Source organism: Crinia signifera, chromosome 19 (assembly GCF_055691185.1).
Source record: "Crinia signifera chromosome 19, ASM5569118v1, whole genome shotgun sequence".
NCBI lineage: Eukaryota > Metazoa > Chordata > Amphibia > Anura > Myobatrachidae > Crinia > Crinia signifera.
The window spans coordinates 2,587,366-2,875,723 of record NC_139226.1 but is presented as its reverse complement, the minus strand read 5'-3'; the positions used below and the strand labels follow the sequence as shown (position 1 = coordinate 2,875,723).

The 288,358-nt window shown below is 52.4% G+C and overlaps 2 protein-coding genes across 10 annotated transcripts; one reads left to right on the top strand and one right to left on the bottom strand.

Annotated features, from left to right (window-relative positions):
• Positions 1 to 67,327: 67,327 nt before the first annotated feature.
• RAP1GAP (RAP1 GTPase activating protein) lies at positions 67,328 to 270,159 on the top strand. 9 transcript variants are annotated; one of them, XM_083161789.1, is made up of 25 exons: positions 67,329 to 67,654; positions 79,565 to 79,600; positions 160,743 to 160,833; positions 188,583 to 188,618; positions 188,857 to 188,904; positions 197,711 to 197,749; positions 198,256 to 198,441; positions 202,934 to 203,037; positions 203,293 to 203,371; positions 204,470 to 204,523; positions 205,050 to 205,133; positions 207,745 to 207,845; positions 207,947 to 208,076; positions 214,097 to 214,252; positions 223,270 to 223,341; positions 241,160 to 241,246; positions 244,513 to 244,653; positions 246,896 to 247,024; positions 252,994 to 253,071; positions 254,225 to 254,334; positions 255,003 to 255,185; positions 255,258 to 255,378; positions 255,997 to 256,108; positions 261,433 to 261,539; positions 268,267 to 270,159. In XM_083161789.1, coding segments are annotated over exons 1-25 (2,358 nt in total). In that variant the 5' UTR covers positions 67,329 to 67,652; the 3' UTR covers positions 268,339 to 270,159. The 9 variants fall into 9 exon arrangements, with proteins under 9 accessions (XP_083017920.1, XP_083017915.1, XP_083017916.1 ...); XM_083161790.1 differs by lacking the exon at positions 67,329 to 67,654 and adding an exon at positions 261,648 to 261,694; XM_083161794.1 differs by lacking the exon at positions 160,743 to 160,833 and having other exon boundaries at positions 67,328 to 67,654.
• Positions 270,160 to 277,578: 7,419 nt separating this feature from the next.
• Positions 277,579 to 285,787, bottom strand: LOC146041926 (chymotrypsin-like elastase family member 3B). The gene is made up of 8 exons (XM_083161787.1): positions 285,080 to 285,787; positions 284,908 to 284,993; positions 284,630 to 284,727; positions 282,152 to 282,286; positions 279,405 to 279,541; positions 279,170 to 279,312; positions 277,992 to 278,144; positions 277,579 to 277,678 (listed from the first exon to the last, which is right to left on the bottom strand). Exons 1-8 carry the CDS (start codon positions 285,117 to 285,119, stop codon positions 277,661 to 277,663), a joined length of 810 nt encoding a protein of 269 aa, XP_083017913.1. The 5' UTR covers positions 285,120 to 285,787; the 3' UTR covers positions 277,579 to 277,660.
• Positions 285,788 to 288,358: the final 2,571 nt, after the last annotated feature.

Genomic DNA, 288,358 nt, shown 5'->3' with positions numbered 1-288,358 from the left:
GCACATGGTTTTGTCCATCCAAGAAGAAATTTGCCTGAAGAAATAAACCAGAATAACCCCCACAGTAACGAGGAATACTTACTCCTCCGAGTATGGTCATGCAATCTGGGGAAATAAGCCGCTGCGGCACCTGTTACATCTGTACTGCCGGGGTAATAAGCCGCTGCGGCACCTGTTACATCTGTACTGCTTCGGTAATAAACCGCTGCGGCACCTGTTACATCTGTGCTGCTGGGGTAATAAGCCCTGCCGCTCCTGTTACATCTGTACTGCCGGGGTAATAAGCCGCTGCGGCACCTGTTACATCTGTACTGCTTCGGTAATAAGCCGCTGCGGCACCTGTTACATCTGTACTGCTTCAGTAATAAGCCGCTGCGGCACCTGTTACATCTGTACTGCCGGGGTAATAAGCCGCTGCGGCACCTGTTACATCTGTACTGCTTCGGTAATAAGCCGCTGCGGCACCTGTTACATCTGTACTGCTTCAGTAATAAGCCGCTGCGGCACCTGTTACATCTGTACTGCTTCAGTAATAAGCCGCTGCGGCACCTGTTACATCTGTACTGCCGGGGTAATAATCCGCTACCACTCCTGTTACATCTGTACTGCCGGGGTAATAATCCACTGCCACTCCTGTTACATCTGTACTGCTGGGGTAATAATCCGCTGCCACTCCTGTTACATCTGTACTGCCGGGGTAATAATCCGCTACCACTCCTGTTACATCTGTACTGCCGGGGTAATAAGCCGCTGCCGCTCCTGTTACATCTGTACTGCCGGGGTAATAATCCACTGCCGCTCCTGTTACATCTGTACTGCTGGGGTAATAAGCCGCTGCCACTCCTGTTACATCTGTACTGCAGGGGTAATAAGCCGCTGCCACTCCTGTTACATCTGTAATGCTGGGGTAATAAACTGCTGCCGCTCCTGTTACATCTGTAACGCCGGGGTAATAAACCGCTGCCGCTCCTGTTACATCTGTACTGCCGGGGTAATAATCCGCTGCCGCTCCTTTTACATCTGTACTGCCTGGGTAATAATCCGCTGCCGCTCCTGTTACATCTGTACTGCCGTGGTAATAAACCGCTCCCGACAAGGCCCACGCACTAATTTATTCTCCCTCTATGGGCAGGGGCGGATTTAAGGATGAGGGCGCCCCTAGGCACAACAATAATGTTTACTAAGTAGGACAGTTTATAGGGGCAGTATCTGCCTGTCCTATCCATTTACACTCTATTTAAGATGGAATATAGTACAGTACAGTGGATATTTTGCAGTTATTGGTACATTTTGGGCTGACAGTACTATCACAGGCATCCAAGAGCCGTCCCCCAAATATGTGCCGCCCCTAGGCACGTGCCTCACGTGCCTAATGGAAATTTGGCTCTGTCTATGGGTGTCGTGGAGGGAGAAAGTGTCCGGATTCCGGCGTCGGGATTATAACTGCATCCCCCTGTTACATCTGTACTGCCGGGGTAATAATCCGCTGCCGCTCCTGTTACATCTGTACTGCCGGGGTAATAATCCGCTGCCGCTCCTGTTACATACATCTGTACTGCTGGGGTAAAAAGCCACTGCTGCTCAACAATGCTTATGTATAAGGAGGCACTGAGGTACTGAGGCACTGTTATGCAATGTTAAATATAGGAGGAGATAAATCTTTATGTTAATTGACTGGAAATTGCGTCTCTATAGAAACCGGCATCTCTCCCGTCTCCGGCTCTCGGAGTTGATGTAATAATTATACAGAGCTGGCACGATTAGCGATACATTAATTGGCCCGGGCCAAGAACCCCAACCTATGATTAGTCTGTGGGTCTGACCTCTGCTGACCTTGGATATGGTGGTCACTGACCCGTATATGTAATACACAGAGTACGATATCGAGGATGGTTACACTGGGAAACGTATCAGCCGTTATAGAGAATGCTGTGGAAAATTATACAGCATAATAATACAGAGACGTATCCGACGCACTGCCGGGGGCCAGACATAGGGGGAGATTCTCTAAGAATCTCCGCCCCCTTCGCCGCCCATCGCATTTATAATTATCGCATATGTAGTAACATATGCGATAATTATAGCAAAGGACAGCTCTTGCGTTAAGAGCTGTCCTTTGCGGTGAGAGTCGCCGGGTCCCAGCAGGTCCCGGCGGCTCCCCCCTCCCTCACACACCCGGCGCTGCTGCTGCTGCTGCGCCGGGCTCTCCTCCTCCCTGCACCCGGAAGAGGATCAGTGCAGGGAGGAGGTCACAGGTCCGGGCAGCACTGCGCTGTGCTGCCCGGACACAGGTGAGGGGGCGATGCGGGGTGGCGGAGGTCCGTGCGGGGCGGCGGTGGGATGCGGTAGAAGCCCATTGGCTTCTATGGGGCATCGCCAGATCTTTCTGTCGATGCCCCCCGCCGCTGTAACCCGGTGAGGGATGCTTACAGCATCCCAAAATGCGGTAAAAACCCGATAACGGGGTTTTTACCGCATTTTTAGCTTAGAGAATCTCCCCCATACAGAGACGTATCCAACACACAGCCGGGGGCCAGACATACAGAGACGTATCCAACGCACAGCCGGGGACCAGACATACAGAGACGTATCCGACGCACTGCCGGGGGCCAGATATACAGAGACGTATCCAACGCACGGCCGGGGGCCAGACATACAGAGATGAATCCAACGCACTGCCGGGGGCCAGATATACAGAGACGTATCCGACACACAGCCGGGGGCCAGACATACAGAGACGTATCCGACGCACTGCCGGGGACCAGACATACAGAGAAGTATCCGACGCACAGCCGGGGGCCAGATATACAGAGACGTATCCAACGCACGGCCGGGGGACAGACATACAGAGATGAATCCAACGCACTGCCGGGGGCCAGACATACAGAGACGTATCCGACACACTGCCGGGGGCCAGATATACAGAGACGTATCCAACGCACTGCCGGGGGCCAGACATACAGAGATGTATCCGACACACTGCCGGGGGCCAGATATACAGAGACGTATCCGACACACTGCCGGGGGCCAGACATACAGAGACGTATCCGACGCACGGCCGGGGGCCAGACATACAGGGACGTATCCAACGCACGGCCGGGGGCCAGACATACAGAGACGTATCCGACGCACGGCCGGGGGCCAGACATACAGAGACGAATCCAACGCACGGCCGGGGGCCAGACATACAGAGAAGTATCCGACGCACTGCCGGGGGCCAGACATACAGAGACGTATCCAACACACAGATGGGGGCCAGACATACAGAGACGTATCCAACACACTGCCGGGGGCCAGACATACAGAGAAGTATCCGACGCACTGCCGGGGGCCAGACATACAGAGACGTATCCAACGCACAGCCGGGGGCCAGACATACAGAGAAGTATCCGACAAACAGCCGGGGGCCAGACATACAGAGACGTATCCGACACACTGCCGGGGACCAGACATACAGAGACGTATCCGATGCACGGCCGGGGACCAGACATACAGAGAAGTATCCGACACACAGCCGGGGGCCAGACATACAGAGACGTATCCGACACACTGCCGGGGACCAGACATACAGAGACGTATCCGACACACTGCCGGGGGCCAGACATACAGAGACTTATCCGACGCACTGCGGGGGGCCAGATATACAGAGATGTATCCGACGCACAGCCGGGGGCCAGACATACAGAGACGTATCTGACACGATGCCGGGGCCAGACATACAGAGATGTATCCGACACACTGCCGGGGGCCAGACATACAGAGACGTATCCAACGCACTGCCGGGGGCCAGACATACAGAGACGAATCCAACGCACTGCGGGGGGCCAGATATACAGAGATGTATCCGACGCACAGCCGGGGGCCAGACATACAGAGACGTATCTGACACGATGCCGGGGCCAGACATACAGAGATGTATCCGACACACTGCCGGGGGCCAGACATACAGAGACGTATCCAACGCACTGCCGGGGGCCAGACATACAGAGACGAATCCAACGCACTGCCGGAGGCCAGACATACAGAGACGAATCCAACGCACTGCCGGGGGCCAGACATACAGAGACGAATCCAACGCACTGCTGGGGGCCAGACATACAGAGATGTATCCGACACACTGCCGGGGGCCAGACATACAGAGATGTATCCAACGCACGGCCGGGGGCCAGACATACAAAGACGTATCCGACACACAGCCGGGGGCCAGACATACAGAGACGTATCCGACGCACTGCCGGCGGGCCAGACATACAGAGACGTATCCGACGCACTGCCGGGGGCCAGACATACAGAGACGTATCCAACGCACTGCCGGGGGCCAGACATACAGAGACGTATTCGACGCACTGCCGGGGGGCCAGACATACAGAGACGTATCCGACGCACTGCCGGGGGCCAGACATACAGAGACGTATCCAACGCACTGCCGGGGGCCAGACATACAGAGACGAATCCAACGCACTGCCGGGGGCCAGACATACAGAGATGTATCCGACGCACTGCCGGGGGCCAGACATACAGAGACGTATCCAACGCACGGCCGGGGGCCAGATATACAAAGACGTATCCGACACACAGCCGGGGGACAGACATACAGAGATGTATCCGACACACTGCCGGGGGCCAGATATACAGAGACGTATCCGACACACTGCCGGGGGCCAGACATACAGAGACGAATCCAACGCACTGCCGGGGGCCAGACATACAGAGATGTATCCGACACACTGCCGGGGGCCAGACATACAGAGACGTATCCAACGCACAGCCGGGGGCCAGACATACAGAGACGTATCCGACGCACTGCCGGGGGCCAGACATACAGAGAAGTATCCGACACACAGCCGGGGGCCAGACATACAGAGAAGTATCCGACGCACTGCCGGGGGCCAGACATACAGAGACGTATCCAACACACAGCCGGGGACCAGACATACAGAGACGTATCCGACACACAGCCGGGGGCCAGACATACAGAGATGTATCCGACGCACTGCCGGGGGCCAGACATACAGAGACGTATCCAATGCACTGCCGGGGGCCAGACATACAGAGACGTATCCAATGCACTGCCGGGGGCCAGACATACAGAGATGTATCCGACGCACTGCCGGGGGCCAGACATACAGAGAAGTATCCAACACACTGCCGGGGGCCAGACATACAGAGACGTATCCAACGCACTGCCGGGGGCCAGACATACAGAGACGTATCCAACGCACTGCCGGGGGCCAGACATACAGAAACGTATCCGACACACAGCCGGGGGCCAGACATACAGAGACGAATCCGACGCACTGCCGGGGGCCAGACATACAGAGACGTATCTGACACGATGCCGGGGGCCAGATATACAGAGACGAATCCAACGCACTGCCGGGGGCCAGACATACAGAGATGTATCTGACACACAGCCGGGGGCCAGACATACAGAGACGAATCCAACGCACTGCCGGGGGCCAGACATACAGAGATGTATCCGACACACTGCCGGTGGCCAGACATACAGAGACGAATCCAACGCACTGCCGGGGGCCAGACATACAGAGATGTATCCGACACACTGCCAGGGGCCAGATATACAGAGACGTATCCGACACACTGCCGGGGGCCAGACATACAGAGACGTATCCGACGCACTGCCGGGGGCCAGACATACAGAGACGTATCCAACACACAGCCGGGGGACAGACATACAGAGACGTATCCGACACACAGCCGGGGGCCAGACATACAGAGACGTATCCGACGCACTGCCGGGGGCCAGACATACAGAGACGTATCCGACACACAGCCGGGGGCCAGACATACAGAGACGTATCCGACGCACTGCCGGGGGCCAGACATACAGAGACGTATCCAACGCACAGCCGGGGGCCAGACATACAGAGACGTATCCGACGCACTGCCGGGGGCCAGACATACAGAGACGTATCCGACGCACTGCCGGGGGCCAGACATACAGAGACGTATCCAACGCACTGCCGGGGGCCAGACATACAGAGACGTATCCAACGCACTGCCGGGGGCCAGACATACAGGGACGTATCCAACGCACGGCCGGGGGCCAGACATACAGAGACGTATCCGACGCACTGCCGGGGGCCAGACATACAGAGACGTATCCAACACACAGCCGGGGGACAGACATACAGAGATGTATCCGACACACAGCCGGGGGCCAGACATACAGAGACGTATCCAACGCACAGCCGGGGGCCAGACATACAGAGACGTATCCGACGCACTGCCGGGGGCCAGACATACAGAGACGTATCCAACGCACTGCCGGGGGCCAGACATACAGAGACGTATCCAACACACTGCCGGGGGCCAGACATACAGAGACGTATCCAACGCACTGCCGGGGGCCAGACATACAGGGACGTATCCAACGCACGGCCGGGGGCCAGACATACAGAGACGTATCCGACGCACTGCCGGGGACCAGACATACAGAGACGTATCCGACACACAGCCGGGGGCCAGACATACAGAGACGTATCCGACGCACTGCCGGGGGCCAGACATACAGAGACGTATCCGACGCACGGCCGGGGGCCAGACATACAGAGACGTATCCAACGCACTGCCGGGGGCCAGACATACAGAGATGTATCCGACACACTGCCGGGGGCCAGACATACAGAGACGTATCCGACACACAGCCGGGGGCCAGACATACAGAGACGTATCCGACGCACTGCCGGGGGCCAGACATACAGAGACGTATCCGACGCACGGCCGGGGGCCAGACATACAGAGACGTATCCAACGCACTGCCGGGGGCCAGACATACAGAGATGTATCCGACACACTGCCGGGGGCCAGACATACAAAGACGTATCCGCTGCACAGCCGGGGACCAGACATACAGAGAAGTATCCAACGCACTGCGGGGGGCCAGACATACAGAGACGTATACGACACACAGCCGGGGACCAGACATACAGAGAAGTATCCAACGCACTGCCGGGGGCCAGATATACAGAGACGTATCCAACGCACTGCCAGGGACCAGACATACAGAGAAGTATCCGACGCACTGCCGGGGGCCAGACATACAGAGACGTATCCAACGCACTGCCGGGGGCCAGACATACAGAGATGTACCCGACGTGATCCGCAGTTGTCATTGCAGACTCGGAGCAGTCAGAGACTTACCCAGGGGTGAAATGGATACAGGCATATCCGGCCTGGAGCTGCAGTCACACACCCTACTGTAATATTCACAGACACGCCTACTTATTTCTGGACACTCCCAGCATTTTCCTAGGCGCGCCCACAAAAACGGCCGGTTCCAGGTGCCTACATCCTGTCAATCACCTTGCGAATGGCATGCGTATACAAATAGAGGCAGGACTTCATCATTGGTCGCACTGTGGCCCATACACAGTCTATCGATAATTGGTGCTGTGCGAATTGAAATGACAGGAACCCTCGTTAACAACCGGCAGGGCCAAAATGAAGGATATTGTTGGTGTGTACGCACCCTAAGCTACAACCTGTTCTATGGCGTTATGTAATATATTTACAGATGATGCACAGAGCAGCGTCCAGATCTTATCATGATCAGCAGCCCCCATTGTAATCACTCTCCCTCTGTGATTGGTTGCTTGCATGGACTATTTATACTTTGTTGGTGATCTACCCACTGGAAATGCTGTACGAATACTGCCGGTGATCTACCCACTGGAAGTGCTGTACGAATACTGCCGGTGATCTACCCACTGGAAGGGCTGTACGAATATTGCCGGTGATCTACCCACTGGAAGTTCTGTAGGAATATTGCTGGTGATCTACCCACTGGAAGTGCTGTAGGAATACTGCTGGTGATCTACCCACTGGAAGTGCTGTAGGAATACTGCTGGTGATCTACCCACTGGAAGTGCTGTACGAATACTGCTGGTGATCTACACACTGGAAGTGCTGTAGGAATATTGCCGGTGATCTACCCACTGGAACTGCTGTAGGAATATTGCCGGTGATCTACCCACTGGAAATGCTGTACTAATAATGCTGGTGATCTACCTACTGCAAGTGGTATAGGAATATTGCCGGTGATCTACCCACTGGAAGTGCTGTACTAATAATGCTGGTGATCTACCTACTGCAAGTGCTGTAGGAATATTGCCGGTGATCTACCCACTGGAAGTGCTGTACGAATACTGCTGGTGATCTACACACTGGAAGTGCTGTAGGAATATTGCCGGTGATCTACCCACTGGAACTGCTGTAGGAATATTGCCGGTGATCTACCCACTGGAAATGCTGTACTAATAATGCTGGTGATCTACCTACTGCAAGTGGTATAGGAATATTGCCGGTGATCTACCCACTGGAAGTGGTATAGGAATATTGCCGGTGATCTACCCACTGGAAGTGCTGTAGGAATACTGCTGGTGTTCTACCTACTGCAAGTGCTGTAGGAATATTGCTGGTGATCTACCCACTGGAAATGCTGTAGGAATATTGCCGGTGATCTACCCACTGGAAATGCTGTACTAATAATGCTGGTGATCTACCTACTGGAAGTGCTGTAGAAATATTGCCGGTGATCTACCCACTGGAAGCTCTGTAGGAATATTGCCGGTGAACTATCCACAAGAAGTGGTGTAGGAATATTGCTGGTGATCTACCCACTGGAAGTGCTGTAGGAATATTGCCGGTGATCTATCCTCAAGAAGTGCTGTAAGAATACTGCTGGAGATCTACCCACTGGAAGTGCTGTATGAATACTGCTGGTGATCTACCCACTGGAAGTGCTGTACGAATACTGCTGGTGATCTACCCACTGGAAGTGCTGTAGGAATATTGCTGGTGATCTACCCACTGGAAGTGCTGTACAAATACTGCTGGTGATCTACCCACTGGAAGTGCGGTAGGAATACTGCCGGTGATCTACCCACTGGAAGTGCTGTAGGAATATTGCTGGTGATCTACCCACTGGAAGTGCTGTTGGAATACTGTTGGTGATCTACCCACTGGAAGTGCTGTAGGAATATTGCCGGTGATCTACCCTCTGGAAGTGCTGTATGAATACTGCTGTGGTCTACCCACTGGAAGTGCTGTACGAATACTGCCGGTGATCTACCCACTGGAAATGCTGTACTAATACTGCTGGTGAGCTACACACTGGAAGTGCTGTAGAAATATTGCCTGTGATCTACCCACTGGAAGCTCTGTAGGAATATTGCTAGTGATCTACCCACTGGAAGTGCTGTAGGAATGCTGCTGGTGATCTACCCACTGGAAGTGCTGTACGAATACTGCTGGTGATCTACCCACTGGAAGTGCTGTAGGAATACTGCTGGTGATCTACCCACTGGAAGTGCTGTAGGAATATTGCTGGTGATCTACCCACTGGAAGTGCTGTAGGAATATTGCTGGTGATCTACACACTGGAAGTGCTGTACGAATACTGCTGGTGATCTACCCACTGGAAGTTCGGTAGGAATACTGCTGGTGATCTACCCACTGGAAGTGCTGTAGGAATATTGCCGGTGATCTTCCCACTGGAAGTGCTGTAGAAATACTGCCGGTGATCTACCCACTGGAAGTGCTGTAGGAATATTGCCGGTGATCTACCCACTGGAAGTGCTGTAGGAATACTGCTGGTGATCTACCCACTGGAAGTACTGTAGGAATATTGCTGGTGATCTACCCACTGGAAGTGCTGTAGGAATATTGCCGGTGATCTACGTACTGGAAGTGCTGTAGGAATATGGCCAGTGATCTACGTACTGGAAGTGCTGTAGGAATATGGCCGGTGATCTACCCACTGGAAGTGCTGTAGGAATATTGCCGGTGATCTACGTACTGGAAGTGCTGTAGGAATATGGCCGGTGATCTACGTACTGGAAGTGCTGTAGGAATATGGCCGGTGATCTATCCACTGGAAGCTCTGTAGGAATATTGCTAGTGATCTGCCCACTGGAAGTGCTGTAGGAATACTGCCGTTGATCTACCCACTGGAAGTGCTGTAGGAATACTGCTGGTGATCTACCCACTGGAAGTGCTGTACGAATACTGCCGGTGATCTACCCACTGGAAGTGCTGTAGGAATATTGCCGGTAATCTATTCACGGGAAGTGCTGTAGGAATACTGCTGGTGATCTACCCACTGGAAGTGCTGTAGGAATATTGTCGGTGATCTACCCACTGGAAGTTCTGCATGGATACTGCTGGTGATCTACCCACTGGAAGTGCTGTAGGAATATTGCTGGTGATCTACCCACTGGAAGTGCTGTACGAATACTGCTGGTGATCTACCCAATGGAAGTGCGGTAGGAATACTGCCGGTGATCTACCCACTGGAAGTGCTGTAGGAATATTGCCGGTGATCTACCCACTGGAAGTGCTGTAGAAATACTGCCGGTGATCTACCCACTGGAAATGCTGTTGGAATATTGCTGGTGATCTACCCACTGGAAGTGCTGTAGGAATACTGCTGGTGATCTACCCACTGGAAGTGCGGTAGGAATACTGCCGGTGATCTACCCACTGGAAGTGCTGTTGGAATATTGCCGGTGATCTACCCACTGGAAGTGCTGTACGAATACTGCTGGTGATCTACCCACTGGAAGTGCGGTAGGAATACTGCCGGTGATCTACCCACTGGAAGTGCTGTAGGAATATTGCCGGTGATCTACCCACTGGAAGTGCTGTAGAAATACTGCCGGTGATCTACCCACTGGAAATGCTGTTGGAATATTGCCGGTGATCTACCCACTGGAAGTGCTGTAGGAATACTGCTGGTGATCTACCCACTGGAAGTGCGGTAGGAATACTGCCGGTGATCTACCCACTGGAAGTGCTGTTGGAATATTGCCGGTGATCTACCCACTGGAAGTGCTGTAGGAATACTGCTGGTGATCTACCCACTGGAAGTGCTGTTGGAATATTGCCGGTGATCTACCCACTGGAAGTGCTGTAGGAATACTGCTGGTGATCTACCCACTGGAAGTGCGGTAGGAATACTGCCGGTGATCTACCCACTGGAAGTGCTGTTGGAATATTGCCGGTGATCTACCCACTGGAAGTGCTGTAGGAATACTGCTGGTGATCTACCCACTGGAAGTGCTGTTGGAATATTGCTGGTGATCTACCCACTGGAAGTGCTGTAGGAATACTGCTGGTGATCTACCCACTGGAAGTGCGGTAGGAATACTGCCGGTGATCTACCCACTGGAAGTGCTGTAGGAATATTGCCGGTGATCTACCCGCTGGAAGTGCTGTAGGAATATTGCTGGTGATTTACCCACTGGAAGTGCTGTAGGAATAGCTGGTGATCTACCCACTGGAAGTGCTGTAGGAATATTTCTGGTGATCTACCCACTGGAAGTGCTGTAGGAATATTGCCGGTGATCTACCCGCTGGAAGTGCTGTAGGAATATTGCTGGTGATTTACCCACTGGAAGTGCTGTAGGAATAGCTGGTGATCTACCCACTGGATCTACCCACTGGAAGGTGGAAGGAAATTCGGGTCTGATTCTGGTTTATTTGCTAAGCAGCGCAAAATTGCTGCTTAGCGAGCCGGTTAATGCAGCCTGCCAGGCGATCGAATGCCGCCACATGTACATTCTCGGTGCATTGCAACTTCACTACCTATATTAGCGCCATCCCGTCTGAGAACGGGGCAGCGGCCTGACAATGTTTTCCAGCATTGTCGTGGGTCTGCCCGGGAGTTGTTGGCTGTCCCCATGTTAACGCCCCCTACGCGCCTCGATCCTGCCTGAGCGAGCAGAAACATTGGTCCCCAGGGCGGATACTCTGCTGACCGAACAGATCAGAATGACCCCCTGTGGTCCTGATTCAGACGTTCTCGGAAGGCTGCACATATTCAGAGCCTAACGAGCAGGTTAATGGCGCCATGGTGAACGCACGCGTTTCCCCGCCGCTGCACTGCGAGTGGATATGTACTTTTACACCCGTGCAGACGAAAGATGGTTACTCATCATCGAATGATTTTTTCCCTCTGATCACAGGACTTATTTTTGTTGTACGAATTGGGGCAGACGCTGACATCATGTGACATCATCCAAACGCCCTGAGCAGGCCGGGAAACACCTGCGTTCTATGTGGCCCATCCAGCGTTGCTATGGGTGCGTCCACAATTTTTGTGGGCACACCCTGGAACTCCCCCTGCCTGCCAGTCACTGTGCGAGCACCTCAGTGAGTGGATATCTGGCTGAAGGTGCTCGCTGCAGGGGTCTGCACATCAGATGAATATATAACTATGTGCCACCTCTGGTGGTTCTGTGTAACTGCAGCCTGACTTCTGTATGTGTTCTGTGTGCAGTGCCAGCTGCTACATAATTATGTGTCTGGCTGTCCAGCTGCAGTTAATCTGGGTATCATAGCACCTACATACTGCCCTAACCTCATAGCACCTACACTCTACCCTACATACTGCCCTCACCACCTACATCCTACCAGTGCCGGTGCGAGGCACCGGAGCGCCCCAGGCGGGGGGGGACACGCTCCGGTGCCCACCCGCCCCCCGGCCGCTGTACAGGAGGGGGGGAGCTGGTGATTGCGGCGGCAGGCCGCCGCGACGCTGGGGGGGGGGAATGCTGTGATGCTCACCCGGCCGCTGTACAGGTGGGGTGCCGGTGATTGCGCCGGCAGCCCGCCGCTGCGTTTTGGGGCGGGGGGTGATGCCCGGCATCATTTCCCGGGGGTGGCGGGGGGTATAGGAGGTGACACTCACCTTGCTGGTGCCACTCACCGCTGCACAGGTCAGGACCCGTGCAGCGGTTCCTTTTTCTGCGACTGGCGGGGAGATCCGTCCCTAGTCCCTGCTGCAGCCGCTGACTGCGTAGCGCTGCTGCCACAGAGGCACTGTTCCCCACTGACGCCAATGGTGAGGGGCAGGCGGCATCTTCTGGGACCAGTGTCTCACCACCAGCGCTAGGCAGCCATCGCCAGCAGCAGGGACCAGGGACAGTTTTTAGAATGGTGCTGCTGATTTAATTGTTGGGCTGAAGAGGCGCCCTCCAGTGGCCGGCGCCCTAGGCAGCTACCTAAAGCTGCCTAGTGGTAGCGCCGGCCCTGCATCCTACCCTACATATTGCACTCACATCACAGCACCTACCCTACAAATTTCCCTCACCTCATAGCACCTACCCTACAAATTTCCCTACACCCTACCCTACATACTGCTCTTACCTCATAGCACTTACTTCCTACCCTACATACTGCCCTTACCTCATAGCACCTACCCTACAAACTGCCCTCACCTCATAGTACCTACCCTAGCCTACATACTGCCCTCACCTCATAGCACATATACCCTACCATACATACTGCCCTACCCTCATAGCACCTACACACTACCCTACATACTGCACTCACATCATAGCACCTACCCTACATATTGCCCTCACCTCATAGCACATATCCTACATACTACCCTCACCTCAATAGCACCTATACCCTACCCTACATACTGCCCTCACCACCTAGCTCCTATACCCTAACCTACATACTGCACTCACCTCATAGCACCTACCCTACATACTGCCCTCACCTCATAGCACCTACCCTACATACTATCGTCACCATACTGCACTCACCACCTAGCACCAACATCCTACCCTACATACTGCACTGACATCATTCCGCCTACACCCTACCTGCCCTCACCTCATAGCACTTACATCCTACCCTACATACTGCACTCACCACCTACACACTACCCTACATACTGCACTCACCTCATAGCACCTACACACTACCCTACATACTGCACTCACCTCATAGCACCTACACACTACCCTACATACTGCACTCACCTCATAGCACGTACATCCTACCCTACGTACTGCTATCACCGCCTAGCTCCTATACCCTACCCTACATACTTCCCTTACCTCATAGCTCCTACCCTACATACTGCCCTCACCTCATAGCACCTACCCTACATACTGCCCTTACCTCGTAGCACCTACCCTACATACTGCCCTTACCTCATAGCACCTATACGCTACATACTTCCCTCACCTTATAGCACCTACATCCTACCCTACATACTGCCCTTACCTCATAGCACCTACCCCACATAATGCCCTCACCTCCTACCACTTACACCCTACCCTACATACTGCCCTTACCTCATAGCACCTATACCCTACCCTACATACTGCCCTCCCCTCATAGCACCTATACCCTACCCTACATACTGCCCTCAAGTCATAGCACCTATACCCTACCCTACATACTGTCCTAATCCCACAGCACATACACCCTACCCTACATACTGCCCTCACCTCATAGCACCTACCCTACATTCTGCCCTCACCTCATAGCACCTATACCCTACCCTACATACTGCCCTTCACCTCATAGCACCTATACCCTACCCTACATACTGCCCTCACCTCATAGCACCTACCCTACATTCTGCCCTCACCTCATAGCACCTATACCCTACCCTACATACTGCCCTTCACCTCATAGGACATATACCCTACCCTACATACTGCCCTCCTCGTACTTACATCCTACCCTGCATACTGCCCTCACCTCATAGCTCCTATACCCTACCCTACATACTGCACTCACCACCTAGCACCTATACCCTACCCTACATACTGCCCTTACCTCATAGCACCTATACCCTGCCCTACATACTGCCCTCACCTCATAGCACCTATAACCTACCCTTCATACTGCCCTCACCTCATAGCACCTATACCCTACCCTACATACTGCACTCACCTCATAGCACCTATACCCTACCCTACATACTGCCCTCACCTCATAGCACCTATACCCTACCCTACATACTGCACTCACCTCATAGCACCTATACCCTACCCTACATACTGCCCTCACCTCATAGCACCTACACCCTACCCTACATACTGCCCTCACCTCATAGCACCTACCCTACATTCTGCCCTCACCTCATAGCACCTATACCCTACCCTACATACTGCCCTTCACCTCATAGGACATATACCCTACCCTACATACTGCCCTCCTCGTACTTACATCCTACCCTGCATACTGCCCTCACCTCATAGCTCCTATACCCTACCCTACATACTGCACTCACCACCTAGCACCTATACCCTACCCTACATACTGCCCTTACCTCATAGCACCTATACCCTGCCCTACATACTGCCCTCACCTCATAGCACCTATAACCTACCCTTCATACTGCCCTCACCTCATAGCACCTATACCCTACCCTACATACTGCACTCACCTCATAGCACCTATACCCTACCCTACATACTGCCCTCACCTCATAGCACCTATACCCTACCCTACATACTGAACTCACCACCTAGCACCTATACCCTACCCTACATACTGCCCTCACCTCATAGCACCTATACCCTACCCTACATGCTGCCCTCACCTCATAGCACCTATACCCTACCCTACATACTGCCCTCACCTCATAACAACTATACCCTACCCTACATACTGCCCTCACCTCATAGCACCTATACCCTACCCCACATACTGCCCTCACCTCATAGCACCTATACCCTACCCTACATACTGCCCTCACCTCATAGCACCTATACCCTACCCTACATACTGCCCTCACCTCATAGCACCTATACCCTACCCCAGGGGTGCCGATTTGTGTTTTTGCTGGAGGGTGCTCAGGAAGGTGTGGCCTCATGAGGGGGGAGTGTAATTTGGGGAGGGGGGAGATGTAGCAGTACACACCCACACAGGGCTGCCAATAGGGGGGTGCTGTGGGTACATCTGTCCCAGGCCCCGGCCTCTGGAAGGGTCAGGGCAGCTTGGTGCACTGAACAAAGCACAGGCTTTGTACCGGCAGCCAATCAGAGTGGCTGCCGGTACACAAACTCTGATTGGCTCACCAGCCAGTGCCGCATTTTAATTGGCCGCAGGCATCATACATTTATGAAGCCTGTGCTTCGGGACCTGCTGAATTCAGCAGGAGGGGATGAGGGAGCAGGAATCGGGCGGTAAGTGAAGGGAGGGGGGGGGGCTGGAGGGCCCTGGACTGGAAATCAGTCCCGGGTCCCAAAATTCCTAGTGGCAGCCCTGCCCCCACTCTTCTAGGTGCCACGTTCACAATCTCTTTTCACAATATCTCCATATATGGAACTAGACACACCCCTTGGGAGGAGCCTGATACACCCCTGAATGGGGCACTGTGCAAAATTCTATTACCAACTATAATCTCACTTAAACTAGTTTTCAAAAGGAGGCAAGTATGCTACATACTGCACTCACCACCTAGCACCTACACACTGCACCTACACCCTACCATACATACTGCCCTCACCTCATAGCACCTACACCCTACCCTACATACTGCACCCACCACATAGCACCTACACCCTACCATACATACTGCCCTCACCTTATAGCACCTACACCCTACCCTACATACTGCACCCACCACATAGCACCTACACCCTACCCTACATACTGCACCCCCCACATAGCACTTACACCCTAGCCTACATACTGCACCCACCACATAGCACCTACACACTGCACCTACACCCTACCATACATACTGCCCTCACCTTATAGCACCTACACCCTACCCTACATACTGCACTCACCACATAGCACCTACACACTGCACCTACCATACATACTGCCCTCACCTCATAGCACCTACACCCTACCCTACACACTGCACCCACCACATAGCACCTACACACTGCACATACACCCTACCATACATACTGCCCTCACCTCATAGCACCTACACCCTACCCTACATACTGCACCCACCACATAGCACCTACACCCTACCCTACATACTGCACCCACCACATAGCACCTACACCCTACCCTACATACTGCACCCACCACATAGCACCTACACACTGCACCTACACCCTACCATACATACTGCCCTCACCTCATAGCACCTACACCCTACCCTACATACTGCACCCATCACATAGCACCTACACACTGCACCTACCCTACATACTGCCCTCACCTCATAGCACCTACACCCTACTCTACATACTGCACCCACCACCTAGCACCTACACACTGCACCTACCATACATACTGCCCTCACCTCATAGCACCTACACCCTACCCTACATACTGCACCCACCACATATCACCTACACCCTACCCTACATACTGCACCCACCACATAGCACCTACACACTGCACCTACACCCTACCATACATACTGCCCTCACCTCATAGCACCTACACCCTACCCTACATACTGCACCCACCACATAGCACCTACACCCTACCCTACATACTGCACCCACCACATAGCACCTACACCCTACCCTACATACTGCACCCACCACATAGCACCTACACCCTACCCTACATACTGCACCCACCACATAGCACTTACACCCTACCCTACATACTGCACCCACCACATAGCACCTACACACTGCACCTACACCCTACCCTACATACTGCACCCACCACATAGCACCTACACACTGCACCTACCATACATACTGCCCTCACCTCATAGCACCTACACCCTACCCTACATACTGCACCCACCACATAGCACCTACACCCTACCATACATACTGCCCTCACCTCATAGCACCTACACCCTACCCTACATACTGCACCCATCACATAGCACTTACACACTGCACCTACCATACATACTGCCCTCACCTCATAGCACCTACACCCTACCCTACATACTGCACCCACCACATAGCACTTACACACTGCACCTACCCTACATACTGCCCTCACCTCATAGCACCTACACACTGCACCTACCATACATACTGCCCTCACCTCATAGCACCTACACCCTACCCTACATACTGCACCCACCACATAGCACCTACACACTGCACCTACCCTACATACTGCACCCACCACATAGCACCTACACACTGCACCTACCATACATACTGCCCTCACCTCATAGCACCTACACCCTACCCTACATACTGCACCCACCACATAGCACCTACACACTGCACCTACACCCTACCCTACATACTGCCCTCACCACATAGCACCTACACCCTACCCTACATACTGCACTCACCACATAGCACCTACACCCTACCCTACATACTGCACCCACCACATAGCACCTACACACTGCACCTACCATACATACTGCCCTCACCTCATAGCACCTACACCCTACCCTACATACTGCACCCACCACATAGCACCTACACACTGCACCTACCATACATACTGCCCTCACCTCATAGCACCTACACCCTACCCTACATACTGCACCCACCACATAGCACCTACACCCTACCCTACATACTGCCCTCACCTCATAGCACCTACACCCTACCCTACATACTGCACCCATCACATAGCACTTACACACTGCACCTACCATACATACTGCCCTCACCTCATAGCACCTACACCCTACCCTACATACTGCACTCACCACATAGCACCTACACCCTACCCTACATACTGCCCTCACCTCATAGCACCTACACCCTACCCTACATACTGCACCCATCACATAGCACTTACACACTGCACCTACCATACATACTGCCCTCACCTCATAGCACCTACACCCTACCCTACATACTGCACTCACCACATAGCACCTACACACTGCACCTACCATACATACTGCCCTCACCTCATAGCACCTACACCCTACCCTACATACTGCACCCACCACATAGCACCTACACACTGCACCTACCCTACATACTGCACCCACCACATAGCACCTACACCCTACCCTACATACTGCACCCACCACATAGCACCTACACACTGCACCTACACCCTACCATACATACTGCCCTCACCTCATAGCACCTACACCCTACCCTACATACTGCACCCATCACATAGCACCTACACACTGCACCTACCCTACATACTGCCCTCACCTCATAGCACCTACACCCTACTCTACATACTGCACCCACCACATAGCACCTACACACTGCACCTACCATACATACTGCCCTCACCTCATAGACTGCACCCACCACATAGCACCTACACACTGCACCTACCCTACATACTGCACCCACCACATAGCACCTACACACTGCACCTACACCCTACCATACATACTGCCCTCACCTCATAGCACCTACACCCTACCCTACATACTGCACCCACCACATAGCACCTACACACTGCACATACCATACATACTGCCCTCACCTCATAGCACCTACACCCTACCCTACATACTGCACCCACCACATAGCACCTACAAACTGCACCTACCCTACATACTGCACCCACCACATAGCACCTACACCCTACCCTACATACTGCACCCACCACATAGCACCTACACACTGCACCTACACCCTACCATACATACTGCCCTCACCTCATAGCACCTACACCCTACCCTACATACTGCACCCACCACATAGCACCTACACACTGCACCTACCATACATACTGCCCTCACCTCATAGCACCTACACCCTACCCTACATACTGCACCCACCACATAGCACCTACACACTGCACCTCCCATACATACTGCCCTCACCTCATAGCACCTACACCCTACCCTACATACTGCACCCACCACATAGCACCTACACACTGCACCTACCATACATACTGCACGTGTTGGCCCTACATAGTACAGGAACATCTCTCGGATGCCTCCAATCACTACTGTCTGCATAGTGTATATAACGAGGCGGGTGATGTACTGACATCCCATAGATGCGTTACCATATCTGCACATCTGGCACGTCACAGTATAAGCCCACACGCGTGTGCTAAAAGAGCAGCCATTGCGTGTGTATAGTTATGGTACAGATGTAGCCGACCATACTGTCACCATGGCGCTGTCACATGATCTGTATGATAATTCCGTGTGCGGAAGAGCGTATGAATCTTGCATTTGCAAACCAAGCACAATTGATTCCATTAATGGTAGCTAAGAGCCCACTTATTAACAGCCAGTGACCTAATTAGCGAATGTTCAGGCTGCTGCAGACAGCAGGAAGGAGTATTGTGACCTGGTGCATTGTGAGGGAGAGCTCCGTCCTGCCATATACTGGGTGCATTGTGAGGGAGAGCTCAGTCCCCGACACCTGCTGGGTGCATTGTGAGGGAGAGCTCAGTCCTGCCACCTGCTGGGTGCATTGTGAGGAAGAGCTCAGTCCTGCCACCTGCTGGGTGCATTGTGAGGGAGAGCTCAGTCCTGCCACATACTGGGTGCATTGTGAGGGAGAGCTCAGTCCCGCCACCTGCTGGGTGCATTGTGAGGGAGAGCTCAGTCCCGCCACCTGCTGGGTGCATTGTGAGGGAGAGCTCAGTCCTGCCACCTGCTGGGTGCATTGTGAGGGAGAGCTCAGTCCTGCCACATACTGGGTGCATTGTGAGGGAGAGCTCAGTCCCGCCACCTGCGGGTGCATTGTGAGGGAGAGCTCAGTCCCGCCATCTGCTGGGTGCATTGTGAGGGAGAGCTCAGTCCTGCCACCTGCTGGGTGCATTGTGAGGGAGAGCTCAGTCCCCGACACCTGCTGGGTGCATTGTGAGGGAGAGCTCAGTCCTGCCACCTGCTGGGTGCATTGTGAGGGAGAGCTCAGTCCTGCCACCTGCTGGGTGCATTGTGAGGGGGGAGCTCGGTCCTGCAACCTGCTGGGTGCATTGTGAGGGAGAGCTCAGTCCCCGACACCTGCTGGGTACATTGTGAGGGAGAGCTCAGTCCTGCCACCTGCTGGGTGCATTGTGAGGGAGAGCTCAGTCCTGCCACCTGCTGGATGTATTGTGAGGGAGAGCTTAGTCCTGCCATATACTGGGTGCATTGTGAGGGAGAGCCCAGTCCTGCCACCTGCTGGGTGCATTGTGAGGGAGAGCTCAGTCCTGCCATATACTGGGTGCATTGTGAGGGAGAGCCCAGTCCTGCCACCTGCTGGGTGCATTGTGAGGGAGAGCTCAGTCCCCACCACCTGCTGGGTGCATTGTGAGGGAGAGCTCAGTCCCCGCCACCTGCTGGGTGCATTGTGAGGGAGAGCTCAGTCCTGCCACCTGCTGGGTGCATTGTGAGGGAGAGCTCAGTCCCCACCACCTGCTGGGTGCATTGTGAGGGAGACCTCAGTCCCTGCCACCTGCTGGGTACATTGTGAGGGAGAGCTCAGTCCTGCCATATACTGGGTGCATTGTGAGGGAGAGCTCAGTCCCGCCACCTGCTGGGTGCATTATGAGGGAGAGCTCAGTCCCCACCACCTGCTGGGTGCATTGTGAGGGAGAGCTCAGTCCCGTCACCTGCTGGGTGCATTATGAGGGAGAGCTCAGTCCTGCCACCTGCTGGGTGCATTGTGAGGGAGAGCTCAGTCCCTGCCACCTGCTCCATGCATTGTGAGGGAGATCTCAGTCCCCGCCATCTGCTGGGTGCATTGTGAGGGAGAGCTCAGTCCTGCCATATATTGGGTGCATTGGGAAGGAGATCTCAATCCCGCCACCTGCTGGGTGCATTGTGAGGGAGAGCTCAGTCCTGCCACCTGCTGGGTGCATTGTGAGGGAGAGCTCAGTCCTGCCACCTGTGGGTACATTGGGAGGGAGAGCTCAGTCCTGCCACCTGCTGGGTGCATTGTGAGGGAGAGCTCAGTCCTGCCACCTGCTGGATACAATGTGAGGGAGAGCTCAGTCCTGCCACCTGCTGGGTGCATTGTGAGGGGGAGCTCAGTCCTGCCACCTGCTGGGTGCATTATGAGGGAGAGCTCAGTCCCGCCACCTGCTGGGTGCATTGTGAGGGAGAGCTCAGTCCTGCCACCTGCTGGGTACATTGTGAGGGAGAACTCAGTCCTGCCACCTGCTGGGTGCATTGTGAGGGATAGCTCAGTCCTGCCACCTGCTGGGTGCATTGTGAGGGAGAGCTCAGTCCTGCCACCTGCTGGGTGCATTGTGAGGGGGAGCTCAGTCCCGCCACCTGCTGGGTGCATTGTGAGGGAGAACTCAGTCCTGACACCTGCTGGGTACATTGTGAGGGAGATCTCAGTCCTGCCACCTGCTGGGTGCAATGTGAGGGAGAGCTCAGTCCCGCCACCTGCTGGGTGCATTGTGAGGGAGAGCTCAGTCCCGTCACCTGCTGGGTGCATTGTGAATGAGAGCTCAGTCCTGCCACCTGCTGGGTGCATTGTGAATGAGAGCTCAGTCCCGTCACCTGCTGGGTGCATTGTGAATGAGAGCTCAGTCCTGTCACCTGCTGGGTGCATTGTGAATGAGAGCTCAGTCCCATCACCTGCGGGTGCATTGTGAGGGAGAGCTCAGTCCTGCCACCTGCTGGGTGCATTGTGAGGGAGAGCTCAGTCCCGTCACCTGTGGGTGCATTGTGAGGGAGAGCTCAGTCCCGCCACCTGCTGGGTGCATTGTGAGGGAGAGCTCAGTCCCGTCACCTGCGGGTGCATTGTGAGGGAGAGCTTAGTCCCGCCACCTGCTGGGTGCATTGTGATTGAGAGCTCAGTCCCGTCATCTGCTGGGTGCATTGTGAGGGAGAGCTCAGTCCTGCCACCTGCTGGGTGCATTGTGAGGGAGAGCTCAGTCCCGCCACCTGCTGGGTGCATTGTGAGGGAGAGCTCAGTCCCGCCACCTGCTGGGTGCATTGTGAGGGAGAGCTCAGTCCTGCCATATACTGGGTACATTGTGAGGGAGAGCTCAGTACTGCCACCTGCTGGGTGCATTGTGAGGGGGAGCCCAGTCCTGCCACCTGCTGGTTGCATTGTGAGGGGGAGCCCAGTCCTGCCACCTGCTGGGTGCATTGTGAGGGAGAGCTCAGTCCTGCCATATACTGGGTGCATTGGGAGGGAGATCTCAGTCTCCGCCACCTGCTGGGTACATTGTGAGGGAAAGCTCAGTCCTGCCACCTTCTGGGTGCATTGTGAGGGAGAGCTCAGTCCCACCACCTGCTGGGTGCATTGTGAGGGAGAGCTCAGTCCTGCCACCTGTGGGTGCATTGTGAGGGAGAGCTCAGTCCCGTCACCTGCTGGGTGCATTGTGAATGAGAGCTCAGTCCTGACACCTGCTGGGTGCTTTGTGAGGGAGAGCTCAGTCCTGCCATATACTGGGTACATTGTGAGGGGGAGCTCAGTCCTGCCACCTGCTGGTTGCATTGTGTGGGGGAGCTCAGTCCCGTCACCTGCTGGGTGCATTATGAATGAGAGCTCAGTCCCACCACCTGCTGGGTGCATTGTGAATGAGAGCTCAGTCCTGACACCTGCTGGGTGCATTGTGAGGGAGAGCTCAGTCCCGCCACCTGCTGGATACAATGTGAGGGAGAGCTCAGTCCTGCCACCTGCTGGGTACATTGTGAATGAGAGCTCAGTCCTGCCACCTGCTGGGTGCTTTGTGAGGGAGAGCTCAGTCCCGCCACCTGCTGGGTGCATTGTGAGGGAGAGCTCAGTCCCGTCACCTGCTGGGTGCATTGTGAATGAGAGCTCAGTCCCGCCACCTGCTGGGTACATTGTGAGGGAGAGCTCAGTCCTGCCACCTGCTGGGTACATTGTGAGGGAGAGCTCAGTCCCGCCACCTGTGGGTGCATTGTGAGGGAGAGCTCAGTCCTGTCACCTGCTGGGTGCATTGTGAGGGAGAGCTCAGTCCCCGCCACCTGCTGGGTGCATTGTGAGGGAGAGCTCAGTCCCGCCACCTGCTGGGTGCATTGTGAGGGAGAGCTCAGTCCTGCCACCTGCTGGGTACATTGTGAGGGAGAGCTCCGTCCTGCCACCTGCTGGGTGCTTTGTGAGGGAGAGCTCAGTCCTGCCACCTGCTGGGTGCATTGTGAGGGAGAGCTCAGTCCTGCCACCTGCTGGGTGCTTTGTGAGGGAGAGCTCAGTCCTGCCACCTGCTGGGTGCATTGTGAGGGGGAGCTCAGTCCCGTCACCTGCTGGGTGCATTGTGAATGAGAGCTCAGTCCCCGCCACCTGTTAGGTGCATTGTGAGGGAGAGCTCAGTCCCGCCACCTGCTGGGTGCATTGTGAGGGAGAGCTCAGTCCCCGCCACCTGCTGGGTGCATTGTGAATGAAAGCTCAGTCCCGCCACCTGTGGGTGCATTGTGAGGGAGAGCTCAGTCCTGTCACCTGCTGGGTGCATTGTGAGGGAGAGCTCATTCCCCGCCACCTGCTGGGTGCATTGTGAGGGAGAGCTTAGTCCTGCCACCTGCTGGGTGTATTGTGAGGGAGAGCTCAGTCCTGCCACCTGTGGGTGCATTGTGAGGGAGAGCTCAGTTCTGCCACCTGCTGGGTACATTGTGAGGGAGAGCTCAGTCCCGCCACCTTCTGGGTACATTGGGAGGGAGAGCTCAGTCCTGCCACCTGCTGGATACAATGTGAGGGAGAGCTCAGTCCTGCCACCTGCTGGATACAATGTGAGGGAGAGCTCAGTCCTGCCACCTGTGGGTGCATTGTGAGGGAGAGCTCAGTCCCGCCACCTTCTGGGTACATTGGGAGGGAGAGCTCAGTCCCGCCACCTGCTTGGTACATTGTGAGGGAGAGCTCAGTCCCCGCCACCTGCTAGGTGCATTGTGAGGGAGAGCTCAGTCCTGCCACCTTCTGGGTACATTGTGAGGGAGAGCTCAGTCCTGCCACCTGCTGGATACAATGTGAGGGAGAGCTCAGTCCTGCCACCTGCTGGATACAATGTGAGGGAGAGCTCAGTACCACCACCTGCTGGGTGCATTGTGAGGGAGAGCTCAGTCCTGCCACCTGTGGGTGCATTGTGAGGGAGAGCTCAGTCCCGCCACCTGCTCTATGCATTGTGAGGGAGAGCTCAGTCCCTGTCACCTGCTGTGTGCATTATGAGGTAGAGCTCAGTCCCTGTCACCTGCTCCATGCATTGTGAGGGAGAGCTCAGTCCTGCCACATACTGGGTGCATTGGGAGGGAGATCTCAGTCCCCGTCACCTGCGGGTGCATTGTGAGGGAGATCTCAGTCCCCGCCATCTGCTGGGTGCATTGTGAGGGAGAGCTCAGTCCTGCCACATACTGGGTGCATTGGGAGGGAGATCTCAGTCCCCGCCACCTTCTGGGTACATCGTGAGGGAGAGCTCAGTCCTGCCACCTGCTGGATACAATGTGAGGGAGAGCTAAGTCCCGCCACCTGCTGGGTGCATTGTGAGGGAGAGCTCAGTCCCGCCACCTGCTGGGTGCATTGTGAATGAGAGCTCAGTCCCGCCACCTGCTGGGTGCATTGTGAATGAGAGCTCAGTCCTGCCACCTGCTCTATGCATTGTGAGGGAGAGCTCAGTCCTGCCACCTGCTGGGTGCATTATGAGGGAGAGCTCAGTCCCGCCACCTGCTGGGTGAATTGTGAATGAGACCTCAGTCCTGACACCTGCTGGGTGCATTATGAGGGAGAGCTCAGTCCCTGCCACCGGTGGGTGCATTGTGAGGGAGAGCTCAGTCTCGCCACCTGCTGGGTGCATTGTGAGGGAGAGCTCAGTCCCGCCACCTGCTGGGTGCATTGTGAATGAGAGCTCAGTCCTGCCACCTGCTGGATACAATGTGAGGGAGAGCTAAGTCCCGCCACCTGCTGGGTGCATTGTGAGGGAGAGCTCAGTCCTGCCACCTGCTGGTTGCATTATGAGGGAGAGCTCAGTCCCGCCACCTGCTGGGTGCATTGTGAGGGAGAGCTCAGTCCCCACCACCTGCTGGGTGCATTGTGAGGGAGAGCTCAGTCCTGCCACCTGCTGGGTGCATTGTGAGGGAGAGCTCAGTCCCGCCACCTGCTGGGTGCATTGTGAATGAGAGCTCAGTCCCGTCACCTGCTGGATGTATTGTGAGGGAGAGCTCAGTCCTGCCACCTGCTGAGTGCATTGTGAGGGAGAGCTCAGTCCTGCCACCTGCTGGGTGCATTGTGAATGAGAGCTCAGTCCCGTCACCTGCTGGATGCATTGTGACAGAGAGCTCAGTCCTGCCACCTGCTGGGTGCATTGTGAGGGAGAGCTCAGTCCTGCCACCTGCTGGGTGCATTGTGAATGAGAGCTCAGTCCCGTCACCTGCTGGATGCATTGTGACAGAGAGCTCAGTCCTGCCACCTGCTGGGTGCATTGTGAATGAGAGCTCAGTCCCGTCACCTGCTGGATGTATTGTGAGGGAGAGCTCAGTCCCGTCACCTGCTGGGTGCATTGTGAGGGAGAGCTCAGTCCTGCCACTTGCTCCATGCATTGTGAGGGAGAGCTCAGTCCCGCCACCTGCTGGGCACATTGGGGGTTATTCTAGTTCATTCTTTCTGACAAATTCCTTCTTAGATGGGCAAAACCATGTGCACTGCAGGTGGGGCAGATGTAACATGTGCAGAGAGAGTTAGATTTGGGTGGGGTTTTACTTCAAAGTGAGATCTATATTGCAGTGTAAAAATAAAGCAGTCAGTATTTGCCCTGCACAGAAACAAAATAACTCACCCAAATCTAATTCTCTCTGCACATTTTACATATGCCCCCCTGCAGTGCACATGGTTTTGTCCATCTAAGAAGGAATTTGTCAGAAAGAATGAACTAGAATAAGGGCCATTGTGAGGGAGAGCTCAGTCCTGCCACCTGCTGGATACAATGTGAGGGAGAGGTCAGTCCTGCCATATACTGGGTGCATTGTGAGGGAGAGCTCAGTCCCCACCACCTGCTGGGTGCATTGTGAGGGAGAGCTCAGTCCTGCCATATACTGGGTGCATTGTGAGGGAGAGCTCAGTCCCGCCACCTGCTGGATACAATGTGAGGGAGAGGTCAGTCCTGCCATATACTGGGTGCATTGTGAGGGAGAGCTCAGTCCCCACCACCTGCTGGGTGCATTGTGAGGGAGAGCTCAGTCCTGCCACCTGCTGGGTGCATTGTGAGGGAGAGCTCAGTCCCCACCACCTGCTGGGTGCATTGTGAGGGAGAGCTCAGTCCTGCCACCTGCTGGGTGCATTGTGAGGGAGAGCTCAGTCCCGCCACCTGCGGGTGCATTGTGAGGGAGAGCTCAGTCCTGCCACCTGCTGGATGCATTGTGAGGGAGAGCTCAGTCCTGCCACCTGTGGGTACATTGGGAGGGAGAGCTCAGTCCTGCCACCTGCTGGGTGCATTGTGAGGGAGAGCTCAGTCCTGCCACCTGCTGGGTGCATTGTGAGGAAGAGCTCAGTCCCGCCACCTGCTGGGTGCATTGTGAGGAAGAGCTCAGTCCTGCCACCTGCTGGGTGCATTGTGAGGGAGAGCTCAGTCCTGCCACCTGTGGGTACATTGGGAGGGAGAGCTCAGTCCTGCCACCTGCTGGGTGCATTGTGAGGGAGAGCTCAGTCCCGCCACCTGCTGGGTGCATTGTGAGGGAGAGCTCAGTCCCCACCACCTGCTGGGTGCATTGTGAGGGAGAGCTCAGTCCTGCCACCTGCTGGATGCATTGTGAGGGAGAGCTCAGTCCTGCCACCTGCTGGGTACATTGTGAGGGGGAGCTCAGTCCCCGCCACCTGTGGGTGCATTGTGAGGGAGAGCTCAGTCCTGCCATATACTGGGTGCATTGTGAGGGAGAGCTCAGTCCCCACCACCTGCTGGGTGCATTGTGAGGGAGAGCTCAGTCCTGCCATATACTGGGTGCATTGTGAGGGAGAGCTCAGTCCCCACCACCTGCTGGGTGCATTGTGAGGGAGAGCTCAGTCCCGCCACCTGCTGGGTGCATTGTGAGGGAGAGCTCAGTCCTGCCACCTGCTGGATGCATTGTGAGGGAGAGCTCAGTCCTGCCACCTGCTGGGTACATTGTGAGGGGGAGCTCAGTCCCTGCCACCTGCTGGGTACATTGTGAGGGAGAGCTCAGTCCTGCCACCTGCTGGGTGCATTGTGAGGGAGAGCTCAGTCCTGCCACCTGCTCCATGCATTGTGAGGGAGAGCTCAGTCCTGTCAACTGCGGGTGCATTGTGAGGGAGAGCTCAGTCCCCGCCACCTGCTGGGTGCATTGTGAGGGAGAGCTCAGTCCTGCCACCTGCTGGGTGCATTGTGAGGGAGAGCTCAGTCCCGTCACCTGCGGGTGCATTGTGAATGAGAGCTCAGTCCCCGCCACCTGCTGGGTGCATTGTGAGGGAGAGCTCAGTCCTGCCACCTGCTGGGTGCATTGTGAGGGAGAGCTCAGTCCCTACCACCTGCTGGGTGCATTGTGAGGGAGAGCTCAGTCCTGCCATATACTGGGTGCATTGTGAGGGAGAGCTCAGTCCCCACCACCTGCTGGGTGCATTGTGAGGGAGAGCTCAGTCCCGCCACCTGCTGGGTGCATTGTGAGGGAGAGCTCAGTCCTGCCATATACTGGGTACATTGTGAGGGAGAGCTCAGTACTGCCATATACTGGGTGCATTGTGAGGGAGAGCTCAGTCCCCACCACCTGCTGGGTGCATTGTGAGGGAGAGCTCAGTCCCCACCACCTGCTGGGTGCATTGTGAGGGAGAGCTCAGTCCCTGCCACCTGCTGGGTGCATTGTGAGGGAGAGCTCAGTCCTGCCATATACTGGGTGCATTGTGAGGGAGAGCTCAGTCCCGCCACCTGCTGGGTGCATTGTGAGGGAGAGCTCAGTCCTGCCATATACTGGGTACATTGTGAGGGAGAGCTCAGTACTGCCACCTGCTGGGTGCATTGTGAGGGAGAGCTCAGTCCCGCCACCTGCTGGGTGCATTATGAGGGAGAGCTCAGTCCTGCCACCTGCTGGGTGCATTGTGAGGGAGAGCTCAGTCCTGCCACCTGCTGGGTGCATTGTGAGGGAGAGCTCAGTCCTGCCACCTGCTGGGTGCATTGTGAATGAGAGCTCAGTCCCCGCCACCTGCTGGGTGCATTGTGAGGGAGAGCTCAGTCCCGCCACCTGCTGGGTGCATTGTGAGGAAGAGCTCAGTCCTGCCACCTGCTGGGTGCATTGTGAGGGAGAGCTCAGTCCCGCCACCTTCTGGGTACATTGTGAGGGAGAGCTCAGTCCTGCCACCTGCTGGATACAATGTGAGGGAGAGCTCAGTCCTGCCACCTGCTGGGTGCATTGTGAGGGGGAGCCCAGTCCTGCCACCTGCTCCATGCATTGTGAGGGAGAGCTCAGTCCTGCCACCTGCTGGGTACATTGTGAGGGAGAGCTCAGTCCCGTCACCTGCTAGGTGTATTATGAGGGAGAGCTCAGTCCTGCCACCTGCTGGGTGCATTGTGAGGGAGAACTCAGTCCCGTCACCTGCTGGGTGTATTATGAGGGAGACCTCAGTCCTGCCACCTGCTGGGTGCATTGTGAGGGAGAACTCAGTCCCGCCACCTGCTCCATGCATTGTGAGGGAGAGCTCAGTCCTGTCACCTGCTGGGTACATTGTGAGGGAGAGCTCAGTCCCGCCACCTGCTGGGTGCATTGTGAATGAGAACTTAGTCCCCACCACCTGCTGGGTACATTGTGAGGGAGAGCTCAGTCCCTGCCACCTGTGGGTGCATTGTGAGGGAGAGTTCAGTCCCTGCCACCTGCTGGGTACATTGTGAGGGAGAGTTCAGTCCTGCCACCTGCTGGGTGCATTGTGAGGGAGAGCTCAGTCCCCACCACCTGCTGGGTGCATTGTGAGGGAGAGCTCAGTCCTGCCACCTGCTGGGTACATTGTGAGGGAGAGCTCAGTCCTGCCACCTGCTGGGTGCATTGTGAGGGAGAGCTCAGTCCCGCCACCTGCTGGGTACATTGTGAGGGAGAGCTCAGTCCCTGCCACCTGTGGGTGCATTGTGAGGGAGAGTTCAGTCCCTGCCACCTGCTGGGTGCATTGTGAGGGAGAGCTCAGTCCCGTCACCTGCTAGGTGTATTATGAGGGAGAGCTCAGTCCTGCCACCTGCTGGGTGCATTGTGAGGGAGAACTCAGTCCCGCCACCTGCTGGGTGTATTATGAGGGAGAGCTCAGTCCCGCCACCTGCTGGGTGTATTATGAGGGAGACCTCAGTCCTGCCACCTGCTGGGTGCATTGTGAGGGAGAACTCAGTCCCGCCACCTGCTCCATGCATTGTGAGGGAGAGCTCAGTCCTGTCACCTGCTGGGTGCATTGTGAGGGAGAGCTCAGTCCCGTCACCTGCTGGGTGTATTGTGAGGGAGAGCTCAGTCCCGCCACCTGCTGGGTGCATTGTGAGGGAGAGCTCAGTCCCGCCACCTGCTGGGTGCATTGTGAGGGAGAGCTCAGTCCTGCCACCTGTGGGTGCATTGTGAGGAAGAGCTCAGTCCCCGCCACCTGCTGGATACAATGTGAGGGAGAGCTCAGTCCCGTCACCTGCTGGGTGTATTGTGAGGGAGAGCTCAGTCCTGCCACCTGCTGGGTGCATTGTGAGGGAGAACTCAGTCCCGTCACCTGCTGGGTGTATTATGAGGGAGACCTCAGTCCTGCCACCTGCTGGGTGCATTGTGAGGGAGAACTCAGTCCCGCCACCTGCTCCATGCATTGTGAGGGAGAGCTCAGTCCTGTCACCTGCTGGGTGCATTGTGAGGGAGAGCTCAGTCCCGCCACCTGCTGGGTACATTGTGAGGGAGAGCTCAGTCCCTGCCACCTGTGGGTGCATTGTGAGGGAGAGTTCAGTCCCTGCCACCTGCTGGGTACATTGTGAGGGAGAGTTCAGTCCTGCCACCTGCTGGGTGCATTGTGAGGGAGAGCTCAGTCCCCACCACCTGCTGGGTGCATTGTGAGGGAGAGCTCAGTCCTGCCACCTGCTGGGTACATTGTGAGGGAGAGCTCAGTCCTGCCACCTGCTGGGTGCATTGTGAGGGAGAGCTCAGTCCCGCCACCTGCTGGGTACATTGTGAGGGAGAGCTCAGTCCCTGCCACCTTTGGGTGCATTGTGAGGGAGAGTTCAGTCCCTGCCACCTGCTGGGTGCATTGTGAGGGAGAGCTCAGTCCCGTCACCTGCTAGGTGTATTATGAGGGAGAGCTCAGTCCTGCCACCTGCTGGGTGCATTGTGAGGGAGAACTCAGTCCCGCCACCTGCTGGGTGTATTATGAGGGAGAGCTCAGTCCCGCCACCTGCTGGGTGTATTATGAGGGAGACCTCAGTCCTGCCACCTGCTGGGTGCATTGTGAGGGAGAACTCAGTCCCGCCACCTGCTCCATGCATTGTGAGGGAGAGCTCAGTCCTGTCACCTGCTGGGTGCATTGTGAGGGAGAGCTCAGTCCCGTCACCTGCTGGGTGTATTGTGAGGGAGAGCTCAGTCCCGCCACCTGCTGGGTGCATTGTGAGGGAGAGCTCAGTCCCGCCACCTGCTGGGTGCATTGTGAGGGAGAGCTCAGTCCTGCCACCTGTGGGTGCATTGTGAGGAAGAGCTCAGTCCCCGCCACCTGCTGGATACAATGTGAGGGAGAGCTCAGTCCCGTCACCTGCTGGGTGTATTGTGAGGGAGAGCTCAGTCCTGCCACCTGTGGGTGCATTGTGAGGAAGAGCTCAGTCCCCGCCACCTGCTGGGTGTACTGTGAGGGAGAGCTCAGTCCCGCCACCTGCTGGGTGCATTGTGAGGAAGAGCTCAGTCCCCGCCACCTGCTGGGTGCATTGTGCGGGAGAGCTCAGTCCCGCCACCTGCTGGGTGCATTGTGAGGGAGAGCTCAGTCCTGCCACCTGTGGGTGCATTGTGAGGAAGAGCTCAGTCCCCGCCACCTGCTGGGTGTATTGTGAGGGAGAGCTCAGTCCCGCCACCTGCTGGGTGCATTGTGAGGAAGAGCTCAGTCCCCGCCACCTGCTGGGTGCATTGTGAGGGAGAGCTCAGTCCCGCCACCTTCTGGGTACATTGTGAGGGAGAGCTCAGTCCTGCCACCTGCTGGGTGCATTGTGAGGGAGAGCTCAGTCCTGCCACCTTCTGGATACAATGTGAGGGAGAGCTCAGTCCTGCCACCTTCTGGATACAATGTGAGGGAGAGCTCAGTCCCGCCACCTGCTGGGTGCATTGTGAGGGGGAGCCCAGTCCTGCCACCTGCTGGATACAATGTGAGGGAGAGGTCAGTCCCGCCACCTGCTGGGTGCATTGTGAGGGAGAGCTCAGTCCCGCCACCTGCTGGGTGCATTGTGAGGGAGAGCACAGTCCTGCCACTACAGTCCTGGGACTGTATTCAGGGTCCCAGGATAGATTAGGGCGCTGGCCCGCCCTCCACTCATTTTGGTGACTGTAGTCGGAATCCCAGGGTGGTATAGGGCACTGGCTTGCCCTCCACTCCTTCCGAGGACTGTTTTCGGAGTCCCAGGACTATATAGGGCGCTGGCCCACCCTCCACTCCTTTTGGGGACTGTAGACGAAGTCCCAGGACTGGCCCGCCCTCCACTCCTTCCGGGGACTGTAGTCAAAATCACAGGATGGTATAGGGCTCTGGGCCGCCCTCCACTTCTGGGTACTGTAGTCGGAGTCCCAGGATGGTATAGGGTGCTGGCCCGCCCTCCACTCCTTCCAGGGACTGTAGTCAGAGTCACAGGATGGTTTAGGGCACTGGCCCGCCCTCCACTCCTTCCAGGGACTGTAGTCAGAGTCGCAGGATGGTATAGGGCACTGGCCCGTCTTCCACTCCTTCCGAAGACTGTAGTCAGAGTCCCAGGACGGTTTAGGGCACTGGCCCGCCCTCCACTCCTCCCGGGGACTGTAGTCAGAGTCCCAGGATGGTATAGGGTGCTGGCCCACCCTCCACTCCTTCCGGGGACTGTAGTCAGAGTCCCAGGACGGTTTAGGGCTCTGGGCCGTCCTCCACTTCATGGTACTGTAGTCGGAGTCCCAGGACGGTTTAGGGTGCTGGCCCGCCCTCCACTTCTGGGTACTGTAGTCAGACTCCCAGGACTGTATAGGGCACTGGGCCGCCCTCCACTTCTGGGTACTGTAGTCGGAGTCCCAGGACGGTTTAGGGTGCTGGCCCGCCCTCCACTCCTTCCAGGGACTGTAGTCAGACTCCCAGGACTGTATAGGGCACTGGGCCGCCCTCCACTTCTGGGTACTGTAGTCGGAGTCCCAGGACGGTTTAGGGTGCTGGCCCGCCCTCCACTTCTGGGTACTGTAGTCAGACTCCCAGGACTGTATAGGGCACTGGGCCGCCCTCCACTTCTGGGTACTGTAGTCGGAGTCCCAGGACGGTTTAGGGCGCTGGCCCGCCCTCCACTCCTCCCGGGGACTGTAGTCAGAGTCGCAGGATGGTATAGGGCACTGGCCCGTGTCCTACTGTAAATTAATGCAGTGCTCCACTGTCAGCAACGTGAAGACACAAAGAACCAATATAAATATCCTTATCCCCCCATGAATGTCACCTTCCTGCCCACTCAGGGCTTTATTTACTAAAATGTGAGTTCTATTTCAGAAGACAACTTAGACAACCAATCAGATTCTGTCATCCAGAAGGTGCTAAATAAATGTAGAATCTGGTTGGTTGCCCATGGAAACATCCCACCTGAAATAGAACCCATCTTAGTAAATAAGACAAGGGTCTGCTCTGAGACCTCAATGTCTCCCCTAATGTGTGTCTCTGCGGAAATGACCATACACTGAAGACTGATGGTACCTATATAAATATGCTGCGCACCGCACACACAGACCCCCGGTGCAGGTGATTCCGGTGTGCTCCCGCGGGGGCGCCAGTGATGCATGTGCCAGTGTATACAGCTGTGACTGGCGCTGCCATGGGGGATGGGAATCTGCTAAACATGAGATTATGTCTGTATTATTAGAGTAAGATGGGCGCCGCGCCCTCCCCAGCCCCATGTACCAGGAGATTACATTATCAGCAGATGGACGGATGGAAATGATGGATTTGTGCTCGTCTCAGTGTCTGGAATTGGCCAAAGTCGGTGAACAAATGGTTCTGGTTCCACCGTGTATCAGCCAGAACCCCCGGCAATGTCACAGGGACCATGGTATGGGGCTAGAACAATGTTACACGGGTAGTGATGGTGGAGACAGGGGTATTGTACATATATATATATAAACCTGCCAGACTGTAATAATATCGGTATGTAGAAGAAGCGGGTATAGGCCCTAGGCTCATCTGGAACCGGACTGGGGAGCAGAGTGTTGTGCACCAGCTAGGGGGTCTGGGGAATGTGACAGATGGCAGTGACTGCACCTGTGCACCAGCTAGGGGGTCTGGGGAATGTGACTGTTAGTAATGACTGCACCTATACACCAGCTAGGGGGTCTGGGGAATGTGACCGTTAGTAATGACTGCACCTGTGCACCAGCTAGGGGGTCTGGGGAATGTGACCATTAGTAATGACTGCACCTGTGCACCAGCTAGGGGGTCTGGGGAATGTGACCGTTAGTAATGACTGCACCTGTGCACCAGCTAGGGGGTCTGGGGATTGTGACCGTTAGTAATGACTACACCTGTGCACCAGCTAGGGGGTCTGGGAAATGGGACAGCTAGTAATGACTACACCTGTGCACCAGCTAGGGGGTCTGGGAAAAGTGACTGTTAGTAATGACGACACATGTGCACCAGCTAGGGGGTCTGGGGAATGTGACCGTTAGTAATGACTAGGGTTAATCTGCGGAGGTCCTGTATTACCTCTGTGTCCTCACCCGCTCGGGCAGCGGAGGGTTAATCTGCGGAGGTCCTGTATTACCTCTGTGTCCTCACCCGCTCGGGCAGCGGAGGGTTAATCTGCGGAGGTCCTGTATTTCCTACGTCTCCTCACCTGCTCGGGCAGCGTAGGGTTAATCTGCGGAGGTCCTGTCCTATGTCTCCTTGCCCGCTCGGGCAGCGGAGGGTTAATCTGCGGAGGTCCTGTATCTCCTATGTCTCCTCGCCCGCTTGGGCAGCAGAGGGTTAATCTGCGGAGGTCCTGTATTTCCTATGTCTCCTCGTCCGCTTGGGCAGCGGAGGGTTAATCTGCGGAGGTTCTGTATTTCCTATGTCTCCTCGCCCGCTCGGGCAGCGGAGGGTTAATCTGCGGAGGTCCTGTATCTCCTATGTCTCCTCACCAGCTCGGGCAGCGGAGGGTTAATCTGCGGAGGTCCTGTATTACCTATGTCTCCTCACCCGCTCGGGCAGCGGAGGGTTAATCTGCGGAGGTCCTGTATCTCCTATGTGTCCTCACCCGCTCGGGCAGCGGAGGGTTAATCTGTGGAGGTCCTGTATCTCCTATGTCTCCTCACCAGCTCGGGCAGCGGAGGGTTAATCTGCGGAGGTCCTGTGTTACCTATGTCTCCTCACCCGCTCGGGCAGCGGAGGGTTAATCTGCGGAGGTCCTGTTTTTCCTATGTCTCCTCGCCCGCTCGGGCAGCGGAGGGTTGATCTGCGGAGGTCCTGTGTTACCTATGTCTCCTCACCCGCTCGGGCAGCGGAGGGTTAATCTGCGGAGGTCCTGTTTTTCCTATGTCTCCTCGCCCGCTCGGGCAGCGGAGGGTTAATCTGCGGAGGTACAGAGTGGCAGATGTTGTTTACCCACATTAAGAGAAGTGCCATGCGGTGAGTGTGGTTTTTATTCTCTGTGCCCAGGGAGGGTGCCAGCTGTACCCAGTATGTGTGTGAGGCAGGAATGCAGATCAGATGGCAGAGCCCACACTCCGCCAACATTCCATCTACGCTGACAGACTGCCGCAGAATCTCCGGTGTGCACCGCCAGACGCCAACTGGGTCACTCCGCAGAACATCAGCTATATCTGCTCCTGCGCTCTCCTCTGCTCACACAGTGATCTCCTTACGCCCTGTCCTGTAGGTGCCAACACATGCATGTATAGTATGAGCGGACGCAGCCATACCAGGGGGCACCTTACAATAATTGGGGGGCCATGTGCTCAGGTGTTGACATTGACACCGAAAAACGTGAAAAGCACATGTCAACCACTTCATGTGTCATCATATCCTGTGTCGTCATTTTACGGTGTTAACTTTTTGCATGTTGACCTCGTACACCACCCCCACATTCCATGCCCCTGTGTGGCAGCCGATGTACTGTCTGTCCCCTGTCCTTGGTGCTGAATGCCAGCTGTCAGTCAGAGGGCACCAGACCACCCATGCCATCTGAGCTCTGCTGTACGAGTGCCAGCAATGTGAAGCACACCGATACTGCCAGACAACGGGGGGCCAAGGGGATGCGGTCATTGGGTCACCACCAAGTAGGTCAACAGGGTCATTAGGTCGACATGAGTTTAGGTCCACATGCAGTAAGGTCAACAAGACTTTAGGTCAACAGGGTCATTAGGTCGACATGTTGATTTTTTTTTACTGTTTTTGAGCCGACATGTGCCGACAGGTGGTATTTCATGCCCTAGCATCCACTAGGGTGTGGCGGGAGAATATAATAGTGTGCCGCGCGCAGCGAGCCATGCGAGGGGATGCGGTGGTACGTGTTAGTGTTGACTGTGTCGACATAAGGGTGAAATAAAAAACATGTCGATTTTTTCACTGTCAACCGTACCCATGTTGACCTAATGACCCTGTCGACCTTATCCATGTCGACCTAATGACCCAGTCGACGTTATGACCCTGTAGACCTAACAAATGTCGACCTAGACTCATGTCGACCTAATTGTGTCGACCTAATGACTGACTAATTACTTGCTGGTGACCAACTGATCCACACCCGGGCAAAGAGGGGCGACTACAAACCAAGTGTGGTCCAGAGACGGGTCCTTCAGGGACAGAAGACGAGATGCTGAACAGATCAGACATGTCAATGGCGTAAAACTGCTGAGCGCGAGCGCCGCGTCCAAGTGACGCACATTCACTGAGCATCACTCATCCCTGACTCAGCCCTTGTCTGTTTCCACTTTGGTCAATTAGAGCTGGAGAGAGAAAAGGGCTGAATGTATATGTGGTGTCTGTGTGTATGTGGTGTATGTGTGTATGTGGTGTCTGTGTGTATGTGGTGTATGTGTGTATGTGGTGTATGTATATGTGGTGTCTGTGTGTATGTGGTGTATGTGTGTATGTGGTGTCTGTGTGTATGTGGTGTATGTGTGTATGTGGTGTATGTATATGTGGTGTCTGTGTGTATGTGGTGTATGTATATGTGGTGTCTGTGTGTATGTGGTGTATGTGTGTATGTGGTGTATGTATATGTGGTGTATGTGTGTATGTGGTGTATGTATATGTGGTGTATGTATATGTGGTGTATGTATATGTGGTGTCTGTGTATATGTGGTGTATGTATATGTGGTGTCTGTGTATATGTGGTGTATGTGTGTATGTGGTGTATGTATATGTGGTGTATGTGTATATGTGGTGTATGTATATGTGGTGTATGTAAATGTGGTGTATGTATATGTGGTGTCTGTGTATATGTGGTGTCTGTATATGTGGTGTCTGTGTATATGTGGTGTCTGTGTATATGTGGTGTCTGTGTGTATGTGGTGTATGTGTGTATGTGGTGTCTGTGTATATGTGGTGTATGTATATGTGGTGTCTGTGTGTATGTGGTGTATGTATATGTGGTGTCTGTGTGTATGTGGTGTATGTGTGTATGTGGTGTCTGTGTATATGTGGTGTATGTAAATGTGGTGTCTATGTGTATGTGGTGTATGTATATGTGGTGTCTGTGTGTATGTGGTGTATGTGTGTATGTGGTGTATGTATATGTGGTGTATGTGTGTATGTGGTGTATGTATATGTGGTGTATGTATATGTGGTGTATGTATATGTGGTGTCTGTGTATATGTGGTGTATGTATATGTGGTGTATGTATATGTGGTGTCTGTGTATATGTGGTGTATGTGTGTATGTGGTGTATGTATACAGTATGTGGTGTATGTGTATATGTGGTGTATGTATATGTGGTGTATGTATATGTGGTGTATGTATATGTGGTGTCTGTGTATATGTGGTGTCTGTATATGTGGTGTCTGTGTATATGTGGTGTCTGTGTATATGTGGTGTATGTATATGTGGTGTATGTATATGTGGTGTATGTATATGTGGTGTATGTATATGTGGTGTATGTGTATATGTGGTGTATGTATATGTGGTGTCTGTGTATATGTGGTGTATGTATATGTGGTGTCTGTGTATATGTGGTGTATGTGTGTATGTGGTGTATGTATATGTGGTGTCTGTGTATATGTGGTGTATGTATATGTGGTGTATGTATATGTGGTGTATGTATATGTGGTGTCTGTGTATATGTGGTGTCTGTATATGTGGTGTCTGTGTATATGTGGTGTATGTATATGTGGTGTCTGTGTATATGTGGTGTATGTATATGTGGTGTATGTATATGTGGTGTATGTATATGTGGTGTCTGTGTATATGTGGTGTCTGTATATGTGGTGTCTGTGTATATGTGGTGTATGTATATGTGGTGTATGTATATGTGGTGTATGTATATGTGGTGTATGTATATGTGGTGTCTGTGTATATGTGGTGTCTGTGTATATGTGGTGTCTGTGTGTATACTGAGAACAGGGACAGACCAGGGGGATGCTGGCTGGGTCAGGACACACGGGGGAAGGTCAATAAGTTGGGAGATGGGATGTTGCCATGGACAAGCTAACACTAACCTGAAGCCAACCCTAGCCATAGCCTAACACTAACCCTGACCACAGCCTAACACTAACCCTGACCACAGCCCTGACCACAGTCTAGCACTAACCCTGACCACAGCCTAACACTAACCCTGACCACAGCCTAGCACTAACCCTGACCATAGCCTAACACTAACCCTGACCACAGCCTAGCACTAACCCTGACCAAAGCCTAACACTAACCCTGACCACAGCCTAACACTAACCCTGACCACAGCCCTGACCACAGCCTAGCACTAACCCTGACCACAGCCTAACACTAACCCTGACCACAGCTTAGCACTAACCCTGACCACAGCCTAACACTAACCCTGACCACAGCCTAGCACTAACCCTGACCACAGCCTAACACTAACCCTGACCACAGCCTAACACTAACCCTGACCACAACCCTGACCACAGCCTAGCACTAACCCTGACCACAGCCTAACACTAACCCTGACCACAACCCTGACCACAGCCTAGCACTAACCCTGACCACAGCCCTGACCACAGCCTAGCACTAACCCTTACCACAGCCTAGCACTAACCCTGACCACAGCCTAGCACTAACCCTGACCACAGCCTAACACTAACCTGAAGCCAACCCTAGCCACAGCCGAACACTAACACTGACCACAGCCTAGCACTAACCCTGACCACAGCCTAGCACTAACCCTGACCGCAGCCTAACACTAACCTTGACCGCAGCCTAATTCTAGCCCTGACCACAGCCTAGCACTAACCCTGACCACAGCCCTGACCACAGCCTAGCACTAACCCTGACCACAGCCTAACACTAACCCTGACCACAGCCTAGCACTAACCCTGACCACAGCCATGACCACAGTCTAGCACTAACCCTGACCACAGCCTAGCACTAACCCTGACCGCAGCCTAACACTAACCTTGACCGCAGCCTAATTCTAGCCCTGACCACAGCCTAGCACTAACCCTGACCACAGCCCTGACCACAGCCTAGCACTAACCCTGACCACAGCCTAACACTAACCCTGACCACAGCCTAACACTAACCCTGACCACAGCCCTGACCACAGTCTAGCACTAACCCTGACCACAGCCTAACACTAACCCTGACCACAGCCTAGCACTAACCCTGACCATAGCCTAACACTAACCCTGACCAAAGCCTAACACTAACCCTGACCACAGCCTAACACTAACCCTGACCACAGCCCTGACCACAGCCTAGCACTAACCCTGACCACAGCCTAACACTAACCCTGACCACAGCTTAGCACTAACCCTGACCACAGCCTAACACTAACCCTGACCACAGCCTAGCACTAACCCTGACCACAGCCTAACACTAACCCTGACCACAGCCTAACACTAACCCTGACCACAACCCTGACCACAGCCTAGCACTAACCCTGACCACAGCCTAACACTAACCCTGACCACAACCCTGACCACAGCCTAGCACTAACCCTGACCACAGCCCTGACCACAGCCTAGCACTAACCCTTACCACAGCCTAGCACTAACCCTGACCACAGCCTAGCACTAACCCTGACCACAGCCTAACACTAACCTGAAGCCAACCCTAGCCACAGCCGAACACTAACACTGACCACAGCCTAGCACTAACCCTGACCACAGCCTAGCACTAACCCTGACCGCAGCCTAACACTAACCTTGACCGCAGCCTAATTCTAGCCCTGACCACAGCCTAGCACTAACCCTGACCACAGCCCTGACCACAGCCTAGCACTAACCCTGACCACAGCCTAACACTAACCCTGACCACAGCCTAGCACTAACCCTGACCACAGCCATGACCACAGCCTAACACTAACCCTGACCACAGCCTAACACTAACCTGAAGCCAACCCTAGCCACAGCCTAGCACTAACCCTGACCATAGCCTAGCACTAACCCTGACCACAGCCTAACACTAGCCCTGACCACAGCCCTGACCACAGCCTAGCACTAACCCTGACCACAGCCTAGCACTAACCCTGACCACAGCCCTGACCACAGCCTTGCACTAACCCTGACCACAGCCTAACACTAACCCTGACCACAGCCTAGCACTAACCCTGACCACAACCTAACACTAAACTGAAGCCAACCCTAGCCACAGCCTAACACTAACCCTGACAACAGCCTAACACTAACCCTGACCACAGCCTAGCACTAACCCTGACCACAGCCTAACACTAACCCTGACCACAGCCTAGCACTAACCCTGACCACAGCCTAACACTAACCTGAAGCCAACCCTAGCCACAGCCTAACACTAACACTGACCACAGCCTAGCACTAACCCCGACCACAGCCTAGCACTAACCCCGACCACAGCCTAACACTAACCCTGACCACAGCCTAGCACTAACCTGAAGCCAACCCTAGCCACAGCCTAACACTAACCTGAAGCCAACCCTAGCCACAGCCTAACACTAACCTGAAGCCAACCCTAGCCACAGCCTAACACTAACCCTGACCACAGCCTAACACTAACCCTGACCACAGCCCTGACCACAGCCTAGCACTAACCCTGACCACAGCCAAGCACTAACCTTGACCATAGCCTAACACTAGCCCTGACCACAGCCTAACACTAACCCTGACCACAACCCTGACCACAGCCTAGCACTAACCCTGACCACAGCCTAGCACTAACCCTGACCACAGCCTAACTCTAACCCTGACCACAACCCTGACCACAGCCTAGCACTAACCCTGACCACAGCCTAGCACTGACCCTGACCACAGCCTAACACTAGCCCCGACCACAGCCTAGCACTAACCCTGACCACAGCCCTGACCACAGCCTAACACTAACCCTGACCACAGCCTAGCACTAACCCTGACCACAGCCTAACACTAACCCTGACCACAGCCTAGCACTAACCCTGACCACAGCCTAGCACTAACCATGACCACAGCCTAATACTAGCCCTGACCACAGCCTAGCACCAACCCTGACCACAGCCTAGCACTATCCCTGACCACAGCCTAGCACTATCCCTGACCACAGCCTAGCACTAACCCTGACCACAGCCTAGCACTATCCCTGACCACAGCCTAGCACTATCCCTGACCACAGCCTAACACTAACTGCAGCTGAAACATAACCATAGCATAACCCTAACTACCCATAGCCGAATCCAGACCTAATACCAGCCCTGACCACAGCCTAGCACTAGCCCTGACCACAGACTAGCACTAACCCTGACCACAGACTAGCACTAACCCTGACCACAGCCTAGCACTAATCCTGACCACAGCCTAATACTAGCCCTGACCAGAGCCTAGCACCAACCCTGACCACAGCCTAATACTAGCCCTGACCACAGCCTAGCACTGACCCTGACCACAGCCTAACACTAACCCTGACCACAGCCTAATACTATCCCTGACCACAGTCTAACACTAACCCTGACCACAGCCTAGCACTAACCCCGACCACAGCCTAATACTAGCCCTGACCACAGCCTAGCACTAGCCCTGACCACAGCCTAGCACTAACCCTGACCACAGACTAGCACTAACCCTGACCACAGCCTAGCACTAACCCTGACCACAGCCTAATACTAGCCCTGACCACAGCCTAGCACCAACCCTGACCACAGCCTAATACTAGCCCTGACCACAGCCTAGCACTGACCCTGACCACAGCCTAGCACTAACCCTGACCACAGCCTAGCACTAACCCTGACCACAGCCTAATACTAGCCCTGACCACAGCCTAGCACTAACCCTGACCACAGCCTAGCACTAACCCTGACCACAGCCTAGCACTAACCCTGACCACAGTCTAACACTAACCCTGACCACAGTCTAACACTAACCCTGACCACAGCCTAACACTAACCCTGACCACAGCCTAGCACTAACCCTGACCACAACCTAGCACTAACCTTGACCACAGCCTAGCACTAACCCTGACCACAGCCTAGCACTAACCCTGACCACAGCTTAATACTAGCCCTGACCACAGCCTAGCACGAACCCTGACCACAGCTTAATACTAGCCCTGACCACAGCCTAGCACTAACCCTGACCACAGCCTAACACTAACCCTGACCACAGCCTAGCACTATCCCTGACCACAGCCTAATACTAGCCCTGACCACAGCCTAGCACTAGCCCTGACCACAGCCTAGCACTAACCCTGACCACAGCCTAGCACTAACCCTGACCACAGCCTAGCACTAACCCTGACCACAGCCTAATACTAGCCCTGACCACAGCCTAGCACTAACCCTGACCACAGCCTAGCACTAACCCTGCCCACAGCCTAGCACTTACCCTGACCACAGCTTAGCACTAACCCTGACCACAGCCTAATAATAGCCCTGACCACAGCCTAGCACTAACCCTGACCACAGCCTAGCACTAACCCTGACCACAGCCTAATACTAGCCCTGACCACACCTAAGCACTAACCCTGACCACAGCCTAGCACTAACCCTGACCACAGCCTAGCACTAACCCTGACCACAGCCTGGCACTAACCCTGACCACAGCCTAGCACTAACCCTGACCACAGTCTAACACTAACCCTGACCACAGTCTAACACTAACCCTGACCACAGCCTAACACTAACCCTGACCACAGCCTAGCACTAACCCTGACCACAGCCTAGCACTAACCCTGACCACAGCCTAGCACTAACCCTGACCACAGCCTAGCACTAACCCTGACAACAGCCTAATACTAGCCCTGGCCACAGCCTAGCACTAACCCTGACCACAGCCTAATACTAGCCCTGACCACAGCCTAGCACTAACCCTGACCACAGCCTAACACTAACCCTGACCACAGCCTAGCACTAACCCCGACCACAGCCTAATACTAGCCCTGACCACAGCCTAGCACTAGCCCTGACCACAGCCTAGCACTAACCCTGACCACAGACTAGCACTAACCCTGACCACAGCCTAGCACTAACCCTGACCACAGCTTAGCACTAACCCTGACCACAGCCTAATACTAGCCCTGACCACAGCCTAGCACCAATTCTGACCACAGCCTAATACTAGCCCTGACCACAGCCTAGCACTGACCCTGACCACAGCCTAACACTAACCCTGACCACAGCCTAATACTAGCCCTGACCACAGTCTAACACTAACCCTGACCACAGCCTAACACTAACACTGACCACAGCCTAGCACTATCCCTGACCACAGCCTAGCACTATCCCTGACCACAGCCTAGCACTAACCCTGACCACAGCCTAGCACTAACCCTGACCACAGACTAGCACTAACCCTGACCACAGCCTAGCACTAACCCTGACCACAGCCTAGCACTAACCCTGACCACAGCCTAATACTAGCCCTGACCACAGCCTAGCACCAACCCTGACCACAGCCTAATACTAGCCCTGACCACAGCCTAGCACTGACCCTGACCACAGCCTAACACTAACCCTGACCACAGCCTAGCACTATCCCTGACCACAGCCTAGCACTATCCCTGACCACAGCCTAGCACTATCCCTGACCACAGCCTAGCACTATCCCTGACCACAGCCTAGCACTATCCCTGACCACAGCCTAGCACCAACCCTGACCACAGCCTAATACTAGCCCTGACCACAGCCTAGCACTATCCCTGACCACAGCCTAGCACTATCCCTGACCACAGCCTAACACTAACTGCAGCTGAAATATAACCATAGCATAACCCTAACTACCCATAGCCGAATCCAGACCCAATGTGTGATGCCCGGGAGGATTACCTGGCACCAACGCCATCCTACAGATGGCTTCTGCAGCCAGTGCCAGTCTAAGGCATAATATCAGCATATTGTCACTACCCGTTGATTGCTGCGAATGCGCATCCTTGTGAGTCCACCAAACCCCGCCCACCCCTTTCGCAGTGGGTGTTCCCATGCGCAGGCTACGAATATATTTTTTAACATAAACATCCATTGGCATGCTGCGGGGACCATCGGATGGTGTGGTAGGCCCACGCATATGTACGGTTGCTCTGAGGCATATGGATTACATCCTTATATATGCCCGCACCCTCGGGAGGAAATGGGCGGGGCTGACATCGGGTGGCACCAGCTGACACCCGTGTCACAGCCTCATTAGTATGAAACACTGGGCGTTCCCATATGGTAATGAGGCTGCCCGCCACGCCACGCCCCTCTTCGCCCCCCACCCGCGATCCCACTATTCGCACCCAGTGCACGCACATGCGCAGAAATACGCACAGCAACCAGAATACCCTCCTAAATTCTATTGGAGATGGGATGTTGCTAGGGGCAACTAATTGAATTCTATCTTCTAGAAGGTGCTAAATAAGAAGTAGAATCTGGTTGCTAGGGGCAACAGCTCATCTTCAGTAGAGCTCCCATCTTAGTACATTTACCATAGTGTCACAGGAATGGGCGGACAGAGGCCGAGGCGCTTGTGGGGCTAACAATGGGGTCATTCAGTGGTGTGCGAGGCACAGTGACTGCAGTGATACGTCGCACACTGCCCCCTCTGTGTCCCCACTACACAATGTCACATTGTAGCTGCATGGGTTATCTGCCTCACACATGGGGAGGAGGGGGGTGGGGGGCGAGGAAGGGGTTAATGACCAGCACGCTGGGGGGGGGTAAATGTGCTGCGCAGTGGTGGCCCTGTGTCCTGCATACAATAATTGGCCGCTCAGTGGGCGTGGTATGGGAGAGGTGTGGGTGTGCTGTGCAGGTGGCTGCATTAGGCCCAAAACTTCAACCCACTGCCCCCCCCCCCTCGAGCCCAAACTGCCACCAATACCACTCTCCAGCCACGGTGACAGTGTGGAGGTGGCAGAAGTTCCGCAGCCACAACCTGCACTGAGTACAATGAGGAACTTCCTCATCCTTATGTCTGTGATAGGCAGACTCGGTGAGGCCCCCCAGATCCCGGGGCTATAGGCAGCTGCCTATTGGTAGAGCCATCCTTGCACGCACACACACACACAACACATACACAGTCACACACAGGGAGGGAGCAGGCAGCTGCGGAGGGTGAGAGCTGGGAAGTGGCCGCAGTCACAGTCACAGTGGTACTGAGTATAACCATGAACCACAGGAAGAGGAGTTTCACGTTTGGGGCTTACGGAGGGTATGTACCGGGGTCCCCTGCTTCCCTGTCCCCCTGTCACTAGGGCAGCCGCACAGCTACTGGCTGCAGAGTATGGGATAATCCCTCTATGGTGGGGGATTATAGGCACAATGGTGGGGGATTACCTACCCCCCCCCCCCCCCCTCACCATCTACTCTACACACATTGGGGTTTATTCTGGTTCACTCGCAAATGCACAATCACTCTCTAAAGGACAAAACCATGCTGCACTGCAGGTGGGCTGGTGTACAATACAGTATATACCATACCCTCCAACATGACCCATTCCATTAGGTAGAAAATCCTCTGTTCCAGGACTTCCCTCTTACTTATATGATTGCCGTCACCTGTGTTGACACCTTTCTTGTAAATGAAGAAGTTCAACACAGGTGACGGCAATCATATAAGTAAGAGGAAGTCCTGGAACAGAGGATTTTCTACCTAATGGTATGGGTCATGTTGGAGGGTATAATACAGCTGTGCCACATCTGTCCCATCTACCCCCTGACAGGTACATAGTGATATATCCTGCAGATTATTACATTACTGACCTCTCTAGTGATCTGCAGAACATCGCTCTGTCCCATCTACCCCCTGACAGGTACATAGTGATATATCCTGCAGATTATTACATTACTGACCTCTCTAGTGACCTGCAGAACATCGCTCTGTCCCATCTACCACCTGACAGGTACATAGTGATATATCCTGCAGACTATTACATTACTGACCTCTCTAGTGACCTGCAGAACATCGCTCTGTCCCATCTACCCCCTGACAGGTACATAGTGATATATCCTGCAGATTATTACATTACTTACCACACTAGTGCCCAGCAGAACATCGCTCTGTCCCATCTACCCCCTGACAGGTACATAGTGATATATCCTGCAGACTATTACATTACTGACCTCCCTAGTGACCTGCAGAACATCGCCCTGTCCCATCTACCACCTGACAGGTAAGTAGTGATATATCCTGCAGACTATTACATTACTGATCTCTCTAGTGACCTGCAGAACATTGCTCTATCCCATATACCCCCTGACAGGTACATAGTGATATATCCTGCAGATTATTACATTACTGACCTCTCTAGTGACCTGCAGAACATTGCTCTATCCCATCTACCCCCTGACAGGTACATAGTGATATATCCTGCAGATTATTACATTACTGACCTCTCTAGTGACCTGCAGAACATTGCTCTATCCCATCTACCCCCTGACAGGTACATAGTGATATATCCTGCAGATTATTACATTACTTACCACACTAGTGCCCAGCAGAACATCGCTCTGTCCCATCTACCCCCTGACAGGTACATAGTGATATATCCTGCAGATTATTACATTACTGACCTCTCTAGTGACCTGCAGAACATCGCGCTGTCCCATCTACCCCCTGACAGGTACATAGTGATATATCCTGCAGATTATTACATTACTGACCTCTCTAGTGACCTGCAGAACATTGCTCTATCCCATCTACCCCCTGACAGGTACATAGTGATATATCCTGCAGACTATTACATTACTGACCTCTCTAGTGACCTGCAGAACATCGCTCTGTCCCATCTACCCGCTGACAGGTACATAGTTATATATCCTGCAGACTATTACCTTACTGACCTCTCCAGTGATCTGCAGAACATCGCTCTGTCCCATCTACCCGCTGACAGGTACATAGTGATATATCCTGCAGATTATTACATTACTGACCTCTCTAGTGACCTGCAGAACATTGCTCTGTCCCATCTACCCCCTGACAGGTACATAGTGATATATCCTGCAGACTATTACATTACTGACCTCTCTAGTGACCTGCAGAACATTGCTCTATCCCATCTACCCCCTGACAGGTACATAGTGATATATCCTGCAGACTATTACATTACTGACCTCCCTAGTGACCTGCAGAACATCGCGCTGTCCCATCTACCCGCTGACAGGTACATAGTGATATATCCTGCAGATTATTACATTATTCTCTAGTGACCTGCAGAACATCGCTCTGTCCCATCTACCCCCTGACAGGTACATAGTGATATATCCTGCAGATTATTACATTACTGACCTCCCTAGGGACCTGCAGAACATCGCTCTGTCCCATCTACCACCTGACAGGTACATAGTGATATATCCTGCAGACTATTACATTACTGACCTCTCTAGTGACCTGCAGAACATTGCTCTGTCCCATCTACCCCCTGACAGGTACATAGTGATATATCCTGCAGATTATTACATTACTGGCCTCTCTAGTGACCTGCAGAACATCGCTCTGTCCCATCTACCCCCTGACAGGTACATAGTGATATACCCTGCAGATTAATACATCACTGACCTCTCTAGTGACCTGCAGAACATTTCTCTGTCCCATCTACCCCCTGACAGGTACATAGTGATATATCCTGCAGACTATTACATTACTAGCCTCTCTAGTGATCTGCAGAACATTTCTCTGTCCCATCTACCCCCTGACAGGTACATAGTGATATATCCTGCAGATTATTACACTACTGACCTTTCTAGTGATCTGCAGAACATCGCTCTGTCCCATCTACCCCCTGACAGGTACATAGTGATATATCCTGCAGATTATTACATTACTGACCTCCCTAGTGACCTGCAGAACATCGCTCTGTCCCATCTACCACCTGACAGGTACATAGTGATATATCCTGCAGATTATTACACTACTGACCTTTCTAGTGATCTGCAGAACATCGCTCTGTCCCATCTACCCCCTGACAGGTACATAGTGATATATCCTGCAGATTATTACATTACTGACCTCCCTAGTGACCTGCAGAACATCGCTCTGTCCCATCTACCCCCTGACAGGTACATAGTGATATACCCTGCAGATTATTACATTACTGACCTCCCTAGTGACCTGCAGAACATTGCTCTGTCCCATCTACCCCCTGACAGGTACATAGTGATATACCCTGCAGATTATTACATCACTGACCTCTCTAGTGACCTGCAGAACATTTCTCTGTCCCATCTACCCCCTGACAGGTACATAATGATATATCCTGCAGACTATTACATTACTGGCCTCTCTAGTGACCTGCAGAACATCGCTCTGTCCCATCTACCCCCTGACAGGTACATAGTGATATATCCTGCAGACTATTACATTACTGACCTCTCTAGTGATCTGCAGAACATCGCTCTGTCCCATCTACCCCCTGACAGGTACATAGTGATATATCCTGTAGACTATTACATCACTGACCTTTCTAGTGATCTGCAGAACATCGCTCTGTCCCATCTACCCCCTGACAGGTACATAGTGATATATCCTGCAGATTATTACATTACTGACCTTTCTTGTGATCTGCAGAACATCGCTCTGTCCCATCTACCCCCTGACAGGTACATAGTGATATATCCTGCAGACTATTACATTACTGGCCTCTCTAGTGACCTGCAGAACATTTCTCTGTCTCATCTACCCTCTGACAGGTACATAGTGATATATCCTGCAGACTATTACATTACTGACCTCCCTAGTGACCTGCAGAACATCGCTCTGTCCCATCTACCACCTGATAGGTACATAGTGATATATACTGCAGACTATTACATTACTGACCTCTCTAGTGACCTGCAGAACATCGCTCTGTCCCATCTACCACCTGACAGGTACATAGTGATATATCCTGCAGATTATTACATTACTTTCTAGTGACCTGCAGAACATCGCTCTGTCCCATCTACCCCCTGACAGTTACATAGTGATATATCTTGCAGATTATTACATTACTGACCTGCCTAGTGACCTGCAGAACATCGCACTGTCCCATCTACCCCCTGACAGGTACATAGTGATATATCCTGCAGACTATTGCATTACTGACCTCTCTAGTGATCTGCAGAACATCGCTCTGTCCCATCTACCCCCTGCCAGGTACATAGTGATATATCCTGCAGATTATTACATTACTGACCTCCCTAGTGACCTGCAGAACATCGCTCTGTCCCATCTACCCCGACAGGTACATAGTGATATATCCTGCAGATTATTACATTACTGACCTCTCTAGTGACCTGCAGAACATCGCTCTGTCCCATCTACCCCTGACAGGTACACAGTGATATATCCTGCAGATTATTACATTACTGACCTCTCTAGTGATCTGCAGAACATCGCTCTGTCCCATCTACCCCCTGACAGGTACATAGTGATATATCCTGCAGATTATTACATTACTGACCTCCCTAGTGACCTGCAGAACATCGCTCTGTCCCATCTACCATACCTCCCAACTGTCACAATTACAGCGGGACAGTCCCGATTTTCTGGTCCTGTCCCGCTGTCCCACCCGCGGCAGGCATTGTCCCACTGCGGTGGGGGGGGGGTGGCAGTTGGGAGACCCCCCGAATCTAATAGAATAGAAACTGTGCGCATGCGCACAGCGTCTATTCTTGTATGAAAATGAGGTTGCGGCTAATTAACATAAGCCATGCCCTCATTTGCATACGCCCCGCCCCTTTCCGGACGCTCGTGCGGCTTCGGCGCGCGAGTGTCCCTATTTCATCAGCACAGAAGTTGGGAGGTATGATCTACCCCCTGACAGGTACATAGCATACCTTCCAACTTTACAGCCACGGAAGGAGGGACACTCATTTGAATGCGCACAGTGTCTATTCCTGGTGGAGGGGCTCGGCCAGAAACTTACAGAGCCGCTGGTCATGCTCCCACAGAGGCAAAATACTCACAGGTGCCTACGGTGCGCGCAGAGGTCCAACTTCCAGAGTTTTCAAAGTTGGGAGGTATGACTATGCAATAATTCCCCCGCCATGTGCAGTGTGTGCGTAGCCCAGGACTTACTCAGCGGCTGTGATAGAATCAGGCTGATCGGGGGCGGAGCTGACGTCACATGACTTCCCCTCACACACCTGGCCACACCTGCGTATTACCTGACACTCCCAGATAACAGCCGCTCACCATGTAATGATTCCCCAGTGTGTGCAGTCTGTGCGTAGCCCAGGACTTACTCAGCGGCTGTGATAGAATCAGGCTGATCGGGGGCGGAGCTGACGTCACATGACTTCCCCTCACACACCTGGCCATGCCTGCGTATTACCTGACACTCCCAGATAACAGCTGCTCACCATGTAATGATTCCCCAGTGTGTGCAGTCTGTGCTTAGCCCAGGACTTACTCAGCGGCTGTGATAGAATCAGGCTGATCGGGGGCGGAGCTGACGTCACATGACTTCCCCTCACACACCTGGGCACGCCTGCATTATCCCTGACACTCCAAGAAAACAGCCACTCACCATGTAATGATATCTCCACGCATGCAGACAGTGGTATCAGTTATCTGCGGGCATGCAGACAGTGGTATCCGTTATCTCCGTGCATGCAGACAGTGGTATCCGTTATCTCCGGGCATGCAGACAGTGGTATCCGTTATCTCCGGGCATGCAGACAGTGGTATCCGTTATCTCTGCGCATGCAGACAGTGGTATCAGTTATCTCCGGGCATGCAGATAGTGGTATCCGTTAACTCCAGGCATGCAGACAGTGGTAGCCGTTATCTCCGGGCATGCAGACAGTGGTATCAGTTATCTCCGGGCATGCAGATAGTGGTATCCGTTAACTCCAGGCATGCAGACAGTGGTAGCCGTTATCTCCGGGCATGCAGACAGTGGTATCAGTTATCTCCGGGCATGCAGACAGTGGTATCCGTTAACTCCAGGCATGCAGACAGTGGTAGCCGTTATGTCCGGGCATGCAGACAGTGGTATCAGTTACCTCCGGGCATGCAGATAGTGGTATCCGTTAACTCCAGGCATGCAGACAATGGTATCCGTTATCTCCGTGCATGCAGACAGTGGTATCTGTTATCTCCGTGCATGCAGACAGTGGTATCTGTTATCTCCGTGCATGCAGACAGTGGTATCCGTTATATCCGTGCATGCAGACAGTGGTATCCGTTATCTCCGGGCATGCAGACAGCGGTATCCGTTATCTTTGTGCATGCAGACAGCGGTATCCGTTATCTCCGGGCATGCAGACAGTGGTATCCGTTATCTCCGTGCATGCAGACAGTGGTATCCGTTATCTCTGTGCATGCAGACAGCGGTATCCGTTATCTCCGGGCATGCAGACAGCGGTATCCGTTATCTCCGTGCATGCAGACAGTGGTATCCGTTATCTCCGTGCATGCAGACAGTGGTATCCGTTATCTCTGCGCATGCAGACAGTGGTATCCGTTATCTCCGGGCATGCAGACAGTGGTATCCGTTATCTCCGGGCATGCAGACAGCGGTATCCGTTATCTCCGTGCATGCAGACAGTGGTAGCCGTTATCTCCGTGCATGCAGACAGTGGTATCTGTTATCTCCGGGCATGCTGACAGTGGTATCCGTTATCTCCGTGCATGCAGACAGTGGTATCCGTTATCTCAGTGCATGCAGACAGTGGTATCCGTTATATCCGTGCATGTAGACAGTGGTATCCGTTATCTCCGGGCATGCAGACAGTGGTATCCGTTATCTCCGGGCATGCAGACAGTGGTATCCGTTATCTCCGGGCATGCAGACAGTGGTATCTGTTATCTCCGGGCATGCAGACAGTGGTATCCGTTATCTCCGTGCATGCAGACAGTGGTATCTGTTATCTCCGGGCATGCAGACAGTGGTATCAGTTATCTCCGGGCATGCAGACAGTGGTATCCGTTATCTCCGGGCATGCAGACAGTGGTATCCGTTATCTCAGTGCATGCAGACAGTGGTATCCGTTATCTCAGTGCATGCAGACAGCGGTATCCATTATCTCCGGGCATGCAGACAGTGTTATCTGTTATCTCCGGGCATGCAGACAGTGGTATCCGTTATCTCCGTGCATGCAGACAGCGGTATCCGTTATCTCTGTGCATGCGACAGCGGTATCCGTTATCTCCAGGCATGCAGACAGTGGTATCCGTTATCTCCGGGCATGCAGACAGTGGTATCCGTTATCTCCGGGCATGCAGACAGTGGTATCCGTTATCTCCGGGCATGCAGACAGTGGTATCCGTTATCTCCGGGCATGCAGACAGTGTTATCTGTTATCTCCGGGCATGCAGACAGTGGTATACGTTATCTCCGTGCATGCAGACAGTGGTATCCGTTATCTCCGGGCATGCAGACAGTGGTATACGTTATCTCCGTGCATGCAGACAGTGGTATCCGTTATCTGCGGGCATGCATACAGTGGTATCCGTTATCTCCAGGCATGCAGACAGTGGTATCAGTTATCTCCGGGCATGCAGACAGTGGTATCCGTTATCTGCGGGCATGCATACAGCGGTATCTGTTATCTCTGTGCATGCAGACAGTGGTATCCGTTATCTGCGGGCATGCATACAGCGGTATCTGTTATCTCTGTGCATGCAGACAGTGGTATGCATTTGCCGTACGAGTTTCCAGACATGTTCAGTAGCAATTAACAGCTCAACTCCATGATAATTGGCAGGTCTGTACATATTCCCACAGTCGCTTCAGTATCGCAAAGGCACCATATTATCACTCTGCCGCCCCGCCCATACCTTACTATTACTCTGCTGCCCCGCCCATACCTTACTATTACTCTGCTGCCCCGCCCATACATTACTATTACTCTGCTGCCCTGCACATACCTTACTATTACTCTGCGGCCCTACCCATACCTTACTATTACTCTGCCGCCCCGCCCATACCTTACTATTACGCTGCGGCCCTGCCCATACCTTACTATTACTCTGCCGCCCCGCCCATACCTTACTATTACGCTGCGGCCCTGCCCATACCTTACTATTACTCTGCCGCCCCGCCCATACCTTACTATTACTCTGCTGCCCCGCCCATACCTTACTATTACTCTGCTGCCCCGCCCGTACCTTACTATTACTCTGCTGCCCTGCCCATACCTTACTATTACCCTGCGGCCCCGCCCATACCTTACTATTACTCTGCCGCCCTGCCCATACCTTACTTTTACCCTGCTGCTCCGCCCATACCTTACTCTTACTCTGCTTCCCTGCCCATACCTTACTATTACTCTGCTGCTCCGCCCATACCTTACTATTACCCTGCTGCCCTGCCCATACCTTACTATTACCCTGCGGCCCTGCCCATACCTTACTATTACTCTGCGGCCCCGCCCATACCTTACTATTACTCTGCCGCCCCGCCCATACCTTACTATTACTCTGCCGCCCTGCCCATACCTTACTATTACTCTGCTGCCCCTCCCATACATTACTATTACTCTGCTGCCCCGCCCATACCTTACTATTACTCTGCTGCCCGCTCATACCTTACTATTACTCTGCCGCCCCTCCCATACATTACTATTACTCTGCTGCCCCGCCCATACCTTACTATTACTCTGCTGCCCGCTCATACCTTACTATTACTCTGCTGCCCATACCTTACTATTACTCTGCTGCCCCGCCCATACCTTACTATTACTCTGCAGGCCCGACCATACCTTACTATTACTCTGCTGCCCCTCCCATACATTACTATTACTCTGCTGCCCCTCCCATACATTACTATTACTCTGCCGCCCCGCCCATACCTTACTATTACTCTGCTGCTCCACCCATACCTTACTATTACTCTGCTTCCCCGCCCATACCTTACTATTACTCTGCTGCTCCGCCCATACCTTACTATTACTCTGATGCCCTGCCTATACCTTACTATTACTTTGCCGCCCCGCCCGTACCTTACTATTGCTCTGCTGCCCCGCCCATTCCTTAACTATTACTCTGCTGCCCTGCCCATACCTTACTATTACTCTGCTGCCCCGCCCATACCTTACTATTACTCTGCTGCCCTGCCCATACCTTACTATTACCCTGCGGCCCCGCCCATACCTTACTATTACTCTGCCGCCCTGCCCATACCTTACTTTTACCCTGCTGCTCCGCCCATACCTTACTCTTACTCTGCTTCCCCGCCCATACCTTACTATTACTCTGCTGCTCCGCCCATACCTTACTATTACCCTGCTGCCCTGCCCATACCTTACTATTACCCTGCGGCCCTGCCCATACCTTACTATTACTCTGCGGCCCCGCCCATACCTTACTATTACTCTGCCGCCCCGCCCATACCTTACTATTACTCTGCCGCCCTGCCCATACCTTACTATTACTCTGCTGCCCCTCCCATACATTACTATTACTCTGCTGCCCCGCCCATACCTTACTATTACTCTGCTGCCCGCTCATACCTTACTATTACTCTGCCGCCCCTCCCATACATTACTATTACTCTGCTGCCCCGCCCATACCTTACTATTACTCTGCTGCCCGCTCATACCTTACTATTACTCTGCTGCCCATACCTTACTATTACTCTGCTGCCCCGCCCATACCTTACTATTACTCTGCAGGCCCGACCATACCTTACTATTACTCTGCTGCCCCTCCCATACATTACTATTACTCTGCTGCCCCTCCCATACATTACTATTACTCTGCCGCCCCGCCCATACCTTACTATTACTCTGCTGCTCCACCCATACCTTACTATTACTCTGCTTCCCCGCCCATACCTTACTATTACTCTGCTGCTCCGCCCATACCTTACTATTACTCTGATGCCCTGCTATACCTTACTATTACTTTGCCGCCCCGCCCGTACCTTACTATTGCTCTGCTGCCCCGCCCATTCCTTAACTATTACTCTGCTGCCCTGCCCATACCTTACTATTGCTCTGCTGCTCCGCCCCCTTCCTGACTATTACTTTGCCTCCCCGCCCATAACTCTCTATTACTCTGCTGCTCCGCCCATACCTTACTATTACTCTGCAGCCCCGCCCATACCTTACTATTACTCTGCAGCCCCGCCCATACCCTACTATTACTCTGCTTCCCCGCCGATACCTTACTATTACTCTGCAGCCCTGCCCGTACCTTACTATTACTCTGCTGCCCCTCCCATACATTACTATTACTCTGCTGCCCCTCCCATACCTTACTATTACTCTGCAGCCCCGCCCATACCTTACTATTACTCTGCTGCCCCGCCCATACCTTACTATTAATCTGCTGCCCCGCCCATACCTTACTATTACTCTGCTGCCCCTCCCATACATTACTATTACTCTGTCGCCCCGCCCATACCTTACTATTACTCTGCCGCCCCGCCCATACCTTACTATTACTCTGCTGCCCCGCCCATACCTTACTATTACTCTGCTGCCCCTCCCATACATTACTATTACTCTGCTGCCCCTCCCATACCTTACTATTACTCTGCAGCCCCGCCCATACCTTACTATTACTCTGCTGCCCCGCCCATACCTTACTATTAATCTGCTGCCCCGCCCATACCTTACTATTACTCTGCTGCCCGGCCCATACCTTACTATTACTCTGCAGCCCCGCCCATACCTTACTATTACTCTGCTGCCCCTCCCATACATTACTATTACTCTGCCGCCCCGCCTGTACCTTACTATTACTCCAGGGTTGCCGACCCTCCCGGAATTACCGTGAGGATCCCGAAAATCGGGTCCTCCTCCCGGCCCCCCGGAAAGGTGGGCAACCCTCCCGGATTCCGGGGGACCCGTACGCCACCCCCCGATTGTGGCGTCTTCCCCATACCTTTGAATTGAAAACCATCAATCCGCGGGTCTCAGGGGGAGGGGGCGGAGCTAAAATCGCGTCATTTTAGCCCCGCCCCCTCCATGGAGATCAGTGAATTGGGGTTTTTACCATCCTGGGGGCGGGGCGTGATGATGTAAAGCTCAAGCCCCGCCCCCCGAACTGCAGCTGGAAGTCTCCTCTCCGGGCTTCTCCCGGAGAGGAGACAGAAAAAGTCGGCAACCCTGTATTACTCTGCAGCCCCGCCCATACCTTACTATTACTCTGCGGCCCCGCCCATACCCTACTATTACTCTGCTTCCCCGCCCGTACCTTACTATTACTCTGCAGCCCCGCCCGTACCTTACTATTACTCTGCTGCCCCTCCCATACATTACTATTACTCTGCTGCCCCTCCCATACCTTACTATTACTCTGCAGCCCGCCCATACCTTACTATTACTCTGCTGCCCCGCCCATACCTTACTATTAATCTGCCGCCCCGCCCATACCTTACTATTACTCTGCTGCCCCGCCCATACCTTACTATTACTCTGCTGCCCCTCCCATACATTACTATTACTCTGCTGCCCCTCCCATACCTTACTATTACTCTGCAGCCCCGCCCATACCTTACTATTACTCTGCTGCCCCTCCCATACATTACTATTACTCTGCTGCCCCTCCCATACCTTACTATTACTCTGCAGCCCCGCCCATACCTTACTATTACTCTGCTGCCCCGCCCATACCTTACTATTAATCTGCTGCCCCGCCCATACCTTACTATTACTCTGCTGCCCGGCCCATACCTTACTATTACTCTGCAGCCCCGCCCATACCCTACTATTACTCTGCAGCCCCGCCCATACATTACTATTACTCTGCAGCCCCGCCCATACCTTACTATTACTCTGCTGCCCCTCCCATACATTACTATTACTCTGCTGCCCCTCCCATACCTTACTATTACTCTGCAGCCCGCCCATACCTTACTATTACTCTGCTGCCCCGCCCATACCTTACTATTAATCTGCTGCCCCGGCCATACCTTACTATTACTCTGCTGCCCCTCCCATACATTACTATTACTCTGCCGCCCCGCCCATACCTTACTATTACTCTGCCGCCCCGCCCATACCTTACTATTACTCTGCTGCCCCGCCCATACCTTACTATTACTCTGCTGCCCCTCCCATACATTACTATTACTCTGCTGCCCCTCCCATACCTTACTATTACTCTGCAGCCCCGCCCATACCTTACTATTACTCTGCTGCCCCGCCCATACCTTACTATTAATCTGCTGCCCCGCCCATACCTTACTATTACTCTGCTGCCCCGCCCATACCTTACTATTACTCTGCAGCCCCGCCCATACCTTACTATTACTCTGCTGCCCCTCCCATACATTACTATTACTCTGCCGCCCCGCCCGTACCTTACTATTACTCTGCAGCCCCGCCCATACCTTACTATTACTCTGCAGCCCCGCCCATACCCTACTATTACTCTGCTTCCCCGCCCATACCTTACTATTACTCTGCAGCCCCGCCCGTACCTTACTATTACTCTGCTGCGCCGCCCATACCTTACTTTTACTCTGCAGCCCCGCCTATACCTTACTATTTCTCTGCCGCCCCGCCCATACCTTACTATTACTCTGCTGCCCCGCCCATACCTTACTATTACTCTGCAGCCCCACCCATACCTTACTTTTACTCTGCAGCCCCGCCTATACCTTACTATTTCTCTGCCGCCCCGCCTATACCTTACTATTACTCTGCAGCCCCACCCATACCTTACTTTTACTCTGCAGCCCCGCCTATACCTTACTATTTCTCTGCCGCCCCGCCCATACCTTACTATTACTCTGCAGCCCCGCCCATACCCTACTATTACTCTGCAGCCCCGCCCATACCCTACTATTACTCTGCAGCCCCGCCCATACCTTACTATTACTCTGCAGCCCCGCCCATACCTTACTATTACTCTGCGGCCCCGCCCATACCTTACTATTACTCTGCCTCCCCGCCTATACATTACTATTACTCTGCAGCCCCGCCCATACCCTACTATTACTCTGCCGCTCCGCCCATACCTTACTATTACTCTGCAGCCCCGCCCATACATTACTATTACTCTGCGGCCCCGCCCGTACCTTACTATTACTCTGCGGCCCCGCCCATACCTTACTATTACTCTGCTGCCCCGCCCATACCTTACTATTAATCTGCTGCCCCGCCCATACATTACTATTACTCTGCAGCCCCGCCCATACCTTACTATTACTCTGCTGCCCCTCCCATACATTACTATTACTCTGCTGCCCCTCCCATACCTTACTATTACTCTGCAGCCCCGCCCATACCTTACTATTACTCTGCTGCCCCTCCCATACATTACTATTACTCTGCTGCCCCTCCCATACCTTACTATTACTCTGCAGCCCCGCCCATACCTTACTATTACTCTGCTGCCCCGCCCATACCTTACTATTAATCTGCTGCCCCGCCCATACCTTACTATTACTCTGCTGCCCGGCCCATACCTTACTATTACTCTGCAGCCCCGCCCATACCCTACTATTACTCTGCAGCCCCGCCCATACATTACTATTACTCTGCAGCCCCGCCCATACCTTACTATTACTCTGCTGCCCCTCCCATACATTACTATTACTCTGCTGCCCCTCCCATACCTTACTATTACTCTGCAGCCCGCCCATACCTTACTATTACTCTGCTGCCCCGCCCATACCTTACTATTAATCTGCTGCCCCGGCCATACCTTACTATTACTCTGCTGCCCCTCCCATACATTACTATTACTCTGCCGCCCCGCCCATACCTTACTATTACTCTGCCGCCCCGCCCATACCTTACTATTACTCTGCTGCCCCGCCCATACCTTACTATTACTCTGCTGCCCCTCCCATACATTACTATTACTCTGCTGCCCCTCCCATACCTTACTATTACTCTGCAGCCCCGCCCATACCTTACTATTACTCTGCTGCCCCGCCCATACCTTACTATTAATCTGCTGCCCCGCCCATACCTTACTATTACTCTGCTGCCCCGCCCATACCTTACTATTACTCTGCAGCCCCGCCCATACCTTACTATTACTCTGCTGCCCCTCCCATACATTACTATTACTCTGCCGCCCCGCCCGTACCTTACTATTACTCTGCAGCCCCGCCCATACCTTACTATTACTCTGCAGCCCCGCCCATACCCTACTATTACTCTGCTTCCCCGCCCATACCTTACTATTACTCTGCAGCCCCGCCCGTACATTACTATTACTCTGCTGCGCCGCCCATACCTTACTTTTACTCTGCAGCCCCGCCTATACCTTACTATTTCTCTGCCGCCCCGCCCATACCTTACTATTACTCTGCTGCCCCGCCCATACCTTACTATTACTCTGCAGCCCCACCCATACCTTACTTTTACTCTGCAGCCCCGCCTATACCTTACTATTTCTCTGCCGCCCCGCCTATACCTTACTATTACTCTGCAGCCCCACCCATACCTTACTTTTACTCTGCAGCCCCGCCTATACCTTACTATTTCTCTGCCGCCCCGCCCATACCTTACTATTACTCTGCTGCCCCGCCCATACCTTACTATTACTCTGCTGCCCCGCCCATACCTTACTATTACTCTGCAGCCCCGCCCATACCTTACTATTACTCTGCAGCCCCGCCCATACCTTACTATTACTCTGCTGCCCCTCCCATACATTACTATTACTCTGCTGCCCCTCCCATACCTTACTATTACTCTGCAGCCCGCCCATACCTTACTATTACTCTGCTGCCCCGCCCATACCTTACTATTAATCTGCTGCCCCGGCCATACCTTACTATTACTCTGCTGCCCCTCCCATACATTACTATTACTCTGCCGCCCCGCCCATACCTTACTATTACTCTGCCGCCCCGCCCATACCTTACTATTACTCTGCTGCCCCGCCCATACCTTACTATTACTCTGCTGCCCCTCCCATACATTACTATTACTCTGCTGCCCCTCCCATACCTTACTATTACTCTGCAGCCCCGCCCATACCTTACTATTACTCTGCTGCCCCGCCCATACCTTACTATTAATCTGCTGCCCCGCCCATACCTTACTATTACTCTGCTGCCCCGCCCATACCTTACTATTACTCTGCAGCCCCGCCCATACCTTACTATTACTCTGCTGCCCCTCCCATACATTACTATTACTCTGCCGCCCCGCCCGTACCTTACTATTACTCTGCAGCCCCGCCCATACCTTACTATTACTCTGCAGCCCCGCCCATACCCTACTATTACTCTGCTTCCCCGCCCATACCTTACTATTACTCTGCAGCCCCGCCCGTACCTTACTATTACTCTGCTGCGCCGCCCATACCTTACTTTTACTCTGCAGCCCCGCCTATACCTTACTATTTCTCTGCCGCCCCGCCCATACCTTACTATTACTCTGCTGCCCCGCCCATACCTTACTATTACTCTGCAGCCCCACCCATACCTTACTTTTACTCTGCAGCCCCGCCTATACCTTACTATTTCTCTGCCGCCCCGCCTATACCTTACTATTACTCTGCAGCCCCACCCATACCTTACTTTTACTCTGCAGCCCCGCCTATACCTTACTATTTCTCTGCCGCCCCGCCCATACCTTACTATTACTCTGCAGCCCCGCCCATACCCTACTATTACTCTGCAGCCCCGCCCATACCCTACTATTACTCTGCAGCCCCGCCCATACCTTACTATTACTCTGCAGCCCCGCCCATACCTTACTATTACTCTGCGGCCCCGCCCATACCTTACTATTACTCTGCCTCCCCGCCTATACATTACTATTACTCTGCAGCCCCGCCCATACCCTACTATTACTCTGCCGCTCCGCCCATACCTTACTATTACTCTGCAGCCCCGCCCATACATTACTATTACTCTGCGGCCCCGCCCGTACCTTACTATTACTCTGCGGCCCCGCCCATACCTTACTATTACTCTGCTGCCCCGCCCATACCTTACTATTAATCTGCTGCCCCGCCCATACATTACTATTACTCTGCAGCCCCGCCCATACCTTACTATTACTCTGCTGCCCCTCCCATACATTACTATTACTCTGCTGCCCCTCCCATACCTTACTATTACTCTGCAGCCCGCCCATACCTTACTATTACTCTGCTGCCCCGCCCATACCTTACTATTAATCTGCTGCCCCGGCCATACCTTACTATTACTCTGCTGCCCCTCCCATACATTACTATTACTCTGCCGCCCCGCCCATACCTTACTATTACTCTGCCGCCCCGCCCATACCTTACTATTACTCTGCTGCCCCGCCCATACCTTACTATTACTCTGCTGCCCCTCCCATACATTACTATTACTCTGCTGCCCCTCCCATACCTTACTATTACTCTGCAGCCCCGCCCATACCTTACTATTACTCTGCTGCCCCGCCCATACCTTACTATTAATCTGCTGCCCCGCCCATACCTTACTATTACTCTGCTGCCCCGCCCATACCTTACTATTACTCTGCAGCCCCGCCCATACCTTACTATTACTCTGCTGCCCCGCCCATACCTTACTATTACTCTGCTGCCCCGCCCATACCTTACTTTTACTCTGCAGCCCCGCCTATACCTTACTATTTCTCTGCCGCCCCGCCCATACCTTACTATTACTCTGCTGCCCCGCCCATACCTTACTATTACTCTGCAGCCCCACCCATACCTTACTTTTACTCTGCAGCCCCGCCTATACCTTACTATTTCTCTGCCGCCCCGCCCATACCTTACTATTACTCTGCAGCCCCACCCATACCTTACTTTTACTCTGCAGCCCCGCCTATACCTTACTATTTCTCTGCCGCCCCGCCCATACCTTACTATTACTCTGCAGCCCCGCCCATACCCTACTATTACTCTGCAGCCCCGCCCATACCCTACTATTACTCTGCAGCCCCGCCCATACCTTACTATTACTCTGCAGCCCCGCCCATACATTACTATTACTCTGCGGCCCCGCCCATACCTTACTATTACTCTGCCTCCCCGCCCATACATTACTATTACTCTGCTGCCCCGCCCATACCTTACTATTACTCTGCTGCCCCGCCCATACCTTACTATTACTCTGCAGCCCCGCCCATACCTTACTATTACTCTGCAGCCCCGCCCATACCTTACTATTACTCTGCTGCCCCGCCCATACCTTACTATTACTCTGCTGCCCCTCCCATACCTTACTTTTACTCTGCAGCCCCGCCCATACCTTACTATTTCTCTGCCGCCCCGCCCATACCTTACTATTACTCTGCAGCCCCGCCCATACCCTACTATTACTCTGCAGCCCCGCCCATACCCTACTATTACTCTGCAGCCCCGCCCATACCTTACTATTACTCTGCAGCCCCGCCCATACCTTACTATTACTCTGCTGCCCCTCCCATACCTTACTATTACTCTGCAGCCCCGCCCATACCTTACTATTACTCTGCGGCCCCGCCCATACCTTACTATTACTCTGCCTCCCCGCCCATACCTTACTATTACTCTGCAGCCCCGCCCATACCTTACTATTACTCTGCAGCCCCGCCCCCTTCCTTACTATTACTCTGCTATCGCCGCAGACCTGCTGCGTACATTGACGTAGTCACCATTAGCATCCAAAGGCCTCCTAAAGCACCATCCCGAACACCCCCATTGTAACACACACACACCAGACCTGCCAATGGCAATGTAATATATTAATCTCTCAGCATAGAACATTTCTGCAGCTGCTCATTAACAAGAAATACTTGTAGTTAAATGCTGATAATTAGATGCCTCTTCATTAGTCTGACATTGAGTGAGAATAGGATTAGTGGTCTGGAAATTCTCTCTGTAGCCAGGAGTGACCCAGGAGCGGCACGGGGACAGAGCTTTCCCTGCTGCTGGCCGGGCTCTGGTGTCTACATCCTCGTGCTATGGACAGAAATGCATCCAGCTCATCTCAGCAATGAGTGGGTCGTCTGTCTGCTGTTCACCCAAATGCAAGCAGATGTCTGCAGCCAGGTAGTTCCTACCTGTCCCCTTCTTGTCCATACTCCAACAAACACTCCCTGTCCTACGTCCAACTGTCGCCCTCTGTCCTACATCCAACCGTGCCCACTGTCCCATGTTCAACCATCGCTCCCGTGCCACCATCGCCCCCCCCAGTTCCAACCGTCGCCCCCTGTCCCATGTTCAACCATCGCTCCCGTACCACGTCCCACCATCGCCCCCTGTCCCAGGTCCAACCGTCGCCCCCTGTCCCATGTTCAACCATCGCTCCCGTACCACGTCCCACCATCGCCCCCTGTCCCACGTCCAACCGTCACCCCCTGTCCCATGTTCAACCGTCGCTCCCGTCCCACGTCCAACCATTGCCCCCTGTCCCACGTCCAACCGTCACCCCCTGTCCCATGTTCAACCGTCGCTCCCGTCCCACGTCCAACCATCGCCCCCTGTCCCACGTTCAACCCTCGTCCAACCACCGCCCCCTGTCCCACGTCCAACCGTTGCCCCCTGTCCCACGTCCCACTGTCGCCCCCTGTCCCACGTCCAACCATCAGCCACCGGCCCCTGTCCCACATCCAACCCTTGGAGGAGGGACATGGATGAGGGTTGGATGAGTGAGAGGCAGCAAGGTTTGGATGAGGGACAGGGGCCGAGATGTGGGACAGGGGGTCCCACATCTCGGCCCCTGTCCCTCATCCAAAACCTTGCTACCTCTCACTCATCCAACCCTCATCCATGTCCCTCCTCCAACCCTTGCCCCCTGCTTCTCCTCCAATTTTCTGACCCTGACTCTTACCCATCCCTCGCCCCGTTCCTCATCCAATCCTCACCTCCTGTCCCTCATCCAATCATTGTCCCATCTCTAATCCATCCCTCCTCTGACCCAGGTGCAGGTGAGGGGTTGTAGTGCACTGTATGAGGCACTGGTGAGGGGGCTTTATTATGGTGTGAGGCGCAGGTGAGGGAGCTTTAGTGCAGTATGAGGTGCAGGTGATTTGATGTAGTGCAGTACGGGGCACAGGTGAGGGGATGTAGTGCTGTATGAGGCGCAGATGAGGGGATGTATGAGGCACAGGTGAGGAGATGTAGTGCTGTATGAGGCACAGGTGAGGGGATGAAGTGCTGTAGGAGGCGCAGGTGAGGGGATGTAGGGCAGTATGAGGCGCAGGTGAAGGGATGTAGTGCAGTATGAGGCGCAGGTGAGGGGATGTAGTGTAGTATGAGGCGCAGGTGAAGGGATGTAGTGCAGTATGAGGCGCAGGTGAGGGGATGTAGGGCAGTATTAGGCGCAGGTGAAGGGATGTAGTGCAGGATGAGGCGCAGGTGAGGGGATGTAGGGCAGTATTAGGCGCAGGTGAAGGGATGTAGTGCAGGATGAGGCGCAGGTGAGGGGATGTAGTGCAGGATGAGGTGCAGGTGAGGGGCTGTAGTGCAGTAAGAGGTGCAGGTGAGGGGGATGTAGTGCAGTATGAGGCACAGGTGAGGGGATGTAATGCAGTATGAGGCGCAGGTGAGGGGATGTAGTGCAGTATGAGGCACAGGTGAAGGGATGTAGTGCAGTATGAGGCGCAGGTGAAGGGATTTAGGGCAGTATGAGGTGCAGGTGAAGGGATGTAGTGCAGGATGAGGCACAGGTGAGGGGATGTAGTGCAGGATGAGGTGCAGGTGAGGGGCTGTAGTGCAGTAAGAGGTGCAGGTGAGGGGAATGTAGTGCAGTATGAGGCGCAGGTGAGTGGGTGTAGTGCAGTATGAGGTGCAGGTGAGGGGATGTAGTGCAGTATGAGTAGGGGAGGGGGATGTAGTGCAGTATGAGGCGCAGGTGAGTGGGTGTAGTGCTGTATGAGTCACAGGTGAGAGGATGTAGTGCAGTATGAGGAGCAGGTGAGGGGATGATGTAGTGCAGTATGAGGCGCAGGTGAGAGAATGTAGTGCAGTATGAGGCGCAGGTGAGGGGATGATGTAGTGCAGTATGAGGTGCAGGTGAGGGGCTGTAGTGCAGTATAAGGTGCAGGTGAGAGGATGTAGTGCAGTATGAGGCGCAGGTGAGGGGATGTAGTGCAGTATGAGGCGCAGGTGAGGGGGTGTAGTGCTGTATGAGGCGCAGGTGAGGGGATGTAGTGCAGTATGAGGCGCAGGTAAGGGGCTGTAGTGCAGTAAGAGGTGCAGGTGAAGGGATGTAGTGCAGTATGAGGTGCAGGGGAGGGGCATGTAGTGCAGTATGAGGCGCAGGTGAGGGATGTAATGCAGTATGAGGCGCAGGTGAGGGGATGTAGTGCAGTATGAGGTGCAGGTGAGGGGATGTAGTGCAGTATGAGGCGCAGGTGAGGGTATGTAGTGCTGTATGAGGCGCAGGTGAGTGGGTGTAGTGCTGTATGAGGCGCAGGTGAGGGGATGTAGTGCAGTATGAGGCGCAGGTGAAGGGATTTAGGGCAGTATGAGGTGCAGGTGAAGGGATGTAGTGCAGGATGAGGCACAGGTGAGGGGATGTAGTGCAGGATGAGGTGCAGGTGAGGGGCTGTAGTGCAGTAAGAGGTGCAGGTGAGGGGAATGTAGTGCAGTATGAGGCGCAGGTGAGTGGGTGTAGTGCTGTATGAGGCGCAGGTGAGGGGATGTAGTGCAGTATGAGGCGCAGGTAAGGGGCTGTAGTGCAGTAAGAGGTGCAGGTGAAGGGATGTAGTGCAGTATGAGGTGCAGGGGAGGGGGATGTAGTGCAGTAATAGGCGCAGGTGAGGGAGGTAATGCAGTATGAGGCGCAGGTGAGGGGATGTAGTGCAGTATGAGGTGCAGGTGAGGGGATGTAGTGCAGTATGAGGCGCAGGTGAGGGTATGTAGTGCTGTATGAGGCACTGGTGAGGGGATGTAGTGCAGTATGAGGTGCCGGGGAGGGGATGTAGTGCAGTAGGAGGCGCCGGTGAGGGGATGATGTAGTGCAGTATGAGTCACAGGTGAGAGGATGTAGTGCAGTATGAGGAGCAGGTGAGGGGATGATGTAGTGCAGTATGAGTCACAGGTGAGAGGATGTAGTGCAGTATGAGTCACAGGTGAGAGGATGTAGTGCAGTATGAGGAGCAGGTGAGGGGATGATGTAGTGCAGTATGAGGTGCAGGTGAGGGGATGTAGTGCAGTATGAGGTGCAGGTGAGGGGATGATGTAGTGCAGTATGAGGCGCAGGTGAGGGGCTGTAGTGCAGTATAAGGTGCAGGTGAGAGGATGTAGTGCAGTATGAGGCGCAGGTGAGGGGATGTAGTGCAGTATGAGGCGCAGGTGAGAGGATGTAGTGCAGTATGAGGAGCAAGTGAGGGGATGATGTAGTGCAGTATGAGGCGCAGGTGAGGGGATGTAGTGCAGTATGAGGCGCAGGTGAGGGGATGATGTAGTGCAGTATGAGGCGCAGGTGAGGGGATGTAGTGCAGTATGAGGCGCAGGTGAGGGGATGATGTAGTGCAGTATGAGGCGCAGGTGAGGGGATGTAGTGCAGTATGAGGCGCAGGTGAGGGGATGTAGTGCAGTATGAGGTGCAGGTGAGGGGGATGTAGTGCAGTATGAGGCGCAGGTGAGGGGGCTGTAGTGCAGTTTGAGGCACAGGTGAGAGGATGTCATGCAGTATGAGGCGCAGGTGAGCGGATGTAGTGCAGTATGAGGCGCAGGTGAGGGGATGTAGTGCAGTATGAGGCACCGGTGAGGGTATGTAGTGCTGTATGAGGCACTGGTGAGGGGATGGAGTGCAGTATGAGGTGCCGGTGAGGGGATGTAGTGCAGTATGAGGCGCAGGTGAGGGGATGTAGTGCAGTATGAGGTGCAGGTGAGGGGGATGTAGTGCAGTATGAGGCGCAGGTGAGGGGGCTGTAGTGCAGTTTGAGGCACAGGTGAGAAGATGTCATGCAGTATGAGGCGCAGGTGAGCGGATGTAGTGCAGTATGAGGCGCAGGTGAGGGGATGTAGTGCAGTATGAGGCACCGGTGAGGGTATGTAGTGCTGTATGAGGCACTGATGAGGGGATGAAGTGCAGTATGAGGTGCCGGTGAGGGGATGTAGTGCAGTATGAGGCACAGGTGAGGGGATGTAGTGCTGTATGAGGCACTGGTGAGGGGATGTAGTGCAGTATGAGGCACCGGTGAGGGTATGTAGTGCTGTATGAGGCACTGATGAGGGGATGTAGTGCAGTATGAGGTGACGGTGAGGGGATGTAGTGCAGTATGAGGCACAGGTGAGGGGGCTGTAGTGCTGTGCGGAGCTCTCAGCTCTGTGTCAGATCACTGTCTCTCAGCTCAGGAGGAGATGCCGTAGCTGTACTAAGCAGGGAGGCGGATGCAGCCATTGTACAGCCTGTGGAGATTAGCTGTGAGCCCGTGTTGTGGCGGAGGCCATCATACATGTGTACAGCGTGTAATGAGGACCCTGCAGCGGGCAGCTTAGCTCTCTCCTCACATCAGGGCAGTGCTTAGTAAAGTAGGACAGGAGCAGTGTGGGCACCGAGGGGCACTCATTCCTTCATTCTGTGCCCGGGGCGGCTGGAGCTGACTGAGCCATTACAGAGCCTGCTTCATCATCGCTGCAGCCCATTCAGGAGCCATGCCAGGCTGGCGGATCAGCAGAGATGTGAGTCTGGGGTCTGGTAGGAGGGGAGCCTGGAATACATGCTCTCATATGTCTCTGGTAGACGGGGAGCTGTGCTGTGGTAACAGTGCTTTATCCCCAGCACAACATTCATCTGTTGCTCCTGGCACGTTGTCATATCTTCCAGAAAGTCTGTCTCTCACTCCAGATCACTCATTTGATATCGGATGTAGGAGGGGTGAACATTGCAACCAATGAGCTTCTAGCTGTCATTTACTATGCACAGTCTATAAACTGATAGGTAGATGTTGATGCAGCATTGGGTCTCTTCTCTGGGCTTCCCTCAGAGAGGCAATTGTAAAAGTCGGCAAGTATGGCCATCAGGGATGGCCATCGACTATCGATGTTCCCAAAACATCGATGGTCGGGACCTAGTGCTCGATGTTTTGGACATCAATAGGCGAGGGTCGAATAGTTTGATGCCATCGATGGATGCCATCCAATGTCGATAATTTTTTCTACCCTGCTGGCCAGCTGCCTGGCTATATACCCTCTCCGAGTCCTAGTGAGAACGGGGCCGGGCAGGGCGGCGGCGGCTGCCGGGAGGTGCACGCATGCGCGATAGAACGACCTAACCAGACGAGCTGGATAATAAGGTTTCTACTGCGTGTGCGCGGCGCCGCATGCGCAGAAGAAACCTTATTATCCAGCGCGTCAGGTATAGTTCTATTGCGCATGCGCGCACCTCCCGGCGGCAGCCACTCCGTTCCTCCTTTGCACATGCGCAAGTAGACGATGGGGGGGACCATCGGTGGCTGCCGTTCGAATGGTTTATAGCCATCGATGGTTCCTGGATAAACTGCCATCGATGGAAGATGGGTTGATGGCCATCCCTAAACATAACCCCACATCACCATCACTGTGTGGGTGTGGCCAGTGCCTATGTGGGTGTTATCAGTATTGTGTGGGTGTGGCCAGGGCCTATGTGGGTGTGGTCAGCGCTCTATAGGTGTGACCAGTGTCTATGTGGGTGTAATCGATTCAGTGTGGGTGTAGCCAGGGCCTATGTGGGTGTGGTCAGTGCTCTGTAGGTGTGACCATTGCCTATGTGGGTGTGGTCAGTGCTCTGTAGGTGTGACCAGGGCCTATGTGGGTGTGATCAGTACAGTGTGGGTGTGGACAGTGCCTATGTGGGTGTGATCGGTACAGTGTGGGTGTAGTCAGGGCCTATGTGGGTGTGGTCAGCGCTCTATAGGTGTGACCAGTGCTTATGTGGGTGGGATCAATACAGTGTGGGTGTGGCCAGTGCCTATGTGGGTGTGATCAGTACAGTGTGGGTGTAGCCAGGGCCTATGTGGGTGTGATCGGTAGAGTGTGGGTGTAGCCAGGGCCTATGTGGGTGTGGTCAGCTCTCTGTGGGTGTGGCCAGTGCTTATGTGGGGGTGATCAGTACAGTGTGGGTGTGGCTAGTGCCTATGTTGGTGTGATCAGTACAGTGTAGGTGTGGCCAGTGCCTATGTGGGTGTGATCGGTACAGTGTGGGTGTAGTCAGGGCCTATGTGGGTGTGGTCAGCGCTCTGTAGGTGTGACCAGTGCTTATGTGGGTGTGATCAGTACAGTGTTGGTGTAGCCAGTGCCTATGTGGGTGTGGTCAGCGCTCTGTAGGTGTGACCAGTGCTTATGTGGGTGTGATCAGTACAGTGTGGGTGTGGCCAGTGCCTATGTGGGTGTGATCGGTACAGTGTGGGTGTAGCCAGTGCCTATGTGGGTGTGATCGGTACAGTGTGGGTGTAGCCAGTGCCTATGTGGGTGTGATCGGTACAGTGTTGGTGTAGCCAGGGCCTATGTGGATGTGATCGGTAGAGTGTGGGTGTAGCCAGGGCCTATGTGGGTGTGGTCAGCACTCTGTAGGTGTGACCAGTGCCACTCTAGCTCCAGCGGCATCACACAGGTGGGCTCACGGCTTCCAGCAATATTACTCATTGTGTGTGCTGTAGTCCGCTGCAACAATTCTGTTCTTCTATTTAATCTGGGGAATTATCCTGCAATCCTGGGGACTGGAAGGAGTAATGAGGGACTTGGAATAGGACTGGTGAGGTTGACTGCAACTCAGAATAGGACCGGCCTTGTTCCCTGTGACTCGGAATGGGACCGGCCTGGTTCCCTGTGATTCGGAATAGGATCGGCCTGGTTCCCTCTGACTCAGAATGGGACCGGCCTTGTTCCCTGTGATTCGGAATGGGACCGGCCTGGTTCCCTGCAACTCGGAATAGGATCGGCCTGGTTCCCTCTGACTCAGAATGGGACCGGCCTTGTTCCCTGTGATTCGGAATGGGACCGGCCTGGTTCCCTGCAACTCGGAATTGGGCCGGCCTGGTTCCCTGTCACTCGGAATAGGGCTGGCCTGGTTCCCTGTGACTCGGAATAGGACCGGCCTGGTTCCCTGTGACTCGGAATGGGGCCGGCCAGGTTCCCTGTGACTCGGAATAGGACTGACCAGGTTCCTTGTGACTCGGAATGGGAACGGCCTGGTTCCCTGTGACTCAGAATGGGACTGGCTTGGTTCCCTGTGACTCGGAATAGGACCGGCCTGGTTCCCTGTGACTCAGAAAGGGACCGGCCAGGTTTCCTGTGACTCGGAATGGGACTGGCCAGGTTGGCTGTGACTGGGAATGAGACCGGCAAGGTTCCCTGTGACTCGGAATGGGGCCGGCCAGGTTCCCTGTGACTCGGAATAGGACTGACCAGGTTCCCTGTGACTCGGAATGGGAACGGCCTGGTTCCCTGTGACTCGGAATAGGACCGGCCTGGTTTCCTGTGACTCAGAAAGGGACCGGCCAGGTTTCCTGTGACTCGGAATGGGACTGGCCAGGTTGGCTGTGACTGGGAATGGGACCGGCCAGGTTCCCTGTGACTCGGAATGGGGCCGGCCAGGTTCCCTGTGACTCGAAATGGGGCAGGCCAGGTTCCCTGTGACTCGGAATGGGACCGGCCTGGCTCCCTGTGACTCGGATGGAGAACTCAGAATGGGGCCTGCCAGGTTCCCTGTGACTCGGAATGAGGCTGGCCAGGTTGGCTGTGACTGGGAACGGGGCCGGCCAGGTTCCCTGTGACTCGGAATAGGACCGGCCTGGTTCCCTGTGACTCGGAATGGGGCCGGCCAGGTTTCCTGTGACTCGAAATGGGACTGGCCAGGTTGGCTGTGACTGGGAATGGGGCCGGCCAGGTTCCCTGTGACTCGGAATAGGACCGGCCTGGTTCCCTGTGACTCGGAATGGGGCCGGCCAGGTTCCCTGTGACTCGGAATAGGACTGACCAGGTTCCCTGTGACTCGGAATGGGAACGGCCTGGTTCCCTGTGACTCGGAATGGGAACGGCCTGGTTCCCTGTGACTCGGAATGGGAACGGCTTGGTTCCCTGTGACTCTGAATAGGACCGGCCTGGTTCCCTGTGACTCAGAAAGGGACCGGCCAGGTTCCCTGTGACTCGGAATGGGACTGGCCAGGTTGGCTGTGACTGGGAATGGGACCGGCCAGGTTCCCTGTGACTCGAAATGGGGCAGGCCAGGTTCCCTGTGACTCAGAATGGGGCCTGCCAGGTTCCCTGTGACTCGGAATGAGGCCGGCCAGGTTGGCTGTGACTGGGAACGGGACCGGCCAGGTTTCCTGTGACTCGAAATGGGACTGGCCAGGTTGGCTGTGACTGGGAATGGGGCCGGCCAGGTTCCCTGTGACTCGGAATGGGGCCGGCCAGGTTCCCTGTGACTCGAAATGAGGCTGGCCTGGTTCCCTGTGACTCGGAATAGGACCGGCCTGGTTCCCTGTGACTCGAAATGGGACCGGCCTGGTTCCCTGTGACTTTGAATGGGACTGGCCAGGTTCCCTGTGACTCGGAATGGGACTGGCCAGGTTGGCTGTGACAGGGAACGGGACCGGCCAGGTTCCCTGTGACTCGGAATGGGACTGGCCAGGTTGGCTGTGACTGGGAATGGGACTGGCCAGGTTCCCTGTGACTCGGAATGGGACCGGCCTTGTTCCCTGTGACTGGGAATGGGACTGGCCAGGTTGGCTGTGACTGGGAATGGGACTGGCCAGGTTCCCTGTGACTCGGAATGGGACCGGCCAGGTTCCCTGTGACTCGGAATGGGACTGGCCAGGTTGGCTGTGACTGGGAATGGGACTGGCCAGGTTCCCTGTGACTCGGAATGGGACCGGCCTTGTTCCCTGTGACTCGGAATGGGACTGGCCAGGTTGGCTGTGACTGGGAATGGGACTGGCCAGGTTCCCTGTGACTCGGAATGGGACTGGCCAGGTTCCCTGTGACTTGGAATAGGACCGGCCTGGTTCCCTGTGACTCGGAATGGGAACGGCCTGGTTCCCTGTGACTCAGAATGGGACTGGCTTGGTTCCCTGTGACTCAGAAAGGGACCGGCCAGGTTCCCTGTGACTCGGAATGGGGCCGGCCAGGTTCCCTGTGACTCGGAATGAGGCTGGCCTGGTTCCCTGTGACTCGGAATAGGACCGGCCTGGTTAGCTGTGACTCGGAATGGGACCGGCCTGGTTCCCTGTGACTCGGAATGGGACCGACCTGGTTCCCTGTGACTTGGAATGGGACTGGCCAGGTTCCCTGTGACTCGGAATGGGATTGGCCAGGTTGGCTGTGACTGGGAATGGGACTGGCCAGGTTCCCTGTGACTCGGAATGGGGCCGGCCAGGTTCCCTGTGACTCGGAATGGGGCCGGCCAGGTTCCCTGTGACTCGGAATGGGGCCGGGCAGGTGCCCTGTGACTCGGATGGAGGACTCAGAATGGGGGCCGACCAGGTGCCCTGTGACTCGGAATGGGGCCAGCCAGGTTCCCTGTGACTCGGAATGGGGCCGGGCAGGTTCCCTGTGACTCGGAATGGGGCCGGCCAGGTTCCCTGTGACTCGGATGGAGGACTCAGAATGGGGGCCGACCAGGTGCCCTGTGACTCGGAATGGGGCCAGCCAGGTTCCCTGTGACTCGGAATGGGGCCGGGCAGGTTCCCTGTGATGCAGAATAGAGGCTGAGATATACTGTGTCCCTACATATAGAATTAGCCTAAATGTCACAGCACATAACAGATCATTGGTGTCGTACAGATGTAAGCTGCTGCAAACACTATGTATTATGGTAAGTAACTGGCCAGGAGCGCAGATTGCTCTGGTTTAGCCTGGGTAATAGATAGAGGCATATTCAGGGAACGCAGCTGAAAGCTCTGCTGGGAACAGACTTTAATGTATATTTTATTGGTGTTTCTGAGCCCCAGGATAGAATTGCGCGCGCTGTGTTCCTGATTCATACCCGCCATGGTGTGACAGGGACCCAGCTCTGCCAGTAATGTGCTAAACACTGGCATCCATGAGTGATGTGCACCCTGCCGACGGTCTGCCAGCCCTTCTGTCCCCACGGGCGGCGCTGTAAGGGCTACACTTACTAATACCTCCAACTGAAAGGGAAAAGTGGTCAGATTCTGTCATTTCTCTATTGCATCCTAGGTTGCTATGGGTAACCTCACCTCTTAGTATAATTACCCCTAAGACGCAGGTCTGCCAGGAACGTGGAGGGCATCTGTATAGGGGCATTGTGGGGGGATGTTTGGTGAATATTAGACCCATGTCCTGGGCGGCAACCTCAATTTCACTAGCCGGATTTTCCGGATATCCGAGTACCCTGAGGATTACTAAAATGTCCAACTACTTTGGCAGCTTAGACACGACTATAAACATGTTATGTATATATATATATATATATATATATATATATATGTGATTTGTTCTGTATCTGCTCCCCTGTTCTGCCCCTCTATGGTCAGAGACACCCGTGGGTGAGAAATACCCATACAGGGGCCGGACAGGGGAGCAGGGATGCCCGGGGGTGAGAAATGCCCATACAGGGGAGCAGAGATGCCCGGGGGTGAGAAATGCCCACACAATTTCTCACCCCCAGGCTTCTCTGCTCCCCTGTCCTGCCCCTGTATGGGCATTTCTCACCCGGGCATCCCTGCTCCCCTGTCGTGCCCCTGTATGGGCATTTCTTACCCGGGCATCCCTTCTCCCCGTTCCTGCCCCTGTATGGGCATTTCTCACCCCCGGGCATCCCTTCTCCCCGTTCCTGCCCCTGTATGGGCATTTCTCACCCCCGGGCATCCCTGCTCCCCTGTCCTGCCCCTGTATGGGCATTTCTCATCCGCGGGCATCCCTGCTCCCCTGTCCTGCCCCTGTATGGGCATTTCTCACCCCCAGGCGTCCCTGCTCCCCGTTCCTGCCCCTGTAGGAGAAACCCTTATTAGGTTATAGAGATGAGGGTCCGCAGAGCGCTCTCCTTGTTATAGCTGCGATCTCCACCAATTTATACTGATCTGTTCATTGCATCAAATATCATAATGGAGGGAAAACTAAGATCCCATGTACATTAGTTGCCTGGATACTCATCTCATTATGCAAATCCCCAATCGGCTGCAGAGCACTGACGGCATGTACAGATAATAAACAGCGCAGGTGCGCCGGGGGATGCAGTGCTGAGACCGTACAAATAAAGGAGGATGTGATACAGCTGTGATACAATACAGCCAGCAGAGACTATACAGTCCTGTACGAGAAAGGGGATATTGTACTGTACAGTGACCAGTGTGTTATACTGTACAGTGACCAGTGTGTTATACTGTACAGTGACCAGTGTGTTATACTGTACAGAGACCAGTGTGTTATACTGTACAGTGACCAGGATAATATAGCGTACAGTGACCAGTGTGTTATAGTGTACAGAGACCAGTGTGTTATACTGTACAGAGACCAGTGTGTTATACTGTACAGTGACCAGTGTGTTATACTGTACAGAGACCAGTGTATTATACTGTACAGAGACCAGTGTGTTATACTGTACAGTGACCAGTGTGTTATACTGTACAGTGACCAGTGTGTTATACTGTACAGAGACCAGTGTGTTATACTGTACAGTGACCAGTGTGTTATACTGTACAGTGACCAGTGTGTTATACTGTACAGAGACCACTGTGTTATACTGTACAGAGACCACTGTGTTATACTGTACAGTGACCAGCGTGTTATACTGTACAGAGACCAGCGTGTTATACTGTACAGTGACCAGCGTGTTATACTGTACAGTGACCAGCGTGTTATACTGTACAGTGACCAGTGTGTTATACTGTACAGTGACCAGCGTGTTATACTGTACAGTGACCAGTGTGTTATACTGTACAGTGACCAGCGTGTTATACTGTACAGTGACCAGTGTGTTATAGTGTACAGAGACCAGTGTGTTATACTGTACAGAGACCAGCGTGTTATACTGTACAGTGACCAGAGTGTTATACTGTACAGAGAACAGCGTGTTATACTGTACAGTGACCAGCGTGTTATACTGTACAGTGACCAGCGTGTTATACTGTACAGAGACCAGTGTGTTATACTGTACAGAGACCAGTGTGTTATACTGTACAGAGACCAGTGTGTTATACTGTACAGAGACCAGTGTGTTATACTGTACAGTGACCAGTGTGTTATACTGCACAGAGACCAGTGTGTTATACTGCACAGAGACCAGTGTGTTATACTGCACAGAGACCAGTGTGTTATACTGCACAGTGACCAGTGTGTTATACTGCACAGAGACCAGTGTGTTATACTGTACAGAGACCAGTGTGTTATACTGTACAGTGACCAGTGTGTTATACTGTACAGTGACCAGTGTGTTATACTGCACAGTGACCAGTGTGTTATACTGCACAGAGACCAGTGTGTTATACTGTACAGAGACCAGTGTGTTATACTGCACAGTGACCAGTGTGTTATACTGCACAGTGACCAGTGTGTTATACTGCACAGAGACCAGTGTGTTATACTGTACAGAGACCAGTGTGTTATATTGTACAGAGACCAGTGTGTTATACTGTACAGAGACCAGTGTGTTATACTGTACAGAGACCAGTGTGTTATACTGTACAGAGACCAGTGTGTTATACTGTACAGAGACCACTGTGTTATACTGTACAGAGACCACTATGTTATACGGTACAGAGACCACTGTGTTATACGGTCCAGAGACCGGTGTGTTATACGGTACAGAGACCGGTGTGTTATACGGTACAGAGACCGGTGTGTTATACGGTACAGAGACCGGTGTGTTATAAGGTACAGAGACCACTGTGTTATACGGTACAGAGACCACTGTGTTATACTGTACAGAGACCACTGTGTTATACGGTACAGAGACCGGTGTGTTATACGGTACAGAGACTGGTGTGTTATACTGTACAGAGACCGGTGCGTTATACTGTACAGAGACCAGTGCGTTATACTGTACAGAGACCAGGATATTGTACTGTACAAAGACCAGTGTGTTATACTGTACAGAGACCAGTGTGTTATACTGTACAGAGACCAGTGTGTTATACTGTACAGAGACCAGTGTGTTATAGTGTACAGTGACCAGTGTGTTATACTGTACAGTGACCAGTGTGTTATACTGTACAGAGAACAGTGTGTTATACTGTACAGAGACCAGTGTGTTGTACAGAGACCAGGGTGTTATACTGTACAGAGACCAGGGTGTTATACTGTACAGAGACCATGATATTGTACTGTACAAAGACCAGTGTGTTACACTGCACAGTGACCAGGGTGTTACACTGCACAGAGACCAGGGTTTTACACTGTACAGAGACCAGTGTGTTATACTGTACAGTGACCAGTGTGTTATACTGTACAGTGACCAGTGTGTTATAATGTACAGTGACCAGGGTTTTATACTGTACAGTGATTAGTGTGTTATACTGTACAGTGACCAGGGTGTTATAGTGAACAGTGACCAGGGTGTTGTACTGTACAGGAACCAGAGTGTTGTACTGTACAGGAACCAGGGTGTTATACTGTACAGAGACCAGTGTGTTATACTGTACAGTTACAAGGATATTATACGGTACAGTGACCAGGGTGTTGTACTGTACAGGAAACAGAGTGTTGTACTGTACAGGAACCAGGGTGTTGTACTGTACAGGAACCAGGGTGTTGTGCTGTACAGGAACCAGGGAACCAGGGTGTTGTGCTGTAAAGTGACCAGGGTGTTGTACTGTACTGGAACCAGGGGACCAGGGTGTTGTGCTGTAAAGTCACCAGGGTGATGTACTGTACAGGAACCAGGGTGTTGTGCTGTAAAGTGACCAGGGTGTTGTACTGTACAGGAACCAGGGTGTTGTGCTGTAAAGTGACCAGGGTGTTGTACTGTACAGGAATCAGGGGACCAGGGTGTTGTGCTGTAAAGTGACCAGGGTGTTGTACTGTACATTAACCAAGGTGTTGTACTGTATAGTGACCAATTTGTTATACTGTACAGGAACCAGTGTGTTATACTGTACAGTGACCAGGGTGTTATACTGTACAGTGACCAGTGTGTTATACTGTACAGAGACCAGTGTGTTATACTGTACAGGGACCAGGATATTGTACTGTACAAAGACCAGTGTGTTATACTGTACAGTGACCAGGATAATATAGTGTACAGTGACCAGTGTGTTATAGTGTACAGAGACCAGTGTGTTATAGTGTACAGTGACCAGTGTGTTATACTGTACAGAGACCAGAGTTTTGTACTGTACAGGAACCAGATTGTTGTACTGTACAGGAACCAGAGGTTTGTACTGTACAGAGACCAGTGTGTTATACTGTACAGTGACCAGTGTGTTATAGTGTACAGAGACCAGTGTATTGTACTGTACAGAGACCAGTGTGTTATACTGTACAGAGACCATGATATTGTACTGTACAGAGACCAGTGTGTTATACTGTACAGAGACCAGTGTGTTATAGTGTACAGTGACCAGTGTGCTATACTGTACAGAGACCAGTGTGTTATATTGTACAGAGACCAGGGTGTTATACTGTACAATGACCAGGGTGTTATAGTGTACAGAGACCAGTGTATTGTACTGTACAGAGACCAGTGTGTTATACTGTACAGAGACTATGATATTGTACTGTACAGAGACCATGATATTGTACTGTACAGAGACCAGTGTGTTATACTGTACAGAGACCAGTGTGTTATAGTGTACAGTGACCAGTGTGTTATACTGTACAGAGACCAGTGTGTTATACTGTACAGGAACCAGTGTGTTATATTGTACAGAGACCAGGGTGTTATACTGTACAGTGACCAGGGTGTTATAGTGTACAGCAGAGGCAGAACTCTGGGAGGCAATGGAGTCATCTGCCGCCGGGCTCCTGCTCCCAAGGGGGCACCTCTCCTCCCCATGCAAGTATAAATCAGTTATTTAAAAGCCAACAATATTGCTTTTGTGGCTGAGTTCTAAGAAATATATGTGTTATCTATCTATATTTCTTAACAGATATATACAGTATATTTTATATAAGTTTTTATTGTGTTGTGTATATGTGTGTGTGTGTGTGTGTGTGTGTGTGTGGGGGGGGGGGGGGGGGGGGGGGGCACCAATATATATCTTGCCTCCGGGCATCTGGAACGAACTTACGCCACTGGTGTACAGAGACCAGTGTGTTGTACTGTACAGAGACCAGTGTGTTATACTGTACAGAGACCATGATATTGTACTGTACAGAGACCATGATATTGTACTGTACAGAGACCAGTGTGTTATACTGTACAGAGACCAGGGTGTTATAGTGTACAGAGACCAGTGTATTATACTGTACAGAGACCAGTGTGTTATACTGTACAGAGACCATGATATTGTACTGTACAAAGACCAGTATGTTACACTGCACAGTGACCAGTGTGTTACACTGCACAGTGACCAGTGTGTTACACTGCACAGTGACCATTGTGTTACACTGCACAGTGACCAGTGTGTAACACTGCACAGTGACCAGTGTGTTACACTGCACAGAGACCAGGGTTTTACACTGTACAGTGACCAGGGTTTTATACTGTACAGTGACCAGTGTGTTATAATGTACAGTGACCAGTGTGTTATACTGTACAGTGACCAGGGTGTTATAGTGTACAGTGACCAGGGTGTTATAGTGTACAGGAACCAGAGTGTTGTACTGTACACGAACCAGAGTGTTGTACTGTACAGAGACCAGTGTGTTATACTGTACAGTTACAAGGATATTATACGGTACAGTGAACAGGGTGTTGTACTGTACAGGAACCAGAGTGTTGTACTGTACAGGAACCAGGGAACCAGGGTGTTGTACTGTACAGGAACCAGGGGACCAGGGTGTTGTACTGTACAGGAACCAGGGGACCAGGGTGTTGTGCTGTAAAGTGACCAGGGTGTTGTACTGTACTGGAACCAGGGGACCAGGGTGTTGTGCTGTAAAGTGACCTGCGTGATGTACTGTACAGGAACCAGGGTGTTGTGCTGTAAAGTGACCAGGGTGTTGTACTGTACAGTAACCAGGGTGTTGTACTGTACAGGAACCAGGGTGTTGTGCTGTAAAGTGACCAGGGTGTTGTACTGTACAGTAACCAGGGTGTTGTACTGTACAGTGACCAGGGTGTTGTACTGTACAGTGACCAGGGTATTGTACTGTACAGGAACCAGGTGTTGTACTGTACAGGAACCAGGGTGTTGTGCTGTAAAGTGACCAGGGTGTTGTACTGTACAGTAACCAGGGTGTTGTACTGTACAGTGACCAGGGTGTTGTACTGTACAGTGACCAGGGTATTGTACTGTACAGTAACAAGGGTTTTGTACTGTACAGAGATCAGGTTGTTATAATACTTGTATAATGACCAGCAGTTATGACGATACAATACTGTACAAGGACCGGGACAAAAACAAACCATATTTTACTTTTCCTTAACCTTCTGTGTGGGGTCACCGCCCATTAGTAAACTGAGCCATTGCTCCCCTGTGTCCAATATAAGTGCTGCTGGGATACCGGTCTATGTACCCCCTCACTCATCCACCCTTTTCCTCTTCCTCACAGGGTGGATCAGACCATCGCCTCCCACAGACGGGTTCGGTAAGTTGTATATTGTCTTATTGGTGCTGGGGATTGTTATTATACGTGGAAGCGTTATTCTGCTGCTGGCCGATGAGTTATTATACATGGAAGTGTTAGGCTGCTGCTGGCCGATGAGTTGTTATTATACATACATACAGCAGGGTTGCCGACTTTCAAAATATCCTCTCCAGGGAGAAGCCCGGAGAGGAATCTTGCATTACGCGTTTTGGGGGCGGGGCTTAACTGTGACGTCATTAATCCCCGCCCCTATTACAACAAATAGCCGAAATAAGTTATCCATGGAGGGGGCGGGGCTAAAACGTCACGATTGTGCCGTTTTAGCTCCGCCCCCTCCCCTGAGACCCGCGGATTGTGGCATATAAATGCCGCGATCGGGGGGCTCAGTGGGGGTCCCCCTGATTCCGGGAGGGTTACCCACCCTTCTGGGGGCCGGGAGGAAGGACCCGATTTTCGGGAGACTCCCGCGAATTCCGGGAGGGTCGGCAACCCTGACATACAGATAGTGGTAGATGCTCAAATTAGTTCAGTAATACTATTCAGGTGCATGAGGGAGGGGTTAATACTTAGTAAGTAACAATACCTGGTTCCCCCGGCACACTGAATAGTATTAGTAACCAATCTTGAACACTACATGATAATAGAATTCAGAGATATTGGTTACATATACCTGCGCAGGTGTATGATATGCCCCCAAGCCGCGTCAAGGCTTCTCTGTATATTGGGGGTCCCTAGCGCTATATATAGGTGCAGGGTGTGGCACCCCAAAAACTATCATAAACTAGGAAGCCAGCCAGTGAAATACTATAGTGGTAACAATTAGTGACAGGAAGCCAAAGCTATATATAAAGAGAGAGATAAAATAAAAATGGAATGCAATTAAAATAAGAGAAAGATAGTGTTAGTGAGGGAAAAGTGTTAATAGAATGTAAGGGCATGCCGCACTAAAGCCACCCAGCCCATCCAGTCCAGGAGCACCGCACCCCACACCACTGTTACCCTAAATTGGGTCTACAATTAGTCAGCAAGGAGCCACATGATAATGGCTCCTTACTTGGTATATCTGAACTAAGAGCTACCTACCTTGGAGCAACCCCAGACTACTCCATGTGGCATATCAGGACCTGCATCTCCGCCTAATATGGGCTCCTCTCTGCCTCTAACAATATACATACAGATAGTGGTAGCGCTAGGGACCCCCAATATACAGAGAAGCCTTGACGCGGCTTGGGGGCATATCATACACCTGCGCAGGTATATGTAACCAATATCTCTGAATTCTATTATCATGTAGTGTTCAAGATTGGTTACTAATACCACTCAGTGAGCTGGGGGAACCAATGTCATGTTATTATACATGGAAGCGTTATTGTGCTGCTGGCCGATGAGTTGTTATTATACATGGAAGCTTTATTGTGCTACTGGCCGATGAGTTGTTATTATACATGGAAGTGTTATTGTGCTGCTGGCTGATGAGTTGTTATTATACATGGAAGTGTTATTGTGCTGCTGGCCGATGAGTTGTTATTCTACATGGAAGCGTTATTGTGCTGCTGGCCGATGAGTTGTTATTATACATGGAAGCGTTATTGTGCTGCTGGCTGATGAGTTGTTATTATACATGGAAGTGTTATTGTGCTGCTGGCCGATGAGTTGTTATTATACATGGAAGCGTTATTTTAATCTGCTGTTGGCTGATGAGTTGTTATTATACGTGGAAGCGTTATTCTGCTGCTGGCCGATGAGTTGTTATTATACGTGGAAGCGTTATTCTGCTGCTGGCCAATGAGTTGTTATTATACGTGGAAGCGTTATTCTGCTGCTGGCCAATGAGTTGTTATTATACATGGAAGCGTTATTGTGCTGCTGGCCGATGAGTTGTTATTATACATGGAAGCGTTATTGTGCTGCTGGCCAATGAGTTGTTGTTATACATGGAAGCGTTATTGTGCTGCTGGCCGATGAGTTGTTATTATACATGGAAGCGTTATTGTGCTGCTGGCTGATGAGTTGTTATTATACTTGGAAGGCTACTTGTTTCCTAGCACGGCGCCCATCGCATCGCATACCATAAGGCATACGATGGTATGCAATGCGATGTTAGCCGATGTTATACAATTTTAAATTGTATAAGCACCCTAATGGGTGTTTTTAATGTTAAATGTGCCCCCTATAAGATAAATAATTGTATAAGCACCGTAATATGTGCTTACAATGTTAAATGCACCCCAACGCCACCTGTACTATCAACGTTAACCCGAAACGTGGCGAGGGGCGGCGGTACGCATCCTCCGACCTTTTCATACCCCCACTATCCACTTCAGCGTGAAGTTGATTTTATATAGTGTGGCGAGCGCAGTGAGCCCAGCGATGGGACGCGGAATACATGCTGTTAGTAAATGATCATTAATGGAGAAGTGACCTCATGTAATATGATACCTAATGGCCAAGACTCCATCACATAGTACAGCACTGAATTCCCAGAGGTTCTGCAGCCCCGGAGGCCAGACTGAGAGATCCCCCCCCCCCATCCATATTGTCACAGGAACAATGGGCGTTATTCAGAGCTGATTGCACAACTGGACAATTATCTATAGACCGCATGCGCTAGACTGTCCCGTGATAACATTGTGCTACATCGATGGCCATATGCAAGTTGATTGACAGGAAGCTGGCGGTTGGGGTGGTATCCAGCCATTTTCAGCTGAGAAGACATTAGATTGGTCACCACTGTGGTTTATGGGTCGGTCTTGTTGTGCTTGGAATATTGCTGCAGTAGGAGGGACCATGCCAGGATATGATGTTACCCAGGAGCCTAGGTTATGTTGGGTTCTGGAGCCCCCCACCCCTGTAAGGAACTTTGGGGAAGATTTATTAAGCTTGGTGAAGTGATAAAGCGGCTGGTACTTTATCACCGGCCAATCAGCTCCTACCTGTCATTTTTCAAACCAAGCCTGTAACTTCACAGTTGAGAGCTGATTGGCCGGTGAGAAAGTATCAGCCACATTATCACTTCAAAAAAGGGGGGGAAGAAAAAAAGGTCAGTTGTTTGTGGATACACTCCTGATCCTCATGGATCTATAATAAGTTATAGTAAGTTATACTGTTCAGATAAAACCGTGGGGGTTCCTATTGTCTTTATTTAGTCGGTTCTTTGACAAGGAATTAACCCACAAATTTGCGAAAATAAGAGGTTAAAATATCCCAACATACAAACATACATAAAGTGAGGAAAAATAAAGATTGGTGTTGGAAAGGATTTTTAAAACGTGTAGGCAGAGTCTAATAGGATGATGTTATTTTAGTACTTTTTGGGTGGTATTCCCTTACAGTATATGTGTTATTTTATTTTATGTCACACCGTTACAATAGATGGGGTCGCTTGGTAGTTTACCCTGGATTTAATTTAGGATGTATGTTTTTATTCTTATTCATACAGCTTACATGAGTTTGTAGTTCGTGTATATTGGCCAAAGTTGTTATGGCTTTTATATCACTTTCTATTGTGGATATATGCTCTCTCTTATCAGTTGTGCGATTTGACCGAAAATTCGGCTATATGTCACACTTATAATTTGTTCCCCGCAGGGGGCTGTTGACAGTTTTATGTGTGATTTGGCCACATTTGGCTCTATTTGATCAGTTGATAGGTAGGTTCTGTCACGTGTACCTGTTTTATATTGATAAATCAAGTGTGTGATGTGGCCTAGATTCGGCTCTATGTCACAGAGAATTTTTTTTTATATATATAATGATTTTGGCCTCACGTGCAGTTCTATTTTGTGTGATTTGGCCACGAATTTGGCACTATGTCACATTTACTTTTTAGAGGAGTTTTATCATATATATAATTTGTTCCCCACAGGGGGGCTGTTGACAGTCTGATATGTGATTTGGCCACAGATTGGGCTCTATGTCACAGTTATTTATCAAATAGGTAGATTCTGTCACGCGTACCTGTTTTATGATGGTAAATCAGGTGTGTGATATGGCCTTAAATTCGGCTCTATGTCACACTTAGTTTTTTAATTTATGTAGTGATTTTGGCCTCACGTACAGCTCTATTTTGTGTGATTTGGCCACGAATTTGGCACTATGTCACACTTATTTTTTAGAGAGGTTTCATATATGAGTATTTAACTATTTTATCAGTTTTAAACAATAGATTTTAGATATGTGATATGGCCTTAAGGTTGGCTCTGTATCACTGTGTGATTTGGCCTTCTATTGGCTCTATGTCACACGTTTATTTGAATATATGTTTCGCTGTATGAATGTGTTTTTATCATTTATCACATATTTTTATCCTTTTCACAGTACATGGGTTAGGGCGACACACATTTCTTTTAAAGACCTTGAAGTGTTTGGGATGCGGCACATCCAACTGGGAATTAGAGGGGGTGATTTGGATGCCGAACTTCTTAAAACTGAAACAAAGATGATTTTCCTCATGGATTGTTTACAACCAAAGGGACTGAACGAATACAATAGCTATCTACCTTTCCTTTAAATAATATATATCTCCCTCCCAATCAATGATCACAAGTACAACTTGTCATCTCAAAACCAGTGGTCATTCTCAATATACCTCCTCCAATCTTTTATTGATCTCCCTGCATTCCATATAGAAATTAATATACCCAAACTACCTCCACCCCTTTTCATCATATTCCCCTATCCATTAACATCTCCCTAGAAGATTCCCAACAGATAGATGATGTGGAATTCAAATGACTAAGTCAACCCGCTCAGTGAGCATAATTCATATGCAACCAATATAGAAAATCCAAATGAGATAAATACCCAAACGAGGGGAAAAATTTCTAAAAAATTCCAGAACTGTGAAACCATATTCAAACCAAGCACCACCCTCAACAAACCAACCTTGGTGCAAAAACACGAATAGTGTTCAGCACACTTCCAACCATAAGAAGGCACCAATAGCCTGTTACAGAGCATCATCATTTGTGGGGTATCACCACGAACATTCTTCATCTCACTTCCATCTATTCACAGGAGCCAATCTACCCCCTTCACCTGTGGATTCCAGTTAATACTGGACCACACACTAAATATTTTTCTTCATCCCCATCACTGGGCACACATACTTTGTAATCTAAATATTTCTTCACTTGACAATAGTCATCTCAAAACAATGACTATTTAACACATGTTTCTCAAATCACAACAATTATATCACATACAATATGAGCAATCAACATGAGATTCCCCATCACCCTTGTTTTTATTTCACGTTTATTTGCAACCACTATATTTGCCCTCTCCTTTTTACAGCACAATACTCACGTTTTCATCCTTTCTCACATCTTGAAGTCCAATCACATTCTAAAGCAAGATCAACCCTAAATGAAAGAATAGTACAAAAATAATAAATAAAAAACAGAAAATTAAAAATCAATAATTAGAGATCACCTCAAATGAAATATACTTACCAGTAAAATTTATAAAATTTACAAATACCACGATATAACATCGTAAATACTGAAACGAAGACTCTATTGGTATTAAACATACAGAATGCGGGGTAAACAAATACACAGCATAAGGTATAACAGGCCATTATAAACCAGTGTCTGAAACCTAATACATTGATAAAACGACCTTAGCAGTGAATAAATGGAATAGGGAGGACCCAACAATAAATGCGCACGAAGGGATATAAACACCATATATGTATTTAAATTATCTAAGCATGAACGCACAACCCCATATACATGTTCCAGGGCACTGGAGTATAACTTACAGATGCACGGGCTGAGCCTGATATGAGTATCATTGGTACAAAACAAACACGTGACGTGCATTGAATATACAGATTGCGGGGACATATGAATATGGAGTATAATGTATAACGGGTAATAACAAACTAGTATTAGATCTCCAATATCACTACTGAATGCTTGAAGAAATATATCGATAGAACAGGGAAGACATAACCAAGACTACTCAATAAAAGACGCCAACACTGTGCATGTATGTAAAGTAATATTACACGTACCAACAATTGCATATACAGATTCCGGGGCATCACAGTAAACTATACAGAGGCAAGGGCGGAGTTAGAAGCGATGACCATTGGCACAAATCTCACACGTGATCAATCACGTGATACCGGCAGCGGCAGCAGCAATACGCTGCATAGACACGGCGAATACAGAGAAAGCCGCATCAGTGGCTGAACCAATACCACGTGACCCGCACAATCAAAGATGATTGGCGGGACTTATAAATAAAGCCTGAATGGCGGTAGCGATCGTTTGGCTAGCTTGAAGAAGCACCTAATGCGAAACACGTGTCCTAGACCCGTGGAAGGCAGACTAATATGATGAAATAATGTGTTTAAATAATATGTCATACTCACCGTTTGATAGACTATAATTGTACTGCTAAGACCTAGCGCTGGGAGGTTGAGAAAGCATCATGTACCTCCGCAATCCATGTGTATAGACTAGAATACAGGGATTGTCTTATAGGTTGGATGCAAACAAAGCAGAATACCCTGCGACAATAGCAACCACCATCTCCAACATTAGCCTATATTGGCACTGTAAAAACAAAGGTGGATGCAATCTGGAATCCAACAGTGTGTATGCAATCTAAAAAACACTGAATTCCATACTATATATCTCTAACATAGAACCTTACTGGCTATTTATGACCAGAGACAGGTTATCAAAATATAAAAAAAACCACCAGCAGAGGTCAGCAGTAACAAGTGGTAGCCCAAAAACTGTATCACTAAATACAACAAATGTACCAAATGGCAACATAAGATATAAAAGAATGTATCAGTGAATACAATTGTATCTATCTGAAGTTCCTGGCAGAATAGCCAAAAAGGAACAAGATAGTAACAGACAGTAGCTACTCACAATTTATACAATTAGCTGAACCAACTTGTCTTTTCTCATCTTTAAAAGAAATGTGTGTCGCCCTAACCCATGTACTGTGAAAAGGATAAAAATATGTGATAAATGATAAAAACACATTCATACAGCGAAACATATATTCAAATAAACGTGTGACATAGAGCCAATAGAAGGCCAAATCACACAGTGATACAGAGCCAACCTTAAGGCCATATCACATATCTAAAATCTATTGTTTAAAACTGATAAAATAGTTAAATACTCATATATGAAACCTCTCTAAAAAATAAGTGTGACATAGTGCCAAATTCGTGGCCAAATCACACAAAATAGAGCTGTACGTGAGGCCAAAATCACTACATAAATTAAAAAACTAAGTGTGACATAGAGCCGAATTTAAGGCCATATCACACACCTGATTTACCATCATAAAACAGGTACGCGTGACAGAATCTACCTATTTGATAAATAACTGTGACATAGAGCCCAATCTGTGGCCAAATCACATATCAGACTGTCAACAGCCCCCCTGTGGGGAACAAATTATATATATGATAAAACTCCTCTAAAAAGTAAATGTGACATAGTGCCAAATTCGTGGCCAAATCACACAAAATAGAACTGCACGTGAGGCCAAAATCATTATATATATAAAAAAAATTTCTCTGTGACATAGAGCCGAATCTAAGGCCACATCACACACTTGATTTATCAATATAAAACAGGTACACGTGACAGAACCTACCTATCAACTGATCAAATAGAGCCAAATGTGGCCAAATCACACATAAAACTGTCAACAGCCCCCTGCGGGGAACAAATTATAAGTGTGACATATAGCCGAATTTTCGGTCAAATCGCACAACTGATAAGAGAGAGCATATATCCACAATAGAAAGTGATATAAAAGCCATAACAACTTTGGCCAATATACACGAACTACAAACTCATGTAAGCTGTATGAATAAGAATAAAAACATACATCCTAAATTAAATCCAGGGTAAACTACCAAGCGACCCCATCTATTGTAACGGTGTGACATAAAATAAAATAACACATATACTGTAAGGGAATACCACCCAAAAAGTACTAAAATAACATCATCCTATTAGACTCTGCCTACACGTTTTAAAAATCCTTTCCAACACCAATCTTTATTTTTCCTCACTTTATGTATGTTTGTATGTTGGGATATTTTAACCTCTTATTTTCGCAAATTTGTGGGTTAATTCCTTGTCAAAGAACCGACTAAATAAAGACAATAGGAACCCCCACGGTTTTATCTGAACAGTATAACTTACTATAACTTATTATAGATCCATGAGGATCAGGAGTGTATCCACAAACAACTGACCTTTTTTTCTTCCCCCCCCTTTTTTGATCTCTGACCCTCAGTTGGTCAGGATAGCACCCCCGCTACAAAACAATTGAAATAGCGGTTAGAGCCCGACAATATAGGGCAGAAAACGAACGAATTGAGTGCAGAACCCCCAAAACCCTTTCTGTACATTATCACTTCACCAAGCTTAATAAATCTGCCCCTCTGTTTTCTGAAGACCTCCAGAGAGGAACCTTGTATTCAGGAGACTCCCTGAGAGAAACCTTGGGCTCTGGATACAATGGTAAGGAACCTTGGGTTCTGGAGACCTCCTGTAAGGAACTTTGTTTTCTGGAGACCTCCAGTGAGGAACGTTCTATTCAGGAGACTCCCTATGAGGAACCTTGGGCTTTGGAGGACCCTGTGAGGAACCTTGGTATACTTGTACAGTTTACTCTTTGTCGACAAAATGCCTGGTATCTCCTTCTTACATGAATGAAGAAGACATGGAATTTGGAAGTTAGGGGTGTGTTGGGGTGCACTGGCCAATTTTTTTAATTATTGTATATTTATTTAATTGTAACCTTTTGTATGAGGTGTTTTTCTTAAGCAGACCAGATGGGCCAAGTGGTTCTTATCTGCCGTCAAATTCGATGTTTCTATGTTTAAGTGTATGGGAAGCATTTCTCAGCCTTCAAAGCGAAATGTGATGAGTGCCCGCTGTAACGTACCGTTACACCCATTATAATGACGGCTCCATATCTCTGTGGGATTCTTCATTCTGCCCAGCATCTCCTCACTGTCTTTGCAATTACCCTACAGGCAGCGACAATGTAGGTGCACGTATTACGGTTGTATCTGTGCCTAGATACACGGACCCTGTGGTAGCCAACGTGACACCTGTGTCTCTTGTTCTGGGCCATGTGGTGGCCAATACTAGTCATTGTGCAGGATTAAGGTTATTCCATTACAGTTGATAATCCCTGTCTTTATTTCCCAGGAGTCCCCACGTTATGCTGTTGTGCAGATTACTGTCTGTGATGATGGACAGTCAGACCTGTCTCCATCGTATCTGTTCGCTCCTGTCCCCCACAACACGGCGCAGGAACCTGACATTTTATAATCCAGATTAGTAGCGGAGTATGATCATGTTATACTGGGATTACATCCTGTGTAAGGGCTCCGATTATCTGCAGGGGAAAGTTATATCCGGCACAATTGTCCTTGTACGCCCATAGAGTGTGACATCACTCTGCTAGTGCAATGTCCCCTCCTTCTGTGCTGTCCTCCATGTTGGAGGCAGTGGGGGCTATTGATACCTGGTCTCCTGATCTCAGCCGTTATATCTGCGGCTCTGGGTCTTCTCAATAGAACAAGGCTTTCTGTCAGCTGGTAGCTGGGCGGAGTTATCCTCCAGGTGGGGCTTACCTGTGCACCTGCTCCGGCCACTCTGTGATCCTGCGTCCCAACACCACTGGACTGGGCGTGGTCTATCTCAGGGGGGGTGTTATAACACACCGACAGTCATTAGCCCGACGTCGGAATCCTGACTGCACAGTGGGGGGAGCGCAATGAAGCCCCTTGCGGGCTCGCTGAGCTCGCCACCTATTTTATTCTCCCTCTATGGGGGTCGTGGACCCCCACGAGGGAACAGTCGGGATTCCGACGTCGGACTAATGACTGTCGGAATCGCGACTGTTGGAGAGACATCCGGCACCGTCTCAGGGCAGTGACCTAGATATGGTGTATCCTTGCATACCCCTGGAGGGAGCCCTGTGCCGCTACTAGTGGGCTGGGGGCCATGTGATGGCCTATTTATCATATGATTTCTGCGCCTTATACACATTTTGGGGGTTAGCCACAAATATTAAGCATCACCAGAATGTGTGTAGGAGGGTCCCAGGGCTATTCTGAGATGGCGGTAGGTCATTGTAGCCTATGGGCCACAGAACGCACTCCCGGTGGGGCAGATGTAACATGTGCAGAGAGAGTGAATGTACACATTGGTCTTCTTATACACTGGATACTGTATGGAATAGAGCATTAACCCCGTGCATGCCACTGATTCCTAGGTGTGTGCCAGTGGTTCCTCCAGTGGTGTACCATCTCCCAGCGCCACCCGCGCAGGGGGTATTATCAAAGTTGTGATCAAGGGGTCTGGACAGTAACTCGCATCCTTCGGCACTAATAGGATCGACCCCCAAAAGTCTAATTCAGACCTGATCACGCAGCTGCGAGTTGGCAGGCCGGGCGACTATCGATAGACTGCGCGATACATCAGGCTGATCGGGGGGCGGAGCTCATGTCACATGACTTCCCCCTCACACACCTGTGCTTTCCCTGACACTCCCAGAAAATGGTCAGGTGACACCTACACCCGCTGGCTTCCTGTCAGTCACATTGCGTACGGCCAGTGACATGCGCACTACGGACCGTACACCTGTGCAGTCTATCCATCATCACCGTGCCTGCTAATTTGTAATGCGATCAGGTTTGAATTAGGCCCTCATGACGACTCCTGATTGGCCGGCTAATAGTAGGTGTGTTCTCTGTACTATGTCAGGAAAGTTTCATTATAGTGCGCACTGTTAATACGATGACATACGTGACACATGTCTGCGTATGGCATGTAGCAAGCTATATAATGTTACGGAGAAAGCGGTCTCTGGTCACCATGGAAACCAGGAGAATGGCGGGAGCTCACTGACCCCTATACCTATAGACCTCTGTAACGTCCCTGTATCCAAGACTCACAGCGATCTACCTGGCGTTACCTGATCATCCCTCACAGCTGAAACACTCTGTGCTCCAGATATCAGAAACTACCTTTAGGAATCCATTGTAATAATACTTAGCATAGATGGAGGCCAGGAACAATAAGACGCAACTTAAACATGTTTGGGCAGTTCTGAAAATGACATAATATATACCAGGGCCACAAAGCCCGGAGGCTTGGACCCATTTACCCCACAGACTTTCTGCTGTGACACAGGGGGCCTGAGGGGACACTAATGTCTGTGACACAGGGGGCCGAGGGGACACTACTGTCTGTGACACAGGGGGCCGAGGGGACACTACTGTCTGTGACGCAGGGGGCCGAGGGGACACTAATGTCTGTGACACAGGGGGCCGAGGGGACACTACTGTCTGTGACACAGGGGGCCGAGGGGACACTACTGTCTGTGAAGCAGGGGGCCGAGGGGACACTACTGTCTGTGAAGCAGGGGGCCGAGGGGACACTACTGTCTGTGACACAGGGGGCCGAGGGGACACTACTGTCTGTGAAGCAGGGGGCCGAGGGGACACTAATGTCTGTGACGCAGGGGACACTAATGTCTGTGACACAGGGGGCAGAGGGAACACTAATGTCTGTGACACAGGGGGCCGAGGGGACACTACTGTCTGTGACACAGGGGGCCGAGGGGACACTAATGTCTGTGACACAGGGGGCCGAGGGGACACTACTGTCTGTGACACAGGGGGCCGAGGGGACACTAATGTCTGTGACACAGGGGGCCGAGGGAACACTAATGTATGTGACACAGGGGACCGAGGGGACACTAATGTCTATGACACAGGGGGACTGAGGGACACTAATGTCTGTGACGCAGGGGGCCGAGGGGACACTAATGTCTGTGACGCAGGGGCCGAGGGGACACTAATGTCTGTGACATAGGGGGCCCAGGCGACACTAATGTCTGTGACACAGGGGGCCGAGGGGACACTAATGTCTGTGACACAGGGGGGCTGAGGGACACTAATGTCTGTGACACACACAGAGCTGAGGGGACACTAATAACTGTGACACACACAGAGCTGAGGGGACACTAATGTCTGTAACACAGGGGGCCGAGGGGACACAAATGTATGTGACACAGGGGGCCGAGGGGACACTAATGTCTGTGACACAGGGGGCCGTGGGGACACTAATGTCTGTGACACAGGGGGCCGAGGGGACACTAATGTCTGTGACACAGGGGGCCGTGGGGACACTAATGTCTGTGACACAGGAGGCCGAGGCGACACTAATGTCTGTGACACAGGGGGCCGAGGGACACTAATGTCTGTGACACAGGGGGCCGAGGGGACACAAATGTATGTGACACAGGGGGCCGAGGGGACACTAATGTCTGTGACACAGGGGGCCGTGGGGACACTAATGTCTGTGACACAGGGGGCCGAGGCGACACTAATGTCTGTGACACAGGGGGCCGAGGGGACTCTAATGTCTGTGACACAGGGGGCCGAGGGACACTAATGTCTGTGACACAGGGGGCAGCGGGGACACTAATGTCTGTGACACAGGGGGCTGAGGGGACACTAATGTCTGTGACACAGGGGGCCGAGGGGACACTAATGTCTGTGACACAGGGGGCCGAGGGGACACTAATGTCTGTGACACAGGGGGCCGAGGGGACACTAATGTCTGTGACACAGGGGGCCGAGGGGACACTTATGTCTGTGACACAGAGGGCCGAGGCGACACTAATGTCTGTGACACAGGGGACCGAGGGGACACTAATAACTGTGACACACACAGAGCTGAGGGGACACTAATGTCTGTGACACAGGGGGGCTCAGGGACACTAATGTCTGTGACACAGGGAGGGCTGAGGGAGACTAATGTCTATGATGCAGGGGGCCGAGGGGACACTAATGTCTGTGACACAGGGGCCAAGGGGACACTAATGTCTGTGACACAGGGGGCCGAGGTGACACTAATGTCTGTGACACAGGGGGCCGAGGGGACACTAATGTCTGTGACACAGGGGGGCTAAGGGACACTAATGTCTGTGACACAGGGGGCCGAGGGGACACTAATGTCTGTGACACAGGGGGCCGTAGGGACACTAATGTCTATGACAAAGGGGGGCTGAGGGACACTAATGTCTGTGACACAGGGGGCCGAAAGGACACTAATGTCTGTGACACAGGGGACCGAGGGGTCACAAATGTCTGTGACACAGGGGGCCGAGGGGACACTAATGTCTGTGACACAGGGGGCCGAGGGGACACTAATGTCTGTGACACAGGGGGCCGTAGGGACACTAATGTCTATGACACAGGGGGACTGAGGGACACTAATGTCTGTGACACAGGGGGCCGAAAGGACACTAATGTCTGTGACGCAGGGGGCCGAGGGGACACTAATGTCTGTGACGCAGGGGCCGAGGGGACACTAATGTCTGTGACACAGGGGGCCCAGGCGACACTAATGTCTGTGACACAGGGGGCCGAGGGACACTAATGTCTGTGACACAGGGGGCAGAGGGGACACTAATGTCTGTGACACAGGGGGCAGAGGGGACACTAATGTCTGTGACACAGGGGGCCGAGGGGATACAAATGTATGTGACACAGGGGGCCGAGGGGATACAAATGTATGTGACACAAGGGGCCGAGGGGACACTAATGTCTGTGACACAGGGGGCCGAGGCGACACTAATGTCTGTGACACAGGGGGCCGAGGGGACACTAATGTCTGTGACACAGGGGGCCGAGGGGACACTAATGTCTGTGAAGCAGGGGGCCGAGGGGACACTAATGTCTGTGACACAGGGGCCGAGGGGACACTAATGTCTGTGACACAGGGGGCCGAGGGGACACTAATGTCTGTGACACAGAGGGCCGAGGCAACACTAATGTCTGTGACACAGGGGACACTAATAACTGTGACACACACGGAGCTGAGGGGACACTAATAACTGTGACACACACGGAGCTGAGGGGACACTAATAACTGTGACACACACGGATCTGAGGGGACACTAATAACGGTGACACACACGGATCTGAGGGGACACTAATAACTGTGACACACACGGATCTGAGGGGACACTAATAACTGTGACACACACGGATCTGAGGGGACACTAATAACTGTGACACACACGGATCTGAGGGGACACTAATAACTGTGACACAGTGTCAATGTACCTATTTTACCATTCGATAGCAGCATCCGGTATTGCTGCCGTTGAATGGTAAACATTCGATGTTCCAATATTTGCACTGAGTCTCCTCCCCGGTCCCGTCTGCGGCCGCCAAGCTACGGAAGATTTGCACATAAGCAAAACAAACAAATAGCTTTTTCTGTTGAATTCTTTTGATGTGATGGTTGGTTACTACTGCATCGATGGCGGAAGCCCAGGCACCATGTGATGGTTGGTTACTCCTGCACCGATGGCGGAAGCCCAGGCACCATGTGATGGTTGGTTACTCCTGCACCGATGGCGGAAGCCCAGGCACCATGTGATGGTTGGTTACTCCTGCACCGATGGCGGAAGCCCAGGCACCATGTGATGGTTGGTTACTCCTGCACCGATGGCGGAAGCCCAGGCACCATGTGATGGTTGGTTACTCCTGCACCGATGGCGGAAGCCCAGGCACCATGTGATGGTTGGTTACTCCTGCACCGATGGCGGAAGCCCAGGCACCATGTGATGGTTGGTTACTCCTGCACCGATGGCGGAAGCCCAGGCACCATGTGATGGTTGGTTACTCCTGCACCGATGGCGGAAGCCCAGGCACCATGTGATGGTTGGTTACTCCTGCACCGATGGCGGAAGCCCAGGCACCATGTGATGGTTGGTTACTCCTGCACCGATGGCGGAAGCCCAGGCACCATGTGATGGTTGGTTACTCCTGCACCGATGGCGGAAGCCCAGGCACCATGTGATGGTTGGTTACTCCTGCACCGATGGCGGAAGCCCAGGCACCATGTGATGGTTGGTTACTCCTGCACCGATGGCGGAAGCCCAGGCACCATGTGATGGTTGGTTACTCCTGCACCGATGGCGGAAGCCCAGGCACCATGTGATGGTTGGTTACTCCTGCACCGATGGCGGAAGCCCAGGCACCATGTGATGGTTGGTTACTCCTGCACCGATGGCGGAAGCCCAGGCACCATGTGATGGTTGGTTACTCCTGCACCGATGGCGGAAGCCAGGCACCATGTGATGGTTGGTTACTCCTGCACCGATGGCGGAAGCCCAGGCACCATGTGATGGTTGGTTACTCCTGCACCGATGGCGGAAGCCCAGGCACCATGTGATGGTTGGTTACTCCTGCACCGATGGCGGAAGCCCAGGCACCATGTGATGGTTGGTTACTCCTGCACCGATGGCGGAAGCCCAGGCACCATGTGATGGTTGGTTACTCCTGCACCGATGGCGGAAGCCCAGGCACCATGTGATGGTTGGTTACTCCTGCACCGATGGCGGAAGCCCAGGCACCATGTGATGGTTGGTTACTCCTGCACCGATGGCGGAAGCCCAGGCACCATGTGATGGTTGGTTACTCCTGCACCGATGGCGGAAGCCCAGGCACCATGTGATGGTTGGTTACTCCTGCACCGATGGCGGAAGCCCAGGCACCATGTGATGGTTGGTTACTCCTGCACCGATGGCGGAAGCCAGGCACCATGTGATGGTTGGTTACTCCTGCACCGATGGCGGAAGCCCAGGCACCATGTGATGGTTGGTTACTCCTGCACCGATGGCGGAAGCCCAGGCACCATGTGATGGTTGGTTACTCCTGCACCGATGGCGGAAGCCCAGGCACCATGTGATGGTGAACTTCCAATGGTCATCCCTAGGGCAATAGGGTCAGTGCAGCACACATCATAGGCCTCTGTAATACCACCCCCCCCCCCCCCCACAGGATGCTGACAGGTGCACTGTACGTCTGAGGGCTGCTTATGTCATCCGTCACTACTACAACTATAACTGTATATACCCGGCCTGCACACATAGCTATAGAGCATTGTCATTATCCCGCATGACGGAGGCAGTAGCGGTGACTCAGTGCGCTGTATTTATAGACTCTATCATCGGAATATATCCCTGAACGTGGAAGAGCTGACGCCATCCTGGATGTCACACAAAGATGCTTTGTTTTTGGGGAGCAAACTCATGAATTACTTATTTATCTCACAGATCCCAGAATGCATCACTTCTATTCACCGCACAAGGTGGGCGCTGAGTGTGGAATGGAAATGTGATGCTAACAACCCACAACAGCATGGCAGGTGCCCATGCATAGGGGTCATAATGATGTTACATGTTGTGTGAGCAGCAGTAGAGAGGCAGTGGGTGTCAGAGAGAGGCAGAGGTGACACTAATAGGAGGCAGTGGGTGTCGGAGAGAGGCAGAGGGTGACACTAATGAGAGGCTGAGAGGCAATGGGTGTTGGAGAAAGGCAGAGGGTGACACTAATGTGAGGCTGAGAGGCAATGGATGTCAGAGAAAGGCAGTGGGTGACACTAATAAGAGGCAGTGGGTGTCGGAGAGAGGCAGAGGGTGACACTAATGTGAGGCTGAGAGGCAATGGGTGTCAGAGAAAGGCAGTGGGTGACACTTATAAGAGGCAGTGGGTGTCGGAGAGAGGCAGAGGGTGACACTAATGTGAGGCTGAGAGGCAATGGGTGTCGGAGACAGGCAGTGGGTTTCACTAATGAGAGGCAGTGGGTGTCGGAAAGAGGCAGAGGGTGACACTAATGTGAGGCTGAGAGCCAACGGGTGTCGGAGAAAGGCAGTGGGTGACACTAATGAGAGGCTGAGAGGCAATGGGTGTCGGAAAGAGGCAGAGGTTGACACTATAAAGAGGCTGAGAGGCAGTGGATGTTGCAAAGAGGCAGTGGGTGACAATAATGAGAGGCTGAGAGGCAGTGGGTGTCAAGGAGAGAGGCAGAGAGTGACACTAATGTGAGGCTGAGAGGCAATGGGTGTCAGAGAAAGGCAGTTGGTGACACTAATGAGAGGCAGTGGGTGTCGGAAAGAGGCAGAGAGTGACACTAATGTGAGGCTGAGAGCCAACGGGTGTCGGAGAAAGGCAGTGGGTGACACTAATGAGAGGCTGAGAGGCAATGGGTGTCGGAAAGAGGCAGAGGTTGTGTCATGAACCATCATTTGGGCACCCCCGCACCTGGATCATGAGGGGGTAGACACCCCAAAATTCCTAAATACAGCCCAGAGACACAGACACCCTCTTAGCTGAATTCATAGACTGCAACCTCCTGGGAGCTGTGCCTCTCACACTAATGGAGCCATCCACAGGACTGTGTGTTCTATAGTAATAGAATGTGACTTTATTAGATACCAGATGTTTCGGGAAGTAGTCCCTTGTTCTTATAAGTGTTGTGCCTATCAGGGCATATACCCCTGAGCCTGATAGATGTCTGTCTCCGTAATGTACTGTTTATTGCATGTGTGCAATTTCCTGCCATCCAGTGTGTGAGTGATACATGGGACAGCCAGGACTGACCCCCCTCTCCCCCTGTGCTCACAACCCCCCTGCACAGGAAGCAGCAATCAGCTGAGGGGGCTGTGACATCACAAATGACTACAAGGGGTTAACATGGCTCATTATACAATCCCAAAGTGGACATTTTCCTTATCAGCATAATTACCTGGCCTTTGTTCTAAGGGGAATCATTGCAGACTACATGTCTCCAAAACCACAGGGGGTCTCCACATAGCTCTGAGACACCTTCTAAAGAGCAGGATTGAAATCCCTCCAATCAGGACACTCCGTGAGGTCACCAGGGGAGCGGAGCATTCTGGGAGGATGGAAGTTTTGAAGAGGGCACGCACCAGGGGTGGGGGTTGTTGTTGAGTTTGAGAGACTGCAGAGAGAGGCGGCTGCCAGGAACCAAGCCTGTCCGCCTGGTGCTGGTAGATGGGGACACAGCCAAGCGTACTGCCCCCACCAGAGCATCACAGGTGCCGGGCTTAAGTGTGCCAGCAGGAGCTGGGTGACTTTTCCAGGGTGCCCTACTCCCAGGAGTAGTGATTGGCGCAGGCCAAGATCAGCAGGACACCATCATCGCCCTCCCAGCAACCAACATCCAGCAGACGCAAGTATTCCCTGAGGTGGATATTCCCGGTATTGGGGGAGGGGTTCTTGCTTTGTGTGGTTCTAGTCATATTGGTCTATTCATAACTGTGTTTAATGTTAATGCTACCTGTATATATATGTACATAGTGTGGTTACGGTTTACATGTTTATTTAGTCTCTATGTAATAAAGGTTCCGTTGGACCTTGCTATTGCGTGCTTTCTGTGTGATCGCAGAATCGTGTGTGGCCCCAGGACCCGTGCAAAGCTCTAAACGCTGCCTTTCTCAAGGCGGAAATTACATGAGGCAAAAGTAATGCACATTATGAGCCTGGGGTCGTCACAATTGGTGGCAAGCAGTGGGGATCACACAGGCCCGACGTCCGGGCAGAGCCAGGGGTCCGTATCGGTATGCGGCCAAGCTCTAAAGGCGCAATAGTCCGTAACCCAGTAGTATAGAACCACACAGAGCAGAGCTCTTATAAACCTAGCTGGAACACCGGGGAGGAAGAAAAAGGTTCCTGTGCGAGGGCATTACGCGAGGGAAGAATTCCGCTTAAGTGCCTGCTTGTCCAGGGGACTTTCCCTGCAAGCGTGAGAACGGCGGAGTGTGCCGTGGCCCAGAAACGGAAGCTGAAGTGAGGGGGTTCAGCAAGTGACGCTGGCCAAGCCCTACTAGTGCAGCACGTTTGGAGAATGGGGCCAGGAAAAGGACAGAAACGTCTAAAGAGAGGCAAGAGGTGCCCACAGTTGCCCAGAGCAGTGAGGCTCATAGATGAGGAATCGTCATGGAGTCGTCTGGCTGAGGAATGGGACTGGAGAAGCCCATCCACGCTGATGCAGCCTCTCTGGGAGGATTGGGAAGCAGCATATCGGTGGATTAATGTATGGACAGGAGCTACTACAGAGGAGAAAGCAGCTTACCTGACCGATGAATTTGAGCAGTATGTATTTGAGGCTGCTGCAGGGAACCTGCTGCATACGGTGGCGTGGAAGGCTTTTGTCACAGAAGTAAGTAACGCCACGCATCAGCTAATGCACAGAAGCCGGGTCGCTGAGGCCAGCGTGCCAGCACCGGGTAAAGTGGGTCCTGGGAAGGAGCCCGCGAAGAGAACTCAAAGGGAGGAGGAGTTGATGGTGCCACCGGGGTGGATGACCGAGGGGTCCACTACCGAGATCCCAGGGGGGGAGGCGGAGGATCTGTGGCCTGCAGAATCTGGAGCTCCATTAGCAAGAATGAGTCTGGAGGACCTAATTGCGGAATGGAGGCTACGATGCAGCACACCCCCCGAAGGCCGCTCACACTGCACTCTTATTCGATGGGTGTACGAGCAGCAAGAGGACCCGCTACATGCGTTCAGCGCGTATAGAAACTGGGTCCTGTGTCCAGGGGAACTGAGAAGTGTCCAGGAGCAGTTGCAGTGTCTCCTGCATTGCTATGAGAATGCAGAGAGAGTCGCCCTAGCACAGGGGCAGCTGAATTCTCCAGAGTGGCTGGACCAGTGTCAGAGGGTGGAGGCAGAGGAACGTCGGCTGCTGCAGTTTGTGCATCCGCACAGAGACACTGAACTAAATTCCCCTCCGACGCCGGGAGAAATCACAGAACTGTTCCCATTCAGCGAGTTGGGAAATGAGGAACGAGCTGTGGAGTGTCCCTGCGATATCGCACCAGGGACCTGGGACTCTAAAGGAGCCCTATCATCATGGACTGTGATTGTGGCAGATGGATATCGGGAAGAGGATATTTATTCCCCCTGCATTGTGCCAAGTAGTGTGGCGGAGCTGGGCACTGTGGCCCCACATGGTGATGATGGACTGGTGCACACGGAGCCCGTGATAGATGGAGCAGTGCTAGTATACAGTGCAGGGGCTGCCCCAGAGAATAGCCCCAGAGCAGAGCAGACCTCGGAGGCTGGGACTGTGATTGCTGAGTCCTCGCCACAGGAGGTACAAAGCAGTGGTCAGCCACTGCTCCAAGCAGCTAGCCAAAGGATGGGGGTGCACCCAAAAATGGCACCCCAGGAAGAATGGCAGTACATCTTCCCTTTTGCAGATGTGGGAGATGGAGACTTTGAAACTAGCGGCCAGGGGGTCTGCAATGATTGTGCCCCAGCCGAGGGGGCAGTAATTCTCCCTTACAGGACCACCAGCGGCCCAGCGAATGAGGGCATCTTGCCACAGGATCCCCAGCATATTCAGCAGGGGGAGATGGAAGAAAATGTGTCTGGTGTGTGCTCCGCCGCTCCACCCCCCCAGGAGGATTATCCAGGACTGTTCCCACTTAGCCATCAGAGCCAGGAGGATCTGAAGTTAAAAGGCAGGTATGTGACCGGGGTGCCAGAGCAGGGAGTAGAGGCTGGGGTGCAGCGCTTCTGTGAATCCCCTGCAAGAGTGACTAACTGTAATTATGTGCCCGGGGAGCCACTGCAGCAAACAGGCAGCCAAGCAAGCAAACATGGAGGGGATGGTCAGAGGCATAGCTCATCACCCCCCTGCGCCTCAGAGGAAGACCCCTCACCACCCAGCATGGCACGAGCCAGAGAATGTGAGTTTGCACCTGGGGCTGTAAGGGAGATGCCAGCAGTGCTGCTGTACAATGCCACCCCACCAGTCCCTCTCATAGCCAGGCTGGGGAAGCAGTGCACCCTGGGGAAGATGGAAGTTTGCCCAGGGGAGGCCCAGCAGTTGTTGTTCCAAGGGCTGGGGGAGGTGTTCGACCCAAAGGGGGGAGCTTTTGAGGGAAGAGCAAGGGAAGGATTGCGGATACCCCCTGCTCTTCTGCAGCCATGGGGTGGAGGAGAATTCCCTGGGCCACTGCCTATTGCTAGGGGCAGGTGGGGGCAGAGTGTGCGGAAGCCCTGCGAGGTGGATGAACAGACAGGGATGGAAGGTTGCCCAGTGGAGGCCCAGCAGTTTCCGGGGCTGGGGGAGGTTTCCGACCCAAGTGGGGTGGATGTGAAGGCATTGGAGGGAGGAACATTGTCGGTACCCACCACTCCTCTACAGCCAACATCAGCACTGTTGTTGAGAGCGGCCAGGTTCCATGATGCTGGTCTGAGTGTGCAGATCAAGCCCCTCCCAGTTGCGCCAGAGGCGGAGGGAGGAGGAACAACCAAAAGGGAAGGCGAGGAGGAAAGCTTTCCACATGACAGGGGAAAACCCGGTCACGGGGATGCGGGAAGGTGTGTTACAAATGGTAAACTGCTGACCTCAGACCCCACTCACCCGGACCAGGAGCCGGTCCTCCCCAAGGGTAACATATGCACACCTGGGGGTGACCCAGGCGGGAAAGGGGTGATGTCGGCCCAGGCCACAGAAGTAGTGGTTATACCTGACCCGCAGCACCTGGGACGATTCGCCAAACCCAAGAGGAAGAAGGAACACCCAAAGGGTTGTGGGTTGTCCCGACAGGATGAGCGGGATCATGCCCGCATGCGATCTCTGGGCCCGGTCATCCTGACTGGCTCCGATCGCGGAGCTAGCCCCTCTGACCGGATTTAGGAAGGGGGAGGTGTGTCATGAACCATCATTTGGGCACCCCCGCACCTGGATCATGAGGGGGTAGACACCCCAAAATTCCTAAATACAGCCCAGAGACACAGACACCCTCTTAGCTGAATTCATAGACTGCAACCTCCTGGGAGCTGTGCCTCTCACACTAATGGAGCCATCCACAGGACTGTGTGTTCTATAGTAATAGAATGTGACTTTATTAGATACCAGATGTTTCGGGAAGTAGTCCCTTGTTCTTATAAGTGTTGTGCCTATCAGGGCATATACCCCTGAGCCTGATAGATGTCTGTCTCCGTAATGTACTGTTTATTGCATGTGTGCAATTTCCTGCCATCCAGTGTGTGAGTGATACATGGGACAGCCAGGACTGACCCCCCCTCTCCCCCTGTGCTCACAACCCCCCTGCACAGGAAGCAGCAATCAGCTGAGGGGGCTGTGACATCACAAATGACTACAAGGGGTTAACATGGCTCATTATACAATCCCAAAGTGGACATTTTCCTTATCAGCATAATTACCTGGCCTTTGTTCTAAGGGGAATCATTGCAGACTACATGTCTCCAAAACCACAGGGGGTCTCCACATAGCTCTGAGACACCTTCTAAAGAGCAGGATTGAAATCCCTCCAATCAGGACACTCCGTGAGGTCACCAGGGGAGCGGAGCATTCTGGGAGGATGGAAGTTTTGAAGAGGGCACGCACCAGGGGTGGGGGTTGTTGTTGAGTTTGAGAGACTGCAGAGAGAGGCGGCTGCCAGGAACCAAGCCTGTCCGCCTGGTGCTGGTAGATGGGGACACAGCCAAGCGTACTGCCCCCACCAGAGCATCACAGGTGCCGGGCTTAAGTGTGCCAGCAGGAGCTGGGTGACTTTTCCAGGGTGCCCTACTCCCAGGAGTAGTGATTGGCGCAGGCCAAGATCAGCAGGACACCATCATCGCCCTCCCAGCAACCAACATCCAGCAGACGCAAGTATTCCCTGAGGTGGATATTCCCGGTATTGGGGGAGGGGTTCTTGCTTTGTGTGGTTCTAGTCATATTGGTCTATTCATAACTGTGTTTAATGTTAATGCTACCTGTATATATATGTACATAGTGTGGTTACGGTTTACATGTTTATTTAGTCTCTATGTAATAAAGGTTCCGTTGGACCTTGCTATTGCGTGCTTTCTGTGTGATCGCAGAATCGTGTGTGGCCCCAGGACCCGTGCAAAGCTCTAAACGCTGCCTTTCTCAAGGCGGAAATTACATGAGGCAAAAGTAATGCACATTATGAGCCTGGGGTCGTCACAGGTTGACACTATAAAGAGGCTGAGAGGCAGTGGATGTTGCAAAGAGGCAGTGGGTGACAATAATGAGAGGCTGAGAGACAGTGGGTGTCAAGGAGAGAGGCAGAGAGTGACACTAATGTGAGGCTGAGAGCCAATGGGTGTCGGAGAAAGGCAGTGGGTGACACTAATGAGAGGCAGTGGGTGTCGGAGAGAGGCAGAGAGTGACACTAATGTGAGGCTGAGAGCCAACGGGTGTCGGAGAAAGGCAGTGGGTGACACTAATGAGAGGCTGAGAGGCAATGGGTGTCGGAAAGAGGCAGAGGTTGACACTATAAAGAGGCTGAGAGGCAGTGGATGTTGCAAAGAGGCAGTGGGTGACAATAATGAGAGGCTGAGAGGCAGTGGGTGTCAAGGAGAGGCTGTAAAACAGTCTTCAGCATGTAAAGGGCTCTAGATGCTCCTGGCATCGTCGCCCCCCACTAAAACTTTGTCTCTGGATTCTGATGCACTTATCCCAGCATTTCCCCTGAGTATAGCGGTGACCACGGCATCTGCCAGCCATGAGCTGTAACCAGCTTGTGCCCATCATCCATGTGATCAATACACGTCTATTACACGTCGTTACATCTTTATGTAGAAATCATTAGAGCGGAGAGACCACATCCCACTGGGCTCAGCCATCGCTTCCGTCATCTGCCGCAGTCATTTAAACGCTCCTAACACAAAACTTGGGACTGTCAGAAATAATAACAAACACGCAGGCAGATTTTATGCAAATGCCACTATGAGCCCTTTCCCAGGTGTGTGAGCCCTTCCCAGGTGTGTGAGCCCTTCCCAGGTGTGTGAGCCCTTTCCAATGTGCCAGCCCTTCCCAGGTGTGTGAGCCCTTCCCAGGTGTGTGAGCCCTTTCCAGATGTGTGAGCCCTTCCCAGGTGTGTGAGCCCTTCCCAGGTGTGTGAGCCCTTTCCAATGTGCCAGCCCTTCCCAGGTGTGTGAGCCCTTCCCAGGTGTGTGAGCCCTTTCCAGGTGTGTGAGCCCTTCCCAGGTGTGTGAGCCCTTCCCAGGTGTGTGAGCCCTTTCCAATGTGCCAGCCCTTCCCAGGTGTGTGAGCCCTTCCCAGGTGTGTGAGCCCTTCCCAGGTGTGTGAGCCCTTTCCAGGTGTGTGAGCCAGGGGCGTAACTAGATATTCGTGGGCCCCATAGCAAAAGTTTGTAAGGGCCCTCTATTTTGCAACTGATGGGGATAAATGTATGTAAAATATATTACTAAACAGGAAAGATGGGCCCCCTTCAGCTCTGGGCCCCATAGCAGCTGCACCCCCTGCACCTATGGTAGTTACGCCTTTGGTGTGAGCCCTTTCCAGGTGTGTGAGCCCTTTCCAATGTGTGTGAGCCCTTTCCAGTGTGTGTGAGCCTTCCCAGGTGTGTGAGCCCTTTCCAGTGTGCGAACCCTTCCCAGGTGTGTGAGCCCTTCCCAGGTGTGTGAGCCCTTTCCAGTGTGCGAGCCCTTCCCTGATGTGCGAGCCCTTCCCAGAGCCCTTCCCAGGTGTGCGAGTCCTTCCCAGGTGTGCGAGCCCTTCCGTGGTGTGCGAGTTGTGCGAGCCCTTCCCAGGTGTGCGAGCCCTTCCCCAGTGTGCGAGCCTTCCCCGGTGTGCGAGCCCTTCCCGGGTGTGCGAGCCCTTCCATGGTGTGCTAGCCCTTCCCCGGGGTGCGAGCCCTTCCCCGGTGTGCGAGCCCTTCCCCGGTGTGCGAGCCCTTCCCCGGTGTGCGAGCCCTTCCATGGTGTGTGAGCCCTTCCCTGGTGTGCGAGCCCTTCCCAGAGCACTTCCCAGGTGTGCAAGCCCTTCCCCAGTGTGTGAGCCCTTCCCCGGTGTGCGAGCCCTTCCATGGTGTGCGAGCTATTCCCAGGTGTGTGAGCCCTTCCAAGGTGTGCGAGTTGTGCGAGCCTTTCCCAGGTGTGCGAGCCCCTTCCGTGGTGTGCGAGTAGTGCGAGCCCTTCCGTGGTGTGCGAGCTCTTCCGTGGTGTGCGAGCCTTCCCCTGTGTGCGAGCCCTTCCCAGGTGTGCAAGCCCTTCCATGGTGTGCTAGCCCTTCCCCGGTGTGCAAGCCGGGGGCTTGCATTGTGTGCAAGCCCTTCCCCGGTGTGCGAGCCCTTCCATGGTGTGTGAGCCCTTCCCAGAGCACTTCCCCGGTGTGCAAGCCCTTCCCCGGTGTGCGAGCCCTTCCATGGTGTGCGAGCCCTTCCCAGGTGTGTGAGCCCTTCCAAGGTGTGCGAGTTGTGCGAGCCCTTCCCGGGTGTGCGAGCCCCTCCGTGGTGTGCGAGCCCTTCCCAGGTGTGCAAGCCCTTCTGTGGTGTGCAAGCCCTTCCCAGGTGTGCAAGCCCTTCCATGGTGTGCTAGCCCTTCCCCGGTGTGCAAGCCCTCTTCCATTGTGTGCGAGCCCTTCCCCGGTGTGCAAGTACTTCTATGGTGTGTGAGCCCTTCCCTGGTGTGCGAGCCCTTCCCAGAGCACTTCCCAGGTGTGCAAGCCCTTCCCTGGTGTGCGAGCCCTACCATGGTGAGCGAGCCCTTCCCCGGTGTGCGAGCCCTTCCATGGTGTGCGAGCCCTTCCAAGGTGTGCGAGTCCTTCCGTGGTGTGGGGGCCCTTCCCAGGTGTGCCAGCCCTTCCCAGAGCACTTCCCAGGTGTGCAAGCCCTTCCCCGGTGTGTGAGCCCTTCCCTGGTGTGCGAGCCCTTCCAAGGTGTGCGAGTCCTTCCCAGGTGTGCGAGTCCTTCCCAGGTGTGCGAGCCCTTCCATGGTGTGCGAGCCCTTCCATGGTGTGCGAGCCCTTCCCAGGTGTGCGAGCCCTTCCAAGGTGTGCGAGTCCTTCCCAGGTGTGCGAGCCCTTCCATGGTGTGCGAGCCCTTCCATGGTGTGCGAGCCCTTTCCATGGTGTGCGAGCCCTTCCCAGGTGTGCGAGCCCTTCCAAGGTGTGCGAGTTGTGCGAGCCCTTCCCAGGTGTGCGAGCCTTCCCCGGTGTGCGAGCCCTTCCCCGGTGTGTGAGCCCTTCCATGGTGTGCTAGCCCTTCCCCGGTGTGCGAGCCCTTCCATGGTGTGCGAGCCCTTCCCAGAGCACTTCCCCGGTGTGTGAGCCCTTCCATTGTGTACGAGCCCTTCCCCGGTGTGTGAGCCCTTCCATTGTGTGCGAGCCCTTCCCAGAGCAATTCCATGGTGTGCAAGCCCTTCCCTGGTGTGCGAGCCCTTCCCTGGTGTGCGAGCCCTCCATGGTGTGCGAGCCATTCCCTGGTGTGCGAGCCCTTCCATGGTGTGCGAGCCCTTCCCAGGTGTGCGAGCCCTTCCAAGGTGTGCGAGTTGTGCGAGCCCTTCCCAGGTGTGCAAGCCCTTCCGTGGTGTGCGAGTTGTGCGAGCCCTTCCCAGGTGTGTGAGCCCTTCCGTGGTGTGCGAGCCTTCCCCGGTGTGCAAGCCCTTCCATGGTGTGCGAGCCCTTCCATGGTGTGCTAGCCCTTCCCCGGTGTGCGAGCCCTTCCATGGTGTGCGAGCCCTTCCCCGTTGTGCGAGCCCTTCCATGGTGTGCTAGCCCTTCCCTGGTGTGCGAGCCCTTCCATGGTGTGCGAGCCCTTCCCCGGTGTGTGAGCCCTTCCATGGTGTGCTAGCCCTTCCCCGGTGTGCGAGCCCTTCCATGGTGTGCGAGTTGTGCGAGCCCTTCCCAGGTGTGCGAGCCCTTTTGTGGTGTGCGAGCCTTCCCCGGTGTGCAAGCCCTTCCATGGTGTGCTAGCCCTTCCCCGGTGTGCGAGCCCTTCCATGGTGTGCTAGCCCTTCCCCGGTGTGCGAGCCCTTCCATGGTGTGCGAGCCCTTCCCCGGTGTGCAAGCCCTTCCATGGTGTGCGAGCCCTTCCCCGGTGTGCGAGCCCTTCCCAGGTGTGCGAGCCCTTCCGTGGTGTGCGAGCCTTCCCCGGTGTGCAAGCCCTTCCCAGGTGTGCAAGCCCTTCCATGGTGTGCTAGCCCTTCCCCGGTGTGCGAGCCCTTCCATGGTGTGCTAGCCCTTCCCCGGTGTGCGAGCCCTTCCATGGTGTGCGAGCCCTTCCCCGGTGTGCGAGCCCTTCCATGGTGTGCGAGCCCTTCCCCGGTGTGCGAGCCCTTCCATGGTGTGCGAGCCCTTCCCCGGTGTGCGAGCCCTTCCATGGTGTGCGAGCCCTTCCCCGGTGTGCGAGCCCTTCCATGGTGTGCGAGCCCTTCCCCGGTGTGCGAGCCCTTCCATGGTGTGCGAGCCCTTCCCTAGTGGTTCTTATCTACCATCACATTCCATGTCTGATCCTGAGGACTGAGGCGCCCACTGTGATTATCTGTAGACACAAACATCTTGCAGCAGCCCTGCGCTACATTGTAGGTTCTCCATCTGAGTATGGCCTTCGATGTTGGCGATAAAAGTGTGTGTCACTGCTGCGACACCCCCATGACACACACATCACAGAGAGCAATGGTGACATTCTAGATCCCCTCTGCTATTTTGGACATTTTATGCCTATTGTAATGTTAATCTCATTGATATCACTATCGGCCTCCATCCGTGAATTACGCAGCGCTGGACAGTGACCACTAGATGGCAAACAGGGATCACTGTCTATGGCAGAACCCCCAGGCTCACCCACAGTGGGATGTGTAATGTGATTCGCAGTGGGGAGCAGCGAGGGTCTGTCCACTTCTTACAAGTAAGAAGATATTGGGGTCATTCCTATTATGTGCAAATGGGGTGATTCGAAGCGTCGCCATCTGCACCGTAACTTGTCTCTTTCACGTCAGGTTTGGCCGGGGACTGGCAGCACTGCGCACAGAATATCAGCGGTTACAGTCTGTGCTTCATTTCATTACATGGAGAGAAATTATGGAGAGAAATTATGACAAATCGCAGTGTCATTCCTTTTACTTGTGTCAACCAGTGTCGACATTATGCAGGTCAACCTTTTCGCTGCTGACTGAGACGTTTGCTGGATGCATCTGGATATCCCTGGACACTATCACAGGCCCCATACAGGCTGCTCTGAGTTACATGCATTGGGCTGGGGGGCTGCGGATACCCCTAATTATCTTAGTGAGGGGTGAGATACAGTACATGAAGCCTGGTTGGGGGATCCCATGTGTACATGCTATTTCCATGTAAATCACATGAGGCTGGCGGACACGGAGCTGACATCTCATTATATCCTGTCACCGGAACGTCCGATGTATAATCCCTACTATATCCTGCCACAAGAACGGCCGGTGTGTAATCCCTATTATATCCTGCCACCGGAACGTCCGGTGTGTAATGCCTACTATATCCTGCCACCGGAACGTCCGGTGTATAATTCCTACTATATCCTGCCACCGGAACGGCCGGTGTATAATCCATATTATATCCTGCCACTGGAACAGCCGGTGTGTAATCCCTACTATATCCTGCCACCGGAACGGCCGGTGTGTAATCCATATTATATCCTGCCACTGGAACAGCCGGTGTGTAATCCCTACTATATCCTGCCACCGGAACGGCCGGTGTGTAATCCCTATTATATCCTGCCACTGGAACGTCCGGTGTGTAATCCCTACTATATCCTGCCACCGGAACGGCCGGTGTATAATCCATATTATATCCTGCCACCGGAACGTCCGGTGTATAATCCCTATTATATCCTGTCACCGGAAAGGCCAGTGTATAATCCCTATTATATCCTGCCACAAGAACGGCCGGTGTATAATCCCTATTATATCCTGCCACAAGAACGGCCGGTGTATAATCCCTATTATATCCTGCCACCAGAACGGCCAGTGTATAATCCCTATTATATCCTGCCACAAGAACGGCCGGTGTATAATCCCTATTATATCCTGCCACAAGAACGGCCGGTGTATAATCCCTATTATATCCTGCCACAAGAACGGCCGGTGTATAATCCCTATTATATCCTGCCACCGGAACAGCCGGTGTATAATCCCTATTATATCCTGCCACCGGAACTGCCTGTATATAATCCCTATTATATCCTGCCACAAGAACGGCCAGTGTATAATCCCTATTATATCCTGCCACCGGAACGGCCGGTGTATAATCCATATTATATCCTGCCACCGGAACTGCCTGTATATAATCCCTATTATATCCTGCCACAAGAACGGCCGGTGTATAATCCCTATTATATCCTGCCACCAGAACGGCCAGTGTATAATCCCTATTATATCCTGCCACAAGAACGGCCGGTGTATAATCCCTATTATATCCTGCCACAAGAACGGCCGGTGTATAATCCCTATTATATCCTGCCACAAGAACGGCCGGTGTATAATCCCTATTATATCCTGCCACCGGAACAGCCGGTGTATAATCCCTATTATATCCTGCCACCGGAACTGCCTGTATATAATCCCTATTATATCCTGCCACAAGAACGGCCGGTGTATAATCCCTATTATATCCTGCCACCGGAACGGCCGGTGTATAATTCCTACTATATCCTGCCACCAGAACAGCCTGTGTGTAATCCCTATTATATCCTGCCACCGGAACGGCCTGTGTATATTCCCTCCTGTATCCCACCATCGGAACGGCCTGTATAGTATTCCTCCTGTATCCCGCCATCGGAACGGCCTGTATAGTATTCCTCCTGTATCCCCCCATTGGAACAGCCTGTATATTATACCTACTTTATTCCACCATCGGAACGGCCTGTATATTATACCTACTTTATTCCACCATCGGAACGGCCTGTATACAAAATCTGGATTGTAATTTTCTTTCAAGATCCAATCATTGTTCGGTTATCACAGGGCCCCTCGGCCTATTTGGTAATCCGACACTAGTTACTGAGCACCTCTGTGACCATGCAGCCATAACGCAGCGTTTCTGCATGGCGGTAATGCGACTGCACACAAGTACACCGCGTTGTATGGGTGTATAATCCGTTCCATGCCTTCCCGCACCTGGAATAATCCCGCAGGTGTGAGTGGCGGTAATAGTCCCAGCAGGGAACACATAGTGTTCCTCACTACGCACGGCTGGTACGGCTCACTACATGCATGTGAGTGCATTGTGTGCCGCATAACGCATGGTTCCAGCAGTACATGCGTGTTCAGTGAATTCAGTGGTTTCCAACTGTAAAGCACATTGGAATTTGCTGCGCTGCTAATAAGGGCAGGACGAGCCCCTCACTCCATTACCCAGATACTGCGGTGGCTCCGCTCCCCTTTAACTGGGAGACGGCGAGTAATGAATAACTAGAGAGGGCCGCACCACCTCCATTTCCCATGCATTGGAGTATAATGTGAACCCTAGGCCATTTCCTATACAGGGGTGATGGGATCAGTGACCCCGGTGCTCGGTGCAGGGGGCTCGGCTGGGACGCCCCCTCTCCTGGATCACTCTTCTAGCTACTGGGGGATGATGGGGAATCTCCATGTCTTGTGTTAGACAACAATACATGAATAAGTCAGCTCCATGCCCCCCGCGGTGGTCTGGGTAGTACAGCTTTCATCTGGTTACCATGACAACATGTAAATCCCCCTCCTCACCAGGGACACACTACATGAAAGTACCCAGTTATTGGGGGGGCGGAGGGCAATGGGCCGGTACTAAGACACCCAGACACATCAGGAGGCGCAGGCCGGCACAGTCATCTTGTATCAGGCGGCGTTCCGTCCCTGACAGACATTGTCCTGTCCCAGTGCACTGTAATCACAGGCTGCAATGAGACGTGTTCATCGCTGCGGCACTGACTGGATTAAACGCTGCTGATTTTACACTACCACCATTTATTGACCTTTTAGTGCATATCGGGGACAGGGCTGCGGGATATCCTGTGCCTGGCCCAATCATTGTCAGCGAAACGAGCAGCTTAACACATCTACCCCCAGCAACACCTGACTGCCAGTGAGAAAGTGGCAAAGTAAGCTGGGACTTGTAGTTTCACTGACCATACGAAAATATGGCACCAGACACCGGGCTTAGTGTTACACACGTACAGAGCCGCAGGTACAGTGACACACCGCTCAGTGTACCAGAGACGCCGGGCTGTGACTGTAACCGCACAGGGATTAGTGTTACACACGTACAGAGCCGCAGGTACAGCGACACACCTCTCACAGTGTACCAGACGCCAAGCTGTGACTGTAACCGCACAGGGATTAGTGTTACACACGTACAGAGCTGCAGGTACAGCGACACACCGCTCACAGTGTACCAGAGATGCCGGGCTGTGACTGTAACCGCACAGGGATTAGTGTTACACATGTACAGAGCCGCAGGTGCAGCGACACACCACTCACAGTGTACCAGAGATGCAACCGCACAGGGATTAGTGTTACACACGTACAGAGCCGCAGGTGCAGCGACACACCACTCACAGTGTACCAGAGACGCCGAGCTGGGATTAGTGTTACACACGTACAGAGCCGCACGTACGGCGACACACCGCTCACAGTGCACCAGAGACACCGGGCTGTGACTGTAACCGCACAGGGATTAGTGTTACACACGTACAGAGCCGCAGGTACAGCGACACACCGCTCACAGTGTACCAGAGACACCGGGCTGTGACTGTAACCGCACAGGGATTAGTGTTACACACGTACAGAGCCGCAGCTACGGCGACACACCGCTCACAGTGTACCAGAGACGCCGGGCTGGGATTAGTGTTACACACGTACAGAGCCGCACGTACGGCGACACACCGCTCACAGTGCACCAGAGACACCGGGCTGTGACTGTAACCGCACAGGGATTAGTGTTACACACGTACAGAGCCGCAGGTACAGCGACACACCGCTCACAGTGTACCAGAGACGCCGGGCTGTGACTGTAACCGCACAGGGATTAGTGTTACACATGTACAGAGCCGCAGGTACGGCGACACACCGCTCAGTGTACCAGAGACGCCAGGATGTGACTGTAACCGCACAGGGATTAGTGTTACACACGTACAGAGCCGTAGGTACAGCGACACACCGCTCACAGTGTACCAGAGACGCCGGCCTGTGACTGTAACCGCACAGGGATTAGTGTTACACACGTACAGAGCCGTAGGTACGGCGACACACCGCTCACAGTGTACCAGAGACGCCGGGCTGTGACTGTAACCGCACAGTGATTAGTGTTACACACGTACAGAGCCGTAGGAGCAGCGACACACCGCTCACAGTGTACCAGAGATGCCGGGCTGTGACTGTAACCGCACAGGGATTAGTGTTACACACGTACAGAGCCGCAGGTACAGCGACACACCGCTCACAGTGTACCAGAGACGCCGGGCTGTGACTGTAACCGCACAGGGATTAGTGTTACACACGTACAGAGCCGTAGGAGCAGCGACACACCGCTCACAGTGTACCAGAGACGCCGGCCTGTGACTGTAACCGCACAGGGATTAGTGTTACACACGTACAGAGCCGCAGGTACAGCGACACACCGCTCACAGTGTACCAGAGACGCCGGGCTGTGACTGTAACCGCACAGGGATTAGTGTTACACACGTACAGAGCTGCAGGTACGGCGACACACCGCTCAGTGTACCAGAGACGCCAGGATGTGACTGTAACCGCACAGGGATTAGTGTTACACACGTACAGAGCCGCAGGTGCAGCGACACACCGCTCACAGTGTACCAGAGACGCCGGGATGTGACTGTAACCGCACAGGGATTAGTGTTACACACGTACAGAGCTGCAGGTACGGCGACACACCGCTCACAGTGTACCAGGGACGCCAGGCTGTGACTGTACCTGCACAGGGATTAGTGTTACACATGTACAGAGCCGCAGGTACATCGACACACCGCTCACAGTGTACCAGACGCCAGGCTGTGACTGTAACCGCACAGGGATTAGTGTTACACACGTACAGAGCGTAGGAGCAGCGACACACCGCTCACAGTGTACCAGAGACGCCGGCCTGTGACTGTAACCGCACAGGGATTAGTGTTACACACGTACAGAGCCGCAGGTACAGCGACACACCGCTCACAGTGTACCAGAGACGCCGGGCTGTGACTGTAACCGCACAGGGATTAGTGTTACACACATACAGAGCTGCAGGTACGGCAACACACCGCTCAGTGTACCAGAGATGCCGGGCTGTGACTGTAACCGCACAGGGATTAGTGTTACACATGTACAGAGCCGCAGCTACGGCGACACACCGCTCAGTGTACCAGAGACGCCAGGATGTGACTGTAACCGCACAGGGATTAGTGTTACACACGTACAGAGCCGCAGGTGCAGCGACACACCGCTCACAGTGTACCAGAGACGCCGGGATGTGACTGTAACCGCACAGGGATTAGTGTTACACACGTACAGAGCTGCAGGTACGGCGACACACCGCTCACAGTGTACCAGAGACGCCGGGCTGTGACTGTAACCGCACAGGGATTAGTGTTACACACGTACAGAGCTGCAGGTACGGCGACACACCGCTCACAGTGTACCAGAGACGCCGGGCTGTGACTGTAACCGCACAGGGATTAGTGTTACACACGTACAGAGCTGCAGGTACGGCGACACACCGCTCAGTGTACCAGAGACGCCGGGCTGTGACTGTAACCGCACAGGGATTAGTGTTAAACACTTACAGAGTCGCAGGTGCAGCGACACACCGCTCACAGTGTACCAGACGCCAAGCTGTGACTGTAACCGCACAGGGATTAGTGTTACACACGTACAGAGCTGCAGGTACGGCGACACACCGCTCAGTGTACCAGAGACGCCAGGCTGTGACTGTAACAACACAGGGATTAGTGTTACACATGTACAGAGCCGCAGGTACGGCGACACACTGCTCACAGTGTACCAGAGACGCCGGGCTGTGACTGTAACCGCACAGGGATTAGTGTTACACATGTACAGAGCCGCAGGTACGGCGACACACCGCTCACAGTGTACCAGAGACGCCGGGCTGTGACTGTAACCACACAGGGATTAGTGTTACACACGTACAGAGCCGTAGGAGCAGCGACACACCGCTCACAGTGTACCAGACGCCAAGCTGTGACTGTAACCGCACAGGGATTAGTGCTACACATGTACAGAGCCGCAGGTACGGCGACACACCACTCACAGTGTACCAGAGATGCCGGGCTGTGACTGTAACCACACAGGGATTAGTGTTACACATGTACAGAGCCGCAGGTACGGCGACACACCGCTCAGTGTACCAGAGACGCCAGGATGTGACTGTAACCGCACAGGGATTAGTGTTACACACGTACAGAGCCGCAGGTACGGCGACACACCGCTCAGTGTACCAAGAGATGCCGGGCTGTGACTGTAACCGCACAGGGATTAGTGTTACACATGTACAGAGCCGCAGGAGCAGCGACACACCGCTCACAGTGTACCAGAGACGACGGGCTGTGACTGTAACCGCACAGGGATTAGTGTTACACACGTACAGAGCCGCAGGTGCAGCGACACACCGCTCACAGTGTACCAGACGCCAGGCTGTGACTGTAACCGCACAGGGATTAGTGTTACACACGTACAGAGCCGCAGGTACAGCGACACACCGCTCACAGTGTACCAGAGATGCCGGGCTGTGACTGTAACCGCACAGGGATTAGTGTTACACACGTACAGAGCCGCAGGAGCAGCGACACACCGCTCACAGTGTACCAGAGACGCCGGCCTGTGACTGTAACCGCACAGGGATTAGTGTTACACACGTACAGAGCCGCAGGTACGGCGACACACCGCTCACAGTGTACCAGACGCTGGGCTGTGACTGTAACCGCACAGGGATTAGTGTTACACACGTACAGAGCCGCAGGTACAGCGACACACCACTCACAGTGTACCAGAGATGCCGGCCTGTGACTGTAACCGCACAGGGATTAGTGTTACACACGTACAGAGCCGCAGGTACAGCGACACACCACTCACAGTGTACCAGAGATGCCGGGCTGTGACTGTAACCGCACAGGGATTAGTGTTACACACGTACAGAGCCGCAGGTACAGCGACACACCACTCACAGTGTACCAGAGACGCCGGGATGTGACTGTAACCGCACAGGGATTAGTGTTACACATGTACAGAGCCGCAGGTACGGCGACACACCGCTCAGTGTACCAGAGATGCCGGGCTGTGACTGTAACCGCACAGGGATTAGTGTTACACACGTACAGAGCCGCAGGTACAGCGACACACCGCTCACAGTGTACCAGAGACGCCAGGCTGTGATTGTAACCACACAGGGATTAGTGTTACACACGTACAGAGCCGCAGGAGCAGCGACACACCGCTCACAGTGTACCAGAGACGCCGGCCTGTGACTGTAACCGCACAGGGATTAGTGTTACACACGTACAGAGCCGCAGGTACAGCGACACACCACTCACAGTGTACCAGAGATGCCGGGCTGTGACTGTAACCGTACAGGGATTAGTGTTACACACGTACAGAGCCGCAGGTGCAGCGACACACCGCTCAGTGTACCAGAGACGCCAGGCTGTGACTGTAACCGTACAGGGATTAGTGTTACACACGTACAGAGCCGCAGGTGCAGCGACACACCGCTCACAGTGTACCAGAGATGCCGGGCTGTGACTGTAACCACACAGGGATTAGTGTTACACACGTACAGAGTCGCAGGTGCAGCGACACACCACTCACAGTGTACCAGAGACGCCGGGCTGTGACTGTAACCGCACAGGGATTAGTGTTACACATGTACAGAGCCGCAGGTACGGCGACACACCGCTCAGTGTACCAGAGACGCCAGGATGTGACTGTAACCGCACAGGGATTAGTGTTACACATGTACAGAGCCGCAGGTACGGCGACACACCGCTCACAGTGTACCAGAGACGCCGGGCTGTGACTGTAACCGCACAGGGATTAGTGTTACACATGTACAGAGCCGCAGGTACGGCGACACACCGCTCACAGTGTACCAGAGACGCCAGGATGTGACTGTAACCGCACAGGGATTAGTGTTACACATGTACAGAGCCGCAGGTACGGCGACACACCGCTCACAGTGTACCAGAGACGCCGGGCTGTGACTGTAACCGCACAGGGATTAGTGTTACACACGTACAGAGACGCATGTGCAGCGACACACCGCTCACAGTGTACCAGAGACGCCGGGCTGTGACTGTAACCACACAGGGATTAGTGTTACACACGTACAGAGCTGCAGGTACGGCGAAACACCGCTCACAGTGTACCGGAGACGCCGGGCTGTGACTGTAACCGCACAGGGATTAGTGTTACACACGTACAGAGCCGCAGGTACGGCGACACACCGCTCAGTGTACCAGAGACGCCGGCCTGTGACTGTAACCGCACAGGGATTAGTGTTACACACGTACAGAGCCGCAGGTACGGCGACACACCGCTCACAGTGTACCAGACGCCGGGCTGTGACTGTAACCGCACAGGGATTAGTGTTACACACGTACAGAGCTGCAGGTACGGCGACACACCGCTCACAGTGTACCAGAGACGCCAGGCTGTGACTGTAACCGCACAGGGATTAGTGTTACACACGTACAGAGCCGCAGGTACAGTGACACACCGCTCAGTGTACCAGAGACGCCGAGCTGTGACTGTAACCGCACAGGGATTAGTGTTACACATGTACAGAGCCGCAGGTATGGCGACACACTGCTCACAGTGTACCAGACGCTGGGCTGTGACTGTAACCGCACAGGGATTAGTGTTACACACATACAGAGCTGCAGGTACAGCGACACACCGCTCACAGTGTACCAGAGACGCCGGGCTGTGACTGTAACCACTCAGGGATTAATGTTACACACGTACAGAGCCGCAGGTACAGCGACACACCGCTCACAGTGTACCAGACGCCAAGCTGTGACTGTAACCGCACAGGGATTAGTGTTACACACGTACAGAGCCGCAGGTACAGCGACACACCGCTCACAGTGTACCAGACGCCAAGCTGTGACTGTAACAGCACAGGGATTAGTGTTACACACGTACAGAGCTGCAGGTACAGCGACACACCGCTCACAGTGTACCGGAGACGCCGGGCTGTGACTGTAACCACACAGGGATTAGTGTTACACACGTACAGAGCCGCAGGTACAGCGACACACCGTTCACAGTGTACCAGAGACGCCGGGCTGTGACTGTAACAACACAGGGATTAGTGTTACACACGTACAGAGCATCGTGGGAAGAGAATCTGCATTGCATCACTTTGTATATCAGTGTGCGGCTGAGCATGTGCAATGTCACCCAGCACACATACTTCTGTCACCTCTGTGTGTTATTATTATTATAATTTTATTTATAAGGCGCCACAAGTGTTTCGCAGCGCCGTACAAAGGAACAGTACGGGTAACCCCTGCAGTGCCAGGCTGCAGCCCCTGTGCGGGTAACCCCTGCAGTGCCAGGAAGCAGCCCCTGTGCGGGTAACCCCTGCGGTGCCAGGCAGCAGCCCCTGTGCGGGTAACCCCTGCGGAGCCAGGCAGCAGCCCCTGTGCGGGTAACCCCTGCGGTGCCAGGCCTGTACGGGTAACCCCTGCGGTGCCAGGCAGCAGCCCCTGTGCGGGTAACCCCTGCGGTGCCAGGCCTGTGCGGGTAACCCCTGCGGTGCCAGGCAGCAGCCCCTGTGCGGGTAACCCCTGCAGTGCCAGGCCTGTGCGGGTAACCCCTGCAGTGCCAGGCCTGTACGGGTAACCCCTGCGGTGCCAGGCAGTAGCAGCCCCTGTGCGGGTAACCCCTGCGGTGCCAGGCCTGTGCAGGTAACCCCTGCGGTGCCAGGCAGCAGCCCCTGTGCGGGTAACCCCTGCGGTGCCAGGCAGCAGCCCCTGTGCAGGTAACCCCTGCGGTGCAAGGCAGCAGCCCCTGTGCGGGTAACCCCTGCAGTGCCAGGCCTGTGCGGGTAACCCCTGCGGTGCCAGGCAGCAGCCCCTGTGCGGGTAACCCCTGCGGTGCCAGTCAGCAGCCCCTGTGCGGGTAACCCCTGCGGTGCCAGGCAGCAGCCCCTGTGCGGGTAACCCCTGCGGTGCCAGTCAGCAGCCCCTGTGCGGGTAACCCCTGCGCTGCCAGGCAGCAGCCCCTGTGCGGGTAACCCCTGCGGTGCCAGGCCTGTGCGGGTAACCCCTGCGGTGCCAGGCAGCAGCCCCTGTGCGGGTAACCCCTGCGCTGCCAGGAAGCAGCCCCTGTGCGGGTAACCTCTGCAGTGCCAGGCAGCAGCCCCTGTGCGGGTAACCCCTGCGGTGCCAGGCAGCAGCCCCTGTGCGGGTAACCCCTGCGGTGCCAGGCAGCAGCCCCTGTGCGGGTAACCCCTGCGGTGCCAGGCAGCAGCCCCTGTGCGGGTAACCCCTTTGGTGCCAGGCAGCCCCTGTGCGGGTAACCCCTGCGGTGCCAGGCCTGTGCGGGTAACCCCTGCGGTGCCAGTCAGCAGCCCCTGTGCGGGTAACCCCTGCGGTGCCAGGCAGCAGCCCCTGTGCGGGTAACCCCTGCGGTGCCAGTCAGCAGCCCCTGTGCGGGTAACCCCTGCGGTGCCAGGCAGCAGCCCCTGTGCGGGTAACCCCTGCGGTGCCAGGCCTGTGCGGGTAATTCCTGCGGTGCCAGGCCTGTGCGGGTAACCCCTGCGGTGCCAGGCAGCAGCCCCTGTGCGGGTAACCCCTGCGCTGCCAGGCAGCAGCCCCTGTGCGGGTAACCCCTGCGCTGCCAGGCAGCAGCCCCTGTGCGGGTAACCCCTGCAGTGCCAGGCAGCAGCCCCTGTGCGGGTAACCCCTGCGGTGCCAGGCCTGTGCGGGTAACCCCTGCGGTGCTAGTCAGCAGCCCCTGTGCGGGTAACCCCTTTGGTGCCAGGCAGCCCTTGTGCGGGTAACCCCTGCGGTGCCAGGCCTGTGCGGGTAACCCCTGCGGTGCCATGCAGCAGCAGCCCCTGTGCAGGTAACCCCTGCGGTGCCAGGCAGCAGCCCCTGTGCGGGTAACCCCTGCGGTGCCAGGCAGCAGCCCCTGTGCGGGTAACCCCTGCGGTGCCAGGCAGCCCCTGTGCGGGTAACCCCTGCGGTGCCAGGCCTGTGCGGGTAACCCCTGCGGTGCCAGGCAGCAGCCCCTGTGCGGGTAACCCCTGCGGTGCCAGGCAGCAGCCCCTGTGCGGGTAACCCCTGCGGTGCCAGGCCTGTGCGGGTAACCCCTGCAGTGCCAGGCTGCAGCCCCTGTGCAGGTAACCCCTGCGGTGCCAGGCAGCAGCCCCTGTGCGGGTAACCCCTGCGGTGCCAGGCAGCAGCCCCTGTGCGGGTAACCCCTGCGGTGCCAGGCAGCAGCCCCTGTGCGGGTAACCCCTGCGGTGCCAGGCCTGTGCGGGTAATTCCTGCGGTGCCAGGCCTGTGCGGGTAACCCCTGCGGTGCCAGGCAGCAGCCCCTGTGCGGGTAACCCCTGCGCTGCCAGGCAGCAGCCCCTGTGCGGGTAACCCCTGCAGTGCCAGGCAGCAGCCCCTGTGCGGGTAACCCCTGCGGTGCCAAGCCTGTGCGGGTAACCCCTGCGGTGCCATGCAGCAGCAGCCCCTGTGCAGGTAACCCCTGCGGTGCCAGGCAGCAGCCCCTGTGCGGGTAACCCCTGCGGTGCCAGGCAGCAGCCCCTGTGCGGGTAACCCCTGCGGTGCCAGGCCTGTGCGGGTAACCCCTGCGGTGCCATGCAGCAGCAGCCCCTGTGCAGGTAACCCCTGCGGTGCCAGGCAGCAGCCCCTGTGCGGGTAACCCCTGCGGTGCCAGGCAGCAGCCCCTGTGCGGGTAACCCCTGCGGTGCCAGGCAGCCCCTGTGCGGGTAACCCCTGCGGTGCCAAGCCTGTGCGGGTAACCCCTGCGGTGCCAGGCAGCAGCCCCTGTGCGGGTAACCCCTGCGGTGCCAGGCAGCAGCCCCTGTGCGGGTAACCCCTGCGGTGCCAGGCCTGTGCGGGTAACCCCTGCAGTGCCAGGCTGCATCCCCTGTGCAGGTAACCCCTGCGGTGCCAGGCAGCAGCCCCTGTGCGGGTAACCCCTGCGGTGCCAGGCAGCAGCAGCCCCTGTGCGGGTAACCCCTGCGGTGCCAGGCAGCAGCAGCCCCTGTGCGGGTAACCCCTGCGGTGCCAGGCAGCAGCCCCTGTGCTGGTAACCCCTGCGGTGCCAGGCTGCAGCCCCTGTGCGGGTAACCCCTGCGGTGCCAGGCCTGTACGGGTAACCCCTGCGGTGCCAGGCAGCAGCCCCTGTGCGGGTAACCCCTGCGGTGCCAGGCCTGTGCGGGTAACCCCTGCGGTGCCAGGCAGCAGCCCCTGTGCGGGTAACCCCTGCAGTGCCAGGCCTGTGCGGGTAACCCCTGCAGTGCCAGGCCTGTACGGGTAACCCCTGCGGTGCCAGGCAGTAGCAGCCCCTGTGCAGGTAACCCCTGCGGTGCCAGGCAGCAGCCCCTGTGTGGGTAACCCCTGTGGTGCCAGGCAGCAGCCCCTGTGCAGGTAACCCCTGCGGTGCCAGGCAGCAGCCCCTGTGCGGGTAACCCCTGCAGTGCCAGGCCTGTGCGGGTAACCCCTGCGGTGCCAGGCAGCAGCCCCTGTGCGGGTAACCCCTGCGGTGCCAGTCAGCAGCCCCTGTGCGGGTAACCCCTGCGGTGCCAGGCAGCAGCCCCTGTGCGGGTAACCCCTGCGGTGCCAGTCAGCAGCCCCTGTGCGGGTAACCCCTGCGGTGCCAGGCAGCAGCCCCTGTGCGGGTAACCCCTGCGCTGCCAGGAAGCAGCCCCTGTGCGGGTAACCTCTGCAGTGCCAGGCAGCAGCCCCTGTGCGGGTAACCCCTGCGGTGCCAGGCAGCAGCCCCTGTGCGGGTAACCCCTGCGGTGCCAGGCAGCAGCCCCTGTGCGGGTAACCCCTTTGGTGCCAGGCTGCAGCCCCTGTGCGGGTAACCCCTGCGGTGCCAGGCCTGTACGGGTAACCCCTGCGGTGCCAGGCAGCAGCCCCTGTGCGGGTAACCCCTGCGGTGCCAGGCCTGTGCGGGTAACCCCTGCGGTGCCAGTCAGCAGCCCCTGTGCGGGTAACCCCTGCGGTGCCAGGCAGCAGCCCCTGTGCGGGTAACCCCTGCGGTGCCAGGCCTGTGCGGGTAACCCCTGCGGTGCCAGGCAGCAGCAGCCCCTGTGCGGGTAACCCCTGCGGTGCCAGGCAGCAGCCCCTGTGCGGGTAACCCCTGCGGTGCCAGGCCTGTGCGGGTAACCCCTGTGGTGTCAGGCAGCAGCAGCAGCGTCTCTCCCAGGCTGTGTGCTGCAGTGAGTGGATCACATCTCACAGATTGGAAATCCCAGAATGAAGCAGCAGCAGCAGCGGCGGCGGGATCGGGAGGAGTGAGGAGAATGGGATAAGTGGGGGAGGGTAAGCCCAGGACAGCTCCTCTCACATCATCCACCAGAGAGATAGCAGCAAGGTGCAGCCAGGAGGCTCCCTCCATCCCTGCCGCCGGCTCCGAGCCTCCCTGGGACCAGCTGCCTGCCATCCGGTGAGTGCACGGTTATATCCGGGGCTTTGTGTAGGAATATGGCCGGCTCTGCTGCGTGAGGGACCCCCCGGCACTGTACAGTGTGACCTTCACCTGGTAGTGCCGCAATCTGCACACTGCAGCGTCATCTCTGCACCGGGAACAACTCTCCTGTGACATGACGCATCGTCCCTGCGCTCTCTCTGAGGGTCCTGGCACCTGTGGGCAGCACATGGGGGGTGACAGGCAATTCTCACGTCCCAGGGCTGATTTATTGTTACATTCATTCCAACACTCCAGAGAGCGGGCAAAGTTATATTACTGTGACGGTATACTCCTGGCGTTATCCGGTGGTGACCGGGCGAGGGGCGGCGTATAGACGCTGTATATCACTGTGACGGTATACTCCTGGCGTTATCCGGTGGTGACCGGGCGAGGGGCGGCGTATAGACGCTGTATATCACTGTGACGGTATACTCCTGGCGTTATCCGGTGGTGACCTGGCGAGGGGCGGCGTATAGACGCTGTATATCACTATGACGGCATACTCCTGGCGTTATCCGGTGGTGACCGGGCGAGGGGCAGCGTATAGACGCTGTATATTACTGTGACGGCATACTCCTGGCGTTATCCGGTGGTGACCGGGCGAGGGGCGGCGTATAGACGCTGTATATTACTGTGACGGCATACTCCTGGCGTTATCCGGTGGTGACCGGGCGAGGGGCGGCGTATAGACGCTGTATATTACTGTGACGGCATACTCCTGGCGTTATCCGGTGGTGACCTGGCGAGGGGCGGCGTATAGACGCTGTATATTACTGTGACGGTATACTCCTGGCGTTATCCGGTGGTGACCTGGCGAGGGGCGGCGTATAGACGCTGTATATTACTGTGACGGCATACTCCTGGCGTTATCCGGTGGTGACCTGGCGAGGGGCGGCGTATAGACGCTGTATATTACTGTGACGGTATACTCCTGGCGTTATCCGGTGGTGACCTGGCGAGGGGCGGCGTATAGACGCTGTATATCACTATGACGGCATACTCCTGGCGTTATCCGGTGGTGACCGGGCGAGGGGCGGCGTATAGACGCTGTATATCACTGTGACGGTATACTCCTGGCGTTATCCGGTGGTGACCTGGCGAGGGGCGGCGTATAGACGCTGTATATCACTGTGACGGTATACTCCTGGCGTTATCCGGTGGTGACCTGGCGAGGGGCGGCGTATAGACGCTGTATATTACTGTGACGGTATACTCCTGGAGTTATCCGGTGGTGACCGGGCGAGGGGCGGCGTATAGACGCTGTATATTACTGTGACGGTATACTTCTGGCGTTATCCGGTGGTGACCGGGCGAGGGGCGGCGTATAGACGCTGTATATTACTGTGACGGTATACTCCTGGCGTTATCCGGTGGTGACCGGGCGAGGGGCGGCGTATAGACGCTGTATATTACTGTGACGGTATACTCCTGGCGTTATCCGGTGGTGACCGGGCGAGGGGCGGCGTATAGACGCTGTATATTACTGTGACGGCATACTCCTGGCGTTATCCGGTGGTGACCTGGCGAGGGGCGGCGTATAGACGCTGTATATAACTGTGACGGTATACTCCTGGCGTTATCCGGTGGTGACCTGGCGAGGGGCGGCGTATAGACGCTGTATATAACTGTGACGGTATACTCCTGGCGTTATCCGGTGGTGACCTGGCGAGGGGCGGCGTATAGACGCTGTATATCACTATGACGGCATTCTCCTGGCGTTATCCGGTGGTGACCGGGCGAGGGGCGGCGTATAGACGCTGTATATCACTGTGACGGCATTCTCCTGGCGTTATCCGGTGGTGACCGGGCGAGGGGCGGCGTATAGACGCTGTATATTACTGTGACGGTATACTCCTGGCGTTATCCGGTGGTGACCTGGCGAGGGGCGGCGTATAGACGCTGTATATCACTGTGACGGTATACTCCTGGCGTTATCCGGTGGTGACCTGGCGAGGGGCGGCGTATAGATGCTGTATATTACTGTGACGGTATACTCCTGGCGTTATCCGGTGGTGACCGGGCGAGGGGCGGTGTATAGACGCTGTATATTACTGTGACGGTATACTTCTGGCGTTATCCGGTGGTGACCGGGCGAGGGGCGACGTATAGATGCTGTATATTACTGTGATGGTATACTCCTGGCGTTATCCGGTGGTGACCGGGCGAGGGGCGGCGTATAGACGCTGTATATTACTGTGACGGTATACTCCTGGCGTTATCCGGTGGTGACCGGGCGAGGGGCGGCGTATAGACGCTGTATATCACTGTGACGGCATACTCCTGGCGTTATCCGGTGGTGACCGGGCGAGGGGCAGCGTATAGACGCTGTATATTCCTGTGACGGTATACTCCTGGCGTTATCCGGTGGTGACCTGGCGAGGGGCGGCGTATAGACGCTGTATATCACTGTGACGGTATACTCCTGGCGTTATCCGGTGGTGACCGGGCGAGGGGCAGTGTTTCTGCTTATAGACGCTGTATATTAGTATAACGGTATACTCCTGGCGTTATCCGGTGGTGGCTGGGCGAGGGGCAGTGTTTCTGCTTATAGACGCTGTATATTAGTATGCCGGTGTACTCCTGGCGTTATCCGGTGGTGACCGGGCGAGGGGCGGCGTATAGACGCTGTATATCACTGTGACGGTGTACTCCTGGCGTTATCCGGTGGTGACCGTGCGAGGGGCGGCTTATAGACGCTGTATATTACTATGACGGTATACTCCTGGCGTTATCCGGTGGTGACCGTGCGAGGGGTGGCTTATAGACGCTGTATATTAGTATGCCAGTGTACTCCTGGCGTTATCCGGTGGTGACCGTGCGAGGGGCAGTGTTTCTGCTTATAGACACTGTATATTAGTATGCCGGTGTACTCCTGGCGTTATCTGGTGGTGGCTGGGCGAGGGGCGGCTTATAGACGCTGTATATTAGTATGCCGTGTACTCCTGGCGTTATCTGGTGGTGGCTGGGCGAGGGGCGGCTTATAGACGCTGTATATTAGTATGCCGGTGTACTCCTGGCGTTATCCGGTGGTGGCTGGGCGAGGGGCGGCGTGTCTGTAAATAAGCAGTATTTGCACATGTATGAAAGGGTCCAGCTGGTAGACACATGACGGTGCCAGCTATTGGCTCTGTGGGACTGGCAGGCAGCACTTGGCATACTGTATGTGTAGGGGGATACACGCTGCGGGATAATGGCCGTGATAGGCCGGCGGCGGTACTGTGTGTGTAGGGGGATACACACTGCGGGATAATGGCAGTGATAGGCCGGTGGTGATACTGTGTGTGTAGGGGGATACATGCTGCGGGATAATGGCAGTGATAGGCCGGTGGTGGTACTGTGTGTGTTGGGGGATACAAACTGTAGGATAATGGAAGTGATGGCAATGGTACTGTGTGTGTAGGGGGATACACGCTGCGGGATAATGGAAGTGATGGCAATGGTACTGTGGCCCTTATTCTAGTTCAGTTGCAAAGGCAAATTCCTTCTCAAATGGACAAAACCATGTGCACTGCAGGTGGGGCAGATGTAACATGTGCAGAGAGAGTTAGATTTGGATGAGTTATTTTGTTTCTGTGCAGGGTAAATATTGGCTGCTTTATTATTACACTGCAATATAGATCTCACTTTGAAGTACACCCCAACAAATCTAATTCTCTCTGCACAAGTTACATCTGCCCCACCTGCAGTGGACATGGTTTGTCCCTGTGGAAATGAATTTGCCTTTGCGAGTGAACCAGAATAACGGCCTGTATGTATTGGGGATTGCATGCTGTAGGATAATGCCAGTGATAAGCCGGTGGTGGGACTGTGTGAAGGGGATACATATTGCAGGTAACTGGCAGTGATAGGCTGGCGGTGATACTTTGTGGGTAGGTGGATACATGCTGTAGGATAATGCCAGTGATAGGCTGGTGGTGGTACTGTGTGTGTGTAGGGGGATGCATGCTGTAGGATGATGCCAGTATTAGGCTGGCGGTGGTACTGTTTGTGTGTAGTAGGGGAATACATATTGCAGGTAACTGGCAGTGAAAGGCTGGCAGTGGTACTGTGTATGTGTGGATACATACTGTAGGATAATGCCAGTGATAAGCTGGTGGTGGTACTGTGTGTGTAGGGGGATACATGCTCTAGGATAATGCCATTGATAGGCTGGCGGTGGTTCTGTGTGTAGGGGGACACATGCTGTAGGATAATGCCAGTGATAAGCCGGTGGTGGTACTGTGTGTGTAGGGGGATACATATTGCAGGTAACTGGCAGTGATAGGCTGGCGGTGGTACTGTGTGTAGGGGGATACATATTGCATGTAACTGGTAGATGCAGGTGGATACATACTGTAGGATAATGCCAGTAATAAGCCGTTGGTGGTACTGTGTGTGTAGGGGGATACATGCTGTAGGATAATGCCAGTGATAGGCTGGCGGTGGTTCTATGTGTGTGTAGGGGGATACATGCTATAGGATAATGCCAATGATAGGCTGGCGGTGGTTCTGTGTGTTTGTTCAGTTTTTTTCACACCTATTTTGACATATTCCCTTGGCACTCAAAGGGTTAATATATAAAATAAATAAAGAGGCCCAGCACCAATCCCAGTGGTACCCCACTTAATACTGGTATCCAATGTGAATATGCGCACCCTCTGTTCTCTATGCTGCAGCCAGTGACCTACCCAACTACAAGTGTTACCCCTGTTTAGGATCAGCCTCTTGTGTGGCCCAGTGTCAGAGGCTTTTGCAAAGTCCAGGTAGCCCATGTCTGCAGCATTGCCAATGTCTAGGGTCATCCTAACGTCATCATAGAAACTAAGTAGGTCAGTTTGACTCCACGGGTCCTTACAAACCCATTTGGTGATATTACTACCGATTTACCTCATGTACTGTATATAACACGCAGGACCTCTTGTACTGTATATAACACGCAGGATCTTATGTGCTGTATATAAGCATGACCTCATGTACTGTATAACATCTCTTACTGTACTGTATATAACACGCAGGATCTCTTACTGTACTGTATAACACGCAGGACCTCTTGTACTGTATATAACACGCAGGATCTCTTGTTCTGTATATAACACGCAGGATCTTATGTGCTGTATATAAGCATGACCTCATGTACTGTATAACATATCTTACTGTACTGTATATAGCACGCAGGACCTCATGCACTGTATAACATATCTTACTGTACTGTATATAACACGCAGGACCTCTTGTACTGTATATAACACGCAGGATCTTATGTGCTGTATATAAGCATGACCTCATGTACTGTATAACATATCTTACTGTACTGTATATAACACGCAGGACCTCATGCACTGTATAACATATCTTACTGTACTGTATATAACACGCAGGACCTCTTGTACTGTATATAACACGCAGGATCTTATGTGCTGTATATAAGCATGACCTCATGTACTGTATAACATCTCTTACTGTACTGTATATAACACGCAGGACCTCATGCACTGTATAACATATCTTACTGTACTGTATATAACATGTAGGACCTCATGTACTGTATAACATCTCTTACTGTACTGTATATAACACGCAGGATCTTATGTGCTGTATAACATCTCTTACTGTGCTGTATATATAATAACATGCAGGACCTTATGTACTGTAATGTATAATACGCAGGACCTCATGCACTGTATAACATATCTTACTGTAGTGTATATAACACGCAGGTCCTCATGCACTGTATAACATATCTTACTGTACTGTATATTACACGCAGGATCTTATGTGCTGTAATGTATAATACGCAGGACCTCATGCACTGTATAACATCTCTTACTGTACTGTATAACACGCAGGATCTCTTACTGTACTGTATAACACGCAGGACCTCTTGTACTGTATATAACACGCATGATCTCTTGTTCTGTATATAACACGCAGGATCTTATGTGCTGTATATAAGCATGACCTCATGTACTGTATAACATATCTTACTGTACTGTATATAACACGCAGGACCTCATGCACTGTATAACATATCTTACTGTACTGTATATAACACGCAGGACCTCTTGTACTGTATATAACACGCAGGATCTTATGTGCTGTATATAAGCATGACCTCATGTACTGTATAACATCTCTTACTGTACTGTATATAACACGCAGGACCTCATGCACTGTATAACATATCTTACTGTACTGTATATAAGCATGACCTCATGTACTGTATAACATCTCTTACTGTACTGTATATAACACGCAGGACCTCATGCACTGTATAACATATCTTACTGTACTGTATATAACATGCAGGACCTCATGTACTGTATAACATCTTACTGTACTGTATATAACACGCAGGATCTTATGTGCTGTATAACATCTCTTACTGTGCTGTATATAACATGCAGGACCTTATGTACTGTAATGTATAATACGCAGGACCTCATGCACTGTATAACATATCTTACTGTAGTGTATATAACACGCAGGACCTCATGCACTGTATAACATATCTTACTATACTGTATATTACACGCAGGATCTTATGTGCTGTAATGTATAATACGCAAGACCTCATGCACTGTATAACATCTCTTACTGTACTGTATAACACGCAGGATCTCTTACTGTACTGTATATAACACGCAGGACCTCTTGTACTGTATATAACACGCAGGATCTCTTGTTCTGTATATAACACGCAGGATCTTATGTGCTGTATATAAGCATGACCTCATGTACTGTATAACATATCTTACTGTACTGTATATAACACGCAGGACCTCATGCACTGTATAACATATCTTACTGTACTGTATATAACACGCAGGACCTCTTGTACTGTATATAACACGCAGGATCTTATGTGCTGTATATAAGCATGACCTCATGTACTGTATAACATATCTTACTGTACTGTATATAACACGCAGGACCTCATGCACTGTATAACATATCTTACTGTACTGTATATAACACGCAGGACCTCTTGTACTGTATATAACACGCAGGATCTTATGTGCTGTATATAAGCATGACCTCATGTACTGTATAACATCTCTTACTGTACTGTATATAACACGCAGGACCTCATGCACTGTATAACATATCTTACTGTACTGTATATAACATGCAGGACCTCATGTACTGTATAACATCTCTTACTGTACTGTATATAACACGCAGGATCTTATGTGCTGTATAACATCTCTTACTGTGCTGTATATAACATGCAGGACCTTATGTACTGTAATGTATAATACGCAGGACCTCATGCACTGTATAACATATCTTACTGTAGTGTATATAACACGCAGGTCCTCATGCACTGTATAACATATCTTACTGTACTGTATATTACACGCAGGATCTTATGTGCTGTAATGTATAATACGCAAGACCTCATGCACTGTATAACATCTCTTACTGTACTGTATAACACGCAGGATCTCTTACTGTACTGTATATAACACGCAGGACCTCTTGTACTGTATATAACACGCAGGATCTCTTGTTCTGTATATAACACGCAGGATCTTATGTGCTGTATATAAGCATGACCTCATGTACTGTATAACATATCTTACTGTACTGTATATAACACGCAGGACCTCATGCACTGTATAACATATCTTACTGTACTGTATATAACACGCAGGACCTCTTGTACTGTATATAACACGCAGGATCTTATGTGCTGTATATAAGCATGACCTCATGTACTGTATAACATATCTTACTGTACTGTATATAACACGCAGGACCTCATGCACTGTATAACATATCTTACTGTACTGTATATAACACGCAGGACCTCTTGTACTGTATATAACACGCAGGATCTTATGTGCTGTATATAAGCATGACCTCATGTAATGTATAACATCTCTTACTGTACTGTATATAACACGCAGGACCTCATGCACTGTATAACATATCTTACTGTACTGTATATAACATGCAGGACCTCATGTACTGCATAACATCTCTTACTGTACTGTATATAACACGCAGGATCTTATGTGCTGTATAACATCTCTTACTGTGCTGTATATAACATGCAGGACCTTATGTACTGTAATGTATAATACGCAGGACCTCATGCACTGTATAACATATCTTACTGTAGTGTATATAACACGCAGGTCCTCATGCACTGTATAACATCTCTTACTGTACTATATAACACGCAGGATCTCTTACTGTACTGTATAACACGCAGGACCTCTTGTACTGTATATAACACGCAGGACCTCTTGTACTGTATATAACACGCAGGATCTTATGTGCTGTATATAAGCATGACCTCATGTACTGTATAACATATCTTACTGTACTGTATATAACACGCAGGACCTCATGCACTGTATAACATATCTTACTGTACTGTATATAACACGCAGGACCTCTTGTACTGTATATAACACGCAGGATCTTATGTGCTGTATATAAGCATGACCTCATGTACTGTATAACATCTCTTACTGTACTGTATATAACACGCAGGACCTCATGCACTGTATAACATATCTTACTGTACTGTATATAACACGCAGGACCTCTTGTACTGTATATAACATGCAGGATCTTATGTGCTGTATATAAGCATGACCTCATGTACTGTATAACATCTCTTACTGTACTGTATATAACACGCAGGACCTCATGCACTGTATAACATATCTTACTGTACTGTATATAACACGCAGGATCTTATGTGCTGTATATAAGCATGACCTCATGTACTGTATAACATCTCTTACTGTACTGTATATAACACGCAGGACCTCATGCACTGTATAACATATCTTACTGTACTGTATATAACACGCAGGACCTCTTGCACTGTATAACATCTCCTACTGTACTGTATAACACGCTGGACCTGATGTAATGTATAACACGCAGGACCTCATGTACTGTATAACATCTCTTACTGTACTGTATAACATCTCTTACTGTACTGTGTAACACGCAGGACCTCATGCACTGTATAACATCTCTTACTGTACTGTATAACACGCTGGACCTGATGTAATGTATAACATCTCTTACTGTACTGTATATAACATGCTGGACCTCATGCACTTTATAACATCTCTTACCTTAATGTACATATCACACGCAGGACCTCATGTATTGTATAACATCTCTTACTGTACTGTGTAACACGCTTGACCTCATGTCCTCTATATAACAACTCTTTCTGTACTGTATAACACACAGGATCTTATGTACTGTAATGTATAGCACGCAGGACCTCATGTACTGTAATGTATAGCGCGCAGGAACTCATGTACTGTAATGTATAGCACGCAGGATCTCATGTCCTGTATGTAACACGCGGGACCTCATGTCCTGTATGTAACACGCGGGTCCTCTATGTAACACACAGGACCTCATGTCCTGTATGTAACACGCAGGACCTCATGTCCTGTATGTAACACGCAGGACCCCATGTCCTGTATGTAACACGCAGGTCCTGTATGTAACACGCGGGACCTCATGTCCTGTATGTAACACGCGGGTCCTCATGTCCTGTATGTAACACGTGGGTCCTCTATGTAACACGCAGGACCTCATGTCCTGTATGTAACACGCGGGACCTCATGTCTTGTATGTAACACGCGGGACCTCATGTCCTGTATGTAACACGCGGGACCTCATGTCCTGTATGTAACACGCGGGACCTCATGTCCTGTATGTAACACGCGGGACCTCATGTCCTGTATGTAACACGCGGGACCTCATGTCCTGTATGTAACACGCGGGACCTCATGTCCTGTATGTAACACGCGGGACCTCATGTCCTGTATGTAACACGCGGGTCCTCTATGTAACACGCAGGACCTCATGTCCTATATGTAACACGCAGGACCTCATGTCCTGTATGTAACACGCGGGACCTCATGTCCTGTATGTAACACGCGGGACCTCATGTCCTGTATGTAACATGCGGGTCCTGTATGTAACACGCAGGACCTCATGTCCTGTATGTAACACGTAGGATCTCATGTCCTGTATGTAACACGCGGGACCTCATGTCCTGTATGTAACACGCGGGTCCTCTATGTAACACGCAGGATCTCATGTCCTGTATGTAACACGCGGGTCCTCTATGTAACACGCGGGACCTCATGTCCTGTATGTAACACGCGGGTCCTCTATGTAACACGCGGGACCTCATGTCCTGTATGTAACACGCGGGACCTCATGTCCTGTATGTAACACGCGGGTCCTCTATGTAACACGCAGGACCTCATGTCCTGTATGTAACACGCAGGACCTCATGTCCTGTATGTAACACGCGGGACCTCATGTCCTGTATGTAACACGTGGGACCTCATGTCCTGTATGTAACACGCGGGTCCTGTATGTAACACGCAGGACCTCATGTCCTGTATGTAACACGTAGGATCTCATGTCCTGTATGTAACACGCGGGACCTCATGTCCTGTATGTAACACGCGGGTCCTCTATGTAACACGCAGGATCTCATGTCCTGTATGTAACACGCAGGACCTCATGTCCTGTATGTAACACGCGGGTCCTCTATGTAACACGCAGGACCTCATGTCCTGTATGTAACACGCGGGACCTCATGTCCTGTATGTAACACGCAGGATCTCATGTCCGAAAAAATTATTCTTCATGTAAGTGAACAAAAAAAGGCGCTAGGGATGCGATGCTTTGCTAGCTGCTCACACCTGAGGGGGGGTCAGTCCCCTAGTAACAATTTGGGAAAAGAAGAAAGTGGTGGAGCGCTTAACACTATAAAATATCACACATAGATCAACTGGGTATCACATAAATGTTAAAAGGATATTTACTAAACAGTATATACTCACAGTAAAAAGCACTTATATAAAACAGTAGTTAAATATCTGCGGACACTGGAAATGAGAAACTTCCACTTGTTCCCAGTTATTCTCCCTTTAAATGATTGAAGACATATTTCCCCTTTGATTTATAATCCGTTTGACTGGTAACAGGGTGTCCAATATACTGCTGAAGTCCTATGAAATTTGCCTGGAAGATGGTAAGCAGGTAATCCTGAGAGTAACCAGGTGGGTCTCCAAAAGTTGAGCAGACGATGGTATCCCTTGTGGTAAAGTCCAGAATATTGATAGGATTTGAATGCGGGGAGTCCAATCGGATGGTATAAGGAGCTGGTTCAAGTGGAAAGTGTGTGGAGTCCAGAGTCCAACAGTGGGTAAAGCCGACGCATTTCGTTGTGTCCAAGCAACTTTTTCAAAGGTCTATCACCCTTGGTCTGGCCAGGGTTTAAATACCCTGACTGGTGATTCTGCTCTGTGTCTCAGTCTGACTCAGTTCTGTCTGGACAGAACTGACATATGTCTTCAATCATTTAAAGCAGGGCTGGGCAACACCGGCCCTCCAGATGTTAATGAACTACACATCCCAGGATGCTTTGCATTAGTTTTGCTATGTGGCCATGCTGAAACTGATGCAAGGCATGCTCGGATGTGTAGTCCATTAACATCTGGAGGGCCGGTGTTGCCCAGCCCTGATTTAAAGGGAGCATAACTAGGAACAAGTGGAAGTTTCTCATTTCCAGTGTCCGCAGATATTAACTATTGTTTTATATAAGTGCTTTTTACTGTGAGTATATACTGTTTAGTAAATATCCTTTTAACATTTATGTGATACCCAGTTGATCTATGTGTGATATTTTATAGTGTTAAGCGCTCCACCACTTTCTTCTTTTCCCAAGGATCTCATGTAACACGCGGGATCTCATGTCCTCTATATAACAGTTGACCAGGCCTGAATCACCCCTATATACAGATTTAGAGTTGCACGTCTTGCTTATCTGTAAACGCCTCCGTGGCAGCGAGTAATTGGCGCTATTTGAATGAATGGCATTACATGATATGTGAGGACTGTATGAATCTGTACATGTTCCGTGTGTGAGTTTCCGCTAGGACAGTATGACCACACGAGCCGTCTGTGCGTCACCCTGTGTGTCCGTCTATGTCCCTGACACTGTGCTCTATGCAGAGTGACCGTGACATAGTGACAGAAGGCGGCCACGGTATAGTGCCTAGGAGAACGGTAACCTCTATAGTAAATAACACACTATTATTTGTCTGTACGCAGCATGGCACCGGATTGCGTTCTCCATGGCGCCGGAATGCGTTCTCTGTGTAAATTAGCAGCCGCCTCTCCTCTAACGATTGGCAGCTAACGAGTTGTAGGTGCCATAAGCCCTAATCCTCCTCTTCTAGAGACGGGAAGCCTTTAAGTTAATTTCATCAAATAGTCTAATTAACGCCATAATTCTGGGGATTATCGGACTGATGGTGTTTGAGTAAGTGACGATGGTTAGGATGCGGCAGAACATTGCGTTACATGGCGTCCTGTGATGGAACGGTACAGTACCATGTACATGATCCTTCTCCATCACAACCTCGGGACCTTTGTGACTCAATGATTGTGGCCGGAGAGCCCAGCACACGGGGTTAATGGCGGTCACAGCACTGAAGGGGTTAACCCGCCGTGCTGCGCCGTCATTCGGAACAAGGGCACTTGACATGTTTTAAACTGTATGAGCAGAACTGAGCTGGGACAGGACCCCTGCTGCAGTGTGAGATGAAACCTGCTGCTGGGCACAAGGCACAAATTATATGTATGAAATATATGTTTAGCACTGAGCTGGGACTGCACCATATATTGTGTATATTGTATTGAGGAATGCATTCTGGACTTACAATGCACTTTGTACATTTCTGGGGGAAGACATTTAGCAAATCTTGGTGATGAGGAAATGAGATGCTAAACAGCCTCCTCCTGGCAGAAGGTCAGTGAGTGGCCAAAACACAGCAGGTAACAGACTTTGTGTCTGAAGTCCTGTGTAAAGGTGTTAATAAGGATATATACTTGTATATGTGATGTGTCACTGAACCCATGCCATCCTGTGTGCGAGGTGTTGGTAATGCACAGACATTTGTGTTCCTTTATGTAATCATGTCCAGGAGATAATCAAATGATCTCCACCGTTCCTGGAAGTCTCCTAAGGAAATTGGACTCGCCCTTTGTAGTATATAATCTTGGTTCGTTATGCACTGGAAGTAAGATGTCAGATTGATATGCAAATCCTAAATGTATAGGGGAAGATCTGACAATGTCAGTGTGCTTTCTGTCTATATAAACAGGGCCTGTGAGCCCTGGTACTTGTACATCTGCCTTTATCTGAAGCTGTAACATCTGTATGCGGTGCCTCCTATGATAGGAGATGAGATCTCTTCAGATCTATTGGCAATAAACCATCCTTTGCCCAAGACGACTGCTTCATCTTGCGACCAATAGAATTACTGCAATAATTCCGTTCTCCAGCTGTTCTGGGTACAAGTATCCTGCGTCTCCGAGTTCTGCTCTGCCAGCTACAGAAGCAGAGGCCTGGTCCGTGACCAGTGGGGAAGCAAACAACGCCAGTCAGGGGAGAAGGACCCCAGCAGTGACTGATCACCTACTGTTCTCCTATTGGTTAGTGCTATGTGTGTGTATGCTGCATGTGTGCTGTGTGTGTGTATGTGTGTGCGCTCGCTGCATGTGTGCTGTGTGTGTGCGCGCGCTGCATGTGTGCTGTGTGTGTATGTGTGTGTGCGCGCGCTGCATGTGTGCTGTGTGTGTATGTGTGTGCGCGCGCTGCATGTGTGCTGTGTGTGTGTGTATGCTGCATGTGTGCTGTGTGTGTATATGTGTGTGTGCGCGCGCGCTGCATGTGTGCTGTGTGTATGCTGCATGTGTGCTGTGTGTATGCTGCATGTGTGCTGTGTGTATGCTGCATGCATATGCACACACACAGCACACATGCAGCATCCACACAGAGAGCACATATGCAGCATACACACACACATACAGCATGCACACACGCAGCATACACACACAGAACACACGTGGTATACACACAGCACACATGCAGCACGCACACATGCAGCATACACACACACACACACGCACGCAGCATACACACACGCGCGCAGCATACACACACACACACACAGCACACATGCAGCACACACACAGCACTAACCAATAGGAGAACAGTAGGTGATCAGTCACTGCCTGGGTCCTGTGTGAGTGGAGCTCCCCCTGCTGGTACCTGTATAATCAGTATATAGAAAGTCCTGCTGCCTGTGCTAGCACGGAGGAGCTGCAGTGCTTTACTCGAGGCACCCGATCAAGTCTGCCTCCATCTGCACGCGGGCCCTAAGAGACAGAGGGCCCGGAGTAACATGCCTTCTGCCCCAACCCCCATAATCCAGCTCTCCCATCTGGGTCGTGTGGTAACTGTATGGCCCTTATTCGCAGCCTTGCAAGTCCACCAAAGGTCTCCTGCTCGGCCGCTAGGCTTTGTGGAGGGGAGAAATCATTTCATGGTCGGCAAAGATTTCTTCAGCACTTGCAGATGGTGTTTCAGACGTGCAGGCACCCTGTGCGAGGACACGTGTGTGTGTGTGTGTGTCCCCTATAGACTGTGTATGAGTAGGGAGTGTGGTACAGTGTGTGTCCCCTATAGACTGTGTAGGAGTAGGGAGTGTGGTAGTATGTGTCCCCCCTATAGACTGTGTAGGAGTAGGGAGTGTGGTACAGTGTGTGTCCCCTATAGACTGTGTATGAGGAGGGAGAGTGGTAGAATGTGCGTCCCCTATAGACTGTGTATGAGGAGGGAGAGTGGTAGAATGTGTGTCCCCTATAGACTGTGTATGAGGAGGGAGAGTGGTAGAATGTGTGTCCCCTATAGACTGTGTATGAGGAGGGAGAGTGGTAGAATGTGTGTCCCCTATAGACTGTGTATGAGTAGGGAGTGTGGTACAGTGTGTGTCCCCTATAGACTGTGTATGAGGAGGGAGAGTGGTAGAATGTGTGTCCCCTATAGACTGTGTATGAGGAGGGAGTGTGGTAGTATGTGTGTCCTCTATAGACTGTGTATAAGTAGGGCGTGTGGTAGTATGTGTGTCCCCTATAGACTGTGTAGGAGTAGGGAGAGTGGTAGTATGTGTGTCCCCTATAGACTGTGTAGGAGTAGGGAGAGTGGTAGAATGTGCGTCCCCCCTATAGACTGTGTATGAGGAGGGAGAGTGGTAGAATGTGCGTCCCCCCTATAGACTGTGTATGAGGAGGTAGAGTGGTAGAATGTGTGTCCCCTATAGACTGTGTATGAGGAGGGAGAGTGGTAGAATGTGTGTCCCCTATAGACTGTGTATGAGTAGGGAGTGTGGTACAGTGTGTGTCCCCTATAGACTGTGTATGAGGAGGGAGAGTGGTAGAATGTGTGTCCCCTATAGACTGTGTATGAGGAGGGAGTGTGGTAGTATGTGTGTCCTCTATAGACTGTGTATGAGTAGGGCGTGTGGTAGTACGTGTGTCCCCTATAGACTGTGTAAGAGTAGGGCGTGTGGTAGTATGTGTGTCCCCTATAGACTGTGTAGGAGTAGAGCGTGTGGTACAATGTGTGTCCCCTATAGACTGTGTAAGAGTAGGGCGTGTGGTAGAATGTGCGTCCCCTATAGACTGTTTAGGAGTAGGGCGTGTGGTAGTATGTGTCTCCCCCATAGACTGTGTATGTGTAGGGAGTGTGGTAGAATGTGTCCCCCCCCCCTATAGACTGTGTAGGAGTAGGGAGTGTGGTAGAATGTGTGTCCCCCCTATAGACTGTGTAGGAGTAGGGAGTGTGGTAGAATGTGTGTCCCCCCTATAGACTGTGTGGGAGTAGGGAGTAGGGAGTGTGGTAGTATGTGTGCCCCCTATAGACTGTGTAGGAGTAGGGCGTGTGGTAGAATGTGTGTCCCCCCCTATAGACTGTGTGGGAGTAGGGAGTCTGGTATAATGTGCGTCCCCTATAGACTGTATGGGAGTAGGGAGTGTGGTAGAATGTGTGTCCCCCCTATAAACTGTGTGGGAGTAGGGAGTGTGGTAGTGTGTGTGCCCCCTATAGACTGTGTAGGAGTAGGGTGTGTGGTAGAATGTGTGCCCCCTATAGACTGTGTGGGAGTAGGGAGTGTGGTAGTATGTGTGCCCCCTATAGACTGTGTGGGAGTAGGGAGTGTGGTACAATGTGTGTGTCCCCTATAGACTGTGTAGGAGTAGGGAGTGTGGTACAATGTGTGTCCCCCCTATAGACTGTGTGGGAGTAGGGAGTGTTACAATGCTTGTCCCCTTTAAACTGTGTGGGAGTAGGGAGTGTGGTACAATGCGTGTCCCCTATAGACTGTGTGGGAGAAGGGAGTGTGGTACAGTGCGTGTCCCCTATAGACTGTGTAGGAGTAGGGAGAGTGGTACTGTGTGTGTCCCCTATAGACTGTGTAGGAGTAGGGAGAGTGGTAGAATGTGTGTCCCCTATAGACTGTGTATGAGGAGGGAGAGTGGTAGAATGTGTGTCCCCTATAGACTGTGTAGGAGTAGGGAGTGTGGTAGAATGTGTGTCCCCATAGACTGTGTAGGAGTAGGGAGTGTGGTACAGTGTGTGTCCCCTATAGACTGTGTAGGAGTAGGGAGTGTGGTACAGTGTGTGTGTCCCCTATAGACTGTGTATGAGTAGGGAGAGTGGTACAGTGTGTGCCCCCTATAGACTGTGTAGGGATAGGGAGTGTGGGACAGTGTGTGTCCCCTATAGACTGTGTATGAGTAGGTAGAGTGGTACATTGTGTGTGTCCCCCTATAGACTGTGTAGGAGTAGGGAGTGTGGTACAGTGTGTGTCCCCTATAGACTGTGTATGAGTAGGGAGAGTGGTACATTGTGTGTGTCCCCCTATAGACTGTGTAGGAGTAGGGAGTGTGGTACAGTGTGTGTCCCCTATAGACTGTGTAGAAGTAGGGAGTGTGGTACAGTGTGTGTCCCCCATAGACTGTGTAGGAGTAGGGAGTGTGGTACAGTGTGTGTCCCCTATAGACTGTGTAGGAGTAGGGAGTGTGGTACAGTGTGTGTCCCCTATAGACTGTGTAGGAGTAGGGAGTGTGGTACAGTGTGTGTCCCCTATAGACTGTGTATGAGTAGGTAGAGTGGTACAATGTGTGTCCCCCTATAGACTGTGTAGGAGTAGGGAGAGTGGTACATTGTGTGTGTCCCCCTATAGACTGTGTAGGAGTAGGGAGTGTGGTACAATGTGTGTCCCCTATAGACTGTGTAGGAGTAGGGAGTGTGGTACAGTGTGTGTCCCCTATAGACTGTGTAGGAGTAGGGAGTGTGGTACAATGTGTGTCCCCTATAGACTGTGTAGGAGTAGGGAGAGTGGTAGAATGTGTGTCCCCTATAGACTGTGTATGAGGAGGGAGAGTGGTAGAATGTGTGTCCCCTATAGACTGTGTAGGAGTAGGGAGTGTGGTAGAATGTGTGTCCCCCCTATAGACTGTGTAGGAGTAGGGAGAGTGGTAGAATGTGTGTCCCCTATAGACTGTGTATGGGGAGGGAGAGTGGTAGAATGTGTGTCCACTATAGACTGTGTATGAGTAGGGAGTGTGGTACAGTGTGTGTCCCCTATAGACTGTGTAGGAGTAGGGAGTGTGGTACAGTGTGTGTCCCCTATAGACTGTGTATGAGTAGGGAGTGTGGTACAGTGTGTGTCTCCTATAGACTGTGTATGAGTAGGGAGTGTGGTACAGTGTGTGTCCCCTATAGACTGTGTAGGAGTAGGGAGTGTGGTACAGTGTGTGTCCCCTATAGACTGTGTATGAGGAGGGAGAGTGGTAGAATGTGTGTCCCCTATAGACTGTGTATGGGGAGGGAGAGTGGTAGAATGTGTGTCCCCTATAGACTGTGTAGGAGTAGGGAGTGTGGTACAGTGTGTGTCCCCTATAGACTGTGTAGGAGTAGGAAGTGTGGTACAGTGTGTGTCCCCTATAGACTGTGTATGAGGAGGGAGAGTGGTGGAATGTGCGTCCCCTATAGACTGTGTATGAGGAGGGAGAGTGGTAGAATGTGTGTCCCCTATAGACTGTGTATGAGGAGGGAGAGTGGTAGAATGTGTGTCCCCTATAGACTGTGTATGAGTAGGGAGAGTGGTAGAATGTGTGTCCCCCTTATAGACTGTGTATGAGGAGGGAGAGTGGTAGAATGTGTGTCCCCTATAGACTGTGTATGAGGAGGGAGAGTGGTAGAATGTGTGTCCACTATAGACTGTGTATGAGGAGGGAGAGTGGTAGAATGTGTGTCCCCTATAGACTGTGTAGGAGTAGGGAGTGTGGTACAGTGTGTGTCCCCTATAGACTGTGTATGAGGAGGGAGAGTGGTAGAATGTGTGTCCCCTATAGACTGTGTATGGGGAGGGAGAGTGGTAGAACGTGTGTCCACTATAGACTGTGTATGAGGAGGGAGAGTGGTAGAATGTGTGTCCCCTATAGACTGTGTATGAGGAGGGAGAGTGGTAGAATGTGTGTCCCCTATAGACTGTGTAGGAGTAGGGAGTGTGGTACAGTGTGTGTCCCCTATAGACTGTGTAGGAGTAGGGAGTGTGGTACAGTGTGTGTCCCCTATAGACTGTGTATGAGGAGGGAGAGTGGTGGAATGTGCGTCCCCTATAGACTGTGTATGAGGAGGGAGAGTGGTAGAATGTGTGTCCCCTATAGACTGTGTACGAGGAGGGAGAGTGGTAGAATGTGTGTCCCCTATAGACTGTGTATGAGTAGGGAGTGTGGTAGAATGTGTGTCCCTCTTATAGACTGTGTATGAGGAGGGAGAGTGGTAGAATGTGTGTCCACTATAGACTGTGTAGGAGTAGGGAGTGTGGTACAGTGTGTGTCCCCTATAGACTGTGTATGAGGAGGGAGAGTGGTAGAATGTGTGTCCCTCTTATAGACTGTGTATGAGTAGGGAGAGTGGTAGAATGTGTGTCCCTCTTATAGACTGTGTATGAGTAGGTGGAGTGGTGGAATGTGTGTCCCTCTTATAGACTGTGTATGAGGAGGGAGAGTGCTAGAATGTGTGTCCACTATAGACTGTGTATGAGGAGGGAGAGTGGTACAGTGTGTGTCCCCTATAGACTGTGTAGGAGTAGGGAGTGTGGTACAGTGTGTGTCCCCTATAGACTGTGTATGAGGAGGGAGAGTGGTAGAATGTGTGTCCCCTATAGACTGTGTAGGAGTAGGGAGTGTGGTACAGTGTGTGTCCCCTATAGACTGTGTATGAGGAGGGAGTGTGGTAGAATGTGTGTCCCCTATAGACTGTGTATGAGGAGGGAGAGTGGTAGAATGTGTGTCCCCTGACTGTGTATGAGGAGGGAGAGTGGTAGAATGTGTGTCCCCTATAGACTGTGTAGGAGTAGGGAGTGTGGTACAGTGTGTGTCCCCTATAGACTGTGTATGAGGAGGGAGAGTGGTAGAATGTGTGTCCCCTATAGACTGTGTAGGAGTAGGGAGTGTGGTAGAATGTGTGTCCCCTATAGACTGTGTAGGAGTAGGGAGTGTGGTACAGTGTGTGTCCCCTATAGACTGTGTATGAGGAGGGAGAGTGGTAGAATGTGTGTCCCCTATAGACTGTGTATGAGGAGAGAGAGTGGTAGAATGTGTGTCCCCTATAGACTGTGTATGAGGAGGGAGAGTGGTAGAATGTGTGTCCCCTGACTGTGTATGAGGAGGGAGAGTGGTAGAATGTGTGTCCCCTATAGACTGTGTAGGAGTAGGGAGTGTGGTACAGTGTGTGTCCCCTATAGACTGTGTATGAGGAGGGAGTGTGGTAGAATGTGTGTCCCCTATAGACTGTGTATGAGGTGGTAGAATGTGTGTCCCCTATAGACTGTGTATGAGGAGGGAGTGTGGTACAGTGTGTGTCCCCTATAGACTGTGTATGAGGAGGGAGAGTGGTAGAATGTGTGTCCCCTATAGACTGTGTATGAGGTGGTAGAATGTGTGTCACATATGGACAGTATATCACACGTTTGCTTTCTGTACTCCCGGCTGAGGTCTGGCTGTGCACCAGTTACTGTAGTACATAGGAGGAGATGGTTTGGAAGCAGCTCGTCGGTCATACCATTAATCTGTTGGACAGCAATGGGTTACGTGGTATATGGAGGATTACATGTTGCTGCATTGTGTCTTCTGCGTGTGAGCACAGAGATCTGTAGTCACTGAGTGCTCCCATATCTCTGCCAGTGAGGCCGTCCTGCGGATATGTCCGTGGCAGGGTAATGGATGCCGCTGGCTCTGTGACACAGGGGCAATGTATGTCCTAAAAGGGTGTCCCAGATAGAGCACAGTCCAGGGTCACCTTCCTACATGCAGGCAGAGTGGTAACGTGATGAAACAAATGATGACACGTAGAAGTCGTCAGATTGTAACGTTGTGAGGACCTGCACTATTATCATAACATGTTACAACGCCTCCGATGATTCGATAACGCGGAGCGGCCTCCGGCCATTAGAGAACGCGGAGCGGCCTCCGGCCATTAGAGAACGCGGAGCGGCCTCCGGCCATTAGACAACGCGGAGCGGCCTCCGGCCATTAGACAACGCGGAGCGGCCTCCGGCCATTAGACAACGCGGAGCGGCCTCCGGCCATTAGACAACGCGGAGCGGCCTCCGGCCATTAGAGAACGCGGAGCGGCCTCCGGCCATTAGAGAACGCGGAGCGGCCTCCGGCCATTAGAGAACGCGGAGCGGCCTCCGGCCATTAGAGAACGCGGAGCGGCCATTAGAGAACGCGGAGAGGCCTCCGGCCATTAGAGAACGCGGAGCGGCCTCCGGCCATTAGAGAACGCGGAGAGGCCTCCGGCCATTAGAGAACGCGGAGAGGCCTCCGGCCATTAGAGAACGCGGAGCGGCCATTAGAGAACGCGGAGAGGCCTCCGGCCATTAGAGAACGCGGAGAGGCCTCCGGCCATTAGAGAACGCGGAGCGGCCTCCGGCCATTAGAGAACGCGGAGAGGCCTTCGGCCATTAGACACTGGGGATACCACAGATGATAACACATAGACGTCCCGGATAAAATGACACTGGGGGGGATACCACAGATGATAACACATAGACGTCCCGGATAAGATGACACTGGGGGGGATACCACAGATGATAACACATAGACGTCCCGGATAAGATGACACTGGGGGAGATACCACAGATGATAACACATAGACGTCCCGGATAAGATGACACAGGGGGGGATACCACAGATGATAACACATAGACGTCCCGGATAAGATGACACAGGGGGGGATACCACAGATGATAACACATAGACGTCCCGGATAAAATGACACAGGGGGGGATACCACAGATGATAACACATAGACGTCCCGGATAAGATGACACAGGGGGGGATACCACAGATGATAACACATAGACGTCCCGGATAAGATGACACAGGGGGGGATACCACAGATGATAACACATAGACGTCCCGGATAAAATGACACAGGGGGGGATACCACAGATGATAACACATAGACGTCCCGGATAAGATGACACAGGGGGGGATACCACAGATGATAACACATAGACGTCCCGGATAAGATGACACTGGGGGGGATACCACAGATGATAACACATAGACGTCCCGGATAAGATGACACTGGGGGGGATACCACACATAACACATAGACGTCCCGGATAAGATGACACTGGGGGGGATACCACAGATGATAACACATAGACGTCCCGGATAAGATGACACTGGGGGGGATACCACACATAACACATAGACGTCCCGGATAAGATGACACAGGGTTACAGAGACGTCTGTGACGATAACATCAGCACCACCTGTGCTCTCCCGGTGACTCTTGTCACATAGGACCCTGTCCTCTGGGGATAAACACTAGAACAAAACAAGCAGGTAGATTGCGAGGTGCTGAGAATCCTCCACAATAAGCAGCTATGGATAATGTGTGGGTGACAACAGCACCAGAGGTCAGTATATGGCTCTTGTACCAATACAGTATGGATCCTATAGGTACGGATAGTGGTAAATGCTCAATTAGTTCAGTAATATTACTCAGGTGCATGAGGGAGGGGTTAATACTTAGTAAGTAACAATCCATTGGTTCCCCCAGCTCACTGAATAGTATTAGTAACCAATCTTGAACACTACATGATAATAGAATTCAGAGATATTGGTTACATATACCTGCGCAGGTGTATGCTATGCCCCCAAGCCGCGTCAAGGCTTCTCTGTATATTGGGGGTCCCTAGCGCTATATCTAGGTGCAGGGTGTGGCACCCTAAAAACTATCATAAGCTAGGAGGCCCAGTGCGGCATGCCAGTGAAATACTAAGTGTTAATAATTAGTGATAGGAAGCCGAAGCTACAGTATATATAAAGAGAGAGATAAATGAAATGTAATTAAAATAAGAGAAAGATAGTGTTAGTGAGGGAAAAGTGTTAATAGAATGTAAGGGCATGCCGCACTAAAGCCACCCAGCCCAACCAGTCCAGGGGCACCGCACCCCACACCACTGTTACCATAAATTGGGTCTTCAATTAGTCAGCAAGGAGCCACATGATGATGGCTCCTTACTTGGTATATCTGAACTAAGAGCTACCTACCTTGGAGCAACCCCAGACTACTCCATGTGGCATATCAGGACCCGCATCTCAGCCTATATATGTATATGTAACCAATATCTCTGACTTCTATTATCATGTAGTGTTCAAGATTGGTTACTAATACCACTCAGTGTGCTGGGGGAACCATGTAGATCCTATAGGTCACTGGCTCCATTATCTGAAAGCCACCAGAGACTGGGAATGTAATGCATTATTCTGTAATGTGTACTAAGGGCATGGGCGTAACTACCATAGGTGCAGGGGGTGCAGCTGCTATGGGGCCTAGAGCTGAAGGGGGCCCATCTTTACGATCTAAGTTCATACTTGCCTACCTGACCCTCTCCATGCGGGAGAAAATGTTCTGCTCCTGGACTTCCATGGTAATGTATGATTGCCAGCACCTGTGGTGACACCTTTCTTATCAGTTACCTAGCTCCCCACAGGTGCTGGCAATCATACATTATCCATACCTCCCAGCATGCCCCTCTCCAGGAGGACACAATGCTCTGTTCCTGGGCTTCCCTGGTAATGTAGGATTGCCAGCACCTGTGGTGACACCTTTACCTAGCTCCCCACAGGTGATGGCAATCATACATTACCAGGGAAGCCCAGGAGCAGAGCACTGTGTCCTCCTGGAGAGGGGCATGCTGGGAGGTATGGATAATGTATGATTGCCAGCACCTGTGGGGAGCTAGGTAACTGATAAGAAAGGTTTCACCACAGGTGCTGGCAATCATACATTACCAGGGAAGCCCAGGAACAGAGCGTTGTGTCCTCCTGGAGAGGGGCATGCTGGGAGGTATGGATAATGTAGGATTGCCAGCACCTGTGGAGAGCTAGGTAACTGATAAGAAAGGTGTCACCACAGGTGCTGGCAGTCATACATTACCAGGGAAGCCCAGGAGCAGAGCACTGTGTCCTTCTGGAGAGGAGCATGCTGGGAGGTATGGATAATGTAGGATTGCCATCACCTGTGGGGAGCTAGGTAACTGATAAGAAAGGTGTCACCACAGGTGCTGGCAATCATACATTACCAGGGAAGCCCAGGAGCAGAGCATTGTGTCCTCCTGGAGAGGGGCATGCTGGGAGGTATGGATAATGTATGATTGCCAGCACCTGTGGGGAGCTAGGTAACTGATAAGAAAGGTGTCACCACAGGTGCTGGCAATCATACATTACCAGCGAAGCCCAGGAACAGAGCATTGTGTCCTCCTGGAGAGGGGCATGCTGGGAGGTATGGATAGTGTAGGATTGCCAGCACCTGTGGGGAGCTAGGTAACTGATAAGAAAGGTGTCACCACAGGTGCTGGCAATCATACATTACCAGGGAAGCCCAGGAACAGAGCATTGTGTCCTCCTGGAGAGGGGCATGCTGGGAGGTATGGATTATGTATGATTGCCATCACCTGTGGGGAGCTGGGTAACTGATAAGAAAGGTGGCACCACAGGTGCTGGCAATCCTACATTACCAGGGAAGCCCAGGAACAGAGCATTGTGTCCTCCTGGAGAGGGGCATGCTGGGAGGTATGGATAATGTATGATTGCCAGCACCTGTGGGGAGCTAGGTAACTGATAAGAAAGGTGTCACCACAGGTGCTGGCAGTCATACATTACCAGGGAAGCCCAGGAGCAGAGCACTGTGTCCTTCTGGAGAGGAGCATGCTGGGAGGTATGGATAATGTAGGATTGCCATCACCTGTGGGGAGCTAGGTAACTGATAAGAAAGGTGTCACCACAGGTGCTGGCAATCATACATTACCAGGGAAGCCCAGGAGCAGAGCATTGTGTCCTCCTGGAGAGGGGCATGCTGGGAGGTATGGATAATGTATGATTGCCAGCACCTGTGGGGAGCTAGGTAACTGATAAGAAAGGTGTCACCACAGGTGCTGGCAATCATACATTACCAGCGAAGCCCAGGAGCAGAGCATTGTGTCCTCCTGGAGAGGGGCATGCTGGGAGGTATGGATAGTGTAGGATTGCCAGCACCTGTGGGGAGCTAGGTAACTGATAAGAAAGGTGTCACCACAGGTGCTGGCAATCATACATTACCAGGGAAGCCCAGGAACAGAGCATTGTGTCCTCCTGGAGAGGGGCATGCTGGGAGGTATGGATTATGCATGATTGCCATCACCTGTGGGGAGCTGGGTAACTGATAAGAAAGGTGGCACCACAGGTGCTGGCAATCCTACATTACCAGGGAAGCCCAGGAACAGAGCATTGTGTCCTCCTGGAGAGGGGCATGCTGGGAGGTATGGATAATGTATGATTGCCAGCACCTGTGGGGAGCTAGGTAACTGATAAGAAAGGTGTCACCACAGGTGCTGGCAATCCTACATTACCAGGGAAGCCCAGGAGCAGAGCATTGTGTCCTCCTGGAGAGGGGCATGCTGGGAGGTATGGATAATGTATGATTGCCAGCACCTGTGGGGAGCTAGGTAACTGATAAGAAAGGTATCACCACAGGTGCTGGCAATCATACATTACCAGGGAAGCCCAGGAACAGAGCATTGTGTCCTCCTGAAGAGGGGCATGCTGGGAGGTATGGATAATGTAGGATTGCCAGCACCTGTGGGGAGCTAGGTAACTGATAAGGTGTCACCACAGGTGCTGGCAATCATACATTACCAGGGAAGCCCAGGAACAGAGCATTGTGTCCTCCTGGAGAGGGGCATGCTGGGAGGTATGGCTAATGTATGATTGCCAGCACCTGTGGGGAGCTAGGTAACTGATAAGAAAGGTGTCACTACAGGTGCTGGCAATCATACATTACCAGGGAATCCCAGGAACAGAGCATTGTGTCCTCCTGGAGAGGGGCATGCTGGGAGGTATGGGTAATGTAGCATTGCCAGCACCTGTGGGGAGCTAGGTAACTGATAAGAAAGGTGTCACCACAGGTGCTGGCAATCATACATTACCAGCGAAGCCCAGGAACAGAGCATTGTGTCCTCCTGGAGAGGGGCATGCTGGGAGGTATGGATAGTGTAGGATTGCCAGCACCTGTGGGGAGCTAGGTAACTGATAAGAAAGGTGTCACCACAGGTGCTGGCAATCATACATTACCAGGGAAGCCCAGGAACAGAGCATTGTGTCCTCCTGGAGAGGGGCATGCTGGGAGGTATGGATAATGTATGATTGCCAGCACCTGTGGGGAGCTGGGTAACTGATAAGAAAGGTGTCACCACAGGTGCTGGCAATCATACATTACCAGGGAAGCCCAGGAACAGAGCATTGTGTCCTCCTGGAGAGGGGCATGCTGGGAGGTATGGATAATGTATGATTGCCAGCACCTGTGGGGAGCTAGGTAACTGATAAGAAAGGTGTCACCACAGGTGCTGGCAATCCTACATTACCAGGGAAACCCAGGAGCAGAGCATTGTGTCCTCCTGGAGAGGGGCATGCTGGGAGGTATGGATAATGTATGATTGCCAGCACCTGTGGGGAGCTAGGTAACTGATAAGAAAGGTGTCACCACAGGTGCTGGCAATCCTACATTACCAGGGAAGCCCAGGAACAGAGCATTGTGTCCTCCTGAAGAGGGGCATGCTGGGAGGTATGGATAATGTAGGATTGCCAGCACCTGTGGGGAGCTAGGTAACTGATAAGGTGTCACCACAGGTGCTGGCAATCATACATTACCAGGGAAGCCCAGGAACAGAGCATTGTGTCCTCCTGGAGAGGGGCATGCTGGGAGGTATGGCTAATGTATGATTGCCAGCACCTGTGGGGAGCTAGGTAACTGATAAGAAAGGTGTCACCACAGGTGCTGGCAATCATACATTACCAGGGAATCCCAGGAACAGAGCATTGTGTCCTCCTGGAGAGGGGCATGCTGGGAGGTATGGGTAATGTAGCATTGCCAGCACCTATGGGGAGCTAGGTAACTGATAAGAAAGGTGTCACCACAGGTGCTGGCAATCATACATTACCAGGGAAGCCCAGGAACAGAGCATTGTGTCCTCCTGGAGAGGGGCATGCTGGGAGGTATGGATAATGTAGGATTGCCAGCACCTGTGGGCAGCTAGGTAACTGATAAGAAAGGTGTCACCACAGGTGCTGACAATCCTACATTACCAGGGAAGCCCAGGAACAGAGCATTGTGTCCTCCTGGAGAGGGGCATGCTGGGAGGTATGGATAATGTATGATTGCCAGCACCTGTGGGGAGCTAGGTAACTGATAAGAAAGGTGTCACCACAGGTGCTGGCAATCCTACATTACCAGGGAAGCCCAGGAACAGAGCATTGTGTCCTCCTGAAGAGGGGCATGCTGGGAGGTATGGATAATGTAGGATTTCCAGCACCTGTGGGGAGCTAGGTAACTGATAAGGTGTCACCACAGGTGCTGGCAATCATACATTACCAGGGAAGCCCAGGAGCAGAGCATTGTGTCCTCCTGGAGAGGGGCATGCTGGGAGGTATGGCTAATGTATGATTGCCAGCACCTGCGGGGAGCTAGGTAACTGATAAGAAAGGTGTCACCACAGGTGCTGGCAATCATACATTACCAGGGAAGCCCAGGAGCAGAGCATTGTGTCCTCCTGGAGAGGGGCATGCTGGGAGGTATGAGTAATGTATGATTGCCAGCACCTGTGGGGAGCTAGGTAACTGATAAGAAAGGTGTCACCACAGGTGCTGGCAATCATACATTACCAGGGAATCCCAGGAACAGAGCATTGTGTCCTCCTGGAGAGGGGCATGCTGGGAGGTATGGGTAATGTAGGATTGCCAGCACCTGTGGGGAGCTAGGTAACTGATAAGAAAGGTGTCACCACAGGTGCTGGCAATCATACATTACCAGGGAAGCCCAGGAACAGAGCATTGTGTCCTCCTGGAGAGGGGCATGCTGGGAGGTATGGATAATGTATGATTGCCAGCACCTGTGGGGAGCTAGGTAACTGATAAGAAAGGTGTCACCACAGGTGCTGGTAATCCTACATTACCAGGGAAGCCCAGGGACAGAGCATTTTCTCCCACATGGCAGGGTCAGGTAGGCAGGTATGTCTATGTTTTACATACATTTATCACCATCAGTTGCTAAATAGGGGGCCCTTACAAACTTTTACTATGGGGCCTACGAATATCAAGTTACGCCCCCTGACTAAGAGCCTCAACCCGAAATAAACACAGATGCCTCAGAGATTTGTACTGAGGGGTCCACTGTTGGCGTCTCAGATCCAGCATGTGACTGATCAATCAGGTGGACATGGAAGGGGACTGTGTACTAAGGAGGAGTATATGTCATAATAAGGCATACATCACCAGAGACTGTATGCACTGGGTACCACTAAGGAGAATGTTATTCCACAAGTCTATCCTCTATGGGCACTGCATGATGGTCAGTATAGTGGGAGAAACGCGTGGAGGCAAGGGCAGTGGTGATTGGGGGGAGGGGGGGGGGGGGGGCAGTGTGCAGTTCCTAGGCTACCCTGGGAAAGCCCTGGTCTGCCTCTGGTGTGTGTGTATATTTATCTATCTATCTATACAGTGTCCTGTTGGCTCTTGTGGAGGTGGGTACCACTGTTACCGGGGCATAGTACTCTGCATACCCGTCATTACTCTTGCACACATGGAGCAGGATGGGTGCTTTCTTGGGTATCACACCTTTGCCATGTTACCATGGACCTGTGAGAGACGTTGTTATGCCAATGCATGTTACTATATCTTTCTGCCACTTGGTGGCGCCCACGTCTTGAGGCCGATGTGCAGGTGATCTGTAGAAGTCAGGTGACCACAGATAAACACAGGTATACTATGTAGTGCGTATATCATGCCTGACAGCTGTCCCTAGTTTATGGATGGGCATCGATCTCCAGTAGTTTCATGCCCATGATTTTGTATTGATTTTTGATCCCTGAGAGCTAATTCTGGGTGAGACACTGGTGCCACCACTGCAGGTCTGCGTCTTTACCCAAGGCCCTTCCCCTAGAGTAGAAGACTCTGCCTGTTTACATGCTGTTAGCTAGGTGCATGTTGCCGCCACTGATGGTGTTGCTACCATTGTTGGGGAGGGACAGGACTTCTTTGTAGTAGATGCGACGGCCAGATGATTTAATGCTGCATGCTAGGATCAGTATTGCATGTAGGAGATATGACGCCCCCTGCTGCATTCCTATAGTAGTACCATAACTCCATGCAGCCATACACCAGAGTCAGGCCCGGGACCTTCTGTACTGTAGCTGCAGCCATACACCAGAGTCAGGCCCGGGACCTGCTGTACTGTAGCTGCAGCCATACACCAGAGTCGGGCCCAGGACCTTCTGTACTGTAGCTGCAGCCATACACCAGAGTCGGGCCCAGGACCTTCTGTACTGTAGCTGCAGCCATACACCAGAGTCAGGCCCGGGACCTTCTGTACTGTAGCTGCAGCCATACACCAGAGTCGGGCCCGGGACCTTCTGCACTGTAGCTGCAGCCATACACCAGAGTCAGGCCCAGGACCTGCTGCACTGTAGCTGCAGCCATACACCAGAGTCAGGCCCGGGACCTGCTGCACTGTAGCTGCAGCCATACACCAGAGTCAGGCCCGGGACCTGCTGCACTGTAGCTGCAGCCATACACCAGAGTCAGGCCCGGGACCTGCTGCACTGTAGCTGCAGCCATACACCAGAGTCAGGCCCGGGACCTTCTGTACTGTAGCTGCAGCCATACACCAGAGTCAGGCCCGGGACCTGCTGCACTGTAGCTGCAGCCATACACCAGAGTCAGGCCCGGGACCTTCTGTACTGTAGCTGCAGCCATACACCAGAGTCAGGCCCGGGACCTGCTGTACTGTAGCTGCAGCCATACACCAGAGTCAGGCCCGGGACCTTCTGTACTGTAGCTGCAGCCATACACCAGAGTCAGGCCCGGGACCTGCTGCACTGTAGCTGCAGCCATACACCAGAGTCAGGCCCGGGACCTTCTGTACTGTAGCTGCAGCCATACACCAGAGTCAGGCCCGGGACCTTCTGCACTGTAGCTGCAGCCATACACCAAAGTCAGGCCCGGGACCTTCTGTACTGTAGCTGCAGCCATACACCAGTCAGGCCCGGGACCTTCTGTACTGTAGCTGCAGCCATACACCAGAGTCAGGCCCAGGACCTTCTGCACTGTAGCTGCAGCCATACACCAAAGTCAGGCCCGGGACCTGCTGCACTGTAGCTGCAGCCATACACCAGAGTCAGGCCCGGGACCTGCTGCACTGTAGCTGCAGCCATACACCAGTCAGGCCCGGGACCTTCTGTACTGTAGCTGCAGCCATACACCAGAGTCAGGCCCGGGACCTTCTGTACTCTAGCTGCAGCCATACACCAGAGTCAGGCCCGGGACCTTCTGTACTCTAGCTGCAGCCATACACCAGAGTCAGGCCTGGGACCTTCTGTACTGTAGCTGCAGCCATACACCAGAGTCAGGCCCAGGACCTTCTGCACTGTAGCTGCAGCCATACACCAGAGTCAGGCCCGGGACCTTCTGCACTGTAGCTGCAGCCATACACCAGAGTCAGGCCCGGGACCTTCTGCACTGTAGCTGCAGCCATACACCAGAGTCAGGCCCGGGACCTGCTGTACTGTAGCTGCAGCCATACACCAGAGTCAGGCCCGGGACCTGTTGTACCGTAGCTGCAGCCATACACCAGAGTCGGGCCCGGGAGCTGCCGTACTGTAGCTGCAGCCATACACCAGAGTCGGGCCCGGGACCTGCTGTACTGTAGCTGCAGCCATACACCAGAGTCAGGCCCGGGACCTTCTGTACTGTAGCTGCAGCCATACACCAGAGTCAGGCCCAGGACCTTCTGCACTGTAGCTGCAGCCATACACCAAAGTCAGGCCCGGGACCTTCTGTACTGTAGCTGCAGCCATACACCAGTCAGGCCCGGGACCTTCTGTACTGTAGCTGCAGCCATACACCAGAGTCAGGCCCAGGACCTTCTGCACTGTAGCTGCAGCCATACACCAAAGTCAGGCCCGGGACCTGCTGCACTGTAGCTGCAGCCATACACCAGAGTCAGGCCCGGGACCTGCTGCACTGTAGCTGCAGCCATACACCAGAGTCAGGCCCGGGACCTGTTGTACCGTAGCTGCAGCCATACACCAGAGTCGGGCCCGGGAGCTGCCGTACTGTAGCTGCAGCCATACACCAGAGTCGGGCCCGGGACCTGCTGTACTGTAGCTGCAGCCATACACCAGAGTCGGGCCCGGGACCTGTTGTACCGTAGCTGCAGCCATACACCAGAGTCAGGCCCGGGAGCTGCCGTACCGTAGCTGCAGCCATACACCAGAGTCAGGCCCGGGAGCTGCCGTACCGTAGCTGCAGCCATACACCAGAGTCGGGCCCGGGACCTGTTGTACCGTAGCTGCAGCCATACACCAGAGTCAGGCCCGGGAGCTGCCGTACTGTAGCTGCAGCCATACACCAGAGTCGGGCCCGGGACCTGCTGTACTGTAGCTGCAGCCATACACCAGAGTCGGGCCCGGGACCTGCTGTACTATAGCTGTAGCCATACACCAGAGTCAGGCCCGGGACCTGCTGCACTGTAGCTGCAGCCATACACCAGAGTCGGGCCCGGGACCTTCTGTACTGTAGCTGCAGCCATACACCAGAGTCAGGCCCGGGACCTTCTATACTGTAGCTGCAGCCATACACCAGAGTCGGGCCCGGGACCTGCTGTACTGTAGCTGCAGCCATACACCAGAGTCTGGCCCGGGACTTTCTGTACTGTAGCTGCAGCCATACACCAGAGTCGGGCCCGGGACCTGCTGTACTGTAGCTGCAGCCATACACCAGAGTCGGGCCCGGGAGCTGCCCTACTGTAGCTGCAGCCATACACCAGAGTCAGGCCCGGGACCTGCTGTACTGTAGCTGCAGCCATACACCAGAGTCGGGCCCGGGAGCTGCCGTACTGTAGCTGCAGACATACACCAGAGTCGGGCCCGGGACCTGCTGTACTGTAGCTGCAGCCATACACCAGAGTCGGGCCCGGGACCTGCTGTACTGTAGCTGCAGCCATACACCAGAGTCAGGCCCGGGACCTTCTGTACTGTAGCTGTAGCCATACACCAGAGTTAGGCCCGGGACCTGCTGTACTGTAGCTGCAGCCATACACCAGAGTCAGGCCCGGGACCTTCTGTACTGTAGCTGTAGCCATACACCAGAGTCAGGCCCGGGACCTTCTGTACTGTAGCTGCAGCCATACACCAGAGTCAGGCCCGGGACCTTCTGTACCGTAGCTGCAGCCATACACCAGAGTTAGGCCCAGGACCTGCTGCATGTGGGCTTTTTGTGGGACATTAAACTATAATAGATCTGTTTGCATAGCTGCAGTGTTGGCAGGGACACCATATGGCGCAGCTCGGTGCCACCGCACTTCCTGCGCTGTGTGATACAGTGTGTGGCGTAGCGGCATCCTGCAATATAAGTGAGCTATGGTAGAATTATCATTATTACTAGTATTATTATTATTTAGATTCTTGTTGTTTATTTCTATTATTATTATTTCTATAGTTGTTATTTCTATAATTATTATTTTATTTATATTTCAATAATTATGTGTTATTATATTATTATTACTATAATAATAATTATTTTATTTATAGGGGGCGCCACAAGTGTTTTGCAGCGCTGTACAAAGGAACAGTACAGGGAGACAAACTTAGTATTACATTGAATAAATAACACACATAGAGCGCCACAGTTCAATACACATTACAGCTTAGATGTAAGTACTGAGGATGTGGTCAACGTACTACTAGGTAGGTCACTGAGTGAGTGTGTGAGTATGGGAGAGCTGTGAGTGACATGTGAAGAGAAGACAACAGGAGGGAAGAGGGCCCTGCTCTGAGGAGCTTACAATCTAGTAACGTACGCCGTACAGATGGAGATGAGGATGGTCACTGAGTGAGTGTGTGAGTATGGGAGAGCTGTGAGTGACATGTGAAGACAAGACAACAGGAGGGAAGAGGGCCCTGCTCTGAGGAGCTTACAATCTAGTAACGTACGCCGTACAGATGGAGATGAGGATGGTCACTGAGTGAGTGTGTGAGTATGGGAGAGCTTTGAGTGACATGTGAAGAGAAGAGGGCTCTGACAACAGGAGATTCTTGTTGTTATTTATTTCTATAATTTCTATTATTATTCCTATTGTTGTTGATTATTATTTTTATTATTTCTGTAATTATTATATTTATATTTCAATAATTAATTATAATCTTTTTATTTGTATTTCTATTATTATTATTCCTGTTGTTGTTGTTATATTTTCTATACATTTTATTATTTCTATATTATTATTATTATTATTATTATTATTATTCCTATTGTACAGCTGCTTTTGAGTAGTATCTCTACTTACACCCAATACAGACTCTCACCACTACAGTCCATCATGAATGCAGCTGCGAGGCTAATCTTCCTAGCCAGACGTTCATCGTCTGCAAAGCTACTCTGTCAGTCACTTCAGTGGTTACCTGTATTCTACCGTATTCAATACAAAATTCTTCTACTTACACACAAAGCCATAAACCAAACTACACCAACATACATATCTTCTCTTATCTCAAAATATCATCCAACACAACCTCTACGCTCCTCCCAAGATCTGCGTCTCTCATCCACTCATTACTCGCTCCCATTCCCGACTGCAGGACTTTCTCCGTGCTGCACCCACTCTGTGCCCTCCCAAGCACAATAAGACTCTCCTCCAGTCTCCAAACCTATAAGCGTTCCCTGAAGACTCATCTCTTCAGGCAGCTTATCAAATTCCAGAACCAGTCACAGAACCTTGCATTCTGGTGGAATCGATGCAATAAAGAATACAGTATCTATCCTTATGTATCAATGCCTATTTCCCTATAGATTGTAAGCTTGCGAGCAGGGCCCTCCTACCTCTGTCTCTCTGTAAATACCCTGTTTGTTGTATCACTGTCTCCTTTGTAAAGTGCTGCAGAATATGCTGCGCTACATAAGAAACTGTTAATAAATAAGTAGTGGGTATAACTGGTGCGGCGAAGTATAAGTATTCTGGACAACTTCTTTTCCTAGGGCAGCACTGGCATAAATGCCTTGATAATGATGGCTGGTTGCGTAGTTGCACAGTATTTTCCGTAGGTGTATGTGTAAGTCTGATTTGAGCCATTACGCGTGGCTCTGCCCTTGTATGTGATCTGAGTACAGTGTGATGTTATGAAGGAGTTAACTGAGTGTCTGGTGAGCTCTTGGCTGCGGCACAGGCCTGAATCCGGTACCTTTCTCCGCCGCCACCTCCCAGCAACACGACAGCTGGGACTCGCTCATTAGCAGAACATCATTAGCAGCGAGACTGGAATACGAAGAAAGAATTAACAAATGACCAATTAGCGCTCAGTGCAGCAAATCATTCCACAAACGTGGCGACCCGTAATCTACCGGTAACTGATGAGTCCGGCGCCTACATGGTCTGCAGCGCTGTACAGTCAGGAAGGTTCTGGGACAATACAGGGATTGAGCCGATGGGGGTCTGATACCAATCTGTGCCAGTGATACCCAGCAGCTGGAAACTATATGGGGTATATCAGTGACGAAGGGGCAGGAATGACAGCCACATGTATTAGAAGCCATTGGTGGCCATGATGTCCGCCCGTCTAGGATATGGGCCCCGGTCATGGTGCAGGACAGGTACAGCCTCCGGCATGGCCTGCTTTGCATATGAAACTTATTTGCATAAAGAATGAAAATCCGGGATAAGGTAAACACACAAATCATCTCTGCAGCAGAACATCACGTCCTGGCTGGGCACCGCCGTGCATGGGTCCTGTGCCATAACTGAGGCCAGTAGGCAGAGGCCAGAGGCTAGGCCTGATACATAAGAATATGCAGGCTGCAGAGTAAGAGTCAAAGGGCTGCGCGAGTCCTCCTGGGCCCTGCGCGAGTCCTCCAGGGCCCAGGGGTCTGCGCGAGTCCTCCAGGGCCCAGGGGTCTGCGCGAGTCCTCCTGGGCCCAGGGGTCTGCGCGAGTCCTCCTGGGCCCAGGGGTCTGCGCGAGTCCTCCTGGGCCCAGGGGGCTGCGCGAGTCCTCCTGGGCCCAGGGGTCTGCGCGAGTCCTCCTGGGCCCAGGGAGCTGCGCGAGTCCTCCTGGGCCCAGGGGTCTGCGCGAGTCCTCCTGGGCCCAGGGGTCTGCGCGAGTCCTCCTGGGCCCAGGGGTCTGCGCGAGTCCTCCTGGGCCCAGGGGTCTGCGCGAGTCCTCCTGGGCCCAGGGGTCTGCGCGAGTCCTCCTGGGCCCAGGGGTCTGCGCGAGTCCTCCTGGGCCCAGGGGGCTGCGCGAGTCCTCCTGGGCCCAGGGGTCTGCGCGAGTCCTCCTGGGCCCAGGGAGCTGCGCGAGTCCTCCTGGGCCCAGGGGTCTGCGCGAGTCCTCCTGGGCCCAGGGGTCTGCGCGAGTCCTCCTGGGCCCAGGGGTCTGCGCGAGTCCTCCTGGGCCCAGGGGTCTGCGCGAGTCCTCCTGGGCCCAGGGGTCTGCGCGAGTCCTCCTGGGCCCAGGGGTCTGCGCGAGTCCTCCAGGGCCCAGGGGTCTGCGCGAGTCCTCCAGGGCCCAGGGGTCTGCGCGAGTCCTCCTGGGCCCAGGGGGCTGCTCGAGTCCTCCTGGGCCCAGGGGGCTGCTCGAGTCCTCCTGGGCCCAGGGGTCTGCCCGAGTCCTCCTGGGCCCAGGGGTCTGCGCGAGTCCTCCTGGGCCCTGCGCGAGTCCTCCAGGGCCCAGAAGGGTGCTTGAGTGCTCTGTATTGTTCCCTGAGCTCTCTGTATATAGGGAGATGCCAGTTACACTGTTGGCCACACAGGTGATACTTCCCGTCAGTTATGTTACAGGCAGTAACAGGATGTTATATCCTGGAGCCACCACATTATAATTATACAGAACTTTCTTCCCTGTATTTAACCCCAGCATAGTCCACACTGCAGATCCCGGCTTGGGCCCCCCAGGGCACGCGTTGTGGGGCCTCATTGGCGGATTCTGGCCCCATGTGGCATGTTCTCCTGTCTGTGTCTATTATATAATTATTCTTTATACACCCCATTATGTACAACTGGCGATGCTACCAAATTCTGTTATCCTTCCAGGAACCTCATCCCCCATTAATCAGATATAATATCTCCTGTGCAGGGTAAATCTGTGGGGGAGTGTGATGGTGTGGGCAGGGGTCTCTGTGACATCACACAGTGGTTATAGTAGTAATAGGGGTCTCTGTGACATCACACTGCAGTTATATAACTAATAGTCCTGTGACCTCACACTGCAGTTATATTACTAATAGTCCTGTGACATCACACTGCAGTTATATTACGGATAGTCCTGTGACATCACACTGCAGTTATATTACGGATAAACCTGTGACATCACACTGCAGTTATATTACGGATAGTCCTGTGACATCACACTGCAGTTATATTACTAATAGTCCTGTGACATCACACTGCAGTTATATTACTAATAGTCCTGTGACCTCACACTGCAGTTATATTACTAATAGTCCTGTGACCTCACACTGCAGTTATATTACTAATAGTCCTGTGACATCACACTGCAGTTATATTACTAATAGTCCTGTGACATCACACTGCAGTTATATTACTAATAGTCCTGTGACATCACACTGCAGTTATATTACGGATAGTCCTGTGACATCACACTGCAGTTATATTACTAATAGTCCTGTGACATCACACTGCAGTTATATTACTAATAGTCCTGTGACATCACACTGCAGTTATATTACGGATAGTCCTGTGACATCACACTGAAGTTATATTACGGATAGTCCTGTGACATCACACTGTAGTTATATTACGGATAGTCCTGTGACATCACACTGCAGTTATATTACTAATAGTCCTGTGACATCACACTGCAGTTATATTACTAATAGTCCTGTGACATCACACTGCAGTTATATTACTAATAGTCCTGTGACCTCACACTGCAGTTACATTACTAATAGTCCTGTGACCTCACACTGCAGTTATATTACTAATAGTCCTGTGACATCACACTGCAGTTATATTACTAATAGTCCTGTGACATCACACTGCAGTTATATTACTAATAGTCCTGTGACATCACACTGCAGTTATATTACTAATAGTCCTGTGACATCACACTGCAGTTATATTACTAATAGTCCTGTGACCTCACACTGCAGTTATATTACTAATAGTCCTGTGACCTCACACTGCAGTTATATTACTGATAGTCCTGTGACATCACACTGCAGTTATATTACGGATAGTCCTGTGACATCACACTGCAGTTATATTACGGATAGTCCTGTGACATCACACTGCAGTTATATTACTAATAGTCCTGTGACCTCACACTGCAGTTATATTACTAATAGTCCTGTGACCTCACACTGCAGTTATATTACTAATAGTCCTGTGACATCACACTGCAGTTATATTACTAATAGTCCTGTGACCTCACACTGCAGTTATATTACTAATAGTCCTGTGACATCACACTGCAGTTATATTACTAATAGTCCTGTGACCTCACACTGCAGTTATATTACTAATAGTCCTGTGACATCACACTGCAGTTATATTACGGATAGTCCTGTGACATCACACTGAAGTTATATTACGGATAGTTCTGTGACATCACACTGCAGTTATATTACTGATAGTCCTGTGACATCACACTGCAGTTATATTACTAATAGTCCTGTGACATCACACTGCATTTATCTTACAAATAGTCCTGTGACATCACACTGCAGTTATATTGCTAATATTCCTGTGGCATCACACTGCAGTTATCTTTCTAATAGTCCTGTGGCATCACACTGCAGTTATATTACTAATAGTCCTGTGACATCACACTGCAGTTATATTACGGATAGTCCTGTGACATCACACTGAAGTTATATTACGGATAGTTCTGTGACATCACACTGCAGTTATATTACTGATAGTCCTGTGACATCACACTGCAGTTATATTACTAATAGTCCTGTGACATCACACTGCATTTATCTTACAAATAGTCCTGTGACATCACACTGCAGTTATATTGCTAATATTCCTGTGGCATCACACTGCAGTTATCTTTCTAATAGTCCTGTGGCATCACACTGCAGTTATATTACTAATAGTCCTGTGGCATCACACTGCAGTTCTATAACTAATAGTCCTGTGACATCACACTGCAGTTATATTACTAATAGTCCTGTGGCATCACACTGCTGTTCTATAACTAATAGTCCTGTGGCATCACACTGCAGTTATATTACTAATAGTCCTGTGGCATCACACTGCAGTTCTATAACTAATAGTCCTGTGACATCACACTGCAGTTATCTTTCTAGTCCTGTGGCATCACACTGCAGTTATATTACTAATAGTCCTGTGGCATCACACTGCAGTTCTATAACTAATAATGCTGTGACAACACACTGCAGTTCTATAACTAGTAATGCTGTGACAACACACTGCAGTTCTATAACTAATAATGCTGTGTCAACACACTGCAGTTCTATAACTAATAATGCTGTGTCAACACACTGCAGTTCTATAACTAATAATGCTGTGACAACACACTGCAGTTATATTGCAAATAATGCTGTAACAACACACTGTAGTTATATTACTAATAGTCCTGTGACATCACACTGCAGTTATATGTATAATAATTGGTGGGTGACCTCACACTGTAGTTATATGTACTGTATAATAATTGGGGGGTGACATCACTCTGCAGTTATATGTATAATAATTGGTGGATTATATCACACTAGTTATATGTATAATAATTGGGGGTGACATCACACTGTAGTTATATGTATAATAATTGGTGGGTGACATCACACTTCAGTTATATGTATAATAATTGGGGGTGACCTCACTCTGCAGTTATATGCATAATAATTGGTGGGTGACATCACACTGTAGTTATATGTATAATAATTGGTGGGTGACATCACACTGTAGTTATATGTATAATAATTGGTGCGTGACATCACACTGTAGTTATATGTATAATAATTGGGGGTGACATCACTCTGCAGTTATATGTATAATAATTGGTGGGTGACATCACTCTGTAGTTATATGTATAATAATTGGTGGGTGACATCACACTGTAGTTATATGCTCTGTGACCTCACACTGCAGTTATATGTATAATAATTGGTGGGTGACATCACACTGTAGTTATATGTATAATAATTGGTGGGTGACATCACACTGTAGTTATATGTATAATAATTGGTGGGTGACATCACACTGTAGTTTTATGCATAATAATTGGTGGGTGACCTCACACTGCAGTTATATGTATAATAATTGGTGGGTGACCTCACACTGCAGTTATATGTATAATAATTGGTGGGTGACATCACAATGTAGTGATTTGCTCTGTGACCTCACACTGCAGTTATATGTATAATAATTGGTGGGTGACATCACACTGTAGTTATATGTATAATAATTGGTGGGTGACATCACAATGTAGTGATTTGCTCTGTGACCTCACACTGCAGTTATATGTATAATAATTGGTGGGTGACATCACACTGTAGTTATATGTATGATAATTGGTGGGTGACATCACACTGTAGTTATATGCATAATAATTGGTGGGTGACCTCACACTGCAGTTATATGTATAATAATTGGTGGGTGACATCACACTGTAGTTATATGCTCTGTGACCTCACACTGCAGTTATATGTATAATAATTGGTGGGTGACATCACACTGTAGTTATATGTATAATAATTGGTGGGTGACATCACACTGTAGTTATATGCATAATAATTGGTGGGTGACCTCACACTGCAGTTATATGTATAATAATTGGTGGGTGACATCACACTGTAGTTATAAGTATAATAATTGGTGGGTGACATCACACTATAGTTATGTGTATAATAATTGGTGGGTGACATCACACTGTAGTTATATGCATAATAATTGGTGGGTGACCTCACACTGCAGTTATATGCTCTGTGACCTCACACTGCAGTTATATGTATAATAATTGGTGGGTGACATCACACTGTAGTTATATGTATAATAATTGGTGGGTGACATCACACTGTAGTTATATGCATAATAATTGGTGGGTGACCTCACACTGCAGTTATATGTATAATAATTGGTGGGTGACATCACACTGTAGTTATAAGTATAATAATTGGTGGGTGACATCACACTATAGTTATGTGTATAATAATTGGTGGGTGACATCACACTGTAGTTATATGTATAATAATTGGTGGGTGACATCACACTGTAGTTATATGTATAATAATTGGTGGGTGACATCACACTGTAGTTATATGTATAATAATTGGTGTGTGACATCATTCATACTACCCTATGATGTCATGTTTTCCTTCCTTACAGCCATTCTCCTTTTAACTTACAGGCGTCATGATGGACAGAGCCAGCTCATTTCTTACACCCTAGATTTATCCAGAGCAAACTCCACCCCCCTTGAAAGTGCTCCCCAATTTAAGGTAAGCGTGACCCTGGCATGCAGCCCCCTCCCCAATCATACAGGTATAACTGTAATCTGCGAGTCGGTGCGCTCCTCGCGGGGGTGGATCCTCTGTTCCGCAGTGTCTAGCTTGTCAGTCAGTAAGTCGTCCGCTGTAGGTCAGCAGTCAAAGGTCGACACAAGCAAAATGTTTACAAGAAAAAAGTCCACATGGTTAAAGCATGTTATGAGTTTTTAACAGTTTTTGTGGTGTCTGTCGACATAGATTGACACCGTCTACATGCACTGCGTCCTCTCCCTGCCCTCCCTCTATGCGCACTGCGTCCTCTCCCTGCCCTCCCTCTATGCGCACTGCGTCCTCTCCCTGCCCTCCCTCTATGCCCACTGCGTCCCCTCACTGCCCTCCCTCTATGCCCACTGCGTCCCCTCACTGCCCTCCCTCTATGCCCACTGCGTCCCCTCGCTGCCCTCCCTCTATGCCTGCTACATCCCCTCGCTGCCCTCCCTCTATGCCCACTGCCTCCCCTTGCTGCGCTCATTCAATGCCCGCTGCGTCCCCTCGCTGCGCTCCTGGAGAGGGGCATGCTGGGAGGTATGGATAATGTAGGATTGCCAGCACCTGTGGGGAGCTAGGTAACTGATAAGAAAGGTGTCACCACAGGTGCTGGCAATCATACATTACCAGGGAAGCCCAGGAGCAGAGCCTTGTGTCCTCCTGGAGAGGGGCATGCTGGGATGTATGGATAATGTATGATTGCCAGCACCTGTGGGGAGCTAGGTAACTGATAAGAAAGGTGTCACCACAGGTGCTGGCAATCATACATTACCAGGGAAGCCCAGGAGCAGATCATTGTGTCCTCCTGGAGAGGGGCATGCTGGGAGGTATGGATAATGTATGATTGCCAGCACCTGTGGGGAGCTAGGTAACTGATAAGAAAGGTGTCACCACAGGTGCTGGCAATCATACATTACCAGGGAAGTCCAGGAACAGAGCATTGTGTCCTCCTGGAGAGGGGCATGCTGGGATGTATGGATAATGTATGATTGCCAGCACCTGTGGGGAGCTAGGTAACTGATAAGAAAGGTGTCACCACAGGTGCTGGCAATCATACATTACCAGGGAAGCCCAGGAACAGAGCATTGTGTCCTCCTGGAGAGGGGCATGCTGGGAGGTATGGATAATGTATGATTGCCAGCACCTGTGGGGAGCTAGGTAACTGATAAGAAAGGTGTCACCACAGGTGCTGGCAATCATACATTACCAGGGAAGTCCAGGAACAGAGCATTGTGTCCTCCTGGAGAGGGGCATGCTGGGATGTATGGATAATGTATGATTGCCAGCACCTGTGGGGAGCTAGGTAACTGATAAGAAAGGTGTCACCACAGGTGCTGGCAATCATACATTACCAGGGAAGCCCAGGAACAGAGCATTGTGTCCTCCTGGAGAGGGGCATGCTGGGAGGTATGGATAATGTATGATTGCCAGCACCTGTGGGGAGCTAGGTAACTGATAAGAAAGGTGTCACCACAGGTGATAGCAATCCTACATTACCAGGGAAGCCCAGGAGCAGAGCATTGTGTCCTCCTGGAGAGGGGCATGCTGGGAGGTATGGATAATGTATGATTGCCAGCACCTGTGGGGAGCTAGGTAACTGATAAGAAAGGTGTCACCACAGGTGATGGCAATCATACATTACCAGGTAAGCCCAGGAACAGAGCACTGTGTCCTCCTGGAGAGGGGCATGCTGGGAGGTATGGATAATGTATGATTGCCAGCACCTGTGGGGAGCTAGGTATCTGATAAGAAAGGTGTCACCACAGGTGCTGGCAATCATACATTACCAGGGAAGCCCAGGAGCAGAGCATTGTGTCCTCCTGGAGAGGGGCATGCTGGGAGGTATGGATAATGTATGATTGCCAGCACCTGTGGGAAGCTAGGTAACTGATAAGAAAGGTGTCACCACAGGTGATGGCAATCATACATTACCAGGTAAGCCCAGGAACAGAGCACTGTGTCCTCCTGGATAGGGACATGCTGGGAGGTATGGATAATGTATGATTGCCAGCACCTGTGGGGAGCTAGGTATCTGATAAGAAAGGTGTCACCACAGGTGCTGGCAATCATACATTACCAGGGAAGCCCAGGAACAGAGCATTGTGTCCTCCTGGAGAGGGGCATGCTGGGAGGTATGGATAATGTATGATTGCCAGCACCTGTGGGGAGATAGGTGTCAGGAACAGAGCATGTTCTCCCTCATGGAGAGGGTCAGGTATGATAGCGCTGCGCCAGACGGACACTTCTGCACAAATACTGACTGCATGGTCCAGTGGGCTCACGTTTAGCGTGTTCTGTTGCGTGCACTGTCGCCCCCCCCCCCCCCGATATACGTGTTTCTCCGTCTCACCATCACATAGCTGACAATAGCAGCTGAGAAACAAGAGACGGGTTCGGGGAGGGGGGGGGTGATACCTGAGCTGGGTGGAGGTAAATGACAATATGCTGCTGCTGCAGGAAACCTGATCTGGGTGGAGCGCAGGCAGCTCTGCTCCATACTGGTGTTACCTGCATGTCTGTCTGTCTCCCCCCGGCCCCATGGTGACCCCCCCATCCCCTGTCAGACAGTGCAGGGACAGAGTTCTGTACAGAGACGTTCTGCAAGTGACATCCTGCACTGTTAGATGGCAAGCTCTTGGGTCAATGTAACATAGTCACACGTACCTCTGTGTCTGACTGTTATTGGCCAGTCCTGTTTTATAATGTCCACGAGTAATACCAGGGGACACGCTGCACTAATTGGGGGCCACTTCCTCAGGTGTTGACACAAAAAAAAAAAAAAAAAACCCTGGAAAAACTCATGTCAACTTTTCCCATGTGAACTTTTTTCTTCTGTCAACATTTTGACAATGCCGACATTTTTTTAGTACCTAATGGTGTCGGCCTATTGACTGTCTATCTAGATACTGTAGACCTTTTTATCTGGAACCATATGGCCAGCTTCAGGGATAGATTGCAAGCTCTTGGGTTCCAGCGTGTGTCTGTCAGCGTAGTAACCCATACGGTACAATGCTGCAGAATAGCTGGGAGTAGATGGCAAGCTCTGGGGGCCAGTGATGGAGCTGAGGAATCCCGGCCACACTTCCTGGTGTGTGCTGGGAGAACAGCTGTTCCTCCGTCTTCCTGACTGATCAGAGCTGCCGGGGGCTGTACCTGCCTCCTTGGCAGCAGCTGTCTGGATCCCCGCCCATTAAGCACACATGTACAGGGAGCCTGGCAGAGCGTGAAGGCATGACAGGCAGCCGGGAGGGAGGGCACAGCAGCACTCACTTTACAAAGTTTCCAGTGAGCCTGGAGCCGATGTGGGTGCAGGATGGCGGGCACTAACGGGTATGTTTCCCCGGAGCAGCCCGAGCAGGAGCCGCCCATGTCACTGGAAGCCTATTGTGTGAGTATAGAACATGGGGAGCGGGGTACTCAGTATAGTACATGGGGAGCGGGGTACTCAGTATAGTACATGGGGAGCGGGGTACTGAGTATAGTACATGGGGAGCGTGGTACTGAGTATAGTACATGGGGAGCGGGGTACTCAGTATAGTACATGGGGAGCGGGGTACTGAGTATAGTACATGGGGAGCGGGGTACTCAGTATAGAACATGGGGAGTGGGGTACTGAGTATAGTACATGGGGAGCGGGGTACTCAGTATAGAACATGGGGAGTGGGGTACTCAGTATAGTACATGGGGAGCGGGGTACTAAGTATAGTGCATGGGGAGTGGGGTACTAAGTATAGTGCATGGGGAGCGGGGTACTGAGTATAGTACATGGGGAGCGGGGTACTCAGTATAGAACATGGGGAGCGGGGTATTCAGTATAGTACATGGGGAGCGGAGTATTCAGTATAGTACATGGGGAGCAGGGTACTGAGTATAGTACATGGCGAGCGTGGTACTGAGTATAGTGCATGGGGACCGGGGTACTGAGTATAGTACATGGGGAGCGGGGTACTCAGTATAGTACATGGGGAGCGTGGTACTGAGTATAGTACATGGGGAGCGGGGTACTGAGTATAGTACATGGGGAGCGGGTACTGAGTATAGTACATGGGGAGTGGGGTACTGAGTATAGTACATGGGGAGCGTGGTACTGAGTATAGTACATGGGGAGCGGGGTACTGAGTATAGTACATGGGGAGCGGGTACTGAGTATAGTACATGGGGAGTGGGGTACTGAGTATAGTACATGGGGAGCGGGGTACTCCGTATAGTACATGGGGAGCGGGGTACTCAGTATAGTACATAGGGAGTGGGGTACTGAGTATAGTACATGGGGAGTGGGGTACTCAGTATAGTGCATGGGGAGTGGGGTACTGAGTATAGTACATGGGGAGCGTGGTACTGAGTATAGTACATGGGGAGCGGGGTACTGAGTATAGTACATGGGGAGCGTGGTACTGAGTATAGTACATGGGGAGCGGGGTACTGAGTATAGTACATGGGGAGCGGGTACTGAGTATAGTACATGGGGAGTGGGGTACTAAGTATAGTACATGGGGAGCGTGGTACTGAGTATAGTACATGGGGAGTGGGGTACTGAGTATAGTGCATGGGGAGCGGGGTACTGAGTATAGTACATGGGGAGCGGGGTACTCAGTATAGTACATGGGGAGCGGGGTACTGAGTATAGTACATGGGGAGCGGGGTACTGAGTATAGTACATGGGGAGCGGGGTACTGAGTATAGAACATGGGGAGCGTAGTACTCAGTATAGTACATGGGGAGCGTGGTACTGAGTATAGAACATGGGGAGTGGGGTACTGAGTATAGAACATGGGGAGCGTAGTACTCAGTATAGTACATGGGGAGCGTGGTACTGAGTATAGTGCATGGGGAGCGTGGTACTGCGTATAGTACATGGGGAGCGGGGTACTGAGTATAGTACATGGGGAGCGGGGTACTGAGTATAGTGCATGGGGAGCGGTGTACTGAGTATAGTACATGGGGAGCGGGGTACTAAGTATAGTGCATGGGGAGCGGTGTACTCAGTATAGTACAGGGGGAGCGTGGTACTGAGTATAGTACATGGGGAGCGGGGTACTGAGTATAGTACATGGGGAGCGGGTACTGAGTATAGTACATGGGGAGTGGGGTACTAAGTATAGTGCATGGGGAGCGGTGTACTCAGTATAGTACATGGGGAGCGGTGTACTGAGTATAGTACATGGGGAGCGGGGTACTAAGTATAGTGCATGGGGAGCGGTGTACTCAGTATAGTACATGGGGAGCGTGGTACTGAGTATAGTACATGGGGAGCGGGGTACTGAGTATAGTACATGGGGAGCGGGTACTGAGTATAGTACATGGGGAGTGGGGTACTAAGTATAGTACATGGGGAGCGTGGTACTGAGTATAGTACATGGGGAGCGGGGTACTGAGTATAGTGCATGGGGAGCGGGGTACTGAGTATAGTACATGGGGAGCGGGGTACTCAGTATAGTACATGGGGAGCGGGGTACTCAGTATAGTACATGGGGAGCGGGGTACTGAGTATAGTACATGGGGAGCGGGGTACTGAGTATAGTACATGGGGAGCGGGGTACTGAGTATAGAACATGGGGAGCGTAGTACTCAGTATAGTACATGGGGAGCGTGGTACTGCGTATAGTACATGGGGAGCGGGGTACTGAGTATAGAACATGGGGAGCGTAGTACTCAGTATAGTACATGGGGAGCGTGGTACTGCGTATAGTACATGGGGAGCGGGGTACTGAGTATAGTACATGGGGAGCGGGGTACTGAGTATAGTGCATGGGGAGCGGGGTACTAAGTATAGTGCATGGGGAGCGGTGTACTCAGTAAAGTACATGGGGAGCGGTGTACTCAGTATAGTACATGGGGAGCGTGGTACTAAGTATAGTACATGGGGAGCGTGGTACTAAGTATAGTGCATGGGGAGCGGGGTACTGAGTATAGAACATGGGGAGCGTGGTACTGAGTATAGAGCATGGGGAGCGTTGTACTGAGTATAGAGCATGGGGAGAGTGGTACTGAGTATAGTACATGGGGAGCGGAGTATTCAGTATAGAACATGGGGAGCGGGGTACTGAGTATAGAACATGGGGAGCGTTGTACTGAGTATAGAGCATGGGGAGAGTGGTACTGAGTATAGTACATGGGGAGCGGAGTATTCAGTATAGAACATGGGGAGCGGGGTACTGAGTATAGAACATGGGGAGCGGGGTACTGAGTATAGTACATGGGGAGCGGGGTACTGAGTATAGTACATGGGGAGCGGGGTACTGAGTATAGTACATGGGGAGCGTGGTACTGAGTATAGTACATGGGGAGCGGGGTACTGAGTATAGTACATGGGGAGCGGGGTACTCAGTATAGTACATGGGGAGCGGGGTACTGAGTATAGAACATGGGGAGCAGGGTACTGAGTATAGTGCATGGGGAGCGGGGTACTGAGTATAGAACATGGGGAGCGGGGTACTGAGTATAGAACATGGGGAGCGGGGTACTGAGTATAGTACATGGGGAGCGGGGTACTGAGTATAGTACATGGGGAGCGGGGTACTGAGTATAGTACATGGGGAGCGTGGTACTCAGTATAGTACATGGGGAGCGTGGTACTCAGTATAGTACATGGGGAGCGTGGTACTGCGTATAGTACATGGGGAGCGGGGTACTCAGTATAGTGCATGGGGAGCGGGGTACTGAGTATAGTACATGGGGAGCGTGGTACTGAGTATAGAACATGGGGAGCGGGGTACTGAGTATAGAACATGGGGAGCGTAGTACTCAGTATAGTACATGGGGAGCGTGGTACTCAGTATAGTACATGGGGAGCGGGTGCTGTGTGAGTATAGTACATGGGGAGCGTGGTACTCAGTATAGTACATGGGGAGCGGGTGCTGTGTGAGTATAGTACATGGGGAGTGGGGTACTGAGTATAGTACATGGGGAGCGTGGTACTGAGTATAGAACATGGGGAGCGTGGTACTGAGTATAGTACATGGGGAGCGTAGTACTCAGTATAGTACATGGGGAGCGTGGTACTCAGTATAGTACATGGGGAGCGTAGTACTCAGTATAGTACATGGGGAGCGGGGTACTCCGTATAGTACATGGGGAGCGTGGTACTGAGTATAGGGCATGGGGAGCAGGGTACTGAGTATAGTACATGGGGAGCGTGGTACTGAGGATAGGGCATGGGGAGCGTGGTACTCAGTATAGTACATGGGGAGCGGGGTACTGAGTATAGTACATGGGGAGCGTGGTACTCAGTATAGTACATGGGGAGCGTGGTACTGCGTATAGTACATAGGGAGCGGGGTACTGAGTATAGTACATGGGGAGCGGGGTACTGAGTATAGTACATGGGGAGTGGGGTACTGAGTATAGTACAGGGGGAGCGGGGTACTGAGTATAGTACATGGGGAGCGGGGTACTGAGTATAGTACATGGGGAGCGGGGTACTGAGTATAGTACATGGGGAGCGGGGTGCTGTGGGAGTATACTACATGGGGAGCAGAGTACTGAGTATAGTACATGGGGAGCAGGGTACTGAGTATAGTACATGGGGAGCGGGGTACTGAGTGTAGTACGTGGGGAGCGGGGTACTGAGTATAGATATAGAGCAAAAATAGTGTAGACACAGTGCGCCTCAGATGGAGTCGACAAATACGTAGATGGTGATATAGGGGTATTCCCAAATTACCCCAACAGAATGTGCATAGAAAGAAAAGTTATAACACCAAAACGTTGTCTGCGCCTCCACCTTTACTGAGTATAGTACAGGGGGAGCGGATACTGAATATAGTACGTGGGGAGCGGGCGCTGTGTGAGTATAGTACATGGGGAGCAGGGTACGCAGTATAGAACATGGGGAGCAGGGTACGCAGTATAGAACATGGGGAGCGTGGTACTGAGTATAGTGCATGGGGAGCGTGGTACTGAGTATAGAGCATGGGGAGCGTGGCACTGAGTATATTGCATGGGGAGCGGGGTACTGAGTATAGTATGTGGGGAGCGGGCGCTGTGGGAGTATAGTACATGGGGAGAGGGGTAGTAGTAGTAGTACGTTTATTTATAAGGCGCCACAAGGTGTCCGCAGCGCCGTACATAGCAAACAAAAAACAAATGACAAGGTAACGTACAGGGTGTGTTGACAAAATAGAGCATAAATAGGGGTATAGCTGGTAGAAATAAAATCAGCATCAGTTCAGAAGTAGGTGTGGAAATTGTCGAGGAGACTGAAGATGAAGTAGAGGAAGGGAAGAACAGGACAGGAGCACAGGTGAGGTAAAGAGGTAGGGTGAGTACGTGAGGCAGGAGGACCCTACTCATAAGAGTTAACATACTACTACATGGGGAGCGGGTGCTGTGTGAGCATAGTACATGGGGAGAGGGGTACTGAGTATAGTGCATGGGGAGCGTGGTACTGCGTATAGTACGTGGGGAGCGGGGTACGGAGTATTGTACATGGGGAGAGGGGTGCTGAGTGTAGTACGTGGGGAGCGGGGTACTGAGTGTAGTACGTGGGGAGCGGGTACTGAGTGTAGTACGTGGGGAGAGGGGTACTGAGTATAGAACATGGGGAGCGGGGTACTGAGTATAGTACATGGGGAGCGGGGTACTGAGTGTAGTACGTGGGGAGAGGGGTACTGAGTATAGTACATGGGGAGCGTGGTACTGCGTATAGTACGTGGGGAGCGGGGTACGGAGTATTGTACATGGGGAGAGGGGTGCTGAGTGTAGTACGTGGGGAGCGGGGTACTGAGTGTAGTACGTGGGTAGCGGGGTACTGAGTGTAGTACGTGGGGAGCGGATACTGAGTATAGTACGTGGGGAGCGGTCGCTGTGTGAGTATAGAACATGGGGAGCAGGGTATGCAACATAGAACATGGGGAGCAGGGTACTGAGTATATTACATGAGGAGCGGGTGCTGTGTGAGTATAGTACATGGGGAGCGGGTACTGAGTATAGTAGGTGGGGAGCGGGTGCTGAGTGAGTATAGTACATGGTGAGCGGGGTGCCGTGGGAGTATAGTACATGGGGAGCTTAGTACTGAGTATAGTACGTGGGGAGCGGGTGCTGTGTGAGTATAGTACATGGGGAGAGGGGTACAGAGTATACTACATGGGGAGCAGAGTACTGAGTATAGTACATGGGGAGCGGGGCGCTGTGTGAGCATAGTACATGGGGTGCAGCGTGCTGTGTGGGTATACTACATGGGGAGTGAATGGGGATAAGGCTACATGTGACAGGGGTAGTGGCAGGGATGTGAGGAGGGGGAATGGAGGCAGCAGGAAGCCACAGACTGAGAGTTATATAGTGGGAGGAGCATGGTCCCCAGCAGCACAGAGTACATCAGGAGATGAGTGATGTGTCAGTGAGGACAGGGCTGCATGTGACAGGGGCAGTGACATGATGTGAGGAGGGGAATGGAGGCAGCAGGAAGCCACAGACTGACAGTTATATAGTGGGAGGAGCAGGGTCCCAGCAGCACAGAGTATATCAGGAGATGGGGGATGTGTCCGTGAGGACAGGGCTGCATGTGACAGGGCAGTGACATGATGTGAGGAGGGGAATGGAGGCAGCAGGAAGCCACAGGCTGAGAGTTATATAGTGGGAGGAGCAGGGTCCCCAGCAGCACATAGTATATCAGGAGATGAGGGATGTGTCATTGAGGACAGGGCTGCATGTGACAGGGGCAGTGACATGATGTGAGGAGGGGAATGGAGGCAGCAGGAAGACACAGACTGAGAGTTATATAGTGGGAGGAGCAGGGTCCCCAGCAGCACAGAGTATATCAGGAGATGAGCGATGTGTCAGTGAGGACAGGGCTACATGTGACAGGAGCAGTGACATGATGTGAGGAGGGGAATGGAGGCAGCAGGAAGCCACAGACTGAGAGTTATATAGTGGGAGGAGCAGGGTCCCCAGCAGCACAGAGTATGTCAGGAGATGAGTGATGTGTCCGTGAGGACAGGGCTGCATCTGACAGGGGCAGTGACATGATTTGAGGAGGGGAATGGTACCCCCTGAATGTGAGTTTTTGTGTCCTTTTGTTGAATGTATTGTGGCACAAAGTGACATATTGCTGTGAACTGGAAGAGTAAATGGTTGTGGCAGCGTCTGCACCATACATCACCCCGCGGAGGAATGCTCTGCCGCAGTGCCAGGAATCTTGACCTATATATAGCTATACATCATTATGCTGTTCTATCTGGTGTCACGTAAATAGTCTGGTTTAGGGCCCCCATACATCAGCAATGACAATTAATTGTTTCTCAGATAAATGGTTTCTTCAATCTATTTGACCCACACACTGCAGATTTTTCCTGTTAGAATGCCCACACATACAAAAATGAAACTCCAATAAAACCAGATTTTTAAACATGTTTCAATCGATTAGCGATCCCTATTAATTTTTGATTGGGATCGCCAAAAGGGGGAGCCCACACATTAAAGATTAATTGTGACAATCATCTCCAGAACGGAGGATTGTCACAATTAATTGGTGATGTATGGGGCCCATAAGTCTAGAGATCTGGAATCTGAGTATTTGATGCAATGAAATGCGACAAACCAGGAAACGCAAACAAGTTCCGCCATTAAATGATTCGCAGCACTACAACCTGCAGTGGTGGCAGCATTTTGGGGAGTTTGGGGGGGGTGTTAGGGCAAGGCCGCCCCAAGGTTCCTGCCAGCGGTACAATCGTATTGCTATATAGCGCAGAGCTCGTGTGACCAGAGAGAGAAGCCAGATGGAGGCCCGCCATCTTGGGTCGCATCGGTTGCGTGTGATGTCATGCAGCCACCACGGCTCGCCCTGCCTGCGCATTAGATCCGATACAGTTGGATTTGTATGGCGGCGCATAGGTCATAGGCTGCATGACCCCTTATCGGAACAGAGACAAAACTGTTATTGGTGGATAATATAAGTGGGAGATCATGTGATCACTCAGTGCTGGATTTAGGGAGATCCTTGTGTCTTCTATCATGTGCTTGGTGAATACACACCTAGGGAGGGCAGGGTGCTACACACTGTCCCCAAATTACAGCAGGTATCTAATTAATGACCTCATTCATTATAACGCTCAGCACTAATTAAATAGCTCTGATTGACGGCCAATACCTTATTATTAACCCACCGGTCTCCTGTATAATTAGTGCAATTACCGGGTATGACGTGATCTACATATATGACATTCCGTCTGTAGCTACCAGGCAGAGAGACCCGGCAGCAGCATATATTGTGGTTATCGTGCGAGTCCCAGGTGAGTGACCCCTATAGGGTGACATATGTAGTGTAGTGTAGTGTGACGTATGGAGGACACGACCCCTGATCTGTAGTGTGACGTATGGAGGACACGTCCCCTGATCTGTAGTGTGACGTATGGAGGACACGTCCCCTGATCTGTAGTGTGACGTATGGAGGACACGTCCCCTGATCTGTAGTGTGACGTATGGAGGGTACGTCCCCTGATCTGTAGTGTGACGTATGGAGGGTACATCCCCTGATCTGTAGTGTGACGTATGGAGGACACGTCCCCTGATCTGTAGTGTGACGTATGGAGGGTACGTCCCCTGATCTGTAGTGTTACGTATGGAGGACACGTCCCCTGATCTGTAGTGTGACGTATGGAGGGTACGTCCCCTGATCTGTAGTGTGACGTATGGAGGACACGTCCCCTGATCTGTAGTGTGACGTATGGTGGGTACGTCCCCTGATCTGTAGTGTGACGTATGGTGGGTACGTCCCCTGATCTGTAGTGTGACGTATGGTGGGTACGTCCCCTGATCTGTAGTGTGACGTATGGAGGACACGTCCCCTGATCTGTAGTGTGACGTATGGAGGACACGTCCCCTGATCTGTAGTGTGACGTATGGAGGACACGTCCCCTGATCTGTAGTGTGACGTATGGAGGACACGACCCCTGATCTGTAGTGTGACATATGGAGGACACGTCCCCTGATCTGTAGTGTGACGTATGGTGGGTACATCCCCTGATCTGTAGTGTGACGTATGGAGGACACGTCCCCTGATCTGTAGTGTGACGTATGGAGGACACGTCCCCTGATCTGTAGTGTGACGTATGGAGGGTACGTCCCCTGATCTGTAGTGTGACGTATGGAGGACACGACCCCTGATCTGTAGTGTGACGTATGGAGGACACGACCCCTGATCTGTAGTGTGACGTATGGAGGACACGTCCCCTGATCTGTAGTGTGACGTATGGAGGGTACATCCCCTGATCTGTAGTGTGACGTATGGAGGACACGTCCCCTGATCTGTAGTGTGACGTATGGAGGACACGTCCCCTGATCTGTAGTGTGACGTATGGAGGACACGTCCCCTGATCTGTAGTGTGACGTATGGAGGGTACGTCCCCTGATCTGTAGTGTGACGTATGGAGGACACGTCCCCTGATCTGTAGTGTGACGTATGGAGGACACGTCCCCTGATCTGTAGTGTGACGTATGGAGGACACGTCCCCTGATCTGTAGTGTGACGTATGGTGGGTACGTCCCCTGATCTGTAGTGTGACGTATGGTGGGTACGTCCCCTGATCTGTAGTGTGACGTATGGAGGACACGACCCCTGATCTGTAGTGTGACGTATGGAGGACACGTCCCCTGATCTGTAGTGTGACGTATGGAGGACACGTCCCCTGATCTGTAGTGTGACGTATGGAGGACACGTCCCCTGATCTGTAGTGTGACGTATGGAGGACACGACCCCTGATCTGTAGTGTGACGTATGGAGGACACGTCCCCTGATCTGTAGTGTGACGTATGGAGGACACGTCCCCTGATCTGTAGTGTGACGTATGGAGGACACGTCCCCTGATCTGTAGTGTGACGTATGGAGGACACGTCCCCTGATCTGTAGTGTGACGTATGGAGGACACGTCCCCTGATCTGTAGTGTGACGTATGGAGGACACGACCCCTGATCTGTAGTGTGACGTATGGAGGACACGTCCCCTGATCTGTAGTGTGACGTATGGAGGACACGTCCCCTGATCTGTAGTGTGACGTATGGAGGACACGTCCCCTGATCTGTAGTGTGACGTATGGAGGACACGACCCCTGATCTGTAGTGTGACGTATGGAGGACACGTCCCCTGATCTGTAGTGTGACGTATGGAGGGTACGTCCCCTGATCTGTAGTGTGACGTATGGAGGGTACATCCCCCTGATCTGTAGTGTGACGTATGGAGGACACGTCCCCTGATCTGTAGTGTGACGTATGGAGGGTATGTCCCCTGATCTGTAGTGTGACGTATGGTGGGTACGTCCCCTGATCTGTAGTGTGACGTATGGAGGACACGTCCCCTGATCTGTAGTGTGACGTATGGAGGACACGTCCCCTGATCTGTAGTGTGACGTATGGAGGACACGACCCCTGATCTGTAGTGTGACGTATGGAGGACACGTCCCCTGATCTGTAGTGTGACGTATGGAGGACACGTCCCCTGATCTGTAGTGTGACGTATGGTGGGTATGTCCCCTGATCTGTAGTGTGACGTATGGAGGGTACTTCCTCTGATCTGTAGTGTGACGTATGGAGGACACGTCCCCTGATCTGTAGTGTGACGTATGGAGGACACGTCCCCTGATCTGTAGTGTGACGTATGGAGGGTACGTCCCCTGATCTGTAGTGTGACGTATGGAGGACACGTCCCCTGATCTGTAGTGTGACGTATGGTGGGTACGTCCCCTGATCTGTAGTGTGACGTATGGAGGACACGACCCCTGATCTGTAGTGTGACGTATGGAGGACACGTCCCCTGATCTGTAGTGTGACGTATGGAGGACACGTCCCCTGATCTGTAGTGTGACGTATGGAGGACACGTCCCCTGATCTGTAGTGTGACGTATGGAGGACACGACCCCTGATCTGTAGTGTGACGTATGGAGGACACGTCCCCTGATCTGTAGTGTGACGTATGGAGGACACGTCCCCTGATCTGTAGTGTGACGTATGGAGGACACGTCCCCTGATCTGTAGTGTGACGTATGGAGGACACGTCCCCTGATCTGTAGTGTGACGTATGGAGGACACGTCCCCTGATCTGTAGTGTGACGTATGGAGGACACGACCCCTGATCTGTAGTGTGACGTATGGAGGACACGTCCCCTGATCTGTAGTGTGACGTATGGAGGACACGTCCCCTGATCTGTAGTGTGACGTATGGAGGACACGTCCCCTGATCTGTAGTGTGACGTATGGAGGACACGACCCCTGATCTGTAGTGTGACGTATGGAGGACACGTCCCCTGATCTGTAGTGTGACGTATGGAGGGTACGTCCCCTGATCTGTAGTGTGACGTATGGAGGGTACATCCCCCTGATCTGTAGTGTGACGTATGGAGGACACGTCCCCTGATCTGTAGTGTGACGTATGGAGGGTATGTCCCCTGATCTGTAGTGTGACGTATGGTGGGTACGTCCCCTGATCTGTAGTGTGACGTATGGAGGACACGTCCCCTGATCTGTAGTGTGACGTATGGAGGACACGTCCCCTGATCTGTAGTGTGACGTATGGAGGACACGACCCCTGATCTGTAGTGTGACGTATGGAGGACACGTCCCCTGATCTGTAGTGTGACGTATGGAGGACACGTCCCCTGATCTGTAGTGTGACGTATGGTGGGTATGTCCCCTGATCTGTAGTGTGACGTATGGAGGGTACTTCCTCTGATCTGTAGTGTGACGTATGGAGGACACGTCCCCTGATCTGTAGTGTGACGTATGGAGGACACGTCCCCTGATCTGTAGTGTGACGTATGGAGGGTACGTCCCCTGATCTGTAGTGTGACGTATGGAGGACACGTCCCCTGATCTGTAGTGTGACGTATGGTGGGTACGTCCCCTGATCTGTAGTGTGACGTATGGTGGGTACGTCCCCTGATCTGTAGTGTGACGTATGGTGGGTACGTCCCCTGATCTGTAGTGTGACGTATGGAGGACACGTCCCCTGAACTGTAGTGTGACGTATGGAGGACACGTCCCCTGATCTGTAGTGTGACGTATGGAGGACACGTCCCCTGATCTGTAGTGTGACGTATGGAGGACACGTCCCCTGATCTGTAGTGTGACGTATGGAGGACACGTCCCCTGATCTGTAGTGTGACGTATGGAGGACACGTCCCCTGATCTGTAGTGTGACGTATGGAGGACACGTCCCCTGATCTGTAGTGTGACGTATGGAGGACACGTCCCCTGATCTGTAGTGTGACGTATGGAGGACACGTCCCCTGATCTGTAGTGTGACGTATGGAGGACACGTCCCCTGATCTGTAGTGTGACGTATGGAGGACACGTCCCCTGATCTGTAGTGTGACGTATGGAGGACACGTCCCCTGATCTGTAGTGTGACGTATGGAGGACACGTCCCCTGATCTGTAGTGTGACGTATGGTGGGTATGTCCCCTGATCTGTAGTGTGACGTATGGTGGGTATGTCCCCTGATCTGTAGTGTGACGTATGGAGGACACGTCCCCTGATCTGTAGTGTGACGTATGGAGGACACGTCCCCTGATCTGTAGTGTGACGTATGGAGGACACGTCCCCTGATCTGTAGTGTGACGTATGGAGGACACGTCCCCTGATCTGTAGTGTGACGTATGGAGGACACGTCCCCTGATCTGTAGTGTGACGTATGGAGGACACGTCCCCTGATCTGTAGTGTGACGTATGGAGGACACGTCCCCTGATCTGTAGTGTGACGTATGGAGGACACGTCCCCTGATCTGTAGTGTGACGTATCGAGGACACGTCCCCTGATCTGTAGTGTGACGTATGGAGGACACGTCCCCTGATCTGTAGTGTGACGTATGGAGGACACGTCCCCTGATCTGTAGTGTGACGTATGGAGGACACGTCCCCTGATCTGTAGTGTGACGTATGGAGGACACGTCCCCTGATCTGTAGTGTGACGTATGGAGGACACGACCCCTGATCTGTAGTGTGACGTATGGAGGGTACATCCCCTGATCTGTAGTGTGACGTATGGTGGGTATGTCCCCTGATCTGTAGTGTGACGTATGGAGGACACGTCCCCTGATCTGTAGTGTGACGTATGGAGGGTACTTCCTCTGATCTGTAGTGTGACGTATGGAGGACACGTCCCCTGATCTGTAGTGTGACGTATGGAGGACACGTCCCCTGATCTGTAGTGTGACGTATGGAGGGTACGTCCCCTGATCTGTAGTGTGACGTATGGAGGACACGTCCCCTGATCTGTAGTGTGACGTATGGAGGACACGTCCCCTGATCTGTAGTGTGACGTATGGAGGACACGTCCCCTGATCTGTAGTGTGACGTATGGAGGACACGACCCCTGATCTGTAGTGTGACGTATGGAGGACACGACCCCTGATCTGTAGTGTGACGTATGGAGGACACGTCCCCTGATCTGTAGTGTGACGTATGGAGGGTACATCCCCTGATCTGTAGTGTGACGTATGGTGGGTATGTCCCCTGATCTGTAGTGTGACGTATGGAGGACACGTCCCCTGATCTGTAGTGTGACGTATGGAGGGTACTTCCTCTGATCTGTAGTGTGACGTATGGAGGACACGTCCCCTGATCTGTAGTGTGACGTATGGAGGACACGTCCCCTGATCTGTAGTGTGACGTATGGAGGGTACGTCCCCTGATCTGTAGTGTGACGTATGGAGGACACGTCCCCTGATCTGTAGTGTGACGTATGGTGGGTACGTCCCCTGATCTGTAGTGTGACGTATGGAGGGTACGTCCCCTGATCTGTAGTGTGACGTATGGAGGACACGTCCCCTGATCTGTAGTGTGACGTATGGAGGACACGTCCTCTGATCTGTAGTGTGACGTATGGAGGACACGTCCCCTGATCTGTAGTGTGACGTATGGAGGACACGACCCCTGATCTGTAGTGTGACGTATGGAGGACACGTCCCCTGATCTGTAGTGTGACGTATGGAGGACACGACCCCTGATCTGTAGTGTGACGTATGGAGGACACGTCCCCTGATCTGTAGTGTGACGTATGGAGGGTACGTCCCGTGATCTGTAGTGTGACGTATGGTGGGTATGTCCCGTGATCTGTATTGTGACGTATGGAGGACACGTCCCCTGATCTGTAGTGTGACGTATGGAGGACACGTCCCCTGATCTGTAGTGTGACGTATGGAGGACACGTCCCCTGATCTGTAGTGTGACGTATGGAGGACACGTCCCCTGATCTGTAGTGTGACGTATGGAGGACACGTCCCCTGATCTGTAGTGTGACGTATGGAGGACACGTCCCCTGATCTGTAGTGTGACGTATGGTGGGTATGTCCCCTGATATACTCTGTACTGCTGGGGAACCTGCTCCTCCCACTATATAACTCTCAGTCTGTCTTCCTGCTGCCCCCATTCCCCTCCTCACATCATGTCACTGCCCCTGTCACATGCAGCACTGTCCTCACTGACACATCCCTCATCTCCTGATATACTCTGTGCTGCTGGGGACTCTGCTTCTCCCACTATATAACTCTCAGTCTGTGGCTTCCTGCTGCCCCCATTCCCCCCCTCACATCCCTGCCACTACCCCTGTCACATACAGCCCTGTCCTCACTGACACATCACTTATCTCCGGATTTACTCTGTGCTGCTGGGGACCCTGCTCCTCCCACTATATAACTCTCAGTCTGTGGCCTCCTGCTGTCCCCATTCCCCTCCTCACATCATGTCACTGCCCCTGTCACATGCAGCCCTGTCCTCACTGACACATCACTCATCTCCTGATATACTCTGTGCTGCTGGGGACCCTGCTCCTCCCACTATATAACATTCAGTTTGTGGCTTCCTGCTGCCCCCATTTCCTTCCTCACATCATGTCACTGCCCCTGTCACATGCAGCCCTGTCCTCACTGACACATCCCTCATCTCCTGATATACTCTGTGCTGCTGGGGGTCCCTGCTGCTCCCACTATATAACTCTCAGTCTGTGGCTTCCTGCTACCCCCATTCCCCTCCTCACATTATGTCACTGCCCCTGTCACATGCAGCCCTGTCCTCACTGACACATCACTCATCTCCTGATATACTCTGTGCTGCTGGGGACCCTGCTCCTCCCACTATATAACATTCAGTTTGTGGCTTCCTGCTGCCCCCATTTCCTTCCTCACATCATGTCACTGCCCCTGTCACATGCAGTCCTGTCCTCACTGATACATCCCTCATCTCCTGATATACTCTGTGCTGCTGGGGACCCTGCACCTCCCACCATATAACTCTCAGTCTGTGGCTTCTTGCTGCCTCCATTCCCCTCCTCACATCATGTCACTGCCCCTGTCACATGCAGCCCTGTCCTCACTGACACATCACTCATCTCCTGATATACTCTGTGCTGCTGGGGACCCTGCTCCTCCCACTATATAACGGTCAGTTTGTGGCTTCCTGCTGCCCCCATTTCCTTCCTCACATCATGTCACTGCCCCTGTCACATGCAGCCCTGTCCTCACTGACACATCACTCATCTCCTGATATACTCTGTGCTGCTGGGGACCCTGCTCCTCCCACTATATAACTCTCAGTCTGTCGCTTCCTGCTGCCTCCATTCCCCTCCTCACATCATGTTACTGCCTCTGTCCCATGCAGCCCTGTCCTCACTGACACATCACTCATCTCCTGATATACTCTGTGCTGCTGTGGACCCTGCTCCTCACACTATATAACTCTCAGTCTGTCGCTTCCTGCTGCCACCATTCCCCCTCCTCACATCATGTCACTGCCCCTGTCACATGCAGCCCTGTCCTCACTGACACATCACTCATCTCCTGATATACTCTGTGCTGCTGGGGACCCTGCTCCTCCCACTATATAACTCTCAGTCTGTGGCTTCCTGCTGCCTCCATTCCCCTCCTCACATCATGTCACTGCCCGTCACATGCAGCCCTGTCCTCACTGACACATCCCTCATCTCCTGATATACTCTGTGCTGCTGGGGACCCTGCTCCTCCCACTATATAACTCTCAGTCTGTGGCTTCCTGCTACCTCCATTCCCCTCCTCACATCATGTCACTGCCCCTGTCACATGCAGCCCTATCCTCACTGACACATCACTTATCTCCTGATATACTCTGTGCTGCTGGGGACCTTGCGCCTCCCACTATATAACTCTCAGTCTGTGGCTTCCTGCTGCCCCCATTCCCCTCCTCACATCATGTCACTGCCCCTGTCACATGCAGCCCCGTCCTCACTGACACATCACTCATCTCCTTATATACTCTGTGCTGCTGGGGACCCTGCTCCTGCCACTATATAACGCTCAGTCTGTGGCTTCCTGCTGCCTCCATTCCCCTCCTCACATCATGTCACTGCCCCTGTCACATGCAGCCCTGTCCTCACTGACACATCCCTCATCTCCTGATATACTCTGTGCTGCTGGGGACCCTGCTCCTCCCACTATATAACTCTCAGTCTGTGGCTTCCTGCTGCCTCCATTCCCCTCCTCACATCATGTCACTGCCCCTGTCACATGCAGCACTGTCCTCACTGACACATCCCTCATCTCCTGATATACTCTGTGCTGCTGGGGACCCTGCTCCTCCCACTATATAACGGTCAGTCTGTGGCCTCCTGCTGTCCCCATTCCCCTCCTCACATCATGTCACTGCCCCTGTCACATGCAGCCCTGTCCTCACTGACACATCACTCATCTCCTGATATACTCTGTGCTGCTGGGGACCCTGCTCCTCCCACTATATAACGCTCAGTCTGTGGCTTCCTGCTGCCCCCATTCCCCTCCTCACATCATGTCACTGCCCCTGTCACATGCAGCACTGTCCTCACTGACACATCACTCATCTCCTGATATACTCTGTGCTGCTGGGGACCCTGCTCCTCCCACTATATAACTCTCAGTCTGTAGCTTCCTGCTGCCCCCATTCCCCTCCTCACATCATGTCACTGCCCCTGTCACATGCAGCCCTGTCCTCACTGACACATCACTCATCTCCTGATATACTCTGTGCTGCTGGGGACCCTGCACCTCCCACCATATAACTCTCAGTCTGTGACTTCCTGCTGCCCCCATTCCCCTCCTCACATCATGTCACTGCCCGTCACATGCAGCCCTGTCCTCACTGACACATCCCTCATCTCCTGATATACTCTGTGCTGCTGGGGACCCTGCTCCTCCCACTATATAACTCTCAGTCTGTGGCTTCCTGCTACCTCCATTCCCCTCCTCACATCATGTCACTGCCCCTGTCACATGCAGCCCTATCCTCACTGACACATCACTTATCTCCTGATATACTCTGTGCTGCTGGGGACCTTGCGCCTCCCACTATATAACTCTCAGTCTGTGGCTTCCTGCTGCCCCCATTCCCCTCCTCACATCATGTCACTGCCCCTGTCACATGCAGCCCCGTCCTCACTGACACATCACTCATCTCCTTATATACTCTGTGCTGCTGGGGACCCTGCTCCTGCCACTATATAACGCTCAGTCTGTGGCTTCCTGCTGCCTCCATTCCCCTCCTCACATCATGTCACTACCCCTGTCACATGCAGCCCTGTCCTCACTGACACATCACTCATCTCCTGATATACTCTGTGCTGCTGGGGACCCTGCTCCTCCCACTATATAACGGTCAGTCTGTGGCCTCCTGCTGTCCCCATTCCCCTCCTCACATCATGTCACTGCCCCTGTCACATGCAGCCCTGTCCTCACTGACACATCACTCATCTCCTGATATACTCTGTGCTGCTGGGGACCCTGCTCCTCCCACTATATAACGCTCAGTCTGTGGCTTCCTGCTGCCCCCATTCCCCTCCTCACATCATGTCACTGCCCCTGTCACATGCAGCACTGTCCTCACTGACACATCACTCATCTCCTGATATACTCTGTGCTGCTGGGGACCCTGCTCCTCCCACTATATAACTCTCAGTCTGTAGCTTCCTGCTGCCCCCATTCCCCTCCTCACATCATGTCACTGCCCCTGTCACATGCAGTCCTGTCCTCACTGACACATCACTCATCTCCTGATATACTCTGTGCTGCTGGGGACCCTGCACCTCCCACCATATAACTCTCAGTCTGTGACTTCCTGTTGCCTCCATTCCCCTCCTCACATCATGTCCCTGCCCCTGTCACATGCAGCCCTGTCCTCACTGACACATCACTCATCTCCTGATATACTCTGTGCTGCTGGGGACCTGCTCCTCCCACTATATAACTCTCAGTCTGTGGCTTCCTGCTGCCTCCATTCCCCTCCTCACATCATGTCCCTGCCCCTGTCACATGCAGCACTGTCCTCACTGACACATCACTCATCTCCTGATATACTCTGTGCTGCTGGGGACCCTGCTCCTCCCACTATATAACTCTCAGTCTGTAGCTTCCTGCTGCCCCCATTCCCCTCCTCACATCATGTCACTGCCCCTGTCACATGCAGTCCTGTCCTCACTGACACATCACTCATCTCCTGATATACTCTGTGCTGCTGGGGACCCTGCACCTCCCACCATATAACTCTCAGTCTGTGACTTCCTGTTGCCTCCATTCCCCTCCTCACATCATGTCACTGCCCCTGTCACATGCAGCCCTGTCCTCACTGACACATCCCTCATCTCCTGATATACTCTGTGCTGCTGGGGACCCTGCACCTCCCACTATATAATTCTCAGTCTGTGGCTTCCTGCTGCCCCCATTCCCCTCCTCACATCATGTCACTGCTCCTGTCACATGCAGCCCTGTCCTCACTGACACATCACTCATCTCCTGATATACTCTGTGCTGCTGGGGACCCTGCTCCTCACACTATATAACTCTCAGTCTGTGGCTTCCTGCTGCCCCCATTCCCCTCCTCACATCATGTCACTGCCCCTGTCACATGCAGCCCTGTCCTCACTGACACATCACTCATCTCCTGATATACTCTGTGCTGCTGGGGACCCTGCTCCTCCCACTATATAACTCTCAGTCTGTGACTTCCTGTTGCCTCCATTCCCCTCCTCACATCATGTCACTGCCCCTGTCACATGCAGCCCTGTCCTCACTGACACATCACTCATCTCCTGATATACTCTGTGCTGCTGGACCCTAATTCTGAAGCTTTGTGTCATTATGGACAATGGGGGTGTATAGGACACACACACCCGACTGCCTGAAAGCAGAACCAGTAGTACAGCAATGTGAGGCATGCTGCCTATGCCCGGAGTATCTGGCTGACTCCTCTCTGTGTCACATTGGGGACCCCCAGGCCGTAGGGCACAACTGTCTGGTATGAGAGTGTAACACATGGTGACTCTGGAACCCTCGCTGCTCTCTCAGCATCCTGTGGTGTCTGTCACATGAGATTGGGCGCAGAACTCTCTCCTATCACCCTCCTATGTACTCCTGCTCGGGTCCCCAGCTGGGCAGAGCCGCCCTCTTTATATATCCTTATATACAGAGTTCTCGCTGTACTCTGTCTATTCTGCGTAATCATCCACAACAATAGCTGTTATTTATATCATGGGCATGGATGTGCATTTTATCTGACTCACGATCCAGCTGAGATCCATCTGCCTGTGACTGGATACTGGGTGCGTGATCATCATCCCCCAGGGGTCCCGTCTGTCCTTCACTGTGGTCGCAGTTCACCAAGGTGGGCACGTGGGTCTAATACAATGCATGCTCAATGCATACCGCACTTGTGCATCCTAGTGACTCCCCAAATGTACGGCGAGGTGCATATTGTCACTAGCCTATCAGGCAACGTCAAGTGTGTACATGTGAAGGGGGAGGCGGTTGCATCTGTGTACGGAGAAGCAGTAACATCAGTAAACCTAAAGGCGGTTACATGTCTGTACAGAAAGGAGGTGTCATCGGCGTAAGGGGGAGGCGGTTGCATCTGCGGAAGGAGAGGCGGTTGCATCTGTGGAAGGAGAGGCGGTTACATCTCTGTAGGGAGAGGCGGTTGCATCTGCGGAAGGAGAGGCGGTTGCATCTGCGGAAGGAGAGGCGGTTGCATCTGTGGAAGGAGAGGCGGTTGCATCTGGGGAAGGAGAGGCGGTTGCATCTGCGGAAGGAGAGGCGGTTGCATCTGCGGAAGGAGAGGCGGTTGCATCTGCGGAAGGAGAGGCGGTTGCATGTCTGTTCAGAAAGGAGGTTACATCTCTGTAGGGAGAGGCGGTTACATCTGTGTACAGAGACATCTGTTTGAGACAAAAGTGAATATATTTTATAAATAGCTTCCCAACTCCGTTGTTTTATGGTAACTTCCAAGTGAGTTAACTAAGGGAACATTATACCTTTATTATATGTGCCAATTTGTATGAAACATTTTTATTTCATATCTTTGAGTACACCTAAAAATGTTCTGTGATGTCACTGGCTCCTAGTGACTGGATAGGCTGCACTCTCAGTGATGTCACTGGCTCCTAGTGACTGGATAGGCTGCACTCTCAGTGATGTCACTGGCTCCTAGTGACTGAAGAGGCTTCACTCTCAGTGATGTCACTGGCTCCTAGTGACTGGAGAGGCTGCACTCTCAGTGATGTCACTGGTTCCTAGTGACTGGATAGGGTGCACTCTCAGTGATGTCACTGGCTCCTAGTAACTTGATAGGCTGCAGTGTCCCTGTTAATTCCAGGTTTACCATCTTCTATTACCATTCATCATCAGAGAGTCACTATTGATATTTGCAACCATCTGCATCATTCATTGGTAACTGTCTTCATCGGTGATCTCATCCGCATGCCGGTGTTATTGGTACATCTCCAGAGCTTAAGTTACTTACCTGCAGTGTGCGGTACTGCTTCATCTTTTGCAGCGATACCATTGATGGTCATCTCATTCAGTTCCACCTGATTCCTGCACATCCCCTCCGGTTCTAGTCTGGTCACAGTCTTCTTTGGTTCCAACAGATTCCTGTATACCTCCGGTTCAAGCCCAGCCACAGTCCTCTTCGATCCCAGCCGATACATGCTCAGCCCTGGTCCCTGGGGACCATTCTGCAATTTGTGCTCCTAAATCTCCGCTATTTGGCCGTGCCTTCAGGCCCAGGACTCTCACTCCGTGGTCATCTTATCCATGTGGAAAACCACATGAAGCCTCCTAGCTTCGATTTCACTCCAGCCCCAGAGCAAATCATTGGAACAGGTCCAACTCAAACCTCAGGCGTGACATTACCTACTGTAGTGACTGGTTAGGCTGCGCTCTCAGTGATGTCACCAGTGACTGGTTAGGCTGCGCTCTCAGTGATGTCACCAATGATTTGTTGAGCTGCTCTCTCAGTGGTGTCACCAGTGACTCAGTGATGTCACCAGTGACTGGTTAGGCTGCACTCTCAGTGATGTCACCAATGTTGTTGAGCTGCTCTCTGTGATGTCACCAGCGACTGGTTAGGCTGCAATCTCTGTGATGTCACCATTGACTCTCAGTGATGTCACAAGTGACTGGTTAGGCTGCGCTCTCAGTGATGTCACCAGCGACTGGTTAGGCTGCAATCTCTGTGATGTCACCATTGACTCTCAGTGATGTCACAAGTGACTGGTTAGGCTGCGCTCTCAGTGATGTCACCAGTGACTTGTTGAGCTGCTCTCTGTGATGTCACCAGTGACTTATTGAGCTGTGTTCTCAGTGATGTCACCAGTGACTGGTTAGGCTGCGCTCTCAGTGATGTCACCAGTGACTTGTTAGGATGCGCTCTTAATGATGTCACCAATGACTTGTTGAGCTGCTCTCTGTGATGTCACCAATGACTTGTTGAGCTGCATTATCAGTGATGTCACCGGTGACCGGTTAGGCTGCGCTCTCAGTGATGTCACCAGTGACTTAGTGATGTCACCAGTTACTTAGTGATGTCACCAGTGACTGGTGAGGCTGCGCTCTCAGTGATGTCACCAGTGACTGGTTAGGCTGCGCTCTCAGTGATGTCACCAGTGACTCAGTGATGTCACCAGTGACTGGTTAGGCTGCGCTCTCAGTGATGTCACCAATGATTTGTTGAGCTGCTCTCTCAGTGGTGTCACCAGTGACTCAGTGATGTCACCAGTGACTGGTTAGGCTGCACTCTCAGTGATGTTACCAATGATTTGTTGAGCTGCTCTCTCAGTGGTGTCACCAGCGACTGGTTAGGCTGCAATCTCTGTGATGTCACCATTGACTCTCAGTGATGTCACAAGTGACTGGTTAGGCTGCGCTCTCAGTGATGTCACCAGCGACTGGTTAGGCTGCAGTCTCTGTGATGTCACCATTGACTCTCAGTGATGTCACAAGTGACTGGTTAGGCTGCGCTCTCAGTGATGTCACCAGTGACTTGTTGAGCTGCTCTCTGTGATGTCACCAGTGACTTATTGAGCTGTGTTCTCAGTGATGTCACCAGTGACTGGTTAGGCTGCGCTCTCAGTGATGTCACCAGTGACTTGTTAGGATACGCTCTTAATGATGTCACCAATGACTTGTTGAGCTGCTCTCTGTGATGTCACCAATGACTTGTTGAGCTGCATTATCAGTGATGTCACCGGTGACCGGTTAGGCTGCGCTCTCAGTGATGTCACCAGTTACTTAGTGATGTCACCAGTGACTGGTGAGGCTGCGCTCTCAGTGATGTCCCCAGTGACTGGTTAGGCTGCGCTCTCAGTGATGTCACCAGTGACTTGTTGAGCTGCTCTCTGTGATGTCACCAGTGACTTGTTGAGCTGTGTTCTCAGTAATGTCACCAGTGACTGGTTAGGCTGCGCTCTCAGTGATGTCATCAGTGACTCGGTGATGTCACCAGTGACTGGTTAGGCTGCACTATCAGTGATGTCATTAGTGATTTGTTGAGCTGCTCTCTCAGTGGTGTCACCAGCGACTGGTTAGGCTGCAATCTCTGTGATGTCACCATTGACTCTCAGTGATGTCCCCAGTGACTTGTTGAGCTGCTCTCTGTGATGTCACCAGTGACTGGTTAGGCTGCGCTCTCAGTGATGTCCCCAGTGACTCAGGGATGTCACCAGTGACTGGTTAGGCTGCGCTCTCAGTGATGTCCCCAGTGACTCAGTGATGTCACCAATGACTTGTTGAGCTGCATTCTCAGTGATGTCACCGGTGACCGGTTAGGCTGCGCTCTCAGTGATGTCACCAGTGACTGGTTAGGCTGCGCTCTCAGTGATGTCCCCAGTGACTCAGTGATGTCACCAATGACTTGTTGAGCTGCATTCTCAGTGATGTCACCGGTGACTGGTGAGGCTGCGCTCTCAGTGATGTCACCGGTGACTGGTGAGGCTGCGCTCTCAGTGATGTCACCAGTGACTCAGTGATGTCACCAGTGACTGGTTAGGCTGCACTCTCAGTGATGTCTCCAATGATTTGTTGAGCTGCACTCTCAGTGGTGTCACCGGCGACTGGTTAGGCTGCAATCTCTGTGATGTCACCATTGACTCTCAGTGATGTCCCTAGTGACTGGTTAGGCTGCGCTCTCAGTGATGTCCCCAGTGACTTGTTGAGCTGCTCTCTGTGATGTCACCAGTGACTTGTTGAGCTGTGTTCTCAGTGATGTCCCCAGTGACTGGTTAGGCTGCGCTCTCAGTGATGTCACCAGTGACTCTCAGGAATGTCACCAGTGACTTGTTAGGATGCGTTCTCAGTGATGTCACCAGTGAGTTGATGAGCTGCTCTCTGTGATGTTACCAATGACTTGTTGAGCTGCGTTCTCAGTGATGTCACCAGTGACTGGTTAGGCTGCGCTCTCAGTGATGTCACCAGTGACTGGTTAGGCTGTGCTCTCAGTGATGTCACCAGTGACTGGTTAGGCTGTGCTCTCAGTGATGTCACCAGTGACTGGTTAGGCTGTGCTCTCAGTGATGTCACCAGTGACTTGTTAGGCTGCGCTCTCAGTGATGTCACCAGTGACTGGTTCGGCTGCGCTCTCAGTGATGTCATTAGTGACTGGTTAGGCTGCACTCTCAGTGATGTCACCAGTGACTGGATAAGCTGCGCTCTCAGTGATGTCAGCAGTAACTGGATAGGCTGCGCTCTCAGTGATGTCACCAGTGACTGGATAGGCTGCGCTCTCAGTGATGTCACCAGTGACTGGATAGGCTGCGCTCTTAGTGATGTCACCAGTGACTGGTTAGGCTGCGCTCTCCGTGATGTCACCAGTGTCTGGTTAGGTTGCATGGTTTGGTATATTGGCTCAGACAGTGTTATGAACACCTCGTATTGTGGTTCTGCTTCTTCCCAAGCTTCCTATATATTCAGCTGCATTATTAATGGTAGATGTTTACAGGTCACACTTTATTTTTGGCTTCGGAAGAAATCTGTCTCCATGAATTCCCATTTTGTGAGTGAGCTGCTGCACATTAACCATATCTGCTCCCCCATCTCCTCTGCAGCCTGTTCCTGCAGATTAGACTCACTCTGTGCAGTGACGCAGGATGATCTCCTGCAGTGTATGTTAGATTGTCGCTCTGCAGCTGCTGTCCTTGGGAAGTACAGGGTCAGGGTCTGCCCATGCTGAGGGGAGAGGGAGCATATTGGGGGGCAATAGTGTCCCTGGCTTCTCACCTGGAACCAGAGATGGGCCGCCCTTATCTACACATTTAGCCTTTTATTATATTAATTGATACAAAATTGCAATTTGTACTCCATTTCCTAAGCCAAATAGTAGTATACAGCACTTTGTTATCTACTAACCATGAAGCAGAGACCTATAAATATATATATTGTTCTAGGACGCTCGCTGCCCATGTTAAATACAGGCTGTCACTGGCTCATGCTGACTGACGCGTTTCTCTCTCCTCTTTCTAGAACTCTGATTTATTTGAAATGATTGAGAAGATGCAGGTAAGTCTCCATGCACTCTGTATCTGTCTGTGAGACCGTACAATACACGCCAATAAGCTTCTAACTGTCATGTTACAGACTGTGCCTGAAATTATAGTTAGGAGCTGGTTGGCTGCTACTTTCTCTCTCCACTTTATCTTTCTCCATGACTGAGTAAATCTGCCCCATATGTATTACTTTTAGCACTTGGTAATATTTTGTATACTTTGAGGGGTGAATCATTCACTTTGCGTTTCAGGGCTGCAGGATGGATGAACAGAGATACTCCCTTCCTCCCCCGCTGAAGGTAAGTCCCTGGTTACTAGCTGCATGTAAGTGACCACTAGCTGGCCGCACAATCTCTGGGGCTGATTTATAGCTGTGCACGGCTGTATTCCCGGATGGCGGATTCTGTGACTTATAGTGCAGCATTTCCATGGTAATGAAGCTCCCGGTATCCCACATGGACATTACACCGTGTTGTTAGCCCTCTCTGCAGCCGCTAGTGCAAATACAGCCGCGGACTTTGGATATTTTCTTTACTAAAAGTATTTGGTTTTGCAATAAGTTCTCTGTCATGACCTCCGATGAGCGTGGCTTCCGGCCTTTGTAAGTTCTGTTACCAAAAGGGGAATCCTCTCGTTTACATATACTACTGAAAGGCTGGAGTTACAGTAACATACAGGGCCGGGTGTAGCACTGAGAGGCTGGAGTTACAGTAACATACAGGGCCTGGTGTAGTGCTGAGAGGCTGGAGTTACAGTAACATACAGGGCCGAGTGTAGTGCTGAAAGGCTGGAGTTACAGTAACATACAGGGCCGGGTGTAGTGCTGAGAGGCTGGAGTTACAGTAACATACAGGGCCGGGTGTAGTGCTGAGAGGCTGGAGTTACAGTAACATCCAGGGCCGGGTGTAGTGCTGAGAGGCTGGAGTTACAGTAACATACAGGGCCGGGTGTAGTGCTGAGAGGCTGGAGTTACAGTAACATCCAGGGCCGGGTGTAGTGCTGAGAGGCTGGAGTTACATTAACATACAGGGCCGGGTGTAGTGCTGAGAGGCTGGAGTTTACAGTAACATACAGGGCCGGGTGTAGTGCTGAGAGGCTGGAGTTACATTAACATACAGGCCCTGGTGTAGTGCTGAGAGGCTGGAGTTACAGTAACATCCAGGGCCGGGTGTAGTGCTGAGAGGCTGGAGTTACAGTAACATACAGGGCCGGGTGTAGTGCTGAGAGGCTGGAGTTACAGTAACATACAGGGCCGGGTGTAGTGCTGAGAGGCTGGAGTTACAGTAACATACAGGGTCTGGTGTAGTGCTGAGAGGCTGGAGTTACAGTAACATCCAGGGCCGGGTGTAGTGCTGAGAGGCTGGAGTTACATTAACATACAGGGCCGGGTGTAGTGCTGAGAGGCTGGAGTTACATTAACATACAGGCCCTGGTGTAGTGCTGAGAGGCTGGAGTTACAGTAACATACAGGCCCTGGTGTAGTGCTGAGAGGCTGGAGTTACAGTAACATACAGGGCCGGGTGTAGTGCTGAGAGGCTGGAGTTACAGTAACATACAGGGCCTGGTGTAGTGCTGAGAGGCTGGAGTTACAGTAACATACAGGGCCTGGTGTAGTGCTGAGAGGCTGGAGTTACAGTAACATACAGGGCCGGGTGTAGTGCTGAGAGGCTGGAGTTACAGTAACATACAGGGCCAGGTGTAGGCGCTGAGAGGCTGGAGTTACAGTAACATACAGGGCCTGGTGTAGTGCTGAGAGGCTGGAGTTACAGTAACATACAGGGCCAGGTGTAGGTGCTGAGAGGCTGGAGTTACAGTAACATACAGGGCCAGGTGTAGGCGCTGAGAGGCTGGAGTTACAGTAACATACAGGGCCTGGTGTAGTGCTGAGAGGCTGGAGTTACAGTAACATACAGGGCCGGGTGTAGTGCTGAGAGGCTGAAGTTACAGTAACATACAGGGCCGGGTGTAGTGCTGAGAGGCTGGAGTTACAGTAACATACAGGGCCGGGTGTAGTGCTGAGAGGCTGGAGTTACAGTAACATACAGGGCCAGGTGTAGTGCTGAGAGACTGGATCTACAGTAACATAGAAGGCCGGATGTAGCACTGAGAGGATGGAGTTACAGTAACATCCAGGCCCAGGTGTAGTGCTGAGAGGCTGGAGTTACTGTAACATACAGGCCCGGGTGTAGTGCTGAGAGGCTGGATCTACAGTAACATCCAGGCCCAGGTGTAGTGCTGAGAGGCTGGAGTTACAGTAACATCCAGGCCCAGGTGTAGTGCTGAGAGGCTGGAGTTACTGTAACATCCAGGCCCAGGTGTAGTGCTGAGAGGCTGGAGTTACAGTAACATCCTGGCCCGGGTGCAGTGCTGAGAGGCTGGAGTTACAGTAACATACAGGCCCGGGTGTAGTGCTGAGAGGCTGGAGTTACTGTAACATACAGGCCCGGGTGTAGTGCTGAGAGGCTGGATCTACAGTAACATACAGGGCCGGGTGTAGTGCTGAGAGGCTGGAGTTACAGTAACATACAGGGCCGGGTGTAGTGCTGAGAGGCTGGAGTTACAGTAACATTCTGGCCCAGGTGCAGTGCTGAGAGGCGGGAGTTACAGTAACATACAGGCCCGGGTGCAGTGCTGAGAGGCTGGAGTTACAGTAACATACAGGCACGGGTGTAGTGCTGAGAGGCTAGAATTAAAGTAACATCCAGGCCCGGGGGTAGTGCTGAGAGGCGGGAGTTACAGTAACATCCATGCCCGGGTGTAGTGCTGAGAGGCTAGAATTAAAGTAACATCCATGCCCGGGTGTAGTGCTGAGAGGCTGGAGTTACAGTAACATATAGTGCTTAGAGACTGGAGCTACAGTATCATCAAAAAATAATAATTACAATATGAATAATTGACAGTTCCAGTATCATCCAGGCCCGGGTGTAGCGCTGAGAGGCTGGAGCCTACAGTAACATAGAAGGCCGGGTGTAGCGCTGAGAGGCTGGAGCCTACAGTAACATAGGAGGCCAAGTGTAGTGCTGAGAGGCTGGATCTACAGTAACATAGAAGGCCGGGTGTAGCACTGCGAGGATGGAGTTACAGTAACAAGAAAAAAGAATTTAGAGATAGCGCTGAGCCAGGTATACAGTTTAGATATTTTTATTTTCTAATAAAAAGTATATATATATATATATATATATGTACTGTGTACTTATTCCACACAATAAATATACAATAGAACATTTAAATTCGATTCAATACAGGTACCGGCCAGTACCACACAAATACATAAAAAGAAAAAAATATATAAAAAGAGGTTCTGTTTGTAGGAACCTATTTGTAAAATAGTTTCTACTGCACCTACAATGTAGGGTTAGTGGGGCTCGTTAGGCAATTTGTACGGTTTCTTAGTCACCAAGTTAGTATTTCCACACTTTAAGCAGCAGGGTGGAGTTACAATAATATACAGGCCCTGGTGTAGTGCTGAGAGGCTGGAGTTACAGTAACATACAGGCCCGGGTGTAGTGCTGAGAAGCTGGAGTTACAGTAACATACAGGCCCGGATGTAATGCTGAGAGGCTGGAGTTACAATAACATACAGGGCCAGGTGTAGCCGCTGAGAGGCTGGAGTTACAGTAACATACAGGCCCGGGTGTAGTGCTGAGAGGCTAGAGTTACAATAACATACAGGGCCGAGTGTAGGCGCTGAGAGGCTGGAGTTACAGTAACATACAGGCCTGGGTGTAGTGCTGAGAGGCTGGAGTTACAATAATATACAGGCCCTGGTGTAGTGCTGAGAGGCTGGAGTTACAGTAACATACAGGCCCGGGTGTAGTGCTGAGAGGCTGGAGTTACAGTAACATACAGGGTTGGGTGTAGTGCTGAGAGGCTGGAGTTACAGTAACATACAGGGCCGGGTGTAGTGCTGAGAGGCTGGAGTTACAATAACATACAGGGCCAGGTGTCGCCACTGAGAGGCTAGAGTTACAATAACATCCAGGCCCGGGGGTATCGCTGAGAGGCTGGAGTTACAATAACATACACGGCCGAGTGTAGTGCTGAGAGGCTGGAGTTACAGTAACATACAGGGTTGGGTGTAGTGCTGAGAGGCTGGAGTTACAGTAACATACAGGCCTGGGTGTAGTGCTGAGAGGCTGGAGTTACAATAACATACAGGCCCTGGTGTAGTGCTGAGAGGCTGGAGTTACAGTAACATACAGGGTTGGGTGTAGTGCTGAGAGGCTGGAGTTACAATAACATACCGGGCCAGGTGTAGCCGCTGAGAGGCTGGAGTTACAATAACATCCAGGCCCGGGGGTATCGCTGAGAGGCTCGAGTTACAATAACATCCAGGCCCGGGGGTATCGCGTAGAGGCTCGAGTTACAATAACATCCAGGCCCGGGGGTATCGCTGAGAGGCTGGAGTTGGTGTCATCCAAGGCCGGGTGCCGTGGCCAGTTGACAGGTGTGCTGCTGGGCTGCGGGTCAAGGTGACTCACCAGCAGCACTGTCACTGTGACATGGGGGGGGGGGGGGGGGGCGGGTAGCTCGGGCTCAGCCTCGTACTGCGACCCTGTGTGTGCACACAGCGCAGTCCTCTGGAGCTGACAACAGGACGTGCCTGTGCGTGGCAGGCACCAGGAACATCAGATCATCTGATGCGTTGCAGGCACGAGGCGCATCCCGGCGCATGCACAAAATGCCCCCACAGACAGTGGGGATACCTGTCGGAGCCATCTTATCTTAGTGGGCAATATGTTTTGAATACCTGTGGAGGGGCAGGTGTGTGCAATAACAAAGGAGGGTCATTTGTGTGTGGCATTTGTAAGGGGGAGCTGGTACTTGGCATAAAAGGGGGGGGGGCAGGTGTGTGGAATAACAATGAGTGTGTGTATAATTACACTGTGGGGGAAGGTATGTGGAAATCTGTTGGTGTCCCTTGGCAATTTTAAAGTCTTGTCCGATGTGCAGCAACCTGAAAAAGTTTGAAAATCACTTGTTTAGAGGCTGGAGTTACAGTAACATGCAGGGCCGGGTGTAGCACTGAGAGGCTGGAGTTACAGTAACATACAGGGTTGGGTGTAACACTGAGAGGCTGGAGCTACAGTAACCTTGCAGGCTACGGTGTAGCACTGCAAGGCTGGAGTTACAGTAACATACAGGGTTGGGTGTAACACTAAGGCTGGAGCTACAGTAACATACAAGGTTGGGTGTAACACTGAGAGGCTGGAGCTACAGTAACATGCAGGCTTCGGTGTAGCACTGCGAGGCTGGAGTTACAGTAACATACAGGGCCGGTGTAACACTGAGAGGCTGGAGGTACAGTAACAAGAAGGGCCGAGTGTATCACTGAGAGGCTGGAGCTACAGTGACATACAGGGAGGGGAAAAATTACATAATTAGGTATTACAGGACAGGGTATAATAGTGTAATGCACAGATGGGATAATGATATGATAATTAGGTATTACAGGACGGGGTATAATAGTGTAATGCACGGATTGGATAATGATATGATAATTAGGTATTACAGGACACGGTATCCTAGTGTAATACACAGATGGGATAATGATATGATAATTAGGTATTACAGGACGGGGTATAATAGTGTAATGCACGGATTGGATAATGATATGATAATTAGGTATTACAGGACACGGTATCCTAGTGTAATACACAGATGGGATAATGATATGATAATTAGGTATTACAGGACACGGTATAATAGTGTAATGCACAGATGGGATAATGATATGATAATTAGGTATTACAGGACAGGGTATAATAGTGTAATGCACAGATGGGATAATGATATGATAATTAGGTATAACAGGACAGGGTATAATAGTGTAATGCACAGATGAGATAATGATATGATAATTAGGTATTACAGGACGGGGTATAATAGTGTAATGCACAGATGGGATAATGATATGATAATTAGGTATTACAGTACAGGGTATAATAGTGTAATGCACAGATGGGATAATGATATGATAATTAGGTATTACAGGACGGGGTATAATAGTGTAATGCACGGATGGGATAATGATATGATAATTAGGTATTACAGGACACGGTATAATAGTGTAATGCACAGATGGGATAATGATATGATAATTAGGTATAACAGGACAGGGTATAATAGTGTAATGCACAGATGAGATAATGATATGATAATTAGGTATTACAGGACGGGGTATAATAGTGTAATGCACGGATGGGATAATGATATGATAATTAGGTATTACAGGACACGGTATAATAGTGTAATGCACAGATGGGATAATGATATGATAATTAGGTATTACAGGACACGGTATAATAGTGTAATGCACAGATGGGATAATGATATGATAATTAGGTATTACAGGACAGGGTATAATAGTGTAATGCATGGATGGGATAATGATATGATAATTAGGTATTACAGGACAGGGTATAATAGTGTATTGCATGGATGGGATAATGATATGATAATTAGGTATTACAGGATGGGGTATAATAGTGTAATGCATGGATGGGATAATGATATGATAATTAGGTATTACAGGACAGGGTATAATAGTGTAATGCATGGATGGGATATTGATATGATAATTAGGTATTACAGGACGGTATAATAGTGTAATGCACAGATGAGATAATGATATGATAATTAGGTATTACAGGACAGGGTATAATAGTGTAATGCACGGATGAGATAATGATATGATAATTAGGTATTACAGCACAGGGTATAATAGTGTAATGCACAGATGGGATAATTATATGATAATTAGGTATTACAGGACGGGGTATAATAGTGTAATACACAGATGGGATAATGATATGATAATTAGGTATTACAGGACAGGGTATAATAGTGTAATGCACAGATGAGATAATGATATGATAATTAGGTATTACAGGACGGGGTATAATAGTGTAATGCACAGATGGGATAATGATATGATAATTAGGTATTACAGGATGGGGTATAATAGTGTAATGCACAGATGGGATAATGATATGATAATTAGGTATTACAGGATGGGGTATCATAGTGTAATGCATGGATGGGATAATGATATGATAATTAGGTATTACAGGACGGGGTATAATAGTGTAACACATGGATGGGATAATGATATGATAATAAGGTATTACAGGACAGGGTATAATAGTGTAATGCATGGATGGGATAATGATATGATAATTAGGTATTACAGCACAGGGTATAATAGTGTAATGCACAGATGGAATAATTATATGATAATTAGGTATTACAGGACGGGGTATAATAGTGTAATACACAGATGGGATAATGATATGATAATTAGGTATTACAGGACAGGGTATAATAGTGTAATACACAGATGGGATAATGATATGATAATTAGGTATTACAGGACACGGTATAATAGTGTAATGCACAGATGGGATAATGATATGATAATTAGGTATTACAGCACAGGGTATAATAGTGTAGTGCACAGATGGGATAATGATATGATAATAAGGTATTACAGGAAGGGGTATAATAGTGTAATGCACAGATGGGATAATTATATGATAATTAGGTATTACAGGACGGGGAATAATAGTGTAATACACAGATGGGATAATGATATGATAATTCGGTATTACAGCACACGGTATAATAGTGTAATACACAGATAGGATAATGATATGATAATTAGGTATTACAGGACGGGGTATAATAGTGTAATGCACGGATTGGATAATGATATGATAATTAGGTATTACAGGACACGGTATCATAGTGTAATGCACAGATGGGATAATGATATGATAATTAGGTATTACAGGACGGGGTATAATAGTGTAATGCACGGATTGGATAATGATATGACAATTAGGTATTACAGGACAGGGTATAATAGTGTAACACATGGATGGGATAATTATATGATAATTAGGTATTACAGGACGGGGTATAATAGTGTAATACACAGATGGGATAATGATATGATAATTAGGTATTACAGCACACGGTATAATAGTGTAATACACAGATGGGATAATGATATGATAATTAGGTATTACAGGACACGGTATAATAGTGTAATGCACAGATGGGATAATGATATGATAATTAGGTATTACAGGACAGGGTATAATAGTGTAATGCACAGATGGGATAATGATATGATAATTAGGTATTACAGGACAGGGTATATTAGTGTAACACATGGATGGGATAATGATACGATAATTAGGTATTACAGGACGGGGTATAATAGTGTAATGCACGGATTGGATAATGATATGACAATTAGGTATTACAGGACAGGGTATAATAGTGTAATACACAGATGGGATAATGATATGATAATTAGGTATTACAGGACACGGTATAATAGTGTAATGCACAGATGGGATAATGATATGATAATTAGGTATTACAGGACAGGGTATAATAGTGTAATACACAGATGGGATAATGATATGATAATTAGGTATTACAGGACACGGTATAATAGTGTAATGCACAGATGGGATAATGATATGATAATTAGGTATTACAGGACAGGGTATAATAGTGTAACACATGGATGGGATAATGATATGATAATTAGGTATTACAGGACACGGTATAATAGTGTAATGCACAGATGGGATAATGATATGATAATTAGGTATTACAGGACGGGGTATAATAGTGTAACACATGGATGGGATAATGATATGATAATTAGGTATCACAGGAAGGGGTATAATAGTGTAATGCACAGATGGGATAATGATACGATAATTAGGTATTACAGGACAGGGTATAATAGTGTAACACATGGATGGGATAATGATATGATAATAAGGTATTGCAGGAAGGGGTACAATAGTGTAATGCACAGATGTGGTAATGATACGATAATTAGGTATTACAGGACAATGTATAATAGTGTAATGCACAGATGGGATAATGATACGATAATTAGGTATTACAGGACGGGGTATAATAGTGTAATGCACAGATGGGATAATGATACGATAATTAGGTATTACAGGACAGGGTATAATAGTGTAACACATGGATGGGATAATGATATGATAATTAGGTATTACAGGACGGGGTATAATAGTGTAATAATATATATATGTGTCTTTTTTCCTACTGTAGACTGAAGAGGATTACATCCCATATCCCAGCGTGCACGAGGTAAGAGGTGATGGGACTTCGCTAGTATCTCACAAACAGCTGGCAATGGGAGCTACTTTTGGCAGATTTCGGGGGGTGCGGCCTCACATATACCCCCCCAATCACATGAGCACAGAGATATTTCCTCCCGCCATATATTATCAGTGCATTGTAGTTATACCGGTGCTGAGGTCACAGGACAGGCCTAGGATTACAGAATAATTATTGGACCTCCGTGATGTCATTTCCATACCGTAACATGAAGTTATAGATGGTCTTGTCCAGTGAGCTTACAGTCTAAGGGGAGTGACCACAGCTACCCCTCCCCCATACGGCTCACCGTATTGCTGTATATCCAAGTGATTACATCATGGTACAGGGTCATCATCAGATTGGGGGACACAGGGTATTTGCTGCACTGTAAGCTATAGCGGGGAACACTGACTTCTATTACCAGGGTATAATGAGGGGGCTCTGGGGGTACCATATTCTGCACCTTGTACCTCCCCATATTGTCTTGTGTGCAGGTCCTGGGACGAGATGGTCCGTATCCCCTCATCCTCTTACCGCAGTTTGGGGGCTACTGGATAGAGGGAACCAACCACGACCTGTCCCTGTTGTGTGATGCTGACAATGTACAGTCTCCAAGTGGCAAAGTGAAGCTGGAGAGTAACCACATGGCGCGGCTATACCGCAAACACTTCCTGGGGAAGGTAAATACACGGCGCGTTCCGCCAGCCAGCCGACACAGAGATAGACCCGCACCAGCTGTACCGCAAACACTTCCTGGGGAAGGTAAATAAACAAGGCGTTCCGCCAGCCAGCCGACACAGAGATAGACCCGCATCAGCTGTACCGCAAACACTTCCTGGGGAAGGTAAATACACGGCGCGTTCCGCCAGCCAGCCGACACAGAGATACACCCGCACCAGCTGTACCGCAAACACTTCCTGGGGAAGGTAAATACACGGCGCGTTCCGCCAGCCAGCCGACACAGAGATAGACCCGCATCAGCTGTACCGCAAACACTTCCTGGGGAAGGTAAATACACGGCGCGTTCCGCCAGCCAGCCGACACAGAGATACACCCGCACCAGCTGTACCGCAAACACTTCCTGGGGAAGGTAAATACACGGCGCGTTCCGCCAGCCAGCCGACACAGAGATACACCCGCACCAGCTGTACCGCAAACACTTCCTGGGGAAGTTAAATACACGGCGCGTTCCGCCAGCCAGCCGACACAGAGATAGACCCACACCAGCTGTACCGCACACACTTCCTGGGGAAGGTAAATACATGGCACATTCCGCCAGCCAGCCGACACAGAGATACACCCGCACCAGCTGTACCGCAAACACTTTCTGGGGAAGGTAAATACACGGCGCATTCCACCGACCAGCCGACACAGATACACCCGCACCAGCTGTACCGCAAACACTTCCTGGGGAAGGTAAATACACGTTGCGTTCCGCCAGCCAGCCGACACAGATACACCCGCACCAGCTGTACCGCAAACACTTCCTGGGGAAGGTAAATACACGGCGCATTCCACCGACCAGCCGACACAGATACACCCGCACCAGCTGTACCGCAAACACTTCCTGGGGAAGGTAAATACACTGCGCATTCCACCGACCAGCCGACGCAGATACACCCGCACCAGCTGTACCGCAAACACTTCCTGGGGAAGGTAAATACACTGCGCATTCCACCGACCAGCCGACACAGAGATAAACCCGCACCAGCTGTACCGCAAACACTTCCTGGGGAAGGTAAATACACGGCGCATTCCACCGACCAGCCGACACAGATACACCCGCACCAGCTGTACCGCAAACACTTCCTGGGGAAGGTAAATACACGGCGCATTCCACCGACCAGCCGACACAGATACACCCGCACCAGCTGTACCGCAAACACTTCCTGGGGAAGGTAAATACACTGCGCATTCCACCGACCAGCCGACACAGATACACCCGCACCAGCTGTACCGCAAACACTTCCTGGGGAAGGTAAATACACTGCGCATTCCACCGACCAGCCGACACAGAGATAAACCCGCACCAGCTGTACCGCAAACACTTCCTGGGGAAGGTAAATACACGGTGCATTCCACCGACCAGCCGACACAGAAACACCCGCACAAGCTGTACCGCAAACACTTCCTGAGGAAGGTAAATACACGGCGCATTCCACCGACCAGCCGACACAGATACACCCGCACAAGCTGTACCGCAAACACTTCCTGGGGAAGGTAAATACACGGCGCATTCCACCGACCAGCCGACACAGAGATAAACCCGCACCAGCTGTACCGCAAACACTTCCTGGGGAAGGTAAATAAACAAGGCGTTCCGCCAGCCAGCCGACACAGAGATAGACCCGCATCAGCTGTACCGCAAACACATCCTGGGGAAGGTAAATACACGGCGCGTTCCGCCAGCCAGCCGACACAGAGATACACCCGCACCAGCTGTACCGCAAAAACTTCCTGGGGAAGGTAAATACACGGCGCGTTCCGCCAGCCAGCCGACACAGAGATAGACCCGCACCAGCTGTACCGCAAACCCTTCCTGGGGAAGGTAAATAAACAAGGCGTTCCGCCAGCCAGCCGACACAGAGATAGACCCGCATCAGCTGTACCGCAAACACTTCCTGGGGAAGGTAAATACACGGCGCGTTCCGCCAGCCAGCCGACACAGAGATACACCCGCACCAGCTGTACCGCAAACACTTCCTGGGGAAGGTAAATACACGGTGCGTTCCGCCAGCCAGCCGACGCAGAGATAGACCCGCATCAGCTGTACCGCAAACACTTCCTGGGGAAGGTAAATACACGGCGCGTTCCGCCAGCCGACACAGAGATACACCCGCACCAGCTGTACCGCAAACACTTCCTGGGGAAGGTAAATACACGGCGCGTTCCGCCAGCCGACACAGAGATACACCCGCACCAGCTGTACCGCAAACACTTCCTGGGGAAGTTAAATACACGGCGCGTTCCGCCAGCCAGCCGACACAGAGATAGACCCACACCAGCTGTACCGCAAACACTTCCTGGGGAAGGTAAATACATGGCACATTCCGCCAGCCAGCCGACACAGAGATACACCCGCACCAGCTGTACCGCAAACACTTTCTGGGGAAGGTAAATACACGGCGCATTCCACCGACCAGCCGACACAGATACACCCGCACCAGCTGTACCGCAAACACTTCCTGGGGAAGGTAAATACACGTTGCGTTCCGCCAGCCAGCCGACACCGATACACCCGCACCAGCTGTACCGCAAACACTTCCTGGGGAAGGTAAATACACTGCGCATTCCACCGTCCAGCCGACACAGATACACCCGCACCAGCTGTACCGCAAACACTTCCTGGGGAAGGTAAATACACGGTGCATTCCACCGACCAGCCGACACAGAAACACCTGCACAAGCTGTACCGCAAACACTTCCTGGGGAAGGTAAATACACGGCGCGTTCCGCCAGCCAGCCGACACAGAGATAGACCCACACCAGCTGTACCGCAAACACTTCCTGGGGAAGGTAAATACATGGCACATTCCGCCAGCCAGCCGACACAGAGATACACCCGCACCAGCTGTACCGCAAACACTTCCTGGGGAAGGTAAATACACGGCGCATTCCACCGACCAGCCGACACAGATACACCCGCACCAGCTGTACCGCAAACACTTCCTGGGGAAGGTAAATACACGGCGCGTTCCGCCAGCCAGCCGACACAGATACACCCGCACCAGCTGTACCGCAAACACTTCCTGGGGAAGGTAAATACACGGCACATTCCACCGACCAGCCGACACAGATACACCCGCACCAGCTGTACCGCAAACACTTTCTGGGGAAGGTAAATACACGGCGCATTCCACCGACCAGCCGACACATATACACCCGCACCAGCTGTACCGCAAACACTTCCTGGGGAAGGTAAATACACGGCGCGTTCCGCCAGCCAGCCGACACAGATACACCCGCACCAGCTGTACCGCAAACACTTCCTGGGGAAGGTAAATACACGGCCCATTCCACCGATTAGCCGACACAGATACACCCGCACCAGCTGTACCGCAAACACTTCCTGGGGAAGGTAAATACACGGCGCATTCCACCGACCAGCCGCACAGATACACCCACACCAGCTGTACCGCAAACACTTCCTGGGGAAGGTAAATACACGGCGCATTCCACCGACCAGCCGACACAGAGATAAACCCGCACCAGCTGTACCGCAAACACTTACACGGCGCATTCTGTCAACCAGCCGACACCAAGATAGACCCACTCCAGCTGTACCGCAAACACTTCCTTGGGAAGGTAAATAAACGGCACATTCTGCCGACACAGATATAGGCCCACATAAGTATCTTCCACCAACACAGAGCTAGGCCCACAACACCCAACACGGGCACCTTCTGACAACCAGCCGACACAGAGATAGACCACGCCGGTTACCCTACACTGACCCCGGTATATTGGGTCACACTGGTTACCGCATACTGACCCCAGTATATAGGGTCACACCGGTTACCGCACACTGACCTGGTATATAGGGTCACACCGGTTACTGCACACTGACCCCAGTATATAGGGTCACACCGGTTACCCTACACTGACCCCAGTATATAAGGTCACACTGGTTACCGTACACTGACCCCAGTATAATGGGGAACACAGGTTACCGCATACTGACCCCAGTATATAGGGTCACACCGGTTACCGCACACTGACCCCGGTATATAGGGTCACACCGGTTACCGCATACTGACCCCGGTATATAGGGTCACACCGGTTACAGCACACTGACCCCGGTATATAGGGTCACACCATTTACAGCACACTGACCCGGTATATAGGGTCACACCGGTTACTGCACACTGACCCTGGTATATAGGGTCACACTGGTTACCGCACACTGACCCCGGGATATAGGGTCACACCGGTTACCGCACACTGACCCCGGGATATAGGGTCACACTGGTTACCGCATACTGACCCCGGGACATAGGGCCACACCGGTTACTGCACACTGACCCCGAGATATAGGGTCACACCGGTTACTGCACACTGACCCCGGTATATAGGGTCACACCGGTTACCGCACACTGACCCCGGTATATAGGGTCACACCGGTTAACGCTCTATAGGGATTTATATTATACTAATTCTGGTAATATGTTCTAGGAACACTTTAACTATTACTCGGTGGATGCGGCGCTGGGTCATCTCGTCTTCTCACTGAAGTATGATGTCATCGGGGACCAGGAGCACCTCCGCCTTCTTCTCCGGTACGTGTTATGTCGCTGCTGACGCTACATTACGTCTCCTCACAATGTCGACGTTCCCTAGGTCTATTTGACAATGCTGACATGACCACTGACAAAATTCAGTTATGTAATGTTGACATGTCGACAGTGTGTTTTTGCTGTGATTGTATAATGTCAGCCATTGTGACCCGGCTCAGTGACGTGTGTGTAGGTAATGGGGCACAGCACAGAACACGGGGTGCCAGACCTCTCTGCCCATCTCATGTCTTGTTTCAGGACAAAATGCCAAACGTACCACGATGTCATCCCGATATCCTGCCTCACCGAGTTCCCCAACGTTGTACAAATGGCGAAGGTAATGGGCGGATTCATGTGATGTCATCAGAACGGGGGAGTGTGTAATACAGGTCACAGGAGGGAAGAGCTGATGTCAGACATGGGGTAGCGGGAATGGGGTAACTAATGGGCATCTGGCACAAGGGATAGGGGCATTGGGGTAACTAATGGGCTTCAGGCACAGGGAATAGGGGCATTGGGGTAACTAATGGCGTCAGGCACAATGGATAGCAGGAATGGGGTAACTAATGGGCATCTGGCACAAGGGATAGGGGCATTTGGGTAACTAATTGGCGTCCGGCATGAGGGATAGGGGCTTTGGGGTAACTAATGGGCTTGAGGCACAGGGGATAGGGGCATTGGGGTAACTAATGGGCATTGGAACAAGGGATAGGGGTATTGGGGTAACTAATGGGTGTCTGGCACAAGGGATAGGGGCATTAGGGTAACTAATGGGCATCTGGCACAAGGGATAGGGGCATTGGCGTAACTAATGGGCGTCAGGCACAGGGGATAGGGGTGTTGGGGTAACTAATGGGCATCAGGCACAGGGGATAGGGGCATTGGGGTAACTAATGGGCGTCTGGCACAAGGGATAGGGGCATTGGCGTAACTAATGGGCGTCAGGCACAGGGTATAGGGGTGTTGGGGTAACTAATGGGCATCAGGCACAGGGGATAGGGGCATTGGGGTAACTAATAGGTTTCAGGCACAGGGAATAAGGGCATTAGGGTAAATGGTCATCTGGCACAGGGCATGGGGGCATTGGAGTAACTAATGGTTGTCAGGCACAGAGGATAGGGGCATTAGGATAAATGGCCTCAGGTACAGGGGATAGGGGCATTAGGGTAACTAATGGGCATGGGGGCATTGGGGTAACTAATGGGTGTCAGGCACAGAGGATAGGGGCATTAGGGTAAATAATGGTAATCTGGCATAGGGGATTGGAGCATTAGGGTAACTAATGGGCATGGGGGCATTGGGGTAACTAATGGGTGTCAGGCACAGAGGATAGGGGCATTAGGGTAAATAATGGTCATCTGGCATAGGGGATTGGGGCATTAGGGTAACTAATGGGGTAACAGAGACCTGACGCAGACTGATCTGTGTGTTACAGCTTGTTTGTGAAGATGTGAATGTGGATCGATTTCACCCCGTCCTCTACCCGAAGGTGAGTCGGGACATGATACACGGTGACCCAATGCTCCGGAATCTGATCTGTGTGTATCTTGGCAGCGCTGCCATCAGGGGCGTCTGTCACATTACACAGGGGGAAGGATCTGTAATACCTGATGGTCATAATGATACAGCTTAATGTAATAATGTATTATATAATGTATCGCTGTGACTCTGTCACTTTGACTATCACTAATATTCTATCACTATTAATGTATCGCTGTGACTCTGTCACTTTGACTATCACTAATATTCTATCACTATTAATGTATCGCTGTGACTCTGTCACTGTGACTATCACTAATATTCTATCACTATTAATGTATCGCTGTGACTCTGTCACTGTGACTATCACTAATATTCTATCACTATTAATGTATCGCTGTGACTCTTGTCGCTGTGACTATCACTAATATTCTATCACTATTAATGTATCGCTGTGACTCTTGTCGCTGTGACTCTGTCACTATTAATGTATCACTATTACTGTTTCTTTACCCCTCTTTCATTTTTACCAACAGGCGTCGCGTCTCATCGTCACGTTTGATGAACACGTCATCAGCAATAACTTCAAATTTGGTGTCATCTACCAGAAAACAGGACAGGTCAGATGGTGGGGGTCTCCCGAGTCCTACTGTATGTGACCAGGGAATCTGCCGAGTGTTGTTAGAGGCTGTGTGTGTGTGGTGGCGGGGGTTGTCAGAGACTGTGTGTGTAGTAAAGGATGTCATCAGGTGCCCAGTGATGCGTGTTGGTGTATAGGGTCCGTGTGCCCAGTAATGGGCATTGGTGTATAGGGTCTGCATTCCTAGTGATGTGTGTTGCTGTATAGGGTCCGTTGGCCCAGTAATGGGCAATGGTGTATAGGGTCTGCATTCCTAGTGATGGGCGTTGGTGTATAGGGTCTGTGTTCCTAGTGATGGGTGTTGGTGTATAGGGTCCATGTGCCCAGTGATGGGCATTGGTGTATAGGGACTGCATGCCTAGTGATGGGCGTTGGTGTATAGGGTATGTGTTCCTAGCGATGGGCGTTGGTGTATAGGGTATGTGTTCCTAGCGATGGGCGTTGGTGTATGGGACCCGAGAGCCTTGTGATGGGCATTGGTGTATAGGGTCTGTGTGCCCAGTGATGGGTGTTGGTGTATAGGATCTGTGTGCCCAGTGATGGGCATTGGTGTATAGGGTCTGCGTTCCTAGTGATGGGTGTTGGTGTATAGGGTCTGTGTGCCCAGTGATGGGTGTTGGTGTATAGGGTCCATGTTCCTAGTGATGGGTGTTGGTGTATAGGGTCTGCGTTCCTAGTGATGGGTGTTGGTGTATAGGGTTTGTGTGCCCAGTGATGGGTGTTGGTGTATAGGGTCCATGTGCCCAGTGATGGGTGTTGGTGTATAGGGTCCATGTGCCCAGTGATGGGTGTTGGTGTATAGGGTCCATATTCTTAGTGATGGGCGTTGGTGTATAGGGTCCATGTTCCTAGTGATGGGTGTTGGTGTATATGGTCCATGTTCCTAGTGATGGGTGTTGGTGTATAGGGTCTGTGTGCCCAGTGATGGGTGTTGGTGTATAGGGCCTGTGTGCCCAGTGATGGGTGTTGGTGTATAGGGTCCGTGTGCCCAGTGATGGGCGTTGGTGTATAGGACCCGCATGCCTAGTGATGGGCATTGGTGTATAGGGTATGTGTTCCTAGCGATGGGCGTTGGTGTATAGGGTATGTGTTCCTAGCGATGGGCGTTGGTGTATGGGACCCGAGAGCCTTGTGATGGGCATTGGTGTATAGGGTCTGTGTGCCCAGTGATGGGTGTTGGTGTATAGGATCTGTGTGCCCAGTGATGGGCATTGGTGTATAGGGTCTGCGTTCCTAGTGATGGGTGTTGGTGTATAGGGTCTGTGTGCCCAGTGATGGGTGTTGGTGTATAGGGTCCATGTTCCTAGTGATGGGTGTTGGTGTATAGGGTCTGCGTTCCTAGTGATGGGTGTTGGTGTATAGGGTTTGTGTGCCCAGTGATGGGTGTTGGTGTATAGGGTCCATGTGCCCAGTGATGGGTGTTGGTGTATAGGGTCCATGTGCCCAGTGATGGGTGTTGGTGTATAGGGTCCATATTCTTAGTGATGGGCGTTGGTGTATAGGGTCCATGTTCCTAGTGATGGGTGTTGGTGTATATGGTCCATGTTCCTAGTGATGGGTGTTGGTGTATAGGGCCTGTGTGCCCAGTGATGGGTGTTGGTGTATAGGGTCCGTGTGCCCAGTGATGGGTGTTGGTGTATAGGGTCTGTGTGCTCAGTGATGGGTGTTGGTGTATAGGGTCTGCGTTCCTAGTGATGGGTGTTGGTGTATAGGGTCTGTGTGCCCAGTGATGGGTGTTGGTGTATAGGGTCCATGTTCCTAGTGATGGGTGTTGGTGTATAGGGTCTGCGTTCCTAGTGATGGGTGTTGGTGTATAGGGCCTGTGTGCCCAGTGATGGGTGGTGGTGTATAGGATCCATGTTCCTAGTGATAGGTGTTGGTGTATAGGTCTGTGTGCCCAGTGATGTGCGTAGGTGCATAGGGTCTGTGTGCCCAGTGATGGGTGTTGGTGTATAGGGTCCATGTTCCTAGTGATGGGTGTTGGTGTATAGGGTCCATGTTCCTAGTGATGGGTGTTGGTGTATAGGGTCCATGTTCCTAGTGATGGGTGTTGGTGTATAGGGTCCATGTTCCTAGTGATGGGTGTTGGTGTATAGGGTCCATGTTCCTAGTGATGGGTGTTGGTGTATAGAGTCTGTGTGCCCAGTGATGGGTGTTGGTGTATAGGGTCCATGTTCCTAGTGATGGGTGTTGGTGTATAGGGTTTGTGTGCCCAGTGATGGGTGTTGGTGTATACGGTCCATGTGCCCAGTGATGGGTGTTGGTGTATAGGGTCCGTGTGCCCAGTGATGGGTGTTGGTGTATAGGGTCCGTGTGCCCAGTGATGGGTGTTGGTGTATAGGGTCCGTGTGCCCAGTGATGGGTGTTGGTGTATAGGGTCCATGTGCCCAGTGATGGGTGTTGGTGTATAGGGTCTGTGTGCCCAGTGATGGGCATTGGTGTATAGGTTGCGTGTGCCCAGTGATGGGCGTTGGTGTATAGGGTCCGTGTGCCCAGTGATGGGCATTGGTGTATAGGGTCCGTGTGCCCAGTGATGGACGTTATTGATGCTGGACACATGGACCCTTACATCACTGTTTCACCATTTGCAGACCACAGAAGAGGAATTATTTAGCACGATGGATGAGAGTCCAGCCTTTGTGGAATTTCTGGACCTTCTGGGAGAGCGGGTTCTTCTGCAGGACTTTAAGGGGTAAGTCTGCATTTTTAGGAGAAGTTTATTACATACGTTCTCTATGTCTGGTATAATGGTTTACTAGCATTACCTGCTCACTACCACATCTGATATTCCAGGTTCCGGGGTGGTCTAGATGTAGCTCATGGACAGACGGGAACAGAATCCATCTACTGCAACTTCCGTGGCAAAGAAATCATGTTCCACATCTCCACCAAGCTCCCGTACACAGAAGGAGATGCCCAGCAGGTAGGACGTTCCTATGCCCCGATCTATACACCTATGTGTGTATATAGAGGAGGAAGGACCAGGGCTGAAATGTTGTTGGAGGTTATATTCATACCCTTGTCCTCTCCCTCTTGGGCTATTGTAATGCCCCACTTTCAGATTCTGTCCAGTCTCCATTATAGTGGTGTGAGGGGGAGGGTGTATTCCCAAAAAATGGAGGAATCTGGAAATTATTGTAGTATGTAATTTTACATCATAATCTGTTATTATAAAGCTGTAGACGTATAACATTACAGACCCGGTAGCTCCTTAGTGTCACCCGCATGGGCAGGTTCCTCTCCTGGGTGCCCGTTCCTGGCACAACGTGGTATAGACCTACAGAACCGGTAGCTTCTTAGTGTCACCCACATGGGAAGGTTCCTCTCCTGGTGCCCCTTCCTGGCCCGACGTGATGTAGACATATAGACCTACAGACCCGGGCGCTCCTTAGTGTCACCTGCATGGAAAGGTTCCTCTCCTGGTGCCCGTTCCTGGCCTGACGAGATGTAGACATATAGACCTACAGAACCAGTAGCTCCTTAGTGTCACCCACATGGGAAGGTTCCTCTCCTGTGCCCTTTCCTGGCCCGACGTGATGTAGACATATAGACCTACAGACCCGGGCGCTCCTTAGTGTCACCCGCATGGGAAGGTTCCTCTCCTGGTGCCCGTTCCTGGCCTGACGAGATGTAGACATACAGACCTACAGAACCGGTAGCTCCTTAGTGTCACCCGCATGGGAAGGTTCCTCTCCTGGTGCCCGTTCCTGGCCTGACGAGATGTAGACATATAGACCTACAGAACCGGTAGCTCCTTAGTGTCACCCACATGGGAAGGTTCCTCTCCTGGGTGCCCGATCCTGGCACAATGTGGTATAGACCTACAGAACCGGTAGCTTCTTAGTGTCACCCGCATGGGAAGGTTCCTCTCCTAGTGCCCGTTCCTAGCCTGACGAGATGTAGACATATAGACCTACAGAACCGGTAGCTCTTTAGTGTCACCCGCATGGGAAGGTTCCTCTCCTGGTGCCCGTTCCTGGCCCGACGTGATGTATACATATAGACCTACAGACCCGGGCGCTCCTTAGTGTCACCCACATGGGAAGGCTCCTCTCCTGGTGCCCGTTCCTGGCCTGACGTGATGTAGACCTACAGACCCGGGCGCTCCTTAGTGTCACCCACATGGGAAGGTTCCTCTCCTGGTGCCCGTTCCTGGCCTGATGTGATGTAGACATATAGACCTACAGAACCGGTAGCTCCTTAGTGTCACCCGCATGGGAAGGTTCCTCTCCTGGTGCCCGTTCCTGGTCAGACATGATGTAGACATATAGACCTACAGACCCGGGCGCTCCTTAGTGTCACCCGTATGGGAAGGTTCCTCTCCTGGGTGCCCGTTCCTGACACGATGTGGTATAGACCTACAGAACCGGTAGCTTCTTAGTGTCACCCGCATGGGAAGGCTCCTCTCCTGGTGCCCGTTCCTGGCCTGACGTGATGTAGACCTACAGACCCGGGTGCTCCTTAGTGTTACCCGCATGGGAAGGTTCCTATCCTGGTGCCCGTTCCTGGCCTGACGTGATGTACACATATAGACCTACAGAACCGGTAGCTCCTTGGTGTCACCCGCATGGGAAGGTTCCTCTCCTGGTGCCCGTTCCTGGCCTGACGTGATGTAGACATATAGACCTAGAGAACCGGTAGCTCCCGTGTATCACTCGCATGGGAAGGTTCCTCTCCTGGTGCTCGTTCCTTGTCAGACGTGATGTAGACATATAGACCTACAGAACCGGTAGCTCCTTAGTGTCACCCGCATGGGAAGGTTCCTCTCCTGGTGCCCGTTCCTGGCCAGACGTGATGTAGACATATAGACCTACAGAACCGGTAGCTCCTTAGTGTCACCCGCACGGGAAGGCTCCTCTCCTGGGTGCCCGTTCCTGGCACGACTTGGTATAGACCTATAGAACCGGTAGCTTCTTAGTGTCACCCGCATGGGAAGGTTCCTCTCCTGGTGCCCGTTCCTGGCCAGACGTGATGTAGACATATAGACCTAGAGACCCGGGCACTCCTTAGTGTTACCCGCATGGGAAGGTTCCTCTCCTGGTGCCCCTTCCTGGCCCGACGTGATGTAGATATATAGACCTACAGATCCAGTAGCTCCTTAGTGTTACCCGCATGGGAAGGTTCCTCTCCTGGTGCCTGTTCCTGGGCTGACGAGATGTAGACATATAGACCTACAGATCCAGGCGCTCCTTAGTGTTACCCGCATGGGAAGGTTCCTCGCCTGGTGCCTGTTCCTGGCCGGACATGATGTAGACATATAGACCTACAGAATCGGTAGCTCCTTAGTGTTACCCGCATGGGAAGGTTCCTCTCCTGGTGCCCGTTCCTGGCCGAACATGATATAGACCTACAGAACCGGTAGCTTCTTAGTGTCACCCGCATGGGAAGGTCCTCTCCTGGTGACCGTTCCTGGCCAGACGTGATGTAGACATATAGACCTACAGACTCAGGTGCTCCTTCGTGTGGAAGGTCCTCTCCTGGGTGACCGTTCCTGGCCAGACGTGATGTAGACATATAGACCAACAGAACCGGTAGCTCCTTAGTGTCACCCGCATGGGAAGGTTCCTCTCCTGGTGCCCGTTCCTGGCCAGACGTGATGTAGACATATAGACCAACAGAACCGGTAGCTTCTCAGTGTCACCCGCATGGGAAGGTTCCTCTCCTGGTGCCTGTTCCTGGCCTGACGTGATGTAGACCTACAGACCCGGGTGCTCCTTAGTGTCACCCGCATGGGAAGGTTCCTCTCCTGGTGCCCGTTCCTGGCCTGACGTGATGTAGACCTACAGACCCGGGTGCTCCTTAGTGTCACCCGCATGGGAAGGTTCCTCCTCTGGTGCCCGTTCCTGGCCTGACGTGATGTAGACATATAGACCTACAGAACCGGTAGCTCCTTAGTGTCACCCGCATGGGAAGGTTCCTCTCCTGGTGCACGTTCCTGGCCAGACGTGATGTAGACATATAGACCTACAGAACCGGTAGCTCCTTAGTGTCACCCGGATGGGAAGGTTCCTCTCCTGGTGCCCTTTCCTGGCCAGACGTGATGTAGACATATAGACCTACAGAACCGGTAGCTCCTTAGTGTCACCCGCATGGGAAGGTTCCTCTCCTGGGTGCCCGTTCCTGGCACGACGTGGTATAGACCAACAGAACCGGTAGCTTCTTAGTATCACCCGCATGGGAAGGTTCCTCTCCTGGTGCCCGTTCCTGGCCTGACGTGATGTAGACATACAGACCTACAGAACCGGTAGCTCCTTAGTGTCACCCGCATGGGAAGGTTCCTCTCCTGGGTGTCCGTTCCTGGCACGACGTGGTATAGACCTACAGAACCGGTAGCTTCTTAGTGTCACCCGCATGGGAAGGTTCCTCTCCTGGTGCCCGTTCCTGGCCAGACGTGATGTAGACATATAGACCTAGAGACCCGGGCGCTCCTTAGTGTTACCCGCATGGGAAGGTTCCTCTCCTGGTGCCCCTTCCTGGGCCGACGTGATGTAGATATATAGACCTACAGATCCGGTAGCTACTTAGTGTTACCCGCATGGGAAGGTTCCTCTCCTGGTGCCCGTTCCTGTCCAGACGTGATGTAGACATATAGACCTAGAGACCCGGGCGCTCCTTAGTGTTACCCGCATGGGAAGGTTCCTCTCCTGGTGCCCCTTCCTGGGCCGACGTGATGTAGATATATAGACCTACAGATCCAGTAGCTCCTTAGTGTTACCCGCATGGGAAGGTTCCTCTCCTGGTGCCTGTTCCTGGCCTGACGAGATGTAGACATATAGACCTACAGATCCAGGCGCTCCTTAGTGTTACCCGCATGGGAAGGTTCCTCGCCTGGTGCCTGTTCCTGGCCGGACATGATGTAGACATATAGACCTACAGAATCGGTAGCTCCTTAGTGTTACCCGCATGGGAAGGTTCCTCTCCTGGTGCCCGTTCCTGGCTGAACATGATATAGACCTACAGAACCGGATGCTTCTTAGTGTCACCCGCATGGGAAGGTCCTCTCCTGGTGACCGTTCCTGGCCAGACGTTTTGTAGACATATAGACCTACAGACTCAGGTGCTCCTTCGTGTGGAAGGTCCTCTCCTGGGTGACCGTTCCTGGCCAGACGTGATGTAGACATATAGACCAACAGAACCGGTAGCTTCTTAGTTTCACCCGCATGGGAAGGTTCCTCTCCTGGTGCCTGTTCCTGGCCAGATGTGATGTAGACATATAGACCTACAGAACCGGTAGCTCCTTAGTGTCACCCGCATGGGAAGGTTCCTCTCCTGGTGCCCGTTCCTGGCCAGACGTGATGTAGACATATAGACCAACAGAACCGGTAGCTTCTTAGTGTCACCCGCATGGGAAGGTTCCTCTCCTGGTGCCTGTTCCTGGCCAGACGTGATGTAGACATATAGACCTACAGAACCGGTAGCTCCTTAGTGTCACCCGCATGGGAAGGTTCCTCTCCTGGTGCCCGTTCCTGGCCAGACGTGATGTAGACATATAGACCAACAGAACCGGTAGCTTCTTAGTGTCACCCGCATGGGAAGGCTCCTCTCCTGGTGCCCGTTCCTGGCCTGACGTGATGTAGACCTACAGACCCGGGTGCTCCTTAGTGTCACCCGCATGGGAAGGTTCCTCTCCTGGTGCCCGTTCCTGGCCTGACGTGATGTAGACCTACAGACCCGGGTGCTCCTTAGTGTCACCCGCATGGGAAGGTTCCTCCTCTGGTGCCCGTTCCTGGCCTGACGTGATGTAGACATATAGACCTACAGAACCGGTAGCTCTTTAGTGTCACCCGCATGGGAAGGTTCCTCTCCTGGGTGCCCGTTCCTGGCACAACGTGGTATAGACCTACAGAACCGGTAGCTTCTTAGTATCACCCGCATGGGAAGGTTCCTCTCCTGGTGCCCGTTCCTGGCCTGACGTGATGTAGACATACAGACCTACAGAACCGGTAGCTCCTTAGTGTCACCCGCATGGGAAGGTTCCTCTCCTGGGTGTCCGTTCCTGGCACGACGTGGTATAGACCTACAGAACCGGTAGCTTCTTAGTGTCACCCGCATGGGAAGGTTCCTCTCCTGGTGCCCGTTCCTGGCCAGACGTGATGTAGACATATAGACCTAGAGACCCGGGCGCTCCTTAGTGTTACCCGCATGGGAAGGTTCCTCTCCTGGTGCCCCTTCCTGGGCCGACGTGATGTAGATATATAGACCTACAGATCCGGTAGCTACTTAGTGTTACCCGCATGGGAAGGTTCCTCGCCTGGTGCCTGTTCCTGGCCGGACATGATGTAGACATATAGACCTACAGAATCAGTAGCTCCTTAGTGTTACCCACATGGGAAGGTTCCTCTCCTGGTGCCCGTTCCTGGCTGGACATGATATAGACCTACAGAACCGGTAGCTTCTTAGTGTCACCCGCATTGGAAGGTCCTCTCCTGGTGCCCGTTCCTGGCCAGACGTGATGTAGACATATAGACCTACAGACCCAGGTGCTCCTTCGTGTGGAAGGTCCTCTCCCGGGTGCCCGTTCCTGGCCAGACGTGATGTAGACATATAGACCTAGAGACCCGGGCGCTCCTTAGTGTTACCCGCATGGGAAGGTTCCTCTCCTGGTGCCCCTTCCTGGCCCGACGTGATGTAGATATATAGACCTACAGACCCGGGCGCTCCTTAGTGTCACCCGCATGGGAAGGTTCCTCTCCTGGTGCCCGTTCCTGGCCTGACGTGATGTAGACATATAGACCTACAGACTCGTGCGCACCTTAGTGTCACCCGCATGGGAAGGTTCCTCTCCCGGGTGTCCGTTCCTGGCCTGACGTGATGTAGACATATAGACCTACAGACTTGTGCGCTCCTTATTGTCACCCGCATGGGAAGGTTCCTCTCCTGGTGCCCGTTTCTGGCCTGATGTGGTGTAGACATGTTGGTAACACTCTGTCTTCTCATATTTAGTTGCAGAGGAAACGGCACATCGGTAACGACATTGTAGCCATAGTGTTCCAGGATGAGAACACCCCCTTCGTCCCGGACATGATCGCTTCCAATTTTCTGCACAGCTACATTGTGGTACAAGTGGAGGATCCCTGCACGGATAACACTATGTACAAGGTACTCACTCCAGATTACCACCCGGTACTCACTCCAGATTACCACCCGGTACTCACTACAGATTACCACCTTTTATACAGGGTACTTATTCCAGCTTTCTTCTTTGGGCTCCATGGTCCCACAGGGTGACATTGGGGTTGTAGGCGGTTCACAGGACCGTGGCACCAATCAGCAAAGCTTTCAGGTTTCCCAGGATGCACGGCTCCTCTCCCATATAACCCCGCCTCCATGCCTAGCTCATCAGTTTTTTGTTGGTGCCAGCAGGAAGCTGGAGCACCTTTATTTTCAGCATTTTGGTTTTACACTGTGCAACGTTACCGCTGCTGGGCTGCCTGCACCCTCAGTCACATTGAGGACAGCGCGGCTGCTCCATCCCCCTGCCGGCGCCGAAACTCCTCCACGACCCTGGTCAAGAGGGGTATGCGGCGAGGTGGAGCCTGGCGCCTGAGCATAGGGACAGGTAGGGCTCTCTGCGAGAGCACTAGATCGCTCTCCTGCTGCGCACCGGGGAGACGGGCCGCAGCAGCTGGCGTGAACACTGCTGCTTGCGGCAGGGTTACCACTAGACCACCAGGACATTGAGCACAGGCTGGGGGTAATCACTCATTTTGCACAGGGCTCATTAGTACCAGGTGGGGGAAGCCCTGCATACAGGGGAGGCTGTTCCAGCCTGTGGCTCCCTCCCCCGGGTTTGGGCGTTGATTCACTACAGGTGTCTAGTCCTCAAGCTGATTGACAACCCTGCTCCTCTCTCAGAGACCCTGGAGATTCAGCCCCCTGTAATTGCACCGGCTGTACAGGCTCCTCCGCCATGGGTAGGTACCCTGAGGGCCACGGTGCAAACATCGGTGGCTATGCGGAAGTTACTGCCCACCACATCTGTCAGAAACCAGTTACTGAGTGTTTCTGCCCCATTACTCCCATTGTTAGATGATGACACTACGGGAGATGAGGATGATGATAATGGGGATGAAGATGATGACAATGCTGATGGGAGCTACAGGGATCCCATACCAGAGTCAGGGACACCTGTAGTACCAGCGGATATGGCAGATGTACCAGCCCTTATTGCTCTCACCTGACACTGATGAGCCTGAGCCGGTGGCAAAGCCCAATTCCCACATTGGTACCACATAATGGAGATCCGTACGGACCAATGGGCGGCTTTGGGCAAGAAATCCTCTTATTTCTAAGAGAGTCCGAAACAGGAACCCCTAGCCACCAGAGGATTGCAAATAATGGGAGACTCCTCCACCGGTAGATTCCCATGTTACACGACTGGTTAAACCATCTGTCCTCCCTGTTACCACAGGATCTTCTCCTACGGATAGGCGCTTAGAGCAATCGCTTAAAGCCATATTTACCCTCACAGGAGTGGTCCAAAGACCTACTGTGGTTATGACCTGGGCCGCAGAGGCTCTTCTGCCATGGCTCCAGGTCGTGGAAGACGAGCTACCCATTGATGCGTCAGAAGGTGTAAGACTATGCGTGTCTAATATTAAGAAGGCAGCAATATATATAATGGAGGCATTGTCTGACGCAGGAGTCCTAGCAGCAAAGGCATCTGCAAACTGTATTGGCACGTCGTATCCTGTGGCTACGGCCCTGAAAGGATGACCTAGAGTCTAAAAAGACACAAGAAATGTTACCCTTTAAGGGGGTGTTTTGTTTGGGGATGAGCTCAATAAAATTGTAGCCTCCCAGTCAGTGGCTATGACTGCATGCCTTCCCTCCGCTCTCCCTCAGAGACAAAAAACTATTCTGTACCTTTTCGGTCCTTTCGTCCCCAAGGTAAAGCGAGCAGTCAATCCTTTCCTCGCACCTCAACCACAAGCCAACCAAGTCTAAGCCCAAACAAGCCTGGGCCTCTAGACAGCCCCCAGTCAAACCAGATAAACCTGCAGCATGACAGGACGGGCCTCCCGCAGGGGGACTCCAAAGTGGGAGGCAGACTTCTACACTTCACACAGCAGTGGCTCACCACATCGGAGGATTTGCCTGGGTGAGAGAAGTCGTGTCAAGGGGATACCCCATCTCATTCAAAAGAACCCCCCCAAAAAAGTTATTTTGTACAGGCCTCCCTCACAATCCACAAAATTATTGCAAATATTGGCCTCCCTGTTGCGGTCTAAGGTCATTATACCACTCCCTCAACACCAGCGAGGGATACGTTTTTACTCCACCCTGTTTCTAGTCCCAAAACCAAATGGGACTTATAGGCCCATACTAAATTTGAATGCACTCAACTAATTTGTCAGGGTGCCAAAATTCTGCATGGAGACCCTGCAGACAATAGTTCTAGCATTAGAACCGGGGGATTACATGGTCTCCCTGGATGTACGGGATGCTTATCTGCATGTCCCCATCCTTCCCTAACACCAGAGGTTTCATCGGTTTGCTATCCTGTCCCGCCATTTTCATTTCCAGGCCCTTCCATTCGGCTTGGCCACTGCCCCTCCGGTGTATACCAAGATGATGGCAGTAATGGCGGCATATCTACATCTCCAGGGGATCAGAGTATTTCCCGATCTGGACGATTTGCTCCTTGTAGCAAAGTCACCGGTAGTGCTATTAGCACATCTACAAACAACGATTGCTGTTCTCCAACTGCACGGTTGGATCCTCAATTGGGAGAAGTCCTCCCTCACCTCCATCACCTCAGATGTGGCACCTGGGTGCTAGTCTAGACTCCCAGACACAGAGATTGTTCCTACCATGGGACAAGTGTCAATCTCTACAACAAAGGATACGCCTCTTCTTACAGAGCCCCAGAGTATCCATCCATCTGGCAATGCGAATCCTGGGTCTAATGGTGTCAGCATTCGACATGGTCGAGTGGGTGCAATTTCACTGCCACTGCTGCCTCCAACGTCTGATCCTTCGGAAATGGGATGGACAACGGTAGCGCATAAGGACCATGTTCATGGCACTGACTCCAGAGGTTCGGATGTCTCTCCAGTGGTGGCTACAAATGCCTCGCCTGAACCAAGGACATCCTTTCTGGTTCACAGATTGGATTCTCCTCACTACCGATGCCAGCCTATGAGGCTGGGCAAGGCATATGGTCCAAGCTGGAAACACGCCTGTCCATCAATGTCCTGGAGCTTCGAGCAGTGTACAATGCTTCTTGTTCGCTCACAGGATCTTCTTCAAGGCAAAGCTGTACCAGTCAGGTCAGACAAAACCACAACAGTGGCATACATAAACCATCAGGGGGGCACTCGCAGCGCAGTAGCCATGCAAGAGGTGTCCAAAATCCTAACTTGGGCGGAACAACACCCACTGGCACTGTCAGCAGTGTTCATACCAGGAATTCTAAACTGGGAAGCAGACTTTCTAAGTCGGCAAGACGTTCATCCGGGGGAGTGGACCCAGAAGTCTTCTCCCTCCTGGTGAGCCATTGGGACCTTCCAGACGTGGATCTCATGGCGTCCTGTCACAACAACAAAGCACTAGTGCACGGGTCATGGTCCAGGGATCCTCAAGCCAGCTTCACGGATGCTCTGTCAGTTCCATGAAACTTTCATCTTCCGTATGTTTTTCCTCCAGTGTCTGATACCCAGAGTAATTCGGAAATTCAAACAAGAAGGTGGGGATCTCATTCTGATAACCCCCGCCTGGCATCAACGTCATTGGTATGTAGACCTACAACAGCTGTCAATACAGCAGCCGTTCAGGTTGCCACTAAGACCGAACCTGCTCAGTCAGGGTCCTTGTCTACATCCAGGCCTTCAGCACCTGTCTTTGACGGAGTGGCGCTTGAAACTGCCATTCTGGAAGAGAAAGGGATTTCTGCGAAGGTCATCCAAACAATGATCAAAGCACGTAAACCCGCATCGGCAAGGATTTATTACAGGGTCTGGCACACAAATTTCTCCTGGTGCGCATCCCGCAAGTATGACACAAAAGTGTTCAAAACTGCTACAGTCCTTGCATTTCTACAGAGGGGTTTAGATATAGGTTTAAGGTTAGCCATTCTTAAGGTGCATATCTCAGCTCTGTCCGCCTGGTTTCAAAGGAAGATCGCTTCTCTTCCAGATATATGTACTTTCATCCAGGGTGTCATACGTACACAACCACCATATGGTCCTCCAACGTCACCATGGGACTTGTCCCTGGTGTTACAGGCTCTGGCCAAACCTCCCTTCCAACCGCTTTGCTCTGTACAATATAAGTGGCTCACCGCCTTTTTGTCAATTGTGTCTGCCAGACGCGTATCCGATTTCTCTGCTCTTTCATGCAGACCTCCCTTTCTGATTTTCCATCTGGATAGGGCGGTGCTAAGAACCAAAGCTTCCCACCTGCCCAAAGTAGTCTCCACGTTTCACATCAACCAGGAGATAGTGTTCCCTGTGTTCAATTCGGATGTTCTCTCCCCGGCTGATCGCTCCTTGGATGTAGTTACGGCTCTAACTATGGGGGAAATTTACTAAGAATACGAATACAAAAAATTGTATTCGGATTCTTGCTACGAATGAATACGACTGCATACTTCGTATGCAAAGTCGTGTTCCGGAGGGGGGTTTTACAAAGCAGTCAAATATGACTGCTTTGTAACCCTCCGATGTCGTATTAATTCGTATTAACGGCCGTATATACAAATTCCTACAGGCAGCCTGCACGGATCAGTCAGATGCATGCAGGCTGCAAGGTGTAAAAAAAAAACCTAAAAAATAAATACATTTTTTTTTTTTAAACGGCGTGGTTTTCACAAAAAGGGCTGGCCAGTGGGCAAACATTGTCATTCAGCAAGCTTACCAGCAAGCTAATCTCCCTCTACCATTGTCAGTAAATGTAATTCTACCAGATCGGTAGGTCCATCATGGGCGGCACGCCGCAGGGCATCCACTGAACAACTGAGCAAGGCTGCAGCGTCTTCATCTGTTCATACCGGTACAAAGTTCTATGCATCTGACACGTTCGCCTCCCCGGATGCTTCCTTTGGTCGTCGGGTCCTTTCTTACACCTCAGGCGGGTACCCTCCCTTGAGCACTGCTTTTGGACATCCCCAATGTCGCCCTGTTAAATCTCTTTCTTTGAGGTTCAGGTACCTTCAGGGCACCCACCCTTAATTAAGCCTGAGGTGTTCCTTTGTGATACACAAATTGTGACTTCCACAACCGTAGTCAGTTCCTCCTTCACTCTATGTATGTGTGAGTAAAGGTGCCCACAGACGCATCGATCCCGGCGTGCGTTCTGTGCTTAACTAGCACACATAGCATCGCATCGTATGCCTTGTGCATATGATGTGCATGCGATGCTATGCTATAAAAAGCTAGTACAAAAAGTATGTGCAGCACATACCTTTTGTACTGTGCGATGGGGTGCAGCAGGAGCGCGCACCCCATCGCATAGCATCGCACCGCCGGGATCGGTGCGTGTGTGGGCACCTTTGGTGCACTGGCATGCCCTTGTCTGTGTTCTTCCTTCTCCGCTTCCTGCTATTGGCTGGCTAACAAACTGATGAGCTAGGCATTGAGGCGGGTTATATGGGAGAGGAGCCGTGCATCCTGGGAAACCTGAAAGCTTCGCTGATTGGTGCCACGGTCCTGTGAACCGCCTACAACCCCAATGTCACCCTATGGCTACCATGAACCTCAAAGAAATAGTTAACCTAAGGTAGGTCTACCATAACTCTCATTTTCCACCCGGTACTCACTCCAGATTACCACCTTTATACAGGGTACTTATTCCAGATTACCCCCTATACAGGGTACTCATTCCAGATTTCCACCCGGTACTCGCTCCAGATTACCCCCCTATACATGGTACTCACTCCATATTACCCCCCTATACAGTGTACTCACTCCAGATTATCCTTCATACAATTTACTCACTCCAGATTACCCCATACAATATGCTCACTCCAGATTACCCCCTAGACAGTGTACTCACTCCAAATTACCCCTCTATACAGGGTAATCACTCCCGATTAATCCCTTTACAGGGTACTCACTCCAGGTTACCCCCCCCCCCCCCATACAGTTGACTCACTCCAGATTACCGCCCTATACAGGGTATTCAGTCCGGATTACTCACTATACAGGGTACTCACTCCAGATTACCCCTATACATGGTACTCACGCCATATTACCCCCTATGCAGTGTACCTACTCCAGATTACCCCCTATACAATTGTACTAACTCCAGATTACCCCATATACAGGGGTCTCACTCCGGATTACCCCCTTATACAGTGTTCTAACTCCAGATTACCCCCTACACAGTGTACTCACTCCAGATTACCCCCCTATACAGGGTACTCACTCCGGATTACTCACTTTACAGGGTACTCACTCCAGATTACCCCCCTATACATGGTACTCACTCCATATTGCCCCCCTATACAGTGTACTCACTCCATATTACCCCCCTATACAGAGTACTCACTCCATATTACCCCCTATACAATTGTACTAACTCCAGATTACCCCCTATACAGGGTTCTCACTCCAGATTACCCCCTACACAGTGTACTCACTTCAGATTACCCCCCTATACAGTGTACTCACACCATATTACCCCCCTATACAATGTACTCACTTCATATTACCCCCCTATACAGGGTACTCAATCCAGATTACCCCCTATGCAGTGTACCTACTCCAGATTACACCATATATAGTGTACTCACACCATATTACCCCCTATACATTGTACTCACTCCAGATTACCCCCTATACAGGGTACTCAATCCAGATTACCCCCCATACTATATGCTCATTCCAGATTACCCCCCTATACAGTGTACTCACTCCATATTACCCCCTATACAATTGTACTAACTCCAGATTACCCCTATACAGGGTTCTCACTCCAGATTACCCCTCTATACAGTGTAATCACTCCAGATTAACCCCTCTATACAGTGTACTCACTCCATATTACCCCCCTATACAGTGTACTCACTCCAAATTACCCTCCTATACAGTGTACTCACTCCATATTACCCCCTATACATTGTACTCACTCCAAATTACCCCCCCTATACAGTGTACTCACTCCATATTACCCCCTATACATTGTACTCACTCCAAATTACCCCCCCCTATACAGTGTACTCACTCCATATTACCCCCTATACATTGTACTCACTCCAAATTACCCCCCCTATACAGTGTACTCACTCCAGATTACCCCCCTCTACGGTGTACTCACTCCAGATTACCCCCCTCTACAGGGTACTCACTCCAGATTACCCCCCTCTACGGTGTACTCACTCCAGATTACCCCCCTATACATTGTACTCACTCCAGATTACCCCCTCTACGGTGTACTCACTCCAGATTACCCCCCTCTACGGTGTACTCACTCCAGATTACCCCCCTATACATTGTACTCACTCCAGATTACCCCCCTATACATTGTACTCACTCCAGATTACCCCCCTCTACGGTGTACTCACTCCAGATTACCCCCCTATACATTGTACTCACTCCAGATTACCCCCTCTATACATAAACAGAACATGCCCCTATGCTGCATGTACATCCCCTGTAATATGAAGATGGTTAATGTTACTGGTATCACTGGGATGTCCCCCCAGAATATGGGCGTGCAGCCGGACGCTTGTATGACGATCATGAATAGCGATAGGAGACGGCCATGGGTCTCTCCCTTGTCTGACCTAATTTATACTGATGGAGGATGTAGCCACGTTCCTGCTCAGCACCTCCGTGACTGAGTGCACACTGACGTGTGTGTGTGTGTGTGTGTGTGTGTATATAAATGCTATACAGGGGACATGTGTGTGTGTGTGTGTGTGTATACATTCTATATAGGGGATATGTGTGTGTGTGTATACATTCTATATAGGGGACATGTGTGTGTGTGTGTGTATACATTCTATATAGGGGATATGTGTGTGTATACATGCTATATAGGGGATATGTGTATACATGCTATATAGGGGATATATGTGTGTGTGTATGCATGCTATATAGGGGATATATGTTTGTGTATACATGCTATATAGGGGATATATGTGTGTGTATACATGCTATATAGGGGATATATATGTGTGTATACATGCTACATAAGGGATATGGGTACTTGTGTATTTTGGCAGCGCCCATCGCATACCATAACGCATGCGATGGTATGCGATGCGATTTCGTTGGTTAGTGTACGATGGCATACAATTTTCAAATTGTATGCCATTGTACATGGCATACAATGCCATACGATGCGATGCGATTAAACATTGTATAAGCACCCTAATGGGTGCTTACAATGTTAAAAACGTGAACCCGAAGCGTGGCGAGTGCAGCGGTACGCGTCCTACGACCTTTTCATACCCCCACTATCCACGTCGGCGTGGAGTTGAGAATAGATTAGTGTGGCGAGCCCCGCGAGGGGACGCGGATACCTGTGAAGCCCGCGAAGGGACGCGTTCACCTGTGAAGGTATCCGCGTCCCCTCGCGGGGCTCGCTGCGCTCGTCACGCTTCGGGCTCGGTAGCTCGCTGCGCTCGCCACACTAATCTATTCTCAACTCCACGCCGACGTGGATAGTGGGGGTATGAAAAGGTCGTAGGACGTGTACCGCCGCCCCTCGCGGGCTCGCTGCGCTCGCCACGCTTCGGGTTCACGTTTATAGTGGGGGGGTGGCGTGGGGGTGCATTTAACATTGTAAGCACCCATTAGGGTGCTCAAAAGCACCCTTTAGGGTGCTTATACGATTTTTCATCGTATAGGGGGTCAAAATCGCGTCGCATCGCATGCCATCGGGTACATGGCATGCGATGCGATACGTTCATCGTACAATGCTGAAATCGGGCGCCGCCAAAATACACAAGTACTGGGATATGTGTGTGTATACATGCTATATAAGGGATATGTGTGTATACATGATATATAGCACCTGATTTTGACTTTCTGATGTTATCTAGTGGCCGTGCTCTCTTGAATACCCCCTATAGAGGTGAGGAGCAGCTTAGCCTATTACTATGTAGGATGTTACCGTCTGTGTAGTGCTGAGTGTCTATGTATGACTGACGCCTCCGCCCCATCTCTCAGGTCTCAGTCACCGCCCGGGATGACGTGCCTTTCTTCGGTCCACCGCTTCCAGAACCTGCAGCTTTCCGCAAGGTAATGGTACCCCTGGACCCCAGGGGTATTCATCATATACTTCCCTAATTTCCTGAGCAAAGCCAGGTACATTATATCCCAACTGCAGTGTATAGATGGCTGATAACAGAGGGCAAAAGCTTACACATGACACACCTGAGCAAAGTGATACAGAATAAGATTCCCACCATCTATTCAGAAGTGTTTCCAGCCCACATATAGTGTTCAGCTTCATACTGAGCCACCTCACACCTACAGTCCCCCACCTGCCTCCCACTTCCCCCACCTGCCTCCCGCATCCCCCACCTGCCTCCCGCATCCCCCACCTGCCTCCCGCATCCCCCACCTGCCTCCCACATCCCCCACCTGCCTCCCACATCCAACACCTTCCTCCCGCATCCCCCACCTTCCTCCCGCATCCCCCACCTGTCACCCACGTCCCCCACCTGCCTCCCGCGTCCCCCACCTGCCTCCCGCGTCCCCCACCTGCCTCCCACTTCCCCCACCTTCCTCCCGCATCCCCCCCCTGCCTCCCACATCCAACACCTTCCTCCCACGTCCCCCACCTGCCTCCCACTTCCCCCACCTTCCTCCACCTTCCTTCCGCATCCCCCACCTGCCTCCCACATCCAACACCTGCCCCGCGCGTCCCCCACCTTCCTCCCGCGTCCCCCACCTGCCTCCCGCATCCCCCACTTCCTCCCGCATCCGCCACCTGCCTCCCACTTCCCCCACCTGCCTCCCGCATCCCCCACCTGCCTCCCACATCCCCCACCTACCTCCCACTTCTCCCACCTGCCTCCCGCATCCAACACCTGCCTCTCGCGTCCCCCACCTTCCTCTCGCGTCCCCCACCTGCCTTTGCGTCCCCCACTTCCTACCACTTCCCCCACCTTCCTCCCGCGTCCCCCACCTTCCTCTCGCGTCCCCCACCTTCCTCCCGCGTCCCCCACCTTCCTCCTGCGTCCCCCACCTTCCTCCCATATCCCCCACCTGCCTCCCGCGTCCCCCACCTGCCTCCCGCGTCCCCCACCTTCCTCCCGCGTCCCCCACCTTCCTCCCGCGTCCCCCACCTTCCTCCCATATCCCCCACCTGCCTCCCGCGTCCCCCAACTGCCTCCCATATCCCCCACCTGCCTCCCGCGTCCCCCACCTGCCTCCCGCGTCCCCCACCTGCCTCCCGCGTCCCCCACCTGCCTCCCGCATCCCCCACCTTCCTCCCGCGTCCCCACCTACCTCCCGCGTCCCCCACCTACCTCCCGCGTCCCCCACCTGCCTCCCGCACCTCCAACCTGCCTCCCGCGTCCCCCACCTGCCTCCCGCGCCTCCCGCGCCCCCCACCTGCCTCCTGCATCCCCCACCTACCTCCCGCGTCCCCACCTACCTCCCGCGTCCCCCACCTACCTCCCGCGTCCCCCACCTGCCTCCCGCACCTCCAACCTGCCTCCCGCACCTCCAACCTGCCTCCCGCGCCCCCCACCTGCCTCCCGCGCCCCCCACCTTCCTCCACTGTGGGATGTAAAGGGTTAATGTTCTGCAGTCACATGATGCAGGAGGAAAATAACCCCTTGTGTGCACCGGACACTGTGGGATGCGGAGGGTTAATGTTCTGCAGTCACATGATGCAGGAGGATAATAACCCCTTGTGTGCGCCAGACACTGTGGGATGTAGTGGGTTAATGTTCTGCAGTCACATGATGCAGGAGGATAATAACCCCTTGTGTGCACCAGACACTGTGGGATGTAAAGGGTTAATGTTCTGCAGTCACATGATGCAGGAGGATAATAATCCCTTGTGTGCACCAGACACTGTGGGATGTAGAGGGTTAATGTTCTGCAGTCACATGATGCAGGAGGATAATCACCCCTTGTGTGCACCGGACACTGTGGGATGTAGAGGGTTAATGTCATGCAGTCACATGATGCCAGGGATAATAACCCCTTGTGTGCACCGGACACTGTGGGATGTAGAGGGTTAATGTTCTGCAGTCACATGATGCAGGAGGATAATCACCCCTTGTGTGCACCGGACACTGTGGGATGTAGAGGGTTAATGTTCTTCAGTCACATGATTCTGGGGATAATAACCCTTTGTGTGCACCAGACACTGTGGGATGTAGAGGGTTAATGTTCTGCAGTCACATGATGCAGGAGGATAATAACCCCTTGTGTGCACCAGACACTGTGGGATGTAAAGGGTTAATGTTCTGCAGTCACATGATGCAGGAGGATAATAACCCCTTGTGTGCACCGGACACTGTGGGATGTAGAGGGTTAATGTTCTGCAGTCACATGAAGCCAGGGATAATAACCCCTTGTGTGCACCGGACACTGTGGGATGTAGAGGGTTAATGTTCTGCAGTCACATGATGCAGGAGGATAATAACCCCTTGTGTGCACCAGACACTGTGGGATGTAGAGGGTTAATGTTCTGCAGTCACATGATGCAGGAGGATAATAACCCCTTGTGTGCACCAGACACTGTGGGATGTAGAGGGTTAATGTTCTGCAGTCACATGATGCCAGGGATAATAACCCCTTGTGTGCATCAGACACTGTGGGATGTAGAGGGTTAATGTTCCTCAGTCACATGATGCAGGAGGATAATAACCCCTTGTGTGCGCCAGACACTGTGGGATGTAGAGGGTTAATGTTCTGCAGTCACATGATGCAGGAGGATAATAACCCCTTGTGTGCACCAGACACTGTGGGATGTAAAGGGTTAATGTTCTGCAGTCACATGATGCAGGAGGATAATAACCCCTTGTGTGCACCGGACACTGTGGGATGTAGAGGGTTAATGTTCTGCAGTCACATGAAGCCAGGGATAATAACCCCTTGTGTGCACCGGACACTGTGGGATGTAGAGGGTTAATGTTCTGCAGTCACATGATGCAGGAGGATAATAACCCCTTGTGTGCACCAGACACTGTGGGATGTAGAGGGTTAATGTTCTGCAGTCACATGATGCAGGAGGATAATAACCCCTTGTGTGCACCAGACACTGTGGGATGTAGAGGGTTAATGTTCTGCAGTCACATGATGCCAGGGATAATAACCCCTTGTGTGCATCAGACACTGTGGGATGTAGAGGGTTAATGTTCCTCAGTCACATGATGCAGGAGGATAATAACCCCTTGTGTGCGCCAGACACTGTGGGATGTAGAGGGTTAATGTTCTGCAGTCACATGATGCAGGAGGATAATAACCCCTTGTGTGCACCAGACACTGTGGGATGCAGAGGGTTAATGTTCTGCAGTCACATGATGCAGGAGGATATTAACCCCTTGTGTGCACCAGACACTGTGGGATGTAGAGGGTTAATGTTCTGCAGTCAAATGATGCTGAGGATAATAACCCCTTGTGTGCACCAGACACTGTGGGATGTAGAGGGTTAATGTTCTGCAGTCACATGATGCAGGAGGATATTAACCCCTTGTGTGCACCAGACACTGTGGGATGTAGAGGGTTAATGTTCTGCAGTCAAATGATGCTGAGGATAATAACCCCTTGTGTGCACCAGACACTGTGGGATGTAGAGGGTTAATGTTCTGCAGTCACATGATGCAGGAGGATAATAACCCCTTGTGTGCACCAGACACTGTGGGATGTAGAGGGTTAATGTTCTGCAGTCAAATGATGCTGAGGATAATAACCCCTTGTGTGCACCAGACACTGTGGGATGTAGAGGGTTAATGTTCTGCAGTCACATGATGCAGGGGATAATAACACCTTATGTGCACCAGACACTGTGGGATGCAGAGGGTTAATGTTCTGCAGTCACATGACGCAGGAGGATAATAACCCCTTGTGTGCACCAGACACTGTGGGATGTAGAGAGTAATGTTCTGCAGTCACATGATGCAGGAGGATAATAACCCCTTGTGTGCACCAGACACTGTGGGATGTAGAGGGTTAATGTTCTGCAGTCACATGATGCAGGAGGATAATAACCCCTTGTGTACACCAGACACTGTGGGATGTAGAGGGTTAATGTTCTGCAGTCACATGATGCAGGAGGATAATAACCCCTTGTGTACACCAGACACTGTGGGATGTGGAGGGTTAATGTTCTGCAGTCACATGATGCAGGAGGATAATAACCCCTTGTGTGCACCAGACACTGTGGGATGTAGAGGGTTAATGTCCTGCAGTCACATGATGCAGGAGGATAATAACCCCGTGTGTGCGCAGCGGACACTGTGGGATGTAGAGGGTTAATGTTCTGCAGTCACATGATGCAGGAGGATAATAACCCCTTGTGTGCACCAGACACTGTGGGATGTAGAGGGTTAATGTTCTGCAGTCACATGATGCAGGAGGATAATAACCCCTTGTGTGCACCAGACACTGTGGGATGTAGAGGGTTAATGTTCTGCAGTCACATGATGCAGGAGGATAATAACCCCTTGTGTGCACCGGACACTGTGGGATGTAGAGGGTTAATGTTCTGCAGTCACATGATGCAGGAGGATAATAACCCCTTGTGTGCACCGGACACTGTGGGATGCGGAGGGTTAATGTTCTGCAGTCACATGATGCAGGAGGATAATAACCCCTTGTGTGCACCAGACACTGTGGGATGTGGAGGGTTAATGTTCTGCAGTCACATGATGCAGGAGGATAATAACCCCTTGTGTGCACCAGACACTGTGGGATGTAGAGGGTTAATGTTCTGCAGTCACATGATGCTGAGGATAATAACCCCTTGTGTGCACCAGACACTGTGGGATGTAGAGGGTTAATGTTCTGCAGTCACATGATGCCGGTGATAATAACCCCTTGTGTGCTCCAGACACTGTGGGATGTAAAGGGTTAATGTTCTGCAGTCACATGATGCAGGAGGATAATAACCCCTTGTGTGCACCAGACACTGTGGGATGTATAGGGTTAATGTTCTGCAGTCACATGATGTCGGGGATAATAACCCCTGGTGTGCGGCGGACACTGTGGGATGTAGAGGGTTAATGTTCTGCAGTCACATGATGCAGGAGGATAATAACCCCTTGTGTGCACCGGACACTGTGGGATGTAGAGGGTTAATGTTCTGCAGTCACATGATGCAGGAGGATAATAACCCCTTGTGTGCACCGGACACTGGGATGTAGAGGGTTAATGTTCTGCAGTCACATGATGCAGGAGGATAATAACCCCTTGTGTGCACCAGACACTGTGGGATGTAAAGTGTTAATGTTCTGCAGTCACATGATGCAGGAGGATAATAACCCCTTGTGTGCGCCAGACACTGTGGGATGTAGAGGGTTAATGTTCTGCAGTCATATGATGCAGGAGGATAATAACCCCTTGTGTGCACCAGACACTGTGGGATGTAGAGGGTTAATGTTCTGCAGTCACATGATGCAGGAGGATAATAACCCCTTGTGTGCACCGGACACTGTGGGATGTAGAGGGTTAATGTTCTGCAGTCACATGATGCAGGAGGATAATAACCCCTTGTGTGCACCGGACACTGTGGGATGTAGAGGGTTAATATTCTGCAGTCACATGATGCAGGTGATAATAACCCCTGGTGTGCACCAGACACTGTGGGATGTAGAGGGTTAATATTCTGCAGTCACATGATGCAGGAGGATAATAACCCCTTGTGTGTACTGGACACTGGGATGTAGAGGGTTAATATTCTGCAGTCACATGATGAAGGATGATAATAACCCCTTGTGTTCACCGTACACTGTGGGATGTAGAGGGTTAATGTTCTGCAGTCACATGATGCAGGAGGATAATAACCCCTTGTGTGCACACTGTGGGATGTAGAGGGTTAATGTTCTGCAGTCACATGATGCAGGGGATAATAACCCCTTGTGTGCACCAGACACTGTGGGATGTAGAGGGTTAATGTTCTGCAGTCACATGATGCAGGAGGATAATAACCCCTTGTGTGCACCAGACACTGGGATGTGGAGGGTTAATGTTCTGCAGTCACATGATGCAGGAGGATAATAACCCCTTGTGTGCACCGGACACTGTGGGATGTGGAGGGTTAATGTTCTGCAGTCACATGATGCAGGAGGATAATAACTCCTTGTGTGCACCGGACACTGTGGGATGTGGAGGGTTAATGTTCTGCAGTCACATGATGCAGGAGGATAATAACGCCTTGTGTGCACCGGACACTGTGGGATGTAGAGGGTTAATGTTCTGCAGTCACATGATGCAGGAGGATAATAACCCCTTGTGTGCACCAGACACTGTGGGATGTGGAGGGTTAATGTTCTGCAGTCACATGATGCAGGTGATAATAACCCCTTGTGTGCACCGGACACTGTGGGATGTAGAGGGTTAATGTTCTGCAGTCACATGATGCAGGAGGATAATAACCCCTTGTGTGCACCAGACACAGTGGGATGTAGAGGGTTAATGTTCTGCAGTCACATGATGCAGGAGGATAATAACGCCTTGTGTGCACAAGACACTGTGGGATGTAGAGGGTTAATGTTCTTCAGTCACATGATTCTGGGGATAATAACCCTTTGTGTGCACCAGACACTGTGGGATGTGGAGGGTTAATGTTCTGCAGTCACATGATGCAGGAGGATAATAACCCCTTGTGTGCACCAGACACTGTGGGTTGTGGAGGGTTAATGTTCTGCAGTCACGATGCAGGAGGATAATAACCCCTTGTGTGCTCCAGACACTGTGGGATGTGGAGGGTTAATGTTCTGCAGTCACATGATGCAGGAGGATAATAACCCCGTGTGTGCGCCAGACACTGTGGGATGTAGAGGGTTAATGTTCTGCAGTCACATGATGCAGGAGGATAATAACCCCTTGTGTGCACCAGACACTGTGGGATGTAGAGGGTTAATGTCATGCAGTCACATGATGCAGGGGATAATAACCCCTTGTGTGCACCAGACACTGTGGGATGTGGAGGGTTAATGTTCTGCAGTCACATGATGCAGGAGGATAATAACCCCTTGTGTGCACCAGACACTGTGGGATGTGGAGGGTTAATGTTCTGCAGTCACATGATGCAGGAGGATAATAACCCCGTGTGTGCGCCAGACACTGTGGGATGTAGAGGGTTAATGTTCTGCAGTCACATGATGCAGGAGGATAATAACCCCTTGTGTGCACCAGACACAGTGGGATGTAGAGTGTTAATGTTCTGCAGTCACATGATGCAGGAGGATAATAACCCCTTGTGTGCACCAGACACTGTGGGATGTAGAGGGTTAATGTTCTGCAGTCACATGATGCAGGAGGATAATAACCCCTTGTGTGCAGCGGACACTGTGGGATGTGGAGGGTTAATGTTCTGCAGTCACATGATGCAGGAGGATAATAACCCCTTGTGTGCACCGGACACTGTGGGATGTAGAGGGTTAATGTTCTGCAGTCACATGATGCAGGAGGATAATAACCCCTTGTGTGCACCAGACACTGTGGGATGTGGAGGGTTAATGTTCTGCAGTCACATGATGCAGGAGGATAATAACCCCTTGTGTACACCAGACACTGTGGGATGTAGAGGGTTAATGTCATGCAGTCACATGATGCAGGAGGATAATAACCCCGTGTGTGCGCCAGACACTGTGGGATGTAGAGGGTTAATGTTCTGCAGTCACATGATGCAGGAGGATAATAACCCCTTGTGTGCACCGGACACTGTGGGATGTGGAGGGTTAATGTTCTGCACACACATGATGCCAGGGATAATAACACCTTGTGTGCGCCGGACACTGTGGGATGTAGAGGGTTAATGTTCTGCAGTCACATGATGTCGGGGATAATAACCCCTGGTGTGCGCCGGACACTGTGGGATGTAGAGGGTTAATGTTCTGCAGTCACATGATGCAGGAGGATAATAACCCCTTATGAGCACCAGACACTGTGGGATGTAGAGGGTTAATGTTCTGCAGTCACATGATGCAGGAGGATAATAACCCCTTGTGTGCACCAGACACTGTGGGATGTGGAGGGTTAATGTTCTGCAGTCACATGATGCAGGAGGATAATAACCCCTTGTGTGCACCAGACACTGTGGGATGTAGAGGGTTAATGTTCTGCAATCACATGATGCGGGAGGATATTAACCCCTTGTGTGCACCAAACACTGTGCGATGTAGAGAGTAATGTTCTGCAGTCACATGATGCCGGTACAGTCACATAATGCCCTTGTGTGCACCGGACACTGTGGGATGTAGAGGGTTAATGTTCTGCAGTCCCATGATGCAGGAGGATAATAACCCCTTGTGTGCACCAGACACTGTGGGATGTGGAGGGTTAATGTTCTGCAGCCACAAGATGCAGGAGGATAATAACCCCTTGTGTGCACCAGACACAGTGGGATGTAGAGGGTTAATGTTCTGCAGTCACATGATGCAGGAGGATAATAACCCCTTTTGTGCACCAGACACAGTGGGATGTATAGGGTTAATGTTCTGCAGTCACATGATGCCAGGGATATTAACCCCTTGTGTGCACCGGACACTGTGGGATGCGGAGGGTTAATGTTCTGCAGTCACATGACGCCGGGGATAATAACCCCTTGTGTGCACCAGACACTGGGATGCAGAGGGTTAATGTTCTGCAGTCACATGATGCAGGAGGATAATAACCCCTTGTGTACACCAGACACTGTGGGATGTAGAGGGTTAATGTTCTGCAGTCACATGATGCAGGAGGATAATAACCCCGTGTTTGCACCAGACACAGTGGGATGTAGAGGGTTAATGTTCTGCAGTCACATGATGCAGGAGGATAATAACCCCTTGTGTGCACCAGACACTGTGGGATGTGGAGGGTTAATGTTCTGCAGTCACATGATGCAGGAGGATAATAACCCCTGGTGTGCACCAGACACTGTGGGATGTAGAGGGTTAATGTTCCGCAGTCACATGATGCAGGAGGATAATAACCCCTTGTGCGCACCAGACACTGGGATGTAGAGGGTTAATGTTCTGCAGTCACATGATGCAGGAGGATAATAACCCCTTGTGTGCTCCAAACACTGTCGGATGTATAGGGTTAATGTTCTGCAGTCACATGATGCAGGAGGATAATAACCCCTTGTGTGCACCAGACACTGTGGGATGTGGAGGGTTAATGTTCTGCAGTCACATGATGCAGGAGGATAATAACCCCTTGTGTGCTCTAAACACTGTCGGATGTATAGGGTTAATGTTCTGCAGTCACATGATGCAGGAGGATAATAACCACGTGTGTGCACCAGACACTGTGGGATGTAGAGGGTTAATGTTCTGCAGTCACATGATGCAGGAGGATAATAACCCCTTGTGTGCACCAGACACTGTGGGATGTGGAGGGTTAATGTTCTGCAGTCACATGATGCAGGAGGATAATAACCCCGTGTGTGCGCAGCGGACACTATGGGATGTAGAGGGTTAATGTTCTGCAGTCACATGATGCCAGGGATAATAACCCCTTGTGTGCACCAGACACGGTGGGATGTGGAGGGTTAATGTTCTGCAGTCACATGATGCCAGGGATAATAACCCCTTGTGTGCACCAGACACTGTGGGATGTAGAGGGTTAATGTTCTGCAGTCACATGATGCAGGGGATAATAACCCCTTGTGTGCGCCGGACACTGTGGGATGTAGAGGGTTAATGTTCTGCAGTCACATGATGCCAGGGATAATAACCCCTTGTGTGCACCAGACACAGTGGGATGTAGAGGGTTAATGTTCTGCAGTCACATGATGCAGGAGGATAATAACCCCTTGTGTGCACCAGACACTGTGGGATGTAGAGGGTTAATGTTCTGCAGTCACATGATGCAGGAGGATAATAACCCCTTGTGTGCACCAGACACTGTGGGATGTAGAGGGTTAATGTTCTGCAGTCACATGATGCTGGAGGATAATAACCCCTTGTGTACACCAGACACTGTAGGATGTAGAGGGTTAATGTTCTGCAGTCACATGATGCAGGAGGATAATAACCCCTTGTGTGCACCAGACACTGTGGGATGTAGAGGGTTAATGTTCTGCAGTCACATGATGCAGGAGGATAATAACCCCTTGTGTGCACCAGACACTGTGGGATGTAGAGGGTTAATGTTCTGCAGTCACATGATGCTGGAGGATAATAACCCCTTGTGTACACCAGACACTGTAGGATGTAGAGGGTTAATGTTCTGCAGTCACATGATGCAGGAGGATAATAACCCCTTGTGTGCACCAGACACTGTGGGATGTGGAGGGTTAATGTTCTGCAGTCACATGATGCAGGAGGATAATAACCCTGTGTGCACCAAACACTGTGGGATGTAGAGGGTTAATGTTCTGCAGTCACATGATGCAGGAGGATAATAACCCCTTGTGTGCACCAGACACTGTGGGATGTAGAGGGTTAATGTTCTGCAGTCACATGATGCAGGAGGATAATAACCCCTTGTGTACACCAGACACTGTGGGATGCAGAGGGTTAATGTTCTGCAGTCACATGATGCAGGAGGATAATAACCCCTTGTGTGCACCGGACACTGTGGGATGTAGAGGGTTAATGTTCCGCAGTCACATGATGCAGGAGGATAATAACCCCTTGTGTGCACCAGACACTGTGGGATGTAGAGGGTTAATGTTCTGCCGTCACATGATGCAGGAGGATAATAACCCCTTGTGTGCACCAGACACTGTGGGATGTAGAGGGTTAATGTTCTGCAGTCACATGATGCAGGAGGATAATAACCCCTTGTGTGCACCGGACACTGGGATGTAGAGGGTTAATGTTCTGCAGTCACATGATGCAGGAGGATAATAACCCCTTGTGTGCACCAGGCACTGTGGGATGTAGAGGGTTAATGTTCTGCAGTCACATGATGCAGGAGGATAATAACCCCTTGTGTGCACCGGACACTGTGGGATGTAGAGGGTTAATGTCATGCAGTCACATGATGCAGGAGGATAATAACCCCTTGTGTGTGCCGGACACTGTGGGATGTAGAGGGTTAATGTTCTGCAGTCACATGATGCAGGAGGATAATAACCCCTTGTGTGTACCAGACACTGTGGGATGTGGAGGGTTAATGTTCTGCAGTCACATGATGCAGGAGGATAATAACCCCTTGTGTGCACCGGACACTGTGGGATGTAGAGGGTTAATGTTCTGCAGTCACATGATGCAGGAGGATAATAACCCCTTGTGTGCACCAGACACTGTGGGATGTGGAGGGTTAATGTTCTGCAGTCACATGATGCCAGGGATAATAACCCCTTGTGTGCACCAGACACTGTGGGATGTGGAGGGTTAATGTTCTGCAGTCACATGATGCAGGAGGATAATAACACCTTGTGTGCGCCGGACACTGTGGGATGTGGAGGGTTAATGTTCTGCAGTCACATGATGCAGGAGGATAATAACCCCTTGTGTGCACCGGACACTGTGTGATGTAGAGGGTTAATGTTCTGCAGTCACATGATGCAGGAGGATAATAACCCCTTGTGTGCGCCGGACACTGTGGGATGTGGAGGGTTAATGTTCTGCAGTCACATGATGCAGGAGGATAATAACCCCTTGTGTGCGCCGGACACTGTGGGATGTGGAGGGTTAATGTTCTGCAGTCACATGATGCAGGAGGATAATAACACCTTGTGTGCGCCGGACACTGTGGGATGTGGAGGGTTAATGTTCTGCAGTCACATGATGCAGGAGGATAATAACCCCTTGTGTGCGCCGGACACTGTGGGATGTGGAGGGTTAATGTTCTGCAGTCACATGATGCAGGAGGATAATAACACCTTGTGTGCACCAGACACTGTGGGATGTAAAGGGGTTAATGTTCTGCAGTCACATGATGCAGGAGGATAATAACCCCTTGTGTGCTCCAGACACTGTGGGATGTAGAGGGTTAATGTTCTGCAGTCATATGATGCAGGAGGATAATAACCCCTTGTGTGCTCCAGACACTGGGATGTAGAGGGTTAATGTTCTGCAGTCACATGATGCAGGAGGATAATAACCCCTTGTGTGCACCAGACACTGTGGGATGTAGAGGGTTAATGTTCTGCAGTCACATGATGCAGGAGGATAATAACCCCGTGTGTGCACCAGACACTGTGGGATGTAGAGGGTTAATGTTCTGCAGTCACATGATGCAGGAGGATAATAACCCCTTGTGTGCACCGGACACTGGGATGTAGAGGGTTAATGTTCTGCAGTCACAAGATACAGGAGGATAATAACCCCTTGTGTGCGCCAGACACTGTGGTATGTACAGGGTTAATGTTCTGCAGTCACATGATGCAGGAGGATAATAACCCCTTGTGTGCACCAGACACTGTGGGATGTATAGGGTTAATGTTCTGCAGTCACATGATGCAGGAGGATAATAACCCCTTGTGTGCGCCGGACACTGTGGGATGTAGCGGGTTAATGTTCCGCAGTCACATGTTGCAGGAGGATAATAACCCCGTGTGTGCACCAGACACTGTGGGATGTAGAGGGTTAATGTTCCGCAGTCACATGATGCAGGAGGATAATAACCCCTTGTGTGCACCGGACACTGTGGGATGTAGAGGGTTAATGTTCTGCAGTCACATGATGCAGGAGGATAATAACCCCTTGTGTGCACCAGACACTGTGGGATGTAGAGGGTTAATGTTCTGCAGTCAGATGATGCCAGGGATAATAACCCCTTGTGTGCACCAGACACTGTGGGATGTGGAGGGTTAATGTTCTGCAGTCACATGATGCAGGAGGATAATAACCCCTTGTGTGCACCAGACACTGTGGGATGTATAGGGTTAATGTTCCGCAGTCACATGATGCAGGAGGATAATAACCCCTTGTGTGCACCAGGCACTGTGGGATGTAGAGGGTTAATGTTCTGCAGTCACATGATGCCAGGGATAATAACCCCTTGTGTGCACCAGACACTGTGGGATGTAGAGGGTTAATGTTCTGCAGTCACATGATGCAGGAGGATAATAACCCCTTGTGTGCCCCAGACACTGTGGGATGTAGAGGGTTAATGTTCTGCAGTCACATGATGCGGGAGGATAATAACCCCTTGTGTGCACCAGACACTGTGGGATGCGGAGGGTTAATGTTCTGCAGTCACATGATGCAGGAGGATAATAACCCCTTGTGTGCACCAGACACTGTGGGATGCGGAGGGTTAATGTTCTGCAGTCACATGATGCAGGAGGATAATAACCCCTTGTGTGCAGCGGACACTGTGGGATGCGGAGGGTTAATGTTCTGCAGTCACATGATGCAGGAGGATAATAACCCCTTGTGTGCACCAGACACTGTGTGATGTAGAGGGTTAATGTTCTGCAGTCACATGATGCAGGAGGATAATAACCCCTTGTGTGCACACTGTGGGATGTAGAGGGTTAATGTTCTGCAGTCACATAATGCAGGAGGATAATAACCCCTTGTGTGCACCGGACACTGTGGGATGTAGAGGGTTAATGTTCTGCAGTCACATGATGCAGGGGATAATAACCCCTTGTGTGCACCAGACACTGTGGGATGTAGAGGGTTAATGTTCTGCAGTCACATGATGCAGGAGGATAATAACCCCTTGTGTGCACCGGACACTGTGGGATGTAGAGGGTTAATGTTCTGCAGTCACATGATGCAGGGGATAATAACCCCTTGTGTGCACCAGACACTGTGGGATGTGGAGGGTTAATGTTCTGCAGTCACATGATGCAGGAGGATAATAACCCCTTGTGTGCACCGGGCACTGTGGGATGTGGAGGGTTAATGTTCTGCAGTCACATGATGCAGGAGGATAATAACCCCTTGTGTGCACCAGACACTGTGGGATGTAGAGGGTTAATGTTCTGCAGTCACATGATGCAGGAGGATAATAACCCCTTGTGTGCTCCAGACACTGTGGGATGTAGAGGGTTAATGTTCTGCAGTCACATGATGCAGGAGGATAATAACCCCTTGTGTGCCCCAGACACTGTGGGATGTATAGGGTTAATGTTCTGCAGTCACATGATGCAGGAGGATAATAACCCCTTGTGTGCCCCAGACACTGTGGGATGTATAGGGTTAATGTTCTGCAGTCACACAATGCAGGAGGATAATAACCCCTTGTGTGCACCGGACACTGTGGGATGCGGAGGGTTAATGTTCTGCAGTCACATGATGCAGGAGGATAATAACCCCTTGTGTACACCAGACACTGGGATGTAGAGGGTTAATGTTCTGCAGTCACATGATGCAGGAGGATAATAACCCCTTGTGTGCACCAGACACTGTGGGATGTAGAGGGTTAATGTTCGGCAGTCACATGATGCAGGAGGATAATAACCCCTTGTGTGCACCGGACACTGTGGGATGCGGAGGGTTAATGTTCTGCAGTCACATGATGCAGGAGGATAATAACCCCTTGTGTGCACCGGACACTGTGGGATGCAGAGGGTTAATGTTCTGCAGTCACATGATGCAGGAGGATAATAATCCCTTGTGTGCACCTGGCACTGTGGGATGTAGAGGGTTAATGTTCTGCAGTCACATGATGCAGGAGGATAATAACCCCTTGTGTGCAGCGGACACTGGGATGCAGAGGGTTAATGTTCTGCAGTCACATGATGCAGGAGGATAATAACCCCTTGTGTGCACCAGACACTGTGGGATGTATAGGGTTAATGTTCTGCAGTCACATGATGCAGGAGGATAATAACCCCTTGTGTGCACCAGACACTGGGATGTAGAGGGTTAATGTTCTTCAGTCACATGATGCAGGAGGATAATAACCCCTTGTGTGTGCCAGGCACTGTGGGATGTAGAGGGTTAATGTTCTGCAGTCACATGATGCCAGGGATAATAACCCCTTGTGTGCACCAGACACTGTGGGATGTAGAGGGTTAATGTTCTGCAGTCACATGATGCAGGAGGATAATAACCCCTTGTGTGCACCAGACACTGTGGGATGTAGAGGGTTAATGTTCTGCAGTCACATGATGCAGGAGGATATTAACCCCTTGTGTGCACCAGACACTGTGGGATGTAGAGGGTTAATGTTCTGCAGTCACATGATGCAGGAGGATATTAACCCCTTGTGCGCACCAGACACTGTGGGATGTAGAGGGTTAATATTCTGCAGTCACATGATTCTGGGGATAATAACCCCTTGTGTGCACCGGACACTGTGGGATGTAGAGGGTTAATGTTCTGCAGTCACATGATGCAGGAGGATAATAACCCCTTGTGTGCACCAGACACTGTGGGATGTAGAGGGTTAATGTTCTGCAGTCACATGATGCAGGAGGATAATAACACCTTGTTTGCGCCAGACACTGTGGGATGTACAGGGTTAATGTTCTGCAGTCACATGATGCAGGAGGATAATAACCCTGTGTGCACCGGACACTGTGGGATGTAGAGGGTTAATGTTCTGCAGTCACATGATGCAGGAGGATAATAACCCCTTGTGTGCACCGGACACTGTGGGATGTAGAGGGTTAATGTTCTGCAGTCACATGATGCAGGAGGATAATAACCCCTTGTGTGCACCAGACACTGTGGGATGTAGAGGGTTAATGTTCTGCAGTCACATGATGCAGGAGGATAATAACCCCTTGTGTGCACCAGACACTGGGATGTAGAGGGTTAATGTTCTGCAGTCACATGTTGCAGGAGGATAATAACCCCTTGTGTGCACCGGACACTGTGGGATGTAGAGGGTTAATGTTCTGCAGACACATGATGCATGAGGATAAAAACCCCTTGTGTGCACCAAACACTGGGATGTAGAGGGTTAATGTTCTGCAGTCACATGTTGCAGGAGGATAATAACCCCTTGTGTGCACCGGACACTGTGGGATGTAGAGGGTTAATGTTCTGCAGTCACATGATGCAGGAGGATAATAACCCCTTGTGTGCACCAGACACTGTGGGATGTAGAGGGTTAATGTTCTGCAGTCACATGATGCAGGAGGATAATAACTCCTTGTGTGCACCAGACACAGTGGGATGTAGAGGGTTAATGTTCTGCAGTCACATGATGCAGGAGGATAATAACCCCTTGTGTGCGCCGGACACTGTGGGATGTAGAGGGTTAATGTTCTGCAGTCACATGATGCAGGAGGATAATAACCCCTTGTGTGCACCAGACACAGTGGGATGTAGAGGGTTAATGTTCTGCAGTCACATGATGCAGGAGGATAATAACCCCTTGTGTGCACCAGACACTGTGGGATGTAGAGGGTTAATGTTCTGCAGTCACACGATGTCGGGGATATAATAACCCCGGACACTGTGGGATGTAGAGGGTTAATGTTCTGCAGTCACATGATGCAGGAGGATAATAACCCCTTGTGTGCTCCAGGCACTGTGGGATGTAGAGGGTTAATGTTCTGCAGTCACATGATGCAGGAGGATAATAACCCCTTGTGTGCTCCAGGCACTGTGGGATGTAGAGGGTTAATGTTCTGCAGTCACATGATGCTGGAGGATAATAACCCCTTGTGTGCACCAGACACAGTGGGATGTAGAGGGTTAATGTTCTGCAGTCACATGATGCTGGAGGATAATAACCCCTTGTGTGCTCCAGACACAGTGGGATGTAGAGGGTTAATGTTCTGCAGTCACATGATGCAGGAGGATAATAACCCCTTGTGTGCACCGGACACTGTGGGATGTAGAGGGTTAATGTTCTGCAGTCACATGATGCAGGAGGATAATAACCCCTTGTGTGCACCAGACACTGTGGGATGTAGAGGGTTAATGTTCTGCAGTCACATGATGCAGGAGGATAATAACCCCTTGTGCGCTCCAGACACTGTGGGATGTAGAGGGTTAATGTTCTGCAGTCACATGATGCTGGAGGATAATAACCCCTTGTGCGCACCAGACACAGTGGGATGTAGAGGGTTAATGTTCTGCAGTCACATGATGCAGGAGGATAATAACCCCTTGTGTGCACCGGACACTGTGGGATGTAGAGGGTTAATGTTCTGCAGTCACATGATGCAGGAGGATAATAACCCCTTGTGTGCACCAGACACTGTGGGATGTAGAGGGTTAATGTTCTGCAGTCACATGATGCAGGAGGATAATAACCCCTTGTGTGCACCAGACACTGTGGGATGTAGAGGGTTAATGTTCTGCAGTCACATGATGCAGGAGGATAATAACCCCTTGTGTGCAGCGGACACTGGGATGCAGAGGGTTAATGTTCCGCAGTCACATGATGCAGGAGGATAATAACCCCTTGTGTGCACCAGACACTGGGATGTAGAGGGTTAATGTTCTGCAGTCACATGATTCTGGGGATAATAACCCCTTGTGTACACCAGACACTGTGGGATGTAGAGGGTTAATGTTCTGCAGTCACATGATGCAGGAGGATAATAACCCCTTGTGTGCACCAGACACAGTGGGATGTATAGGGTTAATGTTCTGCAGTCACATGATGCAGGAGGATAATAACCCCTTGTGTGCAGCGGACACTGTGGGATGTAGAGGGTTAATGTTCTGCAGTCACATGATGCAGGAGGATAATAACCCCTTGTGTGCACCAGACACTGTGGGATGTAGAGGGTTAATGTTCTGCAGTCACATGATGCAGGAGGATAATAACCCCTTGTGTGCACCGGACACTGTGGGATGTAGAGGGTTAATGTTCTGCAGTCACATGATGCAGGAGGATAATAACCCCTTGTGTGCACCAGACACTGGGATGTAGAGGGTTAATGTTCCGCAGTCACATGTTGCAGGAGGATAATAACCCCTTGTGTGCACCTGGCACTGTGGGATGTAGAGGGTTAATGTCATGCAGTCACATGATGCCAACGATATTATGTTGGTTGCATGTTCACAGATTTTGTCAGGACATGCTGGGTTTTGTAGTTCTTATTTACTGAATCCTCATGTTGTCTCTTACTCAGGGCCCCGAGTTCCAGGAGTATCTCCTGACTAAGCTGATCAATGCGGAATACGCCTGTTATAAGGCAGAGAAGTTTGCTAAGTTGGAGGTAAGTCGGCTTCCTGCAGGGTGGGTGTCCCAGCTGTCGCTACTGACGCACTGGTAATAGTAAAAAACAGTTCCTTTTTGGAAACAACCCTACCGAAAATATAAATGCCACAATTGGGTATGTTTAGCCCATCGAGTTTAGGTGGAGGGGGGTGCCCCCACAGTGGTGTTAGGTGGAGGGGGGTGCCCCCACAGTGGTGTTAGATGGAGGTGAGTGCCCCCACAGTGGGGTTAGATGGAGGTGAGTGCCCCCACAGTGGTGTTAGGTGGAGGGGGGTGCCCCAACAGTGGTGTTAGATGGAGGTGAGTGCCCCCACAGTGGGGTTAGATTGAGGTGAGTGCCCCCACAGTGGGGTTAGATGGAGGTGAGGGCCCCCACAGTGGGGTTAGATGGAGGTGAGTGCCCCCACAGTGGGGTTAGATGGAGGTGAGTGCACCTACAGTGGGGTTAGATGAAGGTGAGTGCCCCCACAGTGGGGTTAGATGGAGGTGAGTGCCCCCACCGTGGGGTTAGATGGAGGTGAGTGCCCCCACCATGGGTTTAGATGGAGGTGATTAATCTCACCGTGGGGTTAGATGGAGGGGGGTGCCCCCACAGTGTGGTTAGATGGAGGTGAGTTCCCCCACAGTGGGGTTAGATGGAGGTGAGTGCCCCCACAGTGGGGTTAGATTGAGGTGAGTGCCCCCACAGTGGGGTTAGATGGAGGTGAGTGCCCCAACAGTGGGGTTAGATGGAGGTGAGTGCCCCCACAGTGGGGTTAGATGGAGGTGAGTGCCCCCACAGTGGGGTAAGATGGAGGGGGGTGCCCCTACAGTGGGGTTAGATGGAGGGGGGTGCCCCCACAGTGTGGTTAGATGGAGTGGGGTGCACCCACAGTGGGGTTAGATGGAGGTGAGTGCCCCCACCGTGGGGTTAGATGGAGGTGAGTACTCCCACTGTTGGGTTAGATGGAGGTGAGTGACCCCACCGTGGGGTAAGATGGAGGGGTATGCCCCCACCATGGTGTTAGATGGAGGTGAGTGCTCCCACTTTTGAGTTAGATGGAGGTGAGTGACCCCACCGTGGGGTAAGATGGAGGGAGTGCCCCCACCATGGTGTTAGATGGAGGGGGGTGCCCCCTTGTGTTAGATATGGGTGACTGTTCTTGGGTGCTGGATGACTGCCCGACGGGGGATCCCGACGGTCAGTATCCCGACTATTCTCTGTTGCGGGGGTCCATGTCCCCCATAGTGGGAGAAAAGAACATGTGGCGAGTGAAGCGAACCACCGAGCCTGCAGCGTGGCGAGCGCAGTGAGTCCGCAAGGGGTTTCTTTGCACCTGCCCCCCCTGTTGGAGCATCAGCAGTCAGGATTCCAACATCGGGATACTAACCGTGGGTATACCCCCTGTTGGACCGCCATACCATACACACTGTTCGTACCTTGGGTTAGATGAAGAAGAATATTCCCACCCCTGGCTAGATGAGGGAAATAGTTCCCACCTTGAGTAAGATGAGGGGTCTGTTGGGTCAGATGAAGGGGTCTCTTCCCACCTTTGGTTATATGAGGGGGACTGTTCCCATCTTGGGTTAGATGAGGGTGTCTGTTCCCACCCTAGGTTAGATGAAGGGGTCTGTTCCCATCTTGGGCTAGAGAAGGGGATCTGTTCCCACCCCAGGTTAGATGAGTGGGACTGTCCCCATTTTGTCTTAGATTAGGGAATCTGTTCCCATCTTGGATTAGATGAGGGGGACTGTTCCCATCTTGGGTTAGATGAGGGGGACTGTTCCCATCTTGGGTTAGATGAGGGGGTCTGTTCCCACCTTGGGTTATATGAGCGCGGCTGTTCCCACCTTGGGTTAGATGAGGGAGACTGTTCCCATCTTGAGTTAGATGACGGGGTCTGTTCCCACCTTGGGTTATATGAGCGGGGCTGTTCCCACCTTGGGGTAGACGAGGGAGACTGTTCCCCTCATGGGTTAGATGAGTGGGACTGTTTCCACCTTGGGGTAGATGAGGGGGTCTGTTCCCATCTTGGGTTATATGAGTGGGGGGCTGTTCCCACCTTGGGCCAGATGAGGGAGACTGTTCCCATCTTGAATTAGATGAGAGGGACTGTTCCCATCTTGGGTTAGATGATTGGGACTGTTCCCACCTTGGGTTAGATGAGTGGGACTGTTCCCACCCCGGGTTAGATGAGTGGGACTGTTCCCACCCCAAATTAGATGAAGGAGTCTGTTCCCATCTTGGGATAGATGAGTGGGATTGTTCCCACCCCGGATTAGATGAGTGGGACTGTTCCCACCCCAAATTAGATGAAGGGGTCTGTTCCCATCTTGGGATAGATGAGTGGGACTGTTCCCACCTTGGGTTAGATGAGTGGGACTGTTCCCACCCCGGGTTAGATGAGTGGGACTGTTCCCACCCCGGGTTAGATGAAGGGGTCTGTTCCCATCTTGGGATAGATGAGTGGTATTGTTCCCACCCCGGGTTAGATGAGTGGGACTGTTCCCACCCCAAATTAGATGAAGGGGTCTGTTCCCATCTTGGGATAGATGAGTGGGACTGTTCCCACCCCGGGTTAGATGAGTGGGACTGTTCCCACCCCAAATTAGATGAAGGGGTCTGTTCCCATCTTGGGATAGATGAGTGGTATTGTTCCCACCCCGGGTTAGATGAGTGGGACTGTTCCCACCCCAAATTAGATGAAGGGGTCTGTTCCCATCTTGGGATAGATGAGTGGGACTGTTCACACCTTGGGTTAGATGAGTGGGACTGTTCCCACCCTGGGTTAGATGAGTGGGACTGTTCCCACCCTGGGTTAGATGAGTGGGACTGTTCCCACCCTGGGTTAGATGAGTGGGTCTGTTCCCATCTTGGGTTAGATGAGTGGGACTGTTCCCACCCTGGGTTAGATGAGGGAGACTGTTCTTACCTTGGGTTAGATGAGTGGGACTGTTCCCATCTTGGGTTAGATGAGTGGGACTGTTCCCATCTTGGGTTAGATGAGGGGATCTGTTCCCACCCTGGGTTAGATGAGTGGGACTGTTCCCATCTTGGGTTAGATGAGGGAGACTGTTCTTACCTTGGGTTAGATGAGTGGGACTGTTTCTATCTTGGGTTAGATGAGGGAGACTGTTCTTACCTTGGGTTAGATGAGTGGGACTGTTTCCATCTTGGATTAGATGAGGAGAACGTTGTCTTTTTGTAGAAGCCACAAGTTTGTGTTGCCAGAGCAAAGTAAAACCAAAGCTCTCTCCATTTATTGCTCTCCATTATCACCCCAGGAACGTACACGTGCAGCGTTACTAGAGACCCTGTATGAGGAGCTTCACATTAACAGCCAGTCCATGATGGGCCTCTGCGGCGATGATGACAAGATGGAGAATGGAGGTGGCGGGGGAGGAGGCTTCTTTGAATCTTTTAAGGTAAGATGGAGGGGAGTGCCCCCAACGTGGGGTTAGATGGAGGTGAATGCCCCCAGGATGGCCTGAGAGTTTACCACTGGAAACCTACACCAGAACACTCAGGAAGATTATGGCCATACAGCCATTAAACTGCTGCTATACCCATCAGCTGTCACCTATGTACTAAGCCAGGCATGTCCAAACTGTGGCCCTCCAGCTGTTGCAAAACTACACATCCCAGCATGCCTTGCCATAGTTTTAGCATTCCCTAATAGTAAAACTGTGGCAAGGCATGATGGGACATGTAGTTTCACAACAGCTAGAGCGCCATAGTTTGGACATGCCTGTACTAAGCAGAATCTATGTCACGGACCCACCTGGTCGCCTCCTCAGATACGTCAATCTGAGCAGCTCCGGCCATGACTGGGGTTCACTACAGATGGAGCGTGTCCCATCTTTGGCCGGCGCTCGCCAGATCCCTTGCACTGGCGAGCGCCGGCGATAGACTGGGACGCTCGTGCGTCTCACACCCACGTGTGTCCCAGTTTCCCGTCGGCGGGGGGACGGGAACCCTGTCCGTCTCCGCTTCAGAGAGACGGACAGGGTTGGGGGGGGGGGGGTGCGGCAAGGCGGCAGGGACCCGGGGCGACCGTCTGCAAAAGATGGCCCACGCTCCATCTGTATGCCTTGCTCGCACCTGACCACACAATACAGTATAAAACAAAGTAACATTGTAGCGTTCTCTTCTGGCGTAAAGGGTCCTAAGAACACAAAGTCAGAACTGGGAATATGCATTATTTATTCCTAGAAATACTACAGCGCTTTAGTGATAAAAATGGTTACAAGATATTACAATGATTTTAAAGTACACACAAGAGAAATACATCTCAAACAAAATAAAAGGGAAAAAGGACAGAACTGTATCTTACACCCAAGTACTGGTTCTGTAGTGGGGGGGGGGGGGGGTTCCCAATTGAAATCTCTGGTCGCTTCCAGCTAGCTTGCTGTTCCCCAAGAAGTAACATTCACATATTGACAAGAGAGTGGTTTTATCTGCAGGCTCCCTCATCCCTCCCACCCTTGGGATTTTGACCATTTCCCTGCTGTACGTAGTGAATGTCCCTAGATAATGGATCTTCTACAGTACATACAGAAATCGTCTGCTGCTTTCAAAGTGATTGATACCCATTCCTCATGTGATAGGAGACCTTTAGTGGAGGGGCGGAGCACCTTTGGCCTGTTGCCTGGTCACTATTGCTCTAACCCCCAATCTGATTTATGAGGGGTCTCAGATTGTATCTGACATCCTACCTTCAGAGAATTCTACAGATGGTCACTCTGAGGGAATGTCCACAGTCTTACACTCGGCAGGGGTCACATTAGGGTTACACACATACTACATGACATGTCCTGATCTCACACATAATAATAGCAGACATGATTGTACAAACAATACCAGAAATACATTGAGCTCACACATAATAATAACAGAAGACATGATTTCACGAACAGACTACATGAAATGCCTTCTTCTGACATAATAATTGGAGGCATGATTTATTCAATCCATCACCTGATCGGATCCTGACAATCTATGTAACAGTTTTTGGAAAAATTAAACATTACTTCTGTCCGACATTGGTTTTAACTTCATCCAATCAATTCTCAGGGGTCATTTACCATTGTCTGCTGAGAGTGGCCAGCGTGTGAGGGCCACTGGATGTCCTTCTGCAGACTACATACAATACTACTGTAGCTCTCTGAGAGGAAATAGCAGTGAATAGTGACACCTGGTGGCTGGAGGATGGTACTGCATGTATGAACCTGTGACATTTGTATTCAGAATATTAGGATTAGACATCAGTGGTTTCTCAGTAGGGTATCTGGACTCATGATAGATTGACATAAGGTCAACCACTATTGGTCGACAGGGTAAAAGGTCGACAAGAGCTTAAAAAAAATCTGGAGCCGACATGTGCCGACAGGCTGTATTTCATGCCCTGCCATTCACTACGGTGTGGAGGGAGAATATAAAAGTGTGCCGAGCGCAGTGAGTTTGGCGGTGTGCATACCGACCTATGTCGACCTAGACACTGTTGACCTAATGACCTGTCAACCTAACAGTGTCGACCCAATGCTTGTCGACCAACATGCTGTAGACCAGATGACAGTATCCCCATATAACAAGGGGTCGAGTGAACTTGTGAAATATGTCTTCTCCCCGTGTAAGTTACAGCAGTGACGCCGGTCTCTGTGTTTGCAGCGAGTCATCAGGAGCCGCAGTCAGTCCATGGACGCGATGGGGCTCAGCAGTAAGAAGCAGCACACCGTGTCCACCAGCCACAGCGGCAGCTTCGGGCACAACCCAGATATCCCTAAACTGCCCGGGATAGTAAGTATTATTGGCACCCTAAGTCTCACGGACGCAAATCTGGTCATTCCTAGTGTGGCATATACTCCATGGTCCGTGTGATAAGGATGGGAGATGTTGGGCAGGCAGGTGGGGGATAGTGTGCAGGGGAGGGGCATATACTCCATGGTCCGTGTGATAAGGATGGGAGATGTTGGGCTGTAGCAGGCAGGTGGGGGATAGTGTGCAGGGGAGGGGCATATACTCCATGGTCCGTGTGATAAGGATGGGAGATGTTGGGCAGGCAGGTGGGGGATAGTGTGCAGGGGAGGGGCATATACTCCATGGTCTGTGTGATAAGGATGGGAGATGTTGGGCAGGCAGGTGGGGGATAGTGTGCAGGGGAGGGGCATATACTCCATGGTCTGTGTGATAAGGATGAGAGATGTTGGGCAGGCAGGTGGGGGATAGTGTGCATTGGAGGGGCATATACTCCATGGTCCGTGTGATAAGGATGGGAGATGTTGGGCTGTAGCAGGCAGGTGGGGGATAGTGTGCAGGGGAGGGGCATATACTCCATGGTCCGTGTGATAAGGATGGGAGATGTTGGGCAGGCAGGTGGGGGATAGTGTGCAGGGGAGGGGCATATACTCCATGGTCCGTGTGATAAGGATGGGAGATGTTGGGCTGTAGCAGGCAGGTGGGGGATAGTGTGCAGGGGAGGGGCATATACTCCATGGTCCGTGTGATAAGGATGGGAGATGTTGGGCAGGCAGGTGGGGGATAGTGTGCAGGGGAGGGGCATATACTCCATGGTCCGTGTGATAAGGATGGGAGATGTTGGGCAGGCAGGTGGGGGATAGTGTGCAGGGGAGGGGCATATACTCCATGGTCTGTGTGATAAGGATGAGAGATGTTGGGCAGGCAGGTGGGGGATAGTGTGCATTGGAGGGGCATATACTCCATGGTCCGTGTGATAAGGATGGGAGATGTTGGGCTGTAGCAGGCAGGTGGGGGATAGTGTGCAGGGGAGGGGCATATACTCCATGGTCCGTGTGATAAGGATGGGAGATGTTGGGCAGGCAGGTGGGGGATAGTGTGCAGGGGAGGGGCATATACTCCATGGTCCGTGTGATAAGGATGGGAGATGTTGGGCTGTAGCAGGCAGGTGGGGAATAGTGTGCAGGGGAGGGGCATATACTCCATGGTCCGTGTGATAAGGATGGGAGATGTTGGGCAGGCAGGTGGGGGATAGTGTGCAGGGGAGGGGCATATACTCCATGGTCCGTGTGATAAGGATGGGAGATGTTGGGCAGGCAGGTGGGGGATAGTGTGCAGGGGAGGGGCATATACTCCATGGTCCGTGTGATAAGGATGGGAGATGTTGGGCAGGCAGGTGGGGGATAGTGTGCAGGGGAGGGGCATATACTCCATGGTCCGTGTGATAAGGATGGGAGATGTTGGGCAGGCAGGTGGGGGATAGTGTGCAGGGGAGGGGCATATACTCCATGGTCTGTGTGATAAGGATGAGAGATGTTGGGCAGGCAGGTGGGGGATAGTGTGCAGGGGAGGGGCATATACTCCATGGTCCGTGTGATAAGGATGGGAGATGTTGGGCAGGCAGGTGGGGGATAGTGTGCAGGGGAGGGGCATATACTCCATGGTCCGTGTGATAAGGATGGGAGATGTTGGGCTGTAGCAGGCAGGTGGGGAATAGTGTGCAGGGGAGGGGCATATACTCCATGGTCCGTGTGATAAGGATGGGAGATGTTGGGCAGGCAGGTGGGGGATAGTGTGCAGGGGAGGGGCATATACTCCATGGTCTGTGTGATAAGGATGGGAGATGTTGGGCAGGCAGGTGGGGGATAGTGTGCAGGGGAGGGGCATATACTCCATGGTCCGTGTGATAAGGATGGGAGATGTTGGGCAGGCAGGTGGGGGATAGTGTGCAGGGGAGGGGCATATACTCCATGGTCCGTGTGATAAGGATGGGAGATGTTGGGCAGGCAGGTGGGGGATAGTGTGCAGGGGAGGGGCATATACTCCATGGTCTGTGTGATAAGGATGAGAGATGTTGGGCAGGCAGGTGGGGGATAGTGTGCAGGGGAGGGGCATATACTCCATGGTCCGTGTGATAAGGATGGGAGATGTTGGGCTGTAGCAGGCAGGTGGGGGATAGTGTGCAGGGGAGGGGCATATACTCCATGGTCCGTGTGATAAGGATGGGAGATGTTGGGCAGGCAGGTGGGGGATAGTGTGCATGGGAGGGGCATATACTCCATGGTCCGTGTGATAAGGATGGGAGATGTTGGGCTGTAGCAGGCAGGTGGGGGATAGTGTGCAGGAGAGGGGCATATACTCCATGGTCCGTGTGATAAGGATGGGAGATGTTGGGCAGGCAGGTGGGGGATAGTGTGCATGGGAGGGGCATATACTCCATGGTCCGTGTGATAAGGATGGGAGATGTTGGGCTGTAGCAGGCAGGTGGGGGATAGTGTGCAGGAGAGGGGCATATACTCCATGGTCCGTGTGATAAGGATGGGAGATGTTGGGCTGTAGCAGGCAGGTGGGGGATAGTGTGCAGGGGAGGGGCATATACTCCATGGTCTGTGTGATAAGGATGGGAGATGTTGGGCTGTAGCAGGCAGGTGGGGAATAGTGTACAGGTGAGGGGGGTAGATTACTTGCCCCAGCTGCAGGGTCAGCCCTTTGGGTACCCCAGTTACAGTAACATTTCCCGCCTCATTATGCGTAATGCTGCCTGTGGGTCAGTTACTGTGATTGGCGGTTATGGTGTGTATTATACGGCCAGGGACCTGATGTATAATGTAGGAAATGATCCCGGCTTAGGACAATAGACTGAACATAAAATGATGAGATTGGGAGCGCCTGGTTGTAGCTGCGCATCCGCTGTACCACACGTGTCAGGTTCCTCTACGCCTGAGGCGTACCCGCCTTATGTGCCACAAGTGCTTCTGGGCCCGATTCTGAGGCAGGCGCATCTACCGCCATTGTGCTCCCATCCATGATAATTACCTACCCGTCAGTGATGGTAGACCACAGGCAGGGCAGCCATAGAAGACCCTGGGGAAGGCTGGTCACCCCATAGTGACGCTAGGCCACAGGCAGGGCAGCCATAGACCCTAGGGAAGGATGGTCACACCGTAGTGACGCTAGGCCACAGGCAGGGCAGCCATAGACCCTAGGGAAGGATGGTCACACCGTAGTGACGCTAGGCCACAGGCAGGGCAGCCATAGACCCTAGGGAAGGCTGACCACACCGTAGTGACGCTAGGCCACAGGCAGGGCAGCCATAGACCATAGGGAAGGCTGACCACACCGTAGTGACGCTAGGCCACAGGCAGGGCAGCCATAGACCCTAGGGAAGGATGGTCACACCGTAGTGACGCTAGGCCACAGGCAGGGCAGCCATAGACCCTAGGGAAGGATGGTCACACCGTAGTGACGCTAGGCCACAGGCAGGGCAGCCATAGACCCTAGGGAAGGCTGGTCACACCGTAGTGACGCTAGACCACAGGCAGGGCAGCCATAGACCCTAGGTAAGGCTGGTCACACCGTAGTGACGCTAGGCCACAGGCAGGGCAGCCATAGACCATAGAGAAGACTGGTCACACCGTAGTGACGCTAGGCCACAGGCAGGGCAGCCATAGACCCTAGGGAAGGCTGGTCACACCGTAGTGACGCTAGGCCACAGGCAGGGCAGCCATAGACCCTAGGGAAGGCTGGTCACACCGTAGTAAAGCTAGGCCACAGGCAGGGCAGCCATAGACCCTAGGGAAGGATGGTCACACCGTAGTGACGCTAGGGCACAGGCAGGGCAGCCATAGACCCTAGGGAAGGATGGTCACAGTGTAGTGACGCTAGGGCACAGGCGGGGCAGCCATAGACCATAGGGAAGGCTGGTCAAACCGTAGTGACGCTAGGCCACAGGCGGGGCAGCCATAGACCCTAGGGAAGGCTGGTCACACCGTAGTGACGCTAGGCCACAGGCAGGGCAGCCATAGACCCTAGGGAAGGCTGGTCACACCGTAGTGACGCTAGGCCACAGGCAGGGCAGCCATAGACCCTAGGGAAGGCTGGTCACACCGTAGTGACGCTATGCCACAGGCAGGGCAGTCATAGACCCTAGAGAAGGCTGGTCACACCATAGTGACGCTAGGCCACAGGCGGGGCAGCCATAGACCCTAGGGAAGGTTGGTCACACCGTAGTGACGCTAGGCCACAGGCAGGGCAGCCATAGACCCTAGAGAAGGCTGGTCACACCATAGTGACGCTAGGCCACAGGCGGGGCAGCCATAGACCCTAGGGAAGGTTGGTCACACCGTAGTGACGCTAGGCCACAGGCAGGGCAGCCATAGACCCTAGAGAAGGCTGGTCACACCATAGTGACGCTAGGCCACAGGCGGGGCAGCCATAGACCCTAGGGAAGGTTGGTCACACCGTAGTGACGCTAGGCCACAGGCGGGGCAGCCATAGACCCTAGGGAAGGCTGGTCACAGTGTAGTGACGCTAGGGCACAGGCAGGGCAGCCATAGACCCTAGGGAAGGCTGGTCACACCGTAGTGACGCTAGGCCACAGGCGGGGCAGCCATAGACCCTAGGGAAGGCTGGTCACACCGTAGTGACGCTATGCCACAGGCAGGGCAGCCATAGACCCTAGGGAAGGCTGGTCACACCGTAGTGACGCTAGGCCACAGGCAGGGCAGCCATAGACCCTAGAGAAGGCTGGTCACACCGTAGTGACGCTAGGCCACAGGCGGGGCAGCCATAGACCCTAGGGAAGGTTGGTCACACCGTAGTGACGCTATGCCACAGGCAGGGCAGCCATAGACCCTAGGGAAGGCTGGTCACACCGTAGTGACGCTAGGCCACAGGCGGGGCAGCCATAGACCCTAGGGAAGGCTGGTCACACCGTAGTGGCGCTAGGCCACAGGCAGGGCAGCCACAGACCCTAGGGAAGGCTGGTCACACCGTAGTGACGCTAGGCCACAGGCAGGGCAGCCATAGACCCTAGGGAAGGCTGGTCACACCGTAGTGACGCTAGGCCACAGGCAGGGCAGCCATAGACCCTAGGGAAGGCTGGTCACACCGTAGTGACGCTAGGCCACAGGCAGGGCAGCCATAGACCCTAGGGAAGGCTGGTCACACCGTAGTGACGCTAGGCCACAGGCGGGGCAGCCATAGACCCTAGGGAAGGCTGGTCACACCGTAGTGACGCTAGGCCACAGGCAGGGCAGCCACAGACCCTAGGGAAGGCTGGTCACACCGTAGTGACGCTAGGCCACAGGCAGGGCAGCCATAGACCCTAGGGAAGGCTGGTCACACCGTAGTGACGCTAGGCCACAGGCAGGGCAGCCATAGACCCTAGGGAAGGCTGGTCACACCGTAGTGACGCTAGGCCACAGGCAGGGCAGCCATAGACCCTAGGGAAGGCTGTTCACACCGTAGTGACGCTAGGCCACAGGCAGGGCAGCCATAGACCCTAGGGAAGGCTGGTCACACCGTAGTGACGCTAGGCCACAGGCAGGGCAGCCATAGACCCTAGGGAAGGCTGGTCACACCGTAGTGACGCTAGGCCACAGGCGGGGCAGCCATAGACCCTAGAGAAGGCTGGTCACCGTAGTGATGGTAGGCCATGGGGAGGACAGTTATGTACTAGCAGTGGGCTTGGATGACGTGGTCATAGAATCTCTGCCATTACAATTTTCAATCTATTATTAACCACTGCTAACGAACCATTCTTTGCATGACCTGTATTTTCTTTCTCTTTTCTCTCCTGTCGTTACTTTTTGTCCCCCCCCCCCCCCCCCTCCCCCCCTCCCTACAAATCTGGTTTTGTTACCCTGATGTGTTTCCTCTCGTCTTTCTCCACATAACCTCATTACGTTTATGGCATCTCCTTGCTGCCCCCTTCTATGTCCTACCCCTGGTGTGATGCCCTCTCCTCACCACCCTCACGTCTTTGTGCCACGCTCCCTTCTGCTTGCTAGTCATTGCTTGTGCCAGGGAAATCTACCGGCCGGCATGGACGCCGCGGGAGTGCCATAGGCATAGGAACCATAGAAGAGGTGGATGTTTTCTCCTGCTTTGCATGATGAGGTTACTGGTCTGTCCGGGGATTATGTGGGATCATTATAATCAGGGATCACAGGGATACACATGACAGGAGGTGTTGTGTATATATTGTGTTATTGTTGTGTAGTGTGTACAATATACAGCGTCCTGTGCTATATACACATAGGCAGCCAGTGCTGGGATTTGTGGTTCTACGCCAACTAGAAAGCCATAATTATTCGCACACCGTATTGTGTGCAGGAGGGTAAAGGTATCATATAAACCACCATAAAATGCCTCAGAGACCGGAATATAGTGGAAAAATCAGCTGACATATATTTAAGAAGCCATCCTGCCGAATGTTTTTGGGGAATTCTCCTCGTCCTCAGGGCTATTACATCCAAATGTACAATATATACCAAACATTAAATACCCCTTTCTGTGTGCACGTTCCATGCACCACCGCTGCTGGCTCCAGGATTTACATTTTTCGCTTTTCCAGCTGGATCACAATAGATAGTTGATAGTAAGACAGAAGTAGACCACAGCTGCGTTTCCCTAATTTACGGAACTGCGGCCCTGAAGTCCGATAAACGCCCAGATAGCAGCCACGACACACCTGTGTTTTCGCTGCCACTCCTTATTACCTCCCCCAATAGTCCCTTTCTGTCAAGCAGCGTATACTATACACCGGCAGTATAATACACACACACACACACTGTAGTATAATGCACGGGACATAGGGCCTTATTCTAGTTCACTCTTTCTGACAAAATCCTTCTTAGATGGACAAAACCATGTGCACTAAGGGGCAGATGTAAAATGTGCAGAAGAATTATATTTTGGTGAGTTGTTTTGTTTCTGTGCAGGGTAAATACTGGCTGCTTTATTTTTACATTGCAATATAGATCTCACTTTGAATTAAAACCTTACCCAAATCTAATTCTCTCTGCACAAGTTACATCTGCCCCACCTGCAGTGCACATGGTTTTGTCCCTCTACGAAGGATGTTGTCAGAAAGAGTGAATTAGAATAAGGAATAAGGCCCATTATAACACAAAGTGGGAGGTGGGTGATGTCTGTCTCCAGCCTGTATTAGTAGATTGCAGATCAGCATACGTGTTACGCCGTCATGATGTCACATTAATGCCACAAAATATTTTCCAGTCGCTGATTGTGCCAGGAAAGAGTCCAACAAGAAAGAAGTCCGGTCCCTTCAGCTCACGCCGCAGCAGTGCCATTGGCATAGAGAACATTCAGGAGGTCCAGGAGAAGAGGTGAGACCTGAGACGTGGGTATTCTGTATGTGCAGAGCGGTGTCCGCCAATGTGTGCGGCGAGGAGGTGGAAGCACCAACTGACAGTAGCTCTCCCTGTAGTGCTCTGGGATCCTTAGAACTTGCTCCGCCCTGTGCAGCCCAGGCCAGCCCATGAGGAACCAGGTTTCCTCATGGGAAGGTTATTGTAATGAGGTGAGGAGGGCTTAACTTCAGGGGTGGGTCAATAGCCAGGATGTAGATGTCACCTCTGAAGAGAAGGGCCGTTGACCCTCTGTTGGCTGATGTCTCAGAACATGCATATTGGTGCCCTAGATCGTGCTATGATCTATCCTGGGACCTATGTCTGTGGTCATTGGTAGAATAGCAGCAAGAGGGGGAACAATGGTAGGTCTGTAATTGGGGCAGTGGCATAACAATAGCCCCACAGACCCCACGGTCACAGGGAGGCGCTGTGTAGGTGCGGGCGCCGGGGGTCTGCGGGCTATTGTAATGCCGCTGTGTTGCGGCCGGGACCCACAGATTTACCTGTCTGTGCAGCTCCCCGTCTCTTTCGGACATGCTAGCTAGATCATTCAGGGATACAAGCATGGTGGGGATATGGTGGACCATTGTTCTCCAACTCACTGAGTATTTTCTGTGTGTGTGTTTGTAAATGACCCGTGGAAGGTTGCGGAGCGTTGTCTCTTTGCCGCGTGGTTTCAGCTCGCCAGGAGTGGCCCCTGTCATGTTTTACAGAGAAAGTCCCACTGGCCCTCAGAAGAGCCTGGACTGCGGCAACGCCTCCCAGGAGCCAAAGTCGGAGAATTCCTCTAATCACAGCTCCCCGGAGATGCCCACCACCAAGAACAGGTACATGTCGGGACGGGCCGCCTCATCGCCATACTGCCCGGTGGGGGCTCATTCTGCTCATTCATCTTTTAGGGTAGAACCCGGGCCCAGACCAGAAGCTCATAGAGACTTCTCCCGCTCATCGTCCAGCGCCAGCAGCTTTGCCAGCGTGGTGGAAGAAAACGAGATGTTGGACGAAGAAGACACAGGGATGGTAGGGACAGCGCCTGACGTATCTCACAAGTTCAGGCCATCTATATTCCTGTAACACTTGTAGGAGATTATATATATATATACTACAACACGGGCGCTCTTCATACCGGTGTAAGGGGCTGCACCGCCTTAATTTGTGAACGTTTGTATTGTGAGACAGAATTGTGGGAGGGGTGCCGTGAATCGCGGGAGGGGGCGGTGGTCCGCGAACCATGGAAGGGGGGGGTCGCGGGGGTCCCGCAAATCGCGGGAGGGGGGGGGTCGCGGGAGTCCCGCGAATCGCGGGAGGGGGGTCGCGGGAAGGGGGTTGCAGGGGTCCGGGGGGGGGGGGGGGGTGCTGGCAGAGGGAGGGGGGGTGCAGGAGTAATGGTGGCTTTGGAGTAATGGTGGATGTTGGGAGCGTGTACTGTAGCCCTGGCTGGACGGGGGGAGGTGATGTCAAGGGGGTGGAACGTTATACACATAAAACACTGGTCTTTTCCCTAGGGGGGGCAGGTTTGTGTATGCCGCTGGGCGGGAATGTTAGCTACACAGGGGATGAGTGACAGATCTGGCTAAATATATAAGAGATATATATTATATAATTATAATGACCATCTGCTTTCTTATTGCCTGCCAGGAAAGTGTCTCCTCCTCAGGAACCCCCCAGAAGCGGGACTCATTCATATACAGCACCTGGCTGGAGGACAGTGCGAGCAGCATCAGCACCGCCAGCGGGGGGAGTACATCAGGTACCAGGGATCATTAGCACTGCACTCATCAGTTCTCAGTACTTGGTCCCAGTAGCACTTCTCTGTAGCTGTTCCCAGTAGCACTGCTCTGTTCTCAGTAGCTGGTCCCAGTAGCACTGCTCTGTTCTCAGTAGCTGGTCCCAGTAGCACTGCTCTGTTCTCAGTATCTGTTCCCTTTATCACTTCTCTGTTATCAGTAGCTGTTCCCAGTAGCACTGCTCTGTTATCAGTAGCTGTTCCCAGTAGCACTGCTCTGTTCTCAGTAGCTGTTCTCGGTATCTGTTCCCAGTAGCACTGCTCTGTTCTCAGTAGCTGTTCCCAGTAGCGCTTCTCTGTTCTCGGTAGCTGTTCCCAGTAGCGCTTCTCTGTTCTAGGTAGCTGTTCCCAGTAGCACTTCTCTGTTCTCGGTAGCTGTTCCCAGTAGCGCTTCTCTGTTCTCGGTAGCTGTTCCCAGTAGCACTGCTCTGTTCTCGGTAGCTGTTCCCAGTAGCACTGCTCTGTTCTCGGTAGCTGTTCCCAGTAGCACTGCTCTGTTCTCGGTAGCTGTTCCCAGTAGCGCTTCTCTGTTCTCGGTAGCTGTTCCCAGTAGCGCTTCTCTGTTCTCGGTAGCTGTTCCCAGTAGCGCTTCTCTGTTCTCGGTAGCTGTTCCCAGTAGCGCTTCTCTGTTCTCGGTAGCTGTTCCCAGTAGCGCTTCTCTGTTCTAGGTAGCTGTTCCCAGTAGCACTTCTCTGTTCTCGGTAGCTGTTCCCAGTAGCGCTTCTCTGTTCTCGGCAGCTGTTCCCAGTAGCGCTTCTCTGTTACCGGTAGCTGTTCCCAGTAGCGCTGCTCTGTTCTCTGTAGCTGTTCCCAGTAGCGCTTCTCTGTTCTAGGTAGCTGTTCCCAGTAGCACTTCTCTGTTCTCGGTAGCTGTTCCCAGTAGCACTGCTCTGTTCTCAGTAGCTGTTCCCAGTAGCACTGCTCTGTTCTCGGTAGCTGTTCCCAGTAGCGCTTCTCTGTTCTAGGTAGCTGTTCCCAGTAGCACTTCTCTGTTCTCGGCAGCTGTTCCCAGTAGCGCTTCTCTGTTACCGGTAGCTGTTCCCAGTAGCGCTGCTCTGTTCTAGGTAGCTGTTCCCAGTAGCACTTCTCTGTTCTCGGTAGCTGTTCCCAGTAGCGCTTCTCTGTTCTCGGCAGCTGTTCCCAGTAGCACTTCTCTGTTACCGGTAGCTGTTCCCAGTAGCGCTGCTCTGTTCTCTGTAGCTGTTCCCAGTAGCGCTTCTCTGTTCTAGGTAGCTGTTCCCAGTAGCACTTCTCTGTTCTCGGTAGCTGTTCCCAGTAGCACTGCTTTGTTCTCAGTAGCTGTTCCCAGTAGCACTGCTCTGTTCTCGGTAGCTGTTCCCAGTAGCGCTTCTCTGTTCTAGGTAGCTGTTCCCAGTAGCACTTCTCTGTTCTCGGCAGCTGTTCCCAGTAGCGCTTCTCTGTTACCGGTAGCTGTTCCCAGTAGCGCTGCTCTGTTCTCGGTAGCTGTTCCCAGTAGCGCTTCTCTGTTCTAGGTAGCTGTTCCCAGTAGCACTTTTCTGTTCTCGGTAGCTGTTCCCAGTAGCACTTTTCTGTTCTCGGTAGCTGTTCCCAGTAGCACTGCTCTGTTCTCGGTAGCTGTTCCCAGTAGCACTGCTCTGTTCTCGGTAGCTGTTCCCAGTAGCGCTTCTCTGTTCTAGGTAGCTGTTCCCAGTAGCACTTCTCTGTTCTCGGCAGCTGTTCCCAGTAGCGCTTCTCTGTTACCGGTAGCTGTTCCCAGTAGCGCTGCTCTGTTCTCGGTAGCTGTTCCCAGTAGCGCTTCTCTGTTCTAGGTAGCTGTTCCCAGTAGCACTTTTCTGTTCTCGGTAGCTGTTCCCAGTAGCACTGCTCTGTTCTCGGTAGCTGTTCCCAGTAGCACTGCTCTGTTCTCAGTAGCTGTTCCCAGTAGCACTGCTCTGTTCTCGGTAGCTGGTCCCAGTAGCACTGCTCTGTTCTCGGTAGCTGGTCCCAGTAGCACTGCTCTGTTCTCAGTAGCTGGTCCCAGTAGCACTGCTCTGTTCTCAGTATCGGTTCCCTTTATCACTTCTCTGTTATCAGTAGCTGTTCCCAGTAGCACTGCTCTGTTCTCAGTAGCTGTTCTCGGTATCTGTTCCCAGTAGCACTGCTCTGTTCTCAGTAGCTGTTCCCAGTACCACTGCTCTGTTCTCAGTAGCTGTTCTCGGTATCTGTTCCCAGTAGCACTGCTCTGTTCTCAGTAGCTGTTCTCGGTATCACTGCTCTGTTCTCAGTAGCTGTTCCCAGTAGCACTTCTCTGTTCTCGGTAGCTGTTCCCAGTAGCACTTCTCTATTCTCGGTAGCTGTTCCCAGTAGCACTTCTCTGTTCTCGGTAGCTGTTCCCAGTAGCACTGCTCTGTTCTCGGTAGCTGTTCCCAGTAGCACTGCTCTGTTCTCGGTAGCTGTTACCAGTAGCACTGCTCTGTTCTCAGTAGCTGTTCCCAGTAGCACTTCTCTGTTCTCGGTAGCTGTTCCCAGTAGCACTTCTCTGTTCTCGGTAGCTGTTCCCAGTAGCGCTTCTCTGTTCTCGGTAGCTGTTCCCAGTAGCACTTCTCTGTTCTCGGTAGCTGTTCCCAGTAGCACTTCTCTGTTCTCGGTAGCTGTTCCCAGTAGCACTGCTCTGTTCTCGGTAGCTGTTCCCAGTAGCACTGCTCTGTTCTCGGTAGCTGTTCCCAGTAGCACTGCTCTGTTCTCGGTAGCTGTTACCAGTAGCACTGCTCTGTTCTCAGTAGCTGTTCCCAGTAGCACTGCTCTGTTCTCGGTAGCTGTTCCCAGTAGCACTGCTCTGTTCTCAGTAGCTGGTCCCAGTAGCACTGCTCTGTTCTCAGTATCGGTTCCCTTTATCACTTCTCTGTTATCAGTAGCTGTTCCCAGTAGCACTGCTCTGTTCTCAGTAGCTGTTCTCGGTATCTGTTCCCAGTAGCACTGCTCTGTTCTCAGTAGCTGTTCCCAGTACCACTGCTCTGTTCTCAGTAGCTGTTCTCGGTATCTGTTCCCAGTAGCACTGCTCTGTTCTCGGTAGCTGTTCCCAGTAGCACTGCTCTGTTCTCGGTAGCTGTTCCCAGTAGCACTGCTCTGTTCTCGGTAGCTGTTCCCAGTAGCACTGCTCTGTTCTCGGTAGCTGTTCCCAGTAGCACTTCTCTGTTCTCAGTAGCTGTTCCCAGTAGCACTGCTCTGTTCTCGGTAGCTGTTCCCAGTAGCGCTGCTCTGTTCTCCGTAGCTGTTCCCAGTAGCGCTGCTCTGTTCTCGGTAGCTGTTCCCAGTAGCGCTTCTCTGTTCTCGGTAGCTGTTCCCAGTAGCGCTTCTCTGTTCTCGGTAGCTGTTCCCAGAAGCGCTGCTCTGTACTTGGTAGCTGTTCCCAGTAGCGCTTCTCTGTTCTCGGTAGCTGTTCCCAGTAGCCCTTTTGTGTTCCCGGTAGCTGTTCCCAGTAGCACTGCTCTGTTCTCGGTAGCTGTTCCCAGTAGCACTGCTCTGTTCTCGGTAGCTGTTCCCAGTAGCGCTGCTCTGTTCTCGGTAGCTGTTCCCAGTAGCGCTTCTCTGTTCTCGGTAGCTGTTCCCAGTAGCGCTTCTGTGTTCCCGGTACCTGTTCCCAGTAGCACTTCTCTGTTCTCGGTAGCTGTTCCCAGTAGCACTGCTCTGTTCTCAGTAGCTGTTTCCAGTAGCAGTGCTATGTTCTCGGTAGCTGTTCCCAGTAGCACTGCTCTGTTCTCGGTAGCTGTTCCCAGTAGCACTGCTCTGTTCTCAGTAGCTGTTCCCAGTAGCACTTCTCTGTTCTCAGTAGTTGTTCCCAGTAGCTCTGCTCTGTTCTCGGTAGCTGTTCCCAGTAGCACTGCTCTGTTCTCAGTAGCTGTTCCCAGTAGCACTTCTCTGTTCTCAGTAGTTGTTCCCAGTAGCACTTCTCTGTTCTCAGTAGTTGTTCCCAGTAGCACTGCTCTGTTCTCGGTAGCTGTTCCCAGTAGCACTTCTCTGTTCTCAGTAGTTGTTCCCAGTAGCACTGCTCTGTTCTCAGTAGTTGTTCCCAGTAGCACTGCTCTGTTCTCAGTAGCTGTTTCCAGTAGCAGTGCTATGTTCTCGGTAGCTGTTCCCAGTAGCACTGCTCTGTTCTCGGTAGCTGTTCCCAGTAGCACTGCTCTGTTCTCAGTAGCTGTTCCCAGTAGCACTTCTCTGTTCTCAGTAGTTGTTCCCAGTAGCACTGCTCTGTTCTCGGTAGCTGTTCCCAGTAGCACTGCTCTGTTCTCAGTAGCTGTTCCCAGTAGCACTTCTCTGTTCTCAGTAGTTGTTCCCAGTAGCACTTCTCTGTTCTCAGTAGTTGTTCCCAGTAGCACTGCTCTGTTCTCGGTAGCTGTTCCCAGTAGCACTTCTCTGTTCTCAGTAGTTGTTCCCAGTAGCACTGCTCTGTTCTCAGTAGTTGTTCCCAGTAGCACTGCTCTGTTCTCAGTAGCTGTTCCCAGTAGCACTTCTCTGTTCTCAGTAGCTGTTCCCAGTAGCACTGCTCTGTTCTCGGTAGCTGTTCCCAGTAGCACTGCTCTGTTCTCAGTAGCTGTTCCCAGTAGCACTTCTCTGTTCTCAGTAGTTGTTCCCAGTAGCACTTCTCTGTTCTCAGTAGTTGTTCCCAGTAGCACTGCTCTGTTCTCGGTAGCTGTTCCCAGTAGCACTTCTCTGTTCTCAGTAGTTGTTCCCAGTAGCACTGCTCTGTTCTCAGTAGTTGTTCCCAGTAGCACTGCTCTGTTCTCAGTAGTTGTTCCCAGTAGCACTTCTCTGTTCTCAGTAGCTGTTCCCAGTAGCACTTCTCTGTTCTCAGTAGCTGTTCCCAGTAGCACTGCTCTGTTCTCAGTAGCTGTTCCCAGTAGCACTGCTCTGTTCTCAGTAGCTGTTCCCAGTAGCACTTCTCTGTTCTCAGTAGCTGTTCCCAGTAGCACTTCTCTGTTCTCAGTAGCTGTTCCCAGTAGCACTTCTCTGTTCTCAGTAGCTGTTCCCAGTAGCACTGCTCTGTTCTCAGTAGCTGTTCCCAGTAGCACTGCTCTGTTCTCAGTAGTTGTTCCCAGTAGCACTGCTCTGTTCACTCCCATTCTTCTCTGTGTAGGGCAGAAAGGGTAAATGCTGCTACCCCACTGGTAGGGTATTTCTGACCCTAGATCTGTCCCCATGCAGCACAGCCAGCCGCCGTTATGGCATATCACGGTTATATAGGGCATTCCTGTAGCGTGTTACTAGTGTACACGCCACATTCTGTATGACGCATGCATGATCTGAGACTTCCATGTTCTGTGACACAGGTTTCCCGCACTCCCCACAACCAGATGTCCGGAAATCAGGTGGGGATTCCGCATATCCGGAGATTAAAATCCAACTGGAGGAGACGGAGCTCAGTGCACACCATCAGGTGAGAGGCGGGCCCGCTGGTGCTGTGCCCAGTGCTGTACTGGTACATGCATGTGACCATGTGTTGTTGTGTCTTCTCTTCCATGTCACCCCTGTCCTGTGTGTGCAGCACTGCTAGCCCTCACGTCAGCTCTGGATGTGCCTCGGTCTGGGCAGGTCAGCACTCTCTCTGTGACGGTCTCTCCTGGCGCTGTTATATGAAGGTCTCTCTGTGTATCCTGCCCTCTCGTGTTCCGCTCTGACCCAGAGACTTTCCCGGCATCCCGTCACATCTGTATCTGTGTCACATTCTCCTCCTCATCCTGCTCATGTACTGTGGTTCATATGTGCAACCGCTGCTCAGCCTGTCACCCCGCTGCTCACTCTGCCCCCAGCTACACTCACTGCCCCCACTAATCATCCGCCGCCCCCAGCTACACTCACTGCCCCCACTAATCATCCGCTGCCCCCAGCTACAATCATTGCCCCCACTAATCATCCGCTGCCCCCAGCTACAATCACTGCCCCCACTAATCATCTGCCGCCCCCAGCTACACTCACTGCCCCCACTAATCATCCGCTGCCCCAGCTACACTCACTGCCCCCACTAATCATCCGCTGCCCCCAGCTACAATCACTGCCCCCACTAATCATCCGCTGCCCCCAGCTACACTCACTGCCCACACTAATCATCTGCTGCCCCCAGCTACACTCACTGCCCCCACTAATCCTCCGCTGCCCCCAGCTACACTCACTGCCCCCACTAATCATCTGCTGCCCCCAGCTACACTCACTGCCCCCACTAATCATCCGCTGCCCCAGCTACACTCACTGCCCCCAGCTACACTCACTGCCCCCACTAATCATCCGCTGCCCCCAGCTACACTCACTGCCCCCACTAATCATCCGCTGCCCCCAGCTACACTCACTGCCCCCACTAATCATCCTCTGCCCCCAGCTACACTCACTGCCCCCACTAATCATCCTCTGCATCCAGCTACACTCACTGCCCCCACTAATCATCCGCTGCCCCCAGCTACACTCACTGCCCCCACTAATCATCCTCTGCCCCCAGCTACACTCACTGCCCCCACTAATCATCCGCCGCCCCCAGCTACACTCACTGCCCCCACTAATCATCCTCTGCATCCAGCTACACTCACTGCCCCCACTAATCATCCGCTGCCCCCAGCTACACTCACTGCCCCCACTAATCATCCGCTGCCCCCAGCTACACTCACTGCCCCCACTAATCATCCTCTGCCCCCAGCTACACTCACTGCCCCCACTAATCATCCGCCGCCCCCAGCTACACTCACTGCCCCCACTAATCATCCGCCGCCCCCAGCTACACTCACTGCCCCCACTAATCATCCGCTGCCCCCAGCTACACTCACTGCCCCCACTAATCATCCGCTGCCCCCAACTTACACTCACTGCCCCCACTAATCATCCGCTGCCCCAGCTACACTCACTGCCCCCACTAATCATCCGCTGCCCCCAGCTACACTCACTGCCCCCACTAATCATCCGCTGCCCCCAGCTACACTCACTGCCCCCACTAATCATCCGCTGCCTCCAGCTACTCACTGCCCCCACTAATTATCCGCTGCCCCCAGCTACACTCACTGCCCCCACTAATCATCCGCTGCCCCCAGCTACAATCACTACCCCCACTAATCATCCGCTGCCCCCAGCTACACTCACTGCCCCCACTAATCATCTGCTGCCGCCAGCTACACTCACTGCCCCCACTAATCATCTGCTGCCGCCAGCTACACTCACTGCCCCCACTAATCATTCACTGCCCCCAACTTACACTCACTGCCCCCACTAATCATCCGCTGCCCCCAGCTACAATCACTGCCTCCACTAATCATCCTCTGCCCCCAACTACACTCACTGCCCCCACTTCTCACTCTGCCCCCAGCTACACTCACTGCCCCCACTAATCATCCTCTGCCCCCAGCTACACTCACTGCCCCCACTACTCATCTGCTGCCCCTAACTTATACTCACTGCCCCCACTAATCATCCTCTGCCCCCAGCTACACTCACTTCCCCCACTAATCATCCTCTGCCCCCACCTACACTCACTGCCCCCACTAATCATCTGCTGCCCCCAGCTACACTCACTGCCCCCACTAATCATCTGCTGCCCCCAGCTACACTCACTGCCCCCACTAATCATCCGCTGCCCCCAGCTACACTCACTGCCCCCACTAATCATCCTCTGCCCCAGCTACACTCACTGCCCCCACTAATCATCCGCTGCCCCCAGCTACAGTCACTGCCCCCACTAATCATCCGCTGCCCCCAGCTACACTCACTGCCTCCACTAATCATTCGCTGCCCCCAGCTACACTCACTGCCCTCACTAATCATCCTCTGCCCCCAGCTACACTCACTGCCCCCACTAATCATCCGCTGCCCCAGCTACACTCACTTCCCCTACTAATCATCCTCTGCCCCCAGCTACACTTACTGCCCCCACTAATCATCCGCTGCCCCCAGCTACACTCACTGCCCCCACTTATCCTCTGCCCCTAGCTACACTCACTGCCCCCACTAATCATCTGCTGCCCCCAGCTACACTCACTTCCCCACTAATCATCCGCTGCCTCCAGCTTAACTCACTGCCCCCACTAATCATCCGCTGCCTCCAGCTTACACTCACTGCCCCCACTAATCATTCGCTGCCCCCAGCTACACTCATTGCCCCCACTAATCATCCTCTGCCGCCAGCTACACTCACTTCCCCCACTAATCCTCCTCTGCCCCCAGCTACATTCACTGCCCCCACTAATCATCTGCTGCCCCCAGCTACACTCGCTGCCTCCACTAATCATTCGCTGCCCCCAGCTACAATCACTGCCCCCACAAATCATCCTCTGCCCCCAGCTACACTCACTGCCCCCAATAATCATCTGCTACCCCCAACTTACACTCACTGCCCCTACTAATCATCCGCTGCCCCCAGCTACACTCACTGCCCCCAATAATCATCCGCTGCCCCCAACTTACACTCACTGCCCCCACTAATCATCCGCTGCCCCCAGCTACACTCACTGCCCCCACTAATCATCCGCTGCCCCCAGCTACACTCACTGCCCCCACTAATCATCTGCTGCCCCCAGCTACACTCACTGCCCCCACTAATCATCTGCTGCCCCCAGCTATACTCACTGCCCCCACTAATCATCTGCTGCCCCCAACTTACACTCACTGCCCCCACTAATCATCTGCTGCCCCCAACTTACACTCACTGCCCCCACTAATCATCTGTTGCCCCCAGCTACAGTCACAGCCCCCACTAATCATCCGCTGCCCCCAGCTACTCACTGCCTCCACTAATCATCCGCTGCCCCCAGCTACACTCACGGCCTCCACTAATCATTCGCTGCCCCAGCTACACTCACTGCCCCCACTAATCATCCTCTGCCCCCAGCTACACTCACTGCCCCCACTAATCATCCGCTGCCCCCAGCTACACTCACTGCCCCAATTAATCATCCTCTGCCCCCAGCTACACTCACTGCCCCCACTAATCATCCGCTGCCCCCAGCTACACTCACTGCCCCCACAAATCATCCTCTGCCCCCAGCTACACTCACTGCCCCCACTAATCATCCACTGCCTCCAGCTACTCACTGCCTCCACTAATCATTCGCTGCCCCCAGCTACACTCACTGCCCCTACTAATCATCCGCTGCCCCCAGCTACACTCACTGCCCCCACTAATCATCCGCTGCCCCCAGCTACACTCACTGCCCCCACTAATCATCCTCTGCCCCCAGCTACACTCACTTCCCCTACTAATCATCCTCTGCCCCCAGCTTCACTCACTGCCCCCACTAATCATCTTCTGCCCCCAGCTACACTCACTGCCCCCACTAATCATCCGCTGCCCCAGCTACACTCACTGCTCCCACTAATCATCCGCTGCCCCCAGCTACATTCACTGCCCCCACTAATCATCCGCTGCCCCCAGCTACAATCACTGCTCCCACTAATCATCCGCTGCCCCCAGCTACACTCACTGCCCCCACTAATCATCCGCTGCCCCCAGCTACACTCACTGCCCCCACTAATCATCCGCTGCCCCCAGCTACACTCACTGCCCCCACTAATCATCCGCTGCCCCCAGCTACAATCACTGCCCCCACTAATCATCTGCTGCCCCCAGCTACACTCACTGCCCCCACTAATCATCCGCTGCCCCCAGCTACAATCACTGCCCCCCACTAATCATCCGCTGCCCCCAGCTACAATCACTGCCCCCACTAATCATCTGCTGCCCCTAACTTATACTCACTGCCCCCACTAATCATCCTCTGCCCCCAGCTACACTCACTTCCCCCACTAATCATCCTCTGCCCCCACCTACACTCACTGCCCCCACTAATCATCTGCTGCCCCCAGCTACACTCACTGCCCCCACTAATCATCTGCTGCCCCCAGCTACACTCACTGCCCCCACTAATCATCCGCTGCCCCCAGCTACACTCACTGCCCCCACTAATCATCCTCTGCCCCAGCTACACTCACTGCCCCCACTAATCATCCGCTGCCCCCAGCTACAGTCACTGCCCCCACTAATCATCCGCTGCCCCCAGCTACACTCACTGCCTCCACTAATCATTCGCTGCCCCCAGCTACACTCACTGCCCTCACTAATCATCCTCTGCCCCCAGCTACACTCACTGCCCCCACTAATCATCCGCTGCCCCAGCTACACTCACTTCCCCTACTAATCATCCTCTGCCCCCAGCTACACTTACTGCCCCCACTAATCATCCGCTGCCCCCAGCTACACTCACTGCCCCCACTTATCCTCTGCCCCTAGCTACACTCACTGCCCCCACTAATCATCTGCTGCCCCCAGCTACACTCACTTCCCCACTAATCATCCGCTGCCTCCAGCTTAACTCACTGCCCCCACTAATCATCCGCTGCCTCCAGCTTACACTCACTGCCCCCACTAATCATTCGCTGCCCCCAGCTACACTCATTGCCCCCACTAATCATCCTCTGCCGCCAGCTACACTCACTTCCCCCACTAATCCTCCTCTGCCCCCAGCTACATTCACTGCCCCCACTAATCATCTGCTGCCCCCAGCTACACTCGCTGCCTCCACTAATCATTCGCTGCCCCCAGCTACAATCACTGCCCCCACAAATCATCCTCTGCCCCCAGCTACACTCACTGCCCCCAATAATCATCTGCTACCCCCAACTTACACTCACTGCCCCTACTAATCATCCGCTGCCCCCAGCTACACTCACTGCCCCCAATAATCATCCGCTGCCCCCAACTTACACTCACTGCCCCCACTAATCATCCGCTGCCCCCAGCTACACTCACTGCCCCCACTAATCATCCGCTGCCCCCAGCTACACTCACTGCCCCCACTAATCATCTGCTGCCCCCAGCTACACTCACTGCCCCCACTAATCATCTGCTGCCCCCAGCTATACTCACTGCCCCCACTAATCATCTGCTGCCCCCAACTTACACTCACTGCCCCCACTAATCATCTGCTGCCCCCAACTTACACTCACTGCCCCCACTAATCATCTGTTGCCCCCAGCTACAGTCACAGCCCCCACTAATCATCCGCTGCCCCCAGCTACTCACTGCCTCCACTAATCATCCGCTGCCCCCAGCTACACTCACGGCCTCCACTAATCATTCGCTGCCCCAGCTACACTCACTGCCCCCACTAATCATCCTCTGCCCCCAGCTACACTCACTGCCCCCACTAATCATCCGCTGCCCCCAGCTACACTCACTGCCCCAATTAATCATCCTCTGCCCCCAGCTACACTCACTGCCCCCACTAATCATCCGCTGCCCCCAGCTACACTCACTGCCCCCACAAATCATCCTCTGCCCCCAGCTACACTCACTGCCCCCACTAATCATCCACTGCCTCCAGCTACTCACTGCCTCCACTAATCATTCGCTGCCCCCAGCTACACTCACTGCCCCTACTAATCATCCGCTGCCCCCAGCTACACTCACTGCCCCCACTAATCATCCGCTGCCCCCAGCTACACTCACTGCCCCCACTAATCATCCTCTGCCCCCAGCTACACTCACTTCCCCTACTAATCATCCTCTGCCCCCAGCTTCACTCACTGCCCCCACTAATCATCTTCTGCCCCCAGCTACACTCACTGCCCCCACTAATCATCCGCTGCCCCAGCTACACTCACTGCTCCCACTAATCATCCGCTGCCCCCAGCTACACTCACTGCCCCCACTAATCATCCGCTGCCCCCAGCTACAATCACTGCTCCCACTAATCATCCGCTGCCCCCAGCTACACTCACTGCCCCCACTAATCATCCGCTGCCCCCAGCTACACTCACTGCCCCCACTAATCATCCGCTGCCCCCAGCTACACTCACTGCCCCCACTAATCATCCGCTGCCCCCAGCTACACTCACTGCCCCCACTAATCATCCGCTGCCCCCAGCTACAATCACTGCCCCCACTAATCATCCGCTGCCCCCAGCTACTCACTGCCTGCACTAATCATCCGCTGCCCCCAGCTACACTCACTGCCCCCACTGGTCCCTGATCCTACTTATTGCCATGCTCCTCTGATATCCCCTGTAAGTATCCTTATTCCCAGTACGGGCATTTCTACCCCAAATTTCTCAGGATGAGATCAGGAGACCTCTATATATTTGTAAAATCTATGTTATTTCATAGAGATCTGATCTGTGTTTCCTCCCCCCAGTGCCTGCAGAGAAGGCAGAAACTAAGAGATTTGCACCAAACTCCAGTTTTTGATGCAGCCGAATGTGATTGATTCAGCTGCAGTCCCGGCCTCCTGACTCTTCGGCTGCAGTCCCGGCCTCCTGACTCTTCGGCTGCACTCCTGGCCTCCTGACTCTTCGGCTGCAGTCCCGGCCTCCTGACTCTTCGGCTGCAGTCCCGGCCTCCTGACTCTTCGGCTGCAGTCCCGGCCTCCTGACTCTTCGGCTGCAGTCCTGGCCTGCTGACTCTTCGGCTGCAGTGCCGGCCCGCTGACTCTTCGGCTGCAGTCCCGGCCCCCTGACTCTTCGGCTGCAGTCCCGGCCCCCTGACTCTTCGGCTGCAGTCCCGGCCCCCTGACTCTTCGGCTGCAGTCCCGGCCTCCTGACTCTTCGGCTGCAGTCCCGGCCTCCTGACTCCTCGGCTGCAGTCCCGGCCTCCTGACTCTTCGGCTGCAGTCCCGGCCTCCTGACTCTTCGGCTGCAGTCCCGGCCTCCTGACTCTTCGGCTGCAGTCCCGGTCTCCTGACTCTCTGGCTGCAGTCCCGGCCTCCTGACTCTTCGGCTGCAGTCCAGGCCTCCTGACTCATTGCTTCTGAGCGGCATTCCGCAGCACTGCAATCCTGGCCTCCCCAATACTCTCCGTGAACTGACTCAGACAAAGCATCTCCTCACACGCTGCTAAATTACTCTGTGGTACTTTCCTACATGGCTTGTAAGAACGCATTGCCACGTCAGACTCCAGGGGTGGCACTTATTGACAAGACCACGAAATCTCTATAGGAGCATCCAACAAACAGTCACTTTCTCTAGCCATAGGTCGTAGGCCTAAATGTCCCACAGAGGAGGGGAACATGTGGCAATCCTGAGACGGATGTTGGGGATGCTGCGAGGGGTTGCGATAATGTAAATACGACCCAGATACTGCATTGTTCAGGTTTTGGTTTTTTTCTATCTCAGGATGTAAAAAAAAAAATGCACAAGTTTTTGTTGTAATGTTGGAGCATTGTATCTGGAAAGGGTCGATGTATGTCCAGTATCATAGCACTACGTGTGCTCTATGTCCGTTACACACGTGTCTGTAGGGGGAGGTGACTTGGTACTGTATCTATCTTCCACCAATATCCTCGGGGAGGAAACCGCAGGATGACCCCGCCTTCTACGACACTGCTTGCTCCTCCCCTTGCACTAGATTGTAACTGATACATTGTAACAGGCGTTCTACCCTGCGGATCCAACCTACAGATCTCCCACTGGATCCATTGTCTCTTTGTGTTGCTTGTGGGAAGTAAATAACATGGTGCGGCCCCCAACCACTGCCCCGTCATCCCTGTTATCTGCAGGTTCCAAAGCTCAGCGGCCACACGTTCCAATACCGTTGTTACCGAGTGAGGACCCTGCATAAACCCAGCACTGACCAAATCTGATACGGTCTGTGTGCAGGAATGTTGCAGTGTGGGTAACGTTAGGCCCACGCCTGTCATTTCCTCTTTGTGTGCAATGTGCACTTGTCGTGAGCATGAAGTGAGCAGAGGGAGTCTGGCTGCAGCCCGCATGCCTGGCATTAAGCAAACAGCCCCCTCTTGTGGTGTTTTGTTGTAACAACATCATTCACTGCCCTTTGTTTACTGTGTACTAATAATATGTTCCCCCAATTCCACCCCCCCTCCCAGTCCGCCTGAGTGTCCTCACTTCACCCGCGGAGTGGAAAAGAAGGGAATCCACTATTTTTCCATGGAATAAGATTCTGTCTCAGTGTTGTCTGTCGGTGTAAAGAAGAAATAGAGTATTGTATTTAACTGGAGGAAACATTAATATAATTTGTATAAAGCAGATGAAGTTTTATGGTCTGAAAATAAAATTATATATGTACAGTTCCCATTGCTACGATGTCACCTGTTCCTTCTGCCACATTGTCCTATGACACGTGATATTCCGTATATCATGTGTACTGCTTCTAACGCCTGTTGGCCAGAATGCGGACATACTATGGGTACTATAGCCTTGAATGGAGGTGGGGTGCTGTACGATGGTCAGTGGAGGTACGGGTGCAGCTGATGGATGGAGGTGGGGTGCTGTACGATGGTCAGTGGAGGTACAGGTGATGGATGGAAGTGGGGTCCTGTATGACTGTCAGTGGAGGTACGGGTGCAGGTGATGGATGGAGGTGTGGTGCTGTACGATGGTCAGTGGAGGTACGGGTGCAGGTGATGGATGGAGGTGGGGTGCTGTACAATGGTCAGTGGAGGTACGGGTGCAGGTGATGGATGGAGGTGGGGTCCTGTATGACTGTCAGTGGAGGTAAGGGTGCAGGTGATGGATGGAGGTGGGGTACTGTACGATGGTCAGTGGAGGTACGGGTGCAGGTGATGGATGGAGGTGTGGTGCTGTACGATGGTCAGTGGAGGTACGGGTGCAGGTGATGGATGGGAGGTGGGGGTACTGTATGGCGGTCAGTGGAGGTATGGGTGCAGGTGATGGATGGAGGTGGGGTACTGTACTGATTGTCAGTGGAGGTACGGGTGCAGGTGATGGATGGAGGTGGGGTGCTGTATGATGGTCAGTGGAGGTACTGGTGCAGGTGATGGATGGAGGTGGTGTACTGTACTGAATGTCAGTGGAGGTACGGGTGCAGGTGATGGATGGAGGTGGGGTGCTGTACGATGGTCAGTGGAGGTACGGGTGCAGATGATGGATGGAGGTGGGGTGCTGTACGATGGTCAGTGGAGGTACGGGTGCAGGTGATGGATGGAGGTGGGGTGCTGTACGATGGTCAGTGGAGGTATGGGTGCAGGTGATGGATGGAGGTGGGGTGCTGTATGACTGTCAGTGGAGGTATGGGTGCAGGTGATGGATGGAGGTGGGGTGCTGTACGATGGTCAGTGGGGGTACGGGTGCAGGTGATGGATGGAGGTGGGGTGCTGTACGATGGTCAGTGGGGGTACGGGTGCAGGTGATGGATGGAGGTGGGGTGCTGTACGATGGTCAGTGGGGGTACGGGTGCAGGTGATGGATGGAGGTGGGGTGCTGTATGACTGTCAGTGGAGGTATGGGTGCAGGTGATGGATGGAGGTGGGGTGCTGTACGATGGTCAGTGGGGGTACGGGTGCAGGTGATGGATGGAGGTGGGGTGCTGTACGATGGTCAGTGGGGGTACGGGTGCAGCTGATGGATGGAGGTGGGGTACTGTACGATGGTCAGTGGAGGTACGGGTGCAGGTGATGGATGGAGGTGGGGTGCTGTACGATGGTCAGTGGAGGTACGGGTGCAGGTGATGGATGGAGGTGTGGTGCTGTACGATGGTCAGTGGAGGTACGGGTGCAGGTGATGGATGGAGGTGGGGTGCTGTACGATGGTCAGTGGAGGTACGGGTGCAGATGATGGATGGAGGTGGGGTGCTGTACGATGGTCAGTGGAGGTATGGGTGCAGGTGATGGATGGAGGTGGGGTGCTGTACGATGGTCAGTGGAGGTACGGGTGCAGATGATGGATGGAGGTGGGGTACTGTACGGATTGTCAGTGGAGGTACGGGTGCAGATGATGGATGGAGGTGTGGTTCTGTACGATGGTCAGTGGAGGTACGGGTGCAGGTGATGGATGGAGGTGGGGTACGGTACTGATTGTCAGTGGAGGTACGGGTGCAGGTGGTGGATGGAGGTGGGGTACTGTACGGCGGTCAGTGGAGGTACGGGTACAGGTGATGGATGGAGGTGGGGTGCTGTACGGATTGTCAGTGGAAATACGGGTGCAGGTGATGGATGGAGGTGGGGTACTGTACGGATTGTCAGTGGAGGTACGGGTGCAGGTGATGGATGGAGGAGGGGTGCTGTACGATGGTCAGTGGAGGTGCAGGTGATAGATGGAGGTGGGGTACTGTACGGCGGTCAGTGGAGGTACGGGCGCAGGTGATGGATGAAGATGGGGTGCTGTACGATGATCAGTGGAGGTACGGGTGCAGGTGATGGATGGGAGGTGGGGGTACTGTATGGCGGTCAGTGGAGGTATGGGTGCAGGTGATGGATGGGAGGTGGGGGTACTGTATGGCGGTCAGTGGAGGTATGGGTGCAGGTGATGGATGGAGGTGGGGTACTGTAGGGATTGTCAATGGGTGCAGGTGATGGATGGAGGTGGTGTACTGTACTGATTGTCAGTGGAGGTACGGGTGCAGGTGATGGGTGGAGGTAGGGTGCTGTATGATGGTCAGTGGAGGTACGGGTGCAGGTGATGGATGGAGGTGGGGTGCTGTACGATGGTCAGTGGAGGTACGGGTGCAGATGATGGATGGAGGTGGGGTGCTGTACGATGGTCAGTGGAGGTACGGGTGCAGGTGATGGATGGAGGTGGGGTGCTGTATGATGGTCAGTGGAGGTACGGGTGCAGGTGATGGATGGAGGTGGGGTGCTGTACGATGGTCAGTGGAGGTATGGGTGCAGGTGATGGATGGAGGTGGGGTACTGTGTGATGGTCAGTGGAGGTACGGGTGCAGGTGATGGATGGAGGTGGGGTGCTATACGATGGTCAGTGGAGGTACGGGTGCAGGTGATGGATGGAGGTGGGGTACTGTACGGCGGTCAGTGGAAGTACGGGTGCAGGTGATGGATGGAGGTGGGGTGCTGTACGATGGTCAGTGGAGGTACGGGTGCAGGTGATGGGTGGAGGTAGGGTGCTGTATGATGGTCAGTGGAGGTACGGGTGCAGGTGATGGATGGAGGTGGGGTGCTGTACGATGGTCAGTGGAGGTACGGGTGCAGATGATGGATGGAGGTGGGGTACTGTACGATGGTCAGTGGAAATACGGGTGCAGGTGATGGATGGAGGAGGGGTGCTGTACGATGGTCAGTGGAGGTGAAGGTGATGGATGGAGGTGGGGTACTGTACGGCGGTCAGTGGAGGTACGGGCGCAGGTGATGGATGAAGATGGGGTGCTGTACGATGATCAGTGGAGGTACGGGTGCAGGTGATGGATGGGAGGTGGGGGTACTGTATGGCGGTCAGTGGAGGTATGGGTGCAGGTGATGGATGGAGGTGGGGTACTGTAGGGATTGTCAATGGGTGCAGGTGATGGATGGAGGTGGTGTACTGTACTGATTGTCAGTGGAGGTACGGGTGCAGGTGATGGATGGAGGTGGGGTGCTGTACGATGGTCATTGGAGGTACGGGTGCAGATGATGGATGGAGGTGGGGTGCTGTACGATGGTCAGTGGAGGTACGGGTGCAGGTGATGGATGGAGGTGGGGTAATGTACGATGGTCAGCGGAGGTACGGGTGCAGGTGATGGATGGAGGTGGGGTGCTGTATGATGGTCAGCGGAGGTACGGGTGCAGGTGATGGATGGAGGTGGGGTGCTGTATGATGGTCAGCGGAGGTACGGGTGCAGGTGATGGATGGAGGTGGGGTGCTGTACGATGGTCAGTGGAGGTATGGGTGCAGGTGATGGATGGAGGTGGGGTACTGTGTGATGGTCAGTGGAGGTACGGGTGCAGGTGATGGATGGAGGTGGGGTGCTATACGATGGTCAGTGGAGGTACGGGTGCAGGTGATGGATGGAGGTGGGGTGCTGTACGATGGTCAGTGGAGGTACGGGTGCAGGTGATGGATGAAGATGGGGTGCTGTACGATGGTCAGTGGAGGTACAGGTGCAGGTGATGGGTGGAGGTAGGGTGCTGTATGATGGTCAGTGGAGGTACAGGTGCAGGTGATGGGTGGAGGTAGGGTGCTGTATGATGGTCAGTGAAGGTACGGGTGCAGGTGATGGGTGGAGGTAGGGTGCTGTATGATGGTCAGCGGAGGTACGGGTGCAGGTGATGGATGGAGGTGGGGTGCTGTACGATGGTCAGTGGAGGTACGGGTGCAGATGATGGATGGAGGTGGGGTGCTGTACGATGGTCAGTGGAGGTATGAGTGCAGGTGATGGATGGAGGTGGGGTGCTGTACGATGGTCAGTGGAGGTACGGGTGCAGGTGATGGATGGAGGTGGGGTACTGTACGATGGTCAGTGGAGGTACGGGTGCAGGTGATGGATGGAGGTGGGGTGCTATACGATGGTCAATGTAGGTACGGGTGCAGTTGATGGATGGAGGTGGGGTGCTGTACGATGGTCAGTGGAGGTACGGGTGCAGGTGATGGATGGAGGTGGGGTGCTGTACGATGGTCAGTGGAGGTATGGGTGCAGGTGATGGATGGAGGTGGGGTGCTGTACGATGGTCAGTGGAGGTACGGGTGCAGGTGATGGATGGAGGTGGGGTGCTGTACGATGGTCAGTGGAGGTACGGGTGCAGGTGATGGATGGAGGTGGGGTGCTGTACGATGGTCAGTGGAGGTGCTGGTGATGGATGGAGGTGGGGTGCTGTATGACTGTCAGTGGAGGTATGGGTGCAGGTGATGGATGGAGGTGGGGTGCTGTATGACTGTCAGTGGAGGTATGGGTGCAGGTGATGGATGGAGGTGGGGTACTGTATGACTGTCAGTGGAGGTATGGGTGCAGGTGATGGATGGAGGTGGGGTGCTGTATGATGTTCAGTGGAGGTACGGGTGCAGGTGATGGATGGAGGTGGGGTGCTGTATGACTGTCAGTGGAGGTATGGGTGCAGGTGATGGATGGAGGTGGGGTGCTGTATGATGTTCAGTGGAGGTACGGGTGCAGGTGATGGATGGAGGTGGGGTACTGTACGATGGTCAGTGGAGGTACGGGTGCAGGTGATGGATGGAGGTGGGGTGCTGTATGACTGTCAGTGGAGGTATGGGTGCAGGTGATGGATGGAGGTGGGGTACTGTACGATGGTCAGTGGAGGTACGGGTGCAGGTGATGGATGGAGGTGGAGTACTGTATGACTGTCAGTGGAGGTATGGGTGCAGGTGATGGATGGAGGTGGGGTGCTGTATGATGTTCAGTGGAGGTACGGGTGCAGGTGATGGATGGAGGTGGGGTGCTGTATGATGGTCAGTGGAGGTACGGGTGCAGGTGATGGATGGAGGTGGGGTGCTGTACGATGGTCAGTGGAGGTACGGGTGCAGGTGATGGATGGAGGTGGGGTGCTGTATGATGGGTCAGTGGAGGTACGGGTGCTGGTGATGGATGGAGGTGGGGTACTGTACGATGGTCAGTGGAGGTACGGGTGCAGGTGATGGATGGAGGTGGGGTACTGTACGATGGTCAGTGGAGGTACGGGTGCAGGTGATGGATGGAGGTGGGGTACTGTACGATGGTCAGTGGAGGTATGGGTGCAGGTGATGGATGGAGGTGGGGTACTGTATGATGGTCAGTGGAGGTACGGGTGCAGGTGATGGATGGAGGTGGGGTGCTGTACGATGGTCAGTGGAGGTACGGGTGCAGGTGATGGATGGAGGTGGGGGTACTGTATGATGGTCAGTGGAGGTACGGGTGCAGGTGATGGATGGAGGTGGGGTGCTGTATGATGGTCAGTGGAGGTACGGGTGCAGGTGATGGATGGAGGTGGGGTGCTGTACGATGGTCAGTGGAGGTACGGGTGCAGGTGATGGATGGAGGTGGGGTGCTGTACGATGGTCAGTGGAGGTATGGGTGCAGCTGATGGATGGAGGTGGGGTGCTGTATGATGTTCAGTGGAGGTATGGGTGCAGGTGATGGATGGAGGTGGGGTGCTGTATGATGTTCAGTGGAGGTATGGGTGCAGGTGATGGATGGAGGTGGGGTGCTGTACGATGGTCAGTGGAGGTACGGGTGCAGGTGATGGATGGAGGTGGGGTAATGTACGATGGTCAGTGGAGGTATGGGTGCAGGTGATGGATGGAGGTGGGGTGCTGTACGATGGTCAGTGGAGGTACGGGTGCAGGTAATGGATGGAGGTGGGGTACTGTACGATGGTCAGTGGAGGTATGGGTGCAGGTGATGGATGGAGGTGGGGTGCTGTACGATGGTCAGTGGAGGTACGGGTGCAGGTGATGGATGGAGGTGGGGTAATGTACGATGGTCAGTGGAGGTATGGGTGCAGGTGATGGATGGAGGTGGGGTGCTGTACGATGGTCAGTGGAGGTACGGGTGCAGGTAATGGATGGAGGTGGGGTACTGTACGATGGTCAGTGGAGGTACGGGTGCAGGTGATGGATGGAGGTGGGGTGCTGTACGATGGTCAGTGGAGGTACGGGTGCAGGTGATGGATGGAGGTGGGGTGCTGTACGATGGTCAGTGGAGGTACGGGTGCAGGTGATGGATGGAGGTGGGGTGCTGTACGATGGTCAGTGGAGGTATGGGTGCAGGTGATGGATGGAGGTGGGGTGCTGTATGACTGTCAGTGGAGGTACGGGTGCAGGTGATGGATGGAGGTGGGGTGCTGTACGATGGTCAGTGGAGGTACGGGTGCAGGTGATGGATGGAAGTGGGGTGCTGTACGATGGTCAGTGGAGGTATGGGTGCAGGTGATGGATGGAGGTGGGGTGCTGTACGATGTTCAGTGGGTCACAGTCCCTAGATAACATCATAGTGATGGGACAGGGTTTCCTCCTGGGTAGTGCCCATGCCTGTTTAGCGGAGACTGGGTAGAGGTTCTGCACCAGTGATGAGTAATTATACTGCCACACATCAGACCAACTTTCCTCTAACCATCCAACTAGTTACTTGGATGCATTAAAAATCTGGTACTGGATGGGAGCAAAGGACAATCAGAAACGTGTTCACAAACCCAGGAAAATGGACAAAAACATTCAGTAAAATTGTTTTAAAACAAACAGGTTCAAATACAGTACCGTGTCTGATTGTACCGTGTCTGATTGTACCGTGTCTGACTACCGTGTCTGACTGTACCGTGTCTGACTGTACCGTGTCTGACTGTACCGTGTCTGAGCGACAGTTTTTGTCCTTTTCCAGATTTTGGGAGCAAATGTCTGCGGCAAATATTACATTTGCTCCCATCCAGTACCAGATTTTTATTCCATCCAAGCAACTAGTTGGATGGTTGGTCTGATGTGCGGCCAGCAAAGGCAGTAGGGGAGGTCATACTCATAGGAACACGCTTCATGTGTGACCAATAATAATCAGATAATACAGAGATCTTGGTTGCATATATCTGCAGATATAGGGCTAAGCCCCCAGGCCGTACGTCAAGGCCTCTCTGTCACACACAGATTCTTATCTACCATAAGAAAGTTTAAAGTTATAGTCATAGGCACAACACGGGCACACCACTGACACGGGCACACCACTGACACGGGCACACCACTGACACGGGCACACCACTGACACGGGGACACCACTGACACGAGCACACTTCTGACACGGGCACACCTTGGACATGGAGACCAGTCAGTACTTATATGTTCTTCACAAACACATTTTATTACAAGCATTAGTGAGGATTAGAGCATGGAATGTGGCTTTGGCCCAGCAGCGCCTCCTAGTGGAAGTCAGTTGTTGTTGATGATCTGAAAGTTAATGGTAAGATTAATTATTCATACCAGGTAGCCCAGAGATCTGTCACCCCAAATCTACCCTGTGCTGCGTAAGGTGGTATTGCATAGTAACTGCTAGGAGGAGCCCCCAAATCTACCCTGTGCTGCGTAAGGTGGTATTGCATAGTAACTGCTAGGAGGAGCCCCCAAATCTACCCTGTGCTGCGTAAGGTGGCATCACATAGTAATTGCTTGGGGGGAGCCCCCATATACCCCACTAGCGTTAATACTACCCAGTATGATCGGCAGCTGGCATAGGGTTACTCCGGCAATGTATAATACTCACATTGGTCACCCAGTCGTTGAATGCAGACACGCGGGTAAATACTGTTGGCTTCTTCAGAGCATTGCAGCCAAGAGAGGAAACAAAGCTGGCGATGCCATGGACGTACCACCTGCCGTCTCTGCCTTGGCAGTTCAGAGGTCCACCAGAGTCCCCCTGGAAACAGAAAATGTGTCAGGTGGGGGGGGGGGGGGGGGGCAGCGATGCCAGGGTTAGAAGAGTTGGCAGTAAACTGGGGAGAGGAGTTATGGGCTGCTAGTAGCAGGAATATGCTGGGTTGGGTCATTGGTCATGGCTTCAATTTACAAGTGGGGAGGGTGAGTTGGCCTGTGGGGGGATGTACTGGGTGTTGGGGGGGGGGGCGCAGTGGGAGCAGTGCACTGGGGTGGGATGTACTGGGTGTTGGAGGAAGGCGGTGGCAGTGGGAGCAGTAAACTGGGAAGTTGGCCTGTGGGGGTATGCTAGCAGTGGGAGCAGTGCACTGGGGAGTTGGCCTCTGGGGATGTACTGGGTGTGGGGGGAAAGGGGGGGTGGCAGTGGGAGCAGTGCACTGGGGAGTTGGCCTGTGAGGTATGCTAGCAGTGGGAGCAGTGCACTGGGGAGTTGGCCTGTGGGGATGTACTGGGTGTATGTTTGTGAGGGGGGGGGGGGGGGGTTGGTGTGCTAGCAGTGGGAGCAGTGCACTGGGGAGTTGGCCTGTGGGGGGCGTGCTAGCAGTTGAAGCAGTGCACTGGAGAGTTGGCATGTGTGGATGTACTTGGTGTGTGTTTGTGGGGGGGGGTTGCTGGCAGTGGGAGCAGTGCACTGGGGAGTTGGCCTGAGGGGGGATGCTAGCAGTGCACTGGGGAGTTGGCCTGTGGGGATGTACTGGGTGTGGGGGGAAGAGGGGTGGCAGTGGGAGCAGTGCACTGGGGAGTTTGCCTGTGGGGCGATCTACTGGGAGTGAAGGGTGGGGGGGGGGGGGGGGTGGCAGTGGGAGCAGTGTACTGGGGAGTTGGCCTGTGGGGGGGGGTGCTAGCAGTGGGAGCTGTGCACTGGGGAGCTGGGGAGGCCCCTTGCTGCAGCTGCCACACTGGGGCCCTTGTGTACTGGGAGAGGCTCTGGATGGGCAGGACACAGACCTGTATTTATATTGCTTGATGTATGACCCGTATCCTGCAGATGCCGAGCTTTGTACTTACATTACAACCAGCCTTGATGTCCCCACCGGCACAGACCATGGAAGTCTTCACGGTGCTCCCCCACCAGTCCCTCTGGCTGCAGGTCTGATGGTCCACCACGGGCAGTACAGCCTGCTGCAGGACATCGGGGAGTACCCCACCAGCTACAGAGAGAAAGCCATAATGTAACGGAGGAACCCCCTATAGTAACCCTCCACCGGCACCACAAGGGACTGTACTGCTGCTGTGTACGTACTGGTCAGGCGCCCCCAACCACTAATGTAGCAGGGGTAGTTGTTGGGGAGAATCTCCTGTGCCGGGGGCAAGCAGCCCGTCTTCACCTCGTCATTCAGTAATGCACCGCGGGATAACTTAATGAGAGCGATGTCATTCCTGGAGAGCAATCAGAGCACAGGTGTCATACAGGGGAGCATACACTCCACCGCAGGACGGTACAGGGGAGCATACACCCCACCGCGGGACGGTACAGGGAGCATACACCCACCGCGGGACGGTACAGGGAGCATACACCCACCGCGGGACGGTACAGGGAGCATACACCCACCGCGGGACGGTACAGGGAGCATACACCCACCGAGGGGCGGTACAGGGGAGCATACACCCCACCTCGGGACGGTACAGGGGAGCGAGCATACACCCCACCACGGGACGGTACAGGGAGCATACACTCCACCGCGGGACGGTACAGGGAGCATACACTCCACCGCGGGACGGTACAGGGAGCATACACTCCACCGCGGGACGGTACAGGGGAGCATACACCCCACCGCGGGACGGTACAGGGGAGCATACACCCCACCGCGGGACGGTACAGGGGAGCATACACCCCACCGCGGGACAATACAGGGGAGCATACACTCCACCGCGGGACGGTACAGGGAGCATACACCCCACCGCGGGATGGTACAGGGGAGCATACACCCCACCGCGGGACGGTACAGGGAGCATACACCCCACCGCGGGACGGTACAGGGGAGCATACACCCCACCGAGGGACGGTACAGGGGACCATACACCCACCGCGGGACGGTACAGGGGAGCATACACTCCACCGCGGGACGGTACAGGGGAGCATACACCCCACCGCGGGACGGTACAGGGGAGCATACACCCCACCGCGGGACGGTACAGGGGAGCATACAACCCACCGCGGGACGGTACAGGGAGCATACAACCCACCGCGGGACGGTACAGGGAGCATACACTCCACCGCGGGACGGTACAGGGAGCATACACCCCACATCGGGACGGTACAGGGGAGCATACACTCCACCGCGGGACGGTACAGGGGAGCATACACCCCACCGCGGGACGGTACAGGGGACCATACACCCACCGCGGGACGGTACAGGGAGCATACACTCCACTGCGGGACGGTACAGGGGAGCATACACCCCACCGCGGGACGGTACAGGGGAGCATACACCCCACCGCGGGACAATACAGGGGAGCATACACCCCACCGCGGGACCATACAGGGGAGCATACACTCCACCGCGGGACAGTACAGGGAGCATACACCCCACCGCGGGATGGTACAGGGGAGCATACACCCCACCGCGGGATGGTACAGGGGAGCATACACCCCACCGAGGGACGGTACAGGGGACCATACACCCACCGCGGGACGGTACAGGGAGCATACACTCCACCGCGGGACGGTACAGGGGAGCATACACTCCACCACGGGACGGTACAGGGGAGCATACACCCCACCGCGGGACGGTACAGGGGAGCATACACCCCACCGCGGGATGGTACAGGGGAGCATACAACCCACCGCAGGACGGTACAGGGACCATACACTCCACCGCGGGACGGTACAGGGGAGCATACAACCCACCGCGGGACGGTACAGGGAGCATACACCCACCGCGGGACGGTACAGGGGAGCATACACCCCACCACGGGATGGTACAGGGGAGCATACAACCCACCGCGGGACGGTACAGGGGAGCATACACCTCACCGCGGGACGGTACAGGGAGCATACACCCACCGAGGGACGGTACAGGGGAGCATACACCCCACCGAGGGACGGTACAGGGGAGCATTCACCCCACCGCGGGACGGTACAGGGGAGCATACACACCACCGCGGGACGGTACAGGGGAGCATACACACCACCGCGGGACGGTACAGGGGAGCATACACACCACCGCGGGACGGTACAGGGGAGCATACACCCCACCGCGGGACGGTACAGGGGAGCATACACCCCACCGCGGGACAATACAGGGGAGCATACACTCCACCGCGGGACGGTACAGGGAGCATACACCCCACCGCGGGACGGTACAGGGACCATACACCCACCGCGGGACGGTACAGGGAGCATACACTCCACCGCGGGATGGTACAGGGAGCATACACCCCACCTCGGGACGGTACAGGGGAGCATACACCCCACCTCGGGACGGTACAGGGGAGCATACACCCCACCGCGGGACGGTACAGAGGAGCATACACCCCACCGAGGGACGGTACAGGGGAGCATACACCCCACAGCGGGACGGTACAGGCTGTACACATACTGCACTGTGCGGATATACACACACCACCGTGCGGCTACACACACACACACACACACACACACTGCACCCTGCGGCTATACACACACTGCACCCTGCGACTATACACACACTGCACCCTGCGACTATACACACACTGCACCCTGCGGCTATACACACACTGCACCCTGCGGCTATACACACACTGCACCCTGCAACTATACACACTGCACCCTGCGGCTGTACACATACTGCACTGTGCGGCTATACACACACTGCACCCTGCGACTATACACACAATGCACCCTGCGACTATACACACAATGCACCCTGCGACTATACACACAATGCACCCTGCAACTACACACAAACTGCATCCTGCGACTATGCATATACTGTACTGTGCGGCTATACACACACTGCACCCTGCGGCTGTACACACACTGCACCCTGCGGCTATACACATACTCACCCACTGGATACAGAGCTGCTCCTCCATCCTTCATGCACAAATATATCAGCATTATCCACTGGTACAATCTGCTCCCCGCCTTCTGGGACGCTGCGGTCATGCTCCCCCAACACCACCTGATAGGTGCGGCTGGATCTGCAGGAGATACACAATATACACAATCCCGGGTCCATACTGTGCACACAGCCCACCACTAGTCCCAGTAACAGTATAGACGATCTGGTCTCCCCGCCATGTCCTATTCGGGAAGTGTCGGATCCTGGGGAATCTCTCACCACTAGTTCCAGTAACAGGATAGACGACCTGGTCTCCCCGCCATGTCCTATTCTGGAAGTGGCGGATCCTGTCTGATCTCCCACCACTAGTCCCAGTAACAGGATAGACGACCTGGTCTCTGAATCATGTCCTATTCTGGAAGTGTCGGATCCTGGGGAATCTCCCACCACTATTCCCAATAACAGGATAGACGACCTGGTCTCCCTGCCATGTCCTATTCTGGAAGTGTCGGATCCTGGGGAATCTCTTACCACTAGTCCCAGTAACAGGATAGACGACCTGGTCTCTCCGCCGTGTCCTATTCTGGAAGTGGCGGATCCTGTCTGATCTCCCACCACTAGTCCCATTAACAGGATAGACGACCTGGTCTCTGAGCCATATCCTATTCTGGAAGTGGCGGATCCTGTCTGATCTCCCACCACTAGTCCCAGTAACAGGATAGACGACCTGGTCTCCCTGCCATGTCCTTTTCTGGAAGTGTCGGATCCTGGGGAATCTCTCACCACTAGTCCCAGTAACAGGATAGACGACCTGGTCTCTCCGCCGTGTCCTATTCTGGAAGTGGCGGATCCTGTCTGATCTCCCACCACTAGTCCCAGTAACAGGATAGACAACCTGGTCTCTGAATCATGTCCTATTCTGGAAGTGTCGGATCCTGGGGAATCTCCCACCACTATTCCCAATAACAGGATAGACGACCTGGTCTCCCTGCCATGTCCTGTTCTGGAAGTGTCGGATCCTGGGGAATCTCTCACCACTGGTCCCAGTAACAGGATAGACGACCTGGTCTCTCCGCCGTGTCCTATTCTGGAAGTGGCGGATCCTGTCTGATCTCCCACCACTAGTCCCAGTAACAGGATAGACGACCTGGTCTCTGAGCCATGTCCTATTCTGGAAGTGTCGGATCCTGGGGAATCTCCCACCACTATTCCCAATAACAGGATAGACGACCTGGTCTCCCTGCCATGTCCTATTCTGGAAGTGTCGGATCCTGGGGAATCTCTCACCACTAGTCCCAGTAACAGGATAGACGACCTTGTCTCTCCGCCGTGTCCTATTCTGGAAGTGACGGATCTGGTCTGATCTCCCACCACTAGTCCCAGTAACAGGATAGACGACCTGGTCTCTGAATCATGTCCTATTCTGGAAGTGTCGGATCCTGGGGAATCTCCCACCACTATTCCCAATAACAGGATAGACGACCTGGTCTCCCTGCCATGTCCTATTCTGGAAGTGACGGATCCTGGGGAATCTCTCACCACTGGTCCCAGTAACAGGATAGACGACCTGGTCTCTTCGCCGTGTCCTATTCTGGAAGTGGCGGATCCTGTCTGATCTCCCACCACTAGTCCCAGTAACAGGATAGACGACCTGGTCTCTGAGCCATGTCCTATTCTGGAAGTGTCGGATCCTGGGGAATCTCCCACCACTATTCCCAATAACAGGATAGACGACCTGGTCTCCCTGCCATGTCCTATTCTGGAAGTGTCGGATCCTGGGGAATCTCTCACCACTAGTCCCAGTAACAGGATAGACGACCTTGTCTCTCCGCCGTGTCCTATTCTGGAAGTGACGGATCTGGTCTGATCTCCCACCACTAGTCCCAGTAACAGGATAGACAACCTGGTCTCCCTGCCATGTCCTATTGTGGAAGTGTCGGATCCTGGGGAATCTCTCACCACTAGTCCCAGTAACAGGATAGACGACCTGGTCTCTCCGCCGTGTCCTATTCTGGAAGTGTCGGATCCTGTGTGATCTCCCACCACTAGTCCCAGTAACAGAATAGATGACCTGATCTCTCCGCCGTGTCCTATTCTGGAAGTGACGGATCTGGTCTGATCTCCCACCACTAGTCCCAGTAACAGGATAGACAACCTGGTCTCCCTGCCATGTCCTATTGTGGAAGTGTCGGATCCTGGGGAATCTCTCACCACTAGTCCCAGTAACAGGATAGACGACCTGGTCTCTCCGCCGTGTCCTATTCTGGAAGTGTCGGATCCTGTGTGATCTCCCACCACTAGTCCCAGTAACAGAATAGATGACCTGATCTCTCCGCCGTGTCCTATTCTGAAAGTGTCGGATCCTATGTGATCTCCTCGCCGTGTCCTATTCTGGAAGTGTCGGATCCTGGGGAATCTCCCACCACTTACACAGATAAGACGGAGTCATGGCCACCAGACTTGCTGCAGGCGGGATACTTACGAGATGCAATGTGCTGCGGTCATGACCCAGTTTGGGGTTATCAGGCTTCCGCCACATGTATGGTGAAAGGAATTCCCGCTCTTATACTGCAGAGAGATCTGTCGGGAAGGAGAGCGTCACTATAATGTGCCACAAGGTATATTGTAGCCGTTGTTATCGGTAACTACTGACTAGAGAGTATAAGATGCTTCTATGCAATGCCTGTGGCTATGGGACAGACCTGGCACAGCCCCCTCGCTAGAATGTGTCTATAGCCCCTTACATGTGGGCACACTAACCTGCCAGGGCCAGCTGTGGGGGATGGCATCCTCCCCATTCACCACACGGCTATTGGGGGTGTAAGTGGGCACCCCACACCCATACGCTGCAGAGAAAAACAATGAGGGTTAGATCTGGAACCCCACCTGGCTGTATAATACAGGGTACGATGGGCACAAGGCACTGACTTACCTCCGGCCGCCAGCAGGAAAGTGATCACCAGCTTCAGCATCGTGTCAGGTAGCAGCTGCTTTCACCTGGCGTCCTATATACTCAGCTTTATCAGGGAGAGCTGGGAACAGGGAACAGATGATGCCCGGCTCCATGCCCAAGGACTGTCCTGTGTGCCAGCCAACCTGGCCTGACCTACATCATGCTACATACATGCAGGATAAATATAATTACATCATGCTACATACATGCAGGCACAGGGTCACTGGTATCACATCATGCTACATACATGCAGGCACAGGGTCATTGGTATCACATCATGTTACATACATGCCGGCACAGGGTCAATAGTATCACATCATGTTACATACATGCCGGCACGGGGTCATTGGTATCACATTATGCTACATACATGCAGGTACGGGGTCACTGGTATCACATCATGTTACATACATGCAGGCACAGGGTCACTGGTATCACATCATGTTACATACATGCCGGCACAGGGTCATTGGTATCACATCATGTTACATACATGCTGGCACAGGGTCATTGGTATCACATCATGTTACATACATGCCGGCACAGGGTCATTGGTATCACATCATGCTACATACATGCCGGTACAGGTCACTGGTATCACATCATGTTACATACATGCCGGCACAGGGTCACTGGTATCACATCATGTTACATACATGCCGGCACAGGGTCACTGGTATCACATCATGTTACATACATGCCGGCACAGGTCCCTGGTATCACATCATGTTACATACATGCCGGCACAGGGTCATTGGTATCACATCATGTTACATACATGCAGGCACAGGGTCACTGGTATCACATCATGTTACATACATGCCGGCACAGGGTCATTGGTATCACATCATGCTACATACATGCCGGTACAGGTCACTGGTATCACATCATGTTACATACATGCCGGCACAGGGTCATTGGTATCACATCATGTTACATACATGCCGGCACAGGGTCACTGGTATCACATCATGTTACATACATGCCGGCACAGGGTCACTGGTATCACATCATGTTACATACATGCCGGCACAGGTCCCTGGTATCACATCATGTTACATACATGCCGGCACAGGGTCATTGGTATCACATCATGTTACATACATGCAGGCACAGGGTCACTGGTATCACATCATGTTACATACATGCCAGCACAGGGTCATTGGTATCACATCATGTTACATACATGCCGGCACAGGGTCACTGGTATCACATCATGTTACATACATGCCAGCACAGGGTCATTGGTATCACATCATGTTACATACATGCCGGCACAGGGTCACTGGTATCACATCATGTTACATACATGCCAGCACAGGGTCATTGGTATCACATCATGTTACATACATGCCGGTACAGGTCACTGGTATCACATCATGTTACATACATGCCGGCACAGGGTCACTGGTATCACATCATGTTACATACATGCCGGCACAGGGTCACTGGTATCACATCATGTTACATACATGCCGGCACAGGTCCCTGGTATCACATCATGTTACATACATGCCGGCACAGGGTCATTGGTATCACATCATGTTACATACATGCAGGCACAGGGTCACTGGTATCACATCATGTTACATACATGCCGGCACAGGGTCATTGGTATCACATCATGCTACATACATGCCGGTACAGGTCACTGGTATCACATCATGTTACATACATGCCGGCACAGGGTCACTGGTATCACATCATGTTACATACATGCCAGGACAGGGTCATTGGTATCACATCATGTTACATACATGCAGGCACAGGGTCACTGGTATCACATCATGTTACATACATGCCGGCACAGGGTCACTGGTATCACATCATGTTACATACATGCCGGCACAGGGTCATTGGTATCACATCATGCTACATACATGCCGGTACAGGTCACTGGTATCACATCATGTTACATACATGCCGGCACAGGGTCACTGGTATCACATCATGTTACATACATGCCAGCACAGGGTCATTGGTATCACATCATGTTACATACATGCCGGCACAGGGTCACTGGTATCACATCATGTTACATACATGCCAGCACAGGGTCATTGGTATCACATCATGTTACATACATGCCGGCACAGGGTCACTGGTATCACATCATGTTACATACATGCCAGCACAGGGTCATTGGTATCACATCATGTTACATACATGCCGGCACAGGGTCACTGGTATCACATCATGTTACATACATGCCAGCACAGGGTCATTGGTATCACATCATGTTACATACATGCCGGCACAGGGTCATTATCCCGGTTGTTAAAAAAAACAAAATTCATGTTGACCATTTCAGGCCGACGCAGACATGGTCGCCCCATTATACCGTAACCATAGTAACATGCAGGTCATCGTATCACCCTCGTTTAGCCTTCGGGAACTGCAGTAACATAAGTCCCATAGACCAGTGGTTCTCATCCTGGGGTATGCAGCATCATCAGCATCTGCTCGTGCTTCTGCCCTACCAGCAACCACTGGGAGCTACCATCTGCCCCATGCCACCCTCAGACATCAGCAACCACCTGCCCGTGCCACCCTCAGACATCAGCGATCACCTGCCCCACGCTGCCCTCAGTGATCACCTGCCCAGTGCCGCCCTCAGACATCAGCGACCACCTACCCCGCGTTGCCCTCAGATATCAGCGACCACCTGCCCTGCGCTGCCCTCAGACATCAGCGACCACCTGCCCCAAGCTGCCCTAGGACATCAGCGACCACCTGCCCCACGCTGCCCTCAGACATCAGCGACCACCTGCCCCGCGCCGCCCTCAGCCATCACCATCTGCCCTGCGCTGCCCTAAGCGACCACCTGCCCCGCGCTGCCCTCAGGCATCAGCGACCACCTGCCCCGGGCTGCCCTCAGGCATCAACGACCATCTGCCCTGCGCTGCCCTCAGGCATCAGCGACCACCTGCCCCGCGCTGCCCTCAGACATCAGCGACCACCTGCCCTGCGCTGCCCTCAGACATCAGCGACCACCTGCCCTGCGCTGCCCTCAGACATCAGCGACCACCTGCCCGAGCTGCCCTAGGACATCAGCGACCACCTGCCCCGCGCTGCCCTCAGACATCAGCGACCACCTGCCCCATGCCACCCTCAGACATCAGCGATCACCTGCCCAGCGCGCTGCCCTCAGACATCAGCGACCACCTGCCCCAAGCTGCCCTAGGACATCAGCGACCACCTGCCCCACGCTGCCCTCAGACATCAGCGACCACCTGCCCCGCGCCGCCCTCAGCCATC

Bases quoted from the DNA above. Each gene is read 5' to 3' on its own strand.
- RAP1GAP (XM_083161789.1), top strand. The intron at 208,077-214,096 runs GTAGGACGTTCC...TCTCATATTTAG, and splicing joins CAGAAGGAGATGCCCAGCAG to TTGCAGAGGAAACGGCACAT. The intron at 261,540-268,266 runs GTGAGAGGCGGG...TCCTCCCCCCAG, and splicing joins AGCTCAGTGCACACCATCAG to TGCCTGCAGAGAAGGCAGAA.
- LOC146041926 (XM_083161787.1), bottom strand. From the start codon at position 285,119: ATGCTGAAGCTGGTGATCACTTTCCTGCTGGCGGCCGGAG. The intron at 284,994-285,079 runs GTAAGTCAGTGC...TTTTCTCTGCAG, and splicing joins TTTCCTGCTGGCGGCCGGAG to CGTATGGGTGTGGGGTGCCC. The intron at 282,287-284,629 runs GTAAGTATCCCG...TATCTCCTGCAG, and splicing joins ACCGCAGCACATTGCATCTC to ATCCAGCCGCACCTATCAGG.